This window comes from Vipera berus (genome assembly GCF_964194415.1).
Source record: "Vipera berus genome assembly, chromosome: 2".
In the NCBI taxonomy this organism is placed as follows: Eukaryota; Metazoa; Chordata; class Lepidosauria; order Squamata; family Viperidae; genus Vipera; species Vipera berus.
Window position 1 is genome coordinate 128,412,260 of NC_138203.1, and position 243,793 is coordinate 128,656,052.

At 41.8% G+C, this 243,793-nt stretch overlaps 10 protein-coding genes across 17 annotated transcripts; 5 read left to right on the top strand and 5 right to left on the bottom strand.

The window, feature by feature from the left end:
* Positions 1–38,475: 38,475 nt before the first annotated feature.
* Positions 38,476–175,698, bottom strand: COL5A3 (collagen type V alpha 3 chain). Of its 8 annotated transcripts, XM_081318842.1 has the most exons (67): positions 175,541–175,698; positions 142,190–142,357; positions 141,582–141,795; positions 139,418–139,580; positions 134,188–134,310; positions 131,107–131,244; positions 125,861–125,992; positions 120,674–120,859; positions 118,193–118,243; positions 117,375–117,416; positions 113,427–113,489; positions 113,125–113,199; positions 112,384–112,467; positions 110,504–110,560; positions 108,637–108,690; positions 104,192–104,245; positions 104,041–104,094; positions 101,698–101,751; positions 101,563–101,616; positions 95,918–95,962; positions 95,668–95,721; positions 94,540–94,584; positions 90,914–90,967; positions 88,363–88,407; positions 87,819–87,872; positions 87,477–87,521; positions 86,819–86,872; positions 84,795–84,839; positions 82,679–82,732; positions 77,158–77,265; positions 76,812–76,865; positions 76,406–76,459; positions 75,344–75,388; positions 74,548–74,601; positions 73,616–73,660; positions 73,176–73,229; positions 71,119–71,172; positions 69,967–70,020; positions 68,859–68,966; positions 68,398–68,487; positions 67,783–67,836; positions 67,400–67,507; positions 64,793–64,900; positions 64,476–64,529; positions 64,235–64,288; positions 63,811–63,918; positions 62,515–62,568; positions 62,362–62,415; positions 60,982–61,035; positions 59,528–59,581; positions 59,174–59,281; positions 58,258–58,311; positions 57,277–57,330; positions 53,035–53,088; positions 49,842–49,895; positions 48,993–49,100; positions 46,471–46,524; positions 44,732–44,785; positions 42,873–42,980; positions 42,721–42,774; positions 42,294–42,329; positions 41,827–41,880; positions 40,994–41,252; positions 40,679–40,791; positions 40,458–40,526; positions 39,243–39,479; positions 38,476–38,692 (listed from the first exon to the last, which is right to left on the bottom strand). In XM_081318842.1, the coding sequence occupies exons 1-67, from the start codon at positions 175,623–175,625 to the stop codon at positions 38,546–38,548; spliced, it is 5,385 nt and encodes a 1,794-aa protein (XP_081174968.1). In that variant the 5' UTR covers positions 175,626–175,698; the 3' UTR covers positions 38,476–38,545. The 8 variants fall into 8 exon arrangements, 7 of the variants coding, with proteins under 7 accessions (XP_081174968.1, XP_081174969.1, XP_081174972.1 ...); XM_081318843.1 differs by lacking the exon at positions 131,107–131,244; XM_081318847.1 differs by lacking the exons at positions 38,476–38,692; positions 39,243–39,479; positions 40,458–40,526; positions 40,679–40,791 and having other exon boundaries at positions 41,095–41,252; positions 42,944–42,980.
* Positions 175,699–189,075: 13,377 nt separating this feature from the next.
* On the top strand, positions 189,076–206,982 carry RDH8 (retinol dehydrogenase 8; the record flags this gene model as incomplete). The annotated part of the gene is made up of 6 exons (XM_081317625.1): positions 189,076–189,181; positions 193,737–193,898; positions 198,081–198,260; positions 199,155–199,248; positions 205,280–205,463; positions 206,241–206,982. The coding sequence occupies 6 exons, from the start codon at positions 189,076–189,078 to the stop codon at positions 206,463–206,465; spliced, it is 951 nt and encodes a 316-aa protein (XP_081173751.1). The 3' UTR covers positions 206,466–206,982.
* Positions 203,782–212,266, bottom strand: LOC308662138 (histone H4). The gene is made up of 6 exons (XM_081317626.1): positions 211,829–212,266; positions 209,877–210,100; positions 208,362–208,510; positions 204,545–204,672; positions 204,398–204,443; positions 203,782–204,280 (listed from the first exon to the last, which is right to left on the bottom strand). The coding sequence occupies exon 1, from the start codon at positions 212,238–212,240 to the stop codon at positions 211,929–211,931; it is 312 nt and encodes a 103-aa protein (XP_081173752.1). The 5' UTR covers positions 212,241–212,266; the 3' UTR covers positions 203,782–204,280; positions 204,398–204,443; positions 204,545–204,672; positions 208,362–208,510; positions 209,877–210,100; positions 211,829–211,928.
* A 4,245-nt stretch (positions 212,267–216,511) lies between these two features.
* LOC308660953 (histone H2B 5) lies at positions 216,512–217,637 on the bottom strand. Its single transcript, XM_081315600.1, has one exon. The coding sequence runs from the start codon at positions 217,533–217,535 to the stop codon at positions 217,155–217,157; it is 381 nt and encodes a 126-aa protein (XP_081171726.1). The 5' UTR covers positions 217,536–217,637; the 3' UTR covers positions 216,512–217,154.
* A 318-nt stretch (positions 217,638–217,955) lies between these two features.
* Positions 217,956–218,858, top strand: LOC308663215 (histone H2A type 2-C). The gene has a single exon (XM_081319466.1). It carries the CDS (start codon positions 217,998–218,000, stop codon positions 218,385–218,387), a length of 390 nt encoding a protein of 129 aa, XP_081175592.1. The 5' UTR covers positions 217,956–217,997; the 3' UTR covers positions 218,388–218,858.
* Positions 218,859–219,047: 189 nt separating this feature from the next.
* Positions 219,048–221,369, top strand: LOC308663214 (histone H3.2). Its single transcript, XM_081319465.1, has one exon. It carries the CDS (start codon positions 219,989–219,991, stop codon positions 220,397–220,399), a length of 411 nt encoding a protein of 136 aa, XP_081175591.1. The 5' UTR covers positions 219,048–219,988; the 3' UTR covers positions 220,400–221,369.
* Positions 221,370–225,871: 4,502 nt separating this feature from the next.
* Positions 225,872–226,854, bottom strand: LOC308661775 (histone H2A type 2-C-like). Its single transcript, XM_081316955.1, has 2 exons — positions 226,262–226,854; positions 225,872–225,939 (listed from the first exon to the last, which is right to left on the bottom strand). The coding sequence occupies exon 1, from the start codon at positions 226,849–226,851 to the stop codon at positions 226,468–226,470; it is 384 nt and encodes a 127-aa protein (XP_081173081.1). The 5' UTR covers positions 226,852–226,854; the 3' UTR covers positions 225,872–225,939; positions 226,262–226,467.
* A 1,384-nt stretch (positions 226,855–228,238) lies between these two features.
* Positions 228,239–228,623, top strand: LOC308662490 (histone H4). The gene has a single exon (XM_081318357.1). The coding sequence runs from the start codon at positions 228,251–228,253 to the stop codon at positions 228,560–228,562; it is 312 nt and encodes a 103-aa protein (XP_081174483.1). The 5' UTR covers positions 228,239–228,250; the 3' UTR covers positions 228,563–228,623.
* Positions 228,624–228,787: 164 nt separating this feature from the next.
* Positions 228,788–229,201, bottom strand: LOC308662488 (histone H2A type 2-B; the record flags this gene model as incomplete). The annotated part of the gene is made up of 1 exon (XM_081318355.1): positions 228,788–229,201. The coding sequence occupies one exon, from the start codon at positions 229,199–229,201 to the stop codon at positions 228,812–228,814; it is 390 nt and encodes a 129-aa protein (XP_081174481.1). The 3' UTR covers positions 228,788–228,811.
* Positions 229,202–229,639: 438 nt separating this feature from the next.
* Positions 229,640–230,345, top strand: LOC308662489 (histone H2B 5; the record flags this gene model as incomplete). The annotated part of the gene is made up of 1 exon (XM_081318356.1): positions 229,640–230,345. The coding sequence occupies one exon, from the start codon at positions 229,640–229,642 to the stop codon at positions 230,018–230,020; it is 381 nt and encodes a 126-aa protein (XP_081174482.1). The 3' UTR covers positions 230,021–230,345.
* Between the last annotated feature and the right edge of the window lie 13,448 nt (positions 230,346–243,793).

Below are 243,793 nucleotides of genomic sequence, written 5' to 3' on the forward strand. Positions count from 1 at the left end.
AGAATGCCAAGCTAAAGAAAAACTGGACTTTGATGTGTGACTACTAGCCTACAAGTCAAATCTGATCTGGCAGGCCTCCCTACCCAGCTCGCAGGGTTTAAAGCAAGGCATGTTCTCTTCCTTAATTCCCTTTTCCATCGCCTTCATCTGGTTGGCTGAGAACCACAACCTGAAGATTGTCCAGGCTTTCTGAAGCTATGGCTCCTGGATTATCATTGCACCCTTATCTTTTCTAACAAGGCATAGCAGTTCAGCTGAGAGATGCTATTTCAGGACAGCCTTCCCCTTTTCAAAATGTGTCTGAAATTATCAGAATGAAGGAACGGGTGGGAGGGTAGATGGCTTTCCTTCTTGCTGTCTTTATCTCAACCGATTCACTCAAGTTATGGCAGGGGTGTCAAAGTCAACTTCATTGAGGGCCGCATTAGCATTGCGGTTGCCCTCAGGGGGCTGGGTGGGCGTGGCCTACTGGGTGGGCGTGGCTAGAGTGCGTATGGCCTACTGGGTGGGCGTGGCCAGCTCTACATCGTTCACATCAAGGGTGCCTATGGGGGCCTGGGCAGGAGTGGGACAGATCTGAGGGTCTCTGGCAGAAGGAGGGTCTCTGGGCCAGGGCCAAGGCAGTGGGGGCCGTTCCCTCACTGTTTCCAGGATGGCTTCGCGGGCCACATGAAACCACTTCGCGGGCCGAATCTGGCCCTCGGGCCTTGTGTTTGACATGTCTGAGTTATGGGATTGGAAGGAAAAAAAATGCTTCCTTGGATCATTTTCAGTTCTTCACCCTTGTTGGAAACTCAAGAAACCCTCATTGCCTTTGGGAAGGTTGCTTACATTTTGTTTCAGAACCATCAGCTATAGCTATGAAAACCAGAAGTTTATTTCTTAGAAGCAAGGCAATAGTTTTCAGGGCTGCGAAGTGGCAATAAAGTAATCCAATTCCTCAGATTTCAATCAATCTTCCAGCGCTTCTAATATCCAGAGGGAAGATTCAGGAACTCGAACAAACAGCTGCCTGAAACCCATCCCCAAGTAAATGGAAATGCTAATTTTTGCTTGTCCCTAAGGGCTTTCAGAAATCTGTTCACACATTTCCAAAGACAATCTATGTGGTTCTAAGGACTGAAGCACTCACTTTGAGCTGGTTGTGCTTCCCAGTTTGGGACACTCAAGTTCAGCACTGGAGGTTGTGCTTACCTACGCAATGCTATCAACAACCCGGGGAATGTCACGTGCAATTGCCAAGAATCCTTTACTGATCACATCTGGCATAATTAAGCCAGATGTGCTAACAGCAACAAACAGCAGGTCCAGTTTTCCAAAAGGAACCCTCTGCTGGGCTGGTACTTTTCAACTCCAAATGCTACCACAGCTAGAGACTAGTTTATCAATCAGTAAGAGGGAAAGCGACAATGCTGAGATTAATTGCCATTCCATTTCCTTCCCTGCTGGAGAAGTAATGGCCTTGGGAAGGGGGTCTCTTCTGCATCAAAGATGGAGCTGTCTCTGGCTGTACAATCAGCAGCTGATGGATATGACTGGTTGATTTGTATAGATCATAATTGGGACTGGAGAGTTCAAACATCCATCCTTCTCCTTCCCACCGGTTGTAACAGTTTTGAAAGGGACTTCGAATCTAGTTGTGGTTTTCATAGAAGAAAACTGCCCAGATTGAGTACCAAGGCCAGCTATTTAGTTTCAGATCAAATGTAGTGGAAGATATTGTGTCAGTTTGAGAAAATCTTGACAAATGCAGCAGAATTGGCAATGGTATGTGAGAATGACCTTGGGAGCCTGGGCCCTGAGACTCTGCCTAGGGAATGGTCAGATAAGAAATAGAATAAGCTGGGCAAGAGGCTGAGAAGACACCTTCCCTAGTTTCTCAGGGGTAAAGGAGAAGGCACTTTTAGACTTGCAAGATTCTGTTAATGTAGTCTTACAATAAAGTAGAGGTAGCTCATCTGCCATGTTTCTTGTCTGATCTACCTGGTATGGCTGAGGGAACTGCAAGGTTTTTGCAACGATGTGGACACGGTTTTCTTAGCTGAAGCTGCAGCTGCTCATGTGACTTTTGTTGTTGGTAATGGAAAGGCCACCTATTAATGGTTTGTACATCTGGATAATTCTTGTCTGCTTTTCAACAGTTCTGCATTACATCAGCATCTCTAACTCAGCTAATTAATTTCAGATTAGTCTCCCTCTGCTCTCCCCACCCCCCCAAGGCTTCTGAAGGTAGCATGGAAGGGGTAAAACCTCAGAGAAAGGAAAACGTGAGATTAAAGGGAAGGCGAAGGGGAAGGACTGAGGTTAAATAAAGGCATAAATATAATAATGCTTGAATGATATCTTTCTAAATCTCCTCCCTTTGGGCCTACATGTTTTTCCTTGTTTTCTAACAGTTTCTGACATTTTCACATACACCCTCCTCGCAGCTAATACACATACCCCCCCTCCCCCTCCCCCGTTGGTACAAGAAAGTGACTTTGGAATTGAACTTCTTCCCACTTTCCCCCCTGAAAGATAACACAAACCATCTAGCATTTTTAAAATGAGGCTTTATACAATTTTCTGCATATTACAACTTTAGACTGTGCAATTTGGGAGGCTCTTGGGTGAAATTAGCAGATGCTGAAGGCTGAAAAAGGAGGGGCTTTGGGTGATAGGAAAGAGCTGGGTAGATTCCCCGCTGACAAACATTTTGTAGAATAAGAGTTTTCTGTGAACACTCCCTGGGCACTGGCTTAAATGACAAGGGGATGTTTCATCTATTAATGCAAACTTTGTTTTCTGACGGAATGGAAAAAGGAGAGGAAAATTATATACGGGTTTTGTGTGTTTTTTTTAAAGAAAAGGTCTACAAGCAAGATGCTGAAAGCTGGAATAGAATAAGAACCATCACCTTGAAAAGATATATTTTTTTCCTAAGCCAGCAGAATGTTTTGGAAGAAATTAAATAAAAGAGCTCAAGAGTTCCCAACTCCATCCACCATAACCCCGTTTTTCTCTAAAAACTGAATGGAATAGGAACAAACTTGATGTGTTCTGCAGAGAGAGGCCAGCAAAAGAAAGATCATGTTTGAAAATTGGCTAGATTTGGCGGGAGACTAAGGTGGAAACATATTCTAGGAAAATTTCACCCCTACATCCATGGTCAGGGGCTGAAAACACTGCTGACTCCTTCATTCTAAGCTGCTATCCTGGTTCACATGGCTTAGATCAGAGCTACTCTTAAGGTGATTGTTGTTGTTAGCTGCGAAATCGTGTCCGACCCATCGCAACCCCATGGACAACGTTCCTCCAGGCCTTCCTGTCCTCTACCATCTTCTGGAGTCCATTTAAGCTCACGCCTACTGCTTCAGTGACTCCATCCAGCCACCTCATTCTCTGTCGTCCCCTTCTTCTCTTGCCCTCAACCTTTCCCAGCATGAGGCTCTTCTCCAGTGAGTCCTTCCTTCTCATTAGGTGGCCAAAGTATTTGAGTTTTAGCTTCAGGATCTGGCCTTCTAAAGAGCAGTCAGGGTTGATCTCCTCTAGGACTGACCGGTTGGATCGCCTTGCAGTCCAAGGGACTCGCAGGAGTCTTCTCCAGCACCATAGTTCAAAGGCCTCAATTCTTTGGCGCTCAGCCTTTCTTATGGTCCAGCTTTCACTGCCATACATTGCAGCTGGGAAGACCATAGCCTTGACTATACGCACTTTTGTTGACAGGGTGATGTCTCTGCTTTTTAGTGTGGTGTCTAGATTTGCCATGGTTTTCCTCCCCAGGAGCAAGCGTCTCTTAATTTCTTGGCTACAGTCCCCATCTGCAGTGATCTTGGAACCCAGGAAAATAAAATCTGTCACTACTTCCATTTCTTCCCCATCTATTTGCCAGGAATTGAGAGGGCCGGATGCCATGATCTTGGTTTTCTTAATGTTAAGTTTCAACCCACGTTTTGCACTCTCCTTCTTCACCCGCAGCAAGAGGCTCTTTAGTTCTTCTTCACTTTCTGCCATTAGAGTGGTATCATCTGCATATCTTAGATTGTTGATATTTCTTCCGGCAATCTTAATTCCAACTTTTGATACATCTAGCCCTGCCTTAAGGTGATAGGAAGAACTAATTCATTCTCATGGTCAGGATATTATCTCCAGTATCATGAACAGTATTAGCTGCTGGGGCACAAAAACAAATGGCTGCTACTTCTTCCTTTGTCCTTTCTATGTTCTTCCCAGTGGCTCCTCATCGGTCACGTAAGAAACTGAATATTACAGAAAATTTGGTCTGGTTTATTTTGCTTTTTTACTCTATGTTCCTAAGGCAACAATACATGAAACGATAAAGATATTCTGTTTGGTTCAAAATACATGAGTCTTTTTTAAAATCCTGGAATGTTTACCCTGTGTCAACTGTTCTGGCTGATTTTAGGTTGAAGGAAGAAAACCTGTTGTTTCCTTTAAGGCTGACAATTTGCTGGACATTTATCAATGAACATCCTAACATCACTAAATGGTTTGCATCACTTTTTTCACCACTGATAATCTGAAGGATGAATAAATGATCAATGAGCTTAAGCGCACATGTATTTCTTTCTTCTGTTTGATACATGAAGGAAATACAAGAACAAACCTGCCATCAGGTCATATTGTCTCTTGTCCATGGAGCTTAGTACTCAGAGCTCTGAGCAGAGGCTGTTCCCTAGGGATTCTTACCCATCACTACCTCCACGGAAGCCTTGTAATCGCAGAGGTCAGGAGAGGACCCTGCTGCATCCTTAAGTTCTAGGACACTCCATAAAAAGACTAGCTTGAAACGTGGCTCATTGACATGTACATTTGGACCCCTTGTTGCAAAGATCATTGACAAGAGTAAGGAATGTAAAAATAAACCCTCTGCATCCATACTTAATCTTAAAGTGGAATGGGATGTATCCTAAAATCCACTGGTTTAGTTCTCAAAGACATAAAGCAAATTACAATTGGACGGTTTTGCCTGGGAGGCGATTAACCTCATTTTCCATTATTCCTGATCTAAATGAATAAATTGTAATCAGAATAATGGAAAAACGAGGATCACCTCCTATTGGACTTTCATCCAAAAGCCAATATTAAACACATGGTGGGCCAACACCATGTGTTTAAGATTGTCTTGTAGATGAAAGTCCAACAGGAGTTCCTTTCCCATGTTTAATAGATATATCCCCAGTAATCTACAATGAGAAGCAATTTGATATCTCTTATCTTGTTCTGGAGCTGAAGGTTGCATACATAGCACTCCCTCTTTCCATTTTTGTCCCACAACAACAATCAAGTCAGGTAGGTTAGACTGAGAGAGTGACTGTGTGTGTACTTGCATCCCAAACCACTCTTAAATCAGTGGCTTTAACTTATATTATTTTCAAAGAAATATTTTAATTCCTTTTCATATCTTCCATTATTGCTTCTTTCTGTAACAACTTTTTATTTAATCTTCATCTAAAAGGACTAGTTTTCCTATATAAACCAAACTAACAGGATTATGATCTGAAAAAGTCTTTGGTAATAGTTCTACTTAGAAATCTTAGTGGTCATTTTCTTTGAAATCTAAATTATATCTATTCTTTAAAAGGATCTATTCTTTCAGAAAAAATAGGTGTGTTAAATTGTTGCTTTTCTGCCTCCATATGGCCACAAGCTCTAAACTGTCTATCTAAACAAAGAAAATTTTTGGTAATTTACCTTGAGTGATTTTATTTATTTTTTCTTGTAAGTTCTATCCCACTTCTATTGTGGGAAGAACACTTCATTCCAATCTCCTATCCAACACCAAGAAAAATCCATTCATCTCTTCATATGTATGATACTTTGTCTTCATTTAGGACATAAATTCCCAATATCAAAATCTTAATTCCATGCAAATTAACTTCCATCTCAACAAATCTACCACTGTTATCAGTCATTACAAGTTCTGGTTTTAGTTGGGGATTTATATATAAAGCAATTTGTTTTGTTTCATTTTGTTTTGTTCCTGCTGAGATAAAAGTCTTCCTGCCAATGAATCACAAATGCAGATTGAATCACACTCTTTTCAGATCCCGAATCTCCAGTTTGAATGGAAGCAGGGCTGATCTGAACAGGTTATTAACAAATTAATAACAAATTATTAACACTAAAAGCTGGCCACTTTCTACAGGGGGACGATCGAGAGCATCCTGTCATACAGCATCACAGTCTGGTTTGGAAGCATCACTGCTTCAGACAGGAAGGCGGTGCAGAGAGTGGTGAGGATGGCCGAAAAGATCATTGGCAGTTCCCTCCCTCCCATCTAGGACATAGCACAGAAGCGTTGCTTGAGCAGGGTCCATAAGATTATCTGGGACACTACACATCCTCTTCACGACCTGTTTTCCTTGTTACCTTCTGGGAGGAGACGCCATGGTATCCAAAGCAGAACATCCAGATTCAGCCATAAACCAGTTCACCAACTCTCAAGCTTCCTCCTTCTGTTATATATTCAAGATGGACAGTGTTTAATATTCATAGGTTATGTATATGTAGGGGTGTGGGTCTATACATATGTTGTATATAGAATGTTTAGGAGTGTGTCATGTATGTGTTTCACTTTTTTTTTAAATTCCATTTATATCCCGCCCTTCTCCGAAGACTCAGGGCGGCTTACAAGCTTAGCAGTAGCCTTCATTCTATGTATATGCCTGCTTATTAGGGCTTTCACACCCCTCCCAAGCGGCATTATTACAAAGTCAGCTTAATTGCCCCCAACAATCTGGGTCCTCATTTTACCTACCTCGGAAGGATGGAAGGCTGAGTCAACCTTGAGCCTGGTGGGATGTGAACCTGCACTAATTGCAGGCAGCTGGTGTTACTTAAGGAGGCATTAGCCCACTGCTCCACCAAGGCTCTTCAAGCGATTGCCTTCAGCAAACCAGCCCTCCCATGCATTCCCCTTTTATACACTTCAGGGTGTGGCTTCTCTCTGCCTCCTTCCGAGGTGCCCCATTGCCTTCCTCTGAGAGCGGGCAACTAGATGTCATTTTTAATGGGTGCTGTTGTGCCCACAGTAAAAAAATGACAATAAAGGTTATCTTATCTTATCTAGTAACAATTCATTGGTGCCTCTTACCCATCTGTTTTCTCTGTAGGATGACCGGTATGGGTGGTATTGCATGGGTGGGTTAAGTTGTCATACAGTACATAAAATTATGAGGAAAACTAAATGCTTGCTCCTGCTTTCTGACATGCACAAATGGCGACATGGATACTTTCCTTGAATAGTTGATCTCTGAAAAAGTCCAACACAAAGCTGGAGAAAAAACAGTTTGTGCCTGGATATACATTTCATCCCAAGGCACAGATATATAATAAATAAATACAAAAAGTGCAAAATGTAGCAAACGAGTGACTATAAATTCAAGAGGGGATAAATCAGGCAAGAAAAGAGCCCTAACTATTCCAAACTAGACTTTTGAATGGGGTCCCTCCATAGTGACAAATCTCAGCTCTTTGTCAGCTGCCCTCTTTCCTTTTGCAAGGGAGGCATGTTGGCTCATTAATCTTTGCCCTCTCCACTTCCTGCTCATTTGCTCTCCTCCCAGCTCTCTACATTGCGGCCACTCTTGACAGCTCCTCTTCTAAAGCTGCCAGTGATATGAAGCTTCTTTCAGCTTCTGCAAATTCAGCGGCTTTCCTTGAGCCATTTCTCAGAGCTGCCGGGTTGGGTTGGCCTTGAACCCCTTTCCTTCCTGTCAGTTGCATGAAGGCTTTCTTAGGTGCCTTACTTCCTTTCCTGCATCTTTACCCCCTCTCCTCCCCACCCGAGCACTGTGCTTTGTGAGAAATAGGAACCCCAAGCTATAGATAGAGCCAGTGTTGTGATTCAGGGTCAGCCTGTGGGTTCAGCAGTTGGGTCGGATGACTCAGAGGAGGAGGAGGGGGGTGTTGAAGAGCTTGCTGATGATGGCCTTGAGGCTCCGCAGAGCCCTCAGCCAGGCCCCTCCCATCTGGTTACGACGCAGACCCAGCTGTGTGAGCCTGACAGCGTGGATGAAGATGACCCACAGCTGGCCCTGTTCAAGGACGCCCGACGCAGGAGGCAGTCAATCAGGAGTAAACAGAGGAAGGCAATGGGGCACCTCGGAAGGAGGCAGAGAGAAGCCACGCCCTGAACTGTATAAAAGGGGAATGCGTGGGAGGGCTGGTTTGCTGAAGGCAACCGCTTGAATAGCTCCTGTTTCATGGTTCGTGTCTTGTTTGCTTTTGTATCCATAAATTTGGTAGGCTTAGTTCCAGCCTCTTGCCTTCTTGTAAAAGGGGTTGTCTCTGCCTTTTCTGCAGGGCTGGTAGCAGGCTGGTACAGAACAGCCTTCTCCAATCCATTGCTCTCTTGAAGTGTTGGATGCTGATTCCCACATTACTGATAGGGAATTATGGAAGTTGAATTTCCACACATTTAGAATGGCCTAGTTCCTAAAAGCTGTGATGTAGCATTACTTGCCCTTTTAACGACACCTGAAACTCATGAATCAAGCTTTTCTTGGCTCCTGAAGAATGCTAGATGGGACCACACTCCAGGATTCACTAGGCTCTGACTGGTCTTCAGCTTCCCCTTAGCTGGATTTGCTCCTCCTCATCACTAGCACTGATGATGTCACCTAGTTTGGAAATGAAATGTCTACAAGAAAGTAACCAAGCACAGAGGGTACCAAGGACCCCTCATTTCAACCCTGAGCTACGCTCCTTTATTGGTCATCCATATCTCTGATACTGATTTGCATTTGCTCGACATTTCCCTGTGTATAGAATCTGCCCAAGACAAGTAAAGGATGCTGTCCCCTTCCAGACTGTCACTTTCTTCATAGCATGTGTGTTTGAAAAGGATAGGCAAGAAACCTTGGCCGGACCAGGAGGCATCAGAGCTATCAGTAAAACTCATACAAGTAGGTGGGTCTTAACATGCAAGTAGAAAGTCTCTTTTTATCAAAGGCTCATACAGATACTTTGACTGTACCTCTCTTAAAAGCACTGGGCGGCTTGATAAAATTATCTCATGGATTTCATATGGTCTGTGGGATGTCTGTTAACCATCACAGTAATAAACATTCAGCTGGCAAGTGAAATTCATAGTTGTCTAGAGAACGCACAGCAACCCATGAATGACTCAAGATTATTAGCACAGTGTGATGGCTGAAATACCTTGAGATTCATATAAACAGGTCCACAGGCACATTGCTCTTTTTCTCTTTCTTCCCTGCTATGTACAGATTTTTCCTTGGCCCCCCTTATATATAAAGGCTCAAATTCTAGTCCCACTTCCAGAGATGACCCCGGGTCCAGAGCAACAAGAAAAAGAAGGTGGCAGCACCATGGACAGCACATTATCAATGACATCATCTCCTGCTTGCTACTTTTTTCCACATTTCTGGGTGTCTGCTATGTTTCATGTTCTAATTCATTAGATGTGGTTGAGTGTTACCCTAGAGAAGTACAAACCATCCATTACACAAATAGATGAGTGATGGTTACACAAAGGAAAGGGAGTGTTGCTCACTAATTCAGAAGAAGAAGTAGTTGGAAGGGACCTTGGAGGTCCAACCTCAGGCAAGAAACCCTATACCATTTCAGACAAATGGCTGTCCAGTCTCTTCTTAAAAACTTCCAGTGTTGGAGCATTCACCACTTTTGGAGGCAGGTTGTTCCACTGGTTAATTGTTCTAACTGTCAGGAAGTTTCTCCTTAGTTCTAGGTTGCTTCTCTCCTTGACTAGTTTCCATCAGTTGCTTCTTGTCCTGCCTTTGGGCTCTTTGGAGAATAGCTTGACTCCCTCTTCTTTGTGGCAGCCCCTAAGATATTGGAACACTGCTACCATGTCACCCCTAGTCCTTCTCTTCATTAAAATGTGGCCAAGGACCACTCTTAATGTTTTTTGAGAGCTGTGGGCCACTATGTGAGAGGAGTCATATTGTGCATAGCATTTTGGGTTGGGTTTTCCCCCCTGAAATTTTAGTGTTTTGCTTGTTTTCTTAACTGTAATATGCTTATTTTAGACTTGAGGGTGGGGCTTACCTGACCTCCTTACCTGTTTGCAGAAGACTGCTGGACGTGGGGGGGAGGCCTATGGGACACGTGGAGGGTGGTGGCAGCATAGAGCAGTGTGAGCTGTTTTGCAAAGGAAGTTGCAAGGGGGGAGGAGGGATTATAAAGGGTTGTGGGCGGATGCTGGTTTGTGGCCTAAGGGCGGGGTCCTGTCTCTGGATGGCTATGTAAGTGCTAGGAGCAATTCACTCTCAGCACTGACTTTGCTTTTGAGCTGAATAAAGCCTTTTGTTTGTTGCACATTCCTGCTTGGAAATTCCTGCTTTCATCCTATGAAGGATGTGTTTGACAACTGCTATCATGTCCCCCCTTGTCCTTCTCTTCATTAAAGTAGACATACACAATTATATGTTTTAGCCTCCAGTCCCCCGATCATCTTTGTTGCTCTTCTCGGTACTCTTTCTAGAGTCTCAACATCTTTTTTACATCGTGGTGACCAAAACTGGATGCACTATTCCAGGTGTGGCCTTAACAAGGCATTGTAAAGTTGTATTAATGCTTCACATGATCTTGATTCTATCCCTCTGTTAATACAGCCTAGCACTGTGTTGGCTGTTTTGGCAGCTGCAGCACACTGCTGGCTCATATCTAAGTGATTGTCCACTAGGACTCCAAGATCCCTCTCACAGTCACTACTATTGAGCAAGGTACCACCTATACTATAACTGTGCATTTGGATTTTCCTGCCTAAATGTAGAACCTTATTTTTTTCACCATTGAATTTCATTTTGTTACATAGCGCCCAGTGTTCAAGTCTGTCCAGATCCTTCTGTATCTTAAGCCTATCTTCTGGAGTATTGGCTATTTCTTCCAGCTTGGTGTCGTCTGCAAATTTGATGAGTTCCCCATCTATCCCCTCGTCCAAATCATTGATGAAGATGTTGAAGAGCACTGGGCCCAGAACAGAGCCCTGGGGCACCCCACTACACACTTCCCTCCATGTAGGGAATGACCTTCGTTCATTTCACCGGGACCTAAAAACCTGGCTCTTTGAGCTATCTGGTCTGGACTGAGGGGTTTTAAATGTTTTTAAATTGTGATTTTAATTTTTTGGGGCTAGACTTAATTTAATTTTATTATAATTTTATATTGTATTGTTTTTAAATTTTGCCTTGTAAACCGCCCTGAGTCCTTTGGGAGTAGGGTGGTATATAAACCGAATTAATAATAATAATAATAATAATAATAATAATAATAATAATAATAATAATAATAATAATAATGATGATGATGATGATGATGATGATGATGATGATGATGATGATGATGATGTAGATGCAGTTCCATTGAGGACCACATGCTGAGTACGGCTGGTCAGCCAGCTACGAATCCATCTGGTGGTGATGCTGTCTAACTCACATTTTTCTATCTTATCAAGCAGTAGGTTGTGATCTACTTGGAAGAAGTATCTCTGTCTACCCTGCGCACTTGTGCAATTGTTGCTGCAAATTTTTCTGCAGTGGTTCTCAAACTTTTCTTCATCATGGACCCCCTTTAAATACCTCTTGTGGCCACAGACTTCCATGACTTAATTCAAGAGTTTTCAACATTTTTTCCAAGCATTTGTGGACCCCCAGGGGTCTGTGGACCCCAGATTGAGAACCACTGTTGTTCTGCATTCTGCCAAACCGGGGGGGGGGATGTTATGGATACTTTCTAAAAGGAAAATCATATCTAAAGGATTGTAAATTGAAAAACCCAGGTTTGGTTTCTACGACATTTAATGGTGAATGTTTTGAATATGAATACTCCCTCATAATCTCTGTTATAAATTTCATTCCACCGTGATGAAAAGCAAAAACATTATGAACCAAATTTGAAAAGCATGTCAATAAGACCACCACCACCACAATGTTTTTCCCATACTAGAAAATGGAAGGAGTTACTCCTGTTTGAAATAAGAAACAACCAGAGCATCATGGATGGGATGGTTTATCATTATATCATTAGATCCAGCCCTTAAAAAATCCAATATTTACCATAAACCTTGTTAATGTTTGTAATTTTATTCTTTAATTTTAAACATGCTCTATGGCCAACCAATGAAATAGAAATAAATTAGAAGTGAATAGTGGGTAGATAAATCAGGGAAAGAGGGAGGTATATAAGGAGACTGATAAGATAAAAATGAAATATTAATCCTTCATATCCCTGGGTGTAAACACAAGGTTTACCAGATCAATAATTATGTCCAACTTCTCTGTAGGGTTACTTAACTAATTTTGAATGATGTCAGGAGAACATTAGGTCTCCTGCTGATGTGAATCTTCTGAATAATAATAATAATAAAGCCAGAATTGAGAAGACAGCAACAGACAGCAAATGTCACCTCTGCAAAGAAGCTGAAGAAACAGAGGGCCACCCAGTTAGCTGCTGCAATAAGATGGCACAGACTGACTACAAACAACGGCATGATAAAGTAGCAAAATGGTGCATTGGAACAGCTGCAAGAAATACTATTTGCCTGTATGCAAGAACTGGTGGGAACACAAAATAGACAAAGTCATAGAAAATGAAGAAGGTAAAGTGCTCTGGGACTTTAGAATGGAAGCAGGTAAGCTACCTGTCACATAACACCTGAGACTTAACAATTGTCAATAAAAAGCACAAAAAATGGTTTTTGGATAGTGGATAGTGGACATGTCAAAACCTGGAGACAGCAGAATAGAAGAAAAAGAACCAGAGAAAATCCAAAATAGAAAGATTTGCATATAGTAGTAGAATGACTGTGGCAAAAGAAAGCAAAGATAGTACCAATAGTAATAGGCGCAATCCCAAAACATCCGGAGCACCACTTGAACACCATCAGCATTGACAAAAGCACCATCAGACTCAAAGCCGATGCAGGGAAAAAGACACCTTTACTTGGAACAACTTGCATCTTGTGACAATACCTTTAACACCATCAAATATGCGCATCTGGCTATCCCAGATTTGATAAGTGTACAAAAATGCCAAAGCCAGTCTAAACATCTGGCTGACTGTGTGATGAACCATAATAATGCCACTTGATTCCAAGCAAATAAAATCTAGTGGCATTTGAAGATCTTTAGCTTTCTTTCTAAAATGTGCAGGCCCTTGTGATTGATTGATTTGGACCCATTCAACCCTCTCCAAGAGACTTAGAGCAGTGTGTATAGTTCATCCTCAGGCTGCTGGCTTCAGCTTCGTTCTTCTGGGAGAAGTGTGTGGTAGTGGCTGTTTGTTCCTCTTTTTTATATATATGCTTTTATATTTTCTTTTAGTACTGTTATCTACCCAGAATAATGAATTTGAGATGGGTGGCCCTGCAATAAGTAAATAACTCCTCCCTCTTAAGGTAGCTTTAGCTGAGAAGCAGCATCTGATTGGATGACAGTGGTCTATTAGTCTCCATGACTGCTGGAAATTGGAATTGGAAATTGATTCTTCTGAAGTCCAGACATTTGGTTCTGATAAGATAGAGGCTACTTGTTAGCAACCTGAAAATCTTACGTGGTAATTAGGTCTGAAATGGCTTCTTTTTTTGATGACCAGACCTTCTTTGACCAATCAGTGCAAATGTGGTGCAGAATCCTTATTTTTAAAGAAATTATTGGGCCCTATTGAAATACAGTGGCCAATTCTCTAATAGTATAGGGCTCTTGGGAGCTTGACAATAAAACTGTCAAGACTTTTTAGAGTAGGAGAGTTTTGGAAGATGCAGCTTCTCTTGTCGGGGGGCTGCACTGTTTTGAAAAGCTGTGGCTGGGATATAAAGCTGTGTAAAAATGGGCAGCCTTTGCTTTTCCCCCCCTGGGAAGATATGTGTTGTAATGAGTTGCCCTGGCTTTGACTGGAGCCTGCCCCTTTCTCCCAGCTTTCCTGATAAGCCTGCCACTGAAATCTCAGCTGCCATTTCCAATCTGCCTGTCCATTACTCAAGACTTCACTGTGATCAGATGAAAACTCTTGTCAGAGGTGCTGGTCTCAGCCACAATGTACTGTATGTGATGGACAGAAATTCAAGTTGAGGCAAGGTGGTATAAGAGCTGACCATGATGACCATGGGAGTAAACAATAACAGGCCTGCAAAAGATGGGGCTCTGGGATTTTGTGGACTTCCATATTTTCCTGAAATGTGGCATCTATTTTGCATGGAGTTATCTTCAAATACACTAATGACATGAAGGAGATCACTTCCGTTGCACATATGAATCCCGGGACTAATGGCCATTTGCTTTTTACAGTTTGTGGCCTATAGCTTGGCTATAGTTTGTTGGCAGTGTACCTACAGATGGTACAAACATCAGGGAGCTTTCAATAGGACTTGAAAAAACCTTCTGGGTGAAATTCTTTAGATCAGAGGTCTCCAATCTTTTTGATTTGGCAGCCTGGAATGGGAGGCAGGCACTGCTACTTGCACGTGTGCAAATGGGCCATGTGCATGCATGCGCAAAAATGAGCCTCATGCGTGTGCACAAAAAATGGGCTGTGTGTGAGCACATGCACACATGCAAATGGCTGCACGGGCACGAGTACTGCAAAAGTGATTATGCTAGTGCTGGTGGGATGCTATGGGCGGCTCTAGTGCCAGTGGGACATTCTGGGGCAGGGCGGCACCAGTGCTGGTGGGATGCTCGGGGTGGCACTAGTGCCAGTGGGATGCTCGGAGGCAGGGCATTGCTAGCATCGATGGGATGTTTGGGGGTGAGGCGGCGCTACTACTGGCAGGATGCTTGGGGTGGCGCTAGCACTGGTGGGACACTCAGGGATGGGGCAGCGCTAGCACCGGCAGGATACTTGGGATGGCACTACTGCCAATGAAATGCTCAAGGGAGTGGCGGTGCTAGTGCCAGTGGGGTGCTTGGGATGGGGTGGTGCTAGCAGCGGTGGGATGCTTGGCACGACCCTAGCACAAGTGGGGGGGGGATGAGTGCATGCCCGTGTGGGCATGCACTGGCCATCCCTTTACGTGGCCTGATGGCCAAGCGGCCGTGGCCCAGTAGTGGACCACAGCCCACAGGTTGGGGACCCCGGCTTTAGATGATACTAGATTAGATGGACCAAGAGTTGTCTGACTTAAGTGTATGACAGTGGCTGTAATTTCTATGTGTTGGAGTTCTTGCTTTGCAAGCTGCAGTGCCTCTTTCTTCCTAATTGGGCTATCTGTCTCTGTCCCTGGTTCCTCTCTGAATGACTAATCTGTATAAGAAAGGGGAGAGAAGGAGAAGGAAAGGGGGCAATAGCACCGAACCCTGCATGCAAACCTCCTAATTCCAGATGCAGAGAACTGTGATGCCCTATCTGGACCGAGATGCCCTACGCACAGTCACTCATGCGCTCGTGACCTCCCATTTAGACTACTGCAACGCTCTCTACATGGGGCTGCCCTTGAGGACCACTCGGAGGCTTCAACTGGTGCAAAATGCAGCCGCGCGAGTTGTGATGGGGGTTTCCCGTTACTCCCATGTAACACCTCTGCTCCGCGAGCTGCATTGGCTTCCGGTTGCCCTCCGGGTGAGATTCAAGGTGCTGGTGATGACCTATAAAGCCCTAAATGGCTTGGGTCCAGGATATCTGAGGGAACACCTGCTGCCGGCATCAAGTTCCCTTCGTCCTGTGCGCTCCCACAGGGAGGGCCTTCTCAGGGTGCCGCCAGTCAAAGAATGCCGGCGGATGACACCCAGGGGGAGGGCCTTCTCCGTGGGGGCGCCTGCCCTCTGGAACCAGCTGCCCGTGGAGCTTAGGACTGCCCCCGACCTTCGATCATTCCGCCGAGACCTGAAGACCTGGCTCTTCAAGCTTTCCGGCTCAGGCTGAGTTTTAATTGGGGTTTTAACTGGGGTTTTACATGTTGCAGGGACTTAGTTTAATCTTTTTAAATTGGTCTTAATTTTTGTATCGATGTTTTATATACCCTGTAAACCGCCCTGAGTCCTTCGGGAAAGGGCGGTATATAAATTCAATAAAATAAAATAAATAAATAAATACTTGTGGGAGAAAAGAAACCTGCACATGTCCCTAAAGTATAGTCCTTCCCAGTGCTTTTTTTGTAAAAGAAAAAGGTGCCGGAACTCACACACGTCATACAACCCGCCTTGTCTACCCTACAAGGTTCCATCCAAAAAAGGTGCCGGAACTCCGTTCTGAGCGTTCTATGAGAAAAAAAGCCCTGGTCCTTCCCTTTTCCCCCTTTACCTAACAGCTTCACAGACAATACATGCCATTTCATGGTTCTACAGCAGAGGGATTCTTGCTGTAGACCCAAACTAGGTTCTTTGAATTCAATAACCGTTTGCAGCAATCATTGCCCATCCCAGACCGAATGATTCCTATCCAACTCCAGTGACTTATGTTCTGATTTAGAAAATTGGGGCCACCCCCTTAACAGGTCACCATTGCTTGCAAATGTTAGAACCCCAGTGACCCAACAATAATTTCTCTGACCCCATTAACTATGTGGTGGCCCTTGTCCTTGAGCGGCATTCGGGATTTTTTTCTACTTTGAAAACGAAAACGTTCTTCTCTAGTCTATTGGGCAAGAACAAACCCAGATGATAAGTAAATTAATCATACCCTACACTTAGTTTGCCTCCATAGAACAGAATTAGCTCAGTCTCATAAGGATGTTAGCTGAAGCTGTAAGATTACGCTTTTTTAGAAGGGAGCTTTCTGTGTGAATACATTAATATTTAATTCCACATAAATCCATCATTAATTGTCTTTGGTAGCCTATTCATTACAAGTGGTCCTTGACCTATGACCGTTCCTTTAAAGACTGTTCATAGTTACAAAGGCCTTGGAACAAGTACTTTATGACCCAGAATACATTTCTAGCTATTGTAAAATGTCTCACCAGGGCCCCAAGTCACACATGACCACATTTCAGTCACTGGGCAACCTTTTCACATTTTTTGATGGGTTGAAAAATACACTGTGATCATGTGATTTGCAACCTTCTCTGCTGACTCCCTCTCCCCCCCCAAAAAAAAATCAATGGGGAAGACAGCAGAGAAGATTGCAGGCAGAGGGAATGTTGGATTTAAGTTCAGTTCCCCAGCACCTGCAGGAGAAATGAACCTCAGATTTGGTGAAAACACTAGTGTTCTGAGTCTTTCAGAATGCTGGTGTTTGTTAATTAATTAATTTATTTATTATTGGGACTTACATGCTGCCCTATCTCCCGAAGGACTCAGGGCGGCTAACAACAACAACATACAATAAATACAGAAGTTAGGATAAAATTAAAATTAAAGGCCTCTGTACAATAAATTAAAATTAAAATAAATTAAAAAATTAGAGTTAAAAAATTAAAAACATAATTAAAATCCCTGTCAGTCCAGGTCAGCCAGGTGGAAAAGGAGTGTTTTGAGGCTGCGGCGAAAGGACTGGAGATCTTGGGCCATCCGAAGCTCATGGGGGAGCTGGTTCCCTCTCTCCACTAGAAAGGGTCAGAAAGGCTCCCAAAGGGGTGGGAAAGGTAAGATTCTGAACTCAGAATATAGGTGTTGACTAGCGTTTTCACCAGTTTTGAGATCCGTTTCTCCAGCATGTCTAGGGATTACCTCTCCAGAAAGGAAATCCCTTGGTACACCGGAGGAACAGATTTCAAATCTGGCAAAAATTCTAGTGAGTCCCAGCATTTTCTTGATTGTTCTCCCCAGGGAGGAAAGAGGGCCCAGATCTCCCAGATGAGGTGAGACACCCCACCCACCACACCCAGGGTCCTCTGCCCACTCCATCACACCCAGGATGCCCAGATACAGCAATCTGCTTAGTGTCCTGCAAGTGGGAGAGCTAGGATTGCACTTATTGACTGAAGTGGTCATGTGGTATCTTGCTTAATGACCGCTTCACTCAGTGACTGAAATTCCAGGCCCAATTGTAATCCATAAGGGAAGGGCTATCTGTCGTTGAGAGAAAAGAGTGTTCTCCAACCTGATAACTCCCCTCATATGGGCTTCAACTTTCATAACTCCTAACCAATATAGCCCTCAAGTCATATTGTCTTACTAGGAAAAGAAATCCAATAAATGTGGTAAGCATCAACTTGGAGAAGTCGTGTCTAGAAAAGTACGTTCTGATAGGTCAACTCGCTCCAAACATTCCTGGATTGAAACAAGCTGATACCGTATAGATATATTAGAGGAGATTCCTAAAGTTAGTAAATGTCATTATCAACCAAATTTTCATCATTCACTGCACATTCAGATTGTCTTTCACTGAAATTAAATAGTCATCAGATGTGACTGATTTTTTTTTTAAAAAACCACAAGGAGGCATCTTACAGACTAAAAGATTTGGGGATGATAACTCTTTGTAAACTTGGTGCACATTATATATAGACAGCAGCAGCCATGAAAGGAACATCAAGGAGAGCAAGTACCATAACAAGACAAGACCCTGCATGGGAAGTACCCTGACAGAGAACAGTAATGACTCCCCCTGATGCTTACCCAGATACCTCTTCAGATGTCAGCTTGGAGGAAGATGAACAAGTTCCAAGCATGTCTGAAAGGGAGTTGGTCAATGGCTCCGGGCAGCCATCTGAGAGGGATTTGGCTGAGGCACAGCTGCAGCAGGACAGCCCTGAGGCTTCAGGTGGGGAAAGCATGCAGCTGCAGCCAGTCAGTGATGAGGAAGAGGAACTGCCTTCTGCATCTGATCCAAGAACACACAAGACAGTGAAAAGACAGGAGCTGAGAAGGACAGCCAGATTAGTCACTAGGAGAAAGCCTTTCTTGATGGGTTGCATGGGAAGCTAGCTACGTATTTAGCACAGTCGACAGATAGAAGCGATGCTGGAAACAACATGTTCATTTCCTAGTTGTGCGTTTTCTGGTTGGTGTGATTCTTGCCTTGCTTTGGATTGACACTGTGCCTTGACTTGGATTGTGCCTTGTGAACTCTGGACTTTTCTTGCCTCATGAACCTTCTTGTAGTGTGGATTTAATTTTGCCTGGTGGGTTTTTGTTGATTGGGAAACTTTCAAGTGCCTTGTGGAGTTATTGGCCATTGCTCTGTGGACTACCATTGGTCTGCTTGTGGCTGGACTTAACTGGGACAGTTCTGGGTTTTTGGTGAAGGGAGTTGTGGGGGAAATTAATAAATCCACTAAACCACAATTACATGTGTGTGTGTGTGTGTGAGCGGGACAGCACAACAACTGAGATAGGTGACATTGGGAAATCCTACCAGTGGCTGGAAAGGGCTGGACTAAGAGAGGCACTGATCACAAGAACAGCCCTGAGCACCACATTTTTTGAAGCAGAGATCTACCACAGTAGACAGGAGCTAAGGTCCAGATTGTACAAAGAGGCCTCAGAGATAGTCCAACACATAGTGGCAGGATGTAAGATATAGGCAGGAACCGTATATATTGAACAGTATATCCAGGTAGCTGTCATTGTGTACAGGAACATCTGTACACTATATGAGCTAGACTTTCCCAAATCCAGGTAGGACATTCTGCAGAAGGTTGTGGAGAATAACATCTGTGGGACTTCCAGATCAATACAAACAGACTAACTAATCAACCAGACATCATGTTAGTAGACCAGAGGACAGTGATGATAATAGATGTAATGATGCCAATTGACAGCAACATCAAGAAGAAGGAGCATGAGAAGCTGAAGAAGCTTTTAGAGCAGATGTGTCAAACTCGCGACATCACGTGATGTCATGCAACGTATCGGGACAGTTTGGCCATTGCCGGCAATGGGGTGGGCGCAGCTTCCATGTGACACTTCTGGCCCACGGGCCGGCAGTTTGACACCCCTGTTTTAGAGCCTTTGTACAGTCCTAAGGTCTTCAACTTTTCAATTCTTGATCTAGGATAATGTTCAGAGGGGGGAAAAAAGGAAGATAGTTCAAAAAACAGCCTAATTTGGTCCGCCATAATCACCACAGGGGCAAGCCCTTTGTTGGTAGGCAGACATTTGTGGCTGTTGCAAGCACCTGGTTCTTCTGCAGTTATATTCTTCTGGCCTTTGCACAGCCCAGGATGAATCCCCCACCCTCCTGCATTCTCTCCTGCCTTTGAACAAATTCAAAACAGTCATTTTGATTTTGCCAATCTGCAGAGTCTTGTATTTCGAGTTGAATAGCAGGGCCATTTTCATTCCCGGGGTGAACCTACAAAATTGAGCATAGGATCACTCGCTTTTCGATTTTGATTGCTGAGATACTTTTCATTTTTCTCTGTTCCTTTCCAGATAGTCTGAGACTGAGAAAAGAGAACTTTCTTTTCTATGTCAATAAGTCCTTGGGAAGTGAAACATATAGTCTTTTCAATATGCTAGGACCCCAAATGAGCTATTATGATTGTTTTGACTGAATAAATCACATCTGAATGTCTATTACAGTCCCAGCTATTACAGCCCCAGGAAGATTTTATCCCAGTTGGAAAGGGAACACCTCTTCAGACCTTACTTTAAAATTAAACACTGAGCAAGAGAAACTCATTGTCTCTTTGTGAACAATTTGCATGTTTTAATCTATTATCCTGCGATGAACCTCAAATCCTTCTATGCCAGGTCTCTCTCTCTCTCTCCATGTCCCTCCAGCTTCAGTGAAATCCTCAATGGTAGGCAGGTAGGTATTACGGAATATATACAACTTCTTGCATAGTTTTAGCTAATGGTAGCTTACAATGAACAAAACTTAGTCAGAGCAATTAATTCATACAATTAAAATCAAAAGCAAAATTAAAATAAATCTTGGAAATAATTAACAATTAAGAGGTGGAAAAAGAGATGTTTTTTTGCTATCTTCTTCAATAATGAGAGTAGAAGCCAGTTTATGAGGGAGCACATGTCATAAACTGGGATACACCCAGGAGAAAGTTATTTCCTGCATATCCAAGAGTCAAGCTTGTAGCAGCAAGAGCATCTTTGGAAGAACTACCAATATAAATAACCAGGCAATTTCTTAGAGATGAAATGATAAATGGAGAATAAGCAAACTAAAAGCTGCAAACGAGACATCTTCCAAACTAGCAAATACTGCAAACTGATCTCTGTTGATCCTTTAGTCACATAAACCATAGATATGAGGCTTTAAGTTGTTTTAGGGCTTTAAAGGTCAATATTAACACCCTAGGTTTTACCCTGTACAAATATTTCAGTAGAAGCATCTTATGATCCCTATTTCTTGCATCAGTCAGCAGCATTCTGACTACCACAATTTTTTATTCATGGTACTTTCCAGATGATTTTTCAAGGGCCGCCCTCATAAAGCCCATCACCATAGTTGAGATGAATTGTTGGTGCACTCACCTTAATTGTGCAAACTTATTTCTTGCCACAACAGCCAACTGTAGATCTTAACTGAGAATCAACTTTACTGAATGATAAACCTGCTTTACTTGGGGAGTACAATTCCATCCAGGTCAGGCTTCACCTAAATCCCAGAGTCCAATTTTCTCCAAACCAACAGTAGCTCTATCTTCTCTAGATTTAATTTCCACTTATTCTCCCTCATCCAGACCATTACTTAGATTAGGAAATGTTCAAGGATATTGATTGCTTCTCTGGAGACAGAACGAACAGTACTGCTAGGTGTCATCAGCATACTAATGGGATTTCAATCTAAAACTGCCAAGTGACCTTCTCAGGCAATTTCATGATGATGATAAACAGCACAAAAGGCAAAATAAAACCAGTGACACAACAAAAGACAATGACCTAGCTGTTGAACAGAAGTCCTTAGTGGTGGGATTCAAATATGTGAACAACTAGTTCTTTGTGTGGATGCTGCTTCCGGAAGTCCATTCTGGGACTGGGCAACAAAGAATTAGCTACTGGTTCTGCCAAACTGGTGCAAGCTAGCTGAATCCCACCTCTGGAAGTTCCCCATAATGTAGGTCTGACCCAGCAATAATTCCAAAACAACTGCAAATCCCAAGGTTCCGCCCTGTTGACAACAATGGAAAGGTTACAGGGGTTAATGTACTGAAAGCCTTTGAGAGACTCAAAACAGCTGGCAAGTTTTCCATTCTCCCTCTACTTAGGACATCCACTAAGACAGGGGTGTCAAACTGGTGGCCCATGGGCCGGATGCGTCACATGCAGGCTGTGCCCATCCTGGCTCCACAAAGGCAAAAAACATTGCAATATGTCATGATACGTCACGTGACGTGATCGAGTTTGACACTCATGCACTAAGGCAACCAAAGCCACCTCTCCAACATCTTCAAGAAGAAGATGCTGCATAGTACAGAGGGACACGTGACATGGACTTTGTAATACCAACAACATGGACTTAGCAAGTATTGTACTTGTTAAGTAGCATGAGGTTTTTTTGTATCTTAATGTGACTTATTTTTCTCTCTTTAAAATGTAATGTTAACAGTTTATCAAAACCTTGCAAGCTGGAATATAAAAACCCTTGTCTCTTCATAGACTCTAAGTAACCTTATGGCATTTTTTTCCTCATTAACATGCTAAATTCTCTGCCCACATTTATCTGGAAATTCATTTAAATGATCATGCTAGGAATATTATTGGTTAGTATGCACTGCTGCATAGTTACTGAGCATGCTCTCTATATGTTTTATGACTCAAATTATGCTAGCCAGTGAGAGAAAATATTCCAAACCCAATATATCTGAACTTATATAAAGTTATTTCTCTTCCTAAGGCTGTTTCTATCTTGTATCTGTGGGAGACCTACACTTTACTTATGCATAAATAAAAGATATTTATCTACCTTTCTGGTTTGGATGCTATTTTGTCTGCAGGCATACAGGTAAAAAAATCTAGTCATGATTTATGGCCAACAGAACATATTTAATATTATGTGGTGTAAATGCACAACATCTTTAACTTCATACAAGTGACAACCTATGAAAAGACGCAGGATGTTTTTGTTCCACCTAATTAACTTTTCATTTGTATTTTCCTTTGATATGCTAACCATAAAAGAGAATGCATGTTGATGCCTAGGGTTCCTTCTTTGTATGAGAGGAGCCCTTTTTTATCAGAATATTCTGAATAAATCATAATTAAATTATCTTTCTATCCCAGTTTGCTTAATTGGGATCTGTCCATGCCAGGGCATAAGCTTGCGGCCAGATTTTGCTATCAGTACCAAAAAGCATGCCCAGTGTGTTCTGTGCAGACTCAAAGGAGGCAGTGGAGTAGATCCTATTTGTTATCCCCACTGCCACAGAGTAAGATTTCAAAGGAGCCTGAAAAAGAGGCCCACTCCATGATCAATCTGTTTGTCCCAAGAGTCGGTCCATTTATGTCCCATCTTTCCATCTATTTGTTTCATTCTTATCAGCTCTCTGGAGCACCAAATATCTACTTTGCTACAGGGAAGGTGATGCTCAGGAGTTATAGTATCTATCACTCAGGCTATTTCCTAGTTCCGCAGATCAATCATGGCTTCCATAGTAACGCCAATAGACAAAGCAGGGATTTCCCCCAAGGAAATTAAGGAAAAATCATTTGATCCAGGCAAGTGATTAGGTTGGACTAGTTTAACCAATCATACGTTCCGTACTTGCTTCCTGACCAAATTCTATTTCCTCTCTCTCCCATCCTCACATATTCCACAGCGCCAACGAGCAACGAACAAAGCCAGCAAAAAGAAGTGGTTTTGCTACAAGCCATTCAAGCAAGGCTGGTATTTCTTGACCTTGTTCATGCTTTTAATATGCATGAGCCTTAAAAACAATAGATGTGTGCCTTCCATCTGACAGCAAGAAGCTCTGGAACAGCAAAAGGCACAGGTGTCTTTTTAACGGGTACCCAGCAGCAGGCCTAGGCAGCGTTTGTAGATCACCTTCATTAATTTTTCCTCGCTGTGTGTTTTTGAATGTTATTATTGCTGGAAGGGCTCTGGCCTTTTTGAAGTGTATGCTTTGGTTCTGGGAACCAATTTTTAGCACTAGAAATATTAGTAGGCATGGAGGGTAAGTGTGCGTAAGAGGAGGGGAAAAGGAGACCAGAGAGGAGCATAAGGTTCTGAATTCCCCCCCTTAAAGAAATAGGTGTGATACTTTGCAGGAATTGCAAGGTGCCTTGCTATTGATGGGGGATGAGAGGGAGAGCTGGGTCAAGACATCTTAATGCCTAAGGCAAAGAACAAAAGGTGCTTTTTTCACTCCGCATACAAAATGGATTGTATATGGATCGGCAGTTGCTTAATGGATTGGCAGTTGCCTCTTTCTTCAGAGGTTGTTATGGGATGTGGTTTGCCCCTGTCTCTGAAAATAGCTGGATAGCTTGAGAACTCCAGGCAGGCCTCAACTTACACTCATTTGTTTAGTGACCATTCAAAGTTACAGCAACACTGAAATAACGTCACTTACAACCAGGCCTCACGCTGACAACCAACACAGCATCCCCACGGTCGTGTGATCAGATTTTGCTTGCTTGGCATCCAGCATGTATGTACAATGGTTGCAGCATCACGGGCTCATGTGGGTGTCACTTACAACCAACCAAGGTGGCTTCTGGCAAGCAAAGTCAATGGGGAAAGCCAGATTTGCTTAAAGACCACATGATTCCCTTAACAACTGCAGTGATTCACTTAACAGCCATGCCCCCAAAAAAGGTCATAAAAAAGTAGGTGACTCACTTAACAGCCACCTTGCTTAACAATGTAAATTCTAGTCTCCATTGTGGTCGTAAATTGAGGACGACCTGTAGAACAACACTAGCACTCATCGTCAAACTCTACTGTAACTTGAGTCCATCGGCTTCAGCGCTACCGAAGGATCAGGCCAGCTCAGAAATTCTAGTGAAGGACAATAGAAGGAATCAGCAAGAGGGGAAGCAGGGATCCCTGGTCTTATTCACCATTTAAACAACGGTTGTAAAATAACAATATCAAATGTTTCAGCTAAGCCAAGAATACACAACTCCCTCTTTATCTCAAGCACTACACTACACCAAGGTTTGTATAACATTTGTGGAGCAAAGTGAATGAAACCAAATCCTGTTTGAGGAGAGTTAACTGAGGTGTCTTAACAACCTTCATTGCTCACACATTGATTTCGCCCCTGAAACTCTCCAGATGTACAAACAGGTCTCAATATTGGACTCCATCAACTTTAGGGGGACAGAAAAAAAAAGATGCTAGTGGAGTTATGCTTTTAGCATCCTGAGCTAAACACAACCAAGCTACATCCCTGGAAAACCCAAAGATAATCCAAAGATAATTAACAAATTTGTAGGTGGCGCCTGGCAACTGTATATCATACAATAGCAATATGGTCAGCTAATATAGCTGTAATTTCTTCTTTCATTTAGCCTTTCAGGTTTTATTTTTCTCTTTCAGCTAGTTTATATAGATGCAAAATGTATGGCTTTCTGCATATGTGCTGAATTATAATCCTCAGCATCCCAGCCAACGTAACCAAGAGTTCATCTTCTTCGTGTTTCTAAACATGCTGCCACTGATACTGCTGACAGTTACTAGCTATCTGGATTATGGAGTCTTGATCTGCTTATTCTTCGTGAACTTGTAGAGGTCCCTTTTAATATTGTCCAAATTGGCCTCCATTCCTGCCTCCTATGTTAGCAAATTTCCCCATTTTGACTGTGAGTGGTATGAAGAAGGGATTCACTTTGTCTATCCTGAGTTTCCCACTGTTTGTAAAGCCATCCTGCCAAGGGGAGGCTGATTCACATGGAGCAGCTCTTCCTTACACCTAGAATGTCTCATTACTTCCTCTAAAGATCTTAGCAAGTATATTTATGAGGGCTACTTAGGGGGATTAGAATAGAAACCTAGATGCATGGATGGATGGTCTTTAGGGAACTTCTAGTGTGGAAAGTAGCCAGAATTACCTGTTATTCTATACCAGGGAATTATGCCAAGCAAAGGGTCAAAGGTGCTGTTCCTGGTTTTGGGTTTTTTGTTTTTGTTTTTTAAGGACTCATGTCTCAGTGAAAGGGGGAAAAAAGACTCTGCCAGAACTTTGCTGCCATGTACAAAAAGCTGGAGTACCCAAACAAATAGTTCTGATGTGAGATAGCTTCTTATGCAGGAAATTTTGATGGGATATTACTCACAAAGGGTCAAATGAAATTATTTATATTCTTGGTTAATGGATGAAGATACATTCTGAGCTAGAAGGAGTCCCGCCCTGGTGGCTGATAATAACTTCATAGCCATAAGGCACTGCACCATATCATCTGTATATCTTATGCAAATGAAGCAATTTTATTTTAAATAGTGGAAGATGAACTACATTTTGTTTCTATTGATCGTGAAGTGGGGAAAAAAAAGAGCACACAGATCACTAGGACAGTTGTCTCAGTCCAGCAGGGTTGCAAAACCGTATCTATTTAAAAAGGCATATCTATTTATCAAGGTGCCAATAAAATCAATAGGAATTATCACTAACTAGACAGGTTGAAGGTGCAATGAGATTTAAGGTGCTGGTACTTACCTTTAAAGCCCTACATGGCTTAGGTCCGGGATACTTGCAGGACCATCTGCTGCTGGGAATGAATTCCCATCACCCAGTACGCTCACACAGAGAAGGCCTCCTCAGGGTACCGTCGGCTAGACAATGTCGGTTGGCGACCCCCAGGGGAAGGGCCTTCTCTGTGGGAGCGCCAGCCCTGTGGAACCAGCTCCCCCCTGAGAACACTTATGTTCTGAGTTCAGAATCTTACCTTTCCCACCCTTTGGGAGCCTTTCTGACCCTTTCTAGTGGAGAGAGGGAACCAGCTCCCCCATGAGCTTCGGATGGCCCAAGATCTCCAGTCCTTTCGCCGCGGCCTCAAAACACTCCTTTTCCACCTGGCTGACCTGGACTGACAGGGATTTTAATTATGTTTTTAATTTTTTAACTCTAATTTTTAATTTATTTTAATTTTAATTTTAATTTATTGTACAGAGGCCTTTAATTTTAATTTTATCCTAACTTCTGTATTTATTGTATGTTATTGTTGTTAGCCACCCTGAGTCCTTCGGGAGATAGGGCGGGATATAAGTCCCAAATAATAATAATAATAATAATAATAATAATAATAATAATAATAATAATAATAATAATAATAATAATAATAATAATAATAATAATGCATACAATGCCCTGCTTCTGAGACCTCGCTGCTGGATTTGCTCACCCGATAGAAGAGAAATTGAGTTTGGTTTTGCAAAAGATGTGCGGGTTTTCAAAATATGTCCCATTAAAAGCTTTTGAATAAACCAGCTATGGGATAACAGGACCGGTTTTTCCTTTTGAACCTGCCAACAGGTTCAAAAACAGAATGCAAAGAGTAGGCGTAAATGGATTTTTTTTTTTTTAATGAAGGAAAGGGAGAAGTGGAATTTTTCAAAGCTCTGTGTGGAAACCAGTCCCCTTTCACTTATTTATAATTATTTTGACCTAGGGATAGTTTGCAAAGGATACTAAACCATTCAGGATCGTTAAACAAACAAAAAAAACCCTAAAATAGCTGTGAACACTTCAGAAGGCTCCCTTTTAAATGATGAATGGCCAATCCAATGTGAAATATGGCTCAGTTTAATAATGGTAGAACAGCCAGTCAGTCGTTGTTTCATCACTGCAACTGAATTGCTTCACTTCTCATCAGCTGCCTTACAATCTCACAAACAACCACGCAGTTGCTTTTTTTGTGTTTGCAGTGCACTGTTAATGCACATTTGTCATCCTTTTCAGGATATTTTATTATGGGATGCTGTTGGATTTTTCCTCATTTGCAAGTAGTGCTTGTTTGACCACTTGTTCTGTACATATCGTCCTGTCTCCAACCTTCGCTTTGTAGCAAAGGTTGTTGAGAGTGTTGTGGTGCGTCAGCTTCCACAATTCCTGGATGAAGCGGACTATCTGGACCCATACCAGTCTGGTTTCAGACCCGGTTACAGCACGGAAACGGAACCTAGTGCCTGGGTTCTGTATCTTGAAAAAACAAGTCACAATTGGTATATTTGCGAGACCAACTGCTGCCATTGTTAACCTCCCATCACCCGGTTCGCTCCCACAGAGTCGGCCTCCTCAGAGCTCCGTCGGTTAAGCAATGCCGGCTGGCGACCCCTAGGGGGAGAGCCTTCTCTGTGGGCGCACCAACCCTCTGGAATGAACTGCCTCTGGAGCTGCGGATGGCCTCCGACCTTCGGTCCTTCTGCCGTGACCTGAAGACATGGATGTTCCAACAAGCGGGCCTGGACTGACTATGGTTTTAAATTTGGTTTTATGGGGTTAAATTACTATGTATTGAACATTTCTACTATTTAATTCTTCTTTAAGTTTTGTATTTTCATGTTCCTTTTTAGTTTTTATTGTTGTGAGCCGCCCTGAGTCCTTAGGGAGAAGGGTGGCATATAAATATAATCAATCAATCAATCAATCAATCTCCACCCACCCACCCACCCCCATTTCTCAGACATCATAAAGCATCTCTTCACCACCATCAAGGCGTACAAAAATTTCCCTTGCTCTATGTTTGATCCTACCCTCCTCACTTTGCACTAGAGGAAAAAAAAATGCTTCAACTGTGCCTGTGCAAAGCCTCAACTTGCAGGCAAGGGGTATTTATGACTTGTCCCTCTCCACTAGCAGGGCAAACCATTGTGTATAAATAGAGAGCAAACCCCACTCCTTTCTATCACTGATGATGTTACCTAGCTGGGTAATGAAACATCTGCAAGAAAACAACCAAGTCCAGAAAGCACTAAGGACTCCGCTGCCCCTCCTCAACTTACCTTTCATTATTTCAAGAACTGTCGCTGAAGCTCCTAATAAGTTAGATTGAATGCTCTCGGTGACAGTAGGGTGAGCCAATGGATCTTGGCTTCCTCTGAAGGGATCCATTTCTAAACATAGAACCAAGCAGTCCAGGTAGTTTTCTGCCTTAAATATGAGATTATTTTTTTAATAGGAAAAAGGCAGAAAAAATGCTTATGCAAAGAAAAGATGCTTTCATTTCAGCATAATTTTGTTTAACATGAACTGCCCGGACAAAGTGATAAAAACATTTTTTTTGGCACGACAGTAAAAAGCCCAAAGGTCATAGTCTGCATAGGGATGAATTTATATTGCCATAGACAGGAACTCTGAAAGGCACCTATATCCCTATAGGGACATCAACAAGAAGCAGAAAATATGCCACTTCTTCTATTATTCTTCGTCTTTTTTCTCCTTAAGATAATCTTCCCCACTTAATGCTGTCCACAAGGCCTGAACCACTATCCCCATAGTCTGACAAACGGAAGTTCTAGCCAACACTTCTGGATGGCACTAAGACAGCCAGTATTTGTCACCATTTGTCACAAGTTTGGAAAGGCCATCCTTGCCGTGTTTCATTAAGAGTTGGATAGTCCGGGAGTGACTTTGAGATCATTCCTGATAAGATCATGATTGTCCTCAACATTTTTGGAACACAAAGTCCTACATGATGCAGGAATTAAGCATGGACTCATCAATGAAGCATCGACTTCTTGCCCAGCTTTTTGGTCTTCCCAAATGTAGCTTGTATATTTTGCATGTTTTTTTTTATTTTTTTATTTTTTATTTAAAAAAAAAGAAAGGCAGCTGTGGGAAAAATGATCAAAGAAGTAGTAAGCCACAGAAATAGAAACTTAATACTTAAAAATATAAGTGGGGAGGGGTGTAGGATAAAAACTATATATATTTGTACTAGTTTTGTGCTCTGCCATCCATACATTCAGAAATACATAGTTTTGTTCACCAGGACATGCTTTTGTTTCTCCCATCCGTTGGTGTTCAGGCATAAGAAAGCCAGAAGGCTTCTATAGGTGACATTCTCTGCCACTTGTTAATTGTTTTCTCATTTTTCTAACGTATTAACAGCCTCTGAGTATTTGGGGTGCTGCAGGCTAAGCAAGTTGCTGTGGCTATGTGAGCCGTGGTGATGCAGTGGTTAGAATGTATGTAGTACTGTATGGGCTACTTTTGCTGACTGCCAACTGCCAGCAGTTCGATTCTCACCAGCTCAAGGTTGACTCAGCCTTCCATCCTTCTGAAGTCAGCAAAATGAGGACCCAGATTGTTGGGTGGGGGGGGCAATATGCTGACTCTGTAAACCGCTTAGAGAGGGCGGTAAAGCACTATGAAGCGGTATATACAGTAGGTCTAACTGCTATTGCTATCGCTATTTGGGGTGCTGCGGGCTCAGCAAGATGCTGTGGCCATGTGACCAGAAGGCTCAGAGATCATCAGCATGCAAGAAACCGCTTGGTGCTATTCTCAGCTTTTGAATACAAATCAGGACTTGGCCCTCATTTTTGTGAGGCACGTTAATAGCCCTTTCTGTTGTGCGCTCACTCTCTCCACTCACAGCTAGTGATGCTGACAAAAGAGAGGACGGGAAGGGACGGTAGAGGATTGTGAATATTCAGTGCCTGCCACGATTACTGCAGCAAACATTGTCGGAAGATGATTCCTCCGTGAACTGGCACAGGATTGGGAAAATGTGCGGAGCCGGCAATTTCCTTTTTTTTTTTGATAACACAAAAACTAGAAGGGTTACAGCTGAAAGATTTATGAAGGTTATGGTGGATCTCTTGTTTCCCAGAAGATAAGCCTCCATTTCTTGCTGTGGCTAGAAACAGGACACAAACCTTGACTAGTGCCTTCAGGGAGGTTTCTAAAATGTCTCAGATGACAAGTCAATCACCTTTAGGAAAGCCGAAGAGAAAAAAAGGAAAAAAAAAGAAGAGAAACACCACAGCTCAGGGGCAGCTTACCAGCTCTGCATGCAGATCATCCTAGGTGCAGACCCCAGTGTCCCCAATTAAACGACTTGAGGAGCAAGTAAGAAGCCTGAAGCTTTCCAGAGTTATTACAGAGGAGGGATCATAGTTCCATCTGTTCTACCCATTTAATATGAATGTTTCCTGTGTTCAAAAAACAGGTTATTTTTTTAAAGGCTCCCTGGAGTTGAGTTTTACTCCAACAAATGCATCTCTATGCAATTTTTTTTGGCAACAATATGGAAGTGAGCTGTCACTACTTTCTTGTAGGATAATTTCTTGATTTCCTTGGGATTTTCTGATAGGATCTTATCCAAGCTCTAAGCCTGTCAAACCTTGCCAGGGGAGGATCACAACTATGGGATCAAAGCCCTGCCCTTTTTTTTTTTACAGAACCACCTTCAGAAACCCCCACCTAAAGGTTCTGTTTAGCTTTTTTGGAATTAGATAGCTAGGCGGTGTCACCAATAAAAAATACCCTACAGCTAGCTTTATCGCTCAGAACCCAAACTTTAATGGTAGCATTTCCAAACTAATCAAAATCTTTATGAGCTTATTGTGATCACATGAGTTTGGTGCAATCTCTGGATCTATTTATTTAAGAGTTTGGATAGGTCGTGCACAATGCTTCATAACATCACACAGAAATCATTTGTCTTTGCTATTTATGGAGATTGTAATCCAAAACATCCCTTTGTAACTTCATTCATAAAATTCAGTGTCTTTCTCTCAATGTGTGGTTTCCAGAAGCGTTAGGCTAATGGCAATCACAATTATCTCTGGAGAGCATTCTTATATCTGGAAAGGGTAAGATGGTTTGGGAGTCCTCCAATGTTTTTAGGTTACATCCTTTAATTTAGAGTGACCCAGAGAATGGCAGGACACACAGAGTGTTAAATAAAATTTAAATATATTTAGCAGAGTTTTATGGGAGCCCTAAACCTCAAGTCACAAGGGAAAGTGGCCTCTCTGGATAATTTGTTCCTCTTATGTGCTGAGTATGATCAGGATTGTTACTACTTCTAAATATATAGAAAGGGACCTCCCCTGATAAATTCATTGATTTTCTAAGTTTGTAATGGTGAAGGCAGTCTGATAGGTATTCTGGTGCCAACTGGGTTTGCGTTATAATTGGGTTTATATGTTATAATTGAAAATTGGCAGGTAGTACCATTACTTCAATCAAAGTGTGATATATGCACAGCCACATGCCCTACTCAACCAGCTGGTAATCTGCACCTTTGTGCAATTTCAGCACCAAAGACAAGGCTAATAAGCCACCCAAAGTTACCTTACTAGGGAGATGGGCAGCATATACATTTAATTAGTAAATAAATTAATTCCATATTGAGCTCATTACAGTCTTTTAAATGGGAGATTCCCAGCATATCAACAATTTTAATAGGACAGAATATCTATAGCTCAAGATCAAACTATGAAGTTCCCGATGCTCTCTGAGCTTGGTCATTTGCCTGCAGACACTTTGTTATGCAACAAGTTAACATCCTCATGTCCAGTAGCAAAATAACCTGGCTAACTGTATGTTCCTGAATGAATCCATGTTGAAGCAATATGGTTCTCTGCCCTATGTGCATTCTATCCTTTTGATATTTCAGTTAAAATAATGTGGCCGAATAATATATTCCAGCCACGTTACCAGCCTGTTTAATCTGAAGAGTATTCACTTTTCTCCATTCCTATTTTCTCCTGTTGCCTCATCAGATACTGTTTTGATGCCATAAAGCTGGCTGATGAGGATTTTTTTCTTTCTTTTTTATGTCCTTGTTTGCTCTATGTCTAAACACACCAGACATGTGCAATTTAAAATGCCCACACACAGTTTAAGGTCAGGTGTCTCTTTTTTTCAAACAACATGTATTGCTGCAAGCCAGGATTTCTAAGGAAAGAAAAAGTCTATAGATTTTAAAAAGTTCTCTTAAAAAAAGCAGTCTCTGGCTTCAGTCATCTTCACTATGTGTCTGGGGCCGTTTTTGTGTCTCTGAATTACTGAGTGATCCCATGCTCAGAGCAATCAAATGCTTGAGACCATTTAACAGTATCCAACATCACTCTTTCTTGTATGGAGAAGCAGGTTTAGCACCCCCAGCTTCTGATCACCGAGGCCTTTTTTACCAGTTGCTTTAGGTATGTTGATCAGTGAATTCTTCATACAGGCATAATGAGCCTGTATGCATAATGCTCTCTTGAATTAATAATTGATCTGAATGAGATGGAATTAAGGAGCCGCTGTATAGTCATCACAAAACTTGACTTTGATGGACTTTTTTGAACATAGAGGTTACTGCTTCTCCACATTCCCCCCTCCCCCCAAAAAGACAGACTTTTTTTTTTGAAGACAGAGGTTACTGCTTCTTCACACTACCCTCACCACAAATGAATTAGTTAATACATCTAAATTTGGGGTGGTAACCGAGAATCATTGTGGTACAGGGTCAGCTTTGGTTCAGAAAAGTTCCAGTTCAAATCTCTGCTCAGTCACGGGAGGTGTAGGTAATATTGAGGATACTCACTTTCTGGGGTGGTAGAACACTAATAGAGATGATGTGAGATTTTGGTATGGGCTAAGAATTGGAAATATTGCTGACCAGGTAAGAATCACTTCTAGGAGGAGGCTTCAGTTGCATCTTTGTGACAACCTGTGTAGTCATTGCAGAAACCAATCCAACTTCACATTTGAAAACTTTCAAATATAATGAATTGGGCCCAATTCCTGTCTTCCAGATGTGGTAACTCTTTAGATGTGTTTGTACCAAGTCACCCACAAACCTTCAGCTGTCATGAGTTAGGGTGAATCCTTCTGTGAGCTATGGTACAATATACCAGGGGTCCCCAACCCCTGGTCTCTGGACCGGTACTGAGCTGCAGCATGTCCGCAACTGGTCCACACAAACAAGCAAAGTCCCATCTGTGGGATGCAGGCAGCACACAAAACAATGCACCCTCTGGTCCGTGGAAAAACCTTTCTCTAGGCAACCGGTTCCTAGTGCACAAAAGGTTGGGGACCTCTGCACTATACAGTAAATTACATGGCTCTAGAACAGGAATGTGTATTTCTTGTAACTGGAAGCAACCTACATAGTGAGGGCTATCCATAATCCATGATCTACACGTGTTCTCCTAATTTTTCCCCTTATCTTTGTCACATACACCTCCAAAGCCCCCTGCCAACTACCATTCTGAAGGCAGGGGGAAGTTGAGGAACAGGCAATTTTCATTACAGTGCCAGCAAAGAGCATTTCTAAGATAACGCAGGGTTTGAAGGAAGCCTTCAAATATGTTTCATCACCACCCCAGTACTTTCAGCTTCTATAGGGATAGCAGAGATTATAATCTAATGTAAATATGGATGCTATACTGGGGAGGGGATTTACAAAACACAAAAGACTATTTGACTATTGAGGGCTTAGTTCCAACAAATCTATTTTCCCTTCTCTTTTAGGGCTGCAGTATCTGGCCAAAACCACAAATATTTTGCTTTGAGTAGAGCTGACAGGGAAGATATGGTAGCTTGCTTCTCTCAACCACACTATCTATTTATCCCCGTTCAAACCTTCTGGGAAATTAAAAGCTTGCTTTATCTTTTGTGATGGGGGGAATTATTTTTTAAAGAGGGCAGTTTAACTCTACACTTTCCATAGCCACACATTAATTGAGCTAAGTTGGGAATGAGTAACCTTTATTTTCATTTAAAATATTTGAGAATGAAGAAAAAGGCAATAGTGTTACTGAAGCACTACCTCCTTCCCATGAGAATTAACTATGAGGTCAGTGGGAATAATTGCAGCTGGAAAAGTTCTTGGCTATCTTGAATGTTTTAACTAGAACAGGCATGTCAAACTGATGGCCCGTGGGCCGGATGCATCACGCCAAAACCGCACCCAACCCATTGCCGGAGCCTTGGTGGAGCAGTTGGCTAATGCCTCCTTAAGTAACACCAGCTGCCTGCAATTAGTGCAGGTTCGAGTCCCACCAGGCTCAAGGTTGACTCAGCCTTCCATCCTTCCCAGGTAGGTAAAATGAGGACCCAGATTGTTGGGGGCAATTAAGCTGACTTTGTAATAATGCTGCTTGGGTGTGTGTGTGAAAGCCCTAATAAGCAGGCATATACATAGAATGAAGGCTACTGCTAAGCTTGTAAGCCGCCCTGAGTCTTCGGAGAAGGGCGGGATATAAATGGAATTAAAATAAAATAAAATAAAATAAAAAGTCTTGATACGTCACACAATGTCACGTGACATTGCGAGTTTGACATGCCTGAACTAGAATATTTGAACTTGAATGTTTCACTAGAGCTTGTTTAATTGCAGTGGGTATAAATATATACTGCGTATCTGTGTGAGTGTCCATTCACATGTATAAATACAGTAAATATATAGGTTTTATTAATCTCCTTTTCCTTCTGATTCCTTTTTACTTCTCATTTCTCATAAGCACCCCTTAATGGATATATCATGATTAAATAAGATTACAGGAGCTAATCTGCCAGTGCTATTGTTACTAGTTTTGAACTGCATTAATTCTGGGCCCCATTTTATAAAGCAGACACCATCTATGTATTTAAACACTAGCTGTTGTCCTCGCTCTAGATAATGCTTAAAGTCCTTGTATTCAAAATCACAATTTCTTTGAAGGCTGTATGAAAATCTTGCTTGGTATAACTCATCATGCAAGTGGGATGTGTTGTTACTTTGAGAAGAAGGACAGGTACTGTGCTGATGATCAGAAGAACTGTCCTCTTCTCTTCCTCTATCCACTTCCTTTTAAAATATTACTATTTAAGGTCAGGCCCTTGTATTAATAAGGAAATGGTCTTTAGCAAATCCCTGATAATTAAGTCCCAAGAACGAATAAAAGGAACAGTTCAAAAAAGTATGGGAAGAGACAGATAATAAATATTTGAATTTAAGAGTCAATTTGCTCTATTTAACAGCCCACTTGCTGCTAAAGATAATACACATCTATAAAAACACATTCCCATTTTGCTGTGGAAGTTACTGTAGGAGAAGGGAACTCTTCCCATTTAGACTTTCTCATACACAACATCCTGAACCTTTATTACGGTCACTATATGACACAGGCCCTGATGGAAGTAAATCACTCTTTCTTGAACTTGACTTTAAAAAAAAGCAACCCTTCTGCAATCCTAGCCAATCAGAAACCTTAATATCATATGATGTCACAGTGCCATCTACATAGCACAATAGGGTTGTGTTGAGATCACAGAGGAAAGCTCAAGCTCCCACTGACTAGAGAGGAAAAGTAGGATGCAACCTTTTTGTTAGGACGCTGAGCTTGTTGATCAGAAGGTTGGCAGTTTGGCGGGTCAAATCCCGAGTGCCGCGTAACAGAGTGAGCGCCTGTTATTCGTCCCAGCTTCTGCCAACCTAGCAGTTCGAAAGCACGTAAAAATGCAAGTAGAAAAATAGGGACCACTAAGGTGGGAAGGTAACAGCGTTCCGTGCGCCTTTGGCGTCTAGTCATGCCGGCCACATGACCACGGAGACGTCCTTGGACAAGCGCTGGCTCTTCGGCTTTGAAACGGAGATGAGCACCGGCCCCTAGAGTTGGAAACGACTAGCACGCATGTGCGGGGGAACCTTTACCTTTACCTTTAATTCCTGTATTGATAGATTGTCACACCCACAAATATGTACCACTATTTCATGCCAAGACCCTTTAGTTTTAGACAGGAATTAAGAGCAGAGTTAGTATAAACATCATGAGCTTCTCATACAAACAGTGTAAATGGGGCATCTGGGATTCTATGAAACCCATGAAGTGGGACAATATTCCTTAAATGTATTCTTTCACATTTCAGCTCAGCACTGGTCCCTGAGACACAGTTTTCAATGCAGAATTAAATCTCCATCTGATGTTAAGAGCTGTTAGTGAGTAGCACAGGCTGAGAGCGAAAGTCCCAGTTCCAGAGATATTCTCCTCACTGAAGCAAAATAACAAAATATGTCCCTTCTCCTGTCAAATACGTAAGGCATTAGTGATAGAAGATTCTACATGTGCTTCGCTTCATTTTCAGCAGTGAAAGTGCAATAACTATCAAGTCAGTGTCTTCCCACAGTTAGGCTTCACTCTGCTGAAGTCTACCTCTGTCTCAGCAAGGAAAAAATATTGGTTGTCTAACGATCAGGCAGAATTCTGATTATCACTCAAAAAAAAACAACACAAAAACAAAGAGGAAGTCTATCCTGCACATAGGACATTTGGTACACAACTCCAAATTCAGAACAGCCCAAACTCAACCCAGCGGTTCTCCTATCCAGACACTAGCCCTAAAATCCTGCATTAGGGAGTCTTTCCATTCCAGCCGATACAGAAATGGTGGGCAGTCGTGTTTTGTGGTTTAATGAGGGTTGTTAGAAGAATACAGTAACCATCATACATCTGTGGACACATACATACCCAGTTTGTTCCACAGCCTGAGATACATGGAAGCATACAAAATAGGGGCACTTAGCACCAGAGTGTGAGGAAAATTCAGTGATAAATGATGAACATGGCACAGTGCAGAAGGCAAAACACAAGGTACAAGCTCCATCTCTGAATAGGCTGCTGGGCTTCAAGGAGTCTGCTAAGTGTCTTGCTAGCAGAGAATCAAGCTTTACTATACTTTCTTTCCTCCAGAAGGAGAAAACATGTCAGAATCACTAGCCATACGTTACAACAGTCTTCCCCAACCTATTGCTCTACAGCTGTGTTCAGTCTACAGCTCTCAAAATTTCCAGTCAGTTTTCCCTCTCTAAACTAATGGTGGTTGCTAAGTTGGGGGAGAATGTCTTATAGGAATCTGCTGAGCATGAATAGAATGATAGAATGAGAGACTAGTGAGTATGGCTTGTGACTACTCTTTCCAACATAAAAATGATGGTGGGTTATGGTGAAGTTTTTGTAGTAAATATAAAAAATGGGAAACAGGCATTCTAACAGCAAGATTTTGTACGTCTCGCTACCCAAGCACCATTTGATCTTAAGATAGGAAAAGAAGATAGTGATTCTTTTTCCCAAGAGGATGCAGATTCTAAGCATTGTATCTGGATAGCTTTTGGTTGTTGTAGAGAAATATATGTCACTTAATCTCCGTGGTAATTGGAAGGAATGAGATGGAACAATCCTATATAGACTATCCCAAATTGCATTCCACTGTCCTGTCAAGACACTTATCAGTTGAGTTGAATTCAATACAATACAGTTAAAAAATAAGGATATCCTATGCTTATTCCTTAAATCTTATATCAGTACAGTATCTTATTTTTCTGTGTTTGCCTGTTAGTTCCAAAACTATTGCTCTACTTCTCCATCCTTTCCCGTTGCCCATGCCTTAGAGTAGATGGCTGTGCCAATGGATTGGTCCTGAATTTCCAGTTCCCAACATGCTTCAGGCATAATCTTGACATCCCCATGTCCTTTTTGGGGTGAAGTTCAACTATGGAGAATGTGGTTTCCATTATCCCCATCGCTACGGGTGGCCAGATCTGACCAGTCAGTCCAGTGCTTCACTAAGATGGCGTAATAGCACCAATAATGGAGCTGCAACGAGAGAGGGCCCTGGCTCAGTCTGAACCCTGTGCAACTCCCAAAGAGTCACACCCTGAGGGACCTTGGCCGCATAAATAGGAGGCTGTCATCAGGTTAAATACAACGGCAGGTCTTTGCAAGGCTGACTCCATTCCTGCACCCCTCCATCCCCCCCCACCGCCCCAGTGCAGAGAGAAAAGGCTTTTAGATCTCTCTTTTCTAGAGGTGGTCCAACATGGTCTAGAGGGAGTGTCCATCTTTGGAGGGCTCAGCCACTGAAGCAGACCGGGCCGAGCTCAAAGCCAAACTTTTGGTTGGCATCGCCAAAATCCTGAACAGCCACATCAACCAGTGGTAGATGCTCCACATGTTGCGTCACTATTTGTAAAACTGTCCGCTCCTGACCTTTGCGAACCTGAAAGTAGAGAAGATAACTTCAAAAGCAAAATCCCGAGAATGTGAAATAACGGCTGCATCAGGGTTTGAAAATGTTTCATCAGAAAAACAGTAGATCAAACGTGCTTGAGAAAACAGAACTTCTCTTAGTTTGGCAAACATGGACCAAGCAGGCAATGGCTCTAAATTCAGAAAAGTATGGGTATTTTTCTCAAGAGTGGAATAGAGAGGAATATTTTATTCTGGTCTTTTAACGTCTCTTCCCTATTATGGCTCATGTGAAAGCTGGAAAATGCTAAAAAAAAGAGATGAATGTAAGGGAAGAAGTCATTGAAAGGGTTTTTCGGAGCAGATGATTTTCCTTCATGATAATTTTGGAATACTCAAAGTTCCATCTATGAGATGGTGATCTCATAGATCAAGACCTTCACTTCAAGGTCCAAATGTAATCACTGTGAGCTGCAATTCACAGAGTCATTTCACGTTGTGGGGATGAAGATCAAGGAATACTGGAGTAGTCAAGAGATTTTTTTTTTTTAAAAAAAAAAGGTAAAAGAATGCTCTCTCACCTGGCAGCCATCATACAAGGCATGGATGGGAGTATCTGTGCTGTTGTGCATCAACTCCACATCATTGAAAGCCCGAAAATGCAGTGCCTTCATGTGGCTGCGGGTGTCAGCTTCATACCAAGCAGCCGTATTTTGGCAGAGGAGGGTGAAGTTCTGTCGGGCAACGGCACTCAGCAAGCGTAGGAATGTGAGTTGAGTGACCAGCACAGGATTGCCATCTACATCCACATAGGAGAACTGGGAAGGAGAAGCAGAAGGAGAAGAGAACTGGTGGGTTAACAGAAAGCCACTATGTTCCTTCCAGTCTAAACTGCAACCTTCTCACAAATACAGACACAGAGTGGTCATAATTATACTACACACTAAGCCTTTTTATGATCTATTGGGTTTGAACCCAGCAATTATACAATGTAAACAATGGTTTAGGTGCACTGTTTGAACCCTGCAGTTGCCAAAAGGGCCAACACAGTCCTAGGCTGCGTTAACAGAGGGATAGAATCACGTGAAGTGTTATAATGCCTTGGTAAAACCATACTTGGAATACTGCATCCAGTTTTGGCCACCACAATGTAAAAAAGATGTTGAGACTATAGAAAGATTGCAGAGAAGAGTAACAAAGATGAACAGGGGACTGGAGGCTAAAACATATAAAGAAAGGTTGCTAGAATTAGGTATATCTAATTTAATGAAGAGAAGGACTAGGGGTGACACGATAGCAGTGACACAATATCTCAGGGGTTGCTACAAAGAAGAGAGGGTCAACATATTCTCCAAAGCACCTGAAGGAAGGACAAGAAGCAATGGATGAAAACTAATCAAGGAGAGAAGCAACCTAGAACTAAGGAGAAACTTCCTGACAGTTAGGACAATTAATCAGTGGAACAACCTGCCTCCAGAAGTGGTGAATGCTCCAACACTCCAGCATTGGAGATTTTAAAGAAGAGATTGGACAACCATTTGTCTGAAATGGTATAGGGTTTCCTGCCTGAGCAGGGCATTGGACTAGATGACCCCCAAGGTTCCTTCCAACTCTGTTATTCTGTTATCCAATCAGTTATAAATCATATGTGAAGAAAGATGGCTTGGCCTTGCATATGGATTTGATGCTGCACTGGGCAATGACTTTGATTATCAGAAAATGGGAAATAGTACTGTGTTCCCTTTCCAGATTTCCTCTAGGTATAAAAGCAAGCTGGACAGAATGGAAAACGTTACCTTTTTGCCTCTTTTGAAAGTGCTGAACCAATTTCCTGGTTGCTCCCTGCTCCAGGCGGCAAGTCGTACCTAAAGGCATAGATTTCAAACTGTTGCTCACCTTAGGGTTTTAAATTCAGGTTCCTGAGCCAAGTAACCTGTTTGAGGTGCTAGTAGGCCAATTTACATAGCTTCTGATCTTTTTCCTGATCACCTCTTTAGTGGTCAAGTGAGCTACTTACAGCCTCAAATTTCTTGTCAGGGAATAAGCAGGTTTCTCCACCAGCTGTGAAGTTACAATAAACTTTGAAGGCATCTCGGCTGCATCCCTGGTTTGGATCAATCCAGTATTCCCCTGAAGAATATTATGTAGACCAGTGCAGAAAGGGTTAGGGAAACCAGGAGGAAGTGGTCCCCTCACAATCAGAAAGTTACACTTTTGCAGATTCTCCCTCTTTCCCCAGTTACCAAAGGCAACACACAGATCCCTTTGGCTCTCAGAATTAGGATAGACAGCACCTTCTATTCGGAAGTTGACACTTTCACTTCCAACTCACCATCTTTGAGATGAGCATGACAAAGCTGAAGCTCCTTGCAGACCCTGGCTGGACTGTCCAGAGTGCCCACTGGGCATCGCATCAGCTCCACCTCATTACGTAGAGAGCTCAGGGCTGCCAAGACTTCTGCCAGTCCATCAGCATCAGGATCAATATCCTCCTCCCCTGGAGCATCCCCCTGTTCGTCTATCTCCCAGTCTTGGCGGCTTGTCCGCCCGCCTCCCATGGGCATTGGATTCTGCAGTTCAGCAGGGTGGCCCTAGAAGTAGAAAAATGAAAAACAGGAAGAAGACTCCAAAGTGTGTGTACACACGTGGCGTAAAGTTAGACCCGATAAAGAACCTGGATGGGAGATCACCAGAGAATTCTAAGACTTCAGCCAGGCAGAAAATATTTAAAACTTCGTGGAAGTAAGGAAACCACTTCTGAACTGTTATCATGTACACATCCAGGAAATGACAGGAATCAAATATAAATCAAAGGAGACCGTTTAAATTGATGTTGCCAAATCTCAAACCAAACTCTTCATTTTTAGCATTTCTTTTGAATTTTGCAACGTGTAAAAAAATGTGGACATATGCAATATTTACATTGCTAGAAATTTACACAACGATGTATGCATTTTAATATCCCTCTCTCCCAATGTGGGAATTTCTGCACGCTTTTATAACTATAACATGTATTATTAAGAGAAAATACAGTAAATATGCATGCAGCGGGGAAAAATGGCTAGAAAAATGCATATAGATACAACACGCCTACGATAACCTGGAGAAAGCTGTATAGAACATAGGTGAATTTTGTGTAGAAATTGTAGTAAACCATTCACTTACTGGTGGTCCTGGTGGCCCTGGTGGTCCTGGATCACCTTTTGGTCCAATAGGTCCCTGCAGGAAGTTGGATCAAGAACTTGGTACCAATGCACATATTCCTTTCTACCACTGATCGTATCTGGAGTTCTGGGAGTAGCAGTTTAGCAATATCTGTAAGCCCAACTCCGCTTGAGTAGCTAGTGTCAGGAGCTAAGGATAATAAGCACCATTCAGAGCCTCCCTTAAGTGCACCTCCCTGCCCATGATTAGAGTAATAGTAATAATACATTATAAATCAACCAAATGTACAATTTGTGATACGTTGGTTGCCCTCTGGATTACAGCTATCATCTTTCATTGGCCCAGAATTGGAGTTCCTTTGATACAGACTTTCAAAACTAAAGTCCTAAAAATAACAACTCATGTGTAGACAACCCTGGTTTAATCTCTTCCTCTTCATGAGCCCTGCAGTATTGGTTGAGACTTACCGAAGAGCCTTTGTTGCCTTTTTGTCCCAGATGGCCCTACGGAAAGACAGAAAGGGTCAACAGGCGAAAGGAGCCCCTGGATATAAGAAGAAGATGGCAAAACAGCGTAAGAGATAATGTCCTTTTGCAAGGAAACTAAAGAAATAAAGACAATGTCAGAAAAGGATGGATAGGCAACTATAAAACAGTACTAGGGATGGAAATACTGCGAGAATAAATATGTTTAGATAACCGAGGAAGAACAGAAGAGAAAGGCAAAGCCACGTAGAAGGAAAAAAAATAACCCGGGTATGGAAAAGGGAGGCAAAAGTTGGAGCGTCCCGGAGAAGATCTGATACCAATGAGCCAATATCTTTGGCCGTTACTGAGGGGGAGCTTTTGAGGAATTATTTCGGAAGCTACTTAGAATCTTGCACTAAATACTTACCGAGAGGCCAGGAGATCCAGGTGGGCCTGGAGGACCCTGAGGTCCAATATTGCCCTTAGGAGGAGGAAAATGAGTATCAGTATTGTGTGCCTGAGGGGACTCTTCCCATCCAGACTGGGAAGTCTCATCTCAACCAGGTTCCATCTACTCACAGGGTCGCCCTTAGTGCCTGATGTTCCCTGGTTCCCTGGCAGCCCCTGGTCACCTTTTTCACCCATCTCACCTGGAGGGCCAATCAACCCAATGAGTCCTGCATGACCCTAGAAGGAAGAAGGGAACTGCTTAGTTTAAAAAAAAAGATGAGGGAGTGAACAAATGAGCACTCTAACAAAGCTGGGAGAGGAGATCTTTGAAACCAGTGAATACTGAAAGGTGGGTGAAGATAGGTATGAGATACTTCACAACATGGAGGCGAGAGGTTCTGTGCCCTCATTTTGACCAGAAGTATTAAGGGGTGCTGATATATCTTAATTTTCTGCTGCCTCGCTTCAGGAAAAGTGGCTTTTGTTCAGCAAAGTAGCTACTCCATTGCTGAGAAGCTGCTTCTCTTCATTGGAGTACTTCAGTCAAAGTTTTTTGAAAGCAAAAGGCCATTTTAAAGTTATATATTCCCCATCCCTAAGCATACATACATACATTCATACTTCTGGATCTTGCCAGAAAAGAGAATTTCTCCAAAGCTAAATAAAGGCCATATTCATACAATGAATGTAACCATGGTTGCTGCTAATGCTGGGTAATGATGTAACCTGATAAGCCAGTGGCGGCCATGCTCCCATCAAAGAGCAAGAAGCCATCTTGGCTGAAGCTATCTAGAAGCTGGTGGGTTTTGTTTGTTTGTTTGTTTTTTGTTTGGGGAAAATATTATTTGGGGCAAAGGAAGTATAAGACAGGCAAGTGGACCCAGAGCAATTCTGTATTTGTAAGATCCTCTAGAAATTTGCTTTTAAGTCAAGAAGCAAGAAAAGTAGGTTAGCACTCTCTTAAAACTATATTTTGCTCAGCATAGCTGGCCGGGGGATGTTAACTTAATCCAAAGCAACTATGTTTCATATTAAAATTGTGACATAATGCACAATTGCTAATGTCTCAGTTGACCTAGGTGGAAACCTAGTTGAGTTTCTATCAACTGTCTTACCTTTTTTGAACAATACAGCTGAACAAGAGGAGTTTAGACTGTGGCTAAAAACCCACCCCTACTGACTGTGTTCATACAACTGTATACACGACACTTTGCTCCAGTTAAGCATGACATGAGAATAATAGATATTATTCAGTAGATAGACTGGAAGCCCACATCCTTACTTAATACTGGTAGTCTTCTGGTCACAACCCTAATTGGAACTAGAATGGCTAAGCATTGGAAGTAGCCATTATGCAAAACATCATGTGACCATATTGCTTAGCGAAAGTGATTCCTGCAGTCCTGGCTGCAATGGGTAAGCAAGGACTACATGGTCATTTGGTAAGGACCTCATACTCATCAACCACTGCTTGACACTGTCTAGTTCTCTTTTCTCATGATCCATTCAACAAGCTTCCCCCCCCCCAAAAAAAAATAATAATAATAATTTGAGCTGAGATTCTCCATTCTCCAATAATGCATTGTTCTGTTGGTCCTTTGTGAGTTAACAACATCCTAAAGCAATTCTGTTTGATAGTTGGCGAGCTCTCCCCCACCCCTCCCTGCAAGTACACGTAGCGCTGAACACCTCCAGATGTGCTTAACAATCTCCTCTTTAACCTAGCTGAATTATAGCAGTTCTGGGCAGGGAGGCAAATATAAAATTCTCAGTTGAGCTACAATCTAAGGCTCATCAGCTTCCTGGGTCATAAATAATGCAAGACCCCATCTAACCGTTACAACAATTGAAAAGGAAGGTTCAAGATTTAACAAGGTAGCTGCAGAAAGAAGAAGCCTTTCTAGGACAAGAAATGATGCAGTTGGAGACTGTAAGATCTTTCATTTTCTACTCAGGCAGGAATAGTTTATTTATGTTTTTTTTTTTACCTTCTCTCCCTTGTAGCCAGGATCACCTTTGAGACCAGGGAGCCCTGCAGGGCCCTATGAAGAGGAGAACAGCTGCATTTAGAATGGAGCTCAAAAAGCACTGCCTGAAAGCCTCATGATAACAGAATAACAGAGTTGGAAGGGACCTCGGAGGTCTTCTAGTCCAGCCCCCTGCTCAGGCAGGAAACTCTATACCAGGGGTGTCAAACTCAATTTCATTGAGGGCCGCATCGGCATTGCGGTTGCCCTCAAGGGGCTGGGTGGGTGTGGCCTGGGTGGGCGTGGCCTACTGGGTGGGCGTGGCTAGAGTGCATATGGCCTACTGGGTGGGCATGGCCAGCTCTACATCATTCACATCAAGGGTGCCTATGGGGGCCTGGGCAGGAGTGGGACAGATCTGAGGGTCTCTGGCAGAAGGAGGGTCTCTGGGCCAGGGCCAAGGCAGCGGGGGCCGTTCCCTCACTGTTTCCAGGATGGCTTCGCGGGCCACATGAAACCACTTCGCGGGCCAGATCCGGCCCCCGGGCCTTGTGTTTGACATGTCTGCTCTATACCATTTCAGACAAATGGTTGTCCAATCTCTTCTTAAAAACCTCCAGTGCTGCAGTACTCCCAACCTCTGGAGGCAAGTCATTCCACTGATTGTTCTAACTGTCAGGAAATTTCTCCTTAGTTCTAGGTTGGCTCTCTGCTTGGTTAGTGTCCATCCGTTGCTTCTTCTCCTGCCTTCGGGCGCTTTGGAGAATAGGTTGGCCCCCTCTTCTTTGTGGCAGCCCCTGAGATATTGTGTCATTGCTATCATGTCACTGCTACTCCTTCTTTTCAGTAAGCTAGACATGCCCAATCTCTGCAACCTTTCTTCATGTTTTAGTCTCCTAATCATCTTTGTTGCTCTTCTCTGCACTCTTTCTAGAGTCTCATTGTCTTTTATATCGTGACGACCAAATGTGGTCTTACCAACACGATCAGCCAGCGAGGCCCTCCAGAGTAGGTAGACCCAACATTGGATCTTTTTTCTTATTTTTGAAGTTTGCAAAAGTTTAAAGGGCTACATGAATTCTTTGCAGAGGCTTAGACATTCATTTCATCCTTTAGCATCCCTAATTCTTCCCCACTCCAGATGAGTAATGGCCTCATCCATTTTGGGTGCATCACTTAAAATATGCTATGCAAGGCTGAATATGGTCTTTGGGCCAACAGGATTTGAGCAATCTTACAATAAATGGTCATTTAGAGCTGGAGTCAATAACAAGCCACAACCCAGTGACCCCAGAAGAGGAGAACTGTTACTCATTTGGCCTCCCTTATTCTGACAACTGTTTCCTTCATATAGGTTCATTCACATCTATTCTTTGGCATGGCATCGGTTTATAATTTAATCTTGGCTAATTCATTAAAATCATAAGTAGCAATTCCCTGTGGGAACTGAGCCTTAATCAACCATGCATTTTGGTATAATAACTGCTCAATGAATCAGAATAAGCAGCTGCTTCCCTCACTTCTTTTCTTTGAAAAATAATTTGGAAAGCCTACTTTCACTGCTGGACTGTTTTGTTTTTTTGCTATTAGAAGGTCCTCCTAACATTGCCCCCAACAATAAATAGCCATGTAAGGCCAACACTAAGGAGGGGGGGAAAGGGGAAAGTGATTGTGAAAGCAAAAGAGCCTCAGCATTGTTAACTGACAAGAATATCAGGACAAGAGCAGCCGTTGTGCAGAGGCCATTTCTTTTTGCTTACCATGGGGCCTGGGGGGCCTGCCTGTCCTGGAGCTCCCAATAAACCAGGTTCACCCTAGAGAAGAAAGAACTTGCAACATTAGCAACAAGAATGAAAAGACTTTTGGAGCTAAAAAGTAAATCTGGGCAAACTCCCCCATTCTCTACCTCATCTTCTGCCTGTGACAAAGGCTTTGTTTCTATACCCATGCAAAGCTTTGAGGAGGTAACCTTGAAGTGGCTTGCCAAAATCATTGTTGCTGCTGTTGTTGTTTTAGTTGCTAAGTTGTGTATGACTCTTCACAACCCCATGAATCATCACACACCAGGCTACCTCATCTTCCGTTGTCTCCCTGAGTCTGCCCAAACTCAAAATCATTTGCCCTCCCTCTTAAAGCCTCATTCCACCTGCCTCTCCAGCAGTTTCAAGAGGAGAGCAGCATGTGCAAAACTTTATTAGAATTAATAGAATTGACAAAGGAAGCTTTGAGGCTACACAACAAATCAATAAAGGGAGCTGTAGCACCAGTTCTCTTCAAGTATCTTATCAAAAGAAAACCTAACTGCTGTGCACATTAAACTCTTGTATTTGCTTTCACAGTAATGAATCTTAAAAAGAAATTACCCTTTAGAGATACTTTTTATGTGTCTTTTATGGGTCCATTATTATTTTTTTTTTAAAAAGTCTCAACAAGGCTATGGGTATATGTGGAGTCAAAGCAAGTTTTCAATCACCTTGTAATTTTCTTTTGACTAATAAGATGACTGTGCAATATTATGCGGTCACTTACCATGATATGTTCAGTTAGTCTTCTCTCAAAATATTTTAAGATGGAGAGCTATTTCCCCCTGCTCTTATTGAAGAAGGGTGGGGAGAGAAAGAAAGAAAGGGTTCCTTGCAAAATAGCTGTTCTTTTCTTTCTCCTTGTGAACTCCATCAAGTGACAAGACAGTTCAGAACTCTCTGGTAAAAGTTTTGCTGCATATTTCTGATCCAAATTAAGAATTGGTTTTAGAAAATAGCTTAGGCAAAGCGTAACTACCAAGTTCACACAAAATCATTAAATCCAGGGTTTTGTCCAATCCTGTTCTAGTTCTTGATACATCTGGACTTCTTAGAACAAAAATCAACATGTGAAATTTTTACAGCTATGAACATTCCCCCACAAATGTTTAGAAACATGCTCTTGAAACAATTTTTTCTCTCTTAATATACTCATTTTTTAAAAAAAAAATCTGATAACAGCATGAGGCATTGAGGAAGTATGGAATTTAAGAGACATATATTTGGTGGAAATGTCATAAAGCTCAACTATTCCGGAAGATGATCCATTATAGGATGAAACATGTCCCAAATGCTAACTTTCCTTTTCTACCAATTACTTAGCTTGGTTTTATACATATTTTTCCCAAGGATACTTTATGCTTTTTACTGGAAATCACATTTAATTCCTTTATAAATGACAGTTTAAACTCTGAGAGAATGTAGTATAGTCTAAAATACATTATATTTGAAAAACAAGTCAGATGTTAGTTTCAGTTTAACTTGCAAACTCTTTATAAGTTTCTTATCTAAATTTTGATTTCAATAATAGTTAAAAACAAGTTTTGAAATTACTGGAATGGTAAAATGGTCATGAAACTATCTTCATATTTGTTTTAATCCAAGTTAATATATCTGGATAAAAGTAAGATGTTTCTTCCGGTTGAATAGTTTCTCTTGTCCTTTAATTTTATCTTTATGTTACTCTGCAAACTTTTCCATGTAACATATGTACTTTATGATTTTTATTTATTTGTCTTTTTCCTCTTTTCTTTTAAAATAAACAAAGAAGAGAACAATTAATACATTAAAGGTTTTCTTAACTAAAAGGTGCAGATCATGATGTACTATGAAGCTGGATCAGAATTTGCTAAAAGGGAATTCTTTAATCATTACTCACTAAGCCATATAAAATAAATGGCCTATAAACTAAAGGAACAGTATGGGTGCATCTAACGGAACTCCATGCTCAGCTGGCGCTTTCTTTGATGTCTTCACCACTTCATTTCCCTCAGCTGACAATGTGGACAACTTTAAAATGCTGTGTGCTTCCCTTCTGATGCACCAAAAGCTCTTTTGAACTACAGCCACTCATCTGAAAGGGATCTAATAAATGACCCTGGACTTAGTCCATTCATTCTTTAAAGCGAAGTTTGTTCCAAAGAATAGAATATTTTTCCACCCCCTTTCCAACCTTATTATTCCTTGCCCAAGCCTTCTAGAGTTAGAAAGATTTTTTTTTTCTAATTTTTCAACTAAATCCACCTGCTAGTAGTTCAAGCTTCATTGCTTCTGGTCCTCTATTTTTAGACTGAAATACAAAGGCTCACCTTCTCCTCAAACTCTTTTCACACTTATAAAAAAAAACCTTGATTTTCTGCCTTGGAACTTTATTGTTAATGTTTGCATTCTTCTCCATGCAACATGATATTGCATTGATTGGCAGCCTATTCTCCTTCATCCCTCTTGTCAACCACATGCCAAGAACTGAAGATACTTACTGCTGCACCAGGAATTCCACGCAGACCTTCTGAACCAGGTTGGCCTGGAGATCCTTGTGGGCCCACCGGTCCCATTTTCCCTGAGGGACCTTCGGTACCAGGTTCACCCTAGGGGCAGAGAGAAAAAGAGAGGAAAAACACCCACTTATATACAAATATTTTAATTATTTCAAGATTGTCCAATGGTTATACACTATTTTCATGGAGCAGATGGCTTTAAAGAATACTAAGTTAATTTGGTTTATTTTGCTTTTTGAGCTGAAGGATAGAGGTGGCTATTGTAGAATGATTTCCTGTATAGGATGTTTTGTTGTCAAGAACAACAAGCCCATCTCCTATGCCAGGGGTCGGCAACCTTGGCTCTTTTATGACTCGTGGACTTCAACTCCTAGAATTCCTGAGTCAGCTATGCTATGCTGACTCAGGAATTCTGGGAGTTGAAGTCCACGAGTCATAAAAGAGCCAAGGTTGCCTATCCCTGTCCTATGCATACATATGTACAGAAATTAATTAGATTGACAATTGAATGTTATTTCTTCTGATATACTTGAGGGGCTATATGGCAGAGGCTGCAACATGGTGTTTTCAATCTTAGCAATTTTAAGATGTATGGACTTCTTAAAAGTTGTTAAGATTGAGAAACAACGTATGTATCTTCCAGCACAGAAATGCCACTGCTACTTTTCAGAATCTTGTATCTTAGATATTTGCCTCACCTCAGTCCAGTCCTGCAGGGAACATTGATAGTGGAATAGGTGTGTGTGTGTGGGGGGGGGAACAAACAAAAGAAGAGAGAAACTAGCATTCCTTTATTGGATATCAGAATAAAATTAGCTTGCTTTCTGTCACCTTGGTCCCTTTCTCACCCTGTCGACCTTCACGTCCGGCTGGCCCAAAAGATCCCTGGAACAGAAAAATGAAGTCCCTGTATAAATCACTTGGATTAAGATCTTGTGGTTTAACATTTTTGCCCTTCTTCTAGACAACACTTAGTTCTCCCAATTTTATTAAATAAACATGTTGAGTTTTGTTCTAGCCATAAGCTTATACAAAAATTAAACAACTTGCTATCATTTTCCAAAAAATTGAGGCAAATCACACATAATAAAATGGACAGAGTATTAGAGAGGAGACATCCCCATGGAGTGGAAATATATATATAAATAATTCACATCACAGAAATAAAATATCTCTAAAAAGTACACATGGATTGTAATGAATATTGTATTTTATTCAGAGAATTAAAAAGATGAGAATTCATATACATTTGCTTAACTTTAAGCAAAGCCAATAAAAAAATATATGATTTTCCAAGTCAACCTTAATCTTCTTTGTAAGCAGGACAAAATATGCCTGGGTTGATTTTTTTTTGTGAAGGATTCTTTTCATTTAAAACAGCTCAGAAATACAATATAAAATAATCAGGACCAAGAAAGAAAAGTTACATATTTTCTATTTCATCTAACATATTGGAGAGCATGTCTCTTAATTTTGGAATTTCTGCCAAAGGAGAGAACATAACATTTATTTCCAGGTGAGTTTCTGATGTGAAATTGCAAATGCATGATTTCCTGTATGCATTTTAATATTGTTTTCAGCTTGTTTGTGAGAAATATTTTGCACTTATGGAAGAGGGAGTGGGACTGGGAGGGAGGATGATCAAACAGAATTTCTGTTTTCATAGTATCCATTCTGTTTTACTGGCTGTATGATAGAGCAATATTTGGCTGCATCATTTTATTCTGGCAATTTTAAAAAAAAAATCTTTTAAAAACATTGTGAAAATGTTTTCTTTCGTGACTTTTTTTAATATAAGGAGCATTTGTATATAGCTTCTCATCAAGTGTATTTTCAATGTGAATTCCCCAAGAAATTCATTTTGTTTTATTTTTGCAAATTACCTTGTTTTCCTTTATTGCATAATTATCCAGATGCAGGCTTTCTTGAAAGGATATTTCCCCATTTTTTTAAAAAAAAACAACAACAAATCAAATTACCATCTTTTGGCTAAGAGGGCTCTTGTGCCACAAATATCACATCTTTAATCTATGCCCAATTTTCCTTTAACTGTTTTATAGCCCATCAAGAAAGTAGTTAATAAGATTTTCAACTAATGTATAAACATAGCATTTCCCTGTGCTTGGTTACTGTGGGTTGTGCTTTACAGTCTTTGAGTTATCAGAGTGGTGATTCCATGGGTCTGTTATTTTGGTTTAATTGTCATCAAATTGAAAGTAGATCGTGAGGCAAAGATTGATGAGGTGCATGATTATGGGTATTTCAATCTAAGTGTATTGGGTTAGGTCGAGTGTGTTGTGTTGTGCTGCTACCATCGATTTTTTTCACTAAGTTCAGATTTAGGGACATAAAGAGTGCTGTGACATCAAATGAAAGTATACTTTCATTTTCTTCTATTTTTAGGCCTTTGATATTTTTTTTGGAGGTACTGTGGTGGGAAGTTGATAGAATATTCACTCTCCTCTGCGATGTCCAAGTTTTTTTTGTTCTATAGCTATGTTGCATGTTGGAGTCCCTAATGATGATATAACTGGATGAACAGATTTGTCGGATTTGTGTATTTTGGAGCGTCTATAGTAGCATAGGGGGAATGGGTCTAATGTATTTGATCTACCACTGTTCTTCTTTTGTGAACTGACCTTTTTTGATTAGGTCATTAAAGATTCTGTTGACTGGGTCATCTAGTTTCTCTATTGGGTTGGTGCTTACTGGAATGTAGGTTTCTTTGTCCTCCAAGACTTCAGGTTTTTGTATATAGTGTGTGCTGTCTATGACAACTGTAGTTCAATATTTGTCTGTTGGGAAGATGGTGATGGTTTGGTCCTTCTTTAGATTTTTGAGGGCTGCTCAGTTCTCTGCTTCGAGTTGCTTCTGATTCTGTGTTCTGGTCTGTGGTATTATTGTCTGTTTTATGTTTTCTTGCATCTCTGTGGCAGGTCCTGTGTTTTAAAATCCTGTTTCTTAGGCTGTAAAGAATTCTAACTGATTAGCATTGTTTAGGGCAGGGGTAGGCAACCTTGGCTCTTTTATGAGTCGTGGACTTCAACTCCCAGAATTCCTGAGCCAGGAGTTGAAGTCCACGAGTCATAAAAGAGCCAAGGTTGCCTATCCCTGGTTTAGGGTATGTCTATACCTATCACTGGAAATGAGAACTGCCTCCTCCCTTTTGGCCTTCTGGAAGGGTATAAAAACCTGGCAAAACCTGGGACCCCGAGGGGGGGGCTCACTGCTGGAGGTGGCTGATGAGGTAAAAAGACCTTACCGCTGTCCTGTCTGGCTTTTAACAATGTTAGGTGTTTTTTTTTAGTAATCTGTGGTTCTTAATAATATTTTAACTTTGTGTTGTTTTAATCTTTTAACTCTTTTTCACTTGTTTTATAACCTGTAAGCCACCCAGAGTCACTTTGGAGGGGAGATGGGCAGCACAAAAATTAGAGAGAGGGCGGGGGGAGAAGAGAGAGAGAGAGAGAGAGAGAGAGAGAGAGAGAGAGAGAGAGAGAGAGAGAGAGAGAGAGAGAGAGAGAGAGAGAGAGAGAGAGAGAAGGAAGGAAGGAAGGAAGGAAGGAAGGAAGGAAGGAAGGAAGGAAGGAAGGAAGGAAGGAAGGTAGGTTATAGTCGGGGTCTTTTTGCAGGATATTGTTCTGCAGTGAACTGTACTCATTTGGATTCAGGTATCTCTTTGTTTCCTAGGGAACACTTGAGCAGTTTGTTTTGGAGTTTAATTTCCTTTTTTCAACTACATTTCTTAGAAATGTAGCCTTGATGGTGGTTGCCAGCATTTTTGTGCATTCTGGGGTCATAGTTTGATCCAGTTGTTCTTGAGGAGTGGTGGTATTTGAGCATCCACGATCATTAGCTGCATCCCTTTTCAGCCACTTTGTTGAGCTACTTCCCTTCCAGTTGTGCTGTTTATTGGACATATGTATCTGATCCTGGGAGGCAGAGAATGCCGTCATAGGCGTTCATCCTGAAAGAACAGTTGTTCCTTGAAGGTTTGCCTATGTATATGTAAGTCCCAACTTACCCTCTTCCCTGGTGGCCCAGGAGGACCTGGTTCCCCAAAAGCTCCAGGTGGACCCTAAACAAAATTAGAAAAATAAAACAAAATGTATTGTTTCTAAGGACATCGTTTGGGAAAGCACATGTTGCAGCGTACAGAGACATTTTCCTGATGCCATAACATGGTCTGATGTAGATCAAATTAGAAAAAAGATGTCCCTGACTGCAATGAAACTTAAGTTATATTTGATTGGACTGATATAAGATTCCTGCTATATATAAATATGCCACTACACATGAATGCAGTGTTTCTACTTGTGACAATCATTGTTTTAATCAGTAGATGTGACTTTTAAATATACATCAACATTAATATTTTACAAGACAACTGTATAGTATGCACCATTCTGACATCAAAATGCTTTTAACATTGTGATGGGTTTCAACTGTTTTCATTTTAGGTTTCCCATATTATTTATATTATTTTATTTTATAACATTTGGAAATCTCCCTGACTCCCAAATCCCACCTTACAAATTTAAAAATTGTAAGTTCAGGAGAGGAAACAAAATTGTCAACTCTATTTGCATATACATGTAGATTCATATCCCATAGATAAGGATGGGATCTGAACGATCTGTAACTAATCAGGAAAAAAAGTTGAGAATTGGTGAAGATTCCACCAATATGTGACAACTGTGAAAAAAAGAAAATTCATACCAGGCAACCTTTGAAAAATAAATGGAAAATAAAACTGCCAATACTTAATGTCTTTATGCAGTACATCCAAATCTAGAATAATATATCATTCTGGTCACCAATCTTGAAAAAGGGTAATAGAGATGGAAGAAGAAGGCAATCAAAACATGTGTGTGAGAGAGCAAGTGAATACTTTTCACATGTGAAAACATAATTTGAGATTATTTAGTTTGGCAAAGAAGTATAATGGGGAAAATATGGTCAGGATATATCAAATCATGCATATATATGGACCAAACCCACTATTCATTTTCAAGATGATATGTGCAGCACAGAAAATATATATGAAATTGGAGTAGAAAAGAAACTAGGATATAAAATAAGAACAAAACCAAGGGAAATAAAGCTAAATTTCATTCTCATCATACACCTTTTATACTCTTCTGTTCTTGCAAACTGTTCTTCCTTCAACCATCTCCCTAGTCGCTACATACTTTTTGTTGTGTACACTTCATCTCTCTATTTTTGAGGGTCTTGTCAACTTCATTCAACAGTCTTTCCCTTCCTCTCAACCCATTCACACTCTACATATTCATTCTGCAGTTCAATCTTCACTGATTTTCTCTGTATGATAAAACCATTTCAGGGTACTTGTTGTGATTCAGGGTCAGCCTGTGGGTTCGGCAGTTGGGTCGGACGACTCAGAGGAGGAGGAGGGGGGTGTTGAAGAGCTTGCTGATGATGGCCTTGAGGCTCCGCAGAGCCCTCAGCCAGGCCCCTCCCACCTGGTCACGACGGAGACCCAGCTGTGTGAGCCTGACAGCGTGGATGAAGATGACCCACAGCTGGCCCTGTTCAAGGACGCCCGACGCAGGAGGCAGTCAATCAGGAGTAAACAGAGGAAGGCAATGGGGCACCTCGGAAGGAGGCAGAGAGAAGCCACGCCCTGAACTGTTTAAAAGGGGAATGCGTGGGAGGGCTGGTTTGCTGAAGGCAACCGCTTGAAAAGCTCCTGTTTCTTGGTTCGTGTCTTGTTCTGTTTGTTTTTGTATTCATAAATTTGGCAGGCTTAATTCCAGCCTCTTGCCTTCTTGTAAAAGGGGCTGTCCCTGCCTTTTCTGCAGGGCCGGTAGCAGGCTGGTACAGAACAGTACTTCAGTGGTGGGATTCAGCCAGTTCGCGCCAGTTTGGCAGAACCGGGAGCTAATTTTTTGTTGCCCAGGCCCTGAATGGACTTCCGGAAGTGACATCCAGACAGAGAACCGGTTGTTCACATATTTGAATCCCACCAGTGGGGTACTTCTCTTGTATCAATCACCCACTTTTGTATTCAAATCATGTTTATTGAGCACTCATTTGTTCTTGACCCCTCTCTCTTTTTGCCTTCTTCCCTTCAGCATTCCACTTAGTTTTATGTTTCTTCTGACATTCCCAACTCTTCCAGTGATCAAAGTGAAGCAGAGTCTTAGAAACATTTTCACTTCTTTTGACAAAGAAATAATCCTCACGACAGATCACATGCTATCCATTATTTTTTAAAATATCTGAACATTTCTCCATCCATTTTGCCGTTTTTAATGAATATTTCACCTACAAGACACACAGATTCATCTCTCTTCACCAATTTTAACATGATTTATGAAAAATGTGCAATGTTTTGCTCCATTTTATCTGTCTAATACAACCACCTTGACTTGAAAATCTTCACAGGCTGCTTCACCATAACTAAATCACATCAATATTTTAACATTTTTCATAGTAGCATTCAAAGCAGTTTTTGACTTATTGCTTTCATTCCCTTACAAATCCTTAACATCCTCTTTTCCTCTTTCCCTTATTTCATTTTCATTCCAAACAATTTCATCAGTTTTATTCTTAATTCTACTTACTCAGCTGGAGACTTCTTGTTTAGCTCTTTTCATCCACTTCAAATCACATTTTTATTTCTTTTAAAATTACTTTGTATTTTTTCTATTATTTTTTTTCTAAACAACCATACCTCTATGAAAAAGCTTACATATATCTTGCTCATTCTTGTCCTGGTCATCTCCTGTTTGGGCTATTGCAATGCACTTCAACAAACAGCATATAAAAAAACAATTGCTACCACCCTGCCTTCTGTTGAGGCCTGTATACGGCATGAGCAAGAAATAGGGCTGTGAAAATATCTACAGACTCCTCACATCCTGGACATAAACTGTTTCAACTTCTTCCCTCAAGGCGATGCTATAGGGAATTGCACGCCAAAACAACTAGACACAATTTTCCCCCTCCATGCTATCACTCTGCTAAAGAACTAATTCCCACAACACTGTCAAACTACTTACTATGATACTCATTTTTCCTATTACCTATCTCCTAATCTTCTTATGACTATAACTTTGTTGCTTGTATCTTATGATTTATATTGCTTTATTTATTATCCTAGTATGTTGTATGTTGTTTGCTTATGTAGTATCCTATGACTACCACTAAGTGTTGCATCTTATGATTTATGATGAATATGTTGTATCTTATGATTTATGAATGTATTTTATGTTGATTATGATCATGATTTATCACTGTTGCTTGTATGTACACTGAGAGCCTATGCACCGGAGACAAATTCCTTGTGTGTCAACCACACTTAGCCAATAAAGAATTCTATTCTATTCTATTCTATTCTATTCTATTCTATTCTATTCTATTCTATTCTATTCTATTCTATTCTATTCTATTCCATTCCATTCCATTCCATTCCATTCCATTCCATTCCATTCCATTCCATTCCATTCCATTATAATATTCTGTTCTGCTCTGCTCTGCTCTGCTCTGCTCTACATGTGGCTAACCTTGAAAAGTATCCAGAATCTTCAGCTGATGCAGAATGCAGCCCCATGAGCAATTTTGGATGCCCAAATAAAGATGCATGTTATACCTTTGCTTTGCAAACTGCATTGAGTGCCAGTTTGCTTCCAGATCTAAGTTAAAGTGTTGGCTGAGACGTATAAAACCTCACATGACATGGGGCCAGGCTACCTACAGAATCATCTTCAGAGAGGCAGGGAAGGTATGTTATCGACCCCTTCAGTTAAGAAACTCTGGCGGAGACTAGGAAGAGAGCCTTATCTGCCATCCCCCCACCTGGTGGAATATTCTCCCCATCCTGGAGATAAGGCCCTCACTCTCCTGGCTTTCTGTAATGGAATTGAAACATAGCTCTGCGACCTCACATGGGGAGCTCAGAGGAGCACATAGCCATGAGGCTGGCTAGTGCCCTTAAAGCTCTTCATCTTCTAATTAATTTTAACAGTCATCCTTTCCTTATAAATTTTTAACTTGTATACTGTTTTTATATTTTAACATTTTATTTAGCTCATTGCCCAGAGCCCTTCTCCAAGGGAGATGGATGGTTAAAAAATGTGAAAAACAAGTAAATAAGTAAGTACATAAATTAATAAATAAAGCCTCAGTATATACTGTTGTTATTGAGGCACAATAAATACTTTTTTTTTGGCAAACGTGAACAACAATATTCCTACAGAGTAGAAGGTATAGTTTCCCCACCAAGAATGTTTTCTATACTTACTGGAAGTCCTGGATCACCCACATCACCTTTCTCACCAGAAATTCCATCTAGGCCCTGCACAGAAGTAGCAAATCAGATTCTGAGTACAGAGAATACGAATGAGATCTGCAACAAAATATTGTAACATGGACTGCTACAATTCAGAGCTTCAGCCTCTTAATTTGCCATGCCTTCTTCCTTCTACACACCACATTGTGCTTTCCCATTCCAACTTGAAATAAGATTCTCTAGTCACTGAATATGCTCACACCTCATCGGGATATTTAGGGAGCTTCACCCATAGAACTTTTTCCTAAGCTATTTATTTATTTCATACCCAATCCAGGTGACGTTCTAGCTCCAAAACCCTTATATCAGGAATATAATTAAAACCATTTTATTATTCACATCAAGAAACCTTTGCAGATTTTGCTGAACTGCAATTACCACAAAAATCAACCACTGGACCTGCTGGATTCAGTTGCTGTTAGCATTAGTTTAGTGACACCTGGAAGGCCACAGGTTCTGCATCACTCTTCTATGTGATTATTCACCCTAAAAGGAGCCAAGCTCTTGTCTCTCTTTGCATCCAACTAAAGCTATGATTGATTATAAATCTAAAAACAGTAGCTCCTCCCGTAGGAGTTGGAAAGGTAAACAATTCCTAGATGCTGAACTGAATGTCTAACAGTGAACTCTCTTTTTATGACCCTGTAATCTCTTAATTTGGGGTAGAGTTGGGGCAGTCCCTAACCCCAACTCTCTCAAGAAAAAAGAGCAAGCAGTAGTGCAAGTTTCATGTAATTAAAGTTACGAAAGACAAGATCTGAGTAGGATCCCAGTCTGGGATTCCTCTTTTCCCTAAAAACAAAACGAAGACGGAAAAAAAAAGCTGTAGCTTTCAAACTCCCCCCCCCCCCACTTCTTACCCCAATAAATTCTTTCCCAAAGCTGGGAATGAAATGTGTCAATGTTGTGACTCAGTTCAAAGCTGATACTTACAGGAGGACCAGGATCTCCAGTTGGGCCCGGGTCACCAGGGAATCCTATCGGACCCTGTGATGGAGAAATACAGGAAGACATAAATATCAGAAAGGACCAGCTCTCCAAAGATGAAAGGAAACTGTCCCCTCACAAGCCTAAGTGAAAAGATTATCGGTTGCAGACTATGTTGGTTGGTCTTGTTTATGGATTTCTAGATCTCCTGAATTTGAGATCTAAATTGAGAGAACACCATCTAGAAATATCCCAACTATGCTAGAGGATTGCAACTGACAGCCATGTGGTCCCTTCCCATTTTATCAATTAATTAATTGATATTAACCAATTGATATTAAAGGTGGGACGCGGTGGCTCAGTGGGTTAGGACGCTGAGCTTGTCGATCAGAAGGTCGGCAGTTTGGCGGGTCGAATCCCGAGTGCCGCGTAACAGAGTGAGCGCCTGTTACTCGTCCCAGCTTCTGCCCACCTAGCAGTTCGAAAGCACGTAAAAATGCTAGTAGAAAAATAGGGACCACTACGGTGGGAAGGTAACAGCGTTCCGTGCGCCTTTGGCGTCTAGTCATGCCGGCCACATGACCACGGAGACGTCCTCGGACAAGCGCTGGCTCTTCAGCTTTGAAACGGAGATGAGCACCGGCCCCTAGAGTCGGAAACGACTAGCACGCATGTGCGGGGGAACCTTTACCTTTACCTTAATTGATATTAATTAACTTTACATCACTACAAAATGAGAGTGGTCACTCAGCTATCCATTCAAAGTAGCTGTGAAATCTTTCCCGGAAGTTGCTATAGGATAGTCAATAAGGCCATTGAATCACTTTATGTATCATTTTAAATGGATCTGACATATCTTTTCATACAAGAGGTAGGACCAAATAGCCGTTGCCACTTTGACACTCAGAAATCATTAGCTCACCACGTTCCCTTTGGATCCATCTTCTCCTGGGGGGCCTTTTTTTCCAGGTGGCCCTGCTGCTCCAGACTGGCCAGAATCTCCTTTTTCACCAACATCACCTTTCAATCCCTGTGAATGCACAAATGGATATAACCCAGAGTCTCCTACCATTGTGGTGGGAGTATATCTTCATTAAATCATCCTTAGTACTAAGTTGCTCACTTAATCGAAGAGAGGGGAGATCAATTATTCAAGTGACCCCACACTTCAGAGATTTATTTAGCATAGGGAGACATTGAGTTCCAAGTAGCATGCTCTACTAAGAACAGGGAAGGAGTACCACATTTGAAATCTTCTCAAAACTTAGAAACTCACCTGTTGGCCTGGGTCCCCTGGTGGTCCAGGATCCCCTGCTTCACCTGGCTCACCCTAGTAGGTAGAGACAAAATAAAGAGTGAATCTTAAACCTAGCCAAGTTGCATTTCCAGTTCTTATTTTGAGACCAGTTTTCAGAAATGCACATTGACACATACTAAAATGTACCCATCCACTCTTCAAAAATGGACTTCCTCAATGTACCTGTGAGCCACTTCATTGGTCTTTGCCATGCTGCCTGCCATTTTTCTTTTTTAAGAAATAATATTTTATTTGAAAGAAAGAGAGAGAGTTTGAATAAAAAATAAAGATAAGGTAGACAGAAGAATCTGTGAAGTTCAAATAGGATGTTAACAGGCATTCTTGTCAATTTGCTTTGGAGTGAACATTTTTATTAGCCATACAGACTATTAATTTTTTTTAATGTGAAAACTTGTAACACGCTCCCAACATTCTCCAAATCACAAGAACAAGGATGAAAGTTTCTAATCAAGAGAAGACTTTTCTGATTAAAAACTGTCCCTGAGACAAGATTCAGCTTGTGGTATATCCAGGAACTCCAGGAGTGCCTATAAGTCATTGGACTTAGATTTCCTATATACACAAAGCAAATGTATATTATGAAGAATTTTGTTATCCTATCTATGGACATGCTCTGCAAGCTAATTCTTCCTCTCCCTGTTGATAGCCAAAGCACATGTCAAGAAGGGACATACACCAACCTCTCGATATTTTCAGCTTCCGCCATACTCTCTTCCCTTCCTATTTGCTACCATGCTGAACTGGTTTCCTCTTGAATAAATCAAAGCTCCATGTATCTGCTGCTAGCTAAATTCTAGGCTGCCAGAGAAAAGAGTCTGTATGCAAATATTACATGGAAATTACAACCTTCCATTCCCTTGCAGAGATGTGGATGTGCTGAGGAAAATGCTGAGGCCCATGGTGTTGGTTCCAATGCCATCACATAGTGGCAGGCCATTAATTCATTCGCTTTATATTTTAATGCAAACTTATCTCATTTGCATTTTCCAAGCCAGCACAAGAACTAAAACACAAATCTCCTTCGTGGTACACTCTTTTTCAAATATTGCAGTGCCATTTTCAAATAAAAGATAATATATTGATGAAACAAAAAGGCGTCCAAAAATGTGGATAGAATGGGAGCAGTATTTCAAAATGCACATGCATCTTACAAGAAAGGCATGTGAATTTTCATGCATATTTTGAGAGGTGGGGATGAAAAGAGATCACAAATATAGAAATGGGACAGAAAGAATAAAAAGCACAATCTAGCCTCACGGATTCCCTCTTTCTGCACTGCAACTGCCTCCCCTCAAGAGAAATCCCAAATTCCCCCTATGCTGACACCAAATACTTCACATCCCCTGTTGGCTGAAGTCACCTGCGTATCACAGGGGTTACCCCTCCACCCGAAATATCCTCTCAGGCCTCACCTTTTCACCAACAGCACCAGGCTGGCCTACTCCACCACGCTGACCTTGTGGGCCCTGAAATAAAAAGACACACAACAACTAGTTCAGAGAAATCACCCACTCCGGAGTGTTGACTCATAAACCAATTATTTAATCAATCAATTCAGAGCATTCTCTTCCATACAACTAATATTACTTGGGTTTAATATCTGAAGCCTTGTTGTTTTTAACTCATCCCCTTTTGCCTTATGCCACAGCTCCAGAACAAATAACTCACTGACATTTATCAACTTTGGACTCTTGTGAGATTTAATACCCAGAGCATTTCCTGACACCAGACTATGCTTCTCTTTCTCCATGCAGGGAGCTTCATGCATATCAGAAGGCCCTACAAATTAATGGATGCTGCTGAGCCCAGGCACTTACTTAAATTGATTTTCAAGGGCCCTCATATGATTACTTGACATGCTGCATTACCTAGGCATCTACCTGCTCAATAGCTACACTTATTGAGGTCTCTTGGGGATGCTTTCTTGGTGGGACCATTCATCCATCAAATTAGCACATCATGGAGACACATGATGCTATGCTTAGCAGTTGTTCTATTTCCATGGACCTGCTTTTGAGCTGCCATTTATAAAGGGAAGACTGAATTTGTTTTATGACTGTATTAATTTTTTCTGCCTCTATCAGTTAAATCTATATGCTAGGTTTATTTCAATATCCATTAGCCTGTTTAATTTACTTCTTAATTTTCTATTCTGTCTTTCAATCTGCAAGGATCCCCAGGAGCATCCATGCTTTATGGTTCTGATTATACTGCATCTAAAACTATTAGAATGAGTAATGGCATAAAACCCAATCAATAAGTGGAAAAAAATGTGGTCACCGTAACCATAATTGTTTTGAAACTGTTATAAAGTCAATGGATGCAGATCAATGGATGCAGATAATTTCCATTTAGAAGATTGCTCAATGTGCAATGTACTGTATATATTACACAACAGCTTTTATATAAAATGAACATATGAGCTCAGCACTATGAATAAATGTCCTGGTCTATGACTTGGAACATAACTGCGATATGGTTCAATGTGGTAAATTGGAGCTATACAGATATTTGGAATTTTATCTTCTCTGTGATATTTTCATATTCAACCAGCAATACTCCATAGCATGTGTTCTCAATAGTCCAGCTACATTTATACTACTTATTCATATAACATGTTCCAACTCCATACAACTCATCTTCAAGGATTACCCAAAACTATCGGTCCAATACTTCTATACATATTGATGTCTGCATCTTCCTATAGTTTTGTTATCCAGGATAGTCAAATGTCTGAAATGACTCTTCTCCCCTTTTGCTTTACATGAGGAAAAAAACAAAACATTGCTCACATCTCCACCATTGGGACCTTGTGGGCCTCTGGCCCCTGGAGCTCCAGGTGGGCCCTAGAGAAAATGGAAAGAGAAAAATTGATAAGTGATCCTGACAATAAAATCAAGCCCAGGATCAACGGTGAAGTTGGAGGGGAAATGAATAACTCTTACCATTAGCCCAGTTTCACCACTTTCACCCTTCTCACCTGGAAGTCCTGGCATTCCCTGTGAAGGAAACACACAAATGTATATAGCTGCCTACAGTGAGCAGCAGAAAACATTCCATTCATTTTCTGATACTGGACAATGCTCAGATTTAAACAGCACATTTGAAATTTATGTAGGGATTTCTTCTCTTCCTTTTTAAAAATATTTGTGAATGAACATCAGATTTAGTAGGGAGATCGATGTAGACATAGTCATGAAAATGACATGATTGTGTAACTGCACCAAAATCTGGAATAATCAAATGAAACATTTTAATTTTTACCGTGACATGTTTCAGCATTCAAGACTTCAACAAACTATGATAAATGCCAATCCCCCTTAAATTAATATTTGTATAAACAAAATATTCTCAAAATATCAAATTGTAGCATATCAAAATTCAGCCAAAGATTGGTTTCACCTATGATCATAAACTGAAGATTTTTTTTATATCTGAACTTCATAGGTTTGGATGTTTGGCTTTTAATTCAATAGTTAATTAGTGTAATGAACCAGCTAAAGATAACTGTGATTGCAGAACACTAAACCAAAACAAAGCCGCCCAAGTTTTAAATCAATCAAGTTCAATATCTTGCGTAAATGTAGCTATTCTGTCTTTAGCAGATTTTCTTAAACATGTTGTACAAACTTAGATAAAGGTAAAGGTAAAGGTTCCCCCGCACATGCGTGCTAGTCGTTTCCAACTCTAGGGGCCGGTGCTCATCTCCATTTCAAAGCCGAAGAGCCAGCATTTGTCCAAGGACATTTCTGTGGACGCTGTTACCTTCCCACCGTAGTGGTCCCTATTTTTCGACTTGCATTTTTACGTGCTTTCGAACTGCTAGGTTGGCAGAAGCTGGGACAAGTAACAGGTGCTCATTCTGTTATGCGGCACTCAGGATTCGACCCACTAAACTGCCGACCTTCTGATCGACAAGCTCAGCGTCCTAACCCACTGAGCCACCGCGTCCCTATTTGTACAAACTTAGCCACTGAATAATACATAATGGATTAAGGAATTAGTATGGTTCAAATCTCTATTCAAATCCTGAGTTCATTGGGTGAGTTAACAGGCCAACTGTTAGCCAACTCTTAGCCAACTTTACTTCACAATGCTAGTGTTATGAGGATAAAACGGATGATCCTTGTATGATTTAATTGGATAGAGAAATAAAATGAATTGAAACCCAGTTTTTTTAATGTTATCTTCATTCAAAGTAGTGTAGCCTTCTAAACATCGTTTGATGTTCTCATACCCACCTGTAAACCAGGTGGGCCACTGACACCTGGAAATCCACGAGCTCCTTCATCTCCTTTTTGGCCAAACATGCCCTGTTGCCCTCGGCGCCCAGGCTCCCCATCAACTCCCTAATAGCAAAATATTATGTTATGGATCAATGGTTCTTCACTTGCTTTAAGACAGCCAAAAATCTGGGATGAATGTGATACAATGGAAAACATTTTAACCAAACAGGAAGGAACATCTTAATAGTTAAAGAAAATAGGGATAAGGAAAATGATCTGAACTGTGCATAGAAGAGACAAACAGTTTGAAGAGAAACGATGTACACATTTACTTGAAAGAATGACAAATATCTCAGGAAAGAGGAAGGCTTTTTCCCCCACTAAAGTTCTTAAATTCATACTGTTTCAGGAAAAAATGTTGGGGTGAAGAAAGACTCACAGCAGATCCTGGATGCCCAATAGGACCCTGGATCCCAGTTGGTCCTGGGGGACCCTGTTGAAAGAGAAAGTATGTGAAACAGTGACACTTAATTCTCTGTTCCTGGTGCTGAATTCCTGCTCTTCCAATCTTTTTAAGAAATCTCACTCAGTAACCTTAAAGAAATGGCAAGCAAACGTGGGAGCAGGTTTAAAGGGCAGAAGTTACATCGAAGCCTTTCAGCAATATCCTTCAAACTCACCGCATCTCCTTTGTCGCCCTTGCTTCCCTTTTGTCCTGGGCCACCCATTTCTCCCTACACATACATACATTAAGAGACAAGAGGACAAAACCAAAAACAAAACAGAAAAAAAAACCTCATTACAGCAATTATTGTCAGGAACATTTGTCCCACTGACTAAAATCTTGGCTGATGAAACCAGCTATAGAAATAATTGCTAGGAAAATCTCAGTAAAGTTGTTGCCAAGCCATGTGTTGCCAAGGAAACAAAAATGGGTCTACGTAATCGAATGGATCCAGTACACCTCCCATTGCCTCCAAAAACGCAGATCCCTTACTTTGTCACCGTCCTCTCCAGCAAGTCCTGGAGGCCCAGCTGGGCCTGGAAGCCCCACTGGACCTAGGATTCCATCATGACCAGTTGGACCCATTGGTCCTCGATCACCCTGGGGGGAAAGAAAGCCCATAAGTACAGGGTGGAACAGAGATGTCTGTTATGAAAAAAGAATCTTCACTATGCATAGAAAAATAGGTGCTGTGGTTAATGGATACCTTAATTATAAACACTATGGCAGACATGTCAAACACAAGGCCCGGGGGCCAGGTCCGGCCCGCGAAGTGGTTTCATGTGGCCCGCGAAGCCATCCTGGAAACAGTGAGGGAACGGCCCCCACTGCCTTGGCCCTGGCCCAGAGACCCTCCTTCTGCCAGAGACCCTCAGATCTGTCCCACTCCTGCCCAGGCCCCCATAGGCACCCTTGATGCGAACGATGTAGAGCTGGCCACGCCCACCCAGTAGGCCATACGCACTCTAGCCACGCCCACCCAGTAGGCCACACCCACTCTGGCCATACCCACCCGGCACCCTGAGGGCAACCGCAATGCTGATGCGGCCCTCAATGAAATTGAGTTTGACACCCCTGCACTATGGAAATAAACTTTCTTTGGAATTCTCAATTTCATTAAGTAGATACTGGCACCCAAAGATCAACTGCAATCCACAAGTAATATAGAGAATACAGACATAGAAATTTACATCTGAGTTATTTCATACTGAGGATGCTGATAAAAAAAAATCTCAAAGTGGCCACAAAGCTACATAAAAATTAGGTTGCTGGCAACCAGTCAACTGATATTCCCAATTTATGTAAGGAATAAAAGATAAATAATCAGCACAGGCCAGTAATGGCAAGATTTCTTCCATTCAGTTTTACGTGTAGTAATTTTTACAAATCAGCCCGTGACCTAATGAGCACATTCGAGTCTAACAAATCTTGATATTTGACTTTGACATTATTTATACCAGGAAATTACAGGCGAAATCTTGTATAAGTGCTACTGTTTCATGTGTCGTCCTGTTCTGATGGACAGTTTGCTTCTTAAAGTGCTGCAATTGGCAATTTATAAGGCAAGTATTAACATCACGGTACTACTTCTTAATAATATGAGTGGATATCTGGAAAACATTTTAATACTATTATTCATTCTTGCTATTTGGCTTCCCTAAACCCATTTTTATCTGCAACACTTTTCTTTTTCCTATTAGTATTTTAATCTGATACTCTTTTAAATTTTAATTAAAACTTGGCTAAGTGCAAATTTTTGCATACTGCATTTAGAAATGCAAAGTCTTGTTCCCCATCCAAAGATTAAAATGTAAAGTAATGAAACGAGAGGAAGGCATGTTTTTAATGTACAATTGGTCCAAAGCAGTTCTTAGGCTGAATTTATATCATCTTACAATGGATAAAACCAGATCCAGGATGAAGCAAGTAATGCCACCTATGGTTCTGAGCAAAGAATCTCTTTGCATTAGAAGTAAAAGAATCAGACCTTAAGAATTTATTATTATTATTATTATTATTATTTTTATTTTAATTCCATTTATATCCTGCCCTTCTCCGAAGACTCAGGGTGGCTTTCAAACCTAGCAGTAGCCTTCATTCTATGTATATGCCTGCTTATTAGGGCTTTCACACACACCCCAAGCGGCATTATTACAAAGTCAGCTTAATTGCCCCCAACAATCTGGGTCCTCATTTTACCTACCTCGGAAGGATGGAAGGCTGAGTCAACCTTGAGCCTGGTGGGATGCGAACCTGTACTAATTGCAGGCAGCTGGTGTTACTTAAGGAGGCATTAGCCCACTGCTCCACCAAGGCTCTATTACTCAACTCCTGGAGTCTGTGGTTTCATTTTAAAATTTTCTCTAAGCCATGATTCCCATTCTGATGCTCTCCAACAAGCTGGGATAGATTCCCATCACATAGAAGGAATTGTAGACTAAGGCTTTGAAATGGTGAGATTCAAGGTGCTGGTGATGACCTATAAAGCCCTAAATGGCTTGGGTCCGGATTATTTGAGGGAACACCTACTGCCGGCATCAACTCCCCATCGTCCTGTGCGCTCCCGCAGGGAGGGCCTTCTTAGGGTACCGCCGTTGAAGGACTGCCAGCGGGTGACTCCCAGAGAGAGGGCCTTCTCTGTGGGTGCGCCTGCCCTTTGGAACCAACTTCCTATGGAACTTAGGACTGCCCCCAACCTCTGTTCGTTCCGCCGGGACCTTAAAACTTGGCTCTTTCAGCTGTCTGGCCTAGACTGAGGGATTTTTAATTGGGTTTTAAAGTTTTAATTTTTGGGCTTAAATTTAATTACTTGTTTTAAATTTATTTTAACTTTTGTATTGTATGGTTTTAGTTGCCCTGTAAACCGCCCTGAGTCCTACGGGAATAGGGCGGTATAGAAGTCAAAATAATAAATAAACAAATAAATAACACATCTGGAAGTTGGGAAAGGCTACAATAAGCATTCACTAGATGACTTTCCTTTATCGAAGCTTCTAGTTCACCCGCTCTTTAGGTTGAGATCATCTTGCATATTAGTTGAGTTTTGAATGTGTCTTTTTAAAATTGATCATTAATGGCAAGGCAGTGGCACGTACATACCGGTGCTCCTTTCTCCCCTGCAGGTCCAGGTGGTCCAGGATTACCCCCTCTTCCTGGTAGTCCAATGCCTCCGGCTGCTCCAGAGGGACCTCGTTCCCCAGGAGGGCCCTGTCAGGAGGGAATAAATCTATGAACCCCCCATCTCTCTAATCTGAAGTTATCTCTACTGCACCCCTCTCCTTTGATTGATGTTTGCTGTGACCCCCATTAATTCAGGCTGCAACCTCATAAGAAAGAATCTGACTCCAAGAGTCCACTCTTGCTGCAGTAAAGGGGTCTTCACTTCCCTGACAATGGGTATTATATGCGTGCCCTCTCTCTCCATCCTGTAATGAAAGTCTCATCTTCCTTTTGATGCTAGGGGAAAACTCTAAGTTACTTACGAGGGTGCCTGCTGGACCAGGTGGCCCTTCTGCTCCTTTCAGCCCAATTGGTCCCTGTGATAGAAAGTAAAACAGAGGAAGATGACTTCCCATGGAGGTGCCAACGTTTCATCTTCTGTCCTTATTCTCTTTCTCCTTTTCTATTCGGATCTTTTAGATCACAAACATGCAGGCGGGAACGGGAAAACTTCAGCGTGGCTGAACAGGCCAAAGGCTCATTTAACCTAGCATAAGGTTTCCAATAACCAGTGCTTTTTTTGTAAAAGAAAAAGGTGCCGGAACTCACACATGTCATACAACCTGCCTTGCCTACCCTACAAGGTTCCATCCAAAAAAGGTCCCGGAACTCCGTTCTGAGCGTTCTATGAGAAAAAAAGCCCTGCCAATAACAGTACGGAAATTGATCCATGGAACCTTTCCCCCCAAGACATAGTAACACAGTACTCGTAGGCTGCTCATTCCAAGCAAATTACAATTAGAGGTACACGGTGGTTCCAGCCAAATAGCCCAGTTAAATTAAATTAGTCTGGTACGGCATAGACCTTTATTCTATTCCATACCCGTCATAACTATTAAGTTCCACATCGTTTCCTGTCCATCTTCTTGAAGACTTACTTTCTCTCCAACAGCACCACGAGCTCCTGTGAAGCCTCTAATTCCAGGAGGACCTGGAATGCCTGGGATGCCACTAGGTCCAGGGTCACCCTAGAAGTAAAGATCTAGTTTTACTGTGCAGTTACCTCTAACAATTTTGGGCTAACTTCATTGGTCCTGCCATATGTTAGACAAACCAATAGTTTCCTATAGTTACTGGCCTTAGATGTATGGATCGGCACATGCTTTGCTACGGTCTCACTGCAAAGGATAGCTCTTAATTCTTGTATCGAACATGACAAAAATACAGAATGGTTATTTCTTTAGGACTGAAATGCAGCTCTTCTGAGATGTTTATGTGGCAATCCATTTAAGACAATGCTGATACTGGTTTAGGGACACTTGGCAGCATTGGGAAAATCCATTGCTTTTCACCTGCTCTCATTTCTTGTTTATGACAAATGCTACCTGTAAGTGCTCACCTTGGCACCTTCCCTACCAGCAATGCCAGGCAGGCCTTGTTCTCCAGGAGGACCAGGGGACCCTGGGTGGCCTCTCTCCCCCATAGGGCCAGTTTCTCCTGTGTTTCCCTGTAGAGAAGATGCAATGCTTTTGAGAGCAGGTTAAATGCTGTAATAAGACATAACTATAAGAATATTAGTATTGCTCTGGGTCATCTTTCAGATCATTCATTTTGCATTTGAAAGGATTCAGCTGGTATCTCCATTGCATCTCCTTATTGATGCAAGAAGACCATAATCAAGACAATCTCTTCTCTTTCCTATGCACATAGACTATATTTGTGTGTTTGTGTGAACTGAAAGCTTGACACTTGTACACTAAGCTGTCTGGTGGTTTTACATATAACATGTAGCTATTATATCCATATATTAACTAACTCAGAAGTTGAAGGAAAATTGAACATGATTTAAGCTAGTAAAAGATCTCAGTGAAGGATGTTTTTTACAGTATCCTTGAAAGAAAGCTATGCAGATAAGCAGCTTCAGTGAAGGAAAAAGTTACCTCCCGAAGCAGCCTATTTCACTGCTACTAGCTCTGTTTGCTGTGAAGTATTACCTAATGTTTAACTAAAGCTTACTTCCTTATGTTTTCTACTTCTCAAATTCTACTTCAAAAGATTTATTTTAAGTCTCAGAATTGGAAAACAGATAGTGAGAGCATGGATAATATACCTCCAGTAATTTTCAAAACATTTAATGTTAGAGAAGGGGGGATATTAAATAATATTAAATGCATAGGAAATCATCATTGAAGTTAATTAACTCTAATTTTGCAGCATTTGTAACAAATGATGTCAACAAGACAACAAGTGTACAATGACATCACCATGCACTAGTCAAATATGGCCCTCTGATTAAGAATTGTTGTATGTCCTACTGTGATAGCTAGAAACTCTGGAATATTTTTCATGCATGGTATCTACTAATATCATTAATTTTATAAATCAAGTTTGCACATAGGTCTTACTGCTACCTTAGCAGCATGGATAGTATCTCAGCTAAGGCTGCCCATTTTTAACTATGAATATGTATTTTAACTATGAATACATAAACTAAAGAACCTCTTTACCTGTGGCCCAACAACACCTGGTGGCCCTGGTGGGCCAGTTTTGCCATGAAATCCCTATAGAAAAGAGAAAGAAAGATTACTATCTAAAACGAAGATATTTTAGTCCAATGGAGATTTCCCTCATGGTTCACTCATCCAGGAGTCCAATAATTCCCAAACAGATATTGGATGACTAGTTTCAGGATTCCATCAAGTGGAACCCTGGACCAAATACACTGGGGAATTTCAAGTGTTGGTCCAATGTATCTGAAGAGTTATATTGGATAAGACAAGTAAAAATGCAATACTCAGTATTAGGGATGCTCAAAATACAATGCTCAACACCTGAAACCCAGTTGGCTATTTTAGTTTTGAGGACTGATCACTTGTAGAGAAAATGGTGTGACTGAATTTTTTTCCTTCATCTCATAGAGAAGTGAAAATCATTTTGTAGAGTCAACAATAGAATGCTGAACCCTTTAAGAAAATATAGAGAAAGCAGCCAGACAAATTTCCAAGGCAAGAAATCAGCAAAGGAGAACAAGACAAAAAAGGAGGCAGTTATCCACAGACCACATGGCAACAACCAACCTTGAGAGAAATTTACATTAATTGTCAAGGTCCCGATCGACAGAGACAAATAAAGCCTTAGCTCTGAGGCCTGCAAATTTCTCAAAGAACATATTTATTGATACAGAGTATCAGCACTTCAAAAGTAAAACCAACTCTGAAGAGATGCATAACAATTCCCCAATAAAAAGTTAAGAAATCCCACCCCTAAAGCTAGGCAAGCAACTACATTTCCCCATTCAACTTGTTGGTGGGCTTTTCATGAAATGCGCAGCCTGCAGTCTCAGGAGCAGCTGATGACCTTGGTTCCCATGAGACAAAGTTGAATAGAGAAAGTCTGTTTTGTCTAGCGCAGGGGTAGGCAACTTTGGCTCTTTTATGACTTGTGGACTTCAGCTCCCAGAATTCTTGAGTCAGCATGGCTGGTTCAGGAATTCTGGGTATTGAAGTCCACAAGTCATAAAAGAGCCAAGGTTCCCTACCCCTGGTCTAGTGCAACACCTGGCAACCCACCCACCCCCCTCCATGCTATGTGGCAACTAAGAATGAGAAGGAAAAAATGGCTGCAGCCATGCTCATTCTAAAGTTGACATTCATACTTACTGGCTCACCACGCTGGCCTGGATGTCCTGGTAGACCATCTTTTCCTACAGGACCCTTCCAAACAGAAATAATTGTGGGTTTTGGGGTTTTTTTTGTTTTTGTTTTTAAAAAGACTGCCGTAGGTGTTCAAGCAGTAAATATGGTGCCTGTCAGGATCCTTCCCTCCCTTAATTTCATTATTTATTTATTAGTAACTCTTTTAATTCTAAACCAATCAATCAACAGGAAAACTGGCATACTATAAAGCAAGGGTGTCAAACTCAATTTCATTGAGGGCCGCATCAGCATTGTGGTTGCCCTCAGGGGGCCGGGTGGGTGTGGCCTACTGGGTGGGCGTGGCTAAAGTGCATATGGCCTGCTGGGTGGGCGTGGTCAGCTCTACATCGTTCACTTCAAGGGTGCCTATGGGGGCCTGGGCAGGAGTGGGACAGATCTGGGGGTCTCTGGCAGAAGGAGGGTCTCTGGGCCAGGGCCAAAGCAGTGGGGGCCGTTCCCTCACTGTTTCCAGGATGGCTTCGCGGGCCGCATGAAACCACTTCACGGGCCGGATCCAGCCCCCGGGCCTTGTGTTTGACATGTCTGCTATAAAGGAAATGACAGCTTTTGTGAGGAAATATCGAATAGATCCTGGAACACAGAAAAGGAAACAGACCTATTAAAAGAGGAACTTGGGCCATTATAGAAAAGTTTCCTGGGCCCAGGGAGGGGAGAAAGAGGCTCAAAGTAACTAACACTTCGGTAGATATTAGTTGATCTAGAGAACTGTTCTGGAAGGCTTTCAAAAATTTCCAGAAAAGCAGTTTGTTTATCAAAATTTGAACATTACCTAGCATGTAGATTCTCCATGCTAGCTGGGGTGATGAGAATTATTCTTTAATGTGTATGGAGAACACAAGGCTTCCTTTGTGGGCTATGCAGAGATTTTCTGCACATATACACATACATGACCCTTTGAAGGAAAGTCTGTATTGGGTTTATGGATGACTTGGTCTCTCTTACAATTACAACTGCCGTGTATAATCTACTGTGCTACTGTTTAAAATAAATACATTTCACAATGCAGTATAGATGGATAGCCATGCTGGGCCAGACCTAAGGGGGGGGAAATTTAAGATTGCAATATTTCTAATAAAAAAGGTTGGGAAATTTGGGGTTCGTGAAATCTATATTGCATGAACTCAAAAAGCAAACAGATTACACTTTTTGAAGTGTTCTGATCATGAACATGGGAGAAGAGATTGAAATATGACAACTGCCCTCCAGAGCTCCCCTACTGGGACTGAGATGGGAATAAGATAGCTCTGAAAAGAAGAGATGATTAAAGAAGATCTAATAATAAATTCTGCCACCTGGTCCCCTCCAGGCAGCTTTAAAAAGAGTATGTCAAGCTATTAAACTGTTATGATAGAAATATGCCCCACATTTTTATGCTATTTCGTCTTCTTTATGCAATTAACATGTTTTAGCTAAAACTAATTTGGTCAAAATGAATGCCCATGGCAAAAGAAAAAAGAAAAAAAAAGAATGGGATTCAAACGTGGTCATGTTTCCTTAGCTCAAATGCCATTCTTTGAATTCTGCAAAATCTGACATATTTTAGGTATCTGAAGTTTTACATATCCTGTATACCTTACAAAAGCAATTCTAGTCTCAGGCAGGTAGGCAGGCAGGCATCCAACCTTATACTGTAAGCCTAACAAACAATTATCCAAACTATCATTTTGCAGTAAAGTAGATCCAAACTCTTGCATTTTGCAAGTAAAAATATAATGCCACCAAGACTGAAATTCTGTAACTATCAGTTTATTTACTTACAGGTGTCCTGTAATGAACAGTAAGTCTATTGATTACTTAAGTTTTTGAATACACAATCTATTTTTAACTTGGGCTTTGCATTCTCCCCATGCATAATTCAAATGGCAATTTTTTATTAGCTAGATTGTAATAATAAAAAGTACAATCCGCTCTCTCATACACAACTATTTTATGGGATATTGATCCTTGCCTCTTCTATATCTAAATAGAAATTTTTGCAAAAGGAACAGTAGGTTACTTACTGGTGGTCCCTTTGATCCTGGGAATCCATTGGATCCCTGTGGCCCAGTGGGCCCCTGTGGGAAAAGAAAAATTACTGTGATATATTTTAGCTTCCTATTCAGCTTTCCCCATTCTCACATTTATCATATTGTAAATGTTTAAATTTCTGAAGTTAGTTCTTCTTCCCACAGACTATAAAGTAATCTTTTATGTGAAGATTTTTCCTTTTTGCTTTGGTAAAAGTCTATCTCAGGAAAAGAACCTGTGACATCATAAAGATTATGCTATTTCTGAAATTATTGGATTCATGAAGATATCGTCATGGTTTCAACAGCATCAGAGATACCAAAGCCTTTATGATGTCGTAACTTCCTTTTCCTGTGACATACTTTTACCAGAGGAAGAACAAAGGCTACTGACCACAGATATCCTTCATTTGCAGGGATTTGATTCATCTTACCTTTTCTCCTATAGTCCCTGGGGGGCCATCATGGCCAGAGTCACCCTGAGGAAGAAACATTAGTGAAACAACAACAACAAAAAAAAACCTCTCCAGATTTTGACTACAATTAACATCAAGGGTTGACAAAGCAGCAGGAACAAAACCCAGCACAACATCAATGCAGATAACAAAGATCACCAGAGCCTAGGCCCGAGCTAGGCAACTTTGGCTCTTTTATGACTTGTGGACTTCAACTCCCAGAATTCCTGAGCCAGCCATGCTGAGGGGAAAGGGAGAGGTTTCCAAGCTGAGCCATGGCTGGCTCAGGAATTCTGGGAGTTGAAGTCCACGAATGATAAAAGAGCCAAAGTTGCCTACCCCTGGCCTAGGAGTTCTACTGTTCATCTACAAAGTCAGGTAAATCACATGATGCAGAGTTCCTAAAATACCATTTTGGACAGTATCAGGTAAAGTTACACTGCAAAAAAAACTTCTGTTTATAGGAAAATGGGCAACTTAGGAAGTAGATGATATATTTTATAAATAAGATACATCTATCAGCCTCTCCCATACATGCTAATATTCCAACAGACAAGGAAATTAGTGTTTTCTTAGTTCTGTTTGTGGGGACTTTAGGGTGGTTTTGCCAATAGTGTTAGTCTTAATGTGTGGGATCATTTAAAAATCAAATCATGTAATTCTGGATAAAAAGTGCACAATCTGAGCAATCTGTACAATGTTTTTGTACAATGTAATTTAGTCACCTATAGCTGCCTGTGTACATTGATTTAATGCATAATGACCACTTGAGTTCTAATTCAGTTATATAATTTTGTCACAAAGTGATTAAGGATCAAGACAGCACTGGCCACAGCTGATTACACAAATATCCTACGCTGCACATGGAGAAATGTACAAGGCCATATACATCGTACAGCAAACAGGCATACCTTTGGTCCTGGTTTCCCTGTAGATCCTGGCAAACCACGTTCACCAGGAATACCCTAGAATGGGAAAGGATTATCAGTTTCAGACTGGTGTTTGTAAACTGAAATCTGGTACTGAACCAGGCTTCCTAGATCCCAGAAAAGAAAGGGATTACTATTAGTATATAGGTTAGTTACATATTTTTATGACAGGTAGAGGAGGTGCAACAAAAAGCACCTGTTATCTTTTCCAAATAGGTGAAATTTAAAGTGATACTTCTCCCATCCTTCAGATACATAAATATGGGCAGTCTAACTATGATTTTTAACTGAGTCAAACACATATCACTTTACAGAATTAAGGTGATGGTCCTCCTCCTTGCCTGTCACGTAAACCGGTAATATCTTGCTATTATCAGAAGCCATTCCCCCAATTCACAGAAAGCAGTTTCCTCATAATGGGTTTCCAGAAAATATAAGAGCTCCTTTGCTCTATTCAAAGCCAAGAGCAACATTGCAAACACTTGATAGGACCTCTGAAAGACAGAAAAGAAGCTGCGGATCTCAGGGCTACTCACTGTCATATAAGGTATATGGTGGCCCTCGAGTGCTGAACTTTCATTAACCTCCCTTTTTCACTGTCTCAATATTCTCATCAGGATGTTTGCATCCTTGTAATTTGTTCTTCAGTGAAGGGATGTGGGGAGAGGCCCTTTTCTAGCCAGCATATATATTGGTTTTTTGTTGATAAGCATTAAAAAAAGTTCTTTGGAGAGACTTGGGGACTTTATAAGCATCTACTAACTAGATGAATGCTCACCAGAGGACCACGTTGTCCAGTCTGTCCTGCCTGGCCAGCTTTTCCCTTGAAAAGAAGGAAAACAGAAAAGGAGGCTAAGATGGACTTCAATAGCCCAGCCCACCCCCACCCCCCACACACAGAGAGAGTTATCAGGCTTAAATGGGACATTACAAAAAGATCCCAGGTGTCACCTTATCTCACATGTCACCTCTAGTTTGGAGTTTAATGTGCATCACTGTCCATTAACAGAAGAACCAAAATGTATATCTAAACTTGAAATGTACAATAGAAATGCTAAGTACTGTTATAAACGTATCTGCCAAATACTAAACATTTGGACACTTAAACTATAAACTTCAATTAAAGTTGCCTAAAATTAAGGCAAGTTTCTATTTTATATCCCTTGGTTATGGTTGCTAGCAATTGTCCTAAATGGCACTTGTCCTAACAAGTGTGGTATGAGATTTAAAAAAAAAACAATACAAAACTGGATTATTATTTCAGATCTAAAAGTCATGTTCAACGGGAATATTTGAAAGTAGAGAACCATTTCTCTCAGATTCATTTCAGTGAAAACAGCTGGTAATTGGGTAATCCTGCTTCTCAGACTCTGCTCCCTTGCTGTGATCCATGCTGAAGTGTGAGCATTAGCAAATAAAAGCACTGCTGTAGCAAATAAAATGAATCAATAAAATGTGTCAAGGGATAGAGGACAAACAGTCCTCCAAATCCTGATGCAGTTACTTTTTGTAAGTGAAAGCAAGATCCAGGCTGCAATGCAGTTCCATCTGCTCCTTTCTGGACAAGGAAAGAACTCAAGTTTGCCCACTAGTGCTCTTGACAATTGCTCCTCATGAAGAGACTGCAAAATAGTCTCGGAGAGATGAGGGAATAACCGTTTTGCTTAAACGGCAGTTGGCACCTTCAAAAAAGGGTTTGCATACTTCCTTTTCCAATGCAGTCCCTTTTGTTGAATCTCATATCTTCCCATATCCTCTCCCATCTTTGTAGTCTGCAAAAAAAAACCCCTCATGGCTTCTTTCAAGGGGTATTTCCTGTTTCTCTCCCGGTTTGACTCACTCGTTTGCCTTTTTCTCCAATGAGGCCTAGGGGCCCTGGGAATCCAGTCGAACCCTGTGGAAAAATAACCCAATCTGAGGGCAGGGCAATATAAAGGTAAAAGTAAAGGTTCCCCCGCACATGCGTGCTAGTCGTTTCCGACTCTAGGGGCCGGTGCTCATCTCCGTTTCAAAGCCGAAGAGCCAGCGCTTGTCCGAGGACGTCTCCGTGGTCATGTGGCCGGCATGACTAGATGCCAAAGGCGCACGGAACGCTGTTACCTTCCCACCGGAGTGGTCCCTATTTTTCTACTTGCAGTTTTACGTGCTTTCGAACTGCTAGGTTGGCAGAAGCTGGGACGAGTAACAGGGCAGTATAGATTGGGACAAAATTTCTTCTTTTACTTCAGCTCTTCCCTCCTGCTTACCTTGGGTCCTTGGCGGCCAGGATAGCCTGGCAGCCCTGGCACCCCCAATTTGCCCTGCAGAAAAAAAGGAGATGATCAGAGCCTACATCTGCCCAGGAATGAAATTAAACAATCTCTTGTGAGTGGAGAAAGAATTAAACAAATTCCTGCTGCAATTAATCAGTGGGACCGCAACACAGTAATAGAGCAAAGGCCCCGGATACACAGCCTCTTGATTTTTTTTCTTTCTTCTTTTATAATCAGGTGATAATGAGGAAGACCTCTGCCTGATACTCTGAGAGCGGTTGAATGCCAGGGTGACCACTAAGGGGACAGACAAACGGCTTCTTATGTTCCAAAAGCTCACCTTCTCACCAGTCAGGCCAGGAGGACCTGCTTCCCCATTGGGTCCCACCTGTCCTTTCAGCCCTTCAGGGCCATCCTCACCACGTATGCCCAGTGGGCCGGCCTCACCCTGTTGAAAGAGTTAAAAGAATTGTGCCAATCAGGGCTATAAAATTCTAGTTTCAAAACATGTTCTCAGTACTTCAGAGACACTCATGTAGTGTGATAGCAGTCATTTCTGAGAATGATACAATGGAGTGTATACCTAGCTGCTGAAACTAATCCAAACTGCACTTTTGTTCTAAGGGAGAAATGTATGATTTTATCCACAATTTCAGATGGGGGAGAGAGGGAAATGAATCCCAGGCTGTCTGAGATTTTACTCTCTCTCTCTCTCTCTCTCTCTCTCTCTCTCTCTCTCTCTCTCTCTCTCTCTCTCTCTCTCTCTCTCTCTCTCTCTCTCTCTCTCTCTGTGTGTGTGTGTGTGTGTGTGTTTAGTGTGTATGTACAGGGGTCTTAGAGAGAGGAAAATAAAGGTACTTTACAGCAAAGTTCTACCAGTGCATGGTAATGAACATGAACAAGGCTATATATAAAGAATTTAGTCTCACAAAGCAGTTTGCAGGGAAACACCAATGAATGGCCTACCCATTATTTTTGCTTACTTGATATATATATAAATTTTATTCATTATTATAATTAAAAACAAAACTACCACAAACTAAGAAAACTAAAAGGATAAAATGGAAAGGAAAAATAGTAAAGTAAGAAAAAATAGAATATAGTAAAGACAAAGACAAATATATAAAGAAGCAACTTCCACCTTCATCCCAATGAGTATGAAAAATTTTAGTAACTTACCACTATTTCTCTAAATACAAAAAAAGATCTCTTCTTCCCATATCTCATCTCATTTATAATAACATCTCCTTACAGCCTCATTGTTCAATCCTGATCAGTAAAAGTCCATTCAGGGTTACCAGAGATAACAACATATATATTTTGATCAAAGAAACCTTTGGTATTCCTGCCTCTTACTTTTAACAATATTAATATTTAATCCCTTAATTATATCCTCAGGTTTGATTTCTTGTCATTTTTTTCTTTGTCCCTTCTCACAAAATTTTTCAAAGCTTTAACAAGTCTCCTTTGTGAATTCTATATGGGAAAGTTATCCAAGTCATTCTTTTGGTTTGTTCTTTTTATACACCTCTTAAGTATTAAGACATCAACTGGTTGCATTTGTATATCCTGTGTAGCATCATTTTCCATATCATTCTTGTAGCCTGTCATTTTTAAATCCACCTTCATATCAGTCTCACTCTTGTCTGGTTAAATAGCTTCCTCTTCCACATAGTTTTTTAAACACTATCTATAATTGGCAGAGACTGTTAAAATTATATTTTTGGTCCATTGTTCACAGATATCCTCTAATATTAAAGTATTGATCCATGCTGTATTAGTCAAATTTAAGTGTTCTTCTCCTTTAATTGTACTATAATCTTCAGTTCACTTGGGTTTCCTTTAGTGTCCAACCTTCACAATCCCATCCTATCATATTTTTAAAGAATTCAGAACGAAAGCATTTTCCCATGGGGAGGATTTTTATAATTAATTCCAAAATTTTATTTCCGATCCATCTGGATCCCAGTCCATTTATATATAACTTTACTGAATCAAAGTTCTAATCGCCATTTTGCTTTTTAACTTCAAATGAAAAAAAGTTTAAGATTCTTAAACTAGTATTTAAAACTTCTTTCACTAACAGTTAAAGGAAACCCACTCTGTACTATAAAATTTGTCATTCTGAAGGTTCCTAGTAGCTCCTTTTTAGCGTAAATAAGTTACATCACAAGGGAAAAATTATTAGAAGATGGCATAGAGCTAGAATGGTGGGCATATTTGCAAATACAATCACAATACAGAAAAGATAAAAAAGAACCCAGGATAAAATTAGAATGCACAGAATTAGATAAAATTCTATTAGGAACAGAAGATAAAATGATAAAAAAGATATATCAATATTTATTAGAGCAAGACATGCTAGAACAAGTAAAAGACACAATGCTAATTTGTAGCAAAATTTTTGGCTATAGTATCGATCTAGATCAGGGGTGTCAAACTGCCGGCCCACGGGCCGGAGCGTCACGGAGAAACCGTGCCCATCCCATTGCCGGCAATGGGAAAAAGTTCCGATACATCTCGCGACGTCATGTGACGTCGCGAGTTTGACATGTCTGATCTAGATAATTGGCAATTATTATGGGATAGGAACAGGAGGCTAACATTAGCCACCACTTATAAAGAAAATCTATATAAGATGTTTTACAGATGGTATCTCCCCTGCACAAGACTAGCAAAAATGGATAAAAAAACTTCTTCGATATGTTGGAAATGTAGAAAACTGTCAGGGACCTACTATCACATGTGGGAGTGCCCAAAAGCTCAAGAATTTTGGCATCAGATAAAAAATTGGCTGGAAGAGATATTGTCACAAAAAATCGAATTAAAACCAGAAACTTTTTTTTATTAGGGATTACTAAGGATAAATTCAGTAAAGGATCTTTATATTTAGTACTGCACACTCTAACTGCAGCAAAACTAGCCTATGCTCAGAAATGGAAGGGAAAAGAAACCCCCCCCCATTGAAGAAGAAGTAATAAATAAAATCCTATCCTGCGCCGAAATGGATAGGTTAACATTAGAGCTTAAGAACAAAACTGAAGCAGACTATTACGAAATTTGGAATGAAGTGTATAAATGGCTAGAGTTAAGGAGGAAGGCTGGGACAAATGTTGATTGATAAGTCGATAGCTTAGAAATCTTTACACCAGTATTTTCTATAAGATAGAATTGAAAGTTATTTAACTATAATGTACACGATCAAAAGAATATTTACTAGAGAGTTCACAGATTCTACATGTATATTTTGCTATATTGTAAAGAGACCTTTTTCTTTTCACAAGGTAATACTAATAGTATTGTTTAAGCCAGGGAAGTTGTATCATGTCCACTGTGTTTTCTGTATTTTTAACTGTATATTCAATAAAATTTTGAAAAAAAGGGGAAAAAAGAAATACAGTAAAAAAAAAAAATGAGGTTCACTGAACTTTATATCCATAAAGGCTATATTATGGCTATGAGCTTGATGAAATATTCTCTCAAGCCCCAGCTGCTCAACTCACAAGCCAACTGCAAATACCTCAGCTCCTACAGTCTACTTACAAGAAGCACCTGTCCAGAGTGCAGATGGATGATCTCACAATCTCTCCTGTTTCTGGAGAAATTGTGCTGGCCACCATTTGCCCATCTCTCTCTACTGAATGCCACCCCTGCTCCTTCAGAGACATCTGCTTTGCCACGAATCCTCCCTAGAAGTCCCATCAATTTTTTTCCCCATGATTATTTTATCTCCTTATAACTGGTCTCTGAAACAACTCCAACTCAGAGGAAAGAGGTCTGATTCTGCTGGGGGTGAACAGTTAATTTGTGTAAGGCTGAGCTACACTCTACAGCAATCTCCTTCTATAAATGCTCCCACCATTTACCAAATTTAAATTTGGGGGGGAAAAACACAGTTGTGAAAGTAATGTACAGTTTAAAAGAACATTATTGAACTGGTAATTTTATTTGATGTCCATAACAGATCTAAAGATACAGTTCATTTTAAAAAAAAGTCAATGGAGATTCTGCAGATTGCTACAAAATATAGGTAAGGTGACTGTGTGATCTTTGTTTTTCTGGAAATTTGGACCGTGCCATATACATCCAAGTCATTTCTTAGGACCTCCCTGACCTTCAGCAGCAGCAGATACCAATGCATGCCAGTAAAAACAATTTATATATAATCTAGACACACTCCATGGCATCCACAGAGATCATTATATCGAATGCCAGGATGGAGAATCTTTGTCTTGTGCTACAAAAATTTTCCAAAAAGCAAAATTCCTTCTGGATTTCTAAAATTGGGATGATTCTTCCCTGAATCTTAGCCTCTTAGCTTCTTCACCCAAAACCCAGCTATGATAAGCCTTTTGTGATTAGGAAGTTGTGGGATTTGGGCAAGATAGCAGAGCTTTGATCCTATGTTATGTTATGTGATGTCAGAAAGGCAATCCTTCTACTTGAATATCAAAACCCTGTCCTTGTTCTAAAAATGGCATGAGCAATTATTTTTAATAGGTAGAGGCTTTAATTTTTTCATGGGATTGAAATTTACATTGGGTTCTAATTTTAAAGAGGATTTTTATAAAATATCATTGACATTTGCCACCAGAGAAATTGTATAGAATGCATAAAGCTACTTTGAATCTTTGTTGAAAATGGGAACATCATGAAAGGACATTTTATGGTGGATGTGTAAAAAGAGTCAAAAAGATGTTGCCTACGTATATTAATTCAGAAAATTTTAAAGATTAAAGCAACATTGAAATGAGAAGCTTTTCTTTGAGATTAATGGACAGGCAACTTAGAAAAAAGTCATGGAAATTTTGTTTCCTATATGACAAATGTAGCGAGACTATTATATGCTCAAAAGTGAAAATATCCGAAACTACCAACAACATAGGAATATTCAGTTGATGAAGATGGTGGAGCCTGCAAATACTGTATACCTAGATTAGCTTATTTGATTAGAGAAAAGAAAACATCTGCATTTATGGCTGACTTGGAAGCCCCTTACAGACTTTTTGCATGATACAGAAAAAAATGATTCGTGGTTTTTGTGATTAGAAAATAACTTGGTGATTGTTGTGATGCAGGGTCAGCCTGTGGGTTCAGCAGTTGGGTCGGACGACTCAGAGGAGGAGGAGGAGGGGGGTGTTGAAGAGCTTGCTGAGGGGGTTGGACAGCTTGATGAGAGCCCTCACCCAGGCCCCTCTCATCTGGTCACGACGCAGACCCAGCTGTGTGAGCCTGACAGCGTGGATGAAGATGACCCACAGCTGGCCCTGTTCAAGGATGCCCGACGCAGGAGGCAGTCAATCAGGAGTAAACAGAGGAAGGCAATGGGGCTCCTCGGAAGGAGGCAGAGAGAAGCCACGCCCTGAACTGTATTTAAGGGGGAATGCGTGGGAGGGCTGGTTTGCTGAAGGCAACCGCTTGAAAAGCTCCTGTTTCTTGGTTCGTGTCTTGTTCTATTTGTTTTTGTAGCAATAAATTTGGCAGGCGTAATTCCAGCCTCTTGCCTTCTTGTAAAAGGGGTTGTCCCTGCTTTTTCTGCAGGGCCGGTAGCAGGCTGGTACAGAACAGTGATATTAAAAAGAGAATTTTTCTTTGTGTGAACATATGAGTAAGGGATAATTATATAATCATACTTGTATTTTTTGCAAAAGAACTGGGAGGGTTCTATTTCTTTTTACCTTTTCTTTTTGTACTTTTGTCTTTTTCCTTTTTCTTTACTTTATACTGGTTTTTGTTGGTTTATCTTCTATTTAAAACTGTTAATAAAATCTACTATCCATGCTAACAGTAAGGAATGAATTTCTAAAGCAGTGGTAGTTAACATATTTCATACTGGGAATATTGGAAAGAATATTGCTCACCCAATCACCTTTGGGGCCCATGTCACCTTTGAAGCCAGGGAATCCATCTTCACCCTAGGAACCCATGAAAGGTCAAAACATGAGAACAATAAAAATGTCAATCTTATTTTAATGCTGAAATATAAAGGAAGAATCATACGCTTTAATGGTGTGCAAAATTCATTTCACTTCCTATCTACATTTGTAACTTTTGCCCCCTCTAAAAAAAGAACATAAATATTTCTAAAGACAGGAACAGTTGTCTAATAGACTTGCTAGTTAAAATGACTCTGCCTGAATCTGTAATTATATTCTCTCGTCAATCTGTCAGTTGTACCTTGCTGTCTGAATATAAGGATTTCAAACTATAAAGCAGTAATTTGTTAGTCAGAACTTCAAAGATAATACTGAAAAGAAATCTTTCAAAACCAGATATCAACATACTGAATTATATTAGGAAAGGAGATTCTAAAATTTGGATGAATTTCAAATCTGGACAATATTTTAACTCTGCTATAAAACATTATCCAGGTCATCTGCAGGACTTGGGTTTGGCTAGTCTAAAGAAAAGAACAAATAGGGGAGACATGATAGCAGTATTCCAGTACTTGAGGGGCTGCCACAAAGAAGAGGGGGTCACATTATTCACCAAAGCACCAGAGGGCAGGACAAGAAACAATGGTTGGAAACTGAACAAAGAGAGAAGCAACCTGGAATTAAGGAGAAACTTCCTAACGGTGAGGACAATTAACCAGTGGAACAGTCTGCCTTCAGAAATTGTGGGCGCTCCATCACTGGAGATTTTTAAGAGGCTAAGTAGTCACTTGTCTGAGATGGTATAGTTCTCCTGGTTGAGCAAGGGGTTGGACTAGAAGACCTCCAAGGTCCCTTCCACGTTCTATTCTATTCTATTCTATTCTATTCTATTCTATTCTATTCTATTCTATTCTATTCTATTCTATTCTATTCTATTCTATTCTATTCTATTCTATTCTATTCTATTCTATATCATCTCTAGCTGATAACCAGAATATTTTCCTGCTCCTTTGAGGTATGTATGTATGTATGTATGTATGTATGTATGTATGTATGTGTGAAGGTTCGTTCTCTGAGTTTGTGGGTTGGTTTCCAAATGTTTTGTTACCAGGCTAAGTACCACTGCCAACCAATCACAATCCCAAATCCTTAATCTCTACCCTCACCAACACCAAACAACACCAGTTTGATTAGAGCAGCACTATAATCATCAACCACACTACCACCTGCCATGCTCGTGAGTTCATCGAAGCCTGGCACTCCACAAGCAATTCCATCAACAGACACATCGACCTACAGCCAGCCTGTGAATCCCTCAGAATCCAAATCAACTGCACAGCCAGCCAGAGACAGCACTGACCCTCAACCAACCCACCCAAGCCCCCTCCTCACCAGCAGTTCACCTCCCAATGACCCTGACCTGAGGTCACCTCCCCATCACAAGACCCATCACAAGCCTCCCACTGATGACTCATACTTGAGCCATTACAATACCCTCACTTGACACACCCAAACCTGAAGCCCTTATAAACAGAACACTACTGACACTGACATTCCCTAAACGCTGCTGAAGATGTTACCTAGCCTGGTAACGAAACATTCAGAAACCAACCCACAAGCTTGGAGAATGAACATTCACCCTCATCCTACACCTGAGTTACAGATATTGGCCTGTATTGCATTGCATTGCATTGCATTGCATTGCATCGCATCGCATCGCATCACATTGCATCGTCTCGCATCGTATCAAGATGTGTAGGTGAATTGATCCTAACAAAGTTACTGTATTACCCAACTCTAAATTTTAATTTGTTGCAATCTAGAAACTAGCATAAAAATTCAAAAGAACTACTTTTCAAGGCTTTATACCCAGATGGAACCTCAACATTCAGATCAAGCGCATGCCACAATTTCTGCATTGGAAGAAGGTCAAAAGATGTAATACCTGTTCCACTTACTCCAGTTAAATGTTCATGATCTGTTCTAGAATAGCATGTTAGCAACACAGAGAAAGCTGGAGCAGTGAAATGCTCTCTTAAATTTGATGAAATCTGTGGAGCCCTTTCTCTGATATTACCTTGTACTCTCCTCAGAGACATACCTTCTCACCTTTGCTGCCTTTGAGGCCCCTTATTCCAAAGGCCCCCTATGGAAAAGGAAAACAATGATAAGGTACTTTTTTAATAGAAACCAACTTTAAACATTTATTTTTATATAGAAGCCTTGATTATAGGCAGGAAGCTACATGCTGTGAATGGCTACACACAAAAAGGTAGGTCCAAGCAGTGACTATTAAATTCTGAAGGTTGACAGTCCAGTTCTTTGCTGTGAAGAAAAGCATTCAACTTTTGGGACAAAGCAAGCTTTGACTGCATGGCTGCAGCCATCATCTGACTTTTAGATCACCTCCTTTGGATGTTCTTGCCTCTGCTTGGCTTCTACTGGAAGTTGCTTACATAAGTCATCCATTAGCCTAGGGTTGTATATCATTCTACAACTCAAACCTTGGCTGGCTGAGCAATGCCATTGAGATTCTGTTTCAAGGTCTGGCAGTTGGGGAGGTCTGGATGGAGGAGAACAGGCTCAAACCAAACTTTAGCCAGACCAAGTGACTGTGGATTTTACTTGGATCATGAGAGTATCCATCTTTGGTTCTGGATGGGATTGCACTAGCTCAAATAGGGTTCATGCTCAGTTTAGGGGCCCTACTAGACTCACGGCTGGTATGATAAGAGCATTCCAAAGGGGCTTTTTTCAAAAGGCAACTGGACTTGGTTTTTCCCTGAAGACATTTTACTTCTCATCCAAGAAGCGTCTTTAGTTCGAGCTTTTTGGATGAGAAGCAAAACATCTTTAAGGAAAAAAACAAAGTCCACTTGCCTTTTGAAAAAAGCACCTTTGGAACAACCATGACCTGGATGACTGAGAATCTCCATAGACATTTATGTTAAGAGTAGGTAGCAACCCTGGCTTGGAGGGTTTTTGCATGAATTCATCTTGTGCAGCAATTATGTCCATTTCTGAATCAGGAGACTCTATTCACAGTGATTTATACTTTGATCATCTCATGTACGGACTACTGTGATACTGTATATCTACATGCAGCTGCCCTTGAAAACCACTCAAAAAATGCAAATGCATAAGTAGTTATGAGCACACCTCAGTGCACCTATGTAACATCACAAGCATAATATTTGCAAGCTACATTGGTTACCAGTAGTCTTCCGGGTTCAATGCAAGATGCTGGTTGTTATCTACAAACTCCTTAGTGAAACAGAGTCTGTGGGACTGTCTGTCTTCAATTTCCCCCCCCCCTCTCTGATAATATCTGACAGAATGGTGTATGTGTTGGGGTTCTAGGTCCCATGGAGCTCCAGGTCCTCTCATTTAACTAGTATCCTCTCTAGCAGGACCCAGGAGACATCCTTTCTCTGTCACTATGCCTATGGAACACCATCCCCTTGAGACCAGGTGGCCTGCTGACCCCCCCCTTCTTTTCAGATACTTTCCAAATGCCTGTTTTTCTTCCCCTGGGACAGAATTGAAAGATCTTGATTGTTTCTTTGTTTGACATAACCTCTGGTGCAACGTATTTTACTATATTTTACTGTATTCTTGTTGTCGTCGTTATTTGCTGGTTCTAATTGTGTACTCCACCCTGGCCAGGTCAACTGGGTAGCCATGTATATTGATTTCATGAATATATATAGAGAGAACATATATATACATAGATATGTATCCTCCTACTGACAGGAGTGAGGGGGAGCCTGTGGTCTAAAGGTTAATACAGCTGCCTAACATGCAAGCTGCCCAGGTTCGAATCCCAGAGGGGTAAGACTAGCTGATGAGAGCTAAAGAGCTTGAAATAGCTATACTAGTCTCCCTTGAACTCTTTGTCAGCCACAAAATTTTGAATTTACAGTGCTCACAGGAGTGACGTCTGCCTGCAAAAGATGCTCCTAGACTGGAGCGAAACGCAGAACAGGACGGCTTTAGATTTGGTAGACCGGGTGCTCCACCCAACACACACACACACACACACACACACACACACACACACACAGAGAGAGAGAGAGAGAGAGAGAGAGAGAGAGAGAGATATGACGAAAAGAGGTATCTCTTTACCTTGACTCCTCGTGGACCTGGATAACCAACAGGTCCTGCTGCACCAGATGGACCCTGAAGGAGAAAAAAATATAAAACAGGTCTGCCAGGCAGCCTCCCTTCCCACCCTTGCTGCAATCTTAAAAGTCCCTAAGTCCACCTGTTTCTGAAGATTTGGATTTTGTTTTGCATTGGGAAGAAGATGAGAGACTGGGAAAAAAACCTCTCTTTTCTAGAGTATCTATTTTAGATGCCTCTGTAGCAAGCTTTATAGGGACGCGGTGGCTCAGTGGGTTAGGACGCTGAGCTTGTCGATCAGAAGGTCGGCAGTTTGGCGGGTCGAATCCCGAGTGCCGCGTAGCAGAGTGAGCGCCTGTTACTCGTCCCAGCTTCTGCCCACCTAGCAGTTCGAAAGCACGTAAAAATGCAAGTAGAAAAATAGGGACCACTACGGTGGGAAGGTAACAGCGTTCCGTGTGCCTTTGGCGTCCAGTCATGCCAGCCACATGACCACGGAGACGTCCTCGGACAAGCGCTGGCTCTTCGGCTTTGAAACGGAAATGAGCACCGGCCCCTAGAGTTGGAAACGACTAGCACGCATGTGCAGGGGAACCTTTACCTTTACCTATAGCAAGCTTTAATTCTCCTATCAGATGCAGGCTTTTTTCTTTCTTTTTACCTGAGCTCCTTTCTCTCCAGCTGGCCCTTCTCTTCCAGGATGCCCCTGAAAAGCAATAGAAGAGACAGTCTTGTGAAGTAACTGTATTATGAACGCTTGCTTAAGGGTACTTCACCACAATGAAGCAGTTCCACTGGGAAAGCATATTGGGTCAATAGAAAAAGAAGAGAAGGCACGGAGGAGCTAAGTTTTCTTCTGGGCCTAATGTAGTACTCCGAGTGTAGATCTCTACGCGTTTACATCATTCGCCTCTTCTCAGATATTAGCGCTATCGCAAAAGAAGAAAACTGGCCTGGTTTCGAGTACCATGTTCATGAAGATTTTAATAATGTTGGCATTTACCAGAGGTCCATCCATTCCAGCCAATCCTGGTATTCCTGGTTTTCCTGGTGGACCCTGTGGAAAAAAAATGCGGAGAGATGATCAGAAAGCTGGGCAGGACAATCTGAATTGTGACAATGGATTGAGTGATATAGTTCTTATCTGTTCTCACATCTCCTATCAAATAAATACATGACTAAGGATCCGCTGACTTGAGTAGGAATGCAGATTGGGAGCCATTGGCATATTTCTGAGGAATTTGTACCAGATTTAAGCTGGGCATCTTCTTCCAAGCTACAGAAACAAAATCAGCAACAAAATGTAATCCTCTCCCGCCCTATATTATACGGCTGAAATAAAAGAAATCTTGGAGGATCATTAGGTGCGATTGCTACAAAATCACCCTGAACTGGGTGATTAAAACAAATTTCTCTGCACAAGTCTTTTGCATTAGATCCCAGTGGTGGAACTCTGATGCCCGCTGCTACAGCTATCCTGAAAATTGGGATTTTCAGCCTAGTTCTAATTCTTCCACTCAGTTAGACACGCCCTAATTCCATCTCACCTTTTCTCCTGGAAGCCCAATTGGGCCCTGAGGACCGGGCAAACCCTAGGGGAGAAAAACCAAGCAGAGTGGAGAAATGTGACAATTTACAAGAATTATCATCATCATCATCATCATTTTTATGGATAAGGCATAGTTACTGTATTCAGAGCCCTGGGACTATCTTGGAAATGTCCTTTCAGTTCCAATATATCTATTTCCCTGAAAAGATAAATTCTTAACGGTACACGTACACACACCGTCGTATTTTGTGCAGAAATTTGCAGAGCATTGATTAGTTTCTTTCTCTGATGAAATAGTTTTCAGTGCAGAGGCAATGTAATCGCTTTGCTATAGCAATTTGGTTGTCTCAAATCAATTTATACTAGGAAAAAGATAAAAGTTACTTTCAGCCATCTCTTCTGGATTTTGTTGTGATTCAGGGTCAGCCTGTGGGTTCGGCAGTTGGGTCGGATGACTCAGATGAGGGGGAGGAGGGGGGTGTTGAAGAACTTGCTGATGATGGCTTTGAGGCTCCGCAGAGCCCCCAGCCAGGCCCCTCCTACCTGGTGGAGACCCAGCTGTGTGAGCCTGACAGTGTGGATGAAGATGACCCACAGCTGGCCCTGTTCAAGGACGCCTGACGCAGGAGGCAGTCAAGTAGGAGCAAGCAGAGGAAGGCTGTGGGACTTCTCGGAAGGAGGCAAAGAGAGGCCACGCCCTGAACTCTTTATAAAGGGAATGTTTGGGGGAGGGCTGATTTGCTGAAAGCAACCGCTCCGATAGTGTTTCAAAGCTCCGGTATCTTGTTTCATGTTTTGTTTGTTTTTGTAATAAATTTGGCAGACGTATTCCAGCCTTTTGCCGTCTGTAAAGGGGTTGCCTTTTCTGCAAGGGCGGTAGCAGGCTGGTACAGAACAGATTTTCCTGCAGCATGTGCAGAAACTATCCAGAATTTTTTTTAAAAAAAATATTCTGGGCATGCTGAGTGAACTCATTTGCCTACTTCTGGTATGTGATGCAGATCTGGATATTTGTACTATGCAAATTTTCACTAAATATTCTGAAGAACCTAAGTGATGCCTGCTACATAGCATTTACCACAGGAGGAGGCAAGCAATGCCTCCCCCAATTTATTTGTCTCCTCTGGTGAGTGCTGCAAAGAATGTGCTGCTTGCCTTCTCTAAACCACTAACAAAAGTTTTTGGAAAGTGACCCAGAGTAGATGCTTTAGGATTGCCTGAAATTCCCTCAAACCTACCCAACCCAGAAGTCATTTTGCATACAAGCAGTCCTCATTCAGTGCCCATTCAAAGTTTTGATGGGACTGAATGAGGAGTCTTACAATGGTTCCTTATAGTTGTAACTCTCACAGTGCTTCCATAGTCACATCAGGTACTTGGTACCTGGCTTGCAGTTATGATGTTGCAGCATCCTGTGGTCAAATGATCACCACTTGATATCTTCATCACTGGCTTCTGACAAGCAAAATCACTGAGTTAAGCTGGCAAGAAGTTGCAAAAGGCAACCAAGTGACACTGTGTTTAATAAACGTGGAATTTGCCTAATTATGGAACTGCTGTTGTTAAGTTGGTGCAGTCATGTAATGTCATGCTTTACAATCGTGTTGCTTAGCAATGGAATTGCTGGTCCCAGTTATTAAATGCCATCATTAAGTGAAGACTGTCTGTACACCAAGGACATTCCAAGCTAGACATTCCTATAGCATTTGCTGAAGGTATCTAGCTCAGAAGCACTTAGTAGAAGAAGTAGATAGTAGAAGAAAGCTCCTTGGCCATTTCTTTTACTTTTTTGAAGAAGACTACGTTTAGCTTTCTCCCATTGGATGAGTTCTGTAGGAGAAGGCAGAAATGGGTTCTGAAGGACAGCAAGAGAAGACAACATGGCTACTTCATTTGTTCTTAGATGCAAGTGAACGATATTGCTTCTTTGGGCAATTTTGAGGGAGTGTTTCACTTCCATTATCAAGAAAGTGAAGCATCTCTTCCAAGAACTGCACAGCACGAGCCTCTCTCTTAATGCTCCAGTTTTTTTTTAAAAAAAGTTTGCGTGTTAAGGTTGATGATCAAACACAGAAATATGGTCTATTTGGATGACATAAAATTAACTAGGTGCACTTTACCCTGCGTTGATATAGATGAAACAAGTAACATGACTATTCAATGTGCTGATCTGCATCCCTACCACAGTTGGATGAAGTTAGCACTGTAATATTTTCCCAACTGTTTTTATATTATACCTGTCCTCACGCTATGAACCCAGTTGCTAATAAACTTCACAGTCAGAATCAAATTAGACACTAGTGGGAACTGTCCTCCTGGGGTTAATAATAGCCCACATGGAGATTGAAGAATATTAACAATATAATAATGATTGAAAAAAAGGTTAACCCGCACATTTCACTAAAGTAACAAAAATCTTCATCGTGCATGTAATACTCTCCTCCCTGTTGTTGTTGTTTTAACAGACTCACCAGCAAATGACCTGCTCATGTTTATCCCCACCCTCTACATCCCACTCTTCCACAGCTACATGCAAAGAAAATACACACCTGAGATCCAGGGTTTCCTTGTTGCCCAGGTGGGCCTGGTTCACCTGGAATGCCCTGAAGACAGAAAACCCTGAAGTCAGCCAAAGTCCAGTGCATATACATGCTTACATATGTCATAATGGAAAAGACAACAACAGCTGTGACACAATGAGTAAAATTACTAAGGTGGAGAGGGCAGAGACTTGAAGAATGAAACACCTGAAGAAGGCCAAGATCCTGTTTCTAAAGCTTTTGGGAAACCAATGCTCTGATGCTAGGGTATTGTGTCTTACTTCTTAATTCTTCACTGAGGGCTAGGGTTTGTTTGCAGTACGTTTCTTAGGATTAAAAGTTTGGCTGAGAATCATTAGAAGTAGGATGGTATAAACATTTTATTGTAAGTAAGCAAACAAACCAACCCTCTTCCCCTATGCGAATATAGACTGCACATATCTATTTGTTGTTGAAAACTGTTGTTCATGATTCGGGATGGAAGAGTATAATTGAAAAAGCATTAACGTTTACTTTCATTCTATCCCAGTAATTGTTGGACTTCACCATCAGGCTTAGAATGGGGAATTGGCAGCATTCCAAACTGCTGGCCAACTGCCCTTCCCACAAGGATGTATTAGATATCCCTACCCCACCCCCAATATAATCCATTGTTCAATTCAAATGTTCTTTGACTGGTTTTCCTAGCACACAAAATTTAGCCCTTTTTGAATCTATTCTGGGTCCTAATAATAGAAAGATAGACAGACATACTAGCAGACTATTGAGACCCTTTGCATAATTTCTTCCCTGTATTTTGTTGCACTGAACAAATAAATATGAGAAACAAAACCAGATGTGCTTAGCACAGGCCTAAAGTTTAGAAGTCTATTGTTTTTAGGATATTTCAAAAACATGTATGCTTATTACAATCTACTGCTTTTTTAATTTTTCTTTACCATATTTTTGTTATTTCTACTTTCCTTTGGTTAAAATAAAAAGGAGTAACAGATCAAATATCCTGGTCACATGGCAAATCCAGCAAAAGATTTAAATTGCTGAAGGAACAAACATAACTTCATCTTCAGAACTAATGACAGTACTTAAAAATGTCCTTCCAAGGACACTGAAGACAAAAGAGAAACCCAGCATTACAAAATTGGTTGTCTTGGTTTTAAGCGGACCTTGTTTTGCATTGAAAAAGAATTGGATGATATGAGCAAAATATGGCTTTAGAAAAATTGTATTTGATTGAAGACTAGTTTATGCTAATTGTTATAGCAACCAGTTCATATCTAGCAATATTTGGAAACATATAATTTTCCAGATTATAACATGGAATATTTAAATTATATCTTTTTTTCTTCATGAATTAAACTACTATGCTTAATTTTTTTTAAAAAAAAATCCACCCTATATATGCCACATCACATTTCCACTGTTTATGAATATAGACACTTCCCTCATATTTCTACAAGATGCACATATATACTGTAAAAGAAAATAGGATGAGCTTCATTCTTCAATTAACGTAATTTGTTTAAAAAAATAGCATTTGGATCAGGACAGTATCATTCTAGCCAGACTGGAACTCCATTTATGTTATATCTTGTCCCCTTTAAAATTAGTCTACTAAATCAAACTTCAATGGCTGGTGTGAAGATTGATATATTCTCAGGTTCTGCTCTAGAAGAATCTTCTCAGAAGATTCTTAGATTGAACTAGGCAACCTGTGACCTGGCAGGTCATCATTTCAAAGATATTTCTTTACGTAAACAGAGAAACAGAATGACCAAAGACATGGGAGTTGGACCAACTTCCTATTTCTTACAGATTTGACCATGGCTGACTGCCTTCCAGTCTACTTGGCCTCTGGAGGGCTACATCAGGACCAGTTTGCTTAACTGTTGAGAGTGATGTGGCAGGGTTGCCACCTCTAATTTGCCAATTTTCATTCCCACGGGAGCCAGGGATTACAGGTTTTGGATGCATTCTGTATGTTGGCCCAATTGAGATGTCTTGGTTCAAATATGATTGCCCCTATGGTACGTGGGTTCCCCCCCCCCGTTAAAGGTTATAGGCATGAGTGATTTAGTAGTATGTAGATTGGATCAATATATAGTATTACAGCAGGAAATCAAAGTGCATACTAGTTTGTGTTTAATATTTATATCTGTGAGTGCACTGATGATGTTACTTAGTTGGGTAATAAAACATCTGCAAGCAAACAACTACGCTCAGAGAGCACCAAGGACTTCACAGTTCAACTCTGAGCAACATATATTCTCTTATATTGTGAATACAGCATCCTTGCTTGCTAGACAGGCTTAATTGCTCATCCTATATTTTTGAGGAAATATGCTCTTTATTAAGTGTTTTAAAATTTTTAGGCAGGCCTAATGGTAAATGAACCAAGGCAGAGAGTAGAAAGGGCTAATACCATCACCCACCAGCCTCAGATCCAAACTTGGCAGACTACAAAAAAGGCATTTTGTTTCAAGAAATGGCTATTTCTGTAGAAAGAAGCACATTCAATTGTTTCTTCTTATTTTTGCATTAAATTGTTCTTTTCTTTTTTCACTGTAGTATTACACCAAATTTTATGATTTTGTTTCTCTGTACAAGCTAAACAATTGTCTGCAATTTAGCCTTCATTCATACTTGAGGCACTATTCAAATTTTCTTCTTTGAAGTCTTTATTTCATAGGTTTTCTGGGATCAATAACTCTTGACAAAAAAAATAATCTTGATTTGTAGAAAACCAACACCATCTCGTCATTTGCCTGGAGTACTGTATTGTCTTGTATGCTCTATTTTCTAAGAAAGCAGTATATATTTCCCGCATCACAGAATATCTATAGTTTCAATTTTAAAGTTCAAAAGAGAATAATTTTTATTACATTTTACTTCAATTTTTATTTTATTTAAGTCCTATAACATTGGTTAATCTCCTATGGGGCAGGTGTAAGAAAGGCTAAAGCCTCTAAGTTTTTTGTACTTTATATCTTTTAGAGATCAGAAAGACAATAGAAAACAGTGGGTTAGGACGCTGAGCTTGTCGATCAGAAGGTTGGCAGTTTGGCGGGTTGAATCCCGAGTGCCGCGTAACAGAGTGAGCGCCTGTTACTCGTCCCAGCTTCTGCCAACCTAGCAGTTCGAAAGCACGTAAAAATGCAAGTAGAAAAATAGGGACCACTACGGTGGGAAGGTAACAGCGTTCCGTGCGCCTTTGGCGTCTAGTCATGCTGGCCACATGACCATGGAAGACGTCCTCGGACAAACGCTGGCTCTTCGGCTTTGAAATGCAGATGAGCACCGGCCCCTAGAGTTGGAAATGACTAGCACGCATGTGCGGGGGAACCTTTACTTTTATATCTCTTATACACTAGGTTGAAGGGAAGGGTGTCAGATAATCTCCCCCGCCCCAAGAAGATAGATAGTGACAGCAGGAAATACCGAAACATTGACCTAAAACAGAGGCAAGATCTGAAGACACCAGGCGGCAAGGATTGAGGTATGAGACCTTCAGCCTTCTAACCGCATGTACTCAGCCATTTCTGACCTTATAACTTAACATTGTTCACCTCCCTAAATCTCATTTGTTATTCATATCTCTCATATCCTAAGGAAAGTCCTCACTCCCTGTGCTTACCTACCATGTTGCCTTTAGGTCCAGGAACACCATCAATACCAGTGATACCCTATGAGAGGTAAACAACAAGATCATGAAAATTAAAGGGAAATTTTTCTTCAGAATAATATAAAATGAAACTATTTTCCAAGTCCAAACTGGAAGACTAAAATTCTAACCCTAATTATTCTTTGTCCATTTTGGAAAATATGATGGGATAGATAGAAATGGATGACAAAGAACATTCATCTATTTTGGCAAATTGACTTCTGTCTCTTAGTTCCTTCGCAGTCATTAATGTTTTCTATCTCCTAATCTAGCTCTGACTTTAGGAATGTTTTTTCATAATTTTCTCTCTTCCATGCTTTACCTTAATGATGCATGTTATGGCTCCACTGAGATTATATTTAAGGGTAAAACGTGCAAACTATTTTAAGGGTAAAACGTGCAAACTATTTTAAGGGTAAAACGTGCAAACTAAATGGTGATGTTGAATTTGGCAAATTGCGATTGATACTTATTCAGATTTATTTTTTTTACACCATGGTTAAAATGTTAAACGTTTTCATATGAAAGAGAGGAAAATAAGGATGAGAAAGAGTCTGCCACATACTCTTAATATACTATTACTGAAGGATCAGACATGTAGGTTCACACTTCACATTGTATTAGCTAGGTTCACTTCTTGGGTTAAATTAAATGTGTGCACTTGTCATTAGCTTTGAGTACTATGCAAATTCAGGAATTTGTCACCTATTCAGTAAATAAACTAGAACATTAACATAAAAATGAAATGAAGTATAGTTTAATGTGATGATGATTCTAACTCATATTATTTCTTTGGGTTCTTTTTTGTATGATATGCAAACCCAGCTACTAATTTATAAACCATGGATTGTGGCTTACCAATGTTTATGAATCCAACCAACAATGGTTCAATGAAAATATATCTTAGTGTAACATATGGACCCAGACAATATATCTGCTCTGGGCTTTCACCATTACACACTGCAATACCATAAAAAGAACCAAAACCTAATTGTGAATTCATTTTTCCCTCTTGAAATTCTTCCCATTCCTTGAAGCAATTGCCTGCTCAATCCCTGTTCAAACCTTCTTTTGAATAAAAGGGGACAGGGAAGGAAATTCATACCGGCTGGCCATGAGAACCAGGATTACCTCGCGAGCCTGGCAAACCACGTACACCCTAGGAGAAAATATGGTTATAGTAGAAGACTTTGAGAAACGTTGTTCAGTGAAAGATGCTTGCCAGAAACTTGGTTCCTCTGAAGAAGAAAGGCATGAGAGCCGTACCCCTGTTACTCCCCCATTAAAATGGCTTAGTTTGGTGCCATCTCAAAAAACCCAATGTATTTATTCCTGGTAGGTAGACAGATACTCACAGCTTCCCCAGGCTGTCCTCTGGGCCCTTGCACACCTTCAGAGCCCTTTAAAAACAAGGAGGAAATGATAAAATGAGGTGTTACATTAGGCTCTTTCCACCCTCCTACTCCCCCAGTTAAGATACATTCAAACTGGATACCAAATGAGTAAACAGCTGAGGCTACTTTGACAAATCCTTCAGAGAAGATTCAATAGAAGTGTGAAATATAATCATCCAGAATGCCTAGAATTCTTTCTATATTCCTAGGAAGGTATTCTGAGTGCTTTAAGGTTACTACAATTTCTGTACCTAACTCAAAGATAAATGTTGGCATTACATTTCCAAGGGGCCATGGCAGCTAAAGTATTGTGTGGTTGTAGTTCTTGTTTATTTAATTTTTATCCTGCCTTTAATATTTTTATAAATAACTTAAAGTGGCAAACATATTCAATACTCTTTCTCCTATTTTCCCCACAACAGCAACCCTTTGAGGTACATTAGGGAGAGGGAGAGGGTGAGGGTGACGGAGAGAGAGAGACTGATTAAAATAAACTACAGTAACTGTTACAAAAAACTAACAAAAGATCCATATAACTATAGATAGCAATATAAAATTAATTTGAAGCTCAACTTACCATTATATCTAGAGCATATGTAAACACATTGAATCATCATTTTCAGAATACAAAGATTTAACAAAAATAGATAGGAAACATGTATCCTTAATCCATTCCTTAAAATCAGAAAATTTAAGTAATTCTTTAAAGTTATATACAGCTGTCATCTTTGTCATGTCCCAAGCTAGATGGGACCACATTCTTCATGACAATTCTTCAGATATATTGCTGATATTTTCAATTTACTTTTATTACTTATTAAACTGAGTTGTTAGTTTCCAAGTTGTGCATCACTTAAGAATCCCAAAATTGCATACACTTTAGTGGTTGCCATATTCTTTCATTAATACATATTTCAATTGTATACATTCCAAACAAATGTTAGTCATATACAACATGCTATCTCTCAAAGTCTTTAAAAACATTAGAAGCCACCAGATTTAGTCCTGATTCTTTGTTTGGCCCAAGCATCACAATAAAGTATATCTCCTTATATTTTTGAATGTGGGTTATTCCATAACATCAATTTATCATGTCATTTAGAATAAGAACTTAATTGTTTAGTTATTAATGACCAAATGTGCTTAATAGCTTTCAAAGCTAAAGACCAATATCCTTGTTAATAACACCTGGATCCCAAAACATGCCAAGATTTCATTAATGTTATGTACTTGTGATCAAAATAGGCCCAAAGAGAGGAATAATCATAAAAACCCTCATTCAAAAAAATAAGATATTTAAACAAAAGCCAATTGATACAGTATAGTTAGAAATCTGGAAGTTTGAAGCAGCTGTTATTGTAACCTCAGTTTGGCTAAGGGTAGTCATAAAGCTTTAGCTGTCCATAACAAAATGTTCTTATTATCTTCTCTGTATAAAATATCTATTTGTAATTAACAATGGAGTCCTTCTTAAAATATATATTAATTTCAGTGTAATATTCATTTTAGGGCAATCTTGCCTCAAAGACTTAATGCAATGGTTTTAACCATCAACAGAAACTGTATCTATATATTTAGATATATTCAGTTCACGACACACTCCTGGAATGTATTTCAAAAAAAGACATAAATCCAAGTATTGTGTGAAATTGTGTGAATTGTAAATTCTCTCTTAGAATAATCTAGAGGCAGAGTAGATCCCAAAGGCAACAAATGAGATATATTCCAATTATTAGTATAACCAGAGTGTAAAAATATATTGTAGATGACTTCAATAAACATGGGTAATGACTTCACATAATTATCAGGAATAGTCATACTAACATCAGCATATATAAATAATTTATATTCCATATATTACACCCTTAATATTTTCAGACTACCTAATAAAAGAAGTTAAGAATTTAAGTATAAAACAGTATTTGTTTGTTTTCAACTCTTCTTTCATCATAGACTATTTGTCCCAAGGATCCGTCTGCTAACTACTATCTGTCTAGTATTTAAAAAACAGGAGTCTGACAGCAATAAAGTTTACAAAAAGATATAAGCTTTCCTAAGAACAGTTCATTTCATCACATGCATCAAGGGGCTGAATTGTTGTAGGACTGAAATTAGGATGAGGTGGAAGAGGGGAAAAGATGAGGAAGACAGAATGATTATGCAAATACAAGTTAGATAGGGGACATTTCAATTATCAACTATAATTGGTTTAAAATCATTGTGTTTGTTGAGACCTTTTATTTAAACCAACTATAATTGGTTTAAAATCATTGCGTTTGTTGAGACCTTTTTGATGTATATGAATTTAATAACCTCCCACTCAATTGTGCTGGCAATAATTTTTTTCCAAGATTGTTACTTTGAGATCTGTAAGGGAGTGTTCTGGAAGGTTGCAATGCTCTAATATTAGTTTATTAATTTATTATTTACTAATTCGGTTTATATACCGCCCTATTCCCAAAGGACTCAGGGCAGTTTACAGGGCAGAATTTAAAAACAATACAATATAAAATTAAAATAAAATTAAGTATAGCCCCAAAAAGTCAAAATCACAATTTTGTCTTTTTGACTATTTTTCAAATCCCTATATAGGCTGCAATTGATTCTAGATGTTGTTCTGAGAAGCTATACAATTGACACTGGGCACTAAACAGGTCATAACATAAACCTATGGGGGGAAAAACACAATTTACAGAATACACTTCATTTATTGCACACTGTAAGAAAAAAAATCAGCAAACCAGCTTTCCTAGAAGGTGCTATCAGGCCCACTTCACTTTAGAATCCCCAATAAACGTCTTTAAGAAATGCTGTTTCCAATATCACCTTTTGTGATATTAATTAAAATAAATATGTCAAATGGAAATATTTTAAAGTTTGTAATAATTATAAGTATTAGTAATATTAATACTTATTTCTATAATATTGCTTTAAGCTTTGGTGTACATTGCTCTGTCACTTGTCTGTGACAAGCATTCATTTAAATATGTTGCTTCTATTGTTATTTCAGCAAAGGCTATGTTTGTTGGACCCAATTCATATAGCATCTTTTAAAGGCAATCTTCTCCATCTGCAGCATCTGAGATGGACTTCAACTCCAGTTATCCCTGGTCAATTGACATGGAATTATAATGACACATGATTTGGAGGCCTCCTAAGGTGATGTGCTGGACTAGAAATCCTACCATCAGATCAAATGGCTCATACTCCTTGATGGTTGAAACGAAAGGTAGTTGTAAAACAGGGTAAGTCATACTTTTGCTGAGGACCATACTTTTCAGTCTTAAGAGGATCCTGGGAGCTGTTGTGGTGACAGAGTGACATTACAATCAGGTCAGGGGAAATTTTTGGTGTATTTTTGTAACTCTAATTAAAACAAAGCAAAAATAGTCAGGGATCGTATTTTTGTTTGATACTTTATTATTGGTTATTGAGAGCTGCTGGGTAGGAGCAAATGGAATTGTGATGTTGCTGGCTTGAATGAGCCTGAAATTCTGGCTTCGTTTAGGCTTGCAATGATATGACAGTAATAACAGGAAATAGGTATGCTATTTTACCACTGAAATCATTAAATTATTAAAAAAGCAAAATCCACTTTACTGTTAACTCTTTTAATTCTTTTACCCTATTTTGAAATAGAACTGTTAAGCTTAGATACTGAAAATGCTCAAAATACAGAGCATGTTTTTTAATATCTTTGAAATACTGTAAATCATATGCTGAATTATATTAGTTTGATTCTAGGGGCTCTAGGAACCCCAAACTGAGCCAAGACTATTGGGCGTAATCCACTGCTATAGAAGACAACAATACACTCCACTTCTAAAAGTTTTCCAAAATAAAAATGCTATACTATTGTAGAAGTCAAAAATAGCCCTATCTCTGAAAGTTTTACAAGAAAAAGTTTCTGCACTATTCTACAAGGCAATACTCCCCTTATCTAAAAGTTCGCCCCTGTTTTCAATCTATGCTTACTGAGCTTGACTGTTTTCTTGCCGATGTCTCATTACCAAACTAGCTAACATCATCAGTGCTAGTAAGGCAAACACACTGCAGAAATCCTGAACATCAGAAAAAGGAAAGAGAGCACCAATGCAATGTCTTGCAACAAAATTGTTGGGGGCAATTAAGCTGACTTTGTAATAATGCCGCTTGGGGGGTGTATGAAAGCCCTAACAAGCAGGCATATACATAGAATGAAGGCTACTGCTAAGCTTGTAAGCCGCCCTGAGTCTTCGGAGAAGGGCGGGATATAAATGGAATTAAAATAAAAATAAAAAAATGGATGCCCACACAACTTTATCAAAAAGTGACTCACCACGTCAACCCAATATAGCACAACTAACACAAGCCATGAAAAGCACAACACTGCCATGTATCCAAAAATCTCAGAAACCACCAACCAACTGTGGCAACCATATGCCATCACTGTAGCTCACAAGCCAACCAAAGCCCTCCAAAATATCATAAGTAAACCAAAAGACCCAGCAGCCCCAAAGAAAAAAATAGGAATTATTTACAATATAACCGTGTAAGGACTGCAATAGCCACAGGAACCAAAAGGAACGTCAATTAGCAGTCAAAAGGCATGATGAAAACTCCTCGTTTCATAACACATTAACAGACTTAACCATAGTTTTAACTGGGAAACTGTGATCATCCTAGACCACAGGTCTGCAACCCGCAGCTCCGGAGCCGCATGCGGCTCTTTCAGCCGTCTCCTGCGGCTCCCAGTCCTCTGCCATGTGCAGTCCAAAAAAAAAAGTGGGACTAAAAAAGTTCAACCAATCAATTCAAATATGCAGGGTAGGTGCATATCTCGCCTTGGCTCCACTCTTCAGTCAAACCCTGTTCTGCGCATGCGCGCATGTACGCACATGCGCACACATTTTTTGTGGCTCCCAGTTTTTCCTTTTGTGAGGGAACCGGTTCTGAGTGGCTCTTTCACTGTTTCAGGTTGCTGACCCCTGTCCTAGACCAAGACATGTCCAAAAATGCTAGAGAATTCCTGGAAGCCTGGCACTCAGACAAATTAGCCATCAAGAGACACACAGAGATCCACATCTACATGCTCTTCAAAAGAGACAATTAAAAAGCCAAAAAGGAAACAAAAATACCTAAACACCTCTTCACCAGCAATCAAATTCAGGTGAGATTAACACCAAGATTTACACTAGACCAGGGGTAGGCAACCTCGGCTCTTTTATGACTCATGGACTTCAACTCCCAGAATTCCTGAGCCAGCCAAGCTGGCTCAGGAATTCTGGGAGTTGAAGTCCATGAGTCATAAAAGAGCCGAGGTTGCCTACCCCTGCACTAGACCAACAATCAAGAAGCAAAGAATACCCCAGTCAAGAAACTACCAATGCAGACAAGCAAGCTAAGGGTAAACAATAGCCTAATCAAAGAACCACCAAGCCCACTGCCACCAACACCAACAGGGAAAGCCACTGGTATATAAAATGAAAGCAAATCCTTACTAGCACTAATGATGTTACCTAGTTTGTTAATGAAACATCTGCAAGAAAAGAGCGAAGCCTAGAGAGTACCAAGGACTCCACAGTTCAACCCTGAGCTACAAATATTCTATCAGAATCAGTGCGTACCTTAGAACCGTCATTTCCAGGAGGTCCAGGTAGGCCTGGCTTCCCTATATCACCCTGCAAAGTAATAAAGTGGAGAGTGAATGTTGGTGGTAGCTTAAATAGATGACAGTACTATTGATATTAGGGTAGTCTTACTCTGTTTCCCTTTTCTCCAGGCAGTCCTGGGAGACCATCAAAGCCCCTGTCACCCTATAAGAAAGGGAAAAAGCAGATTACTGACAAGTATAGACCAGTTTTTCAGCTGATGGATGGATGGATAAGAGATAGATAGATAGATAGATAGATAGATAGATAGATAGATAGATAGATAGATAGATAGATAGATAGATAGATAGATTTGCATGCCTAACTTTACAGCAACAATGCTCTTTGTACTTAGAGTAATCTTACATGATAAACAGTTTTTTAAAGAACATAAATTTTAAATTATACCCAAGAAATAGGTGCACAGAATGAGGGGGCACAGTAAGGGGAGGACAACATTGTCTTGATGATCAATTTGCCATGTTTTGATAGGCAACAGTGGTGCTTCAGAATGTAAAAGGAATCAAAATCTGAACATTTAAAAAGAGGTTTAAATTTGTTGGATTGTAAACCAAAGGCAAGGATTTGCTATTTTGTGACTGTGTATGTCTTGGAGACTAACAGCTGAGACAAATAAGATTCAGGAATTCTATGGTTTGACTTTCAATTCAGATGAACTAAATCAGCTTCACCCCCATCTCTCTTTTTTCCAATATGCAGGAAATTAAATGTAGTATTGACTTACTTTGTCAGCAGTGACACTCTGCAGATGTTGTTGAACTACAACTTCCATCGACCCCATTCTATAGAGTCAATCATGAAGGGTGCAGAGTTGTAGCATGTATGCAATATCCCAGAGACCTAATCCTTGTATTGTAAAGATTATAATAGATCTTTTTTTTTACAAGATCTGATGGGAGAAGGGAAGAATGGATCCCTACATTTTTTCCCTTTTGAGCAATGAAAATTGAAAGCACTATGGGTATCAAAGGGACAAAGGTCTGAAGTCACCTTATTCCACATACTAGAGTATTTGTGTGTATATGTGTGTGAGGGGGACAACGCATATGGGGGGAGTACATGCTGCCTTCAAAAATAAAACTACGAAGTTATGGTTATGTGCAGTTTGGCCTCACAACTTGTGTATGGAATTTCATTTTCATAAATAGTAAAAACATTTATATTTTTCAAAGCTTTTGATTTTTTTTATCCCAGTACTTAATAATTGCTCAGAGGAAGTTGTGCACACAAAGCCCACACACACACTGGATCCTCTCCATTCACTCCTTTATTATCATTTTTAAGGCTACACAGGAGAATTAAAAAAAATGTGTATAGTCAAGGCCATGGTCTTCCCAGTTGCAATGTATGACTGTGAAAGTTGGACCATAAGAAAGGCTGACTGCCAAAGAATTGAGGCCTTTGAACTATGGTGCTGGAGAAGACTCCTGTGAGTCCCTTGGACTGCAAGGTGTACAAACCAGTCAGTCCTAGAGGAGATCAACCCTGACTGCTCTTTAGAAGGCCAGATCCTGAAGCTGAAACTCAAATACTTTGGCCACCTTATGAGAAGGAAGGACTCACTGGAGAAGAGCCTAATGCTGGGAAAGATTGAGGGCAAAAGAAGAAGGGGACAACAGAGAATGAGGTGGCTGGATGGAGTCACTGAAGCAGTAGGTGTGAGCTTAAATGGACTCCAGAAGATGGTAGAGGACAGGAAGGCCTGGAGTAACGTTGTCCATGGGGTTGCAATGGGTCGGACATGACTTCGCAACAACAACAACAACAACAACAACGATAAATCACACTAATATGCAAAAGGCTCCAGTTTCAGTCTCTTGTACCCCGAGACCAAAATCCAGGACAGCTGATGACAAATCACAGATTAGGTTGGCAAATTGCAGTTTTCTACATTCTTACCTGTGAAGGCTTTGGCAGTTAAGGAGATGTGTTGCCAATGAGCAAATATTATTCATGTTCAGGGAGGAGGAATTATATCTTTGAATAATAGGTGCTAGGAATCAACAACAAGGGAAAGATTGTTGTTGTTGGTTTCCTACCCTGTTTGTGTACCTATGGAACTGCCTGGCCAAATTTTGGAAACTAGGTGGCTTAGATGGGCCTGCTTCTGATTCAGTGGGACTCCTCTTAATTTCCTGCACAATTTCCTTTGAGTTCTGAATGGGTTCCAAGACCACAATCACAAAATATGGGGTGGGGGGCTGAGGGGAGCAGTTGGATTTTTACGTGGTACGCATATCACACGGATGAAAAGTTCTCCTGAACCTGCCAAATTCAACATGAAAGTGGAAACAACATTTGATTCAGCTCTACTTGCACCCCACAATTGTGTTGCTATTGCAGGAAAGACCAAACCACCATGGGAGCGGGAATCTCAAAACTCTCTTCCCCTCCTGTATGTGAATTCCACCCTACAATTAAGGTTTAGAACACCTTGGGTCCTGTTTCTCCTGGGAGTCCTCTGCCACCATCAGCTCCTGAACGACCCTTTTAAAAAATGAAAAGGGGAAAAAAAAGAGTGAGAAAAGGGGGCAAAGGCAAGTATTCCTACAGATTGGCACTCATCCATGTATCTGATGCTTACCTGCTTGCCAGTTTTCCCTGGGGGTCCAATTGGTCCCTGTATCCCAGGGGCACCCTGCAATGAGAATTGAAACAAATGAGACCAACAGTTGCTCTGTGTGTATTTGTTTTCATATGAAAATTCACCTCCATTGGGAAAATGATGTGCCTTGACTTAAATCTCATCTGGAAGTTTTGGCCATTAGTGGCAATACATATTTTACATCAACCTCAATATAAGATCTATCAGAAAGGATGTCTTATAGATGCCCTATGCTACTGATAAGAACAAAGTTGTAAGGAGCCCTGGTGGTGGAATGGTTACAATGCAACGCTGCAGGCTAACTCTGCCCATAGTCTGGAGTTCGATCCTAATGGGTTCAGGCTTGACTCAGCCTTCCATCCTGAAGTCCCTTAAAGGAGGAGCCAGATTGTTGGGGGCAATATGCTAACATTGTAAGAGATTGCTGTAAAGAGTGGAATATGTAAAAAGTGGCTGGTGTATGGAGTGGTATATAAGTCTAAATGCTATCGTTACTGCTATATTAAGATCCAAAAACAATTACCAATCTGGAATGCAACATCTTTTTTTTTATAAATTTTAACTTTATTTCCAAAGTTAAAATACAAACTTCAAAAAACCCAAAAACAACAAAGCAAAAAAAAAAGAAAACTAAAAATGTGCATAAAAACATGCACACATATTCTCCCCTAACTAAATATTGATAAATATATTTCAACAATAATAGTTTGCCAAACAGGTCTACAATCTGTAAACCTCTCTAGCAATAGTTGCCCAACTAATTTGACCTACCATATATTTACTGGGGGAAAAAATCAGTTTAACAGGTAAAGCTAACAAAACTAAACTCCAAAGTCCTCTGTTAACAGTCTATTATTGCATTTCACATGCAGAATGTCCACTGTGGCTTCTAATCTTTGACAGACCGCTGCAATCATCATATCTAATCTGTCCAGGGTCAAATATCTTTGATTGATTCTTAATAATAACATGTTTTCCTTAAAATTATAGTTTTTCTGTTGTATTTCCACATGTTTCAGAGGTTTTTTGAGCCAGTTAAACCACAACATCTCTTTAACAGTTGTCTTCTAACTGAATATACTGAGTCTATTCCATAATTTCCATCAGTTTTCTTAAGAAAATCTAGTTCATCACTGATCCATTGCTATCTCTAAGCATTCATACCCCTTTCAGCCTTCTCCAACAAGCCTGCAATTCTCAAACAAAGCTCATTCTCCTTCAGTTCTGTCAGCAACAAATTGACTTCCAATTGGAAGTCTAATTTAGCTGTATTATTTTGTATCTGAGAATCAACCTTAGGTTGATTTATGACTGTTGTTAAACCATCAAACATTTTATCTATATTTTCACTCAGAACTTGTAAGTTGAAAAGCATTTTTTAAAGCTTCCAAAAGTCTTTTTGATTACGTTGATATGGCTTTATTGTTGTTTCCATTTTTAATATAGTCTAAATTTCTTTTATACTGTAGCTGGACTTTCACAACAAAACATAGGCAATTCCTCTCAAGGACAAAAGAAGTTGATATTCCATAATAAAATGTCTGCAGGAAAAATTAAGATAATATTTCCCATGAAGGAGAATAAGTAGAAACAAAAGAGAAAATTTTCATCTAATCAGGAAAAAAAGTTAAGAGACCAGAAATATATACAAAAGCAAATTAAAAAAAGGAAAATTATTCTTAAAATTAGTAAAACACAAAAGCCTTGCAGTGGCCTGGTACAGATATAAATCAAATCACATCATTTTCACTACCAAAGAGAAAAGCTTTATGCTGTTGGTTTCAACATGGCAAAAACAAATGTTTCTTAAAACCAAAGCAAAGCAACAAAAAAGATAAAAAGTTCACAGTATAGCAAAGGGCATAAAAATAAATCAGCATTTAACCGTACACTTCATTAAAGATGTAAGTCAAAAGCAAAAAAGAAATTAAAAACAAGATGTTTAAAACCTAGGCCTAAAGAAAAAAAAATGCTGACAGGAAAAGATGGAGACCTGACCCTCCAATCGCTCTTATCAAGAATCACAATTGTCTAGATCCGTGGTGGCAAACCTATGGCACGTGTGCCCTCGCCCCAGTCCTAAGCCTTCAGCTGGGTTTTATAAACCCTTTTCACTTTAGGCCTCTGCTGCCATGTGCAAAAAAAAAAAAAGGTTCAATAAATCAATCAATTTCAACTTCTCGTGGGGGAAAAAAAAGATCTCGCAAAGTTGGAATTGATTGATTGAACTTTTTAGTCCCACCCAGTCTGCTGTTACCACCGCAGCCACAACCACCCAATTGGCCATACCCACCCAATGGGTCATGCCCACCCGGCACCCAACAATACATAAGTGGGTTTGGGGTTGCAGTTTGGGCACTCGGTTTCTAAAAGGTTTGCCATCACTGGTCTAGATTCATCTTCTCATCTGAGCATAGTCTTGAATCATTCCTAATTGCTCACATTCAGATCTGGGGAGTGTGCTGACAAAGATCCAGCTTTGGCAGCAAAGTCAGCTGTTTGTCAGCAGGAGAAAAATTCATCCTACCATGCAGTGTGCCATTTTCCTGGAGGATTCCAAAATGCAGGATCTAAGCTATCTATCAATTACATTACACTTGTTATTACATAATAAAACTATTCCAGAAAAAGAGAAGGTTTTAAAGCCTATTCCTATAAATACTTATCTCTTCAGACCCATAAGAAAGACTTCTTGTAAACGAGGTAATAAGGAAAATTTGGGAATGCGCAGAAATGGATAAATTAACTTTGGAAATTAAAAATAAAGACCAATCAAGTTACTACAAAATTTGGAATAAATTTTATCTTTGGCGGGAACAAAAGGAAGGTCTCTATTAGAATTTATAGATTGGTTGATTGTTCTAAGTATTGTATTATATATAATTGATTTGTATCTTAAGTGTATTTTATGTGTACATATACATATTTGAATATTGTAGACAAGAAGGTATGTCAGTCCGTTTGTACCGTGTCCAATGTTTTAAATAATAAATTTAATAAAGGGAAAAAAAGAAAGACTTCTTGTGTGTATCCCAAACTTTTGATTCAAGAAGGCGGAGTCTTCCTCATTAGGAATTTTGCTCTTTGGAGCATATTCTTGAGAAAGACTTAGTACTTCATTCCTTTCCTGATGTTAGATCAGAAGAAGAGAACTTTGAGATTTTCCAGACAGTATCCCCTCCGTTAATTCTCAATTTCCATTTATAAGATATGTTCTTGGATTATGGTTCCTGAAAGTTGTTTGCGAGAGCTACGGATTACTTATCCTGGGACAGGTGGTGATCAAAAATCTGAAATTACTGTATGCTTAATCTTATTACATTTCTTTCGATTCTCTGAATGAATTTTATGATACATTTCTTTAAAGGGGGGATGGGGCTGAAATAGGGTACAATATAAATCATAAATAAATAAATTACAAATAATTTTCTATTGGTCAGTGGTAGGGCAAGGGTGTAATAGATAATATACCAGGAAAATCTTGCAAAAGACCTACATTTCTTCAATAATTTTGTACCCTAGGGATGTATTTTTATTCCATGAACGGTAAATGTTTATGATGAGGGGAAGGAGGGAAAGAAAAAAAGAAATTGATTGAAAAAAGACTCTTTTACTTACTTTGCTACCAATGCCAGAATTCTGTCTGCTAAGGATAACCTAAAAGCCTTCTCATCTGAGCATGCCAGGGGAAAAGATCAGCATGCTTAAAATGGCTACAGTACACGTTCCAAATTTGAGGGAAGGGATGAATTATTATCTGTTTTGCAAAACTGCTTATTTCATATTCAGATTCAATTTTTATGCAGTTCAATAAAGAAGAGTACAATATAATAGGCAAAGTAAATCTATCATGGTAGAGAAATTTTAATGTGAAAGACATGTATACTATACCAAACTATAAAATGGACAGGAAATAAACAAGTGGAAGAATAATGAGGGAGAGCCACTTTAGTCTAAGCAGGGGTGGATAACTATGGCCCTTTTATGACTTGTGTACTTCAATTCCCAGAATTCCTGAACCAGCATGGCTTGGAGTTGAAGTCCACAAGTCATAAAGGGGCCATAGTTCCCCACCTCTAATCTAATGGTTAATCACCAGGCTAGAAACAGGAGACTGAGTTCTATTCCCACCTTGGGAACAAACTCGGTGACCATGAATCATTCATTCATGAAGAAAGCCACTGACAATATTTTGCTAGGAAAACTGCAGAGATTATGGTCCAGGCAGTCAACAGCAGTCAAGACTGCTGACAAAAAGAGAAAAGGGTGAGAAAGCTTAAATGGAAAAGAAACTGGACGTCAGCCTGGCATTTTTATACTTCACATTTTACCAACCTTGTGTCCTCCAGAGGTGTTAGATTTCCACTCCCAGAATTCCCTACCAGCAAAGCCCAAGCCCCTCCTCTCCATCTTCAGCAACCAACCTGGGGTCCGGCGTCACCCGAATCCCCTTTTTGTCCTGATTTTCCTGGGAGACCCTGCAGAAACCGTATTGTAAGTAGGTTAATTTCTTCCATAATATTCCAAAGATGAACAATCCAACCACACTAAACATATATCCAGGATCTAATGGGGGAGGAAGACTATTCTATCTGTTAACTTTAAAAAAATCAGCCTTGGTGGAGCAGTGGGCTAATGCCTCCTTAAGTAACACCAGCTGCCTGCAATTAGTGCAGGTTCGCGTCCCACCAGGCTCAAGGTTGACTCAGCCTTCCATCCTTCTGAGGTAGGTAAAATGAGGACCCAGATTGTTGGGGGCAATAATGCCACTGGGGGGGCCGAAAGCCCTAATAATAAGCAGGCATATACATAGAATGAAGGCTATTGCTAAGCACATTGATTTGTGCTTCTTAGATTGTAAGCTGCCCTGAGTCTTCGGAGAAGGGCGGGATATAAATGGGATTAAAAAAAAAATTACATATGAGGGAAAATTTATGGCATTCTTCTCCTGAAAACACTAGGTTCTCCTTGAACAGAAAGTGATACATGTTATGATATCGTCTACACCTGTGCTGGTGAACCTATGGCATGGGTGCCACAGGTGGCACTCAGAGCCCTCTCTGTGGGTACGTGTGCCATTGCCCCAGTCCTAGGCCTTCAGCTGGGTTTTATAAAACCTTTTCGCTTTAGGCCTCCACCGATGTGTACAAAAAAAAAAGTTTCAATCAATCAATCAATTTCAACTTCTCGCAGGAAAAAAAAAGGTTCTCGCAAAGTTGGAATTGATTGCTTGAACTTTTTAGTCCCACCCAGTCTGCCATTACCACTGCAGCCATGCCCATCCAATGGGCCATGCCTACAAAATTGGCCATACCCACCCAAAGGGCCACGCCCACCCGGCACCCAATGATACGTAAGTGGGTTTTGGGTTGCAGTTTGGACACTTGGTCTCTAAAAGGTTCGACATCACTGGTGTACACACTCAATTCCTATTAATGGAGAGGTATGGGGAATTGTGATTTCACACAGCATAAGGTAAATTTGGGGGAATGGTCTGGAGCAAAAAACACAGGAGCTAAAGTTATCATTGATATCTGTGGGAGCTCCACATTTGCCTAAGCCAATTAACTTTCTATATGTGAACTGCTATTATCTGATATCAGCAACAATGCAGTATAAAGGGAAATCAGATAAAGACATTACACCCCGGCATGGTTTTCTCTACCCACTTTGCACCTTCTGTGTTGCGTGGGAAAAATCCCATACCTAAGATCACTATAGAAATACACAAAATTTAGCAATTCAGGAATGGTTATTTTTCACAAAACATAATAATTTCTCCTTCAAGACCATACAAATTCTTCCCTAGGCCATGCCATTTTAGGGAGGCCTAGCATGTTCCAAAGGGGGACTGAATTTCTAAAAAAACTGCTAAATTCTCCCCAAAATGGCATGATCCAGAGACCTCATGGTTTGGAGAGGAAATAGAATATCTTGGAGTTTTCAGAAACATTCCATTCCATCCCTGGATTTTGTACATTCACAATATTGACACTATTAAGATCATTTGTAGCTTGGCGCACAAATAAGTTTAGACAATTTCAGGAGATTAAAGTTCTTTTCAATGTCTACGGAAGAAAACTGCCCGTGTGCCACCTACTACTTTTTTTCTATGAAATCTGTTATGTGCTGAAGAATATTTCATTTCAGCCCAAATACAGTACATTGACGTTACTAAGCTAACCCATGATTCGCAGCATAGAGATGAGTATGAAACTCAAAACTTTCCTAAAAATTATACCCTATTACTCTCAATTTATGGAACAGCTTTGAACAATCACATTTACTCACTAGTGGTCCGGGCCTTCCCGTGAGTCCCATTGGGCCAGGGGGCCCTTTCATAGAAAGCTGAGAAGAGAAAGAAAATGATGAGCTGCAGTAAAATCAAAATGAATTGGGAAGAAATTCATTTCGTAATTGTAAATAAGAAGATGCTGCCTTGAGGTAGGTGTTTAAAGTGGGAGAAAAAACAATATTTAGGGGTTAGTAGTTTCATTCATCTTTATTCTTCTGATTGTACCACTATAGCTGGAGAAGTGGACAGACTTAGCTCAGGAATGATCTTGGTTTTGCTTAGTTTTAACTAAGCCAATTTCTGTCTAATTCAAATGAATGAGAAAAGGCATGTTATTCATCTTATTGTAGGGCGTGATTATATCATTAACCTAAATTAATTATTGAAAAGATCTTCAAATGAACTCTCAACCCAGCTGCAGATTTAATTTAGGACCATTTTTTAAAAAGAACAAAAAAGCTTAAATCAATCAAATCAGTTCTCCCTTGGGCTGGGTGAAGATTTTGTTTCTCTTCCATACTGTATGATGATTTATCTGCTTAAGTCTGATTTACTAAACTATTCCTTGAAACAGAAGGTGGATATTTTATATGGAAAACCTTTAGTGTTAGAATGGGTTTGCATGACACAGGTAACACAGTTGCTGCATCCTGAGGTAAACATACACTGCCATGAGTGACAATTGGCAAAACAGACACCATGATCAAATGGAGAAAGTCAATTATCAGGCTGGAGTCACTATCTGCAGTTTTATATCTTCTAAGGGGTGGGTGGAGGACTCTGGTTATTTCACATTTCAAAAGTGTGAAATAATCAGAGAACAGGAGTTCCTAGAGAGGTTCATTTTTTTGAGGGGGCTGTTTTAGGCACTTGGTTTATATTAGTTGCAAAAGTTGCAAAAGTTGCTAACCCTCTATGGTTCCTCTCTTTTAAGTTTGCTTGTTCTCTTCCAAGACTGCTTGAAATGAATAATCTGATTAATTTAAGTGCAAGGAAATGCAGAATCTTTAGGATGAAAACTTTGCTGAACCCACGGTTAACTAAGTTTAATTGTTTATTGTTTGTTTGTTTGTTTTGAGCCAGTTTGGACATGTTCCTGCTGTTTTCTTGGCAAGATTTCAGAAGTGGTTTGCCACTTCCTCCTTCCTGAAAGAGTTCCCAAAGCCACTCAGCTGGCTTTGTGCCTAAGGTGGGACTAAAACTCATGATCTCTTAATTTCTAGCCTGATGCCTTAACCACTACTATGCCAAGCTGGCTCTCTGTTTTATACAATATACTTTTGTTTATACATTTCACTAATTCTGTCCGTGACCTGGTGAAGCAAACATAACCTCACTGAGGGAATTGGTATGCTGTGATTTAACGGAAGATGAATAGATTAAGAGAGTGATTTCAATAATTTGATTAGCTGACATTCTGTGATGAGCCACCCGATTTAAAAAAATCACTTGAAAACCTGCAATATTATTATTTCAATTTATTCACCTATAATTCTCATTTGCAAGGTCAAATATCTCCTCTGGATGGCATTAGGAATTTGAGAAGAATATAGAACATTATCCAGGAGAGAAGTAAAAAATGAGAGAGGGCGAGAGAGACAGGGAGGGAGGGAGAGAGAGAGAGAAAGAGGTGTTGAATGAAGCAAAACAAGTTGACTACTTAGAGCAGACATGTCAAACCTGCGACCTCATGTGACCTCGCGCAACGTATCGGGACAGTTTTGCCATTGCCCTCAATGGGGTGGGCGCAGCTTCCGCATGACGTGTCTGGCCTGTGGGCCAGCAGTTTGACACCCCTGACTTAGAGAATTCAAGATTTAAGACAAAGAAGCTCAACATAGGCACATATATTCATACATTTGCCCACCATACTTACCTTAGCTTGCTGTAAAATAGCCTGGGCCTGGGCCTCCTGGAAAGATACTGAAGGGCCTTTAAGTAAATCACCACGAAATTGGAACTGGAAATAGATCAGTAACACAAATTCAAGGAAGAGAACAATGGAATATTGAGGCTATGGCTAGATAAACTAGATGGCAATATGCCATTATTATGACACTACTACCCCAAGAAAGCAAATCTTCATATCTAGCATCTTTAAGTGAAAGCATCACCCACATTTATTAATTGAAATACTGCTTTGAGGTTTATTTGGTGCCAGGAGGGTAGAAAATGGGTTCAACTGTAGAAAACTCGAAACATTCTGGTTTTGAAGATTATCAAGTCTCCTGTTCTTAGAGAGGGACGAATTGTATATTTGAACTTAGCTCATCGGTCTTCAAACTTTCCATATCAAAATCCTTTCCATATCAAAAAAATAAACTTCCCTCCTGGATACTTGGGTCACAATAAAGGTGAGTTCCCCTTGCTCCGTTTCTTATCTAACCTATCTTCTGGGATCTTATTTTACAATCAATGTCAACACATTTTTGCACCTGGAATATACTTAAAGTAATGCCCCTGGAAACTAAAAAAAAAAGGATTCTCATTTTACATCAAATACTAACTAACGCTGAAAACAACATCCCTTTAGAATCTTTTGCTTTTCAAAGGGACTGGATGACATTGTTTCCTGCAAGTATATTCTCACACTGGCCCATTTCCCTGCATCACCTACTGGCAACATGAGCATTGTTCCAGGAGGTCCACGTAGCCCATCAGCTCCTGGAAGACCTGGGAGTCCTGGTGGTCCCTGTGCAAAAGTAAGTAAGATATACCTCTGTCAATCATTCTTGAGAAACACAGGGCTAAAAGAAAGCAACGTCAAGCTGGGGCTTGTCAAAGAGATAAACTGAAGGGGCACATGCCGGCAATTCCTTATTCCCCACACCCACCATTTTCAGAGAAGATGAAAAAAAAAACCCAGGGGGAAAATCGAAGAGACTACCATTCCTTTGAATCATATCATGATTTCCTTACCTGCTCGCCAGGATCTCCTGGAAATCCTGGTGGCCCTGGTGATCCCATGGGACCCATCTCTCCCTGGAGCAGAAAATTAAGATAAATGAAGAAAAGCTCACACACAATTCCTCTTTTAAAATAGAAACATCACGACACAGTAATATCCAAGTCCAGCTTTGTATCAAATGTATCTAACAGCAACCGTGCCTGACTGTTCCAAAAATCAGGCTCCAGGCAATGAAGTTTAAAAATTAAGCATAGTTCCCTTTTCCTCCCTATGAGTAACAGGAAAAAGACAGCATAAAGCACCTAAATACCAACATCAATCATTAGTCTGCTTCTGCAGATGTACTTGGATTATACTTTTTTGCAAAACTCTGTACTTCTCGACTAAAATTTCAAATACATATGGCATGCTTTATAAGAAATCTACCAATAAGCAACAAATGGTAACAGGTCCTTATTGAAGAAAGAAGTAGGTAAAGGTAAAGGTAAAGGTTCCCCTGCACATGCGTGCTAGTCGTTTTCAACTCTAGGGGCCAGTGCTCATCTCCGTTTCAAAGCCGAAGAGCCAGCGCTTGTCTGAGGACGTCTCCGTGGTCATGTGGCCGGCATGACTAGACGCCAAAGGCGCACGGAACGCTGTTACCTTCCCACCGTACTGGTCCCTATTTTTCTACTTGCATTTTTACGTGCTTTCTAACTGCTAGGTTGGCAGAAGCTGGGACGAGTAACAGGCGCTCACTCTGTTACGCGGCACTCGGGATTCGACCCGCCAAACTGCCGACCTTCTGATCGACAAACTCAGTGTCCTAACCCACTGAGCCACCGCGTCTCAGGAAGAAAGAAGTACCGGTACTCAACTCTAATTCCACGCTGTTTTTGTATTTTTTTTACTCCATCTTATCTGTTTGCTTACTTTCTTATAATGAGTTTAAATGGAGGGACAGTTGGTCTTTTCACTCTATAGAAGTTGATAATTATAGTTTATAGTTTAGTTTATAGTTTATTTGATTTATATACCGCCCTTCTCCTTGGTGGGACTCAGGGCGGTTCACAGGGCATACATAAGAAACACTATACAAAAATTAAAAAGAATTAAATCCATGCCCAATTAAAACAGAAGTACAGATTAAAAACAATTAAAAGCCCATAATCCCCCATCAGGCCAGACCAGCTAATTCGAACAGATGGGTCTTCAGGCCCCAACGGAAAGTTCGAAGGTCTGGTGCCATCCGGAGCTCCACCGGCAATTGATTCCATAAAGCCGGAGCCCCCACAGAGAAGGCCCTCCCCCTGGGGGCCACCAGTCGACATTCCCTGACTGGCGGCACCCTGAGGAGGCCCTCTCTGTGGGAACGCACAGGGCGGAGGGGAGTCGATGCCGGCAGCAGGTGGTCCCTGAGGTAACCCGGACCCATGCCATGTAGGGCCTTAAAGATCGTGACCAACACCTTGAACCTCACCCGAAAGACAACTGGTAACCAATGCAGCTCGCGGAGCAAAGGTGTAACATGGGAGTACCGGGAAACTCCCAAGACAACTCTCGCGGCCGCATTCTGTACCAGTTGGAGCCTCCGAGTGGTCTTCAAGGGAAGCCCCATGTAGAGAGCATTACAGTAGTCAAGGCGAGAGGTCACGAGCGCATGAGTGACTGTACACAGGGCATCCCGGTTCAGATAGGGCCGCAACTGGCGCACCAGGCGAACCTGGGCGAAAGCCCCCCTAGTCACGGCCACTATATGCTCTTCCAAAGTAAGCCGTGAATCTAGAAGGACTCCCAAGTTGCGAGCCCTATCCACGGGGGGTAAGAGCTCACCCCCCATAGAAAGAGATGGAACATTTGGAATGTCCCGGGATGCCGGAATGCACAGCCACTCAGTCTTGTCAGGGTTGAGCTGAAGTCTGTTCCTCCCCATCCAGACCCGAACCGCCTCCAGGCAACGGGACATCACGGCGAGGGCATCACTGGGGTGGTTTGGGGTCGAAAAGAAAAGTTGGGTATCATCGGCATACTGATGATACCCAACTCCAAAACCACGAATGATCTCACCCAGCGGTTTCATATAGATGTTGAACAGGAGAGGCGAGAGAACCGACCCCTGAGGAACTCCACAAACGAGAGACCTAGGGGCCGATCTCTGCCCCCCTGCCAACACCGACTCCGAGCGTCCCAGGAGATAGGAGGAGAACCACTGAAGAACTGTGCCTCCCACTCCCAATCCCCTGAGACGCCGCAGCAAGATACCATGGTCGATGGTATCGAAAGCCGCTGAGAGGTCTAATAGGACTAGGACAGAGGAATGTCCCCTATCCCGCGCCCTCCAGAGATCATTCACCAGAGCGACCAATGCCGTCTCCGTGCTGTACCCGGGCCTGAAACCCGATTGGTAGGGGTCCAGATAATCCGCTTCATCCAGGACCAGAGGGAGCTGATGCGCCACCACACTCTCAACAACCTTCGCAAGAAAGCGAAGGTTGGAGACTGGACGAAAGTTGTTCAAAACGGCTGGGTCCAGGGCAGGCTTCTTGAGGAGAGGTCTCACCACCGCCTCCTTCAAGACGGTGGGGAAATAACCCTCACTCAAAGAAGCAGATATAACCGCCTGGAGCCAGCCTCGTGTCCTCTCCCTAGCTGCATAAACCAGCCAGGAAGGGCACGGGTCCAACAAACATGTGGAGGAGCTCAGCCTCCCCATAATCCTGTCCACTTCATCAGGGGTCACAGAATCAAACTCTTCCCAGATAACATTGACAAGACCGCCCGTGTCCTGATCGCCTGACTCTGCCCAGCTGGAGTCCAAACCGGTCCGAATCCGAGCGATTTTATCCGACAGATGATGACTAAATTCCTCGGCACGACCTTGCAAGGGATCCTCCCTCACCTCCTGATTGAGAAGTGAGCGAGTCACCCTAAACAAGGCGGCCGGGCGATTATCTGCGGACGCGATGAGGGTGGAGAAGTAATTACACCTCGCCACCCTCATCGCTGCGAGATAAGACCTAATATAGGTTCTTAACCGCAACCGGTCGGGTTCGGATCGGCTAGACCTCCAGCAGCTCTCTAGGCCCCGTTTCCAATATTGCCTTCCTATAATTGATTATAGGAAGGCAATATTGGGGAAGTAAATTAAGAAGTGTTTAAAAGATCTGTGATCAGAATACCAGTTGATCTTTGACAGACTGATAAAAAGACTCCCAACTTCTTATAATTTCTTTTCTCGATCATGAGCTGTTGAAATAAAGGTTTCTTAAGTTTCCAGGAGTCAACAGCTTGAGGGCTGTAACTCAGTTCAGTTCAAGAAATAGGTATCTAATTTCCAAACACACTAATTTTTATATTTTCTTGCAACTGCCTGGCAAAACAAAACAGAGAGAAGAATACTGTTACTTTCGTGCTAAAATATTAGGGTGGGAGGAATCACAGAAATATTCACACTCCCATGAAATGTTACTGAGCGTTTTTTTGGGGGGCAAATCAATCATCATGCACGAACTGCACAGTTCAGCGGGTCATGTTCATGGGAGTAATCACGCTACATGAAGTTCAAATGTATCTTTTCGCCTGCATACACTCTGATTGTATTTGGGACTTACTCCATGCCCTGCAAGAAGGTTTACTGTATATTAAATATATTTTCAAACATCTGTGATTGAGACAAAATCCTACAGAGAAGGGCCAATTAACCCTCTCAAGACATTCTTGTGATTTTGTTTCTCCCATCTAAGGACGCATAGGGGAAAGGCAGAAAAAGGAGCAGAAACACATGGAGAAAAATCTATTCCTAATCCTATATAATAGCACCAAACTGGATTGTGCTGCTGCAAATCGTCTCTCCTTGCCCAGAAAGGGGGGTGGGGGAGCCAGGAGCCAGCAAGGAAGTGACCACCTCCTAAGTAACTTTGAGAAATAACTAAATAACTGGCTGGGAAAACTGATGACACCATACTTATTATGTCTCTCACCTGTGGTCCTCGATATCCAACTGGCCCTTCAAAAATCATACCCTGCAACCAAAAGAAAGGAGAAAAATTCAACAACCTTGAACTGGTTCTGAACGGAAGGGGTGACTATGTGGCCTGTGAATATTCACAAAATTACATAGTGAATACAGTTGCCTCTAAGCACTGAAATATGTTCACGCACTTGTAAAAAGGATAAGAGAAATGCTAATGATTCTTTAATACCTGAGGAATAAACCACTTGCGTGCTTATGATTAAATGTTCTGCACAAGTAACAAGCTTGTAGACATCCTTGTTCAATGTATAAAAAAATAGATAGCTAATTGTTGCATTATTAGATCACCTGTACCCATGAGATATTATTATGATATATGCCAGTGATTCTGGGGCATAATTAAGCTAACAATCCTCAGAAGGGAAAACTATATTGTGATCTATACTTTTCAGAGGGAAAACCCAGCATATCACAGCTAATAATAAAGTATACACAACATTCAATTAAGATCCAGAAACCACTCTGTGAATACAGTAAAGAAACAGATTTCCCATTCTCATATATTTGTAAATGTTTGGTTTTGTATTTGTCTGCAAGATTTTTGTCCTCTTCCAAGATCCAATTCTCCATCTCAAGTTTCCAGAGAATATTGCTAGTATCATCTCTCAACTGTTTAACAACCAGTAGAATTTTGGATATTTATCCTTCCAAGAATCAAAACTGAATTGACCACAAACCCCAAGCCACCATTTGGTGGTGAAATTAAGTCTCCAGCCAGACTGATGGATCTTGGCAAAGCCAGAACAGAAAACATATCTTACTCACAGGTTCGATGACTGCTGCCTCCCCTTTCTGTCCCTTCAGATTGGGTTGCCGCTACAGACACAAAGGAAATAAATAATCACCATGAGGACCAGTAGTTATGATAATGTTACAATGTGCATTGTAGATGGAGAGGATCTCCTAAAGTAGAGGAGACTGAACAGAAGAAATTCAAGATGATTGTTTCTTCAATCTGATTTACTGAGCCACAAATCTTAGGCCATCTACTATTCAAACAGAAACAAGTTACTGTACCTTAAAATGAAGGTGGATTTGATTCTGGACTATGTGGGTTGTTGGAAAGAAGTGTGGGATTTTTCTGAGTTGACTTGAGTGTGAGAACTGGCACTGAGGGCTAGCTGTTGCTTAGATAGAAAGTGATCTCCAGTGACCTTTCCTGTAAAGTAAGCTATCCCACACTTCTCCAGACTTAATGCATGGTGAGTGAAATTGGAAACAAGTTCAAGAACTGAGTTTCCATGAGTTGGTCCATGGAGCAAACCCAACTCCAAAGGCATAGGGCAAGACACCCAAAGGCAAAATAGCATGAAATCAAACAAAGGAATAAAATTAATTAAAATTAAAATCCCCTCACCTGAGAGCCGAGCACCTGTGAATTAAATCTTACTGTGTTTTCTTTTATCACTAACAGCCCTGAGCAAAAAGATCCTAGAAGATTGGATTTTTTTAAAAAAATATCAATATTTATTGTGTTTTAATTTATGATGTTTCCATGTTTTGATCTGAACTAGGTGGCAACACAGAGGGAATTTTGACTGATCTTAAGAAGCTGAGCCAGGTTGGATGTGATTAGTACCAATAGGAATTATCAGGGCTATTGGCTGGGCTGGAAAGTCCCCCCCCCCTGCCCACAGAATCCAAGAAGAAGGCAGCAGCAAACATGTTTTCTTTCTTCATAGCCATCTAAGTGCTGAAAGTTATGTTTGACTTGATAGAAATTCTTGATGTTGCTCAAAAGCAATTTCTTAGTCCAAAAGATGGAACTGAAATCCTTGCCATGAGAAATAATGCACCCTGGGAATATGTGATGCACAGTAGATTCTGGACTGAGTCAGAGGACTCAGAATATGGCAAGTTAAACTTGGTTTATATGCCAAGTTTCCATCCCAGCCTGGTGGCAATTAGCCATTGGGAAAAGAGTGGGTGAGGCATAGGGGCAACAAGACATTCATAAATATTTTTTATTAATGTCATAGAAGTTTCAGTGCTCCTAGGTTCCAAACAAAAATAGGGCACTCTTGGCAAATATTTAGGTGGAGACAGACATATCCTTCTGAGAAGCAGCAGAGCCAGAATTCCTTCTCTTTAAACCCATAACATTCTCTTTTTAAAATAATCTGTAGTAGGTTCCATGGGAAATAGTCTTGGAGCATCCTAGACATGAGAGACAACTGAAAATACGTCTTGGGCACCAACACGCCTCCTCACCTCCATTTTACTCATTAAAATATATTTGCGACTTTTTTTAATATAGAGATTGTGGTTGTAGGTATATGTAGGGAATTAACAAACCCAGCCTGATGCGCAGTGGAAGCATGACTGAAAGCGGATTCAGCTTCTTTAATGGGCTCAGCTCATAAGCTGCAGCAGCTCAGTTCATCAGATGCACAGACTGGCTAGACTGCTGTGGGATTTAAACTGGAGTGAGGAGGGGGCAAGACAGCATGGTTATGCAGATGGGTTAAATGAGAGGCAGATTATAAACCCATTGTAGCTCTGTTGGTGAACTACCACCTTTTGCTATTCCATCTTCTCATGAATTTCCGATGAGACTTTGGGTCTTGACCCTCAACAAGCAGTGCAACTGAGGGTCATGGCCTAACAGTGAAGCAACAGAAGTTTATTTTATTTTATTTTTTTATTTTAATTCCATTTATATCCCGCCCTTCTCCGAAGACTCAGGGCGGCTTACAAGCTTAGCAGTAGCCTTCATTCTATGTATATGCCTGCTTATTAGGGCTTTCACACACACCCTAAGCGGCATTATTACAAAGTCAGCTTAATTGCCCCCAACAATCTTACAAGTTGCTTACGAGGGAGGGCAAATCAGGAGCAATTTATGTCCAGGAATGCTAGCCTCATTGATAAGATTCTCTTTGCTCTGGCAATGGGAAGAGTGTTAAGTTGGTTCTCAGATTTCACTATTATTTTCAAGAGACTGTACAATCAGCATTTTTAATACAAGTGAGATAGGCCCTTTCCTCCCTTATTCTAAAGTTTAAAGTGTTTAAATGGTATCTCCCATTTGCAAGATTATCTTCTAATTAGAATTGTAATACTTGCGTTCCAACTGGTTAAACCTCAGTATGTTTTTGAACTTATACAATCAAAAACAAGCACCACTGAGTAAAATTGAGCTTAATTCCAAATCGGGAATTGCATTATTTGAATGAAATGAGATTTATTTTCTGCCGCGCTCAGATTGTTACTCATTGCTTAGAGAAATGTTTGTAAAGTTGCTACCTCGGGAAATAGGATGGTGGCTTCAATGTGCTCAGATGGATCATACCGCTCTGCTTCACTGGCCCCTCGTCGGTCATAGTAGTCCTCATAATCTTTATTGTCAAGTCTCTCGTCAAATGCCCTGTGAGTGACACTGGCATTCAAGTCTGTATTCTCATTGATTAAATACTCTTCTCCAAGAAGGTCCTGTTGGGATTAGAAAAGGGGATACGAAGTACAGCAGATGTATTCAGTGACAATTACTTTTCACACTATTAGGCTCTTCCTATATGTGACTCATAAGGGATGCGGTGGCTCAGTGGGTTAGGACACTGAGCTTGTCGATCAGATGGTCGGCAGTTTGGCGGGTCGAATCCCGAGTGCCGCATAGCAGAGTGAGCGCCTGTTACTCATCCCAGTTTCTGCCAACCTAGCAGTTCGAAAGCACGTAAAAATGCAAGTAGAAAAATAGGGACCACTCCGGTGGGAAGGTAACAGTGTTCCGTGTGCCTTTGGCGTCTAGTCATGCTGGCCACATGACCACGGAGACGTCCTCGGACAAGCGCTGGCTCTTCGGCTTTGAAACGGAGATGAGCACTGGCCCCTAGAGTCGGAAACGACTAGCACGCATGTGCGGGGGAACCTTTACCTTTACCTTTATATGTGACTCTTTCTCCCTTACCATTACATTCTGTTTTCCTTTAAAGGAAAAGAAACTTTGTTCAGTGAATCCTGTTTGGGCCTGCAGAGATGCATATTCTAGAATTTAGGTAATGACTTTCTGTGGGCCACAACCTTTAATATGCATGTTCCTGTCCTGAACATATCAACAGACCTTTGGTTGTTCATATGTATACATCTATGTCTGGTTTCCATTATGACTGGATCTAACAAATTATGGGAATGGTTATAGGTAGCTCCTAATTAGGAGGGATGGGGAACATGAACCAAAGGTTCGATCCAGTGGATTTTCTTCCCCTGACAGGGCTAGGTATTAAACAGTTGGAGTACAACTGAAAAAGGTACGGATTTGCATGACAGTAATGTTATGAGGGAAGTAGTAATTTATTCCCATTTTAATTTTTAAGAGATAACAGCAAGGTTTAGACATTGGGGAACTTTGTTTCTAGTTTACATCATTTCCTTTATTGTTGTTTTACTTCGTTTACCAGAACCTCAAGATCCACCAACTGAAACAAGAATATATTTTTTATTTTAATCCCATTTATATCCCGCCCTTCTCCGAAGACTCAGGGCGGCTTACAATCTAAGCACAAATCAAATGTGCTTAGCAATAGCCTTCATTCTATGTATATGCCTGCTTATTAGGGCTTTCGCCCCCCCCCCCAGTGGCATTATTACAAAGTCAGCTTATTGCCCCCAACAACATTTTACCTACCTCGGAAGGATGGAAGGCTGAGTCAACCTTGAGCCTGGTGGGATGCGAACCTGCACTAATTGCAGGCAGCTGGTGTTACTTAAGGAGGCATTAGCCCACTGCTCCACCAAGGCTCTGGTGCACATAGAATTAAAGTAGCTTTATGCACATAGAATTAAAGTAGCTTTAATTAATTAAAGCAAGTTGAGATTTTCTTTGTATCCCAAAAATGAATCCAAGTCTTACTCCCTTCCCATTTTCATCATTTCAGCCATAATGTATATTTTGGAATAATTCCTCAAATTGTTTAAGCCACAATCCAGATCATACCTAAAATCTTAATCCTATTTTAAAAGCCTAGTAAGATCTCTCCCAAACAGAGATTGAAGGTAAATCTTAAGGAGTAGATTCCATAATTCTGAAGAAGTGTAGATAAACAAACGGAAGTTCAATGTCTTAAATTCAAATCATATAAAGATGTACCAGTAGATCCCAAACTATTACTCTCCCACTTCTGTTTGATCTTAAACTAGATTTACACTTCCAATGCATAAGAATTAAATTACTGTTTTACTTCTTCGTTTTTGCCACACACTGAGAGGGAAAAGGCAGCTGAATGATTTCTCTCCCAGACAGTAATCCTTACACTGTACCCTAGAAATTTTAACATTACCGTATATACTTGAGTATAAGCCGACTCGAGTATAAGCCGAGACCCCCAATTTCACCCCCAAAAACTGGAAAAAGTTATTGACTCGAGTATAAGCCGATCCGCCGTTCTGCAAGCCTCCGCCGCCGGCGGAGGCTGGATCCGCGCTCTGCAAGCCTCTGCCGCCAGCAGAGGCTCGATCCGCCATTTTGCAAGCCTGAATACACAGGAATACCCTGTGTGGCCGCGGCTCTCGGGGAAGCCCTGGCTGTCCGCTTCCTCGCTCCACGCTGCCATTCGGGGCCCGCGCGTTCCCCGGGCAAATCGCGGCGCCCAGCAGGCGAGGAAACACGCCCGCTCCAGTCGCCCCCCCTTCCCTCAGGAGACGCGAAGCAAGTGACCGCCCGGAGCTTACCAAGGACTTGCGCGCGGCCGAGGCTTCGGTGCTTCCAGGATCGCGCGCACCTCTCCCAAGCCGTCGCTGTCCGGAGACCTGCCGAAGTTTGGGGAGGTTTGGGGAGGTGCGCGCGCACCTCCCCAAACCTCCCCAAACGTCGGCAGGTCTCCGGACCTCCGCGCCCTGCCTGCCTGCTTCTTTCCGCTGCGGAAAGAAGCAGGCAGGCAGGGCGCGGAGGTCCAGAGACCTGCCGACGTTTGGGGAGGTTTACGTCGGCAGGTCTCCGGACCTCCGCGCCCTGCCTGCCTGCTTCTTTCCGCAGCGGAAAGAAGCAGCCTGCCTGCTTCTTTCCGCTGCGGAAAGAAGCAGGCAGGCAGGGCGCGGAGGTCCGGAGACCTGCCGACGTTTGGGGAGGTTTACGTCGGCAGGTCTCCGGACCTCCGCGCCCTGCCTGCCTGCTTCTTTCCGCTGCGGAAAGAAGCAGGCAGGCAGGGCGCGGAGGTCCGGAGACCTGCCGTTTGGGGAGGTTTGGGGAGGCAGGCTGCTTCTTTCCGCAGCGGAAAGAAGCAGGCAGGCTGCTTCTTTCCGCAGCGGAAAGAAGCAGGCAGGCAGGGCGCGGAGGTCCGGAGACCTGCCGACGTTTGGGGAGGTTTGCGCGCGCACCTCCCCAAACCTCCCCAAACTTCGGCAGGTCTCCGGACGGCGGTGGCTTGGGAGAGGTGCGCGCGATCCCGGAAGCACCAAAGCCTCGGCCGCGCACAAGTCCTCGGTAAGTTTTTTTTGTTGACTGGAGTATAAGCCGAAGTGGAATTTTTCAGCCCAAAAAGTGGGCTGAAAAATTCGGCTTATACTCAAGTATATACGGTATTTCCTACAATTATCCCATGGGAAATTACTGCAGCCTACAGTTGGATTTTCCCAGCAGGAATTTAATCACCAAATTGCTATTAGTTATGTGCAACCCCTATTGAGATTAGAGTATGTCCAGTTATTCTTTCAACAGTGAGGTCCTGAATGTACCTTCCATTCAGCATTTTCAACAATCCGACAAGGGTTATTATACACTCTCTTTTGAGAATTTTAATGAAAAGGTTAGAATTGAAACTATATAATGGGTGGAGAACCTGAGACTGATGTCACTGAACTTTAATTAGAGCATGAGGTAGGAATCCCAGGTACAATTTTGCTCAGCATACATCTTGGATGGCTGGAAACAAATAGCTTCCATCTCCAAGATTTTAATAAAAACAATTGTAATGTTAGGCAAAAAAAAAATATGTGCCATAGTTTCTCTGGGACTATGGTACCTCTTATTAGGAGTGGATACAACTGAACACACCCAAAAGTCAAAATATGACCACATATAAAATACATAAATATATTGGCTGCAACAGGATTGGTTAGAACAGTTTTAGGGTAACTTCTGGTCATGGATAACCTTCTTCAGACTACAATTCATTATTAGATAAGGTCAAAGCCATAAACATCCTCAATTTACATTCAAAAGTAGATGCTTCTCTGTCCTGCGACCAAAGTAAGGTAAAAATAGGAAGATTTTGGATGTCTCAGAAACACCTGCCACTTATCCCAATTGCCTTCTTTATACATTGTGATAGCACCATCCTTCACTAACTGCCATTCTCCCTTCTTGACCATTTCTCCCATTAAAGTCCACTATTGGTCCCAATGAGTGCCCTGAAGAGCCAGACTAATCAGGTTTCAGGATGGGTGCAGGTTTCTGGTATGGCAGACTGCCGTAAGTTTTACTCTAGGCCAGGAGTAGGCAACCTTGGCTCTTTTATGACTCATGGACTTCAACTCCCAGAATTTCTGAGCCAGGCTGGCTCAGGAATTCTGGGAGTTGAAGTCCACAAGTCATAAAAGAGCCAAGGTTGCCTACCCCTGCTCTAGGCATTCTTCAGGGACAGCAACTATTCTGAAGAACTTGCAGTCCCCAATGCTTTTCTCCAAATAGTATTCAAAGCAAAATATTGAAGAAGTTGGGGCAGCTATTAAGAGTGGCTCTCTGTCCATCATGGCACCTTGTATGAGGACTCTGAAAAGGAAGGTGCTAGAGAAGGCAATCTTTTTAACAAATGCTAAACTCTTAGCCTAATATTGTATTGTGAAAAGCTGCCAGAACAAACAAGACATTGCACAACACACTGCTATAGACAGTAGCTTGGGAGGACAATAGGTAGGGACTTGGTCCAAATCCAAATCCTTCCTTGATCTGAGTAGACTACAGCTTTGTATCTAAAGGTAGAATTGACAAAAGAGATTCTTTAGACATGTTATTCTGGATTCTGTATTTTGGAATGATAGAAGTCCTAGGAAAGTGGGACCATATGCATGGTCTGAAGACATTTTGTGGCCTTAAAGTCTTTGTAAGATTCATGAATTTTGACATACCACGGACCACAGATGAATTAACAGAGTCCCCAGAGCTTCATGTGACCCTCAAAGCAGCCTCTAAAGACCTTCAAAATTTGATGCCAAATTATACTTTCAGTGAAGCATATGAATTAAATTATTAAATACATGCCTGGGAAGTAAAGTCAATGAAATTAACTTCAGCTGTTTCCAGCCCTGTTCACTACATTTAGGAGTTGGGCCTTGGCAGGCTCCAAAACCAAAACAGAATTTTCAGTACAAACGAAGTATTGCACCTCGTCTTTCCTATCTTTATATCTATCCCAGCTACATTTCACCCTTTCCCTGCTTTCTTTAAACTCTGAGAATGAAGGAGCACCCCGAAGGCCTTGGAAACAATGTCTAACTTACCTGGTAATTGTCTGTAAGGTTGATGTTGGCTGTCATAGTGGTAGAAGTGAGGATGCCAAGCTCTGCATCAGGATCCTTTCCCCAGAACTCAGTAGCTGACTTCATCGGACTAATATCAGTTGGAGTCTCATTCTTGAGGGTGGTGAGGAAACATAAGATGTTAAAGAAATCTATATAACTTATTTGGCAACAGACATTTAGCAATGCGCACAAAGATTTGTACAAATTCTTTAGGGGTTAGAAATATGCCAGCAGCCAAAAGCCAACTAAAGTGGTCATGATGTAAGAGAAATTCAGGCCAATAAAATCTAGTACCTTGAGGTTAGAGCAGAAACAGTCTTTCACAGCTCCATGCCTAGGAGACGTTTTTGGAACTTATTATAAAAGATTAATCCTTCAGTGTAAAATCCCCTGGCATCATTTCTGTAAAGTTCCCCGAGGGTTTAAACACTGAAATACATTTGGCATCACCTACTAGTTAAACCATCTTTGCTAGCAGATCTAGGAGTGGCCTTTGGTAAGAAAGGGCAAAAGCTCTAGTGGGTCAGAGGCTATATGCCATATTGGGAAAGAGGCAGAAATGCAGCTGAGCCTTCAAGCACATTAAGTACAGTCTTTCACTCTTGAGACTTACAAAACTCAGAACACCTGGTATGAAAATTCACATTTGGTGCCATTCATTTATCTGGAAATCTGTAAAGAGACTGCAAAGTCCATATGAGGAATAGAGTTTCTTCTGCCAGTTTGCCCCAGCCCATCAACAATATATGAGTAAACTGTGTAGGTTGTTGGACACCTATGTGCTGCGTATGTCATTTTCTAGGCCTGATGTGCCTGAAGGGCAGTGATCTGTGCTGCACTGTTATTTTCTGATTTCTATGTGAGCTCATAGCCATTCATTTAAAGACTACGTCCAATTTATGGGTCCCAAGTGTTATCTTCCCATGAACACCCAGCAGATCCAGGCAAGACAAAATAGCAACCTGGGAAAAGAATTATTTTCTTATTGCATGTGATCTCTGCACACAGGGAAAGTCCCCCTAAATTGGGACTTAGAAGAAAAAAAAGGTTTGATGAATATATGTAACTACAGAAGGAACATCACTCGATCCTAAGAAAGAAATAAGATTTGTGCATTGCCAATTTTGAAACTCAAAGTTACTGGAGAAAGAGATGCTATGTCAGGAAATCATCTAATCCTTTTAATTATAGAGAGTCCTCACCTTACAACAGTTCATTTAGTAACCATTTGAAGCTACAACGGCACTGGGAAAAGTAACTTATGATTGTTTTTCACACTTACAACCGTTGCAGCATCCCCACGGTCACGTGATCGAAATTCTGACACCTGGCAACTGACTCACATTTATCACAGTTGCAGTGTCCCAAGGTCATGTGATCATCTTTTGAGACCTTCTGACGAGCAAAGTCAATGAGGAAGCAAAATTCACTTAACAACTGTGTGACTAACTTAGCCACTGCAATGGCTTACTGTGGCAAAGAAAAGTTGCAAAATTCACTTGAAAGCTGAAAAGTTGAAAAAGTTGTAAAAAATTTTTCACTTTAACAACTATCTCACTTAGCAGCAGAAATTTTGGGCTCAACTGTGGTCGTAACTCAACGACTACCTGTACTCTAATGTGTCCAATAGTCTGCAGGAGCAGGAAAGGTGCAAAGACAACGGATCCTAAGTAGTCATGTATTTCGTCTCACAAGAAATCTTTCCATATGTTCTTGAATGCAATGAAGTTCTTCAGTTTAAACTCAAGTATATCCCAAAGTGGGATCTGAATCTGGATGGACTTGTCAAGGACTACAAAGCTAATATTTGAATCAAGTATTATCCTGGATGCAGGAAGAAGGCAATGACAAATCACTCTCAAAACTACTGCCAACTTTGCCTGAAGATGCCATCAGGTAAAGTTGAAATCCCGATGTTCACATCAAAGCTATCATATACTTTCTTTAGCAATAGTTTGTGTGTGCATGTGAGTATGTACACACAAATGTGTATCAGTAACTCTGTCTTCTACCATCTACTTACTACTGGAATAGCTTCTTTACAGACTCCCAAGACTGCAGAGAAAGCCACCACCTCAACTTTGTTCATAAATCTCCATGGACAACTTCTGATCCTGAGGGAGTTTCTTTTTGAAAAGGCAAATCAGTCTAGTAAATTCTTCTAGATCTTGTAGCATTGCAAAGATATCCCAGGATGCAGTAAGGCATGATTGGAAAAATGAACTGACTAAGCCAAAAAAAACAAAAAACAAAACACAACTAACCAAAGAATTGACTTTGTGGACTGCAATCTCACTTACGTACAATAGGAATCTGTATAAAAGGGGTGCCATGAACGTCTACCTGATCGAAGACATAACAAACCCAAACTTTATTGGTAGGCAAGAGTTTGCAGAATTAGATGAAATGAAGTGTGACTACATTAGGAGAGGGAAAAAAGGATAAGTGGGTGGCAAATTCTTCCAAAGAAGAGATTAGAAAAAAAAGGGGGGGGGAGAAATGCTTTGTTGTTGCCAATACTAAACAGCCAAACAGCTGTAATTTTGATTCTAGAAAAAGAAACTCTGCCAGCTGCTCCATTTGGCGGGGAAAAGGTTCCACTTGGCCAAGGCAAGAATGATTCACTGGCAGGATGAGCTCAGCATCCCCTATCCTGTATTTCACACATTTGGGGATGCTTCCCTGACATAAAAAGATCGTTGGAGGAAGACAAGAGGAAAACAAAATGCAAGTATATTTGTTTGATCATAAGCTAAAACAATCAGAATAAAAGGATCAACACTCACAGAGGAAATTCCATTAAAACTCTTAAGATAACGTCCAGATTCTACTATAAAATTACAAACCTCCTAAACTAATAAGCCTATCCGTGCCAGAAAAATTAAACAAAAGTGTGCATAGTATTCGACTGCCGTAAACCTACAACGTATAATCAGTTTAGGTACATAACCGAAAATAATGGTTGAGTCCGAAGATGTTATTATACAGTAGCTGCAAGCTATTTAATACCATTTTTAACATCCCTTTTCACTGCATAGATAATGCCAGCAGCAAGTTAGGAGTCTCTCCTAACAACCTTTAGGTCTTTATTAAAAAGCAGTAGATCTTCTTCAGGTTTAACCAGCAGGTTTAAGCAGCTTGTGATTAAGTAACATCTTTACTCAAATCTTCACAGTATCTTTGCAACATACTGCTCCTTAATATTCTAAATTGGGTGGGTGGGGGGGGAGAGATTGTCTGTGCTGCCTGAACTGCAAAGCATGTAGAACATTTGCTATTTTCTTTTCAAAATCAGCAGAGAAAACAGGGGTGGGAACATGAAAAATAGAGGATAAAATGGGCAAAAGGAGAGATATGAAACCTATTATCACCAGGAAAGCAAACTGGATCCAACTATTTTTGTGGAAGAGACTGCTGATTAATCAGTAACCGTTTTTCCTGAATTAACCTCTTCAAGCTACCACACCTTCCAACGTCATATTTGTAGTTTCCATGGCAGACCCAAACTAGGACCTATTACCGATAGCGCATAATTTATGTCATAACATAGAAAGCCATTTTCTGAAAATGTAGGCAATTTGCAATTTAAAAAAAAATCATTTACAAGAATTTTGAATAGGAAAGATATGCACAACTTATATACATTAAAAGAGTACATTTGTACGCACATACATTTTGTGCATGTTATTGTTTCCCTCAATCCTACATTGGCTATACAGTGCCTAGAAATTTTTTAGCTCTGGGCACCACATTTTGAGAAGGAGATTGAGAAATGGAGTGTATCCAAAGGAGAGCAGCCCAAATGATTAAAGACCTGGAAGGAAAGAAAAATTATGAAGAGCACTTGAATTTATTTAGCCTGGAGACCAGAAGACCTCAGGGAGACATGATAGCTGACTTCATGTATCTGAAGGGCTGTCAAATAGAAGATGGAGTGGAATTATTTAGAACTGTTGCAGAAAATGGTAATATATAACAGTGGATTTAAATTATTTCATTTGCAAAAAATTTTCAAAGATATAAGATATTCCATGCCTCAGAAGATGGTAGACTCTCCTTTATTGGAGGTGTTTACACAGAGACTATATGGACATCTGCAGGAGATGTGCAGTAAAGAGGAATCAAATAAATGATCTCCAAGATCCCTTTTAACTCTTACATTCCACTATATCATGTTTCAATTTGCCCTGGTTTGAGTTCTCAGAGTGGCCATATTCTGTATTTTTTCCATGTGCCAAACCAAATATGTTTTCATCTAAAGGATAACAAAATTCAAAACCTGATAAGGTGATGGAAGCGCTTTGATGATGTTGAGGCATATATTTACAATGTCATTTTTTGAAAAGTCACTTAGTGGTCCAGATCAATAGCTATTATCTCAGCTTTTTATTCAAAGACAATAAACCCTGCATATGGTAGCTAAGGAACCCTGTGGTATTTTAATCATAAGCCATTTCCAAAAGATGGACTTAATACAGGTAGTCCGAACTGTGGCCGATAAATGAGGACTACCTTTATTATCATTCTGGTAGTGCTTCTAAAATATTTCCTCCTGCAACTGCTTAGCACCAGGATCTAGATAGCTTCTAAAGCTAATGCATTGTTTATAATGGTCCAAAGTGCAAGGATCCATGAGTTCACTTCCCAAAAGAGAGTTTGGCCCCAACAGAACAACATCTGGCTGTCAGAGGCTATCAGAGGCTGATTCCATGGTACCAAAAAGGAGCCACTAAAAGTCTATGTACAGATATTTTCCTGAGACATATCATGAATTCCTTCAGCTGCCCATCCACACAGAAATTCCTCTTTCACCCTCTTCCTGGACTCATCACGCGCCCCCTTGATTTTGACTGAACATCAGAAGGAAATTTGAAAATGGATTGGCCTGGCACTTGATGGAGAAGAACATGTCTTCAGGTGTTAAAACTCACCTGCGTTTGGGACTTTGCAGCCAATCAGGACTAATGGAAGCGGAGTCCTTGAGCTCCCTAGCCAGAGCCTATTGCATATGGCACCCTCAGCCCTCATGCAAGGCAGTCAACGGGCAGCCATGAGGGCAGAAAAGCCAGGTACTCTGTGAGCAGTTCTGCCTGAAGAACCACTGGTGATAAAGCAAGAGGAAGCTGCTAATTAGGTGGGTTAGGCGTGTTAGGGGGGCAGTGGGTTAGGCTGGCAGGAACCAGAAGTTATTAGATCAGCAGAGAGCAGTTAGTCGCACTCTCTACCTCGCCTGAGGCTGGAATGAGCGAGGACTTCTCGAGGGACTCTTTGTTTCTCTTCTTCTTGCCTCTACCTTTCTTCCTGCCCTTGCCCTTTCTTTTGCCTCGGCCTTTGCCCTTCTTGCCCTTCCTCTGTGGAATCTTCTGCACAAAGGGAGGGGGGAGGGGATCAGACAGGAGAGAAAAGGGGAGAGAAAGGGAAGGGGAGGGAGAGAGAAAAAGAGAGAGAACAGGCACTTGAGAAAGAAGGAAAAAAAATACTTCCCCATTTCCTTAGAACACCAAAAGTCACCACCCATACATCCAGGCTCAGCTACCGGGCAACCATTCACAAGAGACAGATATGAACATGGCGCCAACACCTTGGAGAACACAGAGGAAAGACCAGGGCTTTTTTTTCTCATAGAACGCTCAGAACGGAGTTCCGGCACCTTTTTTGGATGGAACCTTGTAGGGTAGGCAAGGCGGGTTGTATGACATGTGTGAGTTCTGGCACCTTTTTCTTTTACAAAAAAAGCACTGGGAAAGACCATCACACAACAGATTTATTTGTGGTCCACCACGACTTTCTGGAGAAGGCAGATTTGGGATGGTAAGAATGTAATCTGTTTCTTTTCATCCATATGCTCAGAAACCGCCCTAATTCTATCCTTTTCAGTGTTCTGGGGAGCAATCCTTCTTTCTTTTTTTTTTAATCTGTGGGCTAGTCATCTAAGAGACACCTAAAGGACCACTCCCAGCAATCCCAAGGGGGAAGTAATCTGAGTTACTTATGAGTCTTATCTTTAGGAGATAAGTCCAGGGGCAGATCACTTTATGGGATATAAAAGAGGTGCAAAGATTTCCACAAATAGTGGAAAGGATACAGCTAAAGCAGAGTAGGATGGTGTCTCGGCATTTCCACCATCTACCAGATTACTACTGCTTACAGTGAAAAAGTTCCAGAGACAGCAAACAATTACAACACTAAAATGATGGCAAATGTGTGATGACGTCATCATGCAGATGCTGTGATTATGTTACTTCTGAGGAAGCCACGTTCAACAGGCCCAAATTTCTTAAAGACACGACTTGACAAATAGACAAACTTTCATTTTTCCAGCAAGCCACCTTTTTAACCATCCTTCCCCAAGGAAATTGGAAAACACATGTTTAAAATGCTATTGCTAAGCACATTGATTTGTGCTTAGATTGTAAGCCGCCCTGAGTCTTCGGAGAAGGGCGGGATATAAATGGGAATTAAAAAAAAATAGCTACGGGAGGACTGCAATTGGCAAAATCTTGAGTGAGGAGAAGATGGATATCTATAAAAATGTACGGTCAGTGGTCTGTAGAGGGGCATTTATAGTCTTTTATAAGGATTTTCCCAGGTGGTTTAATGCCCCTGAAATTCTCTCACTCCCATTTGTTACTTCTTGATTTTACTAAATCAGCACTGTCAAATATTAGGTTCAGCCCTATTCACCCTAAGAAGATTCTGGGGGAAAAAATCAGGAGGAGTTAACCAACGAAAATCTATCAAAAGGCATAAACTGTCATGAGAAGCAGCTTACTTCATCAGATGCATCTGACGGTAAGCTGCATTTCACACACAAAAAAATTACAGTATGCCTTTTAATACAAATTTTAATGGGAAAAGATACTACCAGATTCCTGATTTTTTTTCTCACCATAGATTAACCCAGCTCTCCTCCAATAACGACCAAAAATGACTGAACAGGAAAAATATACCTGCCTAGTATAAAGTTCTAAAATCTGTATCAAATCCTTAGAAGGGGAGAGAGATCCATTTATTTATTTGTTTGTTAAAATTATTTGTTGCCCATCTCACCGTGGGGCTATGCTGGGCTGCTTACGACAATAAAACAGGGGGAAAAATGATTAAAAATGTAAACATAACAATAGCAAAGGAATGAAACCATTAAAAATAAACAATGGAAGTACAATAATATGAAATTAAAAAGAAGGGTGGATAGGGAGCAGGAGCAAAGGGAGAAGGTGGGGGTCCACCTCCAGTAGCCACCTCCAGGGATGTAGTGCCCTATTGGGTCCCCAGGCCAACCAGAAGAGCCAGCTCTTCAGGCCCTTATAGAAGGATAGAAGGATGAGGGCAAACCTCACTCCAAGTGGCAAGATATTCCAGAGGGCTAGCAGTACAACAGGGAAGGCTCTTCTCCTGGATCCCATCAATTCCTTGGCTAAAGGGATCCTCAGCAGGCCTCCTCTGCTGGCAGGATTAGGGCAAGCTTGTCTTTAGCAGGATGAGACAGTTCATCAAATAATCTGGACCTATGTCATGGAGGACTTTGAAGGTCATAACGAATACCTTGAATTGCACCCAGAAGCAAACTGGCAGCCAGTGCAGCTTGCAAAGTAGTGGTGTATCATGGGTCATTTTACAGGCCCCAAAGACTGCTTGTGCCATTGCACTTTCTACCAGTTGAAACTTCTGAATGCATTTCAAGGGTGGCCCCATATAAATCATATTGCCATAATCCAGACAAGCGATGACCAGGGCTCGAGACCTGATCCGGGAAAGGCTGCAGCTGCTGCACAAACCGAAGCTGTACAAAGGCTCTCCTAGTCACAACCACCCCTGTTCTTTAAGCAGGAGCTGCACGTCCAGGAGAACCTCTGAGTTGCAGATTGGGTCTGAATTGAGCACTGCAACCTCAAAGATGTCCAAGACCCTGATCTTGAAGTTCCATGCACCCAAAGCCACTTAGTCTTGCCCGGGTTCAGTTGTAGCCCACTGTCCCACATCCAGGCCCCTACAGCCTCCAGGCATCATGACAGGGTAGCAACAGCATCACTCAAGTCACCAGATATGGAAATGTAAACTTGAGTATCATCAGAATATTAATGATATCTATACCCATAGTTATTTAGAGTAACATGGCGAAAGAGAAACTTTTACTATTTAAGAGCAGGGACTCCACAGTGCTAATCAACCAGGTGTTAGTTTCCTTCTCACAAACAAACGTCTTTCTTTGGGTGTCTGCAGGGAATTTGGCACAGAGGATTTTCCTAGGCGTCTTGGCCAGGAACCTGGCTATTAGCAGCTCCTGCTTTTGGTTATTTACCTACCTCTTCCGCATCCTGAGTCTGCAATTTGTAGATGAGTTGTCTGTCGCAATCAGGCATGTAATCCTGGCAATATTGGGCAGCAGCTGCTGGGTCTGGCACAAACAGTAATTGTTGGAGATCTCCCTGAAGAGGAGGAAGCACAGTACAACCATTCAGAATCCTTTTATGAGCATATGTTAAGCTTGCAAACCCAAGACTTTGTTGTGTAGAAAAGTTCATGTGTCGTATATTTTACACTCTTAAGCACAAACTCTAAAGAAGTGAGATTGCACATCTAAAAAAATTGCACATTTTATAGAATATTAACTCAGACTGTCATTATCCAGAGCTTAACCATTTAGCCATCCTCTACCAATTTAAAGTACTGTGAGAATAACCCTGGGAGACAAAAGGAAGAGCCACAGCCAGGCCAATGGTCAGACAAGAGATACCTCAGCCCACAGAAAGAAAGGGGTGAAAAAAGCATCTCAGAAGGGATCCCCCCTAATTATCTGGGAAGTAAAGGCAGAGGAGGGGAGAAGTGCAGTAGCATGCTATAATCTTACAGTAAAAGTAATATTAGTACTCATGGTTTGGTTTCCTTTCTGGACTACCTCAAAGGATTGACACCAGTCTTGCAAGGTTCAAATCACTTTTCCTCCCTTTGCCTTTAATTTCCAAAGAACAAATAAGAGTCCCTTCCGTTATACTTTCTCCAACTGCCTTCCTAATGAGGGGTGAGATAGTTCTCATCTGACCATTGCCCTGGCTACTGTTCTTCCTCCTGTTTCCCAGGGTTATTACAACCCTTTGCTCAAAACTGGGCAAACCTCATTGCTGTGGTTCAGTTGCCTCATTTATCCAAATCAATTTAACTATGGCTCTGGATGTACCTAAGTCTCATTCCACTCTGTGTGTATATCTCATCTCGCTCCTTACTTGATTTAATATGAGTGGAACAAACCAGCTGACCTATTAGTCACTCTAAATTTGGTGGTCTTTTAACCTTGCTCAAGAAAGCCAAACACACATACATTCTGCCAATCGTGGAGTTTGCAAATAACTCTGTGCACTTCAAAAACTTGGATATTTGTATATTAACCACAGCTAGTATAAGAAAAAATGTTCACTCCATCTTTTCTGTCCTCTCCCTCTTTTTATAGCTCAGAATCAGAATGCCAACAATAGCTGTATTAAATTTTTATGACTGCATGTGCACACAAACACATTCTCTTACGCAGCTGAACATGCCCCAGCTCCTCTTGTTCAGCCAGTGTGACCCTAGCAGTCCTGGTGAATGGAGAACATTTGCTCCCAATTAATCATCTCCTAAAGTATGGCCAGTAGGCCTACTTCCAGAAGAGCTCACAAAACCGCTGCTCCCACCTGCTCAGTTGGGACCCACAATTAATCTGCTCCCAGCATTCTTGAGGTGATGGAAAGGAAGAGAAATTAAGAAGCAAGATAGAAAGTAGACTACAGTGAGTGAGTCATGGACCAAGAGATGGGGTCGGGTAGGGACAGAGAAGGCTAGATCAAGGCAAAGAAGCCCTGTGGTTAAAAAAAAAGGAAGTCACAGGGGAAGGAGCAAAGCAGCCAGTATTGGGAAAATGTCAACATTCCCACAATTCAAAAATAAACACAGAAGAAGCATATATGCACACAGATGAACCCAAACTCAAATTCCAACTATATACACAGGCAAGAAAACCAAACACTGAAGAATCAGTTGATATATAAATAACAGCTGCACGTGGTAGTCAGGCAAACAACATGGTGCAGAGCTTGTCTTTATTCCTTTAAACATTACACTCTACTCATGGCTGGATTAGTTATGTTGGTTCCTGAGGACATCAAGCATTCATACACTCCTTGCACAGAAAAAGTGGTTGGGCAGCAACTGCCGAGGACCCTGGTGGAAGCAGATTGTCTGAACCTGTTTCAGTCTGGTTTCAACCCTGCATTCAACATGCATATATGACACTGGTGATGTCTGGCAGGACCAGGATAGGGGTATTGCATCCTTCCTACTCCTGCTTGATCTCGTAGTTGTTTCCAATATTATCGTTCATTATTCCTTCTGAATCACAGCCAACATTTCGAAGTGGGTGACAATCTGTGTCCCATTCTTGTAATTATGTTTCTTAATTTTCATCATTAGAACTTTTAAATCTTTTGTTATTTTCAGCTGTTAAGAGACATGCCATCAAGATGGTGTAGGTTTCTGGTCCTTCTTCCTCCAGTTTTAAAATCACCTTCATCATTTTCCAGTCCAGCTTCCATCAACATACATCCTGTGTATCAGTTGAATAAATAACAGGAGAGTGTGCAGTCCTGTTGCACTCCTTTGCCAGCCAAGAGCCACTATGTTTTGCCATGTTCCATCCACACTGTAACTTCCTGGTTCATGTAAAGGTTTTGCATAAGAGCAAACGAGATACTCTGGGGTTCCTGTTTTCTTAGGCTTGTATGGTTTGTCCAGGTGGTTTTCTTGATAAAAAAAAAGTTTTACCATTACTTTCACCCATTTATTTTGAAATGCCTTTGAAATTGTCACTGATGTGATCATCTCGATAACATCTTCCTATATTGTTGCTGCCCAATATAGATGCCCACTTGCTTTAGCTGGGCAGCTGGGATGGCCTTTATGGCTTCAGTGGCTCTACTTGGAACATATACCTCTGGCGAGGACTCTGGAGTTTTTTGCTCCTCCTTTCCAGAAAGACCCTTCATCCCTCCCATGATGAGGCAACACAACAGGACCCGAGGGAGAGAAAAGTGGCTGTGAATCCATTAACCTGCAATGAACATACTGAAGAGTTTCAAAGGACTGAATGCGTGTGTCTTTTGATTATTGAAAGAAGTGTCCTTCACACATTTAAGTTTATACTTTACCGCATGCCACAATGAACATGACTGCAGCCAGTGCTTTTTTTGTAAAAGGAAAAGGTGCCGGAACTCACACATGTCATACAACCTGCCTTGCCTAACCTACAAGGTTCCATCCAAAAAAGGTGCCGGAACTCCGTTCTGAGCGTTCTATGAGGAAAAAAAGCCCTGACTGCAGCATACGCAGAGATTTCACGGGACTAGAAGAATGGAAGAGAGCTTCACAAGGCCCTGTCACCTAATTATAACAATAATAATTTGTAAAACTATTCAGTTCTTCCTGCAAAAACTGTTTCATCTTGAATGGGGTTGGGTTTTATAAATTGGTTTTAACTTTTAATATGTACTAATTTATTTCGGGCATTGTTGTTTAATTACTTTTTAATTTTTCTATCCTGTTTTTTATTACGGTATGTATTGCCCTGTTCACCGCCCTGAGTCCTTCGGGAGAAGGGCGGTATACAAATTAAATTATTAAATTAAATTATTAAATCCCGCCTCTGTTACTTTTATCTAGAATCCCACATCCACTGCTTCCCAATTCTTCTGAATGCATGTTTTTTGCTCGATGTAAAAGAGAAGATTACAAAACAGAGAAGCGCTATGGGGGAAAAAAAAACACATATAGCCCAGTTTGGGAACATTCCTCTGGATTCCACTCCACTCTAACTCAACTGCAGAGATCCCTTCCACCATCTTCATTACAAAAGGGAGTTGCTCCTCAGCAGCCACCCACTGCTAAGCTGACATTTCTAGGCATTCCCTCAGTTACTGCCCAAATTACCAGAGGCAGATGGCCCTAAGCCAAGGTTTTCCAAGCATTACAACAAGAAATGCTTGTTCTTGGCCACCGCCAAGCCAACAGCCTAGACGCCTTCAAAAATCTTGTGCCCTCTGACATTTTATGCCTGGAGAAAGAATGCACTGGGTGGCGGGGGGGGGGGGGAAGGAAATGAGGCTTTTCTCTGCTTCCAAGGCTACTGAAACTAATGGTGGTGTCCTTTGTAAATGAGAAATCCCTAAATTGTCTTCCTGAAAAGTCTCCCAATTAAAAGGAGAGTATGCCTATTCTGGAATGCTAGTGGCACACAGAATCCTCTCTGTCTTCTTTTTCTCCTATCCTTTCCTTTTCTCGACTCTCTTTCATTAGCAATATAGTCTTTCAAGTTCTGTTCTGTAGGTTTTCCATCTTCTGTGATTTCTTTCTAATTACCACTCAGCCTTTAAGCCAAACTGTCAGGATTCCCCTCCTTCACAGATACTTAACTTGAAAGCCTTCCAACATTCCTTGGGGAGTTGAACATGAGTTCAACGACTATCTATGGTATATCTTATCAATGCACTCATCTACTTACCACAACCCTGCCCCCCAAAAAAACAACAACAACGAATGGATCCTAAATCTCAGCACTGTCATTTTGGACGGCCCCTTCCCAACAATTCCCATGTCTGCTGACCACACCTGCCACAAAGTGGGGACTACTTCGATGAGAAGGGCCTCCAACATAAATCAGCCAATTCAGTATAAGCATACAAAGTCAGATTGCTGAGCATTCTCAACCACGCAGCCAACAAGTGCTGAAGAGGGAAGGAAGCAAAGGGAAGATGACAGAGTACACAAATCAAATCAGTTTATTACAGCCAGGTGGCCAGAAACGCTAAAATGTCCAATTGTAGGCTATTGACACACATACATATATAAAAATGCACCGAGCAATGATCTAATGATGAATAAGAACACATATAATAAAATTAATTTTGAAATAAAAATATTAAGATCTAAAAATAATATTTATCTTTTTTATGTTTCTGACGAATCCCCCAGTGCTGATGCACAGAAGCTAGCCACCTCTGCTGTAATCACAGCCTGTTCATCCTTAAGCAGCCACTGGAGATAAATAGTGTCAGAACGGCCAGGATACCTATTGATTATTGGGAGGATATGTTTTTTTCGAATATTTCTGTAGAAAGAGCATCAAAGGAGTATGTGTCCCAACGGTCTCCATGCTTGGAAATCAATTTGCTTTTCCCCATGGCAGCAGAGCAGGGATAGAGCAGAAAAGGTCATCTGTATTCTGTGAGGCTTTATAGCTCTACAAAATGTATGTTGGTGCAATTTGTCAATTCCAGGTCCCTAGAAGCCTCCTGTAACCTTGCCAGGCACAGTGAAAGAAATGGCACAACTGGCATGGAGGGAGAAAGACCTAGAATCAGGAGATGCTAAGGTGGTTGCATGAAAAGGTGAGGCGGGGGGGGATTTGTACTCTAACCTCATTGGAATCAAGCAAAGAGACATATATAAGCTAGCTTCAGCAATGTAACTGATTGGTATTTTCTTTAGAGTGGGAATAATTTTTCCTACCTCGAAAATGTCTTCATCTGGTCGACGTGCCCCAAGCAAGGTGACCCCGTCAATGCTGACAACTGGCTGCTTGCTTCGCTTCAGGGGTAACATTATAGCATCTTCACAGTCAATGCTCAAAGATACACTTTCACCTTTCACACTTAGAGCAATGCGGTGCCATCTGGTAAAAGACAGCATAATTAAGCAACTTAGTGGAACAAAGGTAGCATTAGCTTGGGAACCTCAGAGATAGATCCAGATAAAGTTTATTATTGTCCAAACATTCTGCCTTATTCACACCAAAAATTATATCTTCCAGTTGTAATCCTCCCAAGAACTCTTACTTTCTTACTGTATTCATTCATTCGTTTATTTATTCATTCCTTCATATTATGGAAGAGAATAACTGCAGAATGCCTTTCCATTAATAGTGCAATAAACCTTCCATTTGGAAGCATCACAGATAAATCTTACTTTCATCTAGCAGCTCAATGAGTTTTGCTAACATGCTAAACTGCCAAATACGTTTTACAGGTTCCACCCTTTTCCTTTATGTAAATCACTAGATTTCATGAAAAGCCAAGGATTTGGGACAACATAAAATACATGAACCCACTTCCAATTTAAGAGCTTTTAAAAAGTGGCTGAAATCTCATGACCAAAAGTCAGAAGATTTTACTCTTCCCAGTAGGACTTGACAGTTTTAGATAATGATTGCTTATAATATTTTTTCCTATAAACTGTTTTACGTATCAGCTGAAAGCAGGACCAAGGGTTGAGGTCAATTACAGATCTGGTCACAAAGAAAAAAAAAGACAATAGTTACAGAAGAAGGAGCAGTTTAAACTTTTTTGCAACTTTTAGTAGGTTTTCATTAATATATCGTCACAATTACTCCATGTCTGGGCTGACAATTGGATGAAGAAAAGAACTGGCTAAATTACCCAATATAATTCGGGGGGGCGGATTTGAAAACAGCTCTGACATAAATCAAGCCCAATTTCCCCTATCTATACTCTCCAGCTGTGTAATGCTACAATCCTCATGGTGATTGAGGAATAAGGAAATTGTGCTCAACATATCTAGGAGGTGCCGGAATAAAGACCTGTTCTGAGCATTATATTACAGGCACCAAAAAACATTTTTTTTTAAAAAAAAGTATCAATGGTATTTGATTTTCTTGTAGTGCTTTGATCTTCAAGAAAATATATTTGTGACATCAATTTGATAAACACTGATGCATATAAAAAGGGGAGAATTACGCTTTTATCACACAATTTTAGTTCTATTAAACCATCTAAGGCACTATTGACTTAACTTGGTTTAGTAGATTTAGATTTAGATTTTAGATTTTATTAGATTTATATACCGCCCTTTCCCGAAGGACTCAGGGCGGTTTACAGGGCATTTTAAAATCACATGAATATAAAATACAAAGTTAAAAGAGAATTAAAAGATTAAATTATCCCTGAAAATAAAACCCCAGTTAAAATTCTCAGCCTGGGTCAGAGAGCTCAAAGAGCCAAGTCTTCAGGTCTCGGCGGAATGAACGTAGGTCAGGGGTAGTCCTGAGCTCCACGGGCAGCTGGTTCCAGAGGGCAGGTGCACCCACAGAAAAGGCCCTCCCCCTGGGTGTTATCCGCCGGCAATCTTTTACCGGCGGCACCCTGAGAAGACCCTCCCTCTGCGAGCGCACTGGACGAAGGAAGCTTGATGCCGGCAGCAGGTGTTCCCTCAAATATCCCGGACCCATGCCATTTAGGGCTTTATAGGTCATCACCAGCACTTTGAATCTCACCCGGAGGGCAACCGGAAGTAGTTAAGGAAGAGTAACTTTACCTAAGAAGCTGTACTTTACAGCAAGTAGCTTTTGCAAACCACACTTGTCGAGATTTGGGGATCTTTAATCCTGGGATTAAAATCAAGAGTGTTTGTGTGTGTGTGTGTGTGTGTGTGTGTGTGTGTGTGTGTGTGTGTGTGTGTGTGTAAATATTACCTTTCTCAATCTGCCACAACCAAGAACCTATGATGTATCCCTTTAAAGACAACTGCAAAAGTAATCCCATTTAAAAAAAAATCACACTCAAACTAAGTAATATTTCAGTCTTATCCACATTTACGTGATAAGATAACCAAATAGCGTCCTCCTATTTTGTTTTCCTATCCCAAAATCCCAACTCACTTGCCATCAGCCAAGTTGACTCTGTGAAAATGAGGATAGTCCTCGGGCATTGGAAAACCCAGCTGGTCTTCATAGAGGAAGACAGGGGAACGTCCAATCTCTACACCAAGCTGCTGTACACCACGTTCATCATACAGGGAAAACAGAAAAGATTGGCTGCCTTTGAGTGCTCTCATTGTGGCTAATATTGAAAAGTCCACTGGGAAGTGGCCATCTGTAAGAGGAGGAGACAATGCATCCTGAAAAATCAACAGAGCCAGGAGCCCAACATGCACCTTAACCCACCCGCAAATACTCTCCCTTTTCGCCAACCTGAAGGCTCTACACAATTCCTAGTGGTCCTGAATCCCTGAAGGATTTAGCGCAGGATAAGTGCAGAATTCAAACAAGGTTCCCCTTTAATTTCACCCAGTCCCAGTTTCCCACATAGCCACATACAATGCATGCGTTTGTCCTCAGCTTTTTTTGCAATTTTAGCCAACAAGTTTTAGAACACATCTGTCTTTTGCACTTTGAAAAATCATTTTGAACACATGCAAGCGATGAGGCCCTAAGATACATATATATAAATCTGCTTTGGGATTCAACTAACTATGCCTTTACATTACCAGGAAAGAGCTGCCTTGTGGGAGTGATGAAATGAGTCTGATTCTCCAGGCGGAAGGCCAGGTCAGTTTCCTCCGATCCATTCCTCTGAGTGCAGATCCCAGCAGCAATGGTGACCCCATTCTTGCCCTCCTGCACACCAAATGCCTGGAGCACATCCACAAGGCCATCTGGAAGAGAAGTGCAGGACACGGTCCATCCCAGCCTCACGGCAAAGTAAAATAAGGACGGCTCATGCTTCCCAGCTCACTGCTTTTCCCTTCTTGCGAAGCCTGTTTTTACCCGAGGCAACAAGATGTGCTTAGAAAATAATGGGAAATGTGTCTGAAATCCCTATCAGCTCTAATGCAACCACTATCTCTACTATCGCTATTAAGAAGCAGTTGAACACAAATTCTCTGAGCAAAAAAGAGACAGTGAAAGGAAAATCACAAGGAGTACCAAGAAAGATTATTTATATAAGGCAAAAATATGTTGCTGTTATATACAACTTTTTGGTATGCTTTTCCATGTTTCCCCAAGCAGGTATATTCCGTGCAGCCTTTCCAAGGCAGAAGATGGCAGTGAAGCTTATCCTGAAATAATGTATATTTATCCAATGAATATGAAGTCTTTGAAATAATTTTTATTTATTTACTCAGGTGGAGACATTCAAGGGGAATCAGTTCAACAATATAGGAAGGTAGGATTTGCAACCACATTACATCAACACTTTGACTAGAACTTGAAGTGATCATTCAAAATGAATATTCATTACAATTATAGATCATAAAATCCTATCAACAGCCAGATCTGTTGGAATAAGATTAATGAGACAGCCATTTATTTGCTTTGAACAGCAAAGCTATCATAGCCTCACCTGAATTCTTCCAAAAATTTTCCAGCACAAAGATGGGTTGGTGTCTTGTATGGGCTCAGTTCAGGGCATATAGGTTTGCCAGATACGGTGTGGGGGAATGTTTCTGGTACCTAAAATATGCCACATGCCCTTAGTTTCCAAGAAATGAAAACTGAATTATGCTTCTTAAAACACAAGTTGTCACCATCACTATATTTTATTTCATGTCCAATAATCATACTTTGTAAGAACACCTTAAAATGAATCACCCATGAACTTTTTAAAGATGTGCTAAGCTCTCTATATAATAATCTGCACAACACAGATATATTTGATATCTGAAAAATGCAAGTCCCAGATATTTTTGAAGCCCAAACAATTACTTTTGTCATTAGAGTGATAACAGTATCCAGCTCTGTGTGGTGAATGGCCAATAAGTACTTAAAAATGTGCAACCCAACTACAAAGATTGGCCCTTGCCTTGGGAACACAAGATTTCCATCCTTGGCAAGACAAGGACAATGTATAGCAACTCGTATTCTGGCCTGAATGATAACATTCAGGCCAGAATAATAATGGTGAAGTCAATACCACCCTAAGTGTCATTATCTTATTTTGCCAAGTTAATTCTTCTGAGCTTTGGCTGTGAACCCAATCTGGAGGCATCCCCACACTGATTGCAGCTGTCGAGTATAAAACAACACATTGCTGGTCTAAGCACCTTCCCAACCAGCATTCCTGGACCTGGTCCATCTCACCCCATCCTACCCCACCTCCTTTTTGCCTGATCCATATGGCTGCCCCATCGCAGATGTAGAATGAAAGGAATGTTAAGTAAAACACAATTAAGTAAGACTTCCCTAAGATTACTTGCCAAACCAGTTTCAAATCCTCTGGCTGTTTGCCTTCATTTCTAGGTGCTCAGTGAAGCACACTTGATTGAATAGCAAACTTTTTTGAGGAGTGCAAATTTCAGCCACACATGCAAATAATTATGAATCCATCAATGAGAAGGCTGGTTACTGAAAACATCCTATTCTGTGTTTTAAGTATTACTAACAGACTGTGACCAGAAAATTTCCTGCCTATTTCTACACAGCATGGATAGAAAATCTTTAAGAGCTGATGGCAACATTTGTAATTCTGAGATAATGTTCTGGGCCCTCTCAGTACAAGTTAGCAGCTGAGGATTTGATCATTCATAAAATGGTTGCCCCATGTATGTGGCCAATTAGGGACATCCATTTACTAGAAGACAGACCTGTGAGGTTGCACCTTCTTCTCATTTAACACCCCAAATATTCCTTATCATTGCTGCCATGGTTCCACCTCCTCCTCCTTCCTGAATCACTAAACTTCAACCATCCATCTTTTTTTATTTATTTCTAAGAATCCCAGCAGTGCTGAAGGCTTGTGCTTTGGTTTGATGCTTGGTAAAAAAAAAAAATTAAAAAAAAATAAAAGAACCTAAAAAATAAGTCAGGTCACAGAGGTTATTGGGCACTAAGAGAGTGATCTGCAGGCACATTCTTGCCATAGACATCATGTTGTCCACCCTGGTACATTGATACCTCAGACCAGTGGTAGGCAACCTTGGCTCTGCTTGTAGCTATACTGGCTGAGGAATTCTGGGAGTTGAAGTCCACGAGTCATAAAAGAGCCAAGGCTGCCTACCCCTGCCTCAGACTATTTGTTCATTTGTTTATGTGTGTGCATGTGTACAAGAAAATTCGTCTGCGTCTTTCTTAAATAGTCCTCTACTAATAAATTCCAAGAAAAAATTATCTAGCAATGAGCAAAGCTCATTGTTTACCAGTTGTTTCCTGCTTCTTTCTCTCTCAAAATATAATAAAAGCCAAGAATGCTCTTGATCTGTCTGACTTTGGCTGCAAAATCCTTTCCTTTCTTAGATGATGGATGACATTTTATCGACAAACAAGGATTCTCCTCAAAAAAATATTTCCCTTCCCCTGTGTGACAGAATATACTTCAGGAAATTTGGAGCCTTTAAATCCATTGCCACCTTCCAGATGCAAAGTATTTTTAGTGATCAACCTCACCCTGAGCTGGTTAGGCGGAATTTAAAATCAGCTCCACTGTCTAAGAAAGAGTGAAGATGTTTTGTGGGGAGAGGTGGGGAGAAAAATGATACTTTGATTTGGGGTTTTGCTGATTAGATAGGTTTGTTGTTATAGAATTGGCTGGTATATATTATCATGTAAAAGTAAAAAAGTTGAGGTTTTATATTACTGCCTTATTCCACTGCACCAAAAGGAGTCGGAAATCAATGCTTTTTCTTTTTCCCCTTTAACCTTACACTTTTCTCTCTTTCCCCTTTTTTCTCCCTTAATTTCTTCATTTTTTTTGTATTTCTATATTTCATATTTTGATAAACTAATAAAAAATATTTGAACCCTGAAATTAGAGGGTGAGCTGTGTTCCAACCTTCACCACAAAGCCAGCTGGGGGACCCAGTCAGTCACTCTTAGCCCTAGGAAGGAGGCAAGGGCAAACCACTTCTGAAATCTTGCCAAGAAAACTGCAGGGACCTATCTAGGAGGTCACCAGGTATTATACTGACTCAAAGGCGTGTGTGTGTGTGTGTGTGTGTGTGTGTGCACGCACGCAGACACAAAAACAGTGCATATAGCAAAAAAGTGTACATAGCATTTTTCTTCAATTTAGCATCCTTCAACAATAGCAATAGCACTTAGACTTACTTATTGCTCCATAGTGCTTTACAGCCCTAAGTATTTGTAAAACACTTAGTCAGGGCTGTAAAGCACTATGGAGCAATAAAGTAAGTCTAAGTGCTATTGCATACTGCCCCCAACAATCTGAGTGCCCATTTTACTGAAGGAAGTCAACTTCAAGCTGGTCAGGATCGAACTCCAGGCTATAGGCATAGTTAGTCTGCAATAATGCATTCTAACTGCTGTGCCACTAGGGCTCCTCCTCTTACAGCACAGCCACAAAATGTTAGTTCTTGGCTTCAACAAGCTAACAGCCAACACTTTGGGAAACTAAAATTTAAGGAACACTATTTAGAATAGGATGTCTGAAAATGTAATAAAGCACCTTTCCTCTTTCATGCACATAAATGCAGCTGCATTTTTTAAAGAAACCCACTGATACCAAATTTGTTTTTTAAAAGTTTCTGCACTCACTCACTGGGTGATAGAATTTATATATGTTTTATATACATAAAAGTTTTTATGTTTTAACTGTATATGTAAGTGTAAGTCACCCAGAATTACTCTACGGTAAAATAATTTTAGGGACACGGTGGCTCAGTGGGTTAGGACGCTGAGCTTGTCGATCAGAAGGTCGGCAGTTTGGCGGGTCGAATCCTGAATGCTGTGTAGCAGAGTGAGCGCCCGTTACTCATCCCAGCTTCTGACAACCTAGCAGTTCGAAAGCACATAAAAATGCAAGTAGAAAAATAGGGACCACTACGGTGGGAAGGTAACAGCGTTCCGTGCGCCTTTGGCATCTAGTCATGCCGCCCACATGACCATGGAGACATCCTTGGACAAGCGCTGGCTCTTTGGCTTTGAAACAGAGATGAACACTGGCCCCTAGAGTTGGAAACTACTAGCACGCATGTGCGGGGGAACCTTTACCTTTACCTAAAATAATTTTAATAAACAAACAAATAAATGGAGCTATTGGGAGAGGATCAAATTACCCTTCTCCACTCTGTACTCAATAATCTCAGCTTGGATCAACCCACCTTGCATTTTCTTAGGATAAATACAAACAGAAGGGCTACTATATGCTACACATTTCATATGTTGGGTACATGACTCCTTGGTGTGATTAAAAAGAGCAATCAATGGCAGTTCGTTAGGAAAACATATTTCCCACCTCCCAGAATTAGATCTGGAGAATAACTGCTTGTAGCCATTTTGTTTTACTTGAAAAAAATTCACTGAAAACCTTTTCTTGAACGATTGACCTCTACTGGTAGCACGTACTCAGAACTTAACTAGAACAGATCAGAAGACATCACATACTCATGCCTGCCACCCTTGAGAATACTGGGAAAGAAGCAGCAGCAAGTTATTCCCCTCCGGGTTTGGCAACAAACTGCAACATGTCCTAACTCATGGCAGAAGGTTGGGGGGGGGGGTGAAGAAAGTTTTTTTAATCTTTGCAAGGAATGGAAAAGGAAGGAAGAGAGTAAAGTCACACTGGCCATCTAGCAAACCACAGTATGTAGCTGTCATCCAATCTTTTCCATTAAATTCTTTCTGGTCCCAACAGAGAGATGGGAATATAGATAGAATTACTGTCCTCAGAAAAGCTCCATGTCCTTCCCATCTCTCATGCTCTTTTGACCTAGTTTTATAATCTGTTTCCAGCTGAAGATAGTCCCACTGGGCCCATTATCTCGTTCCCCAAACTCATGCCTCAGTCCAAGCAAAGCATTCAATGGCAATTTTCACATTACCTTCTCATGCTTCTCATTCAAATGCTGAGATGGCAGCTGGGCATGGCACATAAAAGAGGCTCTCCCTTCTCCCCCCCCCCCCCCATTATCACCTTGTGGACAGAAATGGAGAACTGCTTGGCAAACATGAAGTTGAGAATTGAGCTTCTGCCAGTTATCCTTCTAAAAGTGTTACTGGTTACCAGTTATCATTGTTGGAATGCTTGAGCAAATACTCTCTTGGGAAACAGGAGGAAGGAACCAGGAAGGTGTCAGTGAATGGTTATCATCAGTGCACAGCAGAATTTAAAATACTGCCACTATTAAATGTGCAAAATCAATACAAAATCCCATTCAGCACGATAGGGAGTGCTGGATTTGCACATGAAATGGGATGGGCTAGTATAGCAGACTATTTGTGTTGATCTGTTCTTCATGTAACCTCACGATTCCACATGGAGAATATCATTCTGAATTCCTTACCATGTGCTATGTTGTCACTTCTCACAAAGAGAAAGCATCAGGAAAGCTTCTGTTTCAGATTTCTCCCTCCCAAATGGATTTCCTTTCTATAGCAATGGGTATACACGCAGTCTTAGCCTAAGCGTGCTGAGAGGTCAATGGTCCACATTACAACTCTAAACTCCTAGGCCAGTGATGGCGAAACTTTTAGAGACCGAGTGCCCAAACCACAACCCAAAACCCACTTATTTATTGTGTTATGTTCGGACAGACGAGCATTGACAGTGAGGTTTACATAAAGAACGTTTATTGAATGCACAATGGTCAACTGACTTGCAACCGTTAAGCGCCGTCTTATATACCTGGGTAACTTTAAACAATAACCAATCCCCGGCCCGGAATCTCCCGCCTTGAATACAACATCCAATTACTGCACCGGGTTTTCCCGCCTGAGAAAACCCACGCCCCTTTAACTGCTGACACAACACCCCTTCCCCCCCCCCCAGATAAATGTTATTATTTGACATAGTCCTTCAAGTAACTAGGAGGCTTATGGATTCTGGCTGGGTATCTGACAGATGTACTGACAGCAGGTGTTCTATCAGCTTCGCTATTTGTTGCTTCCTCTGGCCCTGTTGTTTGTGAAGGTGAATCAAGTGATGCAGCACTTGTGGGTTGTTGGGTTACTATGAGTGGCCCAGACAATGCTGTAGAGCTACCCTGAGAGAATAGTTCCGTCTCTGTTGCGCTACTCTGGGGAAATAATTCTGCCCCACTGGTTTGTGTTCCAACCCCCTACCCACCTGGTGCTGCGCTAAACTGGTCATGTCTGATCAAATTGTCATGAGTGGTGACGTTCCTGTCATTATTGGCCTGCACACTTTCAGGGAACCTTTTCCTTAACTGATCGATGTGTCTCCTGAACAGCCGATTCCCTTCCCCTTCTATAATGTATGATAACGGTCCAGTTTTGTCAATGACTACCCCTTGTGACCATTTGTCCCCCTGTCCATAGTTCCTTGCCCAAACTAAGTCTCCAATATTGAGAGACCGGGACGGACTGTCCAGTTCGGGTTCCACCGGTAGTCTGTCAGGGTGTAGTCTGTCCAATTTAGTGGTTAAGCGTCTGCCCCACCTCATTTCAGCTGGGCTTTTCCCCGTGGCCGTGCAAGGTGTTGTATGTTGAGCCAACAGGAACTGAGCCAGTCTCTGGTGCCAATTGCCGTGGATAATTCTTTTCAAAGCGTCTTTGGTTGTTCTGACGTTTCGTTCAGCCAATCCGTTGGAGGAGGGGTGGAAGGGTGCCGCCGTCGCATGCCTAATCCAATTGGCCTTGAGGAAATCCTGAAATTCATTAGATGTGAATTGGGGCCCATTGTCAGAGACAATCACGTCAGGTAACCCATGGGTGGCAAAGAGTCCCCTCAAGACCTGTATGGTTTTGGCAGAAGTCATGGACTTTACAGGCACGACCTCCAACCACTGGGAGTAGCTATCCACAACAACCAAGAATGTGAGGCCCTGGAATGGGCCTGCGAAATCAATATGAATGCGGGACCATGGGTTCCTAGCCACTTCCCACTTATGTACAGGTGTGTGTGATTGTTCCGACCTAGAGCGCTGACACTGATAACACCCGGCTACTTTTTCCTCGATTGCCGTGTCTAATCCCGGCCACCATAAATGACTCCTTGCCAGGGCTTTCATACGAACAATCCCCGGATGTCCCTCATGCAGCTCCCCAATCACTGCGTTCCTATGACCCTCTGGAATGACAACCCTGTTGCCCCACAGTATGCAACCCAGGTGTGATGACAATTCATCCTTCCGTCTGAAGTAAGGCATGAATTTGGGGTCAGGATTCTTATTAGGCCAACCCCCTTGTACCCACGCTGCAATTCTGCTAAGAATGTGGTCTTTCTTCGTAGCAGCAGCAATGTCCTTAGCTGTCAATGGGCATTCTGAGAGTTCCTGTAAAGACAGGATTTGCCCCACAGGTGCTGGATCAGTCCCCATATCAGCTAGGGGTAGTCTGCTAAGGGCATCAGCATGGCCCATCTCCTTCCCAGGTCTATGTTCAATAGAGAATGTGTAAGCTGAAAGGAAAATGGACCATCTAAACATCCTAGGGGACATGATTTAGGGTGTCTGTTTATCTGTGGTGAATAATCCAAGTAGGGGTTTATGGTCTGTGTATATTGTGAAGTTCCTACCGTAAAGGTAATCATGGAACTTTTTGACGCCCGCCACTATGGCTAATGCTTCTCTGTCTATTTGTGCATAATTCCGTTCAGCTTTGGTTAGAGTCCTGGAATAGTATGCAATTGGCCTCTGATGCCCCTGGTCATCCATGTGGCTTATGACTGCCCCAACTCCATAAGGTGAGGCGTCACACGCTAGATAAATTGGTTTATTTTCAATGAAGTGTGTAACTGTGGACTGGTTAGACAAAATGTCCTTCAATGTTTGGAAACTGATTTTGTGCTTTTCCTGCCACTGCCAAGGGGTTTTCCTGTCTAACAGCCTGTGTAAAGGTTCAGCAATAGCTGCTTTATGAGGCAAGAAGGTATGATAAAAGTTAATTAATCCTAAAAAAGCTTGTAGTTCCACCTTATTTTTGGGTTCTGGTGCTAATTTAATTGCTTTAATTTTCCCTTCAGTAGGGTGTATGCCCTGCGCATCAATTCTGAATCCTAAAAATTCAGTTGATTTTACACCTATACAACATTTTTCCCTTTTAAGCTTAAGCCCAGCATCTCTAAATTTTTTCAGTACCTGTTCCAGCCTGTCAGCTAAGATTTCTTCAGTTTTCCCAGCGATTAGGACATCATCGAAGTAAGGGCATACACCTGGTATGCCCTTTAAGGTCCTCTCCATCACCTCCTGAAAGATGCCTGGAGCTGCAGCAATGCCAAATTGAAGTCTGTGAACGCGGAACGCCCCCTTGTGGGTAACTATCGTTTGAGCCTCGGCGGCTTCCTTAGACACAGTAAGTTGCAAGTACGCCTGCGCCAAGTCGAGCTTGGCAAAGATGGCGCCGTCCTGGATCGTCGCGAGGACCTGCTTCACCGTCGGGACCGGGTAAGCATGTTTTTTCATTGCTAAATTTAGAGTAGCCTTATAATCGGCACAAATCCTCACATCCCCGTTCGGTTTAAGGGGTGTGACGATTGGTGTCTCCCAAAGGCCTCCCTCTACAGGTTCCAGAACGCCCTGGCCTACTAGCTTATCTAGTTCGGCCTCGATTTTTTGTTTAAGGGCAAAAGGCACCCTCCGGGCCTTAAGCCGGATGGGCTTAACTGCAGGGTCTAAATTAAAATTAATGGGGGGCCCTTTGTATCTACCTAATGACCCATCAAAGATGTCTGCGAAATCATTGCAGACAGATTTGAGGGTCTTACTATGAATTGTATTAATTCCCCCAACCCAAATTCCGAGGGCCGAGAACCAATTGAGGCCTACCAAGCTGGTTCTCTGGCCTTCAGTGACTAAAAGGTCTAAAATTCCACTGAAGCCTTTGTACTTTACACTGACTGTGGCCTTGCCTTTTATTTCTATGGGGTTTTTTTGGAAGTCCGCTAACTGAATTCTAGTTGGTTTTAAGGGAATTCTACAGCCACTTTTGTTTTCGATGTACCTTAGGGTGTCACAGGAAATTATGGATACTGAGGCCCCCGAATCTACTTCCATCTTGCAGGGGATACCCTGCAGTTGGACTCCTATTTTTAATTTAGGCCTCAGTATATGGTTAATTCTAGGGGTTCCCACGTGGTTGACCCCCACTCCCTCCCTGCGGTTGGAAATGCGTGCCTTAGGTCTGGGGGTCTCTCTGCCACTGTAATTGGGGGTTACCTTACCTTCGGGCCATGCGTCGATTTCGTGGAGGCGGTTGTCGCGCGGTTGGCTTTGGCAAATGGCCTGGATATGGCCTGTTTTTCCGCACAGCCTGCATTTAGCAGTACGGAATCGACAAGTCGCTCGGGGGTGGTTGCCACCGCAGCTACCGCATCTTGCTTCTGGGTCGCGTGGTCTAGTCTGGCTGTCCCTCTGGGATCTTTGTTGTACCGGGAGCTGCTGTCTTCTCCCTTGGTCGGGTCCGTCTGTGCGTGCCGGTCTCGCCGCCATCTTCCCGAATCTTCTGGCAATTTTGGCAACGTCGGCTTCCCACTGATAATCCACCTCCCCACCGTCCACATGGCTCTCAAGATTGATTTCTGTTGAGGCGCCCATGCTGTTGTGGGGGGGGTCTCGTCTTCCTGTAGACTCGTACGTGAGTAGTTCGTCTAAGACTTCTTGGAGGCTTCCAGTGGGCTTTGCGATTATTCGGTTTTGTAAATGTTCATCTCGCAGCCCCAAAACTACTCTGTCCCGGATTCGAATCTCGAGATTGTCATATTTGCAGCGCAGTGCCGCTTCTCTGACCGCCGCCACGAACTGGGTGATTGACTCGCCGGGTCTTTGGTTCCGCTTCTCGAATATTCGCCTCCAAAATAATTCGGACCTCTTCGGGGTAAAATGGACCTTTAACTTGGCCAACAGGTCGGCGTACGACACACTAGAGACCGGCAACGGTTGGCACAGGCCGACGGCTACCTGGTAAACCGGTGTGCCGCTGATGGTGAGAAGGGCCGCCGCTTTCTTCCAGTCGTCCGTTATGCCGTTGACCAGTATAAACCCCTCGACTTGGCCGACATACTCTTCCCAGTCTTCGGGGTAGTTCGGGTCAAACTCCTTCAGGGAACCGACTTGCGCCATTCTGTAGTTGTGGCCGCGGCAACAGTTTGGTTGACTGTGATTCGAATTACCTGCTTCGCGCGCAGCTGGCTTCCCGCCGCTCCTTCACTGTTCCGTCGTCAATCCCACCTTCGTCGCCACTTGTTATGTTCGGACAGACGAGCATTGACAGTGAGGTTTACATAAAGAACGTTTATTGAATGCACAATGGTCAACTGACTTGCAACTGTTAAGCGCCGTCTTATATACCTGGGTAACTTTAAACAATAACCAATCCCCGGCCCGGAATCTCCCGCCTTGAATACATCATCCAATTACTGCACCGGGTTTTCCCGCCTGAGAAAACCCACGCCCCTTTAACTGCTGACACAACATATTGCAAAGTGCCAGGGGCGCATCAGCATTATGATGCCCTCAGGGGTGGGGGCAGGGAGGCGCTTCTGAGTGCCGCCTCTGGCACGCAAAAACCAGGGGCGCAAAAATGGGCCACCATGCTGCAAGGCGCTGATACAAGGTGCTGCACCACGGGGCAGGGCTAGTGAGTATCATGCAGGCACTAGCCCTACCCCATTCACAGCACGCGCATGCTCGCTGGCCCATGCACACACGCATGCAAAATGCTTCCCCCTCCCTTTTCTTCCAGTCCACCAATCGACAATGGTTGGTGACCTCTGCTCTACCACCTTTACTTGAGCTTGCTGGTTGGCCGCTTCACCTCCTTTGTGCTGGACGGGGCTCCTGCTCCGGGCGGTGGTGGTGGCCTGATGGACCTACTGCTGTCAGCAGTGGTGTGCGTGCCAACAGAGAGGGCTCTGAGTGCCGCCTCTGGCACGTGTGCCATAGGTCGCCACCACTGTCCTAGGCGAAGGCAGCTTTCTTCATTTTAGGAAGAGAATTTTTAATTCCACAGGGAACGGTTTTGTTTACTGAAAAAAAAAATGATTGCAACTCTAACATGCAGGCCATCTATGCAAAAATAATGTGAATGGTTAAATTATTTTATGCAGGCTTTTATTCCAGAACGTTTATTTCTTGCTTCCACCCCATCATTCTTACCAAATATTTACATGCCAATAAAAGTGATAGCTGCATCTTGCCCTATTTAGGGATGGTCATTCATCTGCTGTAACCTAGAAAATGTGGAGGTTTTAGGGATGTCCTGCGAAGTGCTGATTGTTCATAGATTGATGAATGTTTCCTGCAGACTGTAGAATAAATCTAAGCATCCATTTTTCACATAGCAAATGACAAAGTAACCTAACAGAAAATTGCTAATGAAGAAGAAAAAGAGAATGTGATTGCAAAATATACCTTTATTGAAAAATAAGTCAAAGGCTAAATTGTGATGGACCTAATATTGCATGGGATTAAAGTTCTGTTTCTCTCAGTCTTCTGAGGAAGGCTAAGTCGAGAAAGAGATAATGGAGGAATTCCAGTAATACTGCTTTATGGTTAGTAAGAGAATCTTGAAAACCTGTCCAAGTTTGTGTCACAATAAACAAATTCAAAGCAGAGTTATTTTAAGTTTCTTTCTCGTGCTTGCTTCAATCTCTTTTTTTCTGTGCAATTGCTTCTCCAAATTCCTCCTTGTTTCATCCTTTCTTCCATAAAGGAGTTCCATTTAGTGGCATAGTCGCTTTGGAAGGCTTCTGCTCTGCTTTAATCCAGGATGTGGAAATAAATCCTGAGTGCTGTAAGATGATGGTGGAGTGGAGGCTTTGTCAGCTAGGAAAGCAAAGGACTCCTGATAAATGTGATAGAGCGAACCACAGCTGTTCAGTCCAGCAAGATGTGATGATAATGCAACTGGCTGAGTTCCTGTTGATCTTTGCCATGACTTTTATTAACAGGATAATGGACCGAAAGATACTGACTCTTAGAAAAAAGGAAAATATTGTTGGGAGATTTGAAGTTTAGGTGACCCGCGTTACAAACAATTAAGCCCTGCCTTTGTCCCATGATGCAGACCTTGGGGCTGCTTAAGTGGGAGTTGAAGATTGTCATCATCAACTGTAATGGTGAGAATAACCTTGGGAAAAAGAAGGAAAAGCCACAGCCAAGGCAAAGATTGCACAAGAGATAAATCAGCCCACAGAAGGGGAGGGGAGGGGAGGGAGGGACTCTCCTTAGTTCTTTGAAAAGGCAAGGCAAGGGGAGAAGGGGTTTCAGACTTGCAAGATTCTGTTACTGTAATCTTACAATAAAGGTAGTATTTGTACTCATGGTTTTGGTTTCTTGACTCAACTACCTCAAAGACCAACAGATGTTTCTATTCACGGAGGGCTTTTCTAATATGCCTTTCCTGAATGAGAATATTGCAATTTTGTGAAAAAGGGATTGCCAGATGAAGACTGACATATTAATGCCATTTTTTCCAATAGGGATATGATGCATAAAATCATTGCCTTGATGATTTATTAGACTATGATGTAATTGCTCAGTATAACTTGGACAGTTTTATCATGAACATAGTCTCAAAAGGTTTTTGATGCCTTCCAACTGAAACATTCATGGCTGGATCAACCATTCTAGATGCAGGAAGCTCAGAAACAAGTCCTCTGAACATGGTTTCATTTGGGAGGACACATCTCTGGGGTGATTGCTTGAGATCAACTACCAATACATAGATTATCTGAAGCAGGAATTTAGCTCTGGCCTTGAGATGATTGTTCAGTTTCAGCAAAGTTGAAAGTATGAGAAAGAAAGAGACTCTAAACAGTCTTGTTGCCTTTAAAATTGAGCAGTGAAGGTTATGAATAGACACTCAAAATTAGGTAGCATTTCAGAAATCTTCATGGTGACTGTTTCTTTACCTGGTCTAAAAAAGCTGGCTTGTATTTGTACCTGAAAAGTGTAGTGGAGATACTCCATCTGTAGCTGCTCCAACAATGCTGACACCTGAAAAACAAGGCCCTTCAGGTCATAATGTCAAAGGTTAAAGCTCTGTGACCTGAAGCCAAGTGCCCTGAACTCAATGGACTTCTGAAAAAGAGTAGAGTATTATCAAAATTAATTTATGCTAAAATTGTGGGAGTCACAGACTAGTCACAGAATGCATACAGATGGGGAAACCTCCTGCCAAACAATTATGGAAACCCTAGAAAACTCTGAAGTTCTAAGCTCTATATGGAAGCACATATGATCCACAGAGGCAGCAATGGAGAAACATGTATTAGCTGAACCATGACAAGCTTTACTGAAGCTTTAAGCTAAGTTCTATGAGCACTGGAGATGCAAACCCTGAACTAATGACTTTAAATAAATATTTGTGCACTGTAGAAAGAGATGTGTGCTTCTCTAATGGAGCCTATTATTCTCCTTAATGAAAAATCAGGAAGAACATTAGTTCATAAAATTCATGGCCTTCACTGTGAAAACACTAATACTCAGAATATGGGAAATAAATACGGTGAGCTTAACCTCTTTACTGATCAGAGATAAATCTGAAAACACCTTGAAAATGGTGTGGTAATTACCAGAATTTGTTTGGATTTGTTAAGAACAGGTATTGCCAGATTAAATTCATTATTTTATTGATAACTCCCTTAAGGCAAAATATACCTTTATTTCAGCAAACATTTGACAAAGTATCCCATGACGTCTTGATTAGCAAGTTACCTAACTATTGTGCCTTTGAGCCCATCCTACTACTACTACTACTACCTTCCTATTAGTACTATTATCATCCTACAAATCTTATTCAAAGAGTGCTCATCAATTTTCATTCATCTAGTTAAAAGGAAATACCATACAAGATGCAGTTAAGATGCAGCCTTGGGCCCCCTGTACTCTTCAAAGCTTTTATTAATGATTAATGATTTGGATGACAAAATAGAAGGAACTTGCAGATATCACAATAGTAGATGAGAGACAACTACTATCCTAAAAAATAGAAATAAAAATCAAAATGGCATGCTATATTAATAGTATGTCCATTGATCCTGGCAACCTAATGGTACAGAAACCATTATTTGGGAGACTGTGTATGAATCACACATGCAGAGGGCAATTTAGGAGCAAGAGATGGTTCAAACAAACCCATAAATATATTGGAAAAAAATGACAGTGTTGATGTTTCTAACCAAAATCTGACTAGGCAGATAGATTTCCCACAGAAATTCATTGCTTGAGCCAACAAAGTGAAATCAAAATGGAATTCTGCCTGAATCTTTCACGCACGCCAAATTAATCCTTAATGTGGTTTGACTCTACTAATGGGAAAATAAATGGAGATAGAGGCATTATGTGACAGTGTTCCAAACACAGAGAGGCAAAGAGAATTTATTTTCCATCTCAACAAGAGTTGCGCAATTCACATCGGAAGCTAAAAGGAGCAAAATCTAAAAGGATAGATTAGCTTTTCCAGGATGCATGTTCACAGAAGCAACATGTCATGAAAGACAAGTGTTTATAGATTCTGGTGGCAAGAACATCTTCAATCTTAAAAGCACTTTTTTTTCAGTTTCTCACATTGAGGATGATGTCATATTAAAGATGTAAGAGTTCTCTACTTAGATTGCACCATTTCTCATCCAAATGCACGCCAACACACTGGGAGAAAATGGTCACTTATGTGGGGGGAAAATGCATATAAGAGAAATAACATAACAGAAAAAAACTGACATTTAAATAAGGCGTATTTGGAGATTACTAGTGGGAAACTGAAACCACAAATACCAAGTTGTTTTCATCCTGAATAGATTGCACATGCTTTTTTGAGAACGTTAGGATTTTTTTAAAAAAAAAATCCAATTCTAGAACACAGAAACGAAGAAACAGCTGTTGTAATTACTGTATATCATACAGATATAGATCAATTTATATTTGGTGAAGAATATTTCAGAAATTTGCATTTCTTTGTGTTCTTTATTGGCTGAATCTAGCTAGATAACAACCAGCTATTCCCAGGATAGAGAAGATAGTCACATACGTAAATATGTCTGAGCTACGTACGACTATCAAGATAATTACTTGGAAACCGTTAATTTGGAAAGGTATGAGGAAAAAGTCTAAATATTAAATCTGGAGTATAGACAGCTATAAATGACTGCACATCTTTGCGTTGCAGAGGGCAAAAATCTATGTGAATCTAGCTTCATTTTTGCTAAAGAGCTTAATTTTACACAGCTGTGTATGAGACCTGTCCACCAAGTTAAGCCAATTGCATAACAAGGGTAAAGTGTGTAAAGAGCTGAGATTTCCTGCTGTGTCCTGCTGTGAAGCCTGACAGTTTGAGTGGTTGAGGAAGCAGGCTTTTAGAGAACTGGAACAATAGTTAGTATTTGAAGGGCAGAGATTAGGAAGCCCTTGACATGGACTGCATGCTGAAAGAATACTAAATAAACCACACAACTGTGTGGCCTTCCCTTCCCTATGACCTCCATCCATGCAAGTTTTCACCTCCATCAGGAACTTAGCTCTGTACGTATAAGTCATTGCACAGATACTGTAGCACAATGGATTCCCTGTGTGTGTTCATGTTTACTTATCTGGTTTACGTATCTAAGTGGTTGTACATAAAAGTCTCTAAATATATGGAACTCAAATAGAAAACCAGCAGGTGCAATCAGCACACATCAGATCAATTCATTGTTATACACACACACACACACACATACAGTATAAGAAGTTCTGCTGTGCACAGTTTGAACATCTCCACAAGGAAGAAAAGATCCATACAAGAACCGATCCATTCATGGTACTTGCAGTCCATTGCAATCAGGCTTGGCTGATCAAATCTGATGTGCAGTAAATACTGATTTACTACAACCACCCACCTACTGATTAGTAACTAACAGTCTAATGGGGGCTAGGGAGATAAGATGCAATGTAACATATCATTGGCCATTCCAACTACTCTTGATACTAAATGCTTTTCAGAATAATGTTAAAATCTTATCTTGTACATACATGTTTACAGTATTTGGAAGTTGCATAATTACAAGTTCTTCGGAATCTCTTGGAGACCCTACCTGAAGTATAGTCTAACATAATAATGGCAATTCACATCTTTGGTATTTCTCATCCTGATTATTTCAACATACTTAGATCCGCAGAAAAGGCATTTTTTAAATACACACACACACACACACACACACTAGCTGCCAGAAGTTCACACATTAGAGAATGCAGGATAGGTTTTTCTCTTTTGAGGCCCCCAATCTATAAATGCAATCTATCTAGGTGTGTCTGGCCCCAACTTACATAGTATTTAAGAAAATGGTCAAACCCCATTTTTTTCACTAAGCTGTTAAACTTATTCTGATTTAGTCTTGATTTTAATTACATCATTTCATTCATAGTGTTTGGATTGCTCTAGATCAGACATGTCAAACACAAGGCCCGGGGGCCGGATCCGGCCCGCGAAGTGGTTTCATGTGGCCTGCGAAGCCATCCTGGAAACAGTGAGGGAACAGCCCCCACTGCCTTGGCCCTGGCCCAGAGACCCTCCTTCTGCCAGAGACCCCCAGATCTGTCCCACTCCTGCCCAGGCCCTCATAGGCACCCTTGATGCGAATGATGTAGAGCTGGCCATGCCCACCCAGTAGGCCATACGCACTCTAGCCATGCCCACCCAGTAAGCCACGCCCACCCTGGCCATACCCACCCGGCCCCCTGAGGGCAACCGCAATGTTGATGCGACCCTCAATGAAATTGAGTTTGACACCCCTGCTCTAGATGATTAGAATACAGGTCCAGTAACTGTTCATACATTGGTCTGCAGCAATTTAAGTTTCTTTTCAATGAATAAGAGACCCACAATGTTGCAACCAAGAGTTATATGTGGTATAGTAACAAGTTCTGAAAATATATATTGGGAAATATATTGAGGGTTGATGTGACATAATCGCTAACAATCAGGATGATCATGTCTGTGAAGCACTTTTAAGCTATTTTAGTGTTACAACTGCAATATCAGCAGAATGTGTAAGACAAAGTGATACTTCTCTGTGCAGTAAGGACTTGCAGAATTGTTGAAAAATAATATTACAAAAGCCCTTGAGAAAAGGATGCACAGAAATGGAAAAAAAGGGATGAAATATTGCCACATAAATAAAAACAGCAATGGTTACCAGGAATATAGAAAGTTGCCTTCAGTTTGCTCAGAATCTGTTCATTGAGCCCACTATTATCTATTGTGACTACAGCAATTTTCTGCATGTATGGATTTTTTGCTATCTCACGGCCTTATTAAATTGAGATGTAAGAAGCATACATTCAAAATGTTTGAATGTAAGACGTGCAGTCCTTTGCAGAGGAATACTATATCCTCAAAATTATGGGAATTGCTAGAGAGCCAGAAATTATACTTGGTATGAATTCAAGAAATCAAGCGTCACATTCTGGCCCTAGGTAAATGCTGTAGTTTCATCAGTCGGGAATTAACCATGTCAATTAACCATGCCTGAGATCCCTGAAAGAAGGGCAAAGGGCAAATTCAACCCAGAATGAATGCATCCTTTGAGCATTAAGCCTGAACTACTAAAAACAGCAAAATATACAGTATACACAGTAAGGAAGAATATTCAGATTTGCAGAAGTACAAAAAATTCATCACACGGAAATTCTGCAGGAGTAGCACCTAAGTAGCCATTAATCAGGGGTGTCAAACTCAATTTCATTGAGGGCCGCATCAGCACTGCGGTTGCCCTCAGGGGGCCGGGTGGGTATGGCCAGGGTGGGCGTGGCCTACTGGGTGGGCATGGCTAGAGTGCGTACGGCCTGCTGGGTGGGCGTGGCCAGCTCTACATCGTTCGCATCAAGGGTGCCTATGGGGGCTTGGGCAGGAGTGGGACAGATCTGAGGGTTTCTGGCAGAAGGAGGGTCTCTGGGCCAGGGCCAAGGCAGTGGGGGCCGTTCCCTCACTACTGTTCTGTACCAGCCTACTACCGGCCCTGCAGATAAGGCAGGGACAACCCCTTTTACAAGAAGGCAAGAGGCTGGAACTAAGCCTGCCAAATTTATGAACACAAAAGCAAATAGAGCAAAACAAGACACGAACCATGAAACAGGAGCTATTCAAACGGTTGCCTTCAGCAAACCAGCCCTCCCACGCATTCCCCTTTTAAACAGTTCAGGGCGTGGCTTCTCTCTGCCTCCTTCCGAGGTGCCCCATTGCCTTCCTCTGTTTACTCCTGCTTGACTGCCTCCTGCGTCGGGTGTCCTTGAACAGGGCCAGCTGTGGGTCATCTTCATCCATGCTGTCAGGCTCACACAGCTGGGTCTGCATCGTGACCAGGTGGGAGGGGCCTGGCTGAGGGCTCTCATCAGCAAGCTCTCCAACCCCCTCAGCAACCTCTCCAACACCCCCCTCCTCCTCCTCTGAATCGTCCGACCCAAATGCCGAACCCACAGGCTGACCCTGAATCACAACAACTGTTTCCAGGATGGCTTCGCGGGCCACATGAAACCACTTCGCGTGCCTGATCTGGCCCCCCGGGCCTTGTGTTTGACATGTCCGCGTTAGATGCAACACGAAATTCTTGACTAGGGAAGATGAAATAGAATTCTACCTGCTGCTCAATGAAGATTTCATTTGGAGCTGTGTACCACAGGAGATTAACTCTCCAGATAATTAAAGGAGGGGAGAAAAAAGCTGAAAAACAGCCACTGGGAAAATGGAAAATTTAGATCAGGACCATGGCAGAAGAGAAAGGTGATTTAACTGCACGCACAGAGAAACATAACATTGTCATTTCCTTCATCACATTTGTTCCACAAGGCTGCTATCAGACTGACCAGAAAAAGGAAAATAAGATCTCAGTGCCTGTCATATCCCCTCTGTAGGGCAATAGGGGGAACAGAACTTAATCAGGAAAGGGATGTGTATACGGGAGAAAAAGCATAGCACTATTTCCTCTCCGTTGTACTCAATGCTATGCTGTACGTGTTTGTGTGAGTGTGCACGTGCGAACATGGGGGGGGGGGGCGGGGGAGAGATCTTTCTTGGAAGATCTAATCACAGATCTTTTGGTACCATCTGTAGTTTGACCTTGATGTTGGCTAAATGATGGAGGAGGGAGAAGGGGCTGAGTTAAGCTAACAGCATATGGGTCCAAACAAAAACGCTGGGAGAAAGAGCAGGAGAGATTTATTCACAAAGCTGTGACTTGGGAGCAGAGTCGGAAATGCTGAGCCACAAACGACTTGGAAAAATGCACTGTGGGTGGTCTCTGGAGTTTTTAGGTTCCAGACTTGACCTGTTCTGACCCAGATTGAGCCAGGCCCAGGTCCCACCCTATAAAGGCAAGGTCTCATTCTTGGGAACTGAATGTGCTGGTTCAGAAGAATAGGAGGGCAAAACAAAAGCAGTAATGAAAATCATGCTTCCAGACAGAGCCTCCTTCTCATTGGTAAACCTGTTTACTCCTGGGTAATGCTACTTTATATGGTCAGCATAATTTAAGCTTCCTCTGTGAAAAGCCAAGGAGGAGGATCATTCTCATATAATTTTCTCTTTAACATATTCACAAATGGTGTGTGTGTGGGGGGGGACTTTATTAAAATGAAGAGGCATAAAACCACATGAAGTAGTCAAGCTTGGGCATACACTGCCAGATCTCAGTTAAAACTAAAATGGAATGAAAGTAACACAATCCAAGTTTCAGTTCCCACTTCCATGCCAGCTTTGCAGTGGAATAGATCCCAGCCATACAGAGAAATCAGAAGATGGGAGCAGATACCACTGTCAGTTTGTTTGTACATTGCACCTCCCAGATATAGAAGTTGACTCCTTAATGTACTTAGATAATAGAGGAAGGAGAAGGACAAGAGATGGATTTTATAGCAATCTCTTTGAGTGTCCCAGTCTGCTTTTGACCATTTTCACAATTGAAGCTATTAGTACTTTATTTTGTCTAGCCTTTAAAAAGTAGCAAAAATAAATATCCAATGTGTAACAGTACAATAGTAGAGTCTCTTCTTGTTTCCTTTTTATACAGAATAGCTGGTTTCTGCTTGGAGTTCCAAATGAAAAGAGCCACTTGGCTGTCAAACCAGGTAGGTAAATGGAAGAAATCTTGCTGTCTCTTTTGAGCTGCATTAAGCTTTAAATCATCTCTCCTAATTCCTCTTCCAGGAATTTTACTCTCATTCTTCCCTCCCTCCCCACCATCTATACCAGACATGTCAAACTCGCGATGTCACGTGACGTCACACAACGTATTGGGACGGTTTTGCCATTACCAGCAATGGGGTGGGCACAGCTTCCGCATGACACATCCAGCCCGTGGGCCAGCAGTTTGACACCCCTGATCTATACCAAGAAGCAAAAGTCGAATATAACAGAACAGAGTTTGCAGGCACTTAAACAAAATTCGGCTGATAAGATTAATGTTCAGCATATAGATGATTTTTTGGTAGATTCCTGGCCCAGGCAAGGAATGCCAACTGCTTTGCTTCAGGGACTATTAGGATACTAATTGCCAGTCAGGGTAGCAACTGATTCATTGAAAAGGAAGCAGGAAAAAGCAGCCAGGCAGCCAGGCCTTCCGCCACTGGATGTATGGGCCATAGAGTTCCAGCCAAACCACTTGCCTGCCAGATGTTCACAGCTGGGAGTATATCACCCTTGACTCATCGATGCTACCTGCCAAAATCTGGATTTTCCATTCCCAGCTGTAAATGAGAAATTCCAGGGCAACCCTGAGCCAAGGATGACAAAGCTGAAAGCACCACCTATTGTTATACAATATACAGCATTGAATTGTGGTCCTGAAGTACAGGTGACCTCCCAGATGACCTGTCCATGGTGCTGAACCACATGCAGTACAGCCCATGGGAATCATTACTAAGTCTGGAGCAGATGGAATCCTGACACAGAAAGCTGATTTTTCTTCTGCAGATGTTTGGGAGAACAACGTAGGCAGGTATTTCAGTGTGATAAAGTATGAAAGTCACATTAGCATTTTTCAAATACAAAATATTTCACCATGTCTTAGAACTACAAAATGTGTTTTCCCTCCACCAGAATTTCAAGTGGTAGATAATTGGAAGAAAATATTGCAAAGCATATAGCTTACAGGTTAGATATTCCAAATTCAGTCCCTTGAACTTCCTGGTATGCCAACCATATTTTTTTTGAAAGATCTGCTGTTACAAAGAAGAGCGTAATTACATTTTAACCTTTCCTCTAACTTTAGCCTCCACAGCCTCACAAAAGTTTTCAACAAATTGCATTTTAATGTGATTAAAGCAAAAATGCATTAAATATACAGCAAATAATTATATTCATTTGTTTTAAATATATTTAAGAATCATATTAAATTACATTTTGTCTGACCCTACTAAACGTCTGGAGTTCATAACTGGGATGTTGTAGGAGAAGGAGTAGCAGAATCTGTAAGCAGAGTTAAAAGAGGGATCGGCCTATAATCCTTACATAGCCACAAGCGAACTAAGTCCAACCTGTCTTGAATTCCATTGACCCTCCAAGCAGGCCTGTTACTTGAGAAGATTCCTATGCGTAGGTTTTAGCAATAAATCAGTTTAACTAGACCACAGGTCTGCAACCCGCGGCTTTCAGCCGTCTCCTGCGGCTCCCAGTCTTCTGCTATGTGCAGTCCAAAAAAAAAAGTGGGACTAAAAAAGTTCAACCAATCAATTCAAATATGCAGGGTAGGTGCATATCTCGCCTTGGCTCCACTCTTCAGTCAAACCCTGTTCTGCGCATGTGCGCATGTACATGCATGCGCACACATTTTTTGCGGCTCCCAGTTTATCCTTTTGTGAGGGAACCGGTTCTGAGTGGCTCTTTCACTGTTTCAGGTTGCTGACCCCTGAGCTAGACCTTCACGTGTGGACCTGTTTTTTTCACGCCTGACAGATGTTATTTAATGCCGAGTCTAGCCCTCAGTCCAAACATTTTTGTACAGGTTATCTTAAGCCAGTGATCTGAGCACTTTAGGCCAGAAATGATATTGTCATGTTAAATTTACAGTCTGGCTTACCAGGATATGCCTGCCTTGTTATCCCATGTGGCATGAAAATGCAGCTAGAACATATGGCTTGATGTCCTAATTACTTCATATTCTGAGAAAGTTGCAGCTGAAGACTGTTTATTAGTAATAGCTATCCCAGAATTAGGCCAAATAACAGAAGGCAAACAGCTGTGTAAATTCCTGATTCCAAGCTACTTGCCCAACCCTTGTTATTGACCACAGCTTTGTATACAAGGAACCAAAACAAAACACGGAAATATATTCCAAGGAAAAAAGAGGAAGAGGGGATAGGGGAAGAGAAAAAGGAGTCAATCGGGCAATGTACTACCTTACATTTTTCCTAATGTATATCTCTTTTCTTTCCCAAATGACTGAAAGGTTGGTAACAATGGGGGGAAAATATAGAAGAGGAAACAGCTGGATGATGAAACAGAGGAGCCAGGAAAACAGTGCTAATAGGGGATGGTAAAGGAAATGTAAATGAACTGAGTATTTAATAATTTGCCCCTTCAAAAGAACCCTGCTCAGATTAAATCTCAGCTGATATTTCAGACAAGTCCTCTGCCAGCACTAAGGCCTGAAACATTTTAAAGATTTTGGAGAGAGGTTAATTTTCTGCAGTTGTTAAACTTTGAGGGCTGATCCAGAGATAAGAGGCTTGCAAATGCGAAATACATATCCTCCCATGAAAGTCGATCATGCCACGCTGAAGGGCCAAAATACTTCTCCTAGCAGAAACAAAGCAAACCAATTAAATAATATGGTGGCATAAACAGCTGCACTAATAGGACAAGGGAAAGCACGGTTTAAATTGCCTCACAAAACAATCTTGGCCTTGGACCAGGCATTACTCCTCAGCCTGACTTAATAGGGTTCTTGTTAGATTAAAGAGAAGCAAGATTAATCATTCAGCACCTTGAGTTCTTTGGAGGAAAGTCTGGCTATAAGTCCTTATTGTTTCATAATACCTTGCATGCATACAATCTCTACTACTATCATTTACAGATGTGGCAAGACAGACTGACAGAAAATAGTCTGCTTATAGAGAAGAAACTACATCAGAGCTCAGAAATGAAATGAACTTTGATTTCCCGGTTTACCTTCCCCACTAGTTCTCATCAGAGAGGAGATGAAAAAAAATGTACCTATGTGGTCACCAGGAGTTAAAAAAAAAACCTTGAGGGCACAATTAAGTCAATTAATCAATCTCACCAGAATCCCTTCATAGTCTCCTTCTATCTCTCTCCCTTCTCCAGTTCTGGGGCCTTTAGGAACTGCTGCCTATGTATTTGCAAACTTTTCTTTACAATCAAAACAGCTAGAAATTTGCTTTATTTAATTGAAAGCAAACATATTCAAGATGTTAAATTCTACATCAAATTCCTTTTATACACATTTGAAGGCTTCCAGATTTCTTTCCATGACTCACAATGATCTCAGAGTTGAAGTGTAATACCATTCCTGTTTTAATTTGTGCTGTATATAAATGAATGAATCTGAGCAACAGTCCCCTGGCTTCTTCCCCTATCACTATACAGATCTTTGTTAATGCTTTCCAATACAATTGGCGAGCCTGCAGAATAATTCCTATTAGATAACATTACATATCATTACTCTGCAATATTACATATCAGAAACTTTTGTCTATTGTATAATAGGGCTATACAAAGGTCTCCTCCCCAGCTTCTGAAGACAAAACAGTGGGATGTTTGTTTGTTTGTTTTTTATTTTGCTTGATCTGACTGCTTTCACCAACAGGTCCATGAGTCAGAAGAAGATTCTGTGCACGTTCATCTGACGATTTGTTTGCAGTGGAACTGCCAGATGCAACTCTAAAGCAACAAGAAACACCTAGATGAGATAAATAGAATTCACACTGAATTTCCAGACAGTATAAAATCTGCACAGCTCCCAGAACATAAAGCACTTCACTGAGTAACCCCTTTGCACTTTCTTTCAACTTTCCACATCTAATATAGGAAAGTGATTCTATCAACTTTTCTGTGCTGTGCTACAGGTGATATCTTCTAAAGCAGAAAATCCACAGAATGCATTTTCTTGGCTTCCAACCCCTTTTTTACAGCTTCTGAGAGCTCTTCAGGATCATGTTGTCAAAATGTTGATCCTTGATAAAATAATCTCACACACACTCACAGAGATTGCACAATAAAGTCTTTCTGAAAAAAAAACCCAGAATAAAAAAACTGAAGCCCTTAAAAACTGAACAGCTGAAAATTTTAACCCCAGGGACTCCAATGATAATATTTTATTTATTTTATTTTAATTCCATTTATATCCCGCCCTTCTCCGAAGACTCAGGGCGGCTTACAAGCTTAGCAGTAGCCTTCATACGATGTATATGCCTGCTTACTAGGGCTTTCACACACACACCAAGCGGCATTATTACAAAGTCAGCTTAATTGCCCCCAACAATATGAAACACTAACCAGATTTTGAAAATCATTTAAAGATTTTCTTCTAAAAGCAAGAACAGTGACCTCCCCTGCTAAAGATAAATTTTAAAAAAAGCTGCCTCAATTATCAGAAACTCTATCCTATTGTACTGGACTTGGGCAAATCTTTCCAAAGCAAAAATTTAATAAGTGGCTGTGTTTTTATTCTCCCAGGCTTTTTTAGGAAATTGTTTTTGGGGAAAAATTCCCTTTTTTATTGCTTTCATTGTTAAATACTGGTTTGTTGCTGCTTGATTTGTAATTGCTGTCAATGCTATTGTATTGTTTTTAATATGTTGCAAACTAACCTTAAAGTCAACGGCAGGCCATCTTTTTTTTTCAATCAGGGGCTGCATTTTTTTAATTGGCTGCCAAGAATTGGAGTGAGTACAACACTGATTCTACGAAGTCACAAGAGGAGAAGAAAGGGGATGGGGGAGCCCTTAAAGCAGGGGTGTCAAACTCAATTTCATTGAGGGCTGCATCAGCATTGCGGTTGCCCTCAAGGGGCCGGGTGGGTGTGGCTAGAGTGCATATGGCCTACTGGGTGGGCGTGGCCAGCTCTACATCATTCGCATCAAGGGTGCCTATGGGGGCCTGGGCAGGAGTGGGACAGATCTGAGGGTCTCTGGCAGAAGGAGGGTCTCTGGGCCAGGGCCAAGGCAATGGGGGCCATTCCCTCACTGTTTCCAGGATGGCTTCGCGGGCCACATGAAACCACTTCACGGGCCAGATCTGGCCCCCGGGCCTTGTGTTTGACATGTCTGTTCTAAAAGCTTTACTGTATTAATGCACGTAGAGCCCTCCCTTTCAGCCCTCCCTCCCCTTAAAGCTTTATTGTATTAATGCACGTACTGTGTTAGTGCACTTATTTTCCTTTAATACCCATTTAAAATCAATGGGAAATTATACTGACATTGTCCAATATAATTTGATAGCAAATTTCAATAGTGTAACGTTGAGAGATCCAGAGGTTACAAAAATTGAACTGATGGTACTGTACTTCATATTACATGTGTTACCAATTCTTCTGCACCTGAAAGCGAGCTATAAATGTTCTATAAAATATTAAGGAGACATAATAACTCCTTTCCCCCTCTCCAGCAATCCTGCTAATCCATGTAGATTAGCAACAATCATATGAAAGATTAGTTCATTCCTTCCTTAGAGACATTTGTGGAAAACAGATTCTTTGGTTAGGAGTCCAGTATTAATAACTCATGAGTTGGAAGAACAATACTTTTTCTTTTTTGCTTTCATAAAGATTCAGTTACGGAGAACCAAAAGCCAAATGCACACAGCGAACCAAACAGGAAGTTACCACAATAATATTATCATGCATCTTTATTTATTTTTTAAAAAATAGGCAGTTTAACCAATCTGCATTTTTATGTTGGAGGGAACAGACACTGCCTTCTATAAAATCAGAGATCATATCACTTAATTCAGGGGTGTCAAACTCAATTTCATTGAGGGCCGCAACAGCATTGCGGTTGCCCTCAGGGGGCCGGGTGGGTATGGCCTGGGTGGGTGTGGCCTACTGGGTGGGCGTGGCTAGTGTGTATGGCCTACTGGGTGGGCGTGGCCAGCTCTACATTGTTCGCATCAAGGGTGCCTATGGGGGCCTGGGCAGGAGTGGGACAGATCTGAGGGTCTCTGGCAGAAGGAGGGTCTCTGGGCCAGGGCCAAGGCAGCCTCACTGTTTCCAGGATGGCTTTGCGGGCCACATGAAACCACTTCGCGGGCCGGATCCGGCCCCCGGGCCTTGTGTTTGACATGTCTGACTTAATTCATTCTGAACTGACCAGCTCACCATACTGACAGATTATTTCTCCACAAATAGATCACAGTAAAAAAAAAAGAGTGTGGGTGAGAGTATGTACCTTAATTGGAACAGATGGCCATACAAAGTCTCACTGCAACATTCAGGCAGGTAAATGTAAAATAGCATACATACGCACAAACATATAAATAGCACTGAAAGGCTTTGATTGTTCCCAAATCTCAATTTTTAACATAATGCTTCCCTGAAATTGTAATGTGTAATTAAAAAGTTATCCTGTGGATGATGGGTGAGGGTTTTTAACTATCTTTGAAGTTACCTAAGACAATGTATCTTCTGTCCTCTCCTGTCCCAATCCTGTGCCAGAGGTGTTCTAGTTCATTAGAACAGGGGTCTCCAATCTTGGCCACTTTATGACTTGTGGACTTCAAGTCCCAGAATTCCTCAGCCAGCCATGCTGGCTGAGGAATTCTGGGAGTTGAAGTCCACAAGTCATAAAGTGGCCAAGGTTGTGGACCTCTGCATTAAATCATCCCTGCATTACTGTCTGAACTGGTGGATTGTGACATCTGAACATGGGCAGTCATTCCTTTAGAACTCTGTATAGTAAACCCTGCATTTAACAGACCATTTGGGGGGTGGTCATTAAAACCAAATGTCCATAAATTATGTTTTTAGATTATTTGAATCAATGGACACACAAAAAATAAATACATTAAATAAATAATGATGCAAATCACTAAATCATGTCAATGATCTGTATTGTTTGAAATAGTAGATTTTGTCCCCTGCTTTGGGAGAAGTAATTTTTTCCTGTTGCACCCGAGAACTCCAGAATGGAAGTACAGAGAGCTAGATATTTACTGCAGAGTGTTTCTATAATAGCACTTCATTAAACTGATGCCCTTTGTATTTCTGGGTCTGCGATTCTTATATGTCATTGAATATATTGGCTAGAAGTGATGGGCCCTAAAGCCCAGCCAGATATTAAGTTGGTGAAAGTTATTATGCTCACACAAATATATAAACCCTTGAGCATTTCAACCAAATTTTACTCAATTAGCCGAATTAATAAGGATGGTGAGAGACACCCCTCAGCGAACGAAAAGAGGAGCACATGAAGATATAGCACTCCGATTTTGATCATTATTTGATGTTGGGTTTGTGTATGTATACATAAAGCACATCTCATGCTAGCTGTCATCTCTTTTCCCTGTGGCATTTCAGGTGCAGATATTGAGTTCACCTGCCTGAAAGGCCCCTTGTATTTCTCCCAATCATGCCTGAACGAGTCTCTGGCAACCTGGAATGAAGTTGAAGAACTGCCTTGGGCTTCTGCGTCTGAGGCCCTTGTTCTACTGATACTCTTAGCTTTGGGTTAAATGTAAAGAGAATGAAGTGTGAGGGATTGTCCCATTCTGATTGGGACCAAGCCATCCAAACTTCAATGACATTATAGTCATTCTTCATCTCCCACTGCCTCTTCCCACCCAGACACTTATTAGAGCACGAGATCCCCATTTTTAACAAGCAAAATAGGGAATGTCATGGATTAAAACAGGGATGGAGAGATAGAAGAGGCTGATTTGCTAGAAAACCTCTTATTGATTGGCAGTGTCAGCTGAACAGAGCTTGCTCCTCCCTTCCAAATCTAATAGCTGAAACCAAAAAGCTCAACATAAAATAGAAGCAGTAGGTGTCAAACAAGCATAACCTGGTCCACAAAGAAAATATGTGTATTTTCTTTTCCAGAAGGAATATATTCCTTGTTTATGTGCAGTTAAAAGTCAAGCAACATGGCAAAATGTTTGAAAAATAAGAAACAATATAAGAGATGGTTCTTGGGCAGCATGAGGGAAAGAAACTATATAAAGGGGAAATTAAGCTTTAAAATTTTTCATCAGGATTTGTGATGCAGAAAACAGGATATAAATTAATCTATGAGGTTTTACAATAGCATTTGATTTTCAGCTCCAGAGCTGAAAAATAATTTCTGGGCTTGAATACATGCTCAGAGGCAGTCTGTCCCTTAATCCTATGTTCTCTTCTTGAGCCATTGTTTTGCACCTGATCCAAGATTAGACAATTTTGAATTAAAGAAAGGAACAACTGGCAAGGTACAATCCTTTTGAATCCTGAGAGAAAGGGGAAGCAATAAATTAGAGAATGACAGAGACCAGAGAGCCTGAGTTGGCATCTCTCCCTATTTCATTTGGTTTCAATCAAACTATTTTTGTTGTTATTGATGTTGTTTTGCTAGCTTCCCCTGAAAAACATTCCTGCCAGGAATGTCCCATTGTGAATGGGTGTGTGCACAGACAGCAGACAAAAAAAAGAATTAAACTTTGTAAGATCAGCAAGGAGAAGAAGAGGTTAAAATGTGCACATTTATTTGATTTGCACTTTTGTAGTTTCCTGATCTCAAGATTTTTAAGGAAGAGACTGAATGTCCAAAAGAGTCCAGACTTGGTCAGGGAACACAGAAGTTATAAATACCCAGAAGCCACCAGATTATCTACCCCTCTCTATACTGTCAATGCTTCTGAGTTGCTAACATAAGCCACCCTGGCAAAATGTTTAAAAAATAAGAAATAACATAACAGAGTATTCTTAAGCTGCATGATGGGAAGAAACACCCATAATAGGAGGCATTCATTCTTGAGGCCCATTGTAACAACGCAGCATTTTTTTTCAATCTTATTTGATACTTATTTGGAAAAAAGATCCAGTTGATATAGCTACACTGAAAATTATATTGAATTTGAATACACACACCTATACATCTATACATTTTTAAATATTTTTGTTCAAGTATCTTACTCAGTAGGATTATTTATCAGAGTTTCATGGGCAGCTACAAAAAAAATATGCTTTTATACTTCCCTTCTGTGCAAGCCTTCTCATCAGCCACCTGGAAGTAAGATCTAAGGGAGGGCTTTGAGATTTTTATAACTTTGTTCCCTGTTACTAATTTACTGTATTTTGCTGAAGCCATAGTTCCTCACTGCCTTTCCAAAAAAAGCAGCTGAAATGGGAATAGAGACAAAAGCAACTCAGAAAGAAAGAAAAAAGCAGATACCACATTTAAGGAGAAGAAAAAACAACAATGAATTAAAATAAACTTACAGAAGGCTAGAGCTACAACAGAATTAAACAGCGGATTAAAACTAGGCAGGATAACAATTCCCTTATGACTTTTCTTCAGATGCTTTTGTAAACAATACATATTTAAGCTGATGCTTCCAGGGAATAGCCAAAGCCTGGGGTGAGGTGGAGGGGGTGTGTGTCATTCTATAAGACGATATATCCAGCTTTAGTAGAGCTGCATCAGCATAATTGTCCCATCAAACTGGATCCCAGCTTGCTGCTGTCATCAGTCATCCCTTTTATCTCCTTGGAGTTCTTTATTCAATGAACAGCAACATTTCTGGACAGGAGCTCAGCCACTATTTGCTTCTGATTCATTGCAAAGATCCCTTTCTCAGATTTTCCTTAGGGGGGATTTAATGCAGCAGTTTATTAAGGACTAAAGACTGGCAGCTCAGTGCCCATCCATAATCATTCCTCATTCAAAAAATATGCCTGAATGGATGGGATGAATGACTGACTGGCAGGGAAGAAACACCGGAACAAAACCCCAGGGAGATGGCAATGCTGTTTTGGACTCACTGAGGACTTGACGCTTGAAGTGCCACATCAGGGGGCACAGCCCCCTGCCCTTCTTCCTGGTCAAGGAGATTCTGCTGCTAGCAACTATGGTACCTGCTTCACTTGTAATAGCAATCCTTCATAGAGGATAAGGTGGTCCAAAAATGGAGACAGGAGGAGGAAGAGAACTAAGTGCTAGAAGTGATAGTATAATAAATTTCAGATGAAGTGGGCTGTAGTCCACCAAAGGTTTCCAGCAATAAATTTTATTCTTCAAAGTACAACAAACAATACCAATTTGTGGGATAGACAAAAACACTTACTCTGCTAGAATGCAGTTTCATATGGAAATTCAACCAATTCAGTTGTTTATGTGTAAATCCTTATACAGTCAAAAGTACATCCACAAAAGCAATGAAACAGGAGGTTTGGGGGAACTTTCAACCAACTATTTAAGAACTTAGCAGGTTCTTTAATCATGGAGTACAGTACTGGTTCTGGAGAAGATAGCATTTAACTAGGCTTGCTGATCTCAGAAGCTAAACAGGGTCAGCCCTGGTTAGTAATTGGATGGGAGGGTGTCCCTGGGAATTTCAAGACTAGGAGGTAAAGATAGAAAAACAGAAGACAACTAAGGCAAACTTCTTCTACACTTTTGCATAGTAAGCTACAAAAACATGTCCATGCAATCATTGGTATTTGAGCTTCATCGGAAAGAAATTTTACTTTTGCTGGAGGTATAGAAAACTAAATGAAGAATCTTGGGAAAAGGGCATGGTCAATTGGCATTTCATCCAACCATGCCCTTTTCCCAAGATTCTTGGATTTCGAAGACTAGAACACTCTTTAAGATATAGTAATCAATTGCAAGTTTTTGTTTGGAGAACTGGAAGTTTGGAACACCGTTCTCTCCAGTAAAACTCTGCAAGATACTTGTTTAAAGTTCTCCAAAGCATATTTTTGCACAAACAGCAGTTTTTAAGTATGTCTTTAAAGTGCCACAAATAGGACTGTAAGAAAGCTTGGAAACAATATAATGTAAAGCAGCCTTCAAATTTATAGCTCATAGCACTCTTCCTGAAAGTCGATTAGAAGTATGGTGAAACAACGTCATTCTATAAAAGCTCCCTATAAAAGGAGTCTTTAAATTTCTGGGACACATGTGCCTGACATATCTAACACTTTATCCAAGATGTTTTTGCTTCTGGGTAAATATGTAATTGTTAATTCATACGTTTTTTTCTGAAATGGTTTTATGTGAAGTTGCCTTCTTCTGAGAAATAGTTTTAGAAAAGTTTTAATCTGGGGTGGTTTTTTTTAAACCGGGGTCTGCAACGTAATATTTTAAGTTTAAACTTATTCGCCGACTGTAGATTCTTTTATAATGCCAGTAAAAAGGGAAGTGTATCATGGGGAAACTCTAGATTTGCTGAAAAGCAAAAGCACCAGGATTAGAGAAAGTTCTTAAATTAGCCCAGTGAGATCAATGGTATCAAAACAATCTAAGACAATTGACTGAGAGAAGATAACGAACATAATATTTTAGAAGATGGATAAGTTGGTGTCAAACCCCACAGAGGCAGGTCTCATTTGTAGCTTACAGTACAGGCAAAGTATTACAAGCCACCCCCATCACAAACACACGGGCATTTGCAAGATGACAACTTTTTATTTGTGATATACTACTGCCATTTCTTCTATTCGCTGTTAAGGGGCAAAAAACTAACTTAAAGCTATCACAGACTGAGTAACATATGATAACATGTTTTCAATATGTGATCTTATGGAGTAGACATTGGCAAATTGAGATACTACAATATTAGGACTACCAATTGTTTACATTATAATTTAACCCTACCAATTAATCAATGTGCCACATAACTTTGTAAATGGATAAAAAAATATCACTGCCACAAGAGGTACAGCACTGCATATTTTGTTCGTGTGATCCTTACTCCCACTTCCCAGGAAACATCACCTTAGAAACTGTGGGAGGAAGTTATAATTGAAAGTCAGTGATTACTCCCAGCTGTTCCGAGAGACATTTGCGTTAAGAATCATACCCGTTTATCACACTCATTTTCACTGTTTGAAGAAAGCATTAGACTCTTAATAGACAATATCTCTGACTTGAAAAAAAAGATTTTAGTGTTATTTTTATCGCCCAGGGACAGAGCTTTCTTTGAAGGGGATGGTGATTCAACAGAAACCTGCCAAAGGTGCGCATAACTGAGCGCGGCGGCTCCTAAAAGCAGGTGGTGCCTCCTTCCTTGTCCTAAACAAGCCGCGGACGTGTTAAACATCCCCTTGAGAGCAGCAGCAGCAGCTACTTCTCGGCTCACAATCACTTTTGTGAGAGGAACGCCAAAAGCTCTCCGTCGCTTCAGTCGAGTCCGTGAAGAAAAAAAGCTTTTCCTTCCTTCCTTCCTTCCTTCCTTCCTTCCTTCCTTCCTTCCTTCCTTCCTTCCTTCCTTCCTTCCCTCCCTCCCTCCCTCCCTCCCTCCCTCCCTCCTTCCTTCCTTCCTTCCTTCCTTCCTTCCTTCCTTCCTTCCTTCCTTCCTTCCTTCCTTCCTACCCCGTCCCCTCTTTGCAGAGAGCACTCGACCTAACAAGCCGGCCTGAGTTAGCAGCGCGAACCTGGGGGGGGGGTTCGCTTTGATTTCGCCGCTCTCCACTTGCCGTGGGAACTAAGTTCGGAAGTGCTCTTTGCACTTTACCTGCGGAGCAGGTGCTGGCCGGGGCGGGGAGAAGGGGAAATTAGCGAGGGAAGGTCACTCGCGAGGTTGCAGAATCGCTTCTAAAGCAGCGTTTTTCACCACCCCCTCGCCTCTCTCCCTCTCCACCACCACCCCCCCGCCCGTCCCACAAACAAAACATCTGGGCTGCCCAAGTGAACCGTCGGCTGTTTTTGTTTGTTGAGTCCGCTAAGCCTCCGCCCTCTGTGCTAGGCGCTGTCTGGAGGGCGCTCGACGGTCGCTCCCCCCCCCCCGTCCCACAGCACACCCTCCCCGAGCTGCTGCCCCCCCCCCGACCTCTCTCCCTTCGGACACCCAGCCGGCGTTACCTGCCCTCGCCCGGGGAAGTTCTCGAAACAGGAGGGCCAGGAAGCAGACCAGGTGGCCCCGCAGTCCCGCGGGGCTGGCCGCCATCCTCAATCGGCGCCTGGGCTCTGCCTCTCTCGCGCTCTCGCTCTCTCTCTCTTTCTCTCTCTCTCTCTCTCTCTTTCCCTCTCCCTCTCTCTCTAGCAGGGGGGGCGGCAGCCAGCGCAAGCCGAGAGAGCCGCCTGGCCCCGCCCTGCTCCTCCCCCCCTCTCCCCCCCCCCCTCGCAGGCTCAGGCAAGTCGCTCAGGCAGCCCCGGGCAGGAGGCGAAGCGGCTTCCCGGAGACTGGAACGGGCCCTGCACAGCCCCGTTGCTTAGACCTGGGCGAGCTTGTGGCGAAGGAGATGCGGACCTGTTCCGGAAGCCCGGGTTCCGGCCTTGACCAGACCAGACCAGAACCCCCCCCCCCCACTGTAGCAACCCTGCAGCATCCCTCCCTTCCCCACCCCCCACGCCTCCCGTCCGGCATACTTCTATGAGGCGACTCTGGGGACCGAACGGATGACTCCGCTCAACAGATACGGGTCGTCCTCGACTTACGACCACGCTTGAGAACCAACGTTTCTGTTGCCAAGTGAGGCTGTTAAGGAAATTTGTTGTGCAAAGGTCTCCTTGTGCTACCAAAGAGTTGCACAGGCAAGGAAGGGTACTGAGAGCAGCAAGAGTCACACAGTAAACTGCCTGCAATTAGTGCAGGTTCGAGTCCCACCAGGCTCAAGGTTGACTCAGCCTTCCATCTTTCCCAGGTAGGTAAAATGAGGACCCAGATTGTTGGGGGCAATTAAGCTGACTTTGTAATAATGCCGCTTGGGGTGTGTGTGAAAGCCCTAACAAGCAGGCATATACATAGAATGAAGGCTACTGCTAAGCTTGTAAGCCGCCCTGAGTCTTCGGAGAAGGGCGGGATATAAATGGAATTAAAAAAAACACACACACAAGAGTACACTGAGTTGTAAAAGCAAAAAGTAGTTTACTTTTGAGGTGGTGTAAAAACAAAAAGGCACGGTCAAAAATAAACAGTCCAAGTAGCAATCTAAAATACAAAGTCTTCTTACCAGTCCAGAGGTCAATACACAGTTCAGGTTTATCACAGTAACAGAGCAAAAACAGTAATAGTAGAGAGCAGTGAATTCAGAGAGAGAAAGAAGCTACGTTCCTAGCTCCCTCTTATGGCCATGGGAACACTTACACACCCAGTGGCCAATTAACATCTTAAAAGACATAAAACATCATGGTTAATATATTTTCAACCCAACATTGTAGGCTAACACCATATGCCTAACAGAGGCAATTTGTTAGGTGAGGCCCCATTTTATACCCTTTCCTGTCACGGGTTGTTCAGTGAATAGCAGCAGCTGCAGTCAATTGGTATCGTGGTGAATCTGGCTTCCCCCGTTGACCTCGCTTGTCAGAAGGTCACCAAAGGGAGATCTATCACATGACTTTGGGAAAACAGCTACAGTCATACATATGAACTAGTGGTGGGATTCAGCCAACTCGCGCCAGTTCGGCAGAAGCGGTAGCTAGTTTTTTGTTGCCCAGGCCCAGGATGGACTTCTGGAAGCGGCATCCACGCAGTGAACCGGTTGTTCACATATTTGAATCCCACCACTGATACGAACTAGTTGCCAAGCATCTGTTGTGATTCAGGGTCAGCCTGTGGGTTCGGCAGTTGGGTCGGATGACTCAGATGAGGGGGAGGAGGGGGGTGTTGAAGAACTTGCTGATGATAGCCCTCAGGCAGGCCCCTCCCACTTGGTCACCATGGAGACCCAGCTGTGTGAGCCTGACAGTGTGGATGAAGATGACCCACAGCTGGCCCTGTTCAAGGACGCCCGACGCAGGAGGCAGTCAAGTAGGAGTAAGCAGAGGAAGGCAATGGGGCTTCTCGGAAGGAGGGAGAGAGAAGCCACGCCCTGAACTCTTTATAAAGGACTTGTGTGGGGAGGGCTGGTTTTCTGAAAGCAACCGCTCAGATAGTGTTTCAAAGCTCTGGTATCTTGGTTCATGTCTTGTTTGTTTTTGTAATAAATTTGGCAGACGTATTCCAGCCTCTTGCCGTCTGTAAAGGGGTTGCCTTTTCTGCAAGGCCGGTAGCAGGCTGGTACAGAACAGCATCTGAATTTTGATCACATGATCATGGCGATGCTTCACTTTTTTTCCAGTGCCGCCGTAATTTTGAATGGTCACTAAGTGAACTGTTGCAAGTCGAGGACTACCTGTACTGTATGGCCTTGGGAAAATCGTTGTGGCCCATTGGAAGCCTTGCTTCTCCCTTTCCAGTACTAAGAGCATCTCTTTGGTGAAAGGAGGCCTTAAGGCTGCTCCAAGGCCTTCGGTGTTCTGCCATTTGGTACCCCCAGAATCTAAATTGATGAGTGTGTGCGTGTGAAGGGGTTTTTCTTCTTCATCATCATCCTCTTCCCTTTCTCATTGCATTTTGTCATACTTTAAAACTCATTTACCCTTTTACTAAAATATCTCATGCCTGAATGGCATGGCTTCAGGAACGAGATTCTGGGATAAACCCCTCAATCACTGAAAAAGCTACCCCACGTTTCATCTGTACATGACTCTTCAAGTTCTAAAGTTCTGTTCCTTCTTTATTCCTTTGCCCCTCTCTCAATCCCTTCCATCCCATATACAACCATGCTCAAACAATCCCTGACACACACGCATACCATTCCTCCTAATTGAAGGGACTGGCTCTGATATTTCAGCAAGATCTGGCAGGCCGCATATTTTTTCTATTTACCATTAAATAACATTTTTCTGAGTGTTGACCAATCCAGATCCTCCACAATGAATTCAGAGACTCATTTTTTTTCCTCTGAAGATGCATGGATGCCCAGAGCAGCATTCTCCCAGCCCATATAATCTTCCTATAGTGGGGAGATTGTGTTTTATGTGGGGAAGTCTCAGTCCGGGACATCTGTTTCTTCCATTTGGAAAGCCACTACAACTTTGTGCAGAGGATCCTGACCTAGATGCTCCAATGGCCCAACTTGACCTAAAACACTTCCTTTGCTCAGTAAGGCTAACGTGGTATAAATGCTTCCCAGACACCCAGCTGGACAGTATTGATTAAGTTCCAGGGCAGAGAATAGGACATCAAACTTTATGCACCAGCACAGATTTCAGCTTCAGGCTATGTCTTAATGGAGATTTCACAGACTGCAGAGGGTGACAACTACAGCTCCAAGGCCATCAGAGCAGCAGAACTGATATTCAAAGTGTGCCTGCAGTATTCAAGGATGTGCATGCCAAAGTTTTGAAGAGGGGTAGGGAATAAGTGTGCTTTTCTGAAGGGCTCCCTGAGCACTTGGATTCAGCAGAAGAAATGGAACTTTAATTAGTATTCAGCCTTGTAGACCAAGAAAGGCCCCCAGGGGATCCAGGCATGTTGGGACACAAGATTTAAGAAAGCAGGGGAATGAAAACTATGCAAAGCTGCTCTTTACTCTGCCTCTGTGCTTCTGAGTTTCCTCTGGATGGAACATCTGTCAGAAGGCAAGCAAAGGGGCTGAAGCACCTGGCACCATTCAGCCATGCTGATCTTCAGAGACTAATCCAGAGATTGCTAAAATCATGCTCCATTATCTCCATCAGTGTCTCAGTTGGCCAAATCTTTTTACCCCTTAGTGCTTTTGAGATGCTTCCATCAACCTGTACTTCTGGTATCCCTATTTGAAAGGCATACTCCAGGTTTGTTCCTAAGGTTAAAAGTTCTTTAACTTTGAGTGTTCATCCAGTTTTGGGGATTTCCTCAGCACAAGCTTCTTGTTAGCCTATCCCAAGAAACAACAAACTCTTATGTGCTTTAGAATTAAGAACCACACGGGATGAAATTTGTGACCATAAACCACTGAAGGCAGAAAGAGGCTTTAAGATCACACAATTGGACAGAAGCACAATACTAATTTTGCCATTATTGGCTTATAAGTATTTTCTACTACCATCCAATCATGGTTTGAAGAGATGCGTAGCCTGTTCTTATTATAGTTACGTTGGCTCTAGAAAATGTTACAAATCACTACTGGTGATCTTCTAATAAGCAGAAAGAGATGATAGATACAGTGGCACTATTCCTGTATCTTACAATACCCTATAATACAAGCGTTTACATTTTTCTTCCTCCTAAAGCATTTCAAGCTTTTCCAGCTTAATATTTATAGGTCAGGTAGTTGAAGGCCAAGATCAGGACCACAGGAAAAGAAAGGGGAAGCCCTGAAGGCCAAACATCCGTCCAACATTCCTCTTGCAAAGCAGGGCCACCAGTGAATGAACTTTCTTCTGATCAGAGAGAAGGTCTCCAGATGGATGGTCGCAATCTATTCTAGTCACTGCTTTGCTGGTTACACTTGCTGAATACAACAGAGAAAGCTAGACTCCCTAAAGACTTCACCCTTGCCATTCCAGGTTGGGCAATTTGAGGCAAGACGCTCCATTTTTGTGATACCTGATCTGATCCAAAGATCATGGCAGCCTGTTTTCAAATGGAGTCTGCTTGACAGAGCAGTGTTCCTTCCCAGACAGAGGCCCCACTCAGTTTTTGCACAGAAAAGCAGCCTTAAAGTCCAGGCCAGCAGAAAGGCTGGGCTGGTTCCAGCCCGGGGGCTGTGGGATGTTACTCCAGCTACAGCTGTAAATATTTGCTGGGAACCTAAAATCTGGGTCAACAATTTCAGAGTTGAGGCAGTGACTCATACCCTGAGAGACAACAGGGTGACTCAAGCTAAAGCCCCAAGGACTTGTGGGGGGAAGGAGCGGAGAAGGGGAGAACGAACCCTAGAGAGTAACGCCTCACCCTTTCTCCATTCTGCCTAAATTTAGGTACTTCTCTGAGAACATGGTTCTTTATAGAGTCTTCCATCTCTGTGAGATGTGAATATGGTCACAGTTGCCAAACAACAACAACAAAAAAAAAAACCACCCCACCCCAGCATCCTAAATAAAGAAGGGGAGAATGGGCCATGGAAACCATATTATATGGCAAAGTTGCCACTTGAAACAGTAAGTGGTGGACACTCTAAGAATGACAGATGGGAACCAACAGAATTGATGGTAGTTAAACAAATCCTTATGTCAGAGATGGGTAATCTGGTCCTCTGGTAGCTGCTAAAGTGGCTCTCACCAAAATGAAAGATTCTAAAACTGAGGGGAATGATTTCTCACTAGATTGTATCCTGTGTACAAAATGGATGGGACTGGTGTAAGGAAAAGCCACAGCCTTGTTAATCAGAATCGAGCCCATTACAATAGTAGTGGCAAAAGGCTTTCTCACTGATCTAAAAAAATGCGGGAAAGAGGAAAAGGAGTGAGAGAAATGCTTGTGTGTTTTTTTTAAAAAGAAGATGTGGGAATCATAGGTGGGTACATATGTGATACTTGAAAAGTTAGAAAAAGTATAGAATAGATTACGTCTCTCTTCTAGGGCACCAGTAATTTATTTGTTTACTCTGATCTTTGATTAAACATATGTCAGGGGGAAAAGGAATGGAATAAAATGTGAATGAAATTAAAAAAATACAGGTTGCTACAGTTGATTCCGTGGCCTTCTGTCTCACAGAGTACTGTTAAGCAAATGAGCTATATTCATACAGCACATTAGAGTGGTGGCTAGCTTCTCACATCACATTGATCCACAAGCTGTCCAGCCCCATTGGAGCCTAATCTATCCTGTGGTTGTCAGAATTGGTATGATCTATGTTCAGACTGTTCCTTAAGGCACTTGGTCAAAAGAACTGTCCACATTCTTGGCTACAATTGTCCTGGAGAAGTTGACGCTGCTCTGCAGTGGCCTGCTGAGGCTGCACTTCTGCAACCATATGTTTTGGAGTCAACATCACTCAACTGAGCGGAATTCCCTTTTGAGCACAGCAGACATGCAAGATAGCGGGGTAAAGGAAAGTAAGCATAACTTGGGTCAGATATTTACTAAGTATATTATTTATTTTCCCCTGGACAGATCAAAACAGAGATTTTTTTTTATTTGAATGAGGCAATTTTCCAAGAAAGCCAAAGAGGACATGGGAGTCAGAGAATGAGAGGGTTTAGTGAATAGAACACCCAAGCCAAGTCATAAGTTCTTCAGAAATTGGATTTGGGGCAAAAGGGAAGACTTTTGCAGATTTTAAATAATTAATGGCATTTAACAAACAGTTCTCCTCCCAACTGATGGATTTTTCCAGCTCTGACAGAATCTGATTGCAGCCAAGAGGGTCAGTTAAATCTCTGGCAAGGAAGCTAGAATCATTATTGGTGTACATTGCCATCTAGTGAGGAGAAAAGTGCTTTGCAGAAACACTGTAGAAGACCTGCACTCCTATGTGATCATGAAAATTCTTCAAGAAGATGGTTCTTGATGCCACCAATGGGTGTTTCAGGTCAAAGAAAATGCATCCAGGTCAATCCTTTGAATGAAATCATCACATCAGTTTGAGGCCTCTCATTCAATCCGCTACTTTTGGAATCAGCCCAAAGAAATTTAGAGTTAATTTGGAGATTGGCTGACCTTTCAGGATTTGATAAATAAAATTGGGGAGGAGGTGGGGATAATAAAATAGAAAGATGAAACCGACATAAATAGCCAGCCTTGGATTTTGTTTGTTTGTATCTTCCACAATTTCATTACTCTTGACCATTTATAATAGCTGCAAGCAATGCAAGCATTTAAATAAAGTTCATGGTAGGAACATAAATATATAAACTTCTATAAACAGCGTAAAAATAAAATGGGATGTGTCCTCACCACAGGCCTTCTAAAACACCTAAGGTTTCAAGAATTATTAGAGGCCAACCGATTCCTAAGCTGTGAGAAAAAAGCAGGGAAAGGCCAGTCTTTGGGGCAGACTTAGGGATTAAGGTAAAGGTAAGGTAAAGGTTCCCCCGCACATGCGTGCTAGTCGTTTCTGACTCTAGGGGCCGGTGCTCATCTCCGTTTCAAAGCCGAAGAGCCAGTGCTTGTCCGAGGATGTCTCCGTGGTCATGTGGTCGGCATGACTAGACGCCAAAGGCGCACGGAACGCTGTTACCTTAGGGATACTCTCCCATAAATAGGTGCTGCAATTAAAAAGTAGTGCCTGTGAGGCGCTACCACTACCAACCTATCTCATGAAATACATCACCTTGGTGAACCTAATCTATAGTTTGTGTGATCCATTGGATTTTAAGCTGTTGAGCTTTTGGAAACAATTTTGAACATGAGCAGAACATTTTCTGCATTGGTTCAGCACAATTTGAAATCCTTAAAGCTACCTGCCTAAAACTTTTCAAGGGTAATGTCCTCCGAAAGGGTCTATCGTCTGTGCAACTTGAATATTTCTCTTTTATAGTTTACGGCAATCCAACTTTGGAATATTTTATATGAAACCTTGCTGCATTTCAGTTGCATTTATAGTCAGCATTTCCAAATCCTCTCCAGTTCAGTTGGTGATCCGGTAATCTTTTTCTCAGTCCATAGTCAGAGGGAGCGAAAGCATAGTTTGAGAATGCATTTTTCTCAAAACAATTATGTAACCATCCTCGTCAAGAGGATGATGAAATAGCCTTATTATTTTGGTTCATCGCACAGTCAGCCAGATGTTCAGACTGGATTTGGTATTTTTGTCCATATATTGAGTACTTCCTGAGGACCTATAATAGACAGGTGAGGATGTGTTAAAGGTACAATCACAGGATGTAAGCTGTTCCGAGTAAAGCTACCTTTGCAATTGACTGATGGTGATTTTGTCAATGATGATGGTGTTCAAGTGGTGTTTCGGTTGTTTTGGGATTGTACCAAAGGTGCCTATTACTATTGGAAATACTTTTGTTTTCTTTTGCACTGTCATTCTATTCCCATTTGCAGATATTTGTATTTTGTTATCTTCTCTGTTCTTTCCTCTTCTATTCTGTTGTCTCCAGGTACTACCACGTCTATTATCCAGACTTTTTTAATTTTTCTTATCAACAATTGGTAAGTCTGGGGTGTTATGTGGAGGTGCCTATCTACTCAAATGTATTATTATCTATTAAATTTATATGCCACCCATCTCCCTAATGTATTGATTTTGGGTGGCTTACAGATCATAAAAAAAATATAAACAGAAAATCAATTAAAAAATTTAAACTATGCAAAAAATTTAGAACCAAGGGATGAATGGCATGAAGATGAGGTCTTCTTAGCCAAACAATCATCAGTGAGCACCTTTCTCACAGCTGCAAGCCAACCCACAAAACCACAGTTTAATACCCTTCTGGAAAGTCAAAAGCACAGGAGCAATTCTCACCTCCAGTGGTAGAGTGTTCCACAGCAAAAAAGGGGGGCTCTTCTCCTTGACCTTGCCCACTGGAATGTCTTAGTAGACAGGGTCCATAGTAGGCCTCTTCTGCTAGAGCAGGGCTTTTCAACCTTTTCACCAATTGTACCACCTCTAGAATATGGCAATATTCAAGTACCACCAGTCGCCTAAAACCCTAGAAAAAGTGATAAAGTACAGGTAGTCCTCACCTCCACTTTAATATCATCTCTTCTCTCACCCCCTTTTATATCCTATCTTCTCTCACCCCCTTTAATATCCTATCTAGCAGCTAGAGCAAGTGGGAAGAGCTAGTTACTATGGGAATGAGATGGTTTCTCAGATACCCTGCATCTGCACCAGGAAAAAAAAATGTGCAATTTTGGGAAAGGATAAATGGAAATCTTGCTCAGGAATTAGGCTCAAATTGTACATCATCTCATAAAGCATATTGGTTAATTAATTCCATTTACCCACATGGAGCAAACTCTCCCAATTTTATTGACCCAATATAAAACCTCCAGAACCAAAGTTATTCAATATTCAATATTTAAATATTACAGAGTTCTTAAAATATAAAACATTATGATGGCTTTAGTAGGTACGGGTAACAATTCAACCGAAACTGTAGAATTAAGAGTAAAATGTAAATGAAACAAGGCACAAAATATTAGCAATACAGACTACAACAAATTTTAAATTAAACATCGCATGGTGGGCTTCAATAGGGCTTGGTCTCAGATTTTTGGCCTGGGTAGACCTATCAGTTCAAATCCAGCTCCCTTTAACTGCGGGGAAGGGGAGTTGGATTTGCTTGCAATACCTTAACTTTGAGCAGAACTAAAGAAGGAAAAAAAGAGTTAACAATAATGGTAAAAATAATATATAGATCCAAAAAAGAGAGGGAGATCCTGATGACTCTGTAGAAGTTTCTTTCTTCTATGAGAGAGCATTTGGCAGAGAAAAGAAGAGAATTAAAAATAGAAAAATAAAGCAATGCAAGTACAGAAAGGCACTTCAAGGGGATTAGGTGATATTTAGGGAGGCACCAGGCTAAAAACAAAAAGTAGAAAAGGGGTTCAAAATTTTATTTGTAGTAAAGTCCCACTGGACCAGTCAAAAATGAGCTGAAGTACAAGGACTTGGAACTAGGCCACCAACAGAGCAAAGTAAAACCCTGGGTCCCTTTTTCTCATTTCTTGGCTGGAACCAGCTTCTCTTCATTTCTACCCTAGCAGGCCTTCATAAACCTCCAGAAGGAAGCCAGAGGCTTGGTCTTTCCAAGCAGGAAAAATTATAATATGCTATCTTGACCTGGTCAGCCAACTCCTCCTTTCCTATGACATATTTCCTCCTTCTCCTGATCATGTGCCTTACACCCCTCCCCTTTCTGGGATGGACTTCCTCCTTCTTCTCCCTGGGAACTCTCCTCCTCCATAACCGGCAGATACACATGCTCCTCCATAACCGGCAGACACACGTGCAGACACTGTGAGTCGATACTGTCTTTTGACCTTGGGAATACCGTCCAAGTATCATCTAACTCACCTCATCTGCTGTAATCTACTCTGCATGCAAATAAAGGTACTTCTGGATGATAAAAGGTATTTTCATGAGTTCTGCTATCTGGCAAAGACAGTTATCAATGATAGAATCCGCTTATACAGGCCAGCACAAAGGTCTTAGCAAGGGAAAAATCATTAAATGACAGTCCGATCCAGAATAGTCAAAAGACAGTAACAACTCAGAGTGTCTGCACGTGTGTCTGCCAGTTATGGAGGAGCACGTGTATCTGCCGGTTATGGAGGAGGAGAGTTCCCAGGGAGAAGAAGGAGGAAGTCCATCCCAGAAAGGGGAGGGGTGTAAGGCACATGATCAGGAGAAGGAGGAAATATGTCATAGGAAAGGAGGAGTTGGCTGACCAGGTCAAGATAGCATATTATAATTTTCCCAAACAACCACGTGGTGGCAGCACACAAGGACTTGGAACTAGGCCACCAAAAGAGCGAAGTAAAACCCTGGGTCCCTTTTTCTCATTTCTTGGCTGGAACCAGACTGCTATAATTGGCTTTTGCACTGAAGCTTCTCTTCATTTCTACCCTAGCAGGCCTTCATAACCTCCAGAAGGAAGCCAGAGGCTTGGTTTTTCCGAGCAGGAAGCAGCTCCGTCTGAGGAAAGATCAGAATATTTCTCTCCACCTTTCTCTCCTTGCCTTGGACTTTATGGCTTCTCACAGTTTAAGCTTTGCTCCTTTCAGAGTTAGGGTCTCTCTGGATTTCCGTGGATGGGTAAGGAAGTTAGAATATAGGGGTTCAGGCTTATATGGCTAGGAATGTCAGGTCAGATATACATGGGAGCAAAGTGAATCCCAAACCACTGACCTGAGGAGACTATAGTTCGGGAAGGAACAAGAAAGGAAGCAAATGTTAATATGCACTGGAATTGGTTTTAGCTCGTCGGAACAACTAGGTCTTTTGAAGCAATAAGACCAGAGTGGGAAGAAAGGTAAAGGGATGGTGGTGGTATCTGTTTGGGAGACTGGCCTGAGAAAACCAAAAAGCAACTGGAAGGAGCTGTTCTACTCAAAGAAGAAAGCATTAGCCTCCAGCCAAAAACCCGGGGATCTGTTTCAATCCTGAGAGAATTGCTGAGATGACTCCCACCCAAACTCTTCAGATTTTTGTTACAACAGAGCATAGAAACCCATACTCTGCATATGACTTTCTGGCACCCCAAGATGTAAAGCTGTCCTTTGACTCCTCTGTCAATTGCGTGAATTAGTCCTTTCCGTTTTCTTGACAAGATTTCAGGAGGTTTTTTTTGCCCTTGTCTCCTTCCCAGGCTAAGACGTTGCCTGCTTCCTGGACTGAAAGAATGTGACTGGCCCGAGGTCACCCAGGTGGCTTTTTAACTAAGTTGAGACTAGAACTCATAGGCTCCTGGTTTCTAGCCTGATGCCTTAGCCACTATACCAATCTGCCAGTAAAATAATCAACTCACAGTGGTACAATCTCAGGCTGTTTCTCTTGTTTCTGCTCTTAAAAGACACCCCAAAGCAGTTGTGGGAAGTCAGCCCCCCCCCCAGAGAAAGAAATACTTTTGGGAATATTAAAAGGCAGAATATTATATTTCTCCAAAGGATCTTAAAAGCAGAAAAAAACCCTCCCCACAAGTCTCTCTGCCCCAAACAGAAACCAGGTATGCAGAAATGCAAATGTGATCAAAGTTATTCAATATTGTCAGAAAGATTGGAGCCAGGAAGCTGGGATTAGAAAAATAAAGATCCCTAGAATCAACAATCCCTCACACCAAAAAAATCCAACACATATCAGCCACAGCCCCAGAGAAGCAGGATATGACCTTTGGGACATAATAGGATTAACCCACCACCATCAGAATACCAGAAAGGCACACTTAGACTCAGGTCAAAGTTCATGCCACAGGAACAACTCCAAACAAAAGCCCACAAAGGTATAAAAACCCACCACTCCCTACATGTGGTCAGTTTTTCCCAGAGCCATCTTTCTGTCTGGCTCTCCTCTTCAATAAACTGCAACCTTCTTTCTAAAGCAGTCTCCATTTTGTTTATTCCCAGCTTGGACTGGACCCTGATGAAGATTTTTTTTCTCAACACAGTGTAAGCATTTTTGGCCATGCCCTTCTGGGACTGTCCTAGTGTCACTAAATAGTTGCCTGCAGTCCTCCAAAAAAACAACCCTCCACAAGGTTGATTAGTAACCTGTGATCCCTTAAGAAATTAACCACTTCTGACAAGATCCCTAATATTTTGGAAATTGCAGCAATATCTCAATCGCTTGACTCTCCATTGCTTCAAACAGACCTTCATTCCTCCACTAAAAATATTAATGCAGCCACTTCAAAACACTTCAAATATGAACACAACTGCCTGAGTATCCTATGTGCTTGGCCTGTTCCTGTTAGAATCTGTTGGATAATACTAATGTTAAAAAGAAATTATTTTCTTTTGGGTTATGTCTACTTACTCTGAGGTACAAACATCCATATGACTGCTATACAGTATACGCCAACAGAGCAATGTAACAGAAAACTCTTAACTCCTTGCTGTCACTTAGTAATTATCTGCTTTATCTGTCTCTTCTGAGTTCAACTCTACAATCATACGGTTGCAAGGATTAATCTTGTTTTAAAGAGGGAGAATAGTAATGCCACCATACATTTCCAAAGACTGAGGTGCAGTCTGAGCCAGATCCAACATCTCCCACAATTTAACATATAGGTTTAATGAACTTGGTGCCAAACATGGATATGAATTAAAAGATGGTTAAAATGTAGCACTTGATTCAAGCAGTTCCCCAGAAATTGAAGTGGTTTAAAATTCATCTCATCTTCTAGGCTTGCATTCAGAACTCTACTACGGAATCCCTATGTGATGTCCATTTATGCAAGATTTCCCAGGTGAAGCCCAACAAGCTAGCAACCTACCCTGTAAGGCAGATGAGTATTATTATCCCCAGATGGCACATGGAGGGAATTATGTAGTTGAGAAACTTCTAGAGGCCACTGAACTCTAGGCAGATTACTGGAACTTTGAATTTTTTTTTTCTTCTGTTGTTATTATTGTTCAAATGTTGTCTTGCCTATCATATTAACCTAAAGCAATTTCCAGTTGATATAATGATATGTGGAAAAGACTTTGGGAGACAAGGGTACCCTGATCATCTAGGGTATGATCAGATAAAAGAGTGCATAGCTCACAATTGAATACCCTTCCCACTATCCAGTTGTGGCCTATGCAGCCTCTTATCTGACTATTCCCTAGGTCCAGTCTCTTGATTGTGACTCTCAAGGTCTTCCCCACATAGATTACGATCTGAGGATAGTTGTTTGTTTAAAACTTAACGATTAACAGTCCACACTGTGGCAAAGTTTATAATTCGTTCTCTCTTTTCTCTCTCTCTCTCTTTAGTTTTTAAAGAGTTTCTATTCACGTGAGTAGGCTGCATTCATGGCCCTCCAGTGCTGAGCAAAGATGGAGCTGCTGAAAAGGAAGAAGAAATAGAGGAGCTTTGGGAAAGACCGATACAAGTTTGGAAGGTTAATCATCTGCCTATAGGAGTTAGGCACTGCCTCCATCTTGTCACCCTCTCAAGCCTTCAGCTGATCCCTGGATCACATGATGGGTTTTTCTGTTACTTTCCAGCCTGATCCTTTCGGGCACACTTCACTGCAGCTCAGCTATGGCCAAGGCAGCTCCACGCACTGTGCTGATTACTGGCTGCTCCTCAGGCATCGGACTGTGCATGGCTGTGCAACTAGCACGGGATCCAGAAAGGCGATTCCATGGTGAGATCAGGGTATCTGAAAGGGGGTGGGATAACTGAGACACACTACTCAGAGGGCTGGACACTCTGATCTTTCTAGATGGGGTAAGTTAAAGTGGGATAAAAGGCATGAAAGGTTTTTCAGAAAGGGAAAATCTAGAGGTGGGGGTGATAGCTAACTGGAGAATTAGACGTATGCAGCCTGGCCCCATCAGTTCCCTTGACTCACTCAGCTTTTTTTCTCAGGATTCTGCGTAACATTTGGGCTGTTCCCCAATATCCAGTGAGCTTTTTCAGCTCTTCCTTTGTCAACTCAGCTCAAGACCACTTTGCCAAAGTTACCCCCAAGTCAGAAGGCCACTTGAATTCCAATATTATATTCAACCTACTTTTGGTTTTGTTTTTTGCATCCTTGCCTTTTTGACTACTTTGTATGCTGTTGGGTCTTCAGCTTCACGTGCTGCATCCTCTTCATTTCCCCATATTTATCCATACTGTCACATTAACTGCCCTTTACTCAACAAACTGGCTGGGTGTGATGCAGACTACCTCCAAAGGCTACTTGTGTAACCAAGCTCAGATGCCAGGAGACTTGGGAATCGTAAGAATGTCACTCGATGCCAACAATTCCCTCCCCTCCAACCTTCCACTCCAGTTCTGCCTTTCTTTGTCTGCCACAGGAGGCGGCCTTTTAGCAAAAAGTGCTACTGACAAGTAACTGGGTGATCATGGACACAATGAATCCAATGGGCATCAGGAATGAAAGCTTACAAGTATTGATGTGATATTTATATTGCTTGTAGTTATTTTATAAGAGTTAAAGTGCGATAGATTTAATAGTTTATTGTTGTTTGCATAAGGTAGATTATGATTGTTTGTATTTTTATACCCTGTATTTAGCTCTGGGAAGTCGGGGAGGGGGGAGGGGGAAGGGAGGGAGGTGTTGGGGAGGGTTGGGGAGAGGGGAGGGGGTTGGGAGGGGTTTTGTTTTGTTTTCTTATAAATAAAATGTACTGTAAAACTTTTCAATTAAAAAAAAGGAATGAAAGCTTACAAGCTTAAGACAACAAGCGTGCCTTGGGGAACTTACATTTGTACTTTATGTACACTAAAAGTGTGCAGTGATAAAAATGTTGAATGCACAACAACAGAGGGCATGCTGGATAGAAGTACATGCCACATAGACCAGACAGGTCAAACTTGCAACGTCACGTGACGTCGCACAATGTATCGGGACAGTTTTGCAATTGCCGGCAAAGGGGTGAGTGTGGCTTCTGTGTAACGCATCCGACCCATGGGCCAGCAGTTTGACACCCCTGACATAGACAAATGTCTCAAAGATTTCATGGAAGGGCTTTTTTGTGATAAGAAAATAGCTACGGTACTGATGAATTGTTTCATTTATTTGTTTATTTATTTTATTCCACCTTATTTTTATAACTTAAGGTGGCATACATACCTAATACTCCTTCCTCCTCCTATTTTACCCACAACAACAATCCTGTGAGATGGGCTGGGGGGGAAAGAGAATGTGACTGGCCCAAAGTTGTCCAGGTAGCTTTCATGCCTAAGGTGGGATTAGAACTCACAGTCTCTTGGTTTCTAGCCCACTGCCTTAACCACTAGACAAAACTACCAATCCTCTGTAATTGTTATATGAGCCTTTACTAAGATGCTTAGCAAGTAATTTTCACAGCTTATACCCGTTATATGCACAAAGGATGTTATATATTATATATATATAACCCGCACATAATCATAAATACCATTGCCAGAGGAATTTAGAATTTCCTATTAATCTTTTTCCCCCCTCTCATTTACATTCCCCTGGCAGATAATCCATTTCTGTTCCATTAAATTATATGGGAGAAGAAATGAGAAGAAAATGTAATGAGAAGAAAAAGGGGGAAAGGGGCTTAATGGGATATCAAAGAGGCAAGTTATGGGTTGGCTGCATGAATAAGAGTAATGTCAGAGCAAAGACAGTAGAAGAAAACCTATTGTAATATTTAAAGTCATTTTTCTTCAACTATGAGAACTAAAAACTAAATTCAATTTAAAAAGGGGGGGCTTAGAATGATAGAGTTCTGTTGCATGATAATAAATCAGAATCTACATTTCAGAATTTGGTACGTTGTGAAGACTAAACTACAAAGATATAATAACTATTATTTAAAATCCAGAGGAATGTGAATCAAGACATATACAATTAATCTCACTTCCAGAGAAACTCGTTGACTGGCTCTAGGCATTGAGTCTAATCGGCCTCACCTTTTACTACCAGCATGGAATGGGAATATAATATATGTGGTTAGACTATAGGCATTTTTAGCTCGTTTGTGCTTAGCAGATCCCAGAAAAACACAAGAAGTACCCCAGAAAGACATTGAAAATACAAACTAGGGAAGATGCCCCAGTTGCCACTTCTAGCCAAAAGATGCTATCCTATCCCTTCTTTGTTCTTTTTTTTTCTTGAAAGATAGATGCCCTTTCTGGCTGCTTGCAGGTACCTAAAATGCCTCTTCAGCCTATATGGATGGGCCCAAAGACTTCCTGTAAAGAAAGAAGTTACGTACTACTTTCCAGTTATTCAGTTTTATTTCAATTAAATACTTTAAAGAATTCAAAGCAAAGGAGACATTAGCAGATACACTGGGGGCTTAATAATAATGGGTATCCCCCCCCTTTCTCCCCCTCTATATGTTCCAGTATATCATGTACAGAAAGTTATTTTTTTATATAATTTCTTACACGTGAACGTATGCTTGAACATATATACGTATAATTATTGTCTCAAAAGAGGGCACGCAGATAAATGTATGCAGAAAATCTAGAGAAGCAGAAGGGAGAGGAGGAAGAATGGGTCTTAGTGTGTTCCTACTCTTTGCAACAAATTCTCTCTTGTCTGCCTGCAGCACACAGGCACACACCGCATGTACAGAGTTCACCCTCAAAGAAGAGATTAGACACAGAGGGATTTGGCATCATGACCCTTAAGAAGCTTACAAAACATGAATCCTCAATTACCCTGCTGAACCCTGGCCCAGAGCCAGTATTCTCTCCTTTGAGCAGCACTTCTGGACTTTGGTTGGCTGATACTGTCTGTTGCACAACAGAAGAGGCTGTCTGGCAGGGAGAGCTCTCTGAACAGCCAGCATCCCCAGCCTTGCGGCTCCTTGTAGCCTCCAATCTTTGCTGCCATCTCCCCAAGAAAGTATTGAGGAGGTGTTCTTAACAATACTCAGATGGCTTATTATCACAGGTAGCCCTCGACTTAGGACCATAATTGAACCCAATATTTAGGTTGCTAAGTGAGACATGTGTTTAAATGAGCTTTGCCTCAATTTACGACTTTTCTTGCCGTTCGCTGTTAAGTGGTTAAGTTAGTAACACAGTTGCTAAGTGGCTTCCCCACGGATTTTTGCTTCTCAGAAGATTGGAAAAGGTTGCAATGGTCATAAATATGAGCCGGTCGCCAAGCGTCTAGATTTTGATCACGTGACCATGGGGAGGCTGCGATGGCCGTAAGTGTGAAAATCGGTCCTAAATCCCTTTTTCCGGTGCCGCTGTAACTTCAAACGGTCACTAAACGAACTGCTGTAAGTCGAGGACTTCCTGTATTTGTAATAATAATTGCGCTGGAATTCTCCAAGACAGCGTAATATGTGAACCATGCATCCTGGTAAGTAGGCAAGGAGAAAGACAGAAAACAGACAGGCACACAATCTCAGTCAGCTTTTTTTTTGTTTTTATTGAAAAGTTTTACAAAAACAAAGTTTTACCCCCAAATCCCCCCCACCCCAAAACCACCCACTTCCACACACCCCACTTCCCAGAGCTAAATACAGGATTATGGTTATAATAATCATATTCTAAATAAAAATTATGCAAGTATACAATTAACCAAATTCATAATGTGCTTTAACTCCCCTTTAACATAACTACAATCAAAGTACCAATAACAATATCCCACTAAAATCTACTCATAAGCTAAATGGAACTTTTTAGTCCCATATTTGTTCTAAATATAATCTATCCATCTCCTCCAAACTGAAATATATCTTTCCTGTGAATGATCCTTCAAATACACAAAAAATCTTAGACAGCTCTGCAAGATTCTAAACTTTAGACACCCATTCTTCTATAATAAACAAACTATCCTTTTTATATTCAAATTAGTTTCTTTAACATCACAATCTACAATAATACCCCATTATCCAATGGATTCAAAATAAGACTAGCTTTTTTGTTGTTAAGACTCTATAACTATGGAGACCTAAGAAAATTACTAATGCTGCATTCCAAGCATGTTTTCAAGTCAAATCTGTTCCAGGTTTCCCTTGGAATGGCTAATTATATATACAAGGGTACTGGGTTAATTTTTTTTTCATCGTCTTCATCACGTTCCGTGTCATTGTTACTATTTTCTTTAAGTTATTTTACAGGTCTTAATAGATAAATAATTCCGACATTCCTTGTATAAAGGTTTCTTCCTGTCCACTTTTTAAAGTCTCAGCCTCCCCGCCCCCATCCATATAAAATGAGCAATTTGCATTTAGGCTCTTTCTTCCTTCTAGTCATTGCCACAATGCGTGACCTGCGCAAAAAGGACAAGCTGGAGGCAGCAGCGGGGGACACACTCAACCAGACCCTCACCATTCAGCGCCTTGATGTCTGTAGTGATGAATCTGTAGCTGAATGCATTAACAGCCTTCCTGAGAAACAGCTGGATGTGTTAGGTAGGTGTTCTGGAGGAAAGGTTTTCTACATAGGCTGTGGGTTACTCACATTTATGATACAAAGCTAAGGGGAATTGTACTTGATATTAAATTATGCTGATGCATGCAAGTTCCATAATTTCAGAGTGGCTGTGCTGCAGCACTCATATGCTATGAGTGCGAAGGGATAACAATACGTGACCAACTATACCGATGATCAGAAATACAATCTGTAGGTGGCCAGGTTGAGAAAGGTTGTTCTAAACCAGGGTTTCTCAACCTGAGCAACTTTAGGACTTGTGGACTTCAAATCCCAGAATTCCTCACCCAGTATGCATTCTGGGAGTTAAAGTCCAACACATCTTAAAGTTGCTCAGGTTGAGAAAAGATTGCTTTGAGTATTGCACTGCATTGCACCAGTTCTCAGGAGGAAGGAAAGCTGGGATGGGTGCTGCCCCAAATTCCTTCCAACCAAACAGCAGCCCAGAAGGTTTATTTGATGGGTTTTGCATTTCTGTCTTTCATAATCCTAGCTCAAACTCAAATCCTGGAGCTTTCCTTATTGGGCTTGAGTGAAGGGAGTGCTGGATTGGAAATTTCATAATTCCCCCTTCCTCTAAGGCTAAGCCTGATCCCTGATTCTTGTTTGCCCTTCTGTCCTTGAGAATTGGCCTCTTCCCAAGGTGACTTGAGCCTCTTGGAGATGGACGTGGTGTTAGATAACATCGGCTGTTAATATTTCTGACAGTTTATCCCAAGTCTTTTACATATAATATTCTCTATGTGAAACACAGTAGAGGGTCCAGAATCCTGTAATAACTTTAAAACAGATGTTTCAAAACATCTTTTTTTTTTCTTCACCTGCTTTTCGAGACTGTGATGGTTTATGGCCAAGACAATGTTAACTTTCCAAACGCACAAAACAGATTGTATTGCGTGCGTGCATGCTAACAAATTGCCAAATTCCAACTCACTTCCACACTGGAAGAGAACTCTTGAGATACAATGAGTAAACTAAAATACTAGCATTGCATATTTCCAATCGACTTTAGGCATAATGCCTCTGGGCGTCAGAATTAAAGCCATATTTAATCAACATAGATTGCACATAAATATGATCCAAAGTATTGTCATCCCTACCACCAAATTATTGCATGTAAAATAGTTCACAGAATGCCCTAAAACAAACCAAGTAAGGAAAAGGAGATGGGTCCTGGAATTCTTTCTTTTTTATATATATAATCAGTGCTTTTTTTGTAAAAGAAAAAGGTGCCGGAACTCACACATGTCATACAACCCACCTTGCCTACCCTACAAGGTTCCATCAAAAAAAGGTGCCGGAACTCCGTTCTGAGCGTTCTATGAGAAAAAAAGCCCTGTATATAATACATTTATATTAGTTTATCAAAGTGTAAAATACAAAGAGAAATTTTAAAAAGTAATAGAACTGGGGGGGGAGGGAAAAAGAAAAAAAGAGAAAATATGGAGTAAAGAGGGAAAAGGAAAGAAAAAGGCGCCAACTTCCAACACTCTTTAGCACAATAGGAAATAACAACCTCAGCTTTTTCCTTTACACAACAGTATATGCTACCCATTTCTATAGCAACAAACCTATCTAATCAGCAAAAAACTAAACCAAAGGGTTTTTTTTCTCCTACTGCAAGCACAGAATCAATTCCCAAACAGAAACAAAATTAAATATATTCTCTTCTTTGGATCAAAGAGCCGGTTTAACCATCTCTGCTTCTCCTTGGTTCTGGAATTTTTTCCAAAACCCTTTACCCCAAGGGCCTATTGAAGCAACCTGCATTTCGTTCTCTTTAATATAGTTGCATGTGTTTGTGTGCATGTGTATTGTCCATCTCATAAATGTGAGTCTAAAAACACACTGTTACAATACAGGGAGTCCTCAACTTATGATCACAATTGGGACCAGAATTTTTGTTGCTAAGCAATATGGTCATTGAGTCTTCATGTCTCCATCCCTGATTTTATGACTTTTGTGCCATGGTCATTAAGGGAAACTGACTTTTTTTAAATTACATTTATATCCCGCCCTTCTCCGAAGACTCAGGGCGGCTTACAAGCTTAGCAGTAGCCTTCATTCTATGTATATGCCTGCTTATTAGGGCTTTCACACACACACACAAGCGGCATTATTACAAAGTCAGCTTATTGCCCCCAACAATCTGGGTCCTCATTTTACCTACCTCGGAAGGATGGAAGGCTGAGTCAACCTTGAGCCTGGTGGGATGCGAACCTGCACTAATTGCAGGCAGCTGGTGTTACTTGGCTCTTTGTAAGCCACCGGTGAAGTCACAAACAGCAGTCATAAATACATACCATTTGCCAAGTGCTCAAATTGTGATTGCATGACTGTGGTGATGGTCGTAAGTGTGAAGACTGATTATAAGTAATTGAAAATGGACATTAGCTGAGGACTACATGTAAAAAACAATGATGATGTGCCCAAATGTGTGTGTGTGTGTGTGTGTGTGTGTCCTTTACATATTGTAATATTTTGTTGGGGTGGAAAGAATAAAATCCCAGAATTAATATCAAGTTCAGAAGAATTGAATAACTTTCTATAACTGGATGCCTTTCAGACATGTGGACCACAAGTCCCAACCTCCAAAATGGCCAACGCAAATTGTATTCCAATGCATCTATAAGATATTGGACTGGGAAGACCTAAAATACTTGATTATCTAGAAACAGCTTTCTCACAAGTAGTATAGGCAGCACGGTACATAGTTAGATTGCAGACTGGAGACACAGTCAGTCATGAATTGGGAGAGGGAAAAAGCATTGGTATGCTCCTTCTTATATTCCTGGAGGAAAGTCAGGAAAAATATCAGATTTTTTAAAAAACAACAACAACAAACCATTCAATTACCTACTAAATTAACTGGAATAGATTTCCTCTTTTCTTTGAGGGAATGTCTAGGCAATTCTCATTTTGTTTTTTTAATTAGTTTTTATTCAGTGTTGCATGGTTGACATTTTTCATTATTTTAGAAGGAACATAATTTAAAAGCAGACATACTTCTTTCAAATGAGATAAAAATGTGTCTAGGGGGAAAAAAGAGGTAGGGGACGACTTCAGTTGAGAGGTTCCAAATCCAGGCACTGAGATATGAAGATTCACCCTCTGAAGTGAAAATTTATGTTTCCATCTTTCTAGATGTGTAATTTGTAAAAACATTCAGAATTTACCTTGGGGAAGGTATGAGAAAGCCAGGGAGGGAGGGAGGGAGGGAGGGAGGGAGGGAGGGAGGAAGGAAGGAAGGAAGGAAGGAAGGAAGGAAGGAAGGAAGGATGGATGGAGCAAGCCATTCGACCATGGGTGTCAAACTCGCTGCATCATGTGACATGTCATGACGTATCACAACTTTTTTCACGTTGCTGGAGCTGGGGTGGGCATGGCCTTTGCATGATGCAACCAGCCAGTGGGCCGACAGTTTGATACCCCTGCATTAGAGGGACTTAGAAAAGAGATTACATAGTCCACTGATAAAATGACATGTCAGAAAGATAGTCAGAATAACCCCATTTTGATTATGTTAGTGTAAAATGGAGCAGAGAGAATTTTCAAGACCTAATGTTAATGTGCCCTACAGCAATAAAGAAGCATTTATGGAATCCCTACAGTGTAGCTTCTTGACCTACTTATGGCCATACAGTACTTATGATAACTAGCTTGTAATAACTGCATTGGCTAGGCCCAACCACAGGGTTGCTTCCACATAGCAGTCACTTTGAGAGAGCCCGGGCCTTAGTGGCAACGCATGTGAGCTTTGATTACAAAATGTCCCATGGCAATCCTATGGCGGAAAACCACCCTTTTCCTAGGAATAGCCGGTCCATTCCTCTTATAAAAGAAATGAGAGCTGTTGTTAGAGCATTTGAAAGAAGAAGAAGAAGAAGAAGAAGAAGAAGAAGAAGAAGAAGAAGAAGAAGAAGAAGAAGAAGAAGAAGAAGAAGAAGAAGAAGAAGAAGAGGAGGAGGAGGAGGAGGAGGAGGAGGAGGGGAGGGGTGGGGGAGGGGGAGAAGAAAGGGATCCAGGTAAAGAGCAACAGAACCCAAAGCAGAAACAAAATGGTGGTCTCCACAGAGGACATTGCTGCAGGAGTGCAAGAAACTACAAAGTTAGGAGGATTAGTAGAGGATAATGTTTTAAACTGTGGAATTTTTGTTTCTCAGTGAACAATGCTGGTGTGGGGCTCATTGGGCCCCTGGAAACGATCAGCATCGATGCCATGAAACACATCTTTGAGACCAACTTCTTTGGTGCCATCCGCATGATCAAGGCTGTGCTCCCTGCAATGAAGCAGCGTCAGAAAGGACACATTGTGGTCATCAGCAGTGTCATGGGATTGCAAGGTATGAATGGCACTTCTGACTGGTGAGTGGCGGGGTAGAGATGAAATCAATGCCTCTCTAAAGCCTAGTCCTGCCTAGCTCCTTAGCTTTTATGGATATAAAGATCTCATAGCCTTTTCACATCCCATTACAACTTTCAAAATCAATGATAGAATACACTCATTAAAAATATTCTGAACAACTCAAATTTTCACACTTGCAGCTCATCTTACATTGACAAATGAAGCTCTACATATGTCAAGATAATGCACAATTCTGGCTTTACTTGACTATAGGTCTCCTTCCATCTCTCATTATAAAATACTTTATATAGGGCTGTAATGTATACCTCCCATTTCAGGATCTCAGTATCCAACCATCTAACGAGTCCTCACATTTATATTTGAGTGTCAAATTCTGGCTAACAGCATCAGCCTTCCCCTGTTTTGGCCTATTGGACATCAGCCTTCTAATTTCCATCCATACAGACTAACCTCATTGAATGGAAACGGAAGTCTGTCACTTCTGGAGGAAACTAGACTAATTTTTAAACAATTCAGTGGAAACCTGAATTATGTATTGATCTCAGAAGCACTCCCTGAAAAATAAAAAAAGAGAGATGATGCCTGAAAATTAGGCCTTTGCCTGAATGCGTGCCTTTTTTTCTCTTAAAACAAAGAGGTAAACTGAAGTTATCTGAAAATTAGAGGGGCCCTACCTTCCATTTGCCATTGGCAAAAAGATGCATAGTAACCAGCTAATCCCATCGTTTTCTGAGCGTGCACATGGCATTTTCTCAATTCTCAATTCAACCTACCTAAAGCAATGAAGGACATTTGGTCTAAGTGTGAAAAACATAAGAATAAATGGAACTCTGAACTATGAAAACTTACATCCCTTCCGCTTCCTTCCCAGGTGTCCCTTTCAATGACGTCTACGCAGCCTCCAAGTTTGCCATCGAGGGTTTCTGTGAAAGCCTTGCTGTGCAGCTCCTCAAATTCAATATCTTGTGAGTGAAACGGAGCCAATGCATTCACTAGGCGGGGAGAGATGGCAATCGAAAATAGAAAGTGGCGACAGGAAAGGGGGATGTCAGCAAGATCCTGGAGGGCGGAGGCAGAGTTGCAGGAGCCCCCTAACCTCTGTCGCCCTAGACCAGGGGTAGGCTACCTTGGCTCTTTTATGACTGGTGGACTTCAACTCCCAGAATTCCTGAGCCAGCATGGCTCAGCTTGGAAACCTCTCCCTTTCCCCTCAGCATAGCTGGCTCAGGAATTCTGGGAGTTGAAGTCCACCAGTCATAAAAGAGCCAAGGTTGCCTACCCCTGGCCTAGACTTACTTAGTGCTCTCAGGTGCAGTGATGGCAGCTACTCAGCAACTTCTGAACTGAGCTCAAGTTCCCGATATATAAACAAAATTGAGGGGGCCTTGGGCTCTGGAATCCAAGGAAGGAGTCCTCTTTGGTTTTATTTTCTACTCCAAATACCAAGGGGAAGAATCTTGTACAGCATGCAGAGGCAATTTAATGTTGAGAGGCATCATTAGAACCCGTCTCCAGGCACTTTACGTTGCCATAAAGCAATGTAAAGGGACGCGGTTGCTCAGTGGGTTAGGACGCTGAGCTTGTCGATCAGAAGGTCGGCAGTTTGGCAGGTCGAATCCCGAGTGCCGCATAGCAGAGTGAGCGCCTGCTACTTGTCCCAGCTTCTGCCAACCTAGCAGTTCGAAAGCACGTAAAAATGCAAGTAGAAAAATAGGGACCACTACGGTGGGAAGGTAACAGCGTTCCGTGCGCCTTTGGCGTCTAGTCATGCCGGCCACATGACCACGGAGACATCCTCGGATGAGCGCTGGCTCTTCGGCTTTGAAACGGAGATGAGCACCGGCCCCTAGAGTTGGAAACGACTAGCACGCACGTGCGGGGGAACCTTTACCTTTACCTAAAGCAAACATTACAATGTTATTTAGCCTCACGGGCATCTAAGCTCTTATATTCACGCTCAGCAACATTTTCAGGTTCAGCGGAAATAGCACAAAAACACAAAGGGAAGAAAAATGAAGAAATCCATAAAACTTCTTGAGATCTCTCATGATAGGTTGGGGAACTTTCAAAAAAGAGATGCGCTTCTGAAAGTTGGTCTTTTTTAAAAAAAAAAAAAGTATTTTGAGGGGGGTGGGAGAATCATCAAGGGATGACATGGGTGTTTTTTTGCTTTATGTAAACATAGGTACATATACTAACAACTACTCATAAGAGCAATTGGACTCACACCTCTATTTTTATGCTCTTAAATATTAGCGGAGGAGAAGATTTGCTTATTTCAGGCCATCAGACATTAAAGCATTCAGTGTTCCTGACTAGTAATATTAGAAATAATAAATGACACTTTTAAATTAGTTTACTGATATCCCAGTACCAATTCTGATGCTGACATTTCGTGTCTGATATTTCTAATATGGTACGTATTTTTTAAAAAATAGCTAAGGAAGGTAATAGACAATTTAACCAATAATGTAATTGAAAATTAAACAGCTTTAAGCGCAATCTATAAAATAGCAGTAGAAAACATGCTAGCACTGATTAGTACCTTTTAAACAGCACAAAACATGATTAATAACCTAACAACCAAGGCAATGCAAACATTTTTTTAAAATAAAAGCCTTTACCATTCAGCAAAATATGATAACCAAGGAGGATTTCACAGCTGTGGAAAATCCTGTTTTTCTTTGGCTTAAAGCTTAAAGCCTTGGTGGAGCAGTGGGCTAATGCCTCCTTAAGTAACACCAGCTGCCTGCAATTAGTGCAGGTTCGAGTCCCACCAGGCTCAAGGTTGACTCAGCCTTCCATCCTTCCGAGGTAGGTAAAATGAGGACCCAGATTGTTGGGGGCAATTAAGCTGACTTTGTAATAATGCCGCTTGCGGAGGTGTGTGAAAGCCCTAACAAGCAGGCATATACATAGAATGAAGGCTACTGCTAAGCTTGTAAGCCGCCCTGAGTCTTCGGAGAAGGGCGGGATATAAATGGAATTAAAATAAATAAATAAATAAAAATAAAGACAATTGGATCATTTTAGAACTCCCCTCGCTTTGAGCTTATACCAGGGATATGCATTGTGAGGCCCTAACAAAGCCCTAAGGGAAGGGGGAAGATCTCGTCAAGATGGGAGCTGTGACTACGTAGCACGCTGCACATAAAAAAGGATTTAATTGCCCACTTGCGATTGCCGTCTTGACATATTTAATCCCACCCCCGTGGACACCCCTATACTCATTCTTCCCAATGGACAGTTCCAAGTAGCAGTACAGCCTCCATACAGCAGACGCAGCATAGCATCCAGATGTCAACCCTTCAAGGTAGGCCAGGTCAGGAAACAGGGATGGCAAGAATTCCAGGCAAGTTCTTTATTTTAAGTAAGGCGTGCTTTGTTTTGTGCCTTTAAGACTTACTCCTCGCCACAAGTAACTGCAGTTTTCTTCACAACATTCTCAGAACTACGAGTAATCCTAGCCTTACACTGGAAATTTCTGTTGCTAGGCGAGACATTTGTTAAATGAGTTTTGCCCCATTTTATGAGCTGAAAGTGAATCACTGCAGGTTGGTAGGCTAGGAACACGGTTGTTAAGTGAATCCGGCTTCCCCATTGACTTTGCTTGTCAGGAGGTCACAAAAGGGGATCACATGACACACACACACACACACGGGACACCGCAACCATCATAAATATGAGTCAGTTGCAACAGTCATAAGTGTGAAAAACAGTCATAAGTTGCTTTTTTTCAGTGCTGTTGTAACTTTGAATGGTCACTAAACAAACTGTTGTAAGTCAAGAACTACCTGTAGTTTGTCCTTGCCTCCTTCCTAGGGCTGACAGAGTCACCCAACTGGCTTCATGCCTAAGGCAGGAACTGAACTTGTTGCTTGCTTTCCCGTCTGGCAACTTTAACCACCACACTCAACTGGTTTCCAGCATAGTAAGATAGCGTGATAGAATTTTAAAAGCCTGTACATGTTTCTCTCTGCCCCATCTTATACTAAACAAAATCAAGATCATTTTGACTTTCCATCTTGTGCTTCCCTCTTCCCTCGTTACTGTGTAATGTTTTCTGCAAGAGCCCTTCAACCGTTTGCTCGTTTCTTCCCAAAAATCAGCTCTCAATTCTTACTACGCCAAGTATTTTGGAAAGGCAGCTCTAGAAAACCCGTGACGAAGGTAAATGGTTAATTTTAGGCTGCATTCCATAGTTCCTGCTCCCCAGATGTGTTGCACATCCTGGGATTCCTTGCTTTGGCCATGTTAGCTAGGAATTCTAGGATTAGTAGTCTGAAGAAAGCAAAGTTGGGGAAAACTGACATGGCTAAAGCTAGCAAAATCCAACCCCTTCACAAGATAAGGTGATGTGTACATCCTACATACCATCTCGTTAAGTAAAACATTAGGTATTCAAATTGCTCCATGGTTCATAAAACCCATGAATTATCATCTCCCCAAATCTGGTGGATTTCACATCTGCACTGTAAATCATCATACACAACGTGCCTTGAAACGAGGCCTTGTTGGATGTTTTTGGTATGAAATGCAAATTTTGCGCTGCTGCTGCAAGCCAACATTTGTTAATAATTTAAAAACAAAAAATCTGTGTTTTAATTAAATTCAGAGTCACCATATTTCTTTTTCACATCCAAAGCCAAAGCTGGAAGAATTGGAGACGATGCGGTAAAGCGCAAACGTTGGCATGAGTATTGTTATGAATCTAAGGGAGTCATTTGGGGTTAAGCATGTTGCAGCCGGCAAGAAAAATAAAGCTGAGAAAACATTGGTCTTAATTACTATTATTATAATGCCATGTTCCAAATTTGAATTTCAAAACATTATCAATGTGTAAAAGAGAAAAAAGAAAAAAGAAAAACAATCCTCTCAAGGAGGTGTAAATATATATTTCTGGCACAAATCAGCTAAAACAAAGCAAGGGAGAGTTAAATCTTATACGCTGAGCCAGTAATCAATGGCTGTGCTGGTTGGGGATAATCGTTATTGCTCAGTACATCTGGAAGTCAGTGAGTCGGGGGGGGGGAGATGATTGTACAATCATGCAAATATGTATTACTATAGCCACAATCATTTAATTCGTGCTAGGTATTGGCCACAGTCAGATATCACATCAACCTGCAATTGTTCAGAATTCTGGTTCAGTATAAATGAGCCGTAGCCTGGTGCATTGCTGTTAAATTAAGCCCATTTGATTCCTCCAGTCAGCCAGAACCATTAAGAAAATTGGGCTCTCCTTTCAGGCTTTAACATGATATCTGGCCTGGGACAAACCACAGGCTTGTTTCCATCCTAAGAAGACAAAATTGAAAGCCAAGAACAAATGACTAGGCTGGAATGGCAAATTATGAGGGCCAAAAGCAGATGCACATGAAGACTTCATTTCAAAAGCAAACAGGTTGGGACTGAAATAATAATAATGATAATAATAATAATAATAATAATAATAATAATAATAATAATAATAATAATAATAATAATAATAATAATAATAATAATAATAATAATAATTTTATTTGTATACCGCCCTTCTCCCGAAGGACTCAGGGCGGTGAACAGGGCAATACATGTTAAAAAACAAGAATACAAAAATTAAAAGAGATTAAACAAGATGCCCAAAAACTATAACAATAAGTTAAAATACATAAAAAGCAATAAAACCCAAACCCATCTCCCATCAGGCCAGGCCGGCTTGTTCGAACAGGTAGGTCTTTAGATCGCGCCGGAAGGAACGAAGGTCGGGTGCCATCCGGAGCTCAACTAGAAGATGGTTCCATAAATCCGGCGCGCCCACAGAAAACGCCCTCCCCCATAAGGCAATTGAGCAGCAGTCTGGAAGGGGAGGCAAACCCCTAGGCATCCAAAACTCAGCAGTTCTCCAAGCCTGGGGCCAGATTGGTCTTCCAGCATTGCCCCCGTCAAGCTATGATGAATCAGGGGTTGTTAGATTGACCCGGACTCATCTGAAGTTCCTTCATCCAACCTGCAGCTCTAACAAAGCAGAGAGACAGTACCTCTAGGTTCCCAAGACAAATCTCCTGGATCTTGAACATACGATGAATTTAAACCAAATCCTTGTAATGCATACTCAGGATAACAGAGCATTACCTGGAGACATCTCCTTCCATCTTTCTCTCTTCTGAGAAAAGTCCTTCTAAAAGAAGATAAGTTAGGAAAATATGTTCAGGAATGGTGGGGGGGGGGGAAATCATGGGGGAAGGGAGGGGGTCTGTCTCAGAACAAAACAGGACTTACCCATTTGTCCAGAAAATGTTGTTTCATAGATATTCACCAGAAATTCCATGCCCATTCACGTCTTAGAAGTCCATTATGTGCTTTTGATCAATTCATAATAATTCAAAGACTCACTGGATCCTCTGTGTCTGTTCATAAAAGTGGCAACGGACTCACTTTGCAATAATAATAATAATAATAATAATAATAATAATAATAATAATAATAATAATAATAATAATAATAATTTAATTTTTATATGAAATGACACAGAAGGATCCAAATGTGTCCTGTGAAAAAGATACAGCAGTGAAAAGCCTTATTGAAGAGGTTACCTAGAATGATAACCCAAGAGGAAGAATGGGATAAATGTTCTAGATCAGGGGTAGGCAACCTTGGCTCTTTTATGACTCGTGGACTTCAACTCCCAGAATTCCTGAGCCAGCATGGCTCAGCTTGGAAACCTCTCCCTTTCCCCTCAGCATGGCTGGCTCAGGAATTCTGGGAGTTGAAGTCCACAAGTCATAAAAGAGCCAAGGTTGCCTACCCGTTCTAGATGTATATTTTTTATACAAGTTAAAAGCTTTGGAAGTCCACAAAGAAGATGGGCCTTTCATGGGAGGGGTTTCCAGGGGGTCAGAGAACAGGGGAAAAAGCTGATCCATCTGTGAAAATAATATATTGGCCAATTCTGATGCGATGGCCTCTGGATCCAATTGCTAACTGCTTTTTTGGGTTGTTGTTTTTTCTGTACAGCATCTCTCTGGTAGAGCCCGGCCCTATAAACACTGAATTTGAGATGAAGTTGATGGAGGAAGTGGCCAAGTCTCAGTTTCCAGGAGTTGATCCTACCACTGTGCACTACTTCAAGGAGATCTACCTACCAGCCTCACATGAAATATTCACCACCATGGGCCAGTCCCCTGAGTTTGTGGCTAAGGTAGGAGCAATCTCAAAAGTGATGTGAGGGACCTACAGAAGGAAAGTTCTTCTAGATCAGGGGTCTCCAAACTTGGTAACTTTAAGACTTCTGGACTTCAACTCCCAGAATTCCTGGCTGGAGAATTCTGAGAATTGAAGTCCACCAGTCTTTAAGTTGCCACGTTAACAGATCCCTGTTTTAGATGGATAGATCTTGCTTATTGAGTTCTGTTGCCATCATACAAAGCAAAATCCATCCTCTTCCAGTGATTGGTATTGGCAACAATTCCTCCCTTCCCATTCTCATCTGCCTACCCTGTTATGCATCTAGAATTCCGTGAAAAGTTGCAGTAGGTGAGCAAACAGCAAGCTGCCTCTAATCAACTTTTCACCTGATCTTCCTGAATGACCTGCCCAGAATCTTATGTCTCGCTCCACTTTCATGTCCGTTTTGATTGGCTCAGGCCCTCCAAGAGCTCAGCCAAAGGATATCTTTCCGAGTCCTATTAACCCAAGACCTTTTTAATTAGAAATTCAAGGGACTATCCTGGATATGTTCTACACCTTTGTGCTATGGCTTTCTGCTTCCAGAAGAGAAAATACAAATTTTACGTCAATCTCACATTTCAGGAACCATGGTTCTAACAGCAAGGAGGAAGCAGAAGAAAGAACGTCCATGAAAGGGAATCGGCTCCACCGGGGGATGGTTTTAATGATAAAAGTGGAGGAGAAATTATTTAAATGAATACTTTTTAATATGTATCAACCCATCTCTTTCCACCTTGCCTTTCAACAGGCTGTGGTCAATGTCATTGCAAAAGAACGCCCACCGTTCCGGACCCAGACAAACCTTCTGTACACACCATTGGTGGCCCTAAAGTATGCCGACACCTCTGGTGAACTGTCCGTCAGTGCCTACTACAACCTACTTTTTCGCTTCCCCCGACTTTTCTACATCAGCACAAGCTTCCTCAAATGCATTACATGTCGGTGTTGTCGACGGCAGATCACACCTACCTGAGACCGAGTGGAGAATGGCCTCGACAGTCCACACTCACTCCTCAAATGTCTTGCTCAGCTACAACAGCCAACCAGATTCAGCTATGTGTATAAGAGATTTTACTAGGGACAAACCCACTCTTGTTTTAAAGATAGTAAGTCCTGGTGATTGTGTAGTGTGGTGTCAGAGTGATGGGAGGTGGCAGATCAAGCAAGTTCTTCAGAACCAGCAGGTTGATTCCACAGCAAAATCAGAGGGTCCAAATGTCCTACTCATGGGAACAAACACTGGGAAGAGCAGAAGCTCTCAATCCATCTTGCAACGGTAAATCATATTATCTCCATTAAATGCAACTGATTAACACAAATAGGAAAATAAAAGCTATGAAATGTCTTGACTGAAAATCCTGGACCAGTATTCACTCTGTGGTCCCTTTACCAGTTTTGGCATACCTACTTTTAATGATTAAAACTGGTCACTGGGATGGGCAATATTTCTTTTTCAGATTAGGTTCACCCCAGTGCAACTTTTCCAACAGGTAAAATAGCTAGTTGGCAAAAAAATCACTGGATGACATAAGACTGAAATTCTTTAGCCGAACCTTTTTGTTGTTGTTTTAACCTTTGGAAGAGTTTGCAAGGAAGCTGCCATTTGCCCACCTCTGGATTAGAATCTAGCTGATACAAAAGTTGATAATGTCAACGTATTTCACTCTGTTGCCTGCTCACTTGATTCTTATCCTCCCTGGTGACCTTTATGGAGATAAGGAAAATCATGCTGCTCTTTTCCCAGACCTGTGTGTGACTTTTTTTTCCTTTTTGGGGGTGGGTGGGTGGGATAGCTATTATGAGCAGACCCGATACCATTCCACAAGTGATGTTGTTGCCAATTTTAATATGAGCAACTGTCCATCATTCTGAGCTTTGATACAGAAACAAAGTAGAGAGGTAAGGATGTCAAACGTGTCTGATAAACTTATTTCTGGAATAGGGAGGTGGCCATTTGAATTACTTTTAACGGGTCCACCAGGAGGTGCCGATGGTGCTGTTTTGAGTTCCCTAGAAGTCTTTTGAAATGGAGAAGCAATTAGGAAGAAACTGTCCTTGCTTTATGCTCTGACTTACTTGGAGAAGGGGTCTGGAGCGCTGGAAAACCTACACACAGGTTCGCGTCATGTTGACCAGCCCTAATCAAAATATTAAAAGGTAAAGGTAAAGGTTCCCCTGCACATGCGTGCTAGTCATTTCCGACTCTAGGGGCCGGTGCTCATCTCCGTTTCAAAGCCGAAGAGCCAGCGCTTGTCCGAGGACGTCTCCGTGGTCATGTGGCCGGCATGACTAGACGCCAAAGGCGCACGGAACGCTGTTACCTTCCCACCGGAGTGGTCCCTATTTTTCTACTTGCATTTTTACGTGCTTTCGAACTGCTAGGTTGGCAGAAGCTGGGACGAGTAACAGGCTCTCACTCTGTTACGCAGCACTCGGGATTCGACCCGCCAAACTGCCGACCTTCTGATCGACAAGGTCAGCGTCCTAACCCACTGAGCCACCAACTAGAATTTTGGTCTTTTAAGTGCACAAATATCTCTCTGCTGGTAAGGTGTCTTCCAAGATGGGGCTAATAATTGCATTACCATTACAGGGCTAACTTCAGGTTTCTTTGGGTTGTCTCCAGAAGAGCAGAGCTCCATTCACTGCAAACGCTCAGACTTGCAGAAATACTACTACTGCACAGAGTAGAATAAAGGAGGGCAGAATTTGCTGTCTGGTTTAAAACCTTCTTCTGCTGGGCCACTAGGTGGCAGCTCCTACATTTGAATACTCCAGTCCAAGGCGCCAAGAAAATGCTTTTAGCAGCTACATCACTACATTTTCTTTAACTCCCTTGCTTTTTTCACTGCTATATACGGTACACTACCTGGGGCGGGGGGGGGCTTCTTTTCATTCTCCTTTTTCGTGTCACCTCCATTGGGTAATCCCAGATGAAGCTCTAGGTTCTTCCTGTTCTTCCTCCTCTCTCTGTTGCTGTACAGCCTCAGGAATCCAGGTAGCCTCTGTTAGTTGAAGCTGAAATCCACAGTGCAATCAAGGATGATGAGAGGATAATAGCATCCAGTCACACCTCTGAGCTAAGCTCTGTTTTTCCAAATGCAACAGGACATTGGAAATAAATTTGGTAAAGAGTCCCAGGAGCCTGTTCATCTATGTCAGAAAGCAAGCTAACGCTCCACAAGTTGAAAAGAATGGGACAAATTCGAAAGGAGTGGGGGAAGCCAACAAAAGATGAGGTTTGAAAATGGGCTACCTCGAACTGAGAGCTTCAAACATAATTCCTATTTGCCTCTATGGGGGAAGTAGTTGGGCAGTGGCCCAGAATGTTGCTAATTGCCCCACTATAAGCATTGCTTCTGACTATTATTAAGCACTTGGAAATAATTCCAGAACCCTGACCTGTTTTCTCTACAGGGACAATGTTATTCTTGTATGTGCGTCGATGATTTAATCTCATAAGTAAGTAATGATTATCCCAAAGGTGCCTTTTCAAGAGGCAACTGGACTTTCTTGGTTTTTTCTTTGAAGATGCTTTGCTTCTCATCCAAGAAGCTTCTTCAGCTCTGTCTGGATGGTGGGGAATGGAAGGATTTATACTCCTTGCCGACAGCTGATCATTTGCATTCTTTTAGGGAGTCATTGAGGCTACCTGGAAGTTTATCTGTGTCCTCAAGCTCACCTGAGTGGTGTGGAGCCTTCTTGGAACTGCTGAAAGGACTGTGTTGTAGGCTGGAGATAGATGATGTCGTATCCCTCCCCCTCTGTTGAGAGAGGGCTGTTCAGTTTTGACATAGATGGCCTTTTTGACCCCTCTTTCAAACCAGCGGTCCTCTCTGTCTAAAATGTGACTTTGCTGTCTTCAAAAGACTGTCTTTTAAATGCAGCATTTAAAACACAAAGGCCACTCTTCTGAAGACAGCAAAATCCACACTTTGGACAGAGAGAACCACTGGTTTGAAAGAGGGGTCAAAGAGGCCATCTATGTCAAAACTGAACAGCCCTCTCTCAACAGAGGGGGAGGGATACGACATCATCTATCTCCAGCCTACAACACAGTCCTTTCAGCAGTTCCAAGAAGGCTCCACACCACTCAGGTGACCTTGAGGACACAGATAAACCTCCAAGCGGCCTCAACAACTCTCTAAGAGAATGCAAATGACCAGCTGTCTGCAAGGAATATAAGTCCTTCCATTCCCCACCATACAGTCAGAGCTAAAGAAGCTTCTTGGATGAGAAGTGAAATGTCTTCAGAGAAAAACCAAGAAAGTTCAGTTGCCTCTTGGAAAAAGCACCTTTGGGACAACCATGGGCTGGATGACTGAGAATCTCCAGAATCTAGACATTAAGGATTAGAAAGATTGGAACATTTCTGTAATTTTACCATAACTACTTCTCCATCTATTTGCGTTGGCTTGGCATTGTCTGTTGACATAGTAATATTAAGCAGCAGTCTGGTTTTTGTACTCTCTTCTTTCATCTTCGAGATTTCTTTTCCTTGCTTCCAGTCATAGTGGTATATCACATATCTTCAGCTCTTGATACTTCCCTCAGCAGTTATGTTTCCAATTCCTATTTCTTCTACTCCACAATTTCTCATGATACAATCTATATAGATATGAAGAGAGGGGGTGGAACACATTATATTGTACACACTATAATAGTATGCAGCCTTGGTACATTCTTTTCCCAATGTTAAACCACTTAGTTTTTCTATATTCTCTTGCTTCCTGGTCATCAACACATATAACTCCACCTAGGTAAAGAATTATACTAGAAGAGATGGAAAGCACAAGATCTCACATCCTATTCAGGCTCTGCCCCGACAAGACATTCTGTTTATCCTACTTAGGGTTAGTGAGGAATCTGTTGCCTTCTACCCTTAGTGACAGATTTTATTTTCCTGGGCTCCAAGATCACTGCAGATGGGGATTGTAGCCAAGAAATTAAAAGACGTTTGCTCCTGGGGAGGAAAGCCATGGCAAATCTAGACAGCACACTAAAAAGCAGAGATATCACCCTGTCAACAAAAGTGCGTATAGTCAAGGCTATGGTCTTCCCAGTTGCAATGTATGGCAGTGAAAGCTGGACCATAAGAAAGGCTGAGCGCCAAAGAATTGAAGCCTTTGAACTATGGTGCTGGAGAAGACTCCTGCGAGTCCCTTGGACTGCAAGGCGATCAAACCGGTCAGTCCTAGAGGAGATCAACCCTGACTGCTCTTTAGAAGGCCAGATCCTGAAGTTGAAATTCAAATACTTTGGCCACCTAATGAGAAAGAAGGACTCACTGGAGAAGAGCCTAATGCTGGGAAAGATTGAGGGCAATAGAAGAAGGGGACGACAGAGAATGAGGTGGCTGGATGGAGTCACTGAAGCAGTAGGTGTGAGCTTAAATGGACTCCAGAAGATGGTAGAGGACAGGAAGGCCTGGAGGAACATAGGGTCGCGATGGGTCGGACACGACTTCGCAACTAACAACAACCCTTTTCTTAGCAGGGAAATGATCCCAAAACACAAGACCCCAATCATCTACTACTCAGAATGCATTAACACATGTTCCCCAAGCAATGTTGTTTTTGTTTTTGGTTTTTTTTAAAAAAAATAGCTTTAATGGCTCAACAGCCAAATAAACGGTTCTGAAGAAAGATGAGAGAAAAATATTAAGAAAGTACAAAACTTGGGAGAAAGTGTTTGGTACGATTGCTGTCTTATCACAAGGAGTAAATCTGATCTGGAATCCAAGGACACGTGTCATCATTTTCTTTTATCTGGTACTAAAGCAAGCATTTTAGAAAAAGCCCGCTGCCTTTGCTACTTGGGAACTACAAAAGCCACCCAACTCCGTATCTAAGCGACCAAATTACTCGTCGACAGCCCGTAGGTTCCTACTGGCTACCTCTAACATTGCATCACAATTGAGCAAACAAAGGATTTGAACAAAGGATGTGACTGCTGGGAAAATACGCCTTCTTAGCTGCCGGCAGTAAAGATCCATTGTTTGGTAGGATACACATTATCCGGTTATACCTCATAGGAACCTTTTTTAAAAAAAAATATGGACCAAATTTTTATTCTCCCCCCCCCCCTAGTAAACCTAAGTTGGTCTGGTTAACGATGGCATCGAAATTTTGAAGTTACCAACGAAAAGCGGAAATACAGTGCGATGAAAAAAATGAGTATCATTTTAAGGCGTCTTCAAAGGTATGCTCTAAGCATTTTTTTTTCCTTTACTGCCCGCTTCGCTGAACAGTTTATGTAAGCCACCACAACCCTAAGTAACAATCGTTCCTAGCGCTCAGTAGCTTATAAGGAACATTCGAGTTCGGAGTTACAAACCGTAGCAAACAGTACTCGTGGAAACTCAGCTTTTTTTATGAAAAAGTGGGTGGCCCTTAAAAGGGCCTTTTTGATTGATCTTGGAAAGCGTTAAAATATTTTAACCCCCAAATCCGTAGAGAGTACGGCCTTGGCGCTTCAAAGCGTACACCACATCCATGGCAGTCACGGTCTTTCTCTTGGCGTGCTCGGTGTAAGTCACGGCATCGCGGATGACGTTTTCAAGGAAGACCTTTAGCACCCCGCGAGTCTCCTCGTAGATCAAGCCCGAGATACGCTTCACTCCGCCACGACGAGCCAAACGGCGGATAGCGGGCTTAGTGATGCCTTGGATGTTGTCTCGCAAGACTTTGCGGTGGCGCTTTGCGCCTCCTTTCCCCAAACCCTTTCCGCCTTTCCCACGGCCAGACATCCTTCAGACTTCGCTAAACGCACAGCTCAGGAAACCACGAGAAAATGTGCTCTAAAGCGGGAAACGGCGAATTTATATTCTCTAGTACCCGACCAGAAAGAAACCTTCCACCGAAGGGCGGTTACTTCACGCCGCTAAGCCTATCCCGCCAAAGGTTTCCGCCCCTCAGGCTTGTCCAATGAGAAAGAAAAATAATTCGAAAACACCAGTGACAAATCACCGTTTGAAACGGAAATGTTGGCGCCTTTCTTTTGTTTCTGGTTTTTGTGAGTAAGGACATTGCTTATTCCCCAAGTGTTGAGTTGAATAATTATAGTCTTCCACGTTCGGGGCGGGGTGGGGGGGGGAACAAACCTGTTTTGGTGGGATGAAACTGTTTTTGCATAAGAGGACCGATCGAGTCCAGAATTGCCACAAACTTAACTGTGTGAAAATTGATACAAAATATTATCGGAAACCTCTTCCTGTTGCTGTTCCTACGAGTTTCTATCGCTTTGTAACAAGAAAATAATTACAAGTCGGCAAAAAAAAACACCCGACCCAAACTTTTTTTTAAAAAAAGTAACTATAAAAATAAAGAGAATGGGAATGTATTGACTGAAGTTTGTGTTACATTTGATTCAAAATTTATTTTGCGTATTACTCAGAATTATAGATTATCTATGAAGAGTCACAGAAACCATCTTAACCATACCTAGACTACTGTGGGATATTAGCTAGATTTAGGTTTTCCCTTTTTTTTCTCTTTCTTTGCATGTTAGGCTTATAGTAGCAGCAACCCTCCAATGTAACCTGGACAGACAAAAATGCCTAGTTTCTGACACTTTCAACTCTTTGCTGAAAATCTTAACCTCTAGAATAGATTATGTTGGACTAAATGGTCAGCTGGACTAAATGAATCAGCCAGACCCATTGATTTCCTGTCTGAAATGGAAATGCTGCCAACATAAAATAAACTTTCTAGAAGGAGATATCTAGACATAGCTAGAACATTTTTATTTTGATTTTTTTCATTGCAACGAATTTAAGACCGAATATGCTTTAGAATGGGTTGGAGTTGCTAAACTTGTACTTTTTAATCCAAGTACTGTATTCATTATTGAGTCTGGTTTTCTCTCCAGTTTAAATGTTGGAGCTTGACAGTCTTCCTAAATGCAGTCATCAGCACTCTCACTTTCTGGGGAGAGGTAAAAATAATAGTTTTGGACTGAAGAGCCAAGATTAAATTTTGGATTAACATTCACCTGATACATTTTAAAGCCAATCCATTTTCCTAAAATGAATCAAGGGAGAACCATAACACAGAAATATATGTATTTATTTTTTAAATCCTGTTGCCATTCTAGTTGCCATAATAAGAACTAGCTTAATCCAGAGAGTCTAAATGCAGAAAATCATATTTAGCACAGTCCTATTAAGGCCAGGTTCAGTGTGAACTATGTTTAAGTATACCGTGTTTTAACAACACACGGCAAAAATGCCCTGCTGGTAAAGATGATGTTAACCTTATTTTTCTTGGGATGAAATAATTTTTAGGTTGTTTACTATCTATCAAGGATTCTGGCAGGTTCCAAGAGAAGAAAGTAAATGTAGCAGATGTAATGATCTGAATACTAGCACTATAGATGTTCAAACACAGTAACTACATTTTAGGAAAATGATTTATGCTACTAGAAGCCTGGACCTTAATTTCTGAAACAACATCTCCTTCACATACATTAGATCAAATCATCCACCTTGGTTTGATTCGCCTACTGTAAAGAATGCCACCAAATGTTACCTATAACTTTATTAACACTGTATTTATATCCTCATCTCAGGACATGGCTTCATCCCAGCCTATCATAAAGTGCGAATCTGAATGCTTGAAACTTATTACATTTTATATAAGATAAGATAACCTTTATTGTCATTTTTTTTTACTGTGGGCACAACAGCACACATCAAAAATGAAATTTAGTTGCCCACTCTCAAAGTGAACACACACATGACACACACCTAAACATACTATATACAACATATGAATAGACCCACACCCCTACATATACATAACAAATAAATATTAAACAGTGTCTATCTTGAATATATAACGGAAGGAGGAAGCCTGAGCTGTATGGAATGAAACTATGGTTGAATCTGGATGTTCCGCTATAGATACCATGAAGCCTTTTCCCAGAAGGTTAACAAGGAAATCAGGTTGTGAAGAGGATGTGTAGTGTCCCAGATAAGACCCTGCTCAAGCAACACTTCTGTGCAGTGTCCTGGATGGGAGGGAGGAAACTGCCAATGATCTTTTTGGCCATCCTCACCATTCTCTGCACCACCTTCCTGTCTGACGCAGTGATGCTTCCAAACCAGACTGTGATGTTGTATGACAGGATGCTCTCGATTGTCCCCCTGTAGAAAGTGGTCAGGACAGGGGAAGGAAGATGTGCTTTTCTCATGCGACACAGAAAATGCAGGCACTGCTGTGCCTGCTTCACCAGTGTCTCGCTATTGAGCGACCAAGCCAGCCTACTTGTTAACTGCACACCCCAGAATTTGATGCTGGTAACCATCTCCACAGGTGAATCATTAATGCACAGAGAAGTGTGGCTGTGCCTGCCTTTTCTGAAATCGACAATGTTCTCTGGTTTCTCCAGTATTCAAAACTAGGCTGTTTTCCTTACACCAGTTCACCAACCCCTCAACCTCCTTACGGTAAGCACCCTCACTGTCATCATGAATAAGGCCCACTACTGTTGTATCATCTGCGAACTTCACAATATGGTTGGTGGCAAAACTAGCACAACAGTCATGGGTCAACAGGGTGAAGAGCAGCGGACTTAGGACATAGCCCTGAGGAGAACCTCAAAAAAATGGTGTTAGAAGTATTTGTATATATGAAGATTAATACTATGGCAAAACAGAGATTCCATGATTTCTATAGCAGTCATCCCATCAACATTTTCTTTTTTGCATTTTACTTTCCAGCTAGCCTGTTAGACAAAAATATATTTGAATTAATTATATGCAGTGGGATGAATGGAAAAGAAACATGCCTCAATGTTGCATTTTTGGAAAACCTGAAAGCTCTGGATGTTGATCTGGACAAGAAGGTCACGAAGTTGGTTGGAGCCTGTGAGATAATAATTTATTGATGATTGAGTTGCCATTATATTTTTTTATTGTTCTCTGTTTTATATTTCATATGGTGTTAGCTGTCCAAAGTTGCTATGGTGAGATGGGGGAGGCATATAAATCAAATTAATAAAAGTACTTTTTTTCTCTCCTGAGTTGATAAGCTCATGACCCCATCACTGTTCATTTGGATTGCTGCAACATGTTTGGACTATGATTAAATTAAAAGAAGACTAAACTAGTAACAGATTAGCCATCAGCCTTAGAACTGACAACAGAAACAATGGAGTAATGGATATCTCCTGCCTTTTAGGATTGTCTGTCAGCAACAATGGAACCAGTTATCAAGAAATATGTCTCAGGGCAACATTTGATACGTAACAATGAAAGCCTTGGGGGAAAAAACATTCAGTTGCCACAATGCATCTACAGTTAGAAAATCTGAACCATCCAGGCAGTGGTTTTCCATGTGATACTGTAAGCAGCATAGAAAGATTATTGATGCTTTTGAACTTGAGAAGATTCCTCAGAATGCCACGAACAGACAAGAAAACAAATCAGCCCAGAGTTCTCAGCCAAAATGGACATGCTCAGGCTCAAACTCTCATATTTTGGACACGTTACGCAAAGACCTGTTTCTGGAGACATCCATAATGCTGGAGAAGAGGATAACCAGCAGCAAGTGGATCAACTCAATTAAGGGAGACTTGTTAAGGGAGTTTTGCCCATTTTACCACCTTTCTTGCTGCAATTGTTAACTGAAGCACTGCAATTGTTAAGTTAGTAACACGGTTGTTAAGTGAATCTGGCTTCCCCATTGACCTGGCCTGTCAGAAGGTCACAAAAGGTGATCAAGACCAGAGGACACTGCAACCATCACAAATATGAGCCAGTTGCCAAGTGTTTGAATTTTGATCACATATTAATATTAATATTAATAATAATAATCCTTTATTGTCAAAGTACAACATGTGTACATTGAGATTAGCTGAGCCTCCCCCCCCCCATGTTCTCTCCCCCCAACACACAGTGACAACAAACCCTCCATCCTACCACACCATGTGAACCAACTACACCCACACACCGGCCTCCCAAGTCAATTCTGCATACTCCTATATCTCCTACCAGATGGTAGGAGAGTAGAGATACCGTCCAGGGTGTGAGTCATCCCTGAGAATCTTCCTCACTCTTCCAAGGCAACCAGCCCTGGCGAGGTCATGACCACCGGGATGCAGCTGATTGTGTGAAAAATTGTCCTAAGTCATTTTTTTTTCAGTGCCACTATCATTAAATTGTAAATCAAGGACTGCTTGTATTAGGAGTGTTCACCAGCTTATGTATAAAATTGCTACAGGCGAGAATTTTTTTAAAGAAAACTTAACAAAAACTCAGCACCTGCAAGATCAGATCCGGAAGCCATGCTTATCAACCCATGAACCCTTTTGCACTTTTATTTGCATTTCAATTAAGCACAAGATAACGTTACTTTTTTAAAAGCTAGCATGTTACTAGAGATAAAACACTTCTGCCCTATACAATTCGACCAATACTGTAGTATGTAAACTTCTTCCCCCCTATATATCTTCCCATGTTTTTTTTAACAGAGCCCAATCTTTGCATTTTATTAGTAATGAAAAGCAACGTCTGGGAGACCCAAGCTTCAAGGCTCAAGTCGGCAGGGGTGCAACAAGGTAGCGACTTAAAAAACTCTTTCATGAGATAGTGGGCGGCTCTAAAAAGAGCCTTTGGGTTTCTCTCGGGTCTCAAGCCTCGCTGCGCAGCGCGGCCGCCTTCTCACTTGGAGCTGGTGTACTTGGTGACGGCCTTGGTGCCTTCCGACACGGCGTGCTTGGCCAGCTCCCCGGGCAGCAGGAGGCGCACGGCCGTCTGGATCTCCCGCGAGGTGATGGTCGAGCGCTTGTTGTAGTGGGCCAGGCGGGACGCCTCCCCGGCGATGCGCTCGAAGATGTCGTTGACGAAGGAGTTCATGATGCTCATGGCCTTGGAGGAGATGCCGGTGTCGGGGTGGACCTGCTTCAGCACCTTGTAGACGTAGATGGAGTAGCTCTCCTTCCTGCTCTTGCGCCGCTTCTTGTCGCCCTTCTTTTGGGTCTTGGTCACCGCTTTCTTCGAGCCCTTTTTAGGCGCGGGGGCCGATTTCGCCGGCTCAGGCATCGCGAAATAAGGTTCTTTTTAACAAGCGCTAACGCGAACAAGCCAACTTCCTTCCCGTCCGGAAAAGCAGACGCTGCACGTACCTCGAACAGAACCAAAATAAGTTCAACATCCGGCTTCCCACTATTTAAAGGCCTCCTATGCAAATAAGGGTAGCTGAGCTCCCCGTTCTTATTGGTCGCTAATACCTCTACACCCTGTCGCTGCGCGCGCAGATGCAAATTAAGAGGACTTCGGTACCGTGGTTCCTATTGGAAGGAGTCAATTTCACGCCGTTCGATTGGCTATGCTGACAAACCCGCCTTCGTATTGGCTAAGAGAGCCTGACGCCGGAACAGCCAATCAAAACATTGCAATTGCAGACCTCGGAAAGGCATAAAAAGCCCCCAGTTCGCTCGTTTCTAACCACTGCCGGTTTGCGTTGGGCGTTTAGTGTGTTGCACTTGACTCAGGAACGACGTCATGTCTGGTCGCGGCAAACAGGGAGGCAAGGCCAGAGCCAAGGCCAAGTCTCGGTCTTCCCGAGCCGGGCTCCAGTTCCCGGTCGGTCGCGTTCACCGCCTGTTGCGGAAAGGGAACTACGCCGAGCGGGTGGGCGCCGGCGCTCCCGTCTACCTGGCGGCGGTGCTGGAATATCTCACGGCGGAAATCCTGGAGTTGGCCGGCAACGCTGCTCGGGACAACAAGAAGACCCGTATTATCCCCCGCCATTTGCAGCTGGCCATTCGCAACGACGAAGAGCTCAACAAACTCCTGGGCAAAGTGACGATCGCTCAAGGGGGCGTCTTGCCCAACATCCAGGCGGTCCTCTTGCCCAAGAAGACAGAAAGCCATAAAGCGAAGGGAAAATAGAAGTTGCCGTGAAGAAAGGAACATTGAATTTCAAACCCAAAGGCTCTTTTCAGAGCCACCTACAATTTCAAGTAAGGAGCTGAGTCTAGGGTAGCGAATAAGTGTTTCCTTTCCAGATCCAAAGCCCTATCCTCGGAGCTGGCACTTAAATCTAGTCCAGGGCTTACTACATATGTTGGCAAATATTGATTTAGATTTAGAAAAACCACCTGTTGCTATACAGAAGGCTTCAGCTGTTACATTCCAAATCGTCTACCTCTTAACAGGTATAAAAGGGTTCGGATAGGGAGGTAAATCTTAACCGATCGCCGTGTCCGGCGGAATTATTCAGACTCTGCCGTCTTAGGGGAACCTCGATCTAAAATTCTGATCCATAACTCGCCAAAGGACGCTTAACTGTAGAACCCTTTTTTCAGTATTAAATCCATTTTTAAAAATAAACTGCTGTGGAGACGACCAGAAAGGTGTATATGTGTGTTTTATTCCTGAGAAAGAGCAACATGGAGCGCCCCACTTCTAGGAAGAGCCCGATCGACCTGCGTGGAGCTTTCATGGGTGCGTCCATGCAGATTTTGGGAACAATGTGGAAGTAGTTGCTTTGTTTCCAGTCTGCTTCTGGCCTGTTCTGCCCGTAGCAGCCGTTCTTGACAGATTTTTAGAGATCAGCCAAAGTAGTGTAAATTGTATGCCAGAGGAGCATAACGAAAAACTATAACCAGGTCATGACTAATCAGTTAATAAACTATTCTACATAACAAGTGCTTAAATTGAGTGAAAAATGAAACGAAAAAAATATAAATATAAAATGGAATAAACTTGGAATAAACAATTGCTATACAAGTTAAGATGCTCTCCCATTGTTTTAGGCAACATAGGAAAACATTTACTAGTGACATGCTTAATAGTGACATGCGTTTATTAAATATATTTTTTGTGTAGGAACTCAATGCACAAAAATGGAGTTTAGTCTTCTCCCTTCTCATTTTTCTGTACAACAACCCTGCGAAGTAGGCAGATCGGGCTGACCCCGATCACTCATAAATTTCTGTGGCTGACGAGGAATTAAGTTTCCGGGTCTCATTGGTGCCACACGCTATTTCCACAACTGCTAAACATTTTCACCAATTCAAATTTAGAACAATTTTGCAAATTATATTCGTCCTCGCTAAGTAGATGAATACACAAAAAAATACCTTGGAGTTGTTTTTTTTTTTTAAAAAAAACTGCGTTGCAAAAATAAGGATAACTAAGCTTACAGAGAGGCATTAAAAAAAATCCTTGTCGCCATCAAATCGGTGTTCCGGATTTCTTCAGCGCAGAAAGGAACCCTTTATCTGCAAGGTATTATTTGTGAGAACACTATTTGCACAGAGCAGAAAGAATTTGAATGTCCTGTTTGCTGACGTATCCATTCGAGTACAAAAGAGGCAAGAGAAAAAACAGCGAAACATTGTAGCCAATCCTTTCCGAGCCCGGGAAATTCGAACGCACTCAGCCAATCAAGAGAGGAGGACTCGGCTATAAATACTCAGCCTTGCAGAGGTTACTCGTTTATTTTCTGCTTTCTACTTCGCTGGGATCGGCTGCTCTCTAGGCGGACCATGGCCCGTACTAAACAGACTGCTCGAAAGTCTACTGGAGGAAAAGCTCCTCGCAAGCAGTTGGCTACCAAGGCTGCCCGAAAAAGCGCTCCAGCCACTGGTGGGGTGAAAAAGCCTCATCGTTATCGCCCCGGCACTGTCGCCTTAAGAGAAATCCGTCGTTACCAGAAATCCACCGAGCTGCTCATCCGTAAGCTCCCCTTCCAGCGCCTGGTCAGAGAAATTGCCCAAGATTTCAAGACCGATCTCCGTTTCCAGAGCTCCGCCGTGATGGCCCTGCAGGAAGCCAGCGAGGCTTACCTCGTTGGCCTCTTCGAAGATACCAACCTGTGCGCCATCCACGCCAAGAGGGTGACGATTATGCCGAAAGATATCCAGCTGGCGCGCCGCATCCGCGGGGAGAGAGCTTAAACTTTCCTCCCGCCAGTAAAAGCAATCCAAAAGGCTCTTTTAAGGGCCACTCAGATATATCGAGAAAAGAGCTGCTTCACTTCCGCTTCTTTTGAAAACGGCTATCGCGGTTTGCAGCGTACACGTGGACCTGTGTTAGGAGGGGGTTTAGACTAGTTTTGCTTAAAGCTATAGTAGTACTATCATTAGTCCCAGCAGTACTGGCTTCTCCAAAATCTGAATTTGCAAATGCGTATTCAGCGTGGCAAGGGATTGTTAAATCCGATGAATTAAAATCACGATGAATTCAGAATTTTTCCAATAGGATTTTTCCCCCTTTTTTTCTCTTCTCCCTCCCTCTCCATTTTAATGCTACGTAATCAAAGTTTCTTCCTTGGACATTTTAAACATCCAAATTTTCTGGTCGTGAAATGTCTGCATTCTATCCAATACCTGTCCTGGGGCATTAGCTTGGCTGTAAAAGTAAAATGGGAATTCAGGTGGATCAGTCACAATGATAGCCATTTCCTCCTAAGGAAAGAAATGAAACCCAGAGATTTCATTGTAAGGTGAGTGGGCTGCATATAATTTTGTAGAAGTTAGAAGGGAGAAAACTTCAGATGAAAGACATTCATCTTGATAAGCATGTATATGATTATAGTTTTGCCCCTCTAGGTCAGCTTTGTAAAGGTTTTAATCTGAGTTCCATTTTTCAATAACATTCTTGTAGAAACCAGTCGCAGTTGGTTTATAAGGAGCAGGTTTTAAATAACTGGCTTGTGTGCTAGTGTTGGGCAGCCTATTTGAGACGAGAGAGATGGTTTGAATTTTGGCAACAAGTATACTCTGTCCCAGACAGCTACTGTGGGAGATTTGCATCTTCCCAAAATAACTTGATGGGCAAAGCTAGTTAAAGACATATATTTATAGGAATTAAACTTATATTTGTATACCAGTGATTGCATGGCCTCTGTAGATGCTGTACAGTAAATAAAATAAAATTCATAGGAATTACTTTTCCAGGATGATCTCTACTATATCAGTAGGAGCTTTGGGGCTGTGTGGTGATGATACTTTCCCTTGCAGAGTGTTTTTAAAAATATTAAAATGATAATTTTGAAAGAAAAAAAGGGTGACTGATTATGGAGCATTATGTAAGTGATTTATATCCACAGACCCCCAGAATGCCTACCTTATTCAGAAGCTTTAGCACAGGGATGTCAAACTCAATTTCACTGAGGGCTGCATCAGCATTGTGGTTGCCCTCAGGGGGGCGGGTGGGTTTGCCTACTGGGTGGGTGTGGCTACAGTGTGTATGGCCTACTGGGTGGGCGTGGCCAGCTCTACATCGTTCGCATCAAGGGTGCCTATGGGGGCCTGGGCAGGAGTGGGACAGATCTGAGGGTCTCTGGCAGGAGGAGGGTCTCTGGGCCAGGGCCAAGGCAGTGGGGGCCGTTCCCTCACTGTTTCCAGGATGGCTTTGTGGGCCACATGAAACCACTTTGCGGGCCGGATCCAGCCCCCGGGCCTTGTGTTTAACATGTCTGCTTTAGCACATCAAATATCCATCTCGTCCAGGATTTGTTCTTTATCGGTGACCAATAAGCTGCTGCTTAGCTCTAATGTAGATGATGTGCATTCTTGTTCCTATGGCACTATTCTATCCATGGTGGCTGCACTTAACAGCCATGACTGTAAAATATAGGCAAATTGGCAGTCTACTATCAATGAATTTGTTGGGAATGTGGCTTGCTTTTAGAGCCGCTTGCTTTTCATTAATGGACTTTGGGCCTCTCATAACAGGAGATTATGCAAGTGATAAGAGGGTTTGAAACCATCTTTTGGATGAGATTTTGGCACGTCGAACATAAGGTCTTTGAGAAACTGCTTTCTCCCCCATCCTTCAGAAGACTAGAGCATTTCAGCATGCACAGAAGATCTGCTTCAAAGAATGGGAAGAGGTTCAAAACCCCTTCTATCTTCCCCTGAGTGTTTTGCATCTGAGCTAAAGTTCAAATACAGGTAACCCTCAACTGAGCCCCAGATTTATGTTGCTAAGTGAGAAATTGGTTAACTTGAGTTTTGCTCCATTGGTATGATTTTTCTTGCCACATTTCTTAAGTGAATCACTGAAGTTGTTAAATTAGCAACATGGTTGTCAAGTGAATCTGGCGTCCCCATTGACATTGCATGTCAGAAGGTCACAAAAGGGGAATCACATGACTCCAGGACACTGCACCTGTTCATAAATGTGAGTCAGTCAAGCATCTGAATGTAAATCATGTTACCACGGGGGATGCTGCAATAGTCATAAGTGTGAAAAATGGTCATGCCACTTTTTTTCAGAGCCATTGTAACTTCAAATGGTCACTAAGTGAACTATTGTAAGTCGTGAGCTATCTGTAACTAAAAACTAAAGACATATAATCCAGATATGTAAAGGACTCCATAATTACAGGCTAGCTCAGGGGTAGGCAACCTCAGCTCTTTTATGATTCATGGACTTCAACTCCCAGAATTCCTCAGCCAGCCAAGCTGGCTCAGGAATTCTGGGAGTTGTAGTCCATGAGTCATAAAAGAGCCGAGGTTGCCTACCCCTGGGCTAGCACATGATGACTGTTTGGAAAGGAAATGCAAATAGGAAGAGCTGCCGGCTCAGCTTGCTGAGTATAAACCCTCTTCTCCATATACAAAGGAAAAGGAATGCATCTCCCATGTTGTGTTGTTCTTTACTATCTTGTGTATCTTCAGCAGACATCTTTGAGGTACTGTTTGTGATTTATCTTGGCTTTGAGAAAGGGCCGGGACAGATCTTCCCATCCTGTTCTTGTCCAGGGGTTCCCTAAAACAATACTGCAAGTAATTGTTGTGGGAAATTCAGAAGTCCAGAGCACACTGAAGAAAAAGAGGAACCCCAAACAAAGCAATTTTTTTTTAAAAAAAAATTAAGGCTACAATGCAGGAAATCCTAGTTTTGAGGATGCCACAGAGATCTTTGTCCGCCTACCTGTTGTCATTCTATTGTTAGGTGAACTGAACTGAGCAAGTCCTTTGTTAAAGGAAACAGAATGCTGAGGTCATCCGCTGATGGAGAATGGAAGATTGGGGTGTCTCATCTGTCTCCTCATTATGTTGCAACTCTGGTTAGGGCTGCCCTTCAGCTGCTCTGTGAGTTGATGAGGAGGCTTGTATTCCTTCGTTCAGATGGGATTGCAGGGAGGTTTGTCTGGAGGGGCAGGAAGAATCAATCTGGGTCTGATAAGATTAGGTAAAAAGATGAACTAGTTTGCCCTGGTCATGACCAAAAGACAGACAGAAAAAGAGTGCAGTCTCCATTTTGTTTGTTAGAGCTAGTCATATCGCCAACCATCTCAAATTCACGATTATATTCTCCACCACAATTTTCTACAGTCCAGACTAAACATTAATTTATAAATGGGAATGTTTCCAGCCTACTGATATATCATTTTCCTGATGTCAGAAATGATTCACTTCCTTTTACTTCACAAGCTTGCAGTTTCCCAAAGTTTAATCAGAAGCTGTTTTGGGATGGCTGTGATGGGAATCTTGTCGTAGTACCGGTAATACCCACAGTGAACTGGCTTAACATCCATCACTCCTAATTCATTTCACAAAAGTGGAAAGAAACTTGGCATACAACGGAGCAAATTTGAGAGCACAAGACCTTCATTCAGTTTTTAATAGCATTTCTTGGCTAGAATTCTTTAATCCTAAAATCATAACTCACAAGAGAGTAATTAACGTATGACCTGTCCTCACATTTGCAACTTTCCGAGGGCTGTAAAGCTGAAACTCCTCAAAACAGATGTAGGTTCACTTAGAGACTGCTTCTCTTAACAACCAAGTGACTGGTCCCAACAGTGATCACTAAACAAGGAATACTTGCATTTTCATCTGATAAATTTGGGAGGGGCAGGAGGGTGCTCAGTAATTAAGACCAAATTTAATTGGACATCGGTTGCCTACCGAGGCATTCAGCCTTGAAGGCAAACATGATCCTTCTTAGATGACTTTTGCAAACTTTTCATTATTTTTTTGTTTCCATACCCATCTCCCAAAGTACTTTTCATCACTTAAAAACTTATCCAAGATAGTGCACAAAATACAATGTGCTAATGTAACTGTCTTCAAGAACTGACTGAGACAGTCACAATGACCTGAATTCCAAGGGGGGAGGGCACTGGGAGATATAATGCACATACCCCTCCATCTTCTGATTTCCCCCCACACACACAAACATTCCCCTTTAAAAAAGGGGGGGCTAACTGGCTTTAGGTCAGGTTACCCTCCATAGCTGGGTATGGTGATACCTGCTTCTTATTCATTCTGAAAAACAAATTGCCTGATGGAAGGTAAACCTTTTCTAGTGAAAGACGTGTTTATCTGACTTAATCCCATTAGGCCATCTCAGCACCACCCTCTTCAACAATACCCCTTTTTATTTACTAGACAGCTCCAAAGAGAGGCTTAAGCTGGGGACAATGTAACTTGTACCTTCCCAGGAGTGTTGTTATGGTGCTTTCCAACCTTAGCCCAGTCTGCCTGCTTGCCGGAAGAAAAATCCCTCTGAAGACCAATTAAATGTGGGGGGAGGGGAGGAAGGTGGAAGAGAACAACCTTTCATTGGTTTGGGAACTTTTTCTTTTCCACTCCAGTAATACCCAAATCTCCAAACCTGCTGGGGACAGGAGGGTGTGTGTGTGTGTGTGTGTGTGGTGGGGTGTTGAACTGTACCATTTCCATGATAACAGACCAATACCAGGTAATGGCTTGCTGCCAAACTACATTCAAAGTCGTAGACTTGAAGGAAAAACAGCTCTGAGAATGGCAATTCTGATTTGATTCCTGCAACTAACACAAGGGAGGTGTGGTGGGGGGGGAGAAGGGGGGGGAGAAGAGACAAATCTCACCAGTGCAAGAGGTGAAGAACTCCTTGGGAGACTTTTTAGTGGTTGTTTTTCAGCTCAGGTTTGTTTTTGTTTTTTGCAAAACCAAAAATGCAAAGTGAAGATGCCCACTTGATTTTTCCTCACAGAGAATAACCACCACTCTTGGTTTGTTTTTTTTATGAACTCAAGAGCTGGCTTTGGGGAAATGCAGAACTGAAAGATAATTTAATGTCTTTCTTCCGGCTTGGACTGTGTATGCCTGATCTTGTTCAATGTACATACATGTTACTACCACATTTTGAACACAAATTTCCAGACCTTCGAGCCATATTAATGGCTGGTAATGTTGCCTCCAGTTACTGAAACATGCAGAGCCTTCCCCACCCTCAAAAAAACACCCCCAAATGTTACATTACTTGCAGGTCTGGTCAACTGCGTAGTCAAGTCAGTTCTACCTGACAACACTTTAAACCCCTGGGTGACTCACTCAGATTTAAGTCAGCGTAATCTCAGTCAATTCATACTTTCGCGTTCAAGAGTTCCCCTCAAATCTCTCAGTCCCATAAATCCCCCTTTGGGGAAGAAGAGGCTAGGATGGGAACAGATTGGAACTCTTGTAGACCAGATAAAAATCAATGCCCCGAGACACAACTACAGAGCCTTGGTGGAGCAGTGGGCTAATGCCTCCTTAAGTAACACCAGCTGCCAGCAATTAGTGCAGGTTCGCATCCCACCAGGCTCAAGGTTGACTCAGCCTTCCATCCTTCCGAGGTAGGTAAAATGAGGACACAGATTGTTGGGGGCAATTAAGCTGACTTTGTAATAATGCCGCTTGGGGGTGTGTGTGAAAGCCCTAATAAGCAGACATATACATAGAATGAAGGCTACTGCTAAGCTTGTAAGCCGCCCTGAGTCTTCGGAGAAGGGCGGGATATAAATGGAATTAAAATAAAAATAAAAATAAATAAAAAACTTAAAAAAACGGGACCGGCGTTATGACAAGCCGTTTTGACGACTTGACAATTATTTCGGAACGCCGGTGCAAGCGAACAAGAAAGACGTTATTTCGAAGAGAGGAAGAGACGACCAGCGCTTTCTTAAAAGGTTGTAGGTGGCTCTCATAAGAGCCTTTGGGGTTCAGGTTCCGAAGCACTTGCCCGTCGGTCAACCAACAGCAGGTCACTTGCCTTTATGGCTTTCCGTCTTCTTGGGCAAGAGGACCGCCTGGATGTTGGGCAAGACGCCCCCTTGAGCGATCGTCACTTTGCCCAGGAGTTTGTTGAGCTCTTCGTCGTTGCGAATGGCCAGCTGCAGATGGCGGGGGATAATACGGGTCTTCTTGTTGTCCCGAGCAGCGTTGCCGGCCAACTCCAGGATTTCCGCCGTGAGATATTCCAGCACCGCCGCCAGGTAGACGGGAGCGCCGGCGCCCACCCGCTCGGCGTAGTTCCCTTTCCGCAACAGGCGGTGAACGCGACCGACCGGGAACTGGAGCCCGGCTCGGGAAGACCGAGACTTGCCCTTGGCTCTGGCCTTGCCTCCCTGTTTGCCGCGACCAGACATTCCTCAAAAACGAGCCGGCTCTTCTTCTCCGCGAACGCAAAAGGCATTCCCTAATTGATGAGAAAGGCGGGGGGGAGGGCCCATTAATGCCTGCCTCCCCCTTTGAAAGCGGCGCTTCTGATTGGCTGACTGTGACGTCAAGGCGCCTCAGCCAATGCAAACTTGGTTTCTCAGCAGGACCAATTGAGTAGAGAAATATTGCTTTTCCTCCAGTAGGAAAAAAAAAAAAGACAGCCAGGGCCGCAATTTGCGTACGCGCCTTCGCCGGAGGTGATCTGTGAATGCTGCGGTAACTCGGCCCTTTTATGACTCATGGACTTCAACTCCCAGAATTTCTCAGCCAGGCATGCTGGCTGAGGAATTCTGGGAGTTGAAGTCCATGAGTCATAAAAGGGCCGAGTTTGAAGACCACAGAGCTAGAGATTAGGAGCAATTATTCATGCAGCTGCGAATTTTAGAGTTGTGCAACTGCTGGAACTACCTTTTCTGGTATGCGATGGAGAACCGCAGGCTTATGAAGAAACCCTGTTGTTGCCTTTATCATGTGTATAGCCAAGCCTGGTCGATTCTTTCCCTTTGGATATCCCTAGTGCTGAACTGGAAGCTTAAATGTTGCTGTCCTTCACTTCGGAAGTAATTGCATTCCAAATTGACTATTATACAAGTTAGCGTTTTGTACACTAGACTCTGCAAAGTGTGCGTTTGTATTTCATTCTTTACTGCTTATTTTTTCTCTCTCAAATTCAAAATAATTAAGAAAAACAGTCGTTTCTGTCGAGCTGTGGCAATAGATACATATTTGCTTTGCAATTCGTTTGTAACAAAACTGCCTCATGCAGCTCCTGATCTATAGTTTGTCAGTTTGTTACCTTATCAGCTGCTTGATTGAAATGCTTCTAGATCCCGCCTGTTTTTCTGAAGATAAACAACCCAGGCAAAACTGTTAAAATTAAAAACTATTCTAAAAATCCCAACAGTTTTTTGTTATTCGATCACTTATGTGTTTATTGCACATACAAGATATGTTTCAAAACAAAACAGCCACTTCTAGTTAAAAGAAGGAGGCTAAATGCCTGCAATGTTGTACTTCCATAAAAGTGAACTGACAATCTGGATATTATTTTACAGCCATATATATAATGAAACTACTTGGAACATATAACCTTTGCAATTCGAAATGCATTGAGTTAACCATTAGTCATTCGCTGTTTTAAAATGAGGCTGAGTCTTATTGGACAAGGCCCTATAGCATCGCCCTATCAAATTGTAGTCTAATTGGACGACTGGGCTGTCCTCTCCCATCTTCGCGACAGTTTTCCTTTTGGTCGGAAAGCAACCAATATAAACGTGAGCTAGAAGGCGAACTCTTTGTAAGGTTCGAGTTTTATCGTTCGGCGACATGTCTGGCCGTGGGAAAGGCGGAAAGGGTTTGGGGAAAGGAGGCGCAAAGCGCCATCGCAAAGTCTTGCGAGATAACATCCAAGGCATCACTAAACCCGCTATCCGCCGTTTGGCTCGTCGTGGCGGAGTGAAGCGTATCTCTGGCTTGATCTACGAGGAGACTCGCGGGGTGCTAAAGGTCTTCCTCGAAAACGTCATCCGCGATGCCGTGACTTACACCGAGCACGCCAAGAGAAAGACCGTGACTGCCATGGATGTGGTGTATGCTTTGAAGCGCCAAGGCCGTACTCTCTACGGATTTGGGGGTTAAATCTTATTTCAGCTTGGGAATTTTTCAAAATAAATCAAAAGGCCCTTTTAAGGGCCACCCACTGCTTCAGTAGAGGGCTGCAATCACTCGTTTTACACAAAGCTGCAAATGTTGTCAAATGCTTAATTAAGGAAGTGAACTTGGCACACCCACTATATCTCGTATAAACCCAAAAACACAGTAACGACTCTTTTTTGATGTTGTGGGTGGCTCTTAAAAGAGCCTTTTGTGTTACACTGATAGGTTCATTTATTTCCCTTTGGGCTTGTGGCTCTCGGTCTTCTTGGGTAGTAGCACAGCTTGGATATTGGGCAACACTCCTCCCTGGGCAATAGTAACGCCTCCCAGTAGCTTGTTCAGCTCCTCGTCGTTACGGACGGCCAACTGGAGGTGACGAGGGATTATTCTAGTTTTCTTGTTATCCCGGGCAGCGTTTCCAGCCAGCTCCAGAATTTCAGCTGTCAGATACTCCAACACTGCAGCAAGGTAAACAGGGGCTCCGGCGCCGACCCGCTCGGCATAGTTCCCTTTGCGAAGAAGGCGGTGAACTCGACCTACGGGAAACTGGAGCCCAGCACGGGAGGAGCGAGATTTAGCTTTAGCTCTAGCTTTCCCCCCCTGCTTGCCACGTCCAGACATTGCGACACTGACTCGGCTCAGCTCAGACACGGCAGAAAAAGCAAAATAGCAATTAAAGAAAAAGAACAACCGACTCCTTTTATCCCCTCCTCGCGTCCGCCAGCACCATTCCTGATTGGCCAGACCCGTTACCAGGATTTTAGCACCAATCAGAACGCAAGCTTTCAAGGCGACCAGTAGGAAGCCGCAGGTAGAGTTTTCTACCCAATAGAAATCCGGGCATTTGCAGGGCTCTCATTTGCATGTGCGTGCGCAGGAGCGATGAGATCAAAGCTCCTTCGGCCAATAGCATCGTGCTTGCTTTGGATCCTCTCATTTGCATAGAGAGACTATAAATAAAGGGACGCGATCGGGTCTCCTTCTTCAGACTTCCTCCTTGTGTTTTTTACTTTTTTAAATTTTATTTTCCGTGCGAAGAACAGCGATCTCTTATCCAGAATGCCCGAGCCGGCGAAATCGGCCCCCGCGCCTAAAAAGGGCTCGAAGAAAGCGGTGACCAAGACCCAAAAGAAGGGCGACAAGAAGCGGCGCAAGAGCAGGAAGGAGAGCTACTCCATCTACGTCTACAAGGTGCTGAAGCAGGTCCACCCCGACACCGGCATCTCCTCCAAGGCCATGAGCATCATGAACTCCTTCGTCAACGACATCTTCGAGCGCATCGCCGGGGAGGCGTCCCGCCTGGCCCACTACAACAAGCGCTCGACCATCACCTCGCGGGAGATCCAGACGGCCGTGCGCCTCCTGCTGCCCGGGGAGCTGGCCAAGCACGCCGTGTCGGAAGGCACCAAGGCCGTCACCAAGTACACCAGCTCCAAGTGAGAAGGCGGCCGCGCTGCGCAGCGAGGCTTGAGACCCGAGAAAACCCAAAGGCTCTTTTTAGAGCCGCCCACTTCCTCGTGAAAAGAGCTTGGTCTCAAAACTCTTTAACTACTGTGTTCTTTTTTTTTCTTTTTTAAATCCCACCCTGATTAATTTTTTTATAAATAACTCCAGGCGGAGAAGCCTAATCACCCCCTTCCTCCTATCGACACGTGAATGTAATTTCTTTTCCGACATCGGTAAATAAGGTTCACGTCTAGTGTTGCTTATGTGCTGTTGTACTTTTCCTGTCAATGGCAGTAAATTTAATCGTGACATTTACTTCCTAGTCCCGTTGTGTCGGTGTTCCTTCCCCCCCCACACACACACACACCCAATGAAAATTGCTGGTGTGCGATTATTTTAATATTTTAGATTTTTAAGGTCGATGTTCGCTGGGTTTTGCCACCGAAAGCCAGCTAATTAGTGCTTTGAATTTGAATCCCATGTCCTTGGGGTGACAGAAAAAGGCATTTGTCAAAATTCGAGTGCGCATAATTGCACGCGGTTAGCTTCCACGCTTATAAACAAATCTGCCAAGAATTGCAAAAACGTTCTCGTGAGAGAAGAAACCTACTTTCTGGTCAGCTGGTCACGAAATGATCAAAATACTGATTTTATGAGCGCTTTTTAAATCATGCAATGGAGGTTATTTGGCTTATGTTCTTGAAGTTGAAAGATCAGAGCCAATCCAATGGCTGTATCCAAGATGAAAGGAGCCGATCTGCTATTCTAAACTCTGTTTATTGAAGGAATGACACCTGGCTGAGCAGAAAGAACAATATAGCAAGTTGTATAAACAAACTGCTTCCAATCCACATAAAACATCCTTCTTCGATGTTGTGCAGACAGCTTAATATAGATATGCAGTCCATTCTATTGCCACCTAGTGATGGCAATCAGAACTACAGTAGTTTCCTGGCCTGTAGGGTATTGCCACTGTTGGCTTTTCCTCTGTTGTTTGTCTCCAGATCTGAAAGGCAGGCAGATCTCTGACCAAAGCAGGCATATCTAGCTAGCTAGGAGAAGGTAAATCAACCCTTTCTCTGAGCCCCTAACTCACTTCTGCAGCCTTCAGACATTTCTTGATCTAAACTAGAGCATTGAAGTGGATCCTTGAATAGGTGTGTGTTAGCTGAGCTTTTAGGGGAGCTAGTGTCCTCTGATGGGGTTGTTGTTTTTTTCTGTGTCAGGGGGGGGGGGAGGAAATAGCACACGACTATTATTTCTTCTTTTGAACGCACACATACATTAATGCTCTTCCAGCATTTGAGCAGAATTCTTGGAATCAAGGCTGGAGCTCTGCATCTGGGCAGGGAGAGCAACAAGGGCTGGATCATCTACATCTGTGCACAATTGGGACCAGAATTTTCATTTCTAAGCAAACTGCTAAGTGAGCCGATCCCAATTTTGCTACCTGTTTTGCCATGGTTGTTCACTGCAGTTAAGTGAAACATGCAGTCGTTAAGCTAATCTGGCTTCCCCTCCCAACTTTGCTTGTCAAAAGATGGCTGGGAAGTTCACAAATGGCAATCATGGGACCCCAGGATGCTGCAATCATCAGGAATATATATGCCAGTTGCCAAGTCCCCAGATTTTGGTCATGTGACTGTGAGGATGCTTGTAAGTGTGAAGTCTGTCTGGTTGCAAATCATTTTTTCCAGTGCTGTTGTAACTTTGAACAGTCACTAAACGAACGTTGAGGATTATCTTTCGTGCTAATTTTAAACTGACCTTAGAGCCTTAGTCTTAGAGCCCATCAAAGTGACTGTAAATCAAAGAATGACTACAATATAAAAGGAAGAATCATTTTTTTGTTCCACAATTTTCTCCTTTTTCTTTTCTTTTTCTCTTTTTCTCAACAGAGTTGATTTTAACCAAAGAAAAAGTAATGGAAAGGAGAGAAAGAAATATGTTGTTAGATATGTGCAGCTAAGGCAATAATGCCTCATTTTGATTTTCTACTATTCACTAAACAAAGCATAGGATTCTGCTTCTAGATTTGCAATATAAAATTTGCAAAATTTGGAGTGTTGTCTTTCTTCAACAATGTATGAGAGAATTCAGAATTTCCTAGGAAGCAAATAATAATAAGACTTGGGGAAGATCAAAAAGTGCAAACACCCTATTCTGCTGACAATCAGTATTTTGCAACCTAATTTCACCTATGTATTCTGGGGTCCTCTATAGATAACAAGACAAGAGAATAGCCTGTGGGGTGCTCACCTTGCATGGTAAATGTATTGTACTGCCACGTTGACATAACTTCCAATATCCTGCCTAAACTTCACATTGGTTCTGGTAGCATAGAAACATATTGAGTCAAAAATTACTTACTTTAGATTTCTTGAAGATCCTCCTTTCTCCAGGAAGTGCATACCATAGTATCACATGAACCAGTGTATCAGCAACTCTAGCACGTTCCCTCTTGGCTGGTTGGCCAACAATAACTGTTACTTGTTTGCTGTAATTAATCAGTCATTGCAAAATTATAAGAAAAAGGAACTGGTTTTATCAGTCATTCTTTGTTTGCCAACTATTTTTCTTGGAAGACAAAGTATGTACAAGTCAGTCGATTGGGCTTAGGTGTTCTATGACAGGAGTCACTGAATAAACCTAGTTTAGCCATGAGCGGGTCTCTTTAGAGCTAAATATAACTCCCATAGTTAGTTGATTAGGTCAGTCCTTTTTAGTGTTCCCACAGCACATTCTCATTTAAATATGCTAGAGGAACAAGCCTCTGTCAATCTAGGTCAGACATGTCAAACACAAGGCCCGGGGGCCGGATCCGGCCCGCGAAGTGGTTTCATGTGGCCCGTGAAGCCATCCTGGAAACAGTGAGAGAATGGCCCCCACCGCCTTGGCCCTGGCCCAGAGACCCTCCTTCTGCCAGAGACCCTCAGATCTGTCCCACTCCTGCCCAGGCCCCCGTAGGCACCCTTGATGCAAACGATGTAGAGCTGGCCATGCCCACCCAGTAGGCCATATGCACTCTAGCCACACCCACCCAGTAGGCCATGCCCACCCAGGCCACACCCACCTGGCCCCTTGAGGGCAACCGCAATGCTGATGCGGCCCTCAATGAAATTGAGTTTGACACCCCTGTGCTAGAGGAACAAGCCTCTGTCAATCTAGGTTCTATTATCTATGTCAATTAAACATTGGACTAGATGGCAATAAAGGGATAAAGGAATTTTCACTGCCATCAAGTGTTATACACACACACACACACACACACACACACACACACACGTGTGTGTGTGTGTGTGTGTGTGTGTAAAAGTGTTTACTTCGAGTTTCCAGCAAAAAAACACCCATTGCAGAAAATGGGTTTGTTTATTGACTGGTGTAAAAAGGGTGTAAAATTAGGTGGAGTCATGATGATCCACTTAACGACCAGCACAACTTACAACTGTATTTCTGGGCTCATTTACATTCTGTAAGTTGAGGACTACCTATACTCCAATGCATCTGGAGGGCATCAGGTCAGGGAAGGCTGTGTCTTAGTGAACATCTGCGGTCCTGTGGGAACATGCATTACTTTTAGGATCAGATGGGAGGACTCTGAGGGATCAATTTGTTGAGAAACACGAGTCAAGGAAAAAGGAATCAAGCAAACTGTTTTATGTTCCAAACATTGTTCTGGTTCTATTCAGTAGTTTCCCAGTACCGGTAGAGGGCAGAGTGCCCCTTTTGAAATCCTAAACATGGTTATAACTCTAGAAATGTTTATTGCTATCCTGAAGGGAAACCTAATGGTTGGTAGATTTCACAGAGAAATTAATTAGTTTAGCAAATGTCCCATCCTCATTCTTCACAAAGTATTACTTTTGAAGGAATGTCAACAAAGCTGGTGTGTGTGTGAAATGAGAAGGGCACGCATTGCTCAAATTTTCACACATACGTGACTGGAAATGTTATTCAGTATAAGTTACTTTTGAGGTTTAATATGGTATTGCTAACACAATACACAACTCTATTCATCATACTATGGAGATTTTTTTTTTGTTTACATGCTTAGCTTTTTCAAAATTTGGGTACCGAAGCCCTGCATAGAAGTGCGATTACAGCACCCTTGACAAAAAAAATATTGAGTGGAATTAAATTCATGGGAAGTGGCATTTATTAAGGGCTTAAATCCTAATACTGCCATCTTAAATTATTTCATGTATATTAAAAGTTTATTGGGATAAATTCCAGAGAAATGTCCAGAGATCTGCAGTCTAAATATTTATTCTACAACTCCTGATCACTAGTTTTGATTCATCTCAGTTCTCTCTCTGTCTTTCTGTCTCTCTGTCTCTTTGTTTCTCGCTTTCAAGTCATTGTTGACAGTGATGACAAGTCCCTGGAGTTTTCGCGGCAAGTTTTTAGAAGTGGTTTGCTGTTGCCTCATTCCTAGGGCTCAGAGAGAGTGACTGGCTCAAAGTCACTCCACTGACTCTGTGCCTTAAGGTGGGATTAGAATTCATGGTCTGTGCAGCCTACTGACTTAACCACCAAACCAAACTGCCTTTTTTTCAAATCAACGGCAGTCTTTTTCTCAACCAGCTTTTCCACCCTCTGCTCTTAGATGAGTTAAGCTATAATTTCCATAATCTGCAGTCAGCCATTTGCAAAAGATTTTTGTACTTGAGATAAGGCGCTTGGTTCTAAAGCTAGGATTTAGGATATTGGCGGTTGATCTTGTTGTGATTCAGGGTCAGCCTGTGGGTTCAGTAGTTGGGTCGGACGACTCAGAGGAGGAGGAGGAGGGGGGTGTTGAAGAGCTTGATGAGAGCCCCCAGCCAGGCCCCTCTCACCTGGTCACGACGCAGACCCAGTTGTGTGAGCCTGACAGCGTGGATGAAGATGACCCACAGCTGGCCCTGTTCAAGGACGCCCGACGCAGGAGGCAGTCAATCAGGAGTAAACAGAGGAAGGCAATGGGGCTCCTCGGAAGGAGGCAGAGAGAAGCCACGCCCTGAACTGTATTTAAGGGGGAATGCGTGGGAGGGCTGGTTTGCTGAAGGCAACCGCTTGAAAAGCTCCTGTTTCTTGGTTCGTGTCTTGTTCTATTTGTTTTTGTAGCAATAAATTTGGCAGGCGTAATTCCAGCCTCTTGCCTTCTTGTAAAAGGGGTTGTCCCTGCCTTTTCTGCAGGGCCGGTAGCAGGCTGGTACAGAACAGATCTGAGTCTGGTGCCTGATGGCAGTCAGACTCCAAAGCGCCTGATTTTTTCCTGGTCAGTTTGAAGAAGAAGTGCTGGTCTAGCTTGCCACGCAAGCCACACCTGCTCAGATAGCCTCTTCAGCACAATTGTGAAAAGTGCAGGCGTCCCATCCATTTTTTTTGCACTTGTGTACTTGAATTAGAAATTTAGAAAATGGGAAGTGGGAACAGCTAATTTAGAAAATAGGAAGTGGGAGAAGCGATCTTGTTAAAATAGCTTTATGCAGAGCTGTCTTATTTTTAACCAAATATATTTTAAGAGTGTTGGGGGGTTTTTTTCCTGAGAAAACTGCTGGAATCTCACGCTACTTATTATATCTTACAGTGCAGCAGAGTCAAATCTCTCTTTTTAAATATTCTGAACAATTAAACAAGGCATATCAAATCAGATGATATGGAGTTGGAAATAGGGGTGTCTTGTGATTTTTGAACAGCAAGCATATAACGTTCTTCCATTCCTGAATCCATTTTTCTTCTCATAGCTCCCGTGCTTAGATGGGTGCAAGAAAGGTGAGGAGGAGACCTCATGACATCCAGAAGTCCCAGTCCCAATTTTAGGCAACTCAGACACCTAAAGGGTTTATGCCTCTAATGAAGTTGAGACAGTTTGAACAGCAAATCAATTGAAAGTTGGATGGAGACATCTGCCACCATCTGTGCAAGAAGGGAAATGATCCAAGCACTCCTTTTCAGCTCTTTGGGAAGTTTTTTTCCCCCCTCATGCCATTCCTGAGTTTTTAATCCTTATATTTCAAGGTATGCTTGAGGGCCTGTGGATAAGAGCAGGGGGGGAGGGAGAGAGAGACGGAGGTAAAGGTTTAATGAATTAGTGGAGCTGCACATTGCATATTGACTCCCCTGCTCTTCTGAATATGAGCAATTGAATAGGGACTCTTGTTTTGCTCTCAAGAGAAGCTAAGGATGTCAAGAGCTGGGGAGCAGGATATCCTTGGCATACAGGAAGTCCTGTTTGGCTCTCTGGCATTTCCAGGAGGGTTGACTAAATGAAACCCTCCCGAAACTCTCCGTAAGAAGGACCGAAATAGAAAGCCAATGAGACAATCAACAACTTCTTCAAAGGAACACAATTCACAAGGGAAGAAGAAAACAACAACACCGTGCCTTTCCTGGATATCCTCATCAGCAAAAGAAACAACAGCAAATTAAAAACCCAAGTCTATTGGAAAACAACTCACGCTAACCAAGTGTTCTGCTAGCAAAATAGCAACCCAACCTCCCACAAGAGGAGGGTGTAAGAACTATTCAGGTGAGTACAAATGCACAGCGGCAACCCAGAACAGCAGAAAAAAGGGGAGAGAAACACCTACGCAACGTCGTCCAATGAAATAGAGCCAGTCCTTGTCTTACGGATCACAATGGAGCCCGACATTTCTGCTGTTAAGTGAGATACTTGTTGAGTGAGCTTTGCCCCATTTTATGACTCTTCTTGCCACAGTTATTAAGTGAATCACTGCAGTTGATAAGTTAGTCACACCGTTGTGAAGTGAATCTGGCTTCCCCCCATTGATTTTGCTTGTCAGGAGGTTGTAAAAGGTTATCACATGACCCTGGGACAGGGCAACCGTCATAAATATGAGTCAGTTGAATTCTGATCACATGATCACGGAGATGCAACAATGCTTGTAAGTATGAAAAAAGGTCATAAGTCACATTTTTCAGTCCCATTGTAACTCTGAATGGTGACTAAATGAATGGTTGTAAGTCAAAGACTACCTGTAGATACCCACCCAACTTTATCAAAAAGTGCCTGACCACCCAACCTGCCCTCCAAAACATTTTAAGCAAACCATAAAACTCAGCAGCCCAAGAAAGGGGGGGGGGAAACTGCAACATATCAGCTAAGGATTGCAACAGCCACTGTGTAGGATAGGCAGGCTGAAAACTGAAGTCAGAAGACAAAACAAAATTTTCTTAATCTCACAACACACAGACAGACTCAACCTCAGCTTCAGCTGGGATACTGTTAGCATTGTGTACAGTGTCTGTGTGTCTTCAAGGCATTGTTGTCTCCTGGTGACTGTTTTCTTGGAAAGATTTCAGAAGTGGTTTGCCATTGCCTGCTTCCTTAGGCTGAGAGATAGTCACCGGCTCCAGATCACCCACCAGACCAGGCTTTGTGCCTAAGATACATCTAGAACTTAGTGCAGACATGTCAAACACAAGGCCCGGGGGCCAGATCCGGCCCATGAAGTGGTTTCATGTGGCCCGCGAAGCCATCCTGGAAACAGTGAGGGAACGGCCCCCACTGCCTTGGCCCTGGCCCAGAGACCCTCCTTCTGCCTGAGACCCTCAGATCTGTCCCACTCCTGCCCAGGCTCCCATAGGCACCCTTGATGCGAACGATGTAGAGCTGGCCATGCCCACCCAGTAGGCCATATGCACTCTAGCCACGCCCACCCAATAGGCCACACCCACCCTGGCCATACCCACCCGGCCCCTTGAGGGCAACCACAATGCTGATGTGGCCCTCAATGAAATTGAGTTTGACACCCCTGACTTAGTGTCTCCCAATTTCTAGCCTGGTCCTTAACAGCTACACCCAACTGCCTCTCTGTTAGCATCCAGATCCCAAACCAAATCCAAGAATGTGAAAGAATTTCTGGAAGTTTGGCATTCAGTCAAACCAGCCAACAGTAGGCACAAAGAAATAAACACATTGCAAACCATTCAAAGGAGAGACAATAAAAAACCTAGGAAGGAAACAAAAAAGACAACAACACATCTTCTCCAGCAGCTCATGCTCAGATAAACAAGGATTGTACCAGAAAAACAATTAGGCAGAAAACAATACTCTAATGTCTAATCAAGGAACTACGGTGCTGGAAACCACACCCCCGCCCAAATTGACAGGAGAAGCTATTGTATATAAACAGGGAGAAAACCCCACACCTACTCACACAGATGATGTTACCTAGTTGGGTAATGAGACCAGCAAACAAATAACCAATTCAGAGAACAGCAACTACTCCATCGCAAATGTTCTGGCTGAGGTGACGGCAGATTTCTGTGTACTCCTGGAACCAGAGATGGGAGGCAGAGGGGATAGTAGTTGCTAGCAGCTTGCAAAGACAAACATGCAATGGAAGTACCATGATATTTATTCTGAATTAAGTGTCAGTGCTTGAGAGTGCTAATGATGTTATGTGATGGTAAGCTTAAATCACTGTGTTTCAAACAGACTTTGGCCTAAAGTAATGGATGGCCCCCAAAGGTGAGGAGAGGAGTTATTCCAAGCCATTCCTACTTGATTTAGTTCCTGCTGCTAATTCTGCTTTGTGGCACTTTGCTTTCACCGCCACTAAATTCGTGCTCCTGGCACTATTGAATTTGCAGACCCATTGATCACCACCAGTTCTTGCAAAACTCTGGACGACCACAAGATGGTGACACAGATACACATACCGAATGCTGGGAGATGATGAAGCCCACACTTCTTAAAGTTTTTGGCTGCGGTTTGTTCTCCAAGCTTGTTTTAATATCATTCCTGAACATTTCTTTACCAAACTAGGTAACATCAACAGCAGGATTTCCTTCTCCTATTCTCCTTAGCTCATAAGCGTCTTGTGTGCCAGTGTGATCAGTTGTTTGAAGCGGTATTTTAATTCCAAGCAGCTGATTGGTTCTCTTGTTGATTGACACTTCGAATGGTCTAGTTCAGGGGTGTCAAACTCCCGGCCCAAGGGCCAGACGCATCATCCGGAAGCCACGCCCACCCCATTGCCGGCAACAGCAAAACAGTCCCGATACATTGTGTGATGTGACGTGACATCGTGAGTTTGACATGTCTGATCTAGTTTTTTAGATATTGATATGTTGGATCTAAATCAAATGCCAATCAACAAGAAAACCAATCAGCTGCTCGGAATTCAAGGTGCTAGTGATGACATACAAAGCCCTACATGGCGTGGGTCCGGATTACCTACGGGAGCACCTACTGCCAGCGTCAACATCCCTCCGTCCTGTGCGCTCCCACAGAGAGGGCCTCCTCAGGGTGCCACCGGTCAGAGAATGTCGGCTGGTGACCCCCAGGGGGAGAGCATTCTCAGTGGGTGCGCCAATCCTTTGGAACCGCTTACCAGCTGAACTCCGGATGGCCCCCGACCTTCGCTCCTTCCGACGTGATCTGAAAACCTATCTATTCGAACAAGCCGGCCTGGCCTGATGGATTTGGGTTTTAAAATTTTCTCACTTTATTGCTTTATTGTATTCTTACTTTATTGCTCTGTACACTGCCCTGAGTCCTCCGGGAGAAGGGCGGTATATAAAACAAACAAACAAACAAACAAATAAACAAACAAATAAATAAATAAATAAATAAATAAATAAATATAGCTCCAAACAGACAACCCAATGCACGATCAACTGATCACACTGGCACACAAGACGCTTATGAGCTAAGGAGAATAGGAGAAGAAAATCCTGCTGACAATGTAATCTATTTTGGTAATAAAATGTTCAGGAATAATATTAAAACAAGCTTGGAGAACAAACCGCAGCCAAAATCTAAAACCTGAGCTACAAACATTTCCTACTTCTTAAAGTTGCCAAGTTGGAGGAATAATGACATAGGCTGTAACTCTTAGCTCTCTCTAGTGGCCCAGAGCTTTTCACCCCAGATGTGGTTAGCCTAATTCAGTCCAGTATGGGTAGTTCTTGACATACGACCACGACTGAGCCCAAAACATTTGTTGCGAAGCGAGACATTGTTAAGTCAATTTTGCCCCATTTTATGACCTTTCTTGCCACAGTTGTTAAGTTAATCTCTGCAGTTGTTAATGTTCTGTACCAGCCTGCTACCAGCCCTGCAGAAAAGGCAGGGACAACCCCTTTTACAAGAAGGCAAGAGGCTGGAATTACGCCTGCCAAATTTATTGCTACAAAAACAAATAGAACAAGACACGAACCAAGAAACAGGAGCTTTTCAAGCGGTTGCCTTCAGCAAACCAGCCCTCCCACGCATTCCCCCTTAAATACAGTTCAGGGCGTGGCTTCTCTCTGCCTCCTTCCGAGGAGCCCCATTGCCTTCCTCTGTTTACTCCTGATTGACTGCCTCCTGCGTCGGGTGTCCTTGAACAGGGCCAGCTGTGGGTCATCTTCATCCACGCTGTCAGGCTCACACAGCTGGGTCTGCGTCGTGACCAGGTGGGAGGGGCCTGGCTGAGGGCTCTCATCAAGCTGTCCAACCCCCTCAGCAAGCTCTTCAACACCCCCCTCCTCCTCCTCCTCTGAGTCGTCCGACCCAACTGCCGAACCCACAGGCTGACCCTGAATCACAACAGTTAAATTAGTAACATGGCTGTTAAGTGAATCTGGTTTCCCCATTGACGTTGCTTGACAGAAAGTCAAAAAAAGTGATCACATGAGCCCAGGACACTGCAACCGACATAAATATGAGTAAGTTACCAAGCATCTGAATTTTGCTCATGTGATCATGGGGATGCTGCAACGGTGGTAAGTGTGAAAAATGATCACAAGTCATTTTTTGCAGCGCTGTTGTAACTATGAATGGTCACTAAACGAACGGTTGTAAGTCGAGGACTATCTGTCCTGTGAGATATGCTTCTCCGGTGCAGTGCTGACCTTCCTCTTGCATGCCGTTCTGACAAATTTCTCAGGAAGCAAAGAATGGGGAAGCAGAAGTAGAAAGTCCAGAGCATGTTCAGCCTTGCCTGGCCTGAGACTACTTTTGATCTGATCACAGTTGGTGAAAACTGATGGTATATTTTTTTTCCTGGCAATTTGAGAGGGGAAACATTTCGAGATAGAAAATGGTAACATTAATCCTAAAATAACTTTATATAGTTTCAGGAAAGCAAAGAAAACTTCCAGCTCCCCAACCAAATCTCAGAGAAAAAAATCCAATGTCGTCCACCTTGCTTTATCATTCTAACTGTGGTGGTTTGAGTGATTTTTTTTGGGGGGAGGGGTGTCAACTCCATAATTTGGAACAGCCTTCCACAGAGATCAGAGGGATCTGAATCCTTTTAGCTTTCCAGAGGGTTATGAAGGTCAAATTTTTACACCAAGCATAAACTAGGATTGGGGGTAGGGGTTGAGCTGAAAGGATGTTTGGTCTGGTGCCTATGGGAAAGTTTTAAACTATATTTTATGGATTGTTGTGAGCCACCTAGAGCAGGGGTGTCAAACTCAATTTCATTGAGGGCCGCATCAGCATTGCGGTTGCCCTCAGGGGGCCGGGTGGGTATGGCCAGGGTGGGTGTGGCCTACTGGGTGGGCGTGGCTAGAGTGCGTATGGCCTACTGGGTGGGCATGGCCAGCTCTACATCGTTCGCATCAAGGGTGCCTATGGGGGTCTGGGCAGGAGTGGGACAGATCTGAGGGTCTCTGGCAGAAGGAGGGTCTCTGGGCCAGGGCCAAGGCAGTGGGGGCCGTTCCCTCACTGTTTCCAGGATGGCTTCGCGGGCCACATGAAACCATTTCGCAGGCCGGATCTGGCCCCCGGGCCTTGTGTTTGACATGTCTGACCTAGAGTCAACGTATGACAGGTGTCCATATAAGCCCTGTATCTAAATAAATATAGTAAAACCTAGATAGGGCCCTCCAGCTTCACTAGCAAAAGGCCTTGTGTTCCATTCCTCGTGTTGCTAACTGCAAAAGGTTGGAGATGGCATGAGCCACTAAGCTCTGCTTCATATACTGAGGAAGCCTTTCATAGACAGAGTGGATCATTCTGATTTAAGTGAAGAAACAACCCAAACAGTGTACAGTCTTGGAACATTGCTTCTTCTTTCAGTCCTGGGCAAAATGTTGCCAAACCTGTCAGCACGTCGAGGAGCAGCCAAGTTTCGATGAATGCTGCGGCAGACAAAGGTAACTCTGGATTTCCTCTCACCATTGTGCAATGTTTTCCAGATAGGTTGACTGGCTTGGCACCAGATGCTTTGAACTACAACTCCCAGAACACTTTGTCACTGGCTTTGTTAGCTAAGGCTCATGGGAATTACAGTTCAAACTGTCTGAAAAATGCCAGTTGGCTCTCCTTGGCTAGGGGTCTATTCAGACCTCTAACATGCCTTTCCCCACACTGAAAACACCTTAGGCTGCCTTGAGAAAAAATAGGTTAGAGCTCCCACAGCAAGGGTACTGGATGCAAGATTGGCAGTAGTAGTAATAGTAAAGTTGGAAGGGACCTTGGAGGTCATCTAGTCCAACCCCCTGCTCAGGCAGGAACCCCTATAACATTTCAGACAAATGGCTGTCCAGTCTCTTCTTAAAAACTTCCAGTGTTGGAGCATTCACCACTTCTGGAGGCAGGTTGTTCCACTGGTTAATTGTTCTAACTGTCAGGACGTTTCTCCTTATTTCTAGGTTGCTTCTCTCCTTGATTAATTTCTATCTGTTGCTTCTTGTCCTGCCCTCGGGCACTTTGGAGAATAGCTTGACTCCTTCTTTGTGGCAGCCCCTGAGATATTGGTACACTGCTATCATGTCACCCCTAGTCCTTCTCTTCATTAAACTAGACATACCCAATTCCAGCAGCCGTTTCTTATATGTTTTAGCCTCCAGACCTCTAATCATCTTTGTTGCTCTTCTCTGTACTCTTTCCAGAGTCTCAACATCTTTTTTACATCTTGGTGACCAAAACTGGATGCAGTATTCCAGGTGTGGCCTTACCAAGGCATTGTAAAGTGGTATTTATACTTCACGTGATCTTGATTCTATCCCTCTGTTAATGCAGCCTAGCACTGTGTTGGCTTTTTTGGCAGCTGCAGCACACTGCTGGCTCATATTGAAGTGATTGTCTACTAGGACTCCGAGATTCCTCTCACAGTTACTACTATTGAGCAACGTACCCCCTATACTATACCTGTACATTTGGTTTTTCTTGCCTAAATGTAGAACCTTCCTTTTTTCACCATTGAATTTCATTTTGTTAGATAGTGTCCAGTGTTCAAGTCGGTCCAGATCCTCCTGTATCTTAAGCATGTCTTCTGGAGTGTTGGCTATTCCTGCCAGCTTGGTGTCATCTGCAAATTTGATGAGTTCCCCATCTATCCCCTCATCCAAATCATTGATGAAAATGTTGAAGAGCACTGGGCCCAGAACAGAGCCCTGGGGCACCCCACTACACACTTACCTCCATGTAGATGCGGTTCCATTGTGGACCACACACTGAGTACGGCCGGTCAGCCAGTTACAAATCCGTCTGGTGGTGATGCTGTCTAACCCACATTTTTCTATCTTATCAAGTAGTAGCTTGTGATCCACTTTATCAAATACCTTACTGAAGTCCAAGTAAATTATATCCACAGCATTCCTCTGATCCACTAATTTTGTCACTTGGTCAAAGAATGCGATAAGATTTGTCTGGCATGATCTGTTTTTGACAAAGCCATGTTGGCTTTTAGTAATGAGTTTGTTTGCCTCTAGGTGCTCGCTGATTCATTGTTTGATTATCTTTTCCAGAATCTTCCCAGGTATTGAGGTCAGGCTGATAGGTCTGTAATTTCCTGGATCCATTCCCCCCCTTTTTTTTTGAAG

Bases quoted from the DNA above. Each gene is read 5' to 3' on its own strand.
- LOC308661775 (XM_081316955.1), bottom strand. From the start codon at position 226,851: ATGTCTGGTCGCGGCAAACAGGGAGGCAAGGCCAGAGCCAAGGGCAAG.
- LOC308662138 (XM_081317626.1), bottom strand. From the start codon at position 212,240: ATGTCTGGCCGTGGGAAAGGCGGAAAGGGTTTGGGGAAAGGAGGCGCA.
- LOC308662490 (XM_081318357.1), top strand. From the start codon at position 228,251: ATGTCTGGCCGTGGGAAAGGCGGAAAGGGTTTGGGGAAAGGAGGCGCA.
- LOC308663214 (XM_081319465.1), top strand. From the start codon at position 219,989: ATGGCCCGTACTAAACAGACTGCTCGAAAGTCTACTGGAGGAAAAGCT.
- COL5A3 (XM_081318842.1), bottom strand. From the start codon at position 175,625: ATGGCGGCCAGCCCCGCGGGACTGCGGGGCCACCTGGTCTGCTTCCTG. The intron at 70,021-71,118 runs GTAAGTATGAAT...TCTTTTCTATAG, and splicing joins CAGGCCAGCGTGGTGAGCCA to GGATTTCATGGCAAAACTGG. The intron at 64,901-67,399 runs GTATGTACGTGC...CTTTCCCCCCAG, and splicing joins CAGGGGAGAAAGGAGCACCG to GGTGATCGAGGACCAATGGG.
- LOC308660953 (XM_081315600.1), bottom strand. From the start codon at position 217,535: ATGCCTGAGCCGGCGAAATCGGCCCCCGCGCCTAAAAAGGGCTCGAAG.
- LOC308663215 (XM_081319466.1), top strand. From the start codon at position 217,998: ATGTCTGGTCGCGGCAAACAGGGAGGCAAGGCCAGAGCCAAGGCCAAG.